Source organism: Macaca mulatta, chromosome 5, assembly GCF_049350105.2.
Source record: "Macaca mulatta isolate MMU2019108-1 chromosome 5, T2T-MMU8v2.0, whole genome shotgun sequence".
NCBI lineage: Eukaryota > Metazoa > Chordata > Mammalia > Primates > Cercopithecidae > Macaca > Macaca mulatta.
In genome coordinates, this window is record NC_133410.1 from 8,894,064 (window position 1) to 9,159,893 (window position 265,830).

The 265,830-nt window shown below is 45.5% G+C and overlaps 2 protein-coding genes across 3 annotated transcripts in view; one reads left to right on the forward strand and one right to left on the reverse strand.

Annotated features, from left to right (window-relative positions):
- The window catches only part of DRD5 (dopamine receptor D5), a 4,099-nt gene extending 935 nt beyond the window's left edge, over positions 1 to 3,164 (forward strand). For both annotated transcript variants that reach the window (XM_001097117.5, XM_078002595.1), the window contains one exon: positions 1 to 3,164. This exon is cut by the window's left edge. In XM_001097117.5, the coding sequence (XP_001097117.3) occupies positions 1 to 816 (816 nt within the window). In that variant the 3' untranslated portion in view covers positions 817 to 3,164.
- A 41,450-nt stretch (positions 3,165 to 44,614) lies between these two features.
- Positions 44,615 to 243,517, reverse strand: SLC2A9 (solute carrier family 2 member 9). Its single transcript, XM_078002570.1, is given in 20 exon segments — positions 44,615 to 46,078; positions 55,923 to 56,027; positions 56,030 to 56,052; positions 96,264 to 96,339; positions 99,309 to 99,410; positions 117,202 to 117,312; positions 125,471 to 125,582; positions 125,584 to 125,651; positions 157,155 to 157,286; positions 192,341 to 192,372; positions 192,375 to 192,485; positions 200,353 to 200,477; positions 200,958 to 201,049; positions 203,911 to 203,936; positions 204,471 to 204,705; positions 229,048 to 229,146; positions 235,890 to 235,992; positions 239,141 to 241,080; positions 241,771 to 241,888; positions 243,435 to 243,517. Coding segments are annotated over 17 exon segments (1,797 nt in total). The 5' UTR covers positions 235,953 to 235,992; positions 239,141 to 241,080; positions 241,771 to 241,888; positions 243,435 to 243,517; the 3' UTR covers positions 44,615 to 45,793.
- Between the last annotated feature and the right edge of the window lie 22,313 nt (positions 243,518 to 265,830).

Sequence of the window (265,830 nt, forward strand, 5' to 3'; positions counted from 1 at the left end):
TGGGAACCCGACGTGAGGGCAGCGAACTGTGACTCCAGCCTGAATCGAACCTACGCCATCTCTTCCTCGCTCGTCAGCTTCTACATCCCTGTGGCCATCATGATCGTGACCTACACGCGCATCTACCGCATCGCCCAGGTGCAGATCCGCAGGATTTCCTCCCTGGAAAGGGCCGCAGAGCACGCGCAGAGCTGCCGGAGCAGCGCAGCCTGCGCGCCCGACACCAGCCTGCGCGCTTCCATCAAGAAGGAGACCAAGGTTTTCAAGACCCTGTCCGTGATCATGGGGGTCTTCGTGTGTTGCTGGCTGCCCTTCTTCATCCTTAACTGCATGGTCCCTTTCTGCAGTGGACACCCCGAAGGCCCTCCGGCCGGCTTCCCCTGCGTCAGTGAGACCACCTTCGACGTCTTCGTCTGGTTCGGTTGGGCCAACTCCTCACTCAACCCCATCATCTATGCCTTCAACGCCGACTTCCGGAAGGTGTTTGCCCAGCTGCTGGGGTGCAGCCACGTCTGCTCCCGCACGCCGGTGAAGACGGTGAACATCAGCAATGAGCTCATCTCCTACAACCAAGACACCGTCTTCCACAAGGAAATCGCAGCTGCCTACATCCACATGATGCCCAACGCTGTTACCCCCGGCGACCCGGAGGTGGACAACGATGAGGAGGAGGAGGGTCCTTTCGATCGCATGTCCCAGATCTATCAGACATCCCCAGATGGTGACCCTGTTGCAGAGTCTGTCTGGGAGCTGGACTGCGAGGGGGAGATTTCTTTAGGCAAAATAACACCTTTCACCCCAAATGGATTCCATTAAACTGCATTAAGAAACGCCCTCATGGATCTGCATAACTGCACAGACACTGACAAGCATGCACACACACGCAAATACATGCCTTTCCAGTGCTTCTCCCTTTATCATGTGTTTCTGTGCAGTAGTTCATGTGCTTAGAAGCCTCACCCCATGGATTGGTAGTTCAAATTATTGGCCGAAGCAGTTGCAATAAACTCAGTCAAATATACCCAGCCTACCAGAGATGGACCAATGATCATATTAGAGAAGAGAGTATGGTGCTGCGTCCTTAAAAAAAAAAAAAAAGTGATACTTGGTCCTTAAAAAATATGCTCTCCCCTCCCTTTTTAAACTAATGGCTTGTTCAGTCACTTGTTTGTATTTGAATTGATTTTTAAACAGCAGTTTGTGTGTGTGTGCAGTGATGCGGTGGGAGCACAGCTTTCCTGTGTCTGGATTCCCGTGACTCTGTGCTCATGTCATTTCTTCTCTCTGTGCTGGTGGGTGTCTCTTCACCATAGCTGAAGAAGTCTCCCTGATTTATTCTGGTGTCTAATAAACACAAATTATTTGTATTATGCGGTGACTGTCTTTGCTTTGCTGCACTGGGTTTCAGGATTGCTTCTGAGAAAACCATGAGTGCATCCTTAAAATGCAAAGAAGATATTTGCTGGGTCTGGAAGTACATGCTTATTCTCTTTACAGTTTGGCCTTAAAGATACACCAGGGCAAAGGACCTTGAGGAGCTTCTGTTTTCTCAGGTTTCTTTTTATTGCTTATACACATGTTGGCTCTGTGCTGAAACTTGGATTCAATGGCATGGCATTAGATCTTCTCAAGCCCAGATTTTTTTTTTTCTTTTCTCATTTGGAATCCTTTTTGAAGTAACATAAGACAACTCTCCTGATTCCTAGACAGTTGCGATCAGTTCATTGAAAAGATCATGTAGAATAATACCTTGAATCTTTCTCTATCTGAAATCTGTAGCATGTTTTAGAATGACATGGCTTTTGAGAAATCGTGTTTTCTGAAGAGCTTTGAAATGTGTGAATCAAGATGCTTTAAAAAAGAAACGCTATTTTTAAATAGGCATTTTCCTTAGTGGACAAGAGCAAAATAGGGAAATGCTTTTTAACTAAGATGTAGAAGCCAGAGATGAAATGTGAATGAACTTGAAACTGGAATATCTGTAGGTCAAAGTGCTCAACAGAAAAGCCCAGCTGACTCCAATCATTTTGTTTTTGCTCTCTGCAGTGTGCACAGTCAAGGGGAGTGTTTTATTCCAGACCCACACCAGTTGAGAGCATATTATTACCATCAGATCTAAATGTGAGCACTATTAATGGAAGCAAATGAAATGAGAATATGCAATTTCTTGCAAGTCCCTGCTTTGAAGCAGTTTTATCAAGGACAGTTCAATCAATTTTGATCTCTTTAAGGATAATTTTATTGTCAGTCTTCTGTGCAGCCATATCTTGATCACTGCAAAATGTGCAGTTCCTGGCACATAATGCTTAATGAATACTTGTTGAATGAATGACTATTTCTGGAACAGTGAGATTGAAAGCAAGTCCTATTCAGTATGTCAATTTTTATATATAATTTAGTCAAAATGATACTGGAATCTGAGGTCCGTGTTCAGTTCCTGACCTCCTGTGAATGGATAGCTAAGCAAACCATTAGGCAACATTAGGAGCAGTGAAAAGTACACAGCTATAGGATTCAGGAGATGGTTGCGTGACCTTGAATGACTCAATTAACCTTTCTGGGCCTCATTTTCCGTCTGTGTCTGCAAATGGAAACACTTATACTAGATCACTGTTTACTCAATCGTGCTTTGCGATGCAAATGTTAATGGATGGGGTCTCTGGTGAAATAAGTTCAGCAAACCCAGGTTCAATACCTGCTTTCTCGATAGGACTTCTTAGAGCTTCTCCTGTGCACGATGCATCCTCCAGTTGGGGAAGTTTCTGTATCAGTTCCCAATGCCGTTCACCTTGTGAACCTTGTTTGGTGGAATTCCTGTTACTGTTTCTCTGGAGTCCACAGTCACGGTTTGAGAAACTCAAATCTAACTGATCTGGAAGTCTTTACAATATTCTGTTCTAAAGCACGGGTTGCTATAAGCAAAATCTTTTGTGAAAAACACTGGTCTAGGCTCCAGTTTAGACAAGTTCTGTGTTATGGAAAATAGATTATGTAAGGACTTTGGAATTTCCTGTAAAATATCACTCACCATTATTATGTAGTATGCACTAGGCATTGCTCTAGATGCTGGGAATATAGTTGTCAATCAAATTCTCTGCTGTCTTGGGACATTTATGTGAGTCGGGGGAGAGATAAGCCAATAAAGAGTTCTGTACTATACTGCACTGCATTGCACTGTGCTGTACTGATCAGGATAGGTAACGCCAGGCAGGGGTAGTTGCTATGTTGCAAAAAACCCAGGGTGAACAGGGTGGTGAAGCTGCTGTTTTATTTATGGTGGTCAGGGGAGGACTTTCCAAAGACGCACATGAAGAGAGACCTTGATGAAGTAAGGGTTGGAGGGCTGCTAATGTCTGAAAAGGAGAGCAATCCAGGCAGAGGGAGTGGCAAGTGCAAAGGCTTGGAAATGGGGTTGTTCTTGGCGCCCTCGGAGGAGTGTGGCTGGAAGGCTATAAAAGAGGAGCATGATAGGATTAATGTTAATTGCCATAGCAGCAATCGCAGCAGGCATGACGGAGACTCAGCCTGTGGTGGGTACAACATATGTATTAATTAATTTGACTCACACTGCCCTGTGAGGTAAGCACCCTTATTACCCCATTTTACAGATGAGGAGATGAAGGCATTGGCGGGCTGTATAACCAGCCTGTGGTCACAGAGCTGTTGAGTGGCAGAGCTCAACTTGAACCCAGGTAGCCTGACCGTGGAGTCTTTAATCCTAACTGCACTTTGATGGTGAGAGAGGATGCCAGGACACCTTCAGTCAGCAAATGCACTAGTTCACAGATCGGAACATTCAGTTTTTTGTTCATTTATTACGGAAATGGTTAACTGATTCATCCCCACAGCTATACGACAGCAGATCTTCATTGCGTGCCTGCTCTGTGCACGGCTTTGTGTTTGGAGGGAAGGCACCCTAGGGTTATGGGCAAAGTAGCTCTTACATGATGGGCCAAGTGCTTTCCTGTATTCTTATTTATTCCTCACATTAACCTTACACGTTATTATTTTTCCATTTTACAGATGAGGACATGGGGGCACAGAGGACCTTGAGGACAAGGTTGTTTGTCCAAGGTCATGTGAGTAGTGGTGGAACCAGGGTTCAGTGTAGGTCAGTGGTTCTTAATTGAGGGAACTTTGCACCCTGCACCCCCACAGATATTTGGCAATGTCTGGAGACATTTTTGGTTGTCACAGCTCAGTGTCAGGTGCTCCTGCCATCTTGTGGGTAGAGGCCAAAGATGCTGCTAAACAACTTGTGGTGGACAGAGAATCATCCAGCCCCAAATACCCATGTTGCAGCACCCAAGAGGCCTTGGCCAGGCGGACAGACTCCAGGTCCCAGCTCCCTGTCCACAAGTCCACCTGCCTGGGATTGGAGGCTCCACTGCCCTGAGTTTGAAGTTTGGTTCCACCATTTATTAGTCATCTGAATTTGGGCACCTTTCTGAGCTCTGGCTTCTTTATCTGAGCAATGGGCACACGAACCACACAGAGTGTATATAACACAAAGCACATGCCCCAGAACTTTCTTGCTCTGATACATGCTGAATCTTCTTTTATAATCAGGCCTCCATACACCATATTCATTGGTTAGAAGTGAGTCATTAAGTCCAAATCATATTCAAGGGGAGGCAATTAGACTTCACCTCTTCATGGGAAAAGTGCCAAAGAATTTGCAGAAAAGATGTTTTACATTTTATGCTTTATTTTTAAAAACTTGTTCTCACAGTTTCAGACTTACAGAAACCTTGCAACATGGTACAAAGAATTCCTAAATATTGTTTACCCAGATCCCCCAAACATCAATATTTCACTGTATCACTTATCTCTGTTCTTCCCTTTCTCTTCTGAGTCACCTAAGATGTGATGCCCATTTATTCTTGAGTATTTTGTTGCCTATTTCCTAAAAACAGGGAATTTTCTCATCTCATCTACAGACTTTATTCAGACTTCACGATAATGTCCTTTATAACAAAACAATCCAAGACCATGTGTTGCATTTAGCTGTCCCCTGTAATTTGAAAGTTCCGCTGCTTTGTCTTTCTTGACGCTGACCTTTGTGAAGATTACCTGGCCAGTTACTTTGTAGAATCGTCCTTCAACTCAGGTTTTTTGGTGCTTTTCCGTGATTAGATTCTGTCATGCACACTGGGCGGGAATATCACAGAAGCCATGCTGCACTTCTCTAGCTCATGGCAAGAGGGGCAGGTGCTGTTAATTAGTCCCATTACCAGCAGCGTTAACTTTGCTCGTGGGGTTACGGTGCTGTCCACCGTTTTACCCTTTATAATTAATAAGTATTTCCTTTGGAGAAATACTTTGAGACTATGAAGATATCCTATTATTTCTCAAACTTGCATCCATTGGTTTTAGCATTTATTAGTGACCGTTCCCTGAATCAGTTATTACTGTGGTTGTGAAAAGGTTGTTTTTAAAAAAATTCCATCATCTTTCTAAATTTATTGTTGGTTTTCTACTTTAAGGAAAAACATTTGTTTATATATTTATTTACATTGGCATAGAATCTTGGTTTTCTAGTTTTTTGTTTGTTTGTTTTTGAGACAGGGTATCACTCTGTTGTCTAGGCTGGAGTGCAGTGGCATGATCACAGATCACTGCAATCTTGACTCCAGGGCCCAAGTGATCCTCCCACCTCAGCCTCCCAAGTAGCTGGGACCACAGGCATATGTCACCATGCCCAGGTAATTTTTTTATTTTTGTAGAGACGGGGTCTCCCTATGTTGCCCAGGCTGGTCTCCAGCTCCTGGGCTCAAACAAACCTCCCGCCTCAGTCTCCCAAAGTGCTGGGATTTACAGACATGAGTCACCGTGCCTGGTCCAGGTTTCTAGTTTTTATAAAAGGTTGTAATCCTTTACTTGACACTGTTAATGAGATACTATTTTGACATTGCAGGTATGGGACCTGGGGACACATGTGTCCCATTTGTGGGATATTAACACAATGCTCAGTCTAGGAGCAACACTCAGAACACTGTTTTCTATTGTCTTCTAAGACTGTCCCTGCCCTCAAATCTCTCAGTGAACTGAGGGTATCCATACTTGGATTTAGGTTGCCCTAGATTTGGTTAGTGGGAGACCTTTAAGTTGGTTTTTGTGTCCTTTTGACATGCTGGCATTATTCTTTGAGTAGTTTGTTACTTTTCAACACAAAATATGTCAGACTCATCTTTCATATTCCCTGTCCAAGCCTTGGAATCAGTCATTTTTCCAAGGTGACCTGGGTTCCTTCTAGTAGAAAATAGTATGGAGAAATCAAGACCTGGGCACTAGGTTGTTTATTGTTACTGCGGTGACATTGTTTCTAGATCCTCTCAAAAGACAGAGGGAAGTTGATACATGTATATACATGCACACATATTCATATGTGCATATACACATACCCATGAGCATCTGTTTCTATTTCTATGCCTACCTATGTACATATATCAAATCCCATGCATTCATTTTGATATCTAGCAGACATATTTTAAACACCATCACCTCTGATTCAAATCTTGATTCTCTAATGTTCTAGTTCAGGAGACCTGGAAGTCAAAGAGATTAAGTTACTTTCCTAGGTTTTAAAAAATATTAAAATGGGAATAATTAGTTGCCTACCTTGTAGTTTATTTTCAGGGTTATGTGCTATGATGCATGTGGAATGTGTAAGGGCATTACACAATGAGAATTTTAAAATGGTCTTCTTGTGACTGCGTCCTTAGGAGCGGAGAGTACAGGGCAGAACATTCCTGTTTCTATGTAGTGGTTCTGCACTCCATTTTACAGGCAGTGTGGGAAGCTACTAGGGATCAAGAATTCAAGAGTCAATATCCAGGAGAGGGATAGAGTGGCTAAACAGCAAACTAGACTTGGCCACACCTAGAATAGGAAGAAATAGGACAAGATGTCAAGCTTGATAGGAGGAAGCTGTTGATATGAGGGGAGAGTTAAGCGGAGAATGTTGAGCCCATGTGGAACCCCCTGGGCCTCTAGGCCAATTCGGGGGAAGAGCTTAAAGGGAATATGAGTATTCCTACTCACAAGAGCAGGCAGAGCCATCAGACTTTTGCTTTGACACTGTTAATGAAGTACCATTTTGATATTCCAGGTATGAGACCAGGGGACACATGTCTCCCATTTGTAGGATATTAATAATACAATGCCAGTTCCAGGGAAAACACTCAGAACATTGTTCTGATTCTCTTCTAAGACCGTTCCTGTTCTGAAAACTCTTAGTGAACTGAGAGTACCAGCACTCCACCAACACTGACAGAATAAAGGTGACAAGCAGCATTTGTTGACTACATGTTTTGTGAAGTGCTTTGTACATCTTCTCATGCAAACATTGCAATATTCTTGTGAAATAGGCACCATTGTCCTCATTTGAAAAAGGAGGAAAAGGAGGCCGAGAGACTTTCAATAGCAAGCCAGGTTACGCTTCTAGTAAGTGACAGAAGTGGGAATTGAAGAGCATCTACTCCCCACTTTTGGGCTTTACACAACTCTTTGGAGGGACTCAGGAAGAGGAGAGCTTCTTTGTGTATATTGCCCATGTGTCCTCTCCAGGCGAAGTATTTGAGGTTCTGAAACCATTATCAGACTTGGTTGTAAATTCCCTCTCCATCTTGGACCTTTTCCTATGCTCTTCCAATGGCCCTTTGCAATGGGTAATTAGACCTCAGTTGTCTACATGGGTGAGATCTGCTCAACATGGAGGGGGCTCTATTTTTCTACACCTTTGATAATTTGTGGATTTGGGAGAGCATGCCCAGTATGGCTTGCCAGGGCTAACACATATGTCTCCGTTCATATGTCAACTTGGCTTCATGGGTAGGGGCTGCCTGGAGTCCTGGGATGAGAAGGACTCCAAGGTTGCATTCCAACCAATGACATTGAGGGGCCTGGTTAATAAATGATTTCTATTAGGAGCTTAGGAGGTGGGGGATGTGTGAATGTTCTAAGTACTTGCCATTCTGGGTCTCTCAATAGCCCCTAAACCTGTCTATCCTAGAACCACTTGAAAGTTAAAATATTGATGCCTGGGGCCCACTCCAAATTAGTTAAATCCAAATTTCTGGGAATAGGGCCTAAGCCTCACTTAAAAAAAAAAATTGAACGTGTTAGAATGTATATAGCCACAATTGAAAAACACCATTTGTCTACACTATCATTAGGCATGATTGAAATTTATCTGCCTTGATCCTGCCCTGATCTTGCCTTTGCTACAATATTAAATGAGCTCTTATTATCAACAAATACATCTAAGTATTCTCTAGATCTTTTATTAGCTTGAATTATTCTTATTCTGCAACATAAAAGATTTTGAATGTATGGTCTTTGTGGTTGATGGTCTAAATAGCTAAGTACAAACCTCACTGCAGCTGTGACTAGAAAGTCCTCATTGATGGAGAACCCTAGAGATCCTTTTACAGAAGAAAAAATAATTCAGTGAGCTAAGCTGTAATATTTTGCCTCTGATTCTCAGATTCCTTGTTGGTAAAATGGGAATGCAAAATAAATAAGGACTCTATAGTAAGTACCTAATGAGTATTTGTTGAATAAATAAATTAGTGGAATACAAAATTAAAATACTTGTCTCATTAAACATCTAGAGAAAAAGGAGACAGATACAGAGCTAACCCATGCCTGTTACACCATTTAATGCTAGGCGTATGGAAGCAGATACTGTGTCTCTCTAGTTTCACAGGCTCTCAGATTGGGAGGAACTGTACTCTAGGAGCTGCATGTGACTAGTCATTCCCAAGCAGTCCCCACCCCAATACCTGATTTGATGAGATTCTGAACTTTTGTTGATGCTGAAGGGGGAGGAGACTTTTAGGGATGTTGGGAGGACGTAAGTGTATTTTGCATGGGGTGGGGGACGTGAATCAATGGGGGCTGGAGGACAGGATTCCCAGCAACTCCTAAGATGGCCTCCAGTGATCCATGCCTCCTGGTATTCATGCCATTGTATAATCCTCTCCACTCCCTTGCATGTTGGCTGAACCTAATGTCTTGCTCCTAACAAACACAATATGGTGAAAGTGATGAACAGCACCTCTGAGAGGTTACAAGAAGACAGTGACTTCCATCCTGCTCGCCCTCTCTTGCTCTCTAGCTTTCTTGTTCTGATGGAAGCCAGCAGCCATGTTGTGGGTGTTCTATGAAGAGGCCCAGTGGCAAGAAACCGGAGGTTGGGGGAGTGTCTGACCAAGAGCCAGCCAAAACCTGAACCTGCTAATAACCACATGAGTGAGCTTGGAAAGGAAGCCTCCCTCAGTTGAGCCTTCAGATGAGGCCATAGCCTTGTACTACTCCTTGATTGCAGCCTTTGGAAGACTGAGAGCCAGAAGACCCAGCAAAGCTTTGCCTGGGCTCCTGACTCATAGATACTATCAGAAAAACACTTGCTGTTTTAAGCTGCTAAGTTTTGGGTTAATTTGTTACTTTGCAATAGATAACTAATATAGAAGAAAAGGGAGAGAACATTTATTGAATCCTTCACTATACCCCAGGTACTTTGTAAACCTTTTTCCATTTCATCCTTAAGTCAACCTGGATGAAAATATTCAGGTTCAGAGATGCTGGCTGAGTGCCAAGGGCAGGATATGAAATCACTACTGTTCGATTTGAAAGCCTGTGCTCATTTCTCTATTCCAGGACGCAAACCAGGAGATGTTTTCTAGTCTATGTTTCTCTTTTCTTTTCCTTTCTTTTCTTTTCTTTTCTTTTTATTCTTTTCTTTATTTTTCTTTTCTTGTGGCAGGGGGACAGGGTCTTGCTCTGTCATCCAGGCTAGAGTGAAGTGGAGCAATCATGGTTCACTGCAGCCTTAAACTCTTGGATTCTGGTGATCCTCCTGCTACAGCCTCCCAAGTAGCTGGGCTTATAGGCATGTATCACCACATCTGGCTAGTTTTTTTGTTTTTATTTTTATTTTTATTAGAGACAAGGTTGCCCAGGTTGGTCTCAAACTCCTGAGCTCAAAGGATTCTTCTGCCTCAGCCCCTACAAAGTGCTAGGATTACAGGAAGGAGCCATTGTGTCCGGCCACATTTTCTGTGTTCGTAAAGTCAGCAGTAGAATAGTTAACGTTGTTGCTAACAGTTTGTATAAAATGAGTAATTATTAGTGTCCCTGCATGCAGCCACCTACTGTTGCTGACCTTCTGAGCCTCTGCAGCCAAACACACACCAGGTACTTATGTGCACACACTCCACAGGCACAAAGATGCCTCCACAATACACATGTGCCCAAGATGCAATTGCGAGCACACAAGTGCACAAATAAGCACACACATGTGTCTTCACAAAGAACTACCTCCACCTTCATTTTCTCCCATCCAAGTACTAACCAGGTCTGACCCTTTTTAGCTTCTGAGATCAGATGAGATTGGGCATGTTCAGGGTACATGGCTGTAGCCTACAACCTCATTTTTTAATGAAAGACCCTTTGAGACAGTTCATACCTAAATATGTAAATAGTACACAAGATTTTGCAGCCTGAACAGAAACAGCCACTATCGTTTTTTCTCCTTAGCAATTTTCTATGTGCTTTAAGCAAATTTGAAATCTGGCTAGAGACTTCACAAATCATGTTGACCACTCCCCGTATTGTGCAGATGCGGAAATTGAGGCCTTGAGAGACTTGCCCAAGTACCCCAGCAAAGTAGTGTGAACTGGAGTCCAGGTCTCCCAACTCCCAATTGACTGTCCTTGCTGTGGCACTGTGCACTGTTGGTGGGGAGAGCACTCCTGGTCCTTGGGAATCCATTTCCGAAGGACATCAGGAGCACAAACAAGTTCAGGCCCTGTTGTTCTTTCCACGTAAAAGAAGTTGATGACATTTATGCTTTTCTCACAATATCCCATTAAGATAGAACATTGTTGAATTATTTGTGGACTAAATACAGATGTGCAGGGATTTTAGGGCCCTGATTGATTTTCTACTGAAAGAAGTGAAAGGAATGTTAATTTACAACTGGCAAATGTTAGCTCTTAGGAGGGGGCAAAACAGCATTTCAAAGGCCTGTTTTTCGTTTGGTTTTGGTATTTCATGAAAGAGATTTTTCTGTGCAAGGTGGCAGGAAGCCATTTTCAACAAGAGCTAAAGGGAATGAAGATTTAAAAAATGGACTGAAAACAAACTCAAAGGTGCCGGGCCTTTGTTACTGCAAGCCCCTCCTGCAGGATGAGAGGCTGCTAAAACAAAATCAATAATTTAAGCAACTTTCTGTCCCTCTCTCCCCTGCTATTCTGGTAAAATGATTTGGCATTTCAGACAACAAGGAATGAACATCAGACCAGGAAGAAAAGGGCTTGGGTATGAGTCCCAGGTGTGTGATTTTAAGTAAATGATTAAATGTTTCTGAATTTGGTTCTCTCATCTCTAATAATGAAACCATCATGCTTACATCTTGAGTGTAAAAAATGCTCAATTACTAGAACTCACCCCCTATCAGATGCCACATTAGGATTTGTGCAGAGTGATCTCATTAATTCTTTTTTTTTTTTTTTTGAGATGAAGTTTCACTCTTGTCACCCAGGCTGGAGTGCAAGTGTGATCTTGGCTCACTGCAACCTTTGCCTCCTGGTTTTTGTTTCAAGCGATTCTCCTGCCTCAGCCTCCCGAGTAGATGGGATTACAGGCACCCACCACCATGCCTGGCTAAGTTTTTGTATTTTTAGTAGAGATAGGGTTTCACCACGTTCGTCAGGCTGATCTCGAACTCCTGACTTCAGGTGATCCACCCACCTCAGCCTCAAGTGCTGGGATTACAGGCGGGAGCCAAGACGCCCGGCCTCATTAATTCTTTATAGCAGCCCTGTGAGGAGGTCTGTTCATTCTCATTGTACATCTAAAGGTGCTGAGGCTCAGAGAACTCAAGCTCCTCGCTCAGGGTCACACAGCTAAGAAGTGACAAGGTGGAGATTTAAACCTATGCTTGTCTGGCTAGGCACTGTCTTATATAGTAAGAGTGTGGGGATGACAGATTGCAAAACAAAGCAAAATAAAACTCACAAGCTCTGAAGATGTAATGACTGCCTACTCTGCCCCTGTGCTAGCGACCCAGAGTTAAAGATGGGTTCTCATCATGGTCTCTGCTTCTGTGGACCCCTCAGCGGCTTGAGAAGAAAGCAAACCTGGTGGTGGCGACGAGGGGATCTGATACTTTGGATTCCATTTTGGACTCATTTTAAAGTGCATATGGGCTATCCAAGTGGGTGTATGAGCTGAGGACCAGAGCAGAGGTCTAGGTTTGGGACCAACATCACCAAAGATGATAGCCAACCCTGAGTGACTGCTTAATTTGTGCTGGGCACTGTGCCAGACAGTTTTCATGCATTAACCCATTCTCTTTTTTTTTTTTTTTTTTTTGAGACAAAATCACACTCTGTCATCCAGGCTGGAGTGCAGTGGCGCGATCTTGGCTCACTGCAACCTCTGCCTCCTGGGTTCAAGCAATTCTCCTGCCTCAGTCTCCAAGTAGCTGGGATTACAGGTGTGCGCCATCACCCTCAGCTAATATTTTTGTATTTTTAGTATAGACGGGGTTTCATCATGTTGGCCAGGGTGTCTCGATCTCTTGACCTTATGATCCGCTTGCTTTGGCCTCCCAAATTGCTGGGATTACAGGCATGAGCCACTTTGACCGGCTGCATTAACCCATCCTATCCTCAGACTGATGCCGTTGAGGCTGCTGTCCTCACCCTGCTGTACTGAGCAGTGAGAAAACTTGCTTGTAGGTGAAAGTTAAAACCTCAAGGAGGATTCCTCTTGAAAGCCATCCCGGGGTTTTTCTATTTGGTGATTCATGATCAGTGTTATGCCCCAAGTCCCCACATTCCGTCTATTTTGAGTCACTCAGTCTCATAAGAGCCCCTGGTGTCTTTATTTTGCTTCATTTGAACTCTGGATTCAGCGTGCATCAGAAATGTTCTCCCTGTGAGCTGGAAAGCATTTTGGTGATGGCTGGGCTGGAGGACCATTAAGAAAATATCTTTGCACACCAACAAAAAAGACTAAAGCCTTAATTGCTGATCAAAAAGGCAACAGGAAAGGATGCACCACTGCGTATATGGTGAGGGACACATTGCCTTGGTCAGGGCACAGGTCCTCTGTCCCTGAGTCCTGTTTCCTTGTGGGGGTAGAGGGCGTTTTCATACTCTCTGTCCCCAAAAGACCTCAGGGGGAACCAAAGGGTAGCATGAGCAGAGGCCCATGGTCCTGGGCATTGACTGGGTGCTTGCTACATGCAAAGCCTCTGTGTTAAGCACTTTGGAAACACTCACTCATTCAGTGTCCCAACAAAGCCAGGACGTAGGTACAAGTAATAGTCCCACTTTACAGGTGACGACATTGAGGAATAGAGAGGTTCGGTGATTTGCTCAAGGTCACACAGTACATGTGGCACAGCTGAGATTCAGACCCACAAGTGAGACTCTAGAGCTTGTTCTTCTCACCGAACCCCCTGCCTCTCATGGTTCTGTGGCTCATGCTTCCATAGACTTAAGTCCTGAGGCTGAGGAAGGGTCCTCAGATAAAAGACGTCAATTTCTGTGTCTTTTCTGAGCAGCCCTCATGAACATCAACACTCATTTGAGGTTATTGAGAGCATTTTCCTGACCTTAACATTGTCATCCCAAAGCTCTTTGCCAATTCATTCCCATCTCCACAGCCCTGTCTTTCTCCAGCAGGCTTGGTCTGTGGTTCTAATGAACACAGGAGGCTTGGTCTGTGGTTCTAATGAACACAGGAGGCTTGGTTCATTTGGATGCAGGACATGAGGAGGAATAATATGAATGGGATTGATCAGATGCCTCAATTCTAATCTGCTGAATGGAGATACTTATCATACCACCTTATGCAGTGCTGTAAAGATTAGAAGGGATTCTTTATATAAAGGACTTAGAACAATACCTGGCATGTTGTTAGTACTCAATTGACTTTATACAATGTATTAGTCAGGCTTTGTTGTGATGATGCTGCATAACAAGTAATCGCAAAATCTCAATGCTAACAACAAACATTTACGTCTCATTTCCGTAGGTCAGCTGTGGTTCTATAGGGCTCTTCTGGACTTGGCTAGATTCAGATGGGCCTGGATCTGGGTGGTGAATTGGGTTCCTATTTGCTTCACTTGGCTCTCATGAGAGGATCCAGGGAAGTAGCAGCAGCTATCTGAAGCATGCTCTCTCATGCTGGAGGACAAGATCACCAGAGGCCATGCAGGAATATTTAATGCCTCTGCTTGGATGTGGCAATCACTGAGTCACTCACATTCCATTAGATGAAGCAAGTCACATGGCTAAGCCCAGTGTCAGTGGGATGGGGAAGTACACCACTTCCATGGAAAGGAGGGAAAACAGATGTTTGCTGAATAATAATACAATACTATGATCTACCACAATACTATGATCTATCATTATACTATGCTCTACCATTAACATTTCTCGAGTGCCTAATAGCTCTCAGGAAGTGTTCCAAGAATCAGGGATTTTAGAGATGAATCACATAGCAGCTCTGCTCTCTGCTCTCAAGGGTGCCCTCACTACAGAGTGTGGTCACTGTGATGACAGGTGGCCCCAGGACAACTTAACCTCTCCTGAACTGTTTTAATTCTCACAATTTCCCCGTAACCCCAGTATCACTATCCCCATTTTATAGACAAGTAAACTGGGACTCAGAGAGGTTCAGTAATTTTCTTTTGTTCCCATGGCTAGAAAATGGCTAAGCCTAGAACCAAACCCTGGTGTGATTGTTCCAGGGTGCCATTCTTTTCATGACCACTCTGGACTCAAGTATGTAGGCAGAGACAATAGAACTGAGACGGAGACTGACCAAAACTCTCATATCTTAACAGGAGCCCAAGTCTGCATATGTATGAGCCTCATCCATACATACGCAAGCTCTGGCTGAGACATCTGTAACCTGGACTTTCATAGCTGGGCTACTAACTTCATCATCTGAAGGAAGATTCAAGTTATCAGCTGCCACCAATTCAGTGAATTATCCATAAACTTGTTTCTACATTGCCCTATGATGCTCAGTCCAAGCCCAAGTCAAATGTTCCCTCCTGAAAACTTCTTTGATTCCTTAGCCACCAGTTTCTGCCTGTCCACAGCACCAGACACTTAAGACACTTTCTCCATGATCCTACGATTTTTTTTAATTTTTTTGAAACAGGGTTTCACTCTGTCGCCCAGGCTACAGTGCAGTGGTGCACATGATCCTACAATCTTGATGTATATATTTTAGGCAACCACTGCTCACAGAAAGCCCATATTCTCCTATTCCACCTCCACAGTCCCCAGAGTTCCGGCCCAGTACTTGGCATTCAGCAGGGGCTAGATGAAAGTGTGTGGAATGAGTGAATGAATGATGGATGGATAGAGGCTTCTGGGTCCTTAGGAAAGACAGCAGATGAGATTTATTTTTTTATTTTTGTCCCTATCCCCTCTTTGGTCCTTTGGAGGGATTTTAGTCAGGATGGGTCTGGTGCAACCAGGTGATCCAAGGGTTATAGGCATAGAGGGAAGTAACTGGAGCTCCCTTTGGTTACCACAGTAAACACCGGTGGTGGAATGCCATTGTCTTATCTTCTGAGAAGTAACAGGAGGCTTCCATATTCTTGTGTTTCATCAACTGTCTCCAATCATTAAGCCAAATACTCAGCTTATGCAATGCACTTAACCCAGATGATTTAGAAGTGGCACCTTCCCAGTCAGTCTAGAGCATTTGCGTGGTCACTGTATTCCAACATTCACTACAATTCGGGACTGCCAGAGAAGCCTGATTGTCTTCATGGGTTATTTATAACCAAATCATAGTAGCAATCATTATGTAAAGAGAGTTGTTTCTCCACACCCCCAACTTCCTCGCCTTGCCCGCCCCCAATGTCAATCCATCTATTTTGTTTAATGCTTCTGGCTGCAGTGATTAGATGTAATGAGCATGATAGGGCTTTGAGTTGGAAAGTGCTAGAGGCAAAGGAGTTTTGTTATTCTCATCCTTAGAGACACAGAATCCCAGAGGTAAAGGGGACTTAGAGATTTCTAGTCCAGCAATCCCATGTTATAGATGGGAAAACTTGAGGATCAAAGTCAGGTAGCTTCATGAAAAGGGCATAAATGTGGAAATCCAAGACTCCAGTTCTAACTGAGGCTTAATCACAGATAATGTGTGTGATCCTGAGCTACTTGCTTAGTGTCTCTGGGTCTGAGTTTTCCTTTCCGAAGATGGGGAAACTAATACGTATTCTAGAGTGATTAGAGATAAAGTGTAGAAGTAGCCAGGTGTATGGCAGTTGGTACAATGGATGCCATAGTAAAGGAGTTGGTGCCAGCATCACTGCGTCACTGCTGTCTTCCCATCACTCCACATTGCCTTCAACTAGCTGAGTGCTCCTGCTGAAGAACCGCTCCCGTGTTCCCTGGCTGTCAACCTGACTCAGTTTGACTTTTCATAAGTGCAGGTAAGCAAGATAAAATGGAAGTTCTTGTTCCTCTCTACAGACAGAAAATACCAGCAGGAGACCAGCCAAGTAGAGCTGTGGGAAGTCTTCAGACTCACCCCATGGTCTCTATGACCTTTGTCTTAGTTCCTTTGAGCTGCTAAAACAAAATACCTTAGATTGGGTAATTTATAAACAACAGAAGTTTATTATTATTATTATTATTATTATTATTTTGCAGTTTCAGAGGCTGGAAAGTCCAAGATCAAGGCATCTGCAGATTCAGTGTCTTAGTGAGGGCTTGCTCTCTGCTTTAAGATGGTGCCTTCTTACTATGTCCTCACGTGGTGGAAGGGGTCAAAAGTTCATCTTCATCTCTTTTATAAGGTCATTAATCCCATTCAGAAGGGCTCTATCCAAATACCTTGATCAGCTCCTAAAGTTCCCACCTCTTAAAACTATCACCTTGATTAAGTTTCCACATATGAAATTTGGAGAGACACAGACATTCAGACCATACTAGTCCCCATCCTCTGATGTGGACCAGCAGCACACTCTCAGTCTTGCGTAAATGACGTTGCAAGTGCAGCTTTCTGAGCTCCAATCCAATTGTCCCTCCTCCCACCTCCATAGCAGTTTTGGTGAAGCCCTGTGTAACTTCATGACCTACAGGCAGATTTGATAGATGGTGTTATGTTACTAGGAGTGGGGAGCTGCCAAAACACAAACCTTAAAATGTGTGGCTCTAGGGTCAGATGGCAGTGAGCAAGAGAACTGTTACTGAGGGTTGGAAAGATGGTAATCTATGTTATTCAGTGGTGAAATATTTGGTAAGGCTGTTGTAGGAATAACTTGAAAGGCGGATGATGTGCTGAAGGAAATTAAAGCTTAAGGTGAAAAAATGGGGAAACTGAACGTTAGTAACATCCCTTGGTCACTACTGTAATAAAGAGATGAGCTCAGAAAAGAATTGGCTAAATTCTAAGCAGGTATAAAAAGAAATAGAGAGAGTCCAGGACTTCTGGAGTCCGATTTATCCTAGGAAGGGGCCTGCCTCAGTATTCCTGCCAACCTCAGTTACTGGCTGGGAGCGGCTCATGGGAAGCTTGAACTCAGCACAGAGCTGAATTTCAGAGCGCTGCAGCTGGGCTCTAGGTATGGACGTGGGTTGAATTCCTCCCCCTCAAATTCATATATTGAAGTCCTAACTCCTAGTACTTCAGAGTGTTACCTTATTTAGAAATGTCCTTGCTGATATTATTAATTAAAACAAAGCCCTATGGAGTATGGTGGATCCCTCATCTAATATGATGGGTGTCCTTATCAAAAGAGGAAATTTGGACACAGGCATGTATAGAAGATGATGTGAAGCCACAGAAAGAAAGTGGCCATTTATAAGCCAAGCAGGGAGCTCTCAGAATGAAATCAACCCTGATGACACCTTGCTCTTGGACATCTATCCTCCAGAATTGTGAGAAAACACATTTGTGTTGTTTAAGCCATCCACTTTGTGGTACAGCCAGCCTTCCAAATCTGTGAGTTTTGCATCCTTGGATTTAAGGAACCACGGATCAAAAATATTCAGGAAAAAGAACATTAAAAATAACAATCCATCAACAAAAATAATGCAGTATAACAACTATTTACACATAGCATTTATATCGCATCAGGTATTATAGGTAATCTGGAGATGATTTAAAGTAGATGGGAGGATGTGTGGGGTGATATGCAAATACTATGCCATTTTATATCAGGAACTTGAGGATTTGTGGATTTTGGTATCCTTGGGGTCCTGAAATCAATCGCCATGGATACCAAGGGAAAACTATATTTGGTTCCAGCAGTCCTAGTACACTCATGCAGTCAGGCACAGTCCCTGGAGTTGGAGGTCTGCCAGGTTCTTCTCACGGCTGCCACACCAGCTACTATGACACAAGCAGAAGAGTAGAAGGCACTTGCAGACTGGTGTTTGCTGCTTCTGGAAACCCTGCTTCTACCACATGTGTAAGACACATGGCTCATTTGAATGTGGCTTTTGTTGTCAGGAGGAAAAATAAAAGACACATGGCTCAGTCCCCTCTTTCACTCCAGCTGACAGGCAGTCAACCACCTGGCAGGTCAGCAAAGCTATCCTAGACTTTCTCCGCAGTCTCTCAGCCTCGCTGCCATCTGATCACAGACACGTGAGCAAACCCAGCCAAGATCAGTCTAGCTCAGCCCAGAGGGGCCCCTCCTGGGACACTGCCTGGTAAACTTACAAGCTAAATACAATTTGGGGGAGTGGTTTCTTCCAGCAGTAGCTACTGCTAACTGAGGATAATTATAACCTCACAGAAGAAAAGCCAGTTGAGGGTGTGTTTTTGAGCTGGTTTACACTATAAATTCAACCCAGTTGGAGACCCTAGTGAGCTGTGGAGAATGCAGTCAACACTGTAGCTCTGAAGCATAAGCGGCTGAGGGACTAACTCAGTGAGTCTCATCTGCCATCATTGAGGGTGGTTCTCGCAGACATTAACTCTCCTAAACTGCTGGGCTAGGGGTTGAGCCAGTTGCTGTAGCTTCACAGGAAGTTGAGGTAGAAAAGTTGAGCCTCAGAGGGCCTTGAGATGAGAAACCATCAGGGTGCCCAGAAACTGTCCCCCCAAGCAGCAGGTGCAGTCAGCTACGGTGGCATCTCCTGCACGTGGTGAATCTAAGTTATAACATGGACAATGCAAAGAAACAAGGGGGTTACAGGATAGGGGGACCGGCCAAGGAGAATGGGTGTGGGAGTGCTGTGAAACTGCTGAATGTGATGCATTTTAATGGCTTTTCTTAATCTAACTCAGGGGATCACTTAAGGGTGAACATTTCAGGCAAGTGTGAGCAAAAGACAGACTCCCAGTTGATTGATTGGGCAGCTGTGTTTGGGCTGCAGCGCTGGGAGCTCTACTCCATCCCACTCGAGCTGCTTCCTGGAGGAGGCCACCTGCTTTGCCAAATGTGGTCTTGTTCTGCTTCTCCAATGATGGGCTTATCAGCATAAGACAAGTGCTTACTAGCCAGGCTTGTTTACTCAGGACCGAACCTTTTAGATGGCCCTTCCAGCAGAGAAATAAGGATGTATGTGTCATGTTTGATTAGAGACAGGGCATTTACAGATTAAAGGGTTTGGGAGAAATGTTTCTTAAAAATGCTTTTTGTTTTTTTTAATTTTAACTAGAGCTCATAATGAGAAGTAATGAATTTCAAAGAAGTGGTGACCTGTGGATCCTGGCAATGCAGAAAATACAATGTTGGGTCTGCAGGCTGGCCCCCACTGCGCCTCCCCAGGACATTCAGGGGCAGCCAGTGCCATGTTTGGGAAGGAAGGGCTCTGTGGCTGATGTGGGGGACAGGACTGGGTGAATCTCCATGCTCATTAGCATAATTAGCATATTCATCTCTCTCAAAAGATGAGCAGTAAAGAGCTTTCTTTTTTTTTCTTTCTTTCTTTTTTTTTTTTTTTTTGAGATGGAGTTTCACTCTTGTCGCCCAGGCTGGAGTGCAGTGGTGTGATCTCAGCTCACTGCAACCTCTGCCTCCAGGGTTCAAGGGATTCTCCTTCCTCGGCCTCCCAAGTAGCTGAGACTACAGGTGCCCACCACTACGCCTGGTGAATTTTCTTTTGTATTTTTAGTAGAAATGGAGTTTCACCATGTTGGCCAGGCTGGTCTCAAACTCCTTACCTCAGGTGATCCACCTGCCTTGGCCTCCCAAAGTGCTGGGATTACAGGCGTGAGCCACAGCGCCCGACTGGGTAAAGAGCTTTCTAATCCTGCCCAACCCAAGAACATTTCCCAATTGTACTCTATCACAGAACCCTTTCTAAAGACCCCAATTAACGTCCTCAGCGAATACTTTGTAGACACTGGACTGCAGGAATTCACTTCACACCCATTTTCTTGATAGATATATGGTGTCAGAGGAGATGAAACTTGCTTGGCAAATGTATTGGCCTGGGAATTGGAAGGTTTGGACCTGGGCCTGACTTTGGCACTATCTTGCTATTTGTCCTTGGCAAACCACTTAGCCTTTGTAGGTGTCAGTCTGTCTAATTCTCTCTGTTTTCTCATCTGTTAAATAAGGCTAATAATAGTTGGGTTGTTTGAAGATTAAATGTGAGTTCATGGGAAATTCTTAAACAGCCGGAACACAATATGAACTTGGGGTGTTACTGTGACAATGATGATTTTGATGGTGATGATACATGGGACTTTGTGCCTGTGATTTGACTATATCCTCTAGCCATACGCATTGCCATTTATTGGTTGTATATCAAGAACTGTGCTAAATGAATTATCTATTTAAATCCTCACACCAACGCTTAACATAGGCAATATTCTCCCCATTTTACAGATGAGAAACTGAGGCTTAGAGAATTTATGTTACTTTCTTAGGGTCCCAAAGCCAGTACACAGCAAAGCCAGGATCCAATCCCAGCCTGAAATCTCTTTCCCAGTAAAAGAATAGTCCCGTGTCCACCATGAGGGATTGAGGAAACCTTTGTTGACAGCTATGGAGACACGTTCTCTCACACTCTGATGTCTTACTGTATTTTCAGTAGCACTTGTTATCACTTGATGTTATGTGTCTGTGGTCTGCCTACCCCATAGAATGTCAGCACTAAGTGAGGAACGGAGTTCTTGGTTGTCCTTGAACTATGGTGTCCCCAGTGCCTAGAACCCAGCTGATGCAGTAGGCTCTCAACAAAGAATTGTTGGATAAATGAATGAAGGATATACTTATTAAATTCCTCCTACGTGCTAAGGGATATGTTAGATCCTCTGATACAATAATCACCAAGATAGCTTGTGTTTTTGTTTTTTGATAAAGCTTAGATGAAGTTGTCTAAAGGTTATATCTATTCATTTCTTACCCTCCCTCTCCCAACAAAATACGTATCAAGCACTTTTTAACCATTGGTGCTCTGCAGAGTGATTTGAAGGTGTTTTACCCATGCACGTTCTTCTCAAGAAGTTCATGGTTATAAGGAGAGCAAGATACATGAACGGATGATAAAAATACAATTTTAAATCACTAGAAACTCTGTGTATGACGAGAAGAAAATAGCTCTACCTGGTGTCATGAAAGCTTTTGGAAGAAAGGTGATTGAATGTTTGTGGGTGAATAGGGATTTGCTGAGTGGACTCAGGAGTCATGAACTTTTATGGCTCCAGGGTAATGTCAGCAGGTCTAGGTTGAGAGAGGTCAACACACATGTAGAGTTCATTTGGTTTACTGTTCACAACTTCTTTAAATGGCCCTCAACTCATCTGCCATTCTCTTTGACTTTCATTCCTCACTTCCTTCACCCATGGGCTGTTCAGCTGAGCAGAGTAGCTGTGACCTGTGGAAAGCAGCTTCTGTTCTGGGAGGATGGCAAGGGGTGGGACCCTCTTTTTATAGGCCACTGCTTTATTCCCATTTACTGACTCCCCGCCACATACCAGCCAAGTTACCTGCCTGCCTACTGTGATGTTTCTCCCCTCCTTTCCTCCCACCAGGATTTTGAGGCTATATCCTGTCTTTGGCTAAATGCTGCATTTTTTCCTATTATTGTGTTGGAATCACTCTTCTTTAATCCTGCCATCTGCCACATCAGTACTACAGTCTTCAAGAGTTGCAGCAGGATGGAGAGGAGAGAATTGCTTGGGCTTTGAGATAGTTTGATGAGGTTTCTAATTCCAGCTTCGCCACTTCGTTAGGGTAGAGTCCACTCATGACAGTGGAACCCAGGCCTGGAAGTTCAAAAGACAGACTTTAACATGGGGAAGTAATTGGAAGAGCTGAGAGGGCTAACAGGAGTGGGAACAGCCCCGTTGTTAGTGACAGCACGAGGCTTCTATCTTCCCTAGAGCTACAGGGACAAAACAAGGAGATGATGGGGCCACAGGGGAAATGCGGCCCCTGAAAGAGACTCTGCCTGAAGTGGAGAGTTGCCCTGGCCTCGCCCTCTGCCTGCCTGCGGATCTCCTGCCTGTGTCTGCCACTGACTGAGTCAGCTGGGCTAGGCTGGGTTAGGCCACATGACACACAACCCCCGAATCTCAGTGGTTTACAGCAGCAAAGCTTTAATTTCTTGCTCGTGCTGTAGTGTAGTCAGTGGTGCTTCACTCCAGAACCCAGGCTGATGGGTCGGCCTCTCTGTGGGATGCTGCTGATTTTGTGGCAGAAGGACCATAGAGAGGTGGTGAGCCACGAGCTGGCTCAAAAACCCTCTGCTCAGATGCAATACTCATCAAGCCCATCCATGTTCCATTGGCTAAGCAAAGCCTCATGGTCACTTCTGAATTCAATTCATTAGCAAGTATAACCCTGAGGTGGCTCACACCTGTAATTCCAGCACTTTGGGAGGCTGAGGCAGGTGGATCACCTGAGCTCAGGAGTTTGAGACCACTGTGGGCAACATGGTGAAACCCCATCTCTACTAGAAATACAAAAAATTAGCCAGACACGTGGCAGGCACTTGTAGTCCTACCTACTCAGGAGGCTGAGGCACGAGACTCACTTGAACCCGGAAGATGGAGGATGTAGTGAGCTCGTGCCACTGCACTTCAGCCTGGACGGCAGAGTGATTTGTGATTTGACTACAAATCAAAATCAAAAGTCAAATCAAAGCCCCCATTGATCCTGATAAAGGAGCGTCCACTCTATCTTCCAGAACTACTCTGTGGATGAATAGTAATAGCAATAGCCAACAGTTATTGTGAGATTATTAAGTGCTGGGCACTGTTCTAGGGGTTTTCCATGCAGTAACTAATGATGTTCTCACAATAATTTTAGAAGTAGTTCTTACTATTATCCCCATTTCACAGTTGAAGAATGCTGAGGCAGGGCAGGTTAAGCAATCTGACCAGAGTCTCACAGTAAGTATGTAGTAGAGCCTGGACTTGAACCCAGGCTGTCTGGCTCCAGGGATTGCTCTTCTGTGCGATGCTTCAAAGGGGAGAATGCAGAGAAAGTGTTAGCCTTAGGCTGGGAGCATCAACACTCAGTAAATTCTTTCCACCTGCATGTTTGGTTGTTGGGAACAAGCCCCAAAATCTGGCCATAAACTGGCTCCAAAACTGGCCATAAACAAAATCTCTGCAGCACTGTGACATGCTCGTGATGGCCTTGATGCCCATGCTGAAGGTTGTCGGTTTACCGGAATGAGGGCAAGGAACACCTGGCCCACCCAGGGTGGGAAACCGCCTTAAGGCATTATTAAACCACAAACAATAGCATGAGCGATCTGTGCCTTAAGGACATGTTCCTGCTGCAGATAACTAGCCAGAGCCCATCCCTTTATTTTGGCCCATCCCTTTGTTTCCCATAAGGAATGCTTTTAGTTAATCTACAATCTGTAGAAATAATGCTTATTACTGGCTTGCTGTCAATAAATACATGGGTAAATCTTTGTTCGGGGCTCTCAGCTCTGAAGTCTGTGAGACCCCTGATTTCCCACTCCACATGCAGTATTTCTGTGTGTGTGTGTCTTTAATTCCTCTAGCACTGCTGGGTTAGGGTCTCCACAACCAAACTGGTGTCAGCATTTGGCTCCACTGGAGAGGGCGCTGGAGAAAGCACCCTCCCCTTGGAATAAAGGCTGTGTGCATGAGGGGTGGGAGGGGAGACGTGGGGGTAGTTGGGGAGCACAATGTAGAGTGCCTAGCTTCACAGCAATCTGGGAGACATTGGCTTTCGAATCCCTGCATGTTTCTTGAGGCTGGAAAAATGGCTTTCTGCTGCCTGGCTCTCAGTGCCTGTGAGAGTCGCTTGAGGGGATGTGCTTGAACTCAAAGTAGCTTCTCTGGAGGATGCTTGAACTGACGAGAGGAGCATCTGTTTGGCTTTTAAGACTCATGAAGACTGAAAGGGACCAAACTCATCGATTTCCTCGTGAGGCCCCTTCTCAGCCCACTCTTCCAGCTGACTGACACCTGCCTTCTGGTTGTTCACGTGTTCATGTGGTTTGTCTGGGTACAGAAGATGGACCCTGTTTCTTAAAAGTAATCCCAGACCTAGTGGCCATCCAGCTGGCTGGCATGTGGATGGAGGAGATGCTGTGACTACAGAAAAGAGGGGCCGGCACTTCCACAAGGGATCAACTTCAGGTGAGTGCCTGAAGACACTGGCGACTTTCTCTCATTTGTTCTTCCCAACAAATGGCTGATGTAGGGACTGTCATTTCCCTGCCAGGAAACAGAGGCTCAGTGGGGCTACAGAGACTGGGAACAAGAGCACCCAAGCATCCCTGGGGGACATCCAAGGCCAGGTGACCCTTGAAATGAGACTTAAAGTATAACTCAGAGTCTTCCAGGGTAAAAGAGATGGAAAGACATTCAAGGCAAAGCAAACAGCATATGCAAAACTTAGAGTGGTAAAGGAAGGAGGCATAGCCAGGAATGGCAAGTACAGCTGTAGCAAGGACTCAAGAAAGGCAGTGTTGGGGAGTGAGTGCAGGCCACAGTGTGGACCACCATCACAGCAGCTTGAGCAAGACCAGCTGCAGAGCTATAGCAGTGATGGAGTGAAGCAGACAGGCAACATCAATGCCCAGACAGGGGAAGCAGTACTGGAGGATGAGAGGAAAGGGAAGCATGCTCTCAGGGAGTGGCATCAGGACTTGGATGCTGACTGCACCTGGTGGGGAAGAGGACAGCTGAGTCCATGCAGTCCTCTGGTTTTTAGCCTGGACAGGTGGATGGCAGCGGCTATTCTCTGAGACAGGGTGCACAGAAGTAAAAACAGATGTCAGCACAGGTGAGTTCTGGTTTGGACGTGCTGACGAGCAGTGCCTGCAGGTGTCCAGACGGAGATATCTAGTGGGTATTTGAACACAGGTCTGCTGCTCGAAAGGGAGATCTGGCCTGGAGATACACATCTCATAGCCTTCAGCATGTTGGGTTGTTGAAATCATGGAGATAGGAGATATTTTCCAGGGATGGCATTTGGATGTGAGAGGGATGAAGGCTGATGATGGAGCCTCTGTAAGTGTAGGAAGAACAGCAAAGGAAGCCAAGCAGGAATGCTTAGAGAGGAAGGAGTGTCCGAGGCCCATGGCGTCACCATTCACTGGGCTACAAGTCCCCCTGGGCACTGAGTGTGGGCCATCCTGCCTCTCTGGTGGGTCAGGGAGGGCTTCTGGAAGAGGTAATATCTGAACTGAGCCTTGAAAAATGGCTCTGAAGCTGGTGAGGAAGGAGGGATGTCAGGAGGATGGAGAAGCTGGGCACACGAAGGAATAATCTGTTACAATAACTGTAATTGGTGACATTTCTGGAGAAATGTGGAAGCAGACTAATAAAGGGGCAGTTGCTTCCCTCTGAACAGCTCTCCAGTACACCAAGCTGACCAGGTTATTCTTTGGCTTAAAAAAAGCATCTGAAGTCTCCCCAGAGGCTCTGGCAGATTTCCCAGAGTGTTCTGTGGGATGGTAATAGCTTTTCTATTCTTCCTGGTTCAGTAGGCTTAGGAAGGGAGGGGTGACATGGTGTGGCTGTGTCCCCACCCAAATCTCATCTTGAATTGTATCTCCCATAATCCCCACGTATCACGGGAGGGACCCGGTGGAAGGTAATTGAATCATGGGGGAGGGTTTTTCCTGTGCTGTTGTCCTGATAGTGAGTAAGTCTCATGAGATCTGATGCTTTTATAAAGAGGAGTTCCCCTGCACATGCCCTCTTGCCTGCTGGCATGTAAGATGTGACTTTGCTTCTCCTTTGCATTCCACCATGATTGTGAGGCCTCCCCAGCCATGTGGAACTGTGAGTCCATTAAACCTCTTTTTCTTTATAAATTACCCAGTCTCGGGTATTTCTTCATAGCAGTATGAAAATGGACAATGGGGTTAGACAAAGTTAAACAGGTTTTTGCTGCAGGGCCTCTCAGGACTTTTATTATGTGAACGCACTCTGTGACTCTCCAAGGGAGTTGGATAGTGTGAGGGTTTTCCCAAACTCATTTGACCACAGAACCTGTCTTTCCCAGGGGTCCCGGGGCTCTACAATTTCAGGAAGAACACTTTGGGAACAGCTTGCCTTCAGCACAAAGGCCTTATTCCTTAAAATAGAATGCAAGATCCTGTCTGCTTCTTGAGTCTAGAACTTTATTACACCTTTACACTTCCTAAAACACCCTGAGGGCCAGTTTCATCAGCCCCAAGCATGGTCCCCATGTGCCACGTTTCATGTGTCCAGGGCCTCTGAGCAGTGGCTCTTTCCTTTTTGCTGGGCAGGCCCTTTCATCTGTGACTCCCTTCAGTGAGAGCCCACCTCCTCCAGGAAGCCTTCTCTGACTTTCTCAGTCAGGTTGGGTGCCCTGCTTTAATCCCATAGTGCCCCATGCTTCCCTCCATGCCAGCCCTCCTCTCATCACCCTGAGACTGTGCACCTGACTGTCCTTTCCCATCAGGGGATATGATGGATTCACCTCCATATTGCCAGTGCTGGGCACACAGTGGGTGCTCCTCATCATAGTTTTTGAGTTAACGGGAAGATGGAAAGAAGCAGAGACTGAGCTTGCCAGTAACATTTCTTCCAGAACAATATTCTTTGATGTAGCTGCTATCAACCCACTGGCAATTCCTTACATCCCAGAGCCCTGTCTAGCTTACAAACCATGTTCTATACACTTTCTCAGTCCCTGGAATTATCAGTAATAATAATTGCTTTATTTGTAGTAATAATTATTACTGCAACCTGCCTTCTCCCAGCCTCTTGGGATAAATTATTTAACCTGTTATTAGTATGGTTCCACATTTAAAGGAGAGACTTCGAAATTCTTCCACCAGCATCTCGCACCCACAAATAAAGATCACCCACAGGCAGGATGAAGCCTCGTAGATCCAATCTTTGAGAAAGGTTGTTCTCTCCCTTTTGCAACATGCTTCCAAAGTAAGCAGCAGTGTGAACCAGAGAGAACACTGTCTTTTGGCTTATAAATCTCTCTTCTCTGTCCTGTGTGGACTTGGGGGCAGAGCTGCCCTGCACAACTCCATGGGCGCCATTTACACAAAAGAAGGTACAACACAATGGCTCTGGCTTGGACTGTACCTGGGATGCATCGGTTCTTTCTTGAATCAGACATCAGGATTTTTGCTGCAGCCCTGGAAATGGGCAACATTTGTGTTTGAGTCAACTGGCCTTTCTTGGGAGCCCTCTGATACAATGGAAAAGAATGATTCTGATTTGCCTTAGTTGGGAAAATCTGTTCATTTTCTCAACATGATGTGGCTTGGTAGAATGTACATTAAACTAAGGTTTAGAGTAGTTAAGCTCTAGGAAATCTTGAGCAGGTCACAGATGTCAGACTCAATTTTTAAATATTCAAATGGACAAAAGTGGACAGATAACACCAGCCTGGAAGTTTCCTGGAGGGAGCAGAGTGTGTGGATCAGATGTCCTTGGGTATCATATCCCGCTGTCCCCAGCCCAGCTGTCTTGGTTGCTGGGGGTCATGGGAATGTTAGTGTTGCTCTGAAGCCAGGAAAGCACCTAGTTAGTAAGGACTGGAGGAAAAAGCGTTGGGCATGGGTAGCCCACTGTCTTTTCCATTCAAACAGAAATACTCTGTGGACCACAGGGCACCTGGTTCTAGTCTCTTGTGTGTACTGGGGTGGAGAGAAGGGAGCAGAATGGCCCAGGCAGAAGAGGAAGAATCATGGAAAGGCTGGAGAAAGGAAGCAAACAGCTGAGCACATTCCAGATGACCCTTCAGCCTGGCCTGCAGCGCCCAACACGACATACCTTCTCCCAGCCTCTCTCGGGATAAGTTATTTAACCTCAGCAAATCCGTTTCCTCACTGGTTAAATAGTGAGACCAATACCTGCACTGGCAGGGATGTCGTGAGAATTAGAGATAATTCATTTTAGGCACTTAGCAGAGTCCTGAATAAATTATGGATATTGCTATTACTATCAATGGTTTTAGCTTATCCCAACCTATACAACCCTAATCTAGCCACCATCAACAAGTTTTCTTTTTTTTTAAATTCATGTGATATATTGTTAAGTCAGGTCTCCGGTCTAGACATATGCATGCAAAGATCATTTTGTCCAGGCAACCTATTTTATAGGTGGGCACCTGAAGCCCATGGGTAACATTTTGATGCTATTCTTATGTTATTCTTCTCTGGCCATCCAATCTAAAGTCACAATCGAGACACTTTCTAGCACACCACCATGTTCTAATTGTTGGCATTGCACTCATCACCATTTGACCTTTTTGGTGGTCTATTTATTTATCTGATTATTTCCCATGTTTCTCCACTTGAATGTCAGCCTCATAGAAGGCTGGGCATTTTCCGTCTTCTTTACCACCATATCTACAACACCGAGAACATTACTGAGTGCACAGTAGAGACAAAATTAAGTGTTATGTGACGAATGGATTGTATTGAATGAGTGGTGAAGAGCCTCTTTCTGCATTATGGTTGCCAGCTGTGACTGTGGGCCATTTTTCTCATCCTTAGTTTCTTCTGAGATTAAGTGGGGACAATACCTAGAGGCAGGTGCAGCATGAGCTCAGACATCTCCAGCCAGACCTCAGGGAGACCCTTTAAGGGATGAGGTTTTGGTAAATTCACCATGGTGTGTCTTTTAGCCTTCAAGATCAAATCTTCCTTAGTATCTGAGAATTGGTTGGACTGGGAAATGAATCACACCTACTAGTCTCACGAGAGACTGATCCATGAGCCAGGCATGAGCATTTACTAATTTTTGCTGCAAAAATAGTATTATTAAGAAAAGTCGGCCATGCGCAGTGGCTCATGCCTGTAATTCCAGCACTTTGGGAGGCCTAGGCAGGCAGATCACAAGGTCAGGAATTCGAGACCAGCCTGGCCAATATGGTGAAACCCCGTCTCTACTAAAAATACAAAAATTAGCTGAGCGTGGTGGCGGGCGCCTGTAGTCCCAGCTACTTGGGAGGCTGAGGCAGGAGAATTGCCTGAACCCGAGAGGCAGAGGTTGCAGTGAGCCAAGATTGTGCCACTGCACTCCAGCCTGGGCAACAGAGTGAGATTGTGTCTCAAAAAAAAAAAAAAAAAGAAAAGAAAAGAAAAGTCCGTGTTCAAATTGGCCTAGCCAGTTTGCTGGAAGCCAAGTTATAATCAGAAAGCTGCTGAAGGATTACGGAATGAGAAAAAGGGACATGGGTTTACTGACGTAAGTATTTGCCATTTCCGGCGGTTGGCTTGGAGAGTTATGCATTCATTTCCAAAGGAAGGAGAGATCGGACAGGTTGAGTCTATAAGTTGGGGCATTTTCGTCCTGGAAGGGCCAGTGAGCAATGCCCTTTGACGCTCTGAACTTTATCTTCAGACTGTCACTGCTGATCATCATTCCCTTAGGATGAACAGAGCCTGCTTTGAACTGCGCTAGCATTAGTTTTGTCTTCCAAACACACTTTTCCAACTTTTTCTGGTTTGTGGGAGATTCCCTCCCTGATTCTAGGTGGCTCTGAAACAGTTGTCCATGAGATTATTCTACTTCTTGCCCTCTCTCCTGTTAGCCACTTCTGGGTTGAGCACATGACTACGCTGGCCAATCAGAGTGACTAACCCTCCTGGGCCACTGGGATGGACTCAGGGATACACAAATGACCTGAATAGGGCCAATACAAATCTTTGCAAGATTGAAGTCTGGATATTGGGGGTTGTAGATAGTTTGCAAAGTTGGCCGTAGTAACTCCTCATCCTGCATGCCCCTTTGGGGGCCTCTTATCTGGAGCTGAAGACTACTTCCCCTCACCTTGAATTCGGGCTGGTCCTATGACTTGGTTTGATCAATTGAAGAGATATTGTATGAGTTCTGAGTTCTCAGCCTTGAAAGGTCTTGCAGTTCTCTTCCTGCTCTCCTTTCTAACACTGCTACTTTGTCGGAAAGTCAGGCTGGGGCCTTTCTGAGATGGTAACGGTTGGTCTAGGGGCCACATTGAGAGAAGAGAAAGAGGGAGAGACATCCCAGCCATTCTAGCCATCCCAGTTGAGTCCCCTGACATGTGAATAAAACCTTTTCAGACCAATCACCTCCAGCTGATGCCACCTGGCCACAAATGCCTGATTAAATTCAGGAGACACCACAGGGATCCACAGGACTGCCTGGCTGAGCCTTGCCTGAATTGCTGATGCACAGAATTGTGAGAAAAGAAAAGGTTGTTTTTTTCAAGCCACTAAGTTTTGGGGATATTTTTTTCCTCAGCAATAGATAGCTGATACATTGGGAGGCAGAAGTTTCTTCCTCACTGAGGTGGCCAAGCTGAGAAGACACAAGGCTAAGGCTATGGAGGCTGCCATCTTGAGAAATTGAAGAATAAAACCAAGCAGAGAAAAGTAGAAGCAAAAAATAAAGGAGGCAGAGTTGGAACTTTGAAAGATGTTATTTGAGTCCCTGAATCCAGACAAGACATGAGCTTACTGTGCATCAGCCTTACAAGACTTCCTAGTTAAGCAAATAAGAAACTTCCTTCTTTTATGTTAAAGCCACTGTGAGTCCAGATTCTGTCACTGGAACCGAAAGAGTCCTAAGTAATAAACATTCATTTGTTGAGTGTGTTATTACATGCAACTCGGTTTCCACCAAATTTTATTGGCCTGGTGACTTTCAGCACTTTTAAAGTTAGTTCCCATATCTCTCAACAATCCCTGATTTTTAAAAATTACCTTACTCGTGAATTAATTTATTCTTTCAGCTGCACTTTATTTAGCACTTAGTATGTGTAGAAACTGTGGCAACTCGTAGAGATTTAGCAGGAAATGACATATCCAGCGTTCCCAACTTCCACTCAAAGTTATTTAATTAGAATTGTGTTAAATTCCAAGAAGAAAAAGAAATGGGCATTACGAGAGTGTGAATATCCTGTCCTGCAGTCTTGTTATGAAAACCAAAAAGGATCATATGTGTGAAAATACTTAACATAGTTCCAGCATACACATTTTATATATATATTTTTTTACTCATGGTTTGAAACTATAAGCCCCTTTCTAACATACCTGCTCTCAGCACTAAAAATATCTGTCTTTAGATGTCCTTTCTGCATCTAGGTCTGGCATCTAGATGCAACATTCTCAATTTGCCAAATGCGTAGGTAGCTGAGAAGTGCCACATTTTAAAGACTGCTCTAAATTCGAGAGACACATAGTCATGGAACTGCTGGAGGTTTGGGTTTCCGACACACTCTGAAATACTGCCTCTCTCCTCACCACCCACACTTCCTGCTGAGAACCCAAGTTCTTTTTCTTTGCCTTTATTACTTCCAAGCTCTAGTTCTTGGCTGAGACAAACTGCAGTCCCCAAATGCTGTGATTTAATGAGAGGAAATTTACTTGACTTAATGTACAAATTTGCCAGGGGAAGTGATTTTGATAAGGATAATTACATTCACATCTTAGTGTAAATTATAGCAAATATCTTACACTGTGAACAGCTGCCGAGTCCCTGTCACTCAATGTGACCTCTGTTCTTTGGGGTTCATAACCAGCTAATGAATGTTTAGCGAAAGCAAAATGAGAAGGCTGATTATAATGTTCTGAACTCTCAGAGCCTCAGCACTTATTCAAGTAAGAGGCAGTATCAGAATTGAGTGTTTTCTGCATAGACCTATGTTCAGCTATATATGGAAAATGTGGGGCAGGCAGGTTGCAGGAATATTTAGGAAGTGGTGTTGGTGTGATACTCATGGTTTTTCAGAGTCTGGGCCAAAACCATCAACCAGGTTCATCACTCATTCTTACTCTCATAGCCACCACACTTGTCCATACCAACAGTTTGCTGTTCTCTGAATATTCCATTTACTTTTTCACTCCCATGTCTTCTGCCCTTGGTCTTGAATTTCTTTTTTCCTTCTTCTCAGTTTGACAAAATCCTAACCCTCACTGGAGATGCAGCTCATATCTGCATCTGCACCTGCCCTGGTCACCTGGAGCCACACTCATTCCCTTCACAAGGCACCCATTACATTCTCTTTATATATTTATGATGGTATTCATTTGTTCAGTAAATATGTAAGGAGCACTTACTAGGTGCCAGAAACGTGGAGCCCTAAGAAAAATCCAATGTAGTTAAGGATCCCAGAGTCTATCATGGGAGACGTGCAAGTGAAAAATAATCACAACGATCCTAAAGCAGTGATAAATCCATCAATAAAAGTGAACACAGGCTTCTATGGAAGTCAAAAGGAAAGAATCTAGCCCAGACTGGGGAGTCAGAGAAAGAGTTCTAGAGGCAGGGGGCCTCAGCATAGTCATTAAGAATGAATGGGCCAGGTGATGTGGCTCACACCTGTAACCCCAGCACTTTGGAAGGCTGAGGCAGGCAGATCACTTAAAGCCAGGAATTCAAGACCAGCCTGGCCAACAAGGTGAAACCCCATCTCTACTAAAAATATAAAAAAATAAAAAAGTAAAAAATAAAAATAAAAAAAGAGCCAGGTGTGGTGGCACGTGCCTGTAATCTCAACTACTTGGGAGGCTGAGGCAGGAGAATGGCGTAAACCCAGGAGGCGGAGCTTGCAGTGAGCTGAGATCCGGCCACTGCACTCCAGCCTGGGCAACAGAGTGAGACTCCGTCTCCAAAAAAAAAAAAAAAAATGAATAGAAGTTATCCAAGTAAAGAGGAGGAGAAGGACGTTCTACACAGAGGAAATACTAGACTCATTCTGGCAATCAGTGGTTTGTCTTCCCTACCATTTGCTCAACTTGTTGAAGGTAAATATTTGTTTCAGTTCTTTTTATATTCCAATTACCTAGCACAAGCATAAAGTAAATGCTCCAAAATTGTCTGGTAGATGAATGAATGAACCATTAATCCAGAGAATATTAATTCTGGTCTTGTTTGGGGATCCGAGAAGTGCTAAGAAATTCACTGAATGGTGAGAAAACTGTGGCCAGAAACAGTGGGTCTGTAGTAGCCATCTATTGCTGTTTAACAAACCATGCCAAAAGTTGATGGCTTAAAGCAACAATAATTTATTATTTCTCATGATTCTGTGAATCGATTGTGCTCTTCTGTTACTTCCTTCTGGGCTCACTTGTGTTTAACTGGAGTGTCACTTGGATCTGGGCTTAGCTGGGACAGTGGAGACAGCTGGGCTCTGCCTTTATGTGGTCATTCATCCTCAAGAAGGCTAGATTGGGCTTCTTCATGTGATGACATCAGCATTCTGAGAGAAAGTGCTAGAGCAAAGGTGTTTATCAACTTCTGCTTCTATCACATTTTCTGATGTCTCAGTGGTAAAAGAAAGTTGCATGGCTAAGTCAAGAGACAATGTGGTAGAGGATTACACGTGGGCATGTAGTGGGGGGCACGGTCCAACAAGACCACAAGGTTACTAGATGTCAAAGTGCCATGGTGAAAGGGATTAACAAATGGATGTGGTACACGCAGATAGGGAAACAGATCATCACTCTGGAGACAGAGTGGATGTGGTACACGCAGATAGGGAAACAGTCATCACTCTGGAGACAGAGAGGTCCTGCAGTGTAGTGATAGGAACGCTAAACTTGACTGGATTGGAACCTGGGAGAAGAGGGTTTGAATCATAGAAAATAACCCAATGATATTTACTTCACAGGTTGTCTCCAGCATCATACACAATAGTATGAAAGTATTTATGCAAACTTGAAGATAAATTAGCACTGCTAGGTGGAAAGTCCACGCCAGCACCACGGACAGCACCAGAACTCCAGCAAAGCTGCTGTGACTAGAGAATCCAGGACAAGGAATCCATGCTCCTTTAACCCGGAGGCATCTGTGCCCCACAGAAACAACTTGTCACGTGTCTAAAGAATTGGGCTGGCTTCACATATTCTCATTTGCGTTGTGCCCTTTCCTGTCATAACCTGTATGGATTGAGTTTAGGTTTATTCATGAGTAAGAGAAACCCAAATAAGAGTAGCTTAAACTAGACAGAAGTTTTGACTGTTGTAAGCACAGGGCAGAGGTAGGCAGATCACAGCTGTTACAGAAGTTCTGCTCTGTGAAGTCCAGACTCAAGAGCCTTAAAGCTCCCTGGCCTGTGCCCTTAGGGTGGGGCCTTCAGTTGCATGATCTAAGGAGGGTGGCCAGTGAGCCTGTCACTACATCTGCATGCCTCATTTCTTCCTCCCTCCAATAAAGGCAACGTTTCTGGTTCCTACTATGTACTAGAAAGAGAGTAAAAGGTGTTACATGTGTGGGATTAAAAGTCAGCCCTCTTGGGATTCTAAAGGAAGGTGGAAAAGAGAAGTCCTTCAAAATGTCTGTAAAAAGCAGCAGCCAAGGTGTCTAAGCAAGGTAACGGCTAGTTTGGATTAGGACAGTGCTTGAATCATGTAAAATAAAGTCCAATAATATTCACTCTAAAATTTAAAAAATGAGGCTGGGCACGGTGGTTCACGTCTATAATCCCAGCATTTTGGGAAGCTGAGGCAGGTGGATCACTCGAGGTCAGGAGTTTGAGACCAGCCTGGCCAATACAGTGAAACCCAATCTCTACTAAAAATACAAAAATTAGCTGGGCGTTTTGGCACACGCCTGTAGTCCCAGCTACTTGGGAGGCTGAGGCAGGAGGACCAGTTGAGTCTGGAAGGCAGAGGCTGCAGTGAGCTGAAATTGCACCACTGCACTCCAGCCTGGGTGACAGAGCGAGACTCTGTCTCAATAATTAATTAATTAATTAATAAAAAGACCTTCTAACATTTTCTTCTCACATCACAATAAAGCACCTTGCGCTCTACTCACTCATTACCTGCTCTGGAGACAACTGCTCTTGGCTCTCTGTAATAGTTTTCTGCAGCTGCTGTAACTAATTTCTAAAAACTTACAGCTGGACAGAGAGGAGAATGGTGGTTTCCAGGGGATGAGGGAAGGGGAGAAGTGGAAAGATGATAGTCAAAGGGTACAAAGTTTCAGTTATGCAGGATGAATAGGTTCTAGAGATCTCATGAACAGCATGGTGACTAGTTTCAGGTATTGTATGCCTGAAATTTGCCAAGAGAGTAGATTTTAAGTGTTCTCACCACATGTAAAAAGAAAAGAAAATGGTAAATATATGAGATGATGATACGTTAAGTAGCTTGATTGTGGCGATGGTTTCATAACGTATACTTTTATCAAAACATTGAGTTCTACATCTTAAATGTGTGTAATTTCAGATGTATGAGTTCTATATCTTAAATGTCTAGCCCTTGTGAGTCAGTTGATTATACTTCAATGTAGCTGAAAATATGGAAACCTGGGTGATTTTCTCTTTTCGTAAGTTTTCTGTAAGTGTGAAAGTATTTCAACACAAAAAGCTAAAAATTAAAATTTAAAAAAAAGATGACACGCACATACACCCTCTTAGTGGCTCAAAACAACACAAGTTTATTATCTTACAGTTCTGGAGATCAGAAGTCCTAAAATCAAAGTGTTCATAGAGATGCAACACCTTGGAATCTTTAGGGGAGAATACATTTCTTTTCCTTTTCCAGCTTCTACAAGCTGCCTGCGATCCTTGGCTCATGACCCCTTCCTCCATCTTCAAGGCCAGCAGTGCAGCATATTCAAATCTTTTTTTCTCTCTCTCATCTCTTCTTCTAGTATCACTTCCTTTCTGACTCCGACTCTGCCACCTCCCTTTTATAAGGACCTTTGTGTCCTTATGAGGACATCAGGTTTAACCAGTCATCCATGTTAATGACCCAAACTCAAGATCCTTACTTTAATCACATCAGCCAACATTTGCCCTGTGAGTTAACATACTCGAAGGTTCTTAGGATTAGGCCCTGGACATCTTTGAAGGGGCTACGATGCTGCCTGATATACTACTCATTCATTCATTCATTCATTCATTCATTCAATCAATGTTTGTCAGGCACCTTCTACATGTGTGCCAGGTACTATGTTGGCTGAATACAGTGGAGAATAAAACAGACAAGACTCCTGCCCTCCTGAAGCAGTTCTTCATTTTTCTAGATAAGCACCACTGATCCAGCCCAGAGTGGGTCAACATATGCAATAATAGAAGAGGAATGTTTCATGTGCTTAACATACATGCACAAACACATCCACTCACATAGTCACATTTGTATGAGTGTCCTGGTCACTGGAAATGTTTAAAATGTGTTTTAGAAACTTTTTTTTGTTTGTGTAATGTCCACTCTGAGTCCTTTTGCTAAATGAATGGGACTTCATTTATAAGGGAACACCCCTCTCAGTGCAACTCTCCTAATTCTCAGTCTTATTAAACAATAAAAAGCAGGGAGATTTTTGTCCTACCAAACTTCAGTCTTCATAATCTCAGCTCCCTCATCTCTCTGGAAGCCATGGGTGACTCCATCCTGTTCTGCAAGAGCAGCAGACAATCCCTGCTGCCAGAGGCCAAGCTCCACCAATCACTGGCTTTGTCTCTCCCTCTTGTTTGCTGGTGTTCGGCAGGGCAATTGTGCCGCATTCTTGGATTGACCAGTGAATACATGGCTAAGCACTATTTTGAGTGACTGCCTTCCAGTGCTACACTACTTATAGTTTCCCAAACTGTAAGACAAATTGGGGTTGAGGATTATAGGTTCACTAGTCACCTCCTTGTCAGAGGCCCAGCATCTTCAGTTCCCTTCATTGTCTGCACTCCAGAGATGGATGCTGGATCATGGATGACCCTAGCCATGCTAAGCAGGTGTCCTATGCAAGACTCTCATCTCCATCTGACACTGTGCATGGGCCAACCATTATGTATGTATCTTATTTCTTCCTGGATCTGTTAAACAGGAACTTCTGCTCTTTTTACTCACTCCTCCCCCAAGCAAGGAGGACTAATCTTCTGGCTCAAGTTTTTGTTTGGATAAAGTATAGAGCTATGAGTATCGTCGAAGAAAAATTCCACTGGACAGACTGAAACAGGTAAGGGGAACTTTATTCAAAACTGTTGTGTAGGGGTCAAGACTATTGCAGTAGAGGAGACGGCTTGAACTTAACTCTGATTACAACATGGCCAGCTGGGTATTTATAGTAAGGAGTCGGGTGAGGGAGTCAGTGGATGGAAAATTACTGAGAGAGCCTTGGTTAGGATTCAGGGTTAGGGAGTTTTCACTAAACTGGCTTAGCAGGATTCTTGCTAACACTGGGGCTGCAGGTCAAGGCCAAGGCCTAGTGGAGAAGAGTGCTCAGAGGAGCTGGACTAGAGTTTGGTCAAGGAGGAAGTCCCTGTCACGATTATTATTTTCTCTGTCCTGGGAATTGTTTGCCACAGGATTGACATAGTCTCTGTTCCTCCATCCAGAGATGGTCTAGCCCTTGTGAGTATGTGTGGGGTGGGGGCAGGTGAAACGCATATAGGTCTTGGTGGGTACAGTCAGCTCAGGGGTTCAATATTAGGAAATATGCCTAAGATGTTTTCTCCAGTACAGCTTCAGTCAGTAACAGAGACACTATTTTGATCACCACTCCACTGGCTGTTTCTGTTTTTCATTCCCACCAGCCATCTATGAGAGTTCCCACTGCTCCACATTCTTGCTAACACTTAGTACTATGAAGATTTTTGTTTTAGCCATTTCAATAGGTTTGGGGTATCTCGTGATTTTAATTTTGGTTTCCCAAATAACTAACCGTGAATCACCTTTCTTCATGTGTATTCGCCATTTGTATACCTTGCGCTTGTTCATAACTTTTGCCCAGTTTTTGAGTTGTTTTCTCATTATTGAGTTTTGAATGCTCTTCATGTATTTTTGATACAAGTTCTTTGGTGGATATGTGTGTGAGAAAAATATGTGAACATATTTTTATCCCAGCCTGTAGCTTGTCTTTCATTCTGTTAACAGTATGTTTTGGCCCGGCACGGTGGCTCACGCCTATAATCCCAGCACTTTGGGAGGATGAGGTGCGCGGACCACCTGAGGTCAGGCATTCAAGATCAGCCTGGCCAACATGGTGAAACTCCATTTCCACTAAAAATAGAAAAATTAGCTGGATGCAGTGACGCGCGCCTGTAATCCTAGCTACTCTGGAGGCTGTGGCAGGAGAATCACTTGAACCTAGGAGGTGGAGGTTGTAGTGAGCCGAGATCACGCCACTGCACTCCAGCCTGGGTGACAGAGCAAGACTCCATCTCAAAACAAACAACAACAACAACAAAACAACAACAAACAAACAACAACAAAACCCCCCAGTATCTTTCAAAGAACAAGGTTTTAAATTTCAATGAAATGTAATTTATCAAATTTTCTTTCATGCATTGTGTTTTGGTGTTACATCCTAAAGTCTTTGCTTAAATTTAACAAGAATTTCTCCTAAGTTTTTTCCTAAACTTTTTCTAATTTTATGTATTATATTTAGGTTTATGATTCATTTTGAATTCATTTTTAAAGAGTGAGATATAAGTTGGAGTTTATTTTCTTGCACTATTTCAGAACCATTGTAGAAAAAATAATGCCTTTGCACTTTTGTCAAAATTCAATTGATCATTTTTGTGTGGTTTCATTTCTGGAAGCTCCATTTTATTCCACTGATCTTTGTATCTATACTTTCACCAATATTGTAGTGTCTTGATTGCTGTAGAATTATAATAAAGCTTAAAAATCAGGTAGTATGAGTCCTCTAACTTCATTCTTTGTTTAAAAAACTGTTTTTGCCATTTGTATACATTTTAGAATAGGCTTGTTAATTTCTACAAAATTTCTTTTGGGATTTTGATTGAGATTGTGTTAAATCTTAGATAAATTTAAGAAGATTGACCTTTTAACTTTAGTAAAGTCATTCATTCAGGGAACACGGTATACCTTCCCATGTATTGGTTCTTTGACTTATTTCATCAGTGTTTTGTAGTTTTCAGCAGAAAACTAAAGAACATAAATATGTTTTGTTAGATATTTAACCAAGTATTTCTTGTTTTTGGAACTATTATGAATAGCAACATTTTTTATGTTTTAGTTTTTAGTTGTTCATTGGTAGTACAGAGAAATACAATGAATATTTATGTGTTGAACTTCTATTCTGTAACCTTGTTAACTTTTTAGTTCAGGTAGATTATTGGAGATTTAATATGTAGACAATAATGTGTGTGAATAGAAGTAGTTTTATTTTTAATGTTTTGCTTTTCAATCTGCATACCTTTTATTTATTTTTCTTACCTTATTACATTGACTTGAAATTCCAGTATGATGGTGAATAGAGGCAGTGATAGAAATATCTTTACTTTGTTCCTGATCTTAGGGGAAAAGCATTTAGTTTTGCCTCACTAAATATGATGTTAGCTGTATATTTTTTGTAGATACTCTTTTTTCAGGTTAAGACAGCTTTTTTCAATTCCTGGTTTGGTAAGTGTTTTGAACATAGAGGGATGTTGGATTTTGTCAAATGTTTCTCCTGTATCTATTCATATAATCATATGTTCTTTTCACCTCAGTCAGTTAATATGGGGGATTAAATTGACTGATTTTGGAATATTGAAACAGTTTTGCATTTCTCCACCTTATTGTGGTGTATTCTCCTTTATATATTGTTGACTTAACTTGCTAATATTTGATAAGAAATTGTGTGCCTTTGGATGGATGAAGCTGGAAACCATCAATCACAGCAAACTAACACAGGAACAGAAAACCAAACACTGCATGTTCTTGCTCATAAGTAGGAGCTGACCAGTGAGAACACGTGGACACAGGGAGGGGAATATCACACACCAGGGCCTGTCGGAGGTTGGGGGGTGAGAGGAGGGAGAGCATTAGGAGAAATATCTAACGTAGATGACAGGTTGATGAGTGCAGCAAACCACCATGGCACGTGTATACCTATGTAACAAACCTGCACGCTCTGCACATGTACCACAGAACTTAAAGTATATATATAAAAAAGAAATTGTGTGCCTTTGTTTATGACAAACATTGGTCCGCAGTTTTATTTTCTTGTACTGTTTTATTGTACTATTTTGGTATCAGGTTTGTGTTAGTTTCATAAAATGAGTTAGGAAGCATTTCTCCCTTTTGAATTTTCTGGGATAAATTGTGTAGACATTTTCCATCAGCATTTGGTAGAATTTTCCAATGAAACCATCTGGACCTGGAATTTCCTTTGTTGGAAAGTTTTAGCTAAAAATTCTGTTTATTTAAGTGAATATGGGACTATTTTGGCTATCCATTTTTTCTTGAGTGACTTTTGATAGTATCTTTTGAAAATTTATCTATTTCATTTAAAGTTGTTGAATTTACAAGCAGGGTTATTAATAGTATTTCCTTATTACCCTTCTAATATCTGTAGGGTCTGTAGGGATATCGCCTCTTTCATTACTGCTCTTGGCAAGTTGTGTCCTATCTCTCTCATCCTTTCTTCTTCTCCCTCCATCTCCCCAACATCACTTCTTCCATACTCCCTCTTTTGGCTAGCTTGGATAGAGGTTTATCAATTGTATTGATCTTTCCAAAGAACCAATTTTGGGTTTCACTGATTTTATTATCTTGTCCTGTTTTTGATATATTTCAATTTTTGATTTCACATATTTTTATTCTTATCTTTATTATTTTCTTCCCTGTGTTTGCTTTTTGTATAGTTTGCTTTTATTTTTCTAATTTCTTGAAGTGAAATTTTAGATTATTTACTTGAGAGCTTTCTAGCATTTAGAGAATGTAACACTATAAAATTTCCTCTAAGCATTGCTTTACCTGAATCCACAAAATTCAATCTATTTTATTTTCACTTTCATTTAGTTCAAAAAAAATTTTTTTTGAGACTGAGTCTCGCTCTGTTGCCCAGGCTGGAGTGCAGTGGCGTGATCCCAGCTCACTGCAACCTCCACCTCCCAGCTTCAAGCGATCCTCTTGCCTCAGCCTTCTAAGTAGCTGGGACTACAGGCACGCGCCACCACACCCAGCTAATTTTTTGTATTTTTAGCAGAGATGGGGTTTCACCGTGTTAGCCAGGATTGTCTTGATCTCCTGATCTCGTGATTCACCTGCCTGGACCTCCCAAAGTTCTGGGATTACAGGCATGAGCCGCCACGCTCGGCCAGCTCACAATATTTTATTACTTCCTTTGAGATGTCCTTTTTGACTCATGGGTTATTTAGAAACATGTTTTAAGTTTCCAAAATTTGGGAATTTTCCAGATATCTGTTACTGATTTCCATGTGGTCAGAGAACATACTTTTTATGATTTGAATCCTTTTAAAGTTGTTGAAATTTGTTTCATGGCCCAGTATATACTCTATCCTGGTGAATGATCCAAATGAACTTAAAATGAATATATATATATATTTTACTATTGTCATTAGGAGTGTTTTACTGATGTCCATTAGTCAAATTGTTTAATAGCATTGCTTGGGTCTTCTATAGCCTTGCCATTTTCTACTTGTTCTATTGATTATTGAAAGAGGAGCATTAAAAGTCTCCAAGTGTAACTGAAGATTTGTCTAGCTTTCCTTTCTGTTTGATCTGGTTTGCTTCATGTATTTTGAAGCTTGATTTGAGATACATGCACATTTAGAATTTTTATATATTTTTGGTGAATTGGCTCATTTATAACTATATAACTTCCTCTTTATCATGAGTAATTCTTCTTGTTTCATAGTCTACTTTTTCCACTATTAATATGCCAACTTTCTTTTGGTTCACATTTGCATATTATATCTTTTCTCACTCTTTTACTTTTAACCTATCTATATCATTATGTTTAATGTGGGATTCTTGTAAATAGCATATAGACAGGCCTTTAAAAAATTCAAACTGGATTGACAGTTCTTTCAGCATTTCAAAAAATGCTGAGATATTGTTCCAGTCTCTTCTGGCTTACATGGTTTGTGGTAAGAAATCTAAAGTCATGCAAATCATTTTCCACTCTATGTAACGTTTTGATTTTCTAAGGCGCCTTTCAAGATGTTTTCCTTTATATTTGATTTTCATCAGTTGGATCACATTTTTTTCTCCAAGGGCCACGCCTTTCCTGTCACTCTGGGCAGCGATAGAGGCAGGAGATTTATCCTTCAGCTTTTTCAGACCATGTCCATTGCGCAGTTTCCAAAACTGCCCTGTACTGGATTATAAGCCAGGAGATACTCACTGCCATATTAACTATCCTTTGGGTTTTGATTTCTCTCTTCAATTTTCCTGACATAATTTATTCTTCAGAGTCCTTATATGTTTGCATTATGATTCTGTCCAGGGTTGCTAGTTATGATCAGTGGGGGAAATAGGGTAGAGTGTGCTTACTTAGCCAGAACTAGCAGCTGGAAGAGTTACTCTTAGTGAACCTGAAATGAAGAAATGTAAACCTCCATGGCTTGGAGATGAGAGAATATGTAAAATAGAAAGACAAGGGTCTAATCCCCAACTCCTGGTCAGGAATTAGGAAAAGAGACCTGTTAATTTGACTAGAGATTCTTTTAGGGTGTGTGAATGGATACAGGGTGCTGTAGGCGGCTAGTACCTTTCAGCCAAGAACCAGAGCCTGTGAAGCAAAGCTCATGAAAATGTCTGTCTGTCTGACTCCTCACTCCCCATTATATTTGGGTATCTGGAAAACAACTTTTTTTTATGTCACATGATTTTATTTCATTGAATATTATATGAACATCGGGAAAAGTGTGAGACAACAAATCCTAGTTTATCAATGTAGGTAACAGAGAGGAGGAAGGCCCAAGCAAACATAAGAAAAAAGTTCTGCACTGAAACACAGCTATTCCATTCTACTCATCTGTAAAGTTAAAGTGTGAATATTAGAAAATAATACAATATTAAGACACTAAAAGAAAGAATAGCCCCTAGATTTGTGGTACAAGCGTGTGGCTGTGAAAAACAACTTTATACATGAAGAATTCACTGGAGTGAATATCAGAGTACAAACAAAAGGGTTTGGAATTGAGATGATGCATTTGATTTAATATAAAGTGGAAAAAATAGAAGGTAAAACACAAGATGATTGTAATTGTGTTTCATGTATTCTGTGATTCCAACTGGATGAATAATAAGCAAGAAATGGACAGAGCTGTCTAAAAATTAAACTGCTCATGTTGGGGGAGTGAAGGATATGAGATTATGGGTGTCTCATTGTTTTATTTTTCAAAAATTTCCTTAATGTGGCTGCTATGGTTTGAATGTTCCCTCTAAAAGTCATGTTGAAACTTAATCCCCATGTGGCAGTATTGAGAGGTGGAGTCTTTAAAAGGTAGTCGGGAAACGAGAGCCCTCATGAATTAATGGATTAATGAGTGAATGAATGAATAGGTCATCATGGGAGTGGGACTGGTGGTTTTATAAAAAGAAGAGAGACCCCAGTGAACACACTGAGCTGCCTCGCCATGTGATTCCCTGTGCCGCCTCAGGACTGCAGAGTCCTGGCCAGCAAGAAGGCACTCGTCAGATGTCTGCCTGACCTTGAACTCTACAGCTTCCAGAACTGTAAAAAAATAAGTTTATATTCTCTATAAATTACCCAGTTTTGGGTATTCTGTTATACACAACAGAAAGTGGAGTAAGAAATGGCTCTATGAGCTTTTCAAATATAATAACATATAAGAATAATTCCTGGCCTATTGCCTGATAATGATATTGTTCCCCATTCTATTTCTGTAACTTATTTGAGAAGGTTTTCCTGATTTTCACCTCTCAGCCCAGTCATCCCTGTTGCATGTTTCTATATCACTGTATTGATGACAATTTACTATGCTGTAAAGTACAGTACTGATGACAACTTTACACTTAATGCTTTGATTTTCTATCTTCTCTGGCAGACATGGACTTTTGCAGGTGAGGGCAGCATATTTTCTTGCTCACTGATACATCTTTAGTACATAGCTAGTGCCTTGTCTATGGGAGGTACCTAATAAATATTTATTGCCTAAATTATCAAGTCTCCAAATAAAAGAGAACACCAAAAAGCTAAGATTTTTATTTTGCACTGTTTTTGGCTCTTTTGGTCTCAGCACTTTTGGAACCCATACCTCACTTTCTCTTCGTCTTGACAAACACTGTCCACATTTTTCAGCCAACCCAAAGCTGGATGGCATGGTGCCTTGAGTTGGCAATTAACCAAAGGCCCAGTGATGAAAGAATAATCCACAGAAAAGGAAAACCAAACTCAAGTTTTGGCTAAGGCTGCCATCGTCAAGAATGATCTGAGGAAACCCAAGGGATTATGGCCAAAAGGATTCTAGTGGTATTGCTAAGTCAAGTCCTCTCTGGCCCCACTCCTATGAAATACCAACCAAACACACTGGTGCTAATTCAAGTGCACTTTACTTTAGGACACTTTGTTTCATTTTAGAAGCAAGTATAGGAAATCACCCAAAACACAAGCCACACATTACGATGGCAGGCTGCAAGTGGCTCTTACCAAACAACCCTAGCATGTAAGAGTTAGAAGAGCCCTTCAACATGTCTGTTCCAAACACCTTTCTCCAAAGTTGACACAGATTTTCTTAGCAACAGTCACGATGAGTAATCACCCGGTCTTCCCTTGAGCACTTTGAGTGATGGTGAACTCCCCATCTCTCAAGACAGTTCATTTCCTTTTCAGAGAAATCTCTTCTAGACTTGGTAAACATGAAGTACATGTGCTGACACTCTGAGCCCCACACTTGTGGCAGAGATCACCAATTAATCACAATGTTTTTTGGTTTTTTTTTTTCCCACCAAGCCTAGGTTTAGCTTTAGAATCATCCTCAACATTGTTTTTCATTTGGATAGAGGTCAATTTGCAGTCCCTGTTGCAGTTTCTAGAAAGTTAAGTCTTCTGCACATAGCTCTTCTTCATGTTCTCTGTGAGCACACAGGACTCTAATAGTCTGGGGCGAGGACAGCATCAGCCCTTAAGTCTTGAGCCCATTCCTGGAACACAGTTTGGGAAAGACAAAATCTGCAGGCTGGTGGGTTGGTATTAGGCTCTCCAAAGCCTGAGATCCACAAGGTCAAATATTGGAAACAGGCATTTCTTAGGCACGATGAATAATCTTTCCACTGACTTCTGAAAGCCTATACGGGGGATGGAAGCCTAGGGTCATTGATGCGCTGGGACCCAGGTTGAGGGCAGATCAAGGCTGCTTGTGGTAAAGCTGGGACTAGAACCTCAGTCTGTGATTTCTAATCTGTTGAGTCCCCTATCAGACCAAATTGTCTTTCTTTGATAAAGCATTAACATACTATTTCCCCAATTTCATTTTGAAATCGTGGATTGAGTCATGAAGAAGGCAGGTCATCAACCTGTATGGAAGAACATTGGGTCCAGTGAAACATAGAGGGATTCCTTGCAACTTCCAGAAGAGTTTGGGAGATTTAGTTGTGAATAATGCTAACATAGTTGCAATGTTAGATTAGTACAGGTTTACTTTTAAATACTTAATAATATAAAAGACTTGCACAGCTTCAATTCATTTAAGCCTCCCAATAATGGGTAAATTTTAAGTTTCCTGAAAAGTGAGATTATCCATTTAGACAATCCTGTTTTTGACATAATTGTCCAACGTGGAAGAGGAAACTTGTTCAGAACTTCCGTTTGTCTTATCATCAGTGACAGCTGAGTCGATTTTCTCTTCTGGTGGGTATGCTTTGTTCCTTTTGGAAAATGCCTGACTGATTTCTGCCTGGGTTCTGTTTTTGGTCTCAGGCAGCACAAAATATAGGTAGATAGCACCTGTGATACAAATTGTAGCAAAGACTAGGAAACAGTAGGTGTTCAGACTTTTCTGTGGAAAGGCAGAGACAAAAACCATCAAACAGATAATCAGTAAAGTTGCTGTCAAACCATCTCTACACAGATTTTTAAAATAGCTCCACATTCATATACCAATACTCCTAGACAAAACACCATGTGTGATGCTGGCTCTATAAGGCAAGTGTGCCCTACATGAAGTGTTATCACATGAGGCTTGAATAAATCAGCTTCAAACTCTGGTAAAGATGAGCAAATGATACTTTTTGTTGTTGTTGTTGTTGCAAATTTGGCATTTAAAAATTAATCATCATGAAAGCAAAATGGTATGCTTGCTGAATATTAGCTTAAGCTTATATTTACAATTAACCACATTGTCTCCTTGCTTCTACTATACACATAAGACAAGAATGACATCAAAAGGGAAGAGAAATGCCTCAGTTCATAGGAAGAATGTGGAGCATAGAACAGGCCAAGGTAATGCCAGTTTTTCTAATACGCAAGTGATCTAACTCACTAATTGACACTCTGAGATGGCCTTGCACAAATAAGAGAGATGAGAAAAAATAGAAATGTTCAAAGCAATCACTCCATTTTATGTATCCTGATTAGTGCTTGGACTAGAATAACCCTGCCAACTGCACTAGACCTTGAGCTTCTCAGTGACGCAGTCACCTCTGTAGCTCCTGTGCCTCATAGGAGGTACTCAGGACATGTCTGTGGAATAAAAGACTTGAAATCCTAGCCTGAAGCAATCCACCTGCTTTGGTCTCCCAGGTACTGGAATTATAGGCATGAGCCACCTCTCCAGAAATAAAAGACTTTCTGGGTCCCAGCTGTCAGGATTGTGACTATCATATGCAACAAACATCTATTGATCCAAAGATAAGGTTACACTGTCTTTGAATAATACTTCCCAAGAAGCAATATTCAGATATTAGTCCATTCCATTCCATTCTTTGATTTGACAAACATTTATTTTTGGAGAATGGCAGAGTGCTTAAGGTTGATCTCTGGATCACATCCTAGATCTACCATTTACTAAATCTGAGACTCTTTGTGCCTCTGTTTCCATGCTTGAAAAAGAGGATAATCATGGTACATGCAGGGTTGTTGTAGGAATTAAGTGAGACATTCCCTTTAAAGTGCCACATGCAGTAAATGTTCCACACCTGTGGATGCTTAGCTCTTGAGACTGTGCCTTCTGCTCATACAAAGACTTCAAGAGCAGTATGGAGAAGAGGGAGAGTATGGGCTCTGAAGCCAGTCGAGTGGGATTCAAATCCTGATCCCATTACTCACATGTTGTTTTAACACTTATGATGTGCCATTTAAGATAGAATTTCAATCCACTGAGCATCTGTTTCCTCATTTGCAACATGGTGATATATACCCACATATTATTTTGAAGATGAAATGAGATATATCAATTTTGCATTCAACATCCTCCACACCCCCATCTGCATGCTGAATGGACATCTGACTTATCAAGTCCAAAGTGGAGCCTCTAAAACTGCCTACTCTAGCCTTCCTCATCTCTGCTGATGGCACCTCCATCCTTCTGATTGATTATGCCAACAAAAACACTTGGAGGCAGGCCGAGCTTCTCTCTCTCCCTCTGTCTCTCCCACCTACATCTGCTCCATTAGGAAATCATGTTGCTCTACCTTGAAATGTATTCCAAATCTGAGCGTTTGTCACCACTTCTATTGCAACCCAATTTTGGTGCAAGCCACCATCATGTCTTGCTTGGATTTTTGCAATAGCTTGTCAACTGATTTCCCTGCTTTTCACTTTAAGCATAATCTTGAGATTATTCTTAACAGACAAGCCAGAGTGATCCTGTTAAACAAAGGACAAAACTTGTCACTCCTCTGCTCAAAACCCACCATGACTTCCTAAGTCACCTACAGGAAAGCCAAAGTCCTCACCACGGCCTCCAAGGCCACCGACCATGTGTCCCTCTTACTTCTCTGATCTCACTCTCCTCACTTTCTTTGACCGAACTCCACTGCCTTTATGATTTCCCTCCAGTATTGGGCCTCAGAACCTTTGCAAATGCTGTTCTCTCTTGCTGGAATAATCTTCGTTTAGGCCTCTGTATATCCTGCTTTCTTACTCCTCTTCATCTGACTTATAGGTCATTTTCTCAGAGAGGTTCGCTTTGACTCTCATTTCTAAATAGCCCCTCCCAGCCCTGCTTCATTGCTCTTCAAAAACACTCACCACTATGCAGCATTGTAGTGTGCAACTGCCTGTTTATCAACCTTCTCCCTACCAAGAGGTAACTATCTGAAGGCAGAAGTCATCATTTTTCTTGTATTCCCAGAACCTGGAGAGTGTCTGATATACAGTAGATGCTCTGAGTATCTTACTGAGTGGATGGATGGACTGAGGCTCAGAGAGGTTTCCTGCCCTATCCCAGGCCACATGCAGGGCTTTCTAGGACCTCTCTGACACCCACACAGCTGCCTCTTGCTTGGCTTTCTTTTCCCAAGGGACCTGATGGGTGTGGCGAGGATTATTGTCACAGTTTCACAAAATTCAGTCAAGAACACGTGGTTCAGCCGAGCACAGTAGCTCACGCCCGTAATCCCAGCACTTTGGGAGGCTGAGGTGGGTGGATCACTTCATGTCAGGAGTTCAGGACCAGCCTGGCCAACACTGTGAAACCCCATCTCTACTAAATTTACAAAAATTAGCTCAGCATGGTGCAGCCACCTGTTATCCTAGCTACTTGGGAGGCTGAAGCAAAGATTAAAAGTGGACCCCCTCCTTACACCTTATACAAAAAGTAACTCAAGATGGATTAAAGACTTAAATGTAAAACTCAAAACTATAAAAACCCTAGAAGAAAATCTAGGCAATACCATTCAGGACATAGGCACAGGCAATTTCATGACAAAAATGCCAAAAACAATAGCAACAAAAGCAAACATTGACAAATGGGATCTAATTAAACTAAAGAACTTCTCCACTGCAAAAGAAACTATCATCATAGTGAACATACAACCTACACAATGAGAGAAAGTTTTTACAATCTATCCATCTGACAGAGGTCTAATATCCAGAGTCCACAGGGAACTTAAACAAATTTACAAGAAAAAACAACCTCATTAAAAAGTGGGCAAAAGACACAAACAGATACTTCTCAAAAGAAGACATTCACGCAGCCAAAAAACATATGAAAAAAAGCTGAACATCACTGATCATTAGAGACATGCAAATCAAAACCACAATGAGATACCATCTCATGCCAGTCAAAATAGGGATTATTAAAAAGTCAAGAAACAACAGATGCTGGTGAGCTTGCAGAGAGAAAGGAATGCTTTTACACTGTTGGTGGGAGTTTAAATTAGTTCAATCATTGTGAAAGACAGCATGGTGATTCCTCAAAGACCTAGAGGCAGAAATGCCATTTGACCCAGCAATCCCATTACTGGGTATCTACCCAAAGGAATGTAAATCATTGTATTATAAAGATACATGCACGTGTATATTCATTGCAGCACTATTCACAATAGCAAAGACTTGGAACCAACCCAAATGCCCATCAATGATAGACTGGATAAAGCAAATGTGGCACATATACACCATGGAATACTATGTAGCCATAAAAAGGAATGAGATCATGTCTTTTGCGTGATGTGGTGACATGGATCCAGTGACATGGATGGAGCTGGAAGCTGTTACCCTCAGCAAACTAACACAGGAACAGAAAACCAAACACACTGCATGTTCTCACTTATAAGTGGGAGCTGAACAATGAGAACACATGGACACATTGAGGGGAACAGTACACACTGGGGACTATCGGGGGGTTGCAGTGGAGGTAGAGTGTCAAGAAGAATAGCTAATGGACTCTGGGCTTAAGAGTAATACCTAGGTGATTGGTTGATCTGTGTAGCAAACCACAATGGCATATGTTTACCCGTGTAACAAACCTGCACATCCTGCACATGTACCCCGGACTTAGAATAAAAGTTGAAGAAAAACAAAAAGCTCAGAAAAAGTTTGACTAGCCCTGCCCATCTCACTCTGCTGAGACATTCAGGATATGACCCAATATTCTTCAGGTTGAAAAGAATAATTTGCTCCCTTCCAGAATTTATTGAACTCAAACTGGATTTTACAACTCGAGTAGAATCAAAGAGGCATACATTTGCATGCAATTTTCTCTGAATCAGAAAATATTGGCAGTCCACACTGGAGACTGTTTTTCGCAGGCTTTATAACAAATGGCCCAAGCAACACTGATGCTGACCACAGAAAATGCTGCCAGCACGATCCCAGAGCCGGCGTGTGGAGGTGAGCATGAAGGGATGTGGGCTCCTCCCCACAACCACAGTGGCCTCCTTTCTCTGTTGGTGACGAGAGGTCTAAGGATTTTCCATTTTACAGGTGAGGGAACTCATGCTTGGAGAGAAAACCTATGCTTGAGGAGTATGCCCAGGGCCCTGTGCTAATACATGGGCTACAATACGGTGTGATTCGTGCTATTGTCTGTGGCTCTACTGGCTCAGATATTTTATTCTGAGGAAGAAGTCCAGGCTTCTTAGGGGTCTGTTTGAGGGCTGGAATACATTTGCCACTGACACCTATTGGAATAAGTGAAACAATCAAGATGTGTGAGTAGTTTCTCTTGGTGGCTCCTGTGGGCTGAACTGCGTCCCTCCTGAAATTCATACATTGAGTCCTAAGCCCTAGCACCTCAGGATGTGATTAAGTTAAAATGAGGTCATTAGGGTGGGCCCTAATCCAATATCCTGCTGTCCTCATAAGAGAGGAGATGAGGACACAGATCCACACAGAAAGGAGACCACGTGAGGACACAGGGAGAAGACAGCTGTAAGGAACATGGCTGTGCTTTGGTCAAGGGTAGGCTGAGGTAAACATCCAGAGCGACTCAGTGAGTTTAGAGGGCAGGTGTCTGACGCCACTTGCCATAACATGGGAAGGGCATCCCTTGGCCCTACACCACTGTTGTCTGTGAATGTATAACTGCCCTGCTGACACTGTACAGGCACTCTCGCACTGGTGCCCAGAGAAAGAGAGAGAACCAGAGATGTCCATCTGCAAGATGGAAAGAGGAGAGCCAGGACACAGTCGGAGTTCTGGTGCCCAGAGGAAGTTAAGCTGCTGACCCTGAAGGGCGAGCTGGCAGTGCAGCCGTGTGTGGGAGCTGCTGGACTAGGCAGCCAAGACAGGGTGGACAGCGTGAGAGAACTAGTGTGAGTGAGCTGCTGATGAGAGAACTACATTGCACCTGTCTACGGCCCCTTGAGTGTTCTTCCAGCTGTCTGCTCATTCACCCACTCCCTTCAGACCTCAGTATGAGCTGGAACCTGACCCTGGGGATAAAAATTGGCGTAGCCGTGAACTTGACCACAACCATTTACAAGCCAAGGAGAGGGGTCTCAGAAGAAATCAACCCTGCTAACCCCTTGAGCTCAGACTTCTAGCTTCTAGAATTGTGAGAAAACGAATTTCTGTTGTTGAAGCCTCTAGTCTGTGCTATTTGGTCATGGCAGCCTGAGGCCCGAGTAGATGAACACAGTAGCTCTTGATTGCAGCCGAGCTGGCTTTCAGAAGGGAGGTAGGTCAGAAATGGTTCCTGTATGGCATCTACAACACATACATGTTGCTCCCGTGGGTGGGTGTGGGTGGGGCTGGGGTGGGCTGGGGTTGGGGGATGTGACTCAGAACTTGTTAGCCCTGTATTTCTCTAATGCATTGCTCACTGCTCACAGCAGCCCCCTGAGCCCAGCTCTCTGACTTGCTAAGCCCCTCTCCAGAAAGGAAATTAACCGTGGCTGCCTTCCCAGGCTTGGGTCAGGAGGCTGACATTTCACAAAATACTAAACGTAACTACCTGCCCAGTGTCTCCATCCGTGTGTCCGGCCTGGCTGTTCCCGCTCCAATGAAGGTTCATCAACAGTCACACCTGCAATGTTTCCTTAATTACCCCCTGAAAACCCAGACACCCTGGACATGCCCAGCTGCTTAGAAACTGTTTCCAGAAGGGATTTGTTTCGAAATTGCCCATAGGCATAAGAAAAGGCTCATAAATGACAGGCAAGAGAAGCAAGAACAAAACAAAGAATTGATTCCAGGTTTTAGAAATACAAAAAATTATCTAGGTTTGGAAGTGCGGTAACCTTGCAAGTTACTACATCTCTCTGAGCTCATCCCCTTGCCTGTCAAAGGGAGTGATACGGGCACTACCTCCCAGCATAGATGGCGGTGGAGTACTCTGGGCACACGGCAAGCGTTCAATGAACACTATGCTAAAGTGGCATGTTGGTGCTGTTAACGCTCAAACTGTGGCAGGCCAGCAAGGTCTTTCACACCCCACACCTGCGAGTGGCTCAGAAGATAGTGGCCTGCTTCTCGGACATACAGATCTCAGGACTGGGCCATGTGAAGGTGCTGGAACTTCTCTACTTAATTTATAAATGTGATGGGGGAACCGTGTTGACAGAAACAGCTTGAAGTTAACTTTTGCCATAATAATGACGATTTTACTGACACCTGGCTCTGCCGGCTTTGAGCCAAACTGTAAAAAGCCACTTAAGGTTTAAAAGTCCATCGAAAAGATAACTTGTTATGTTCTGACTGCAGCCACGTGAAGATGCCCCCGGATGGGAGTAAATGAGTGTGGGACCTTGACAAACTCCATGGCTCATGGAGCCCCCAACAGCACTTATGTTTCAGAAATAGAGCGGTTGTTGCTAAAACACAAAGATGCCTTAAAAGTTACAGGGTGTGGCAGCCTTTTAACTCTGAGACGAGGAGGCTGTAGTAAGTGATGGATGGAGAGGGAAGATGAGGACCAGGTGGTGAAGTGGAGAAACTGGGTCTGATGCTGACTGTGGGACCTGGATTGACCACGTCTACTTCCTGGACCTCCTTGCCTGTACAGTGGCAAGGATCAGAAACTCCAGCTCAGGACTGTGTGAAGGTGATGTGGGCACAGAAAGCCATGCATGGGGGAGGGGGTGGCACAGAGCAACTGCTCCGTAACTGTGAATGCAGAAACAGCCACCATGCAGGCTTGGAACTGGGGTGGCTGGGGCTTGGAGTGCCGCAAATACTGACCTTCAGCTCACCCACGCTGGCAGCAGAATCTCTGGGATGTGTTGCGCTTGGCACTAGTAAATTAGCAGGCAGACTCCGAACTGAGTGCACAGAATAGTTGGTGAGGGGAGGAGGACAGGATTGAAATAGCTCCTAAGAATGGATGGTGATGTATCTGACAGATTCTCACCTTCTCCAGGTGGTACCACCCAGCACAGAGGGCAGCAGAGAGCCCTGGTAGGCATTTGAGCAGGGATGCTTCATCTTCCTTCTGCAAATGCTTCTGGGCCCCTTGCTCTGTGCAGAAGGCTTGCAAAGACTTTTGTGTTCCTGCTCCCAGATAACCCTCTGATCTGATCCTCTATCTCACCCATCTTTCTTGCTCACTCTGTTTCAGTCATATAGGCCTCTGGGTGGTTTCTTACACAGGCCAAATCTAGCCCTGCCTAAGGGCCCTGCACTTGCTGTTTTTCTAGCCAGGACTTCACCATTCCCGGACAGCTCTGCTCCCTCACTTCACTCAGGCCTCTGCTCAACTGCCACCACCTTCCAGAGCCCTTCACGACTGCCCCGTCTCAAATAGCACTTCTGCCTCCTTTGTTTCCCCATTCAGCTCCAGGACCAGGAAACACAGGCTTTGTTACCACTCTATCCTCATTGCCTAGAATAGTGCCTGGCACACAGCTGGGACTCAACATATATATGTGTTGAATTAATGAATTCAGTTTCCAATGAATAGATTCTTTCCCTACCCAAAAAGAACTTATATCTGATTCTTGAGTATGTGAGCATTTTCCTACCGATCACTGTCACCCTTGGGATGATGATCCCATTAGCTGTGGTTATGATGATGACAGTGAGGATGTTAAATGGGTGGTGGTTTGCAGTGTGCACTGGAACTATTAGATGGAATCTGTCTTACACAGTGATGAGCACATTGCAAAATTGATAAGTAGGTTGTAGGTTTGAGTTGCTAACCTAGGAGTCCTTGCATAGTCTCAGCAATGGGTAGCCCATGCCCTCAGAAGCAGCCCATAGCAGTTAGGGCAGCTCTAGGAAGGCACAGGAAAGAGAGAGGGATGAAAGGTTTTGCCCGAAGCATAGTTTCTTTCTTTCTTTTTTCTTTTGGAGAAAATATTTGGCTTATATAGCCCCTTTATTCTAGTCCTAATCCTCGATGCATTAGACATAAAGTTGGAAGTGTTTTTGTATATATATACGTTAAATTCTAGGGTACTTGTGCACAACGTGCAGGTTTGTTACATATGTATACATGTGCCATGTTGGTGTGTTGCACCCATTAACTCATCATTTACATTAGGTATATCTCCTAATGCTATCCCTCCCCTCCCCCCACACCATGACAGGCCCCAGTGTGTGATGTTCCCCACCCTGTGTCCAGGTGTTCTCATTGTTAAATTCTCACCTATGAGTGAGAACATGTGGTGTTTGGTTTTCTGTCCTTGCGATAGTTTGCTCAGAATGATGGTTTTCAGCTTCATCCATGTCCCTACAAAGGACATGAACACATCCTTTTTTACGGCTGCATAGTATTCCATGGTGTATATGTGCCAAATTTTCTTAATCCAGTCTATCACTGATGGACATTTGGGTTGGTTCCAAGTCTTTGCTATTGTGAATAGTGCCGCGATAAACATACGTGTGCATGTGTCTTTATAGCAGCATGATTTATAATCCTTTGGGTATATACCCGGTAATGGGATGGCTGGGTCAAATGGTATTTCTAGTTCTAGTTCCTTGAGGAATTGCCACACTGTCTTCCATAATGGTTGAACTAGTTTACAGTCCCACCAACAGTGTAAAAGTGTTCCTATTTCTCCACATCCTCTCCAGCACCTGTTGTTTACTGACTTTTTAGTGATTGCCATTCTAACTGGTGTGAGATGGTATCTCATTGTGGTTTTGATTTGCATTTCTCTGATGGCCAGTGATGATGAGCATTTTTTCATGTGTCTGTTGGCTGTATAAATGTCTTCTTTTGAGAAGTGTCTGTTCATTTCCTTTGCCCACTTTTTGATGGGTTTGTTTGATTTTTTCTTGTAACTTTGTTTAAGTTCTTTGTAGATTCTGGATATTAGCCCTTTGTCAGATGGGTAGATTGCAAAAATTTTCTCCCATTCTGTAGGTTGCCTGTTCACGCTGATGGTAGTTTCTTTTGCTGTGCAGAAGCTCTTTAGTTTAATTAGATCCCATTTGTCAATTTGGGCTTTTGTTGCCATTGCTTTTGGTGTTTTAGACATGAAGTTCTTGCCCATGTCTATGTCCTGAATGGTATTGCCTAGGTTTTCTTCTGGGGTTTTTATGGTTTTAGGTCTGATATTTAACTCTTTAATCCATCTTGAACTAATTTTTGTGTAAGGTATAAGGAAGGGATCCAGTTTCAGCTTTCTACATATGGCTAGCCAGTTTTCCCAGCACCATTTATTAAATAGGGAATCCTTTCCCCATTTCTTGTTTTTGTCAGGTTTGTCAAAGATCAGATGGTTGTAGATGTGTGGTATTATTTCTGAGGGCTCTGTTCTATTCCATTGATCTATATCTCTGTTTTGATACCAGTACCATGCTGTTTTGGTTACTGTAGCCTTGTAGTATAGTCCTAAGCCAAAAGAACAAAGCTGTAGGCATCACGGTGCCTGAAGCATAGTTTCTTCCTTCCTTAGGAAAATAGCATGAGTTTCCAGTTGAAAGGAGAGAGATCAACCTCTGCTCTATGAATCACCCCTTAAAAGCTGCAGAATCAAAGGGAACCCCATGGGCAAAAGACTCCTTTTCAGTCATACCTGAATGAATGGGAAGAGGAGCCCAACAGCAAAGTTGGAGAGCCAGTTGACGGTGCCTGCGATGATGAAGGTAGCTGGCTGCTGAGATTGCTGGAAGTACTCACCTTAGTCAAGATGAACGGGATGCCACCTGCAATGTGTGAGCCAGGACATGGAATTAATCAATCTGAGGAGGTCATGCCTCCAGCATCCATCTCCATCTGCCACACTTTAGAGCCCCGCCCCTGCCACTTGACTGGATGTGTAGTGGGCCCCAGTTTCTGAGTCGCCCTGGTGACTTAGTGTTACTCAGTGGAGACATCATTGACATTGGGGCGGGACAAGTCTTTATTTTGAGAGATTGTCCTGTGCAATTGCAGGGCATTTATTACCCTTTACTTTCTGATGCCAGGAGAGCCTCCAGTCACCACCACAACCCAAGCTGCCCCTGCCACATTTCCAAACTCACATGTGGTCTGAGGTCTATACCCTTCTATTCCTCCATATCCTGTTCAGTAAGACCGGTGATTGCACCCTTTGCCCAGACCAGGACCTGGGGCTCAGCACAACTGCTGGGATCCCACTTGAACCTCCCCATCTCCAACTGGAGTCACCACTCTGCCAATGAGATCTACACCTGGGTGTTTCTCAGACAAGACAGAGTGGACAATGGACAGGAAATCCCTCAGGGACTTTTACCAAACTCTAGAGAGACACTGAACACAATTTGGAAATTACTAGGACGGAGCCATTCATTGTGTCAACATCCAACAATTATTTATGTGCTGGGACTGTTCCAACATTGAGGTCAAAAGCAGCATGTCCTTGCTTTCATGGGGAACCCTTGTCTGCTGGGATGATTTGTTCATTAAAATGGTAGTGAGCCCAGGAATGGAAAACCAAACCTCATATGTTCTCACTCATAAGTGAGAGCTAAGCTACGAGGATGCAAAGGCATAAGAATGATACAACTGGGGCCAGGCGCGGTGGCTCACGCCTGTAATCCCAGCACTTTGGGAGGCAGAGGCCGGTGGATTACATGAGGTCAGGAGTTTGAGACCAGCCTGACTAACATGGTGAAACCCCATCTCTACTAAAAATACAAAAATTAGCTGGGCGTGGTTGTGCATGCTTGTAATCCCAGCTACTCGGGAGGCTGAGGCAGGAGAATCGTTTGAACCTGGAAGGTGGAGGTTGTAGTGAGCCGAGATCATGCATATTGCACACCAGCCTGAGGTATAAAACACTACAAATTGGGTGAATGTATTTTGCTTGGGTGATGGGTGCATCGAAATCTCAGAAATCGCCACTAAAGAACTTATTCATGTAACCAAACACCACCTGTTCCCCCCACCAAAAAAAAAACCTACGGAAATAAAAAAATAAAAATAAAAAAGGGGAGTGAGCAAATGAATAAATAAATATAAATCAAAATGTGATAAGCATTCTGGAGGAGATACACTGTCTATTTTGGTACTGGGTGGAGAAGGATGCCCTGCGGAGGAGATGGTGGAGATGTGGATTGAAGAAGGAGAGGTGGCTCCTGAAGATCTGGGGAAGATCATGCTGGGTGGAGAAAGGGGCCGGCAGAGGTCCTACAGGCGAAAGGATTGGGCCAAGGTCTACAATAGGGGCCAATCTGTCTAGACACCTGAAGGAGGCAGAGAGGAATGGGGTGAGGTAGCAAATGTGAGCAGGGGCAATGAAGCAGCCTCTTGTAGATCATGGAGGGGATTTGCGGTTGAAGAAAACTACTTTGGGCTGCTGGGCAGCAGTTGAGGTGATCAATTTGCATTTCACAGAGGTCACTGCTGTTTGGAGAAAAGCCGGGAGTGTGTAGGAGTGGATGCAGGGAGCTGTCAGGGCAGTCCAGGGAGGAGGCAATGGTTGTTTAGGAGGGCTCAGATCATGGCAGGTGAGATGAAAGGAAGGGACTGAATTCAGAGACAATTGCCCCATCAAGGTAAAGCTTTCAAGGTAAGCATTGCACACACACAATCACTGAGCAAGCTGACCCAACCAAGCAACCCAGGGTGACAAAGACACAAAGCCAGGACCAACTCAAGTCTGAATCTCTCCAGACCTTTCACCGTTATCACTCTGCTATGTTGCCAGCAAGGCTTGCACTCCAACAAATCAAAAACGACTCAGAGTGGACGGTTGCCCAACAGTCCAATATAGCTTAAACTTTGAAAATTAGCCCCAATTAATTATGCATGTGGGTCCACTCATCTTGTTACCTTATTAGAGTCTTCTTTGTTATCTTGTTTGAGTATCCTATTCTGGATTGCCCCAGAAGCAGACACTGAGGAGCAGTTTATGTGCCAGTTGATCCCAGAAAAGGCAGGGAAGAGTGCAGGGAAGTGAAGGAGGTGGATAAGGGGTGTGTTATTAGCAACACCACCATGGTCAGCCACATCTTAATCCAACTGGGACCCTTGGGAAACTGTGGAAAACACATCTCAGAGTTACCCCATCTGAGGGGTAAGAGGGCTGGATTATCTATCCACCACGTCCCATCAGTCACTGACTGTTACACTTTGAGCAGTGCTTTTGGCCGGCCACAATGTGGGCTGAGAGGGCCGGGGAAGTCCTCAGGCAAAAAGCCACATATGGGAGCAGTCGTAGGTCTGTCTGGGAATCACAAAAGGGCGTGGACAACGGGATTTGGGGAAGGTAACAAGAATCTTTGCTACTGCCATCTATTCCTTAAGTGTTTAACTTCTCAGTGACTATTGCAATAATCAGGTAGCCATTACTAATAACAACAGTGATGAAAATCTTTATATCATATACACCTAAGTACTCGTTTCAGGAGCTGGGGTATAACACTAGGGTTAAGAACATGGGGTGGAGGTCCCACACTCTAATTAGGAGTGTGCAGTGGGGGTCTTACCCTAAAGTTAGGGGCCTGAGGTGAGGGTGTAACACTGTAGTTAGGGGCCTGGGTGGGGGTCTGATACTATAGTTTGGAGCATGCTGCTTCAATCAGACCATCTGGGTTAGAGTCTTGGTTCTGAGACTTGCAGGCTCTGTGTGACCTTGGGCACATTAGTTCACCTTTCCGGCTCAAATTTCCTCCTCTGTAAGCAAGGACAATGGAATTGATTTCATGGGGTCATTGCAAAGCTTAAAGGACCTAATACAGATAATACACATTGAATTGTGTCTGAGGTGTGATGAACACTCAATAGCTTTTAATGACGATGATGATGATTATTCAGAAGAAGCATGTTCCAGGAGACTATGAATCATGTGATCGGAGTAAGCTTCCCGGCTCCTGGATCCCATGGACACTGAGCCACACTGGTTGACTAACTGTTTTTCCTGAGCGGGTGGTCTGCCCGCCAATTTGCTTTGGCAGAAAAGGGCTTTCCCAATAACATATAGTTGCTCTTGCCTTAGTAGCACATACATTGTGGAAAAGGAAACCAGATTTGAATCCATGCATTTGAGGCATAGAAGCCTAGGACTCTAGGTAAAATAAAAACTCTTATTTTACAGATTAGGAAAATGAGGCTCAGAGAGGGAAATGTATTTGCTCAAGGTCATAAAACTTGGTGGAAGAGCCAGATTTAGTTTAAAAAAAAAAAAAAAAAAGTCCCTCTGACTCCTTTCTTTACAGAATATCAAGAGGTGATATGGATTGAGGTATCTGTCCCTCACCTTGAAATTATTTTATTCCCCTCTTTTTCTCTCCCCATCTCTTTCCCTCCCCCACTCATTTTTCTCCCTTCTTGCCAGGAAAATAGAAAATATGTACTGATTAATTGAGTATTCTATGTAAAAATTTGCCAAGTAATTTAAAAAATTCTGTAGATACCCTAAAAATATTCCTAATAATTTTGAGACATTGTTCACCTCATTAATAATGTATCGATCTACTTCGTTAATAATGCCATTATTTTCCTTCAGAAATGTTCATAAGCAAAGAAACATTCTTCCACCTCATTGGTAAATTCCTAATAGTTACATTTAGTTATGTTCAAGTGAAAAGGAATTGAATTATGCACGTTCTTCATACAAGAATTACTTTTTGAAAACTGCCTTTTCCTCCAAATCTCTGTTCTCTGTGAATCTGTGCTCCAGCTCAGCTGGCCTAACAACCAAGCTGCCTTGTGGCAACAGCGCCCCTGGTGTCTATAGTGAGGAACTATCTGCTACCTTTCTTTCTCCAGAGGTAAACCTGATATAAATTCCCATCACTTTACCTACTAGCTATGTGACCACATGTACCTATGGTTCTCAGTTTTCTCATCTATACAATGAAGATAATAATAGTTCCTACCTAGTTTTGTTTTGTGCATTAAATGAGAGTATGCTTAGCAACGTGCACCTGTGGTATTTCTCTAGAGCCAGCTTTGTTATTTCTGCTTCCAGCAATGTTTCCTACATATTATCTTTAGGCCCTTTCTCCCTCCTCTCTATTTTCTAACTCTTGCCCATGTACCCTAGAAAAAGTTCAATTTTAATTTTATTTTTGAATAAAAGAAATAAAGGGCAACTGCCCAAACTTTTCCTTAATTCATATGTATTAAAATGCTTCCAATGGAGCCACTATCATCAATTTCTAAAGCCCTTCAAAATGCCTAGAAACCCCCTTAGAAATTTCCTTTAGTGTGTCCATATGTCACTTAATCCTTTAAATAAATGTTCTGTTAAGCACCAGGTTTAAAAATAGCTCTTTTCTTTTATCAAAATATAATCATTTTGAAAACTCTTCATGGCCATTCTGCTTTGTTTACGTCAATAGACTTTATCTTGTTCATCCACTCATTTATCCATTTCCATCCGACATTTACATGTCAAGTGCTAGGCATTTGCAGACACTACTAGTTGATGTAAGAACTATCTTGGGAGGCAGTTACTCTAACTCCATTTAACTGGTGAGGAATTTGTGACCCAGAGTAGAGAGTGACTTGCTCAAGGTAGCACAAGCAGTAAATGATAGACTTGGCTCCGAAACCAAGAGATCTGGACTCAGGTAAGAGACTTTCTCCTCTGCCCTTTCTCTAGGAGAGACATTTGAGAATTTGAAAATGCACAGGCTCCCAAACAGATTTGTTCTATGACAACAGCCAAGATATATGAGCAATTAGAACTCATGCCCTGCAGCCTGTTGGGAGGGGTGGGACCAGAGTGCACACAGGAAGCTCCTCCCCTCAGAGGATGTATAGGAGGTCTGTCCTCATTTCTGAGAGGAGCTTAGACACCCACCTCCTCAGGCATGTGCTTCCTAGGTAGTGAGGCAGAGGAGGCTGCTGAGCAACCAGGGATGAGGAGGTGTGGCAGATGCTTCCTGGGGGCTCCTTGCAGAGCCTTGACTCACCCTGACTCTCAATGGGCTCCTCTGGCTCTGCCGACCACGAGGTGGGAGGCTTTGGTCCTTCCCTAGACCTCAGTTTCCTTGCCTATAATCTCACTTAATGAGCCATTTAAAATCTCAGTAAAGTCAAAACCTTGATAGTGCTTACTTGGCACGTGGCAAATTATTACCATGTGGAGGTGGCCAGGCTAGTAGCTAAGAGCACTGGCACTAACTCTTGCCCAAGTAACCAAGAGAAAGCTCAATTGTAATTTCATGTTTACATAAAAGAAATAAGGGGTACTGCCCAAACTTTTCCTTAATTCATATTTATTAAAATTCTTCCAATGGAACCACTATCATCAATTTCTAAAGCCTGCCCCCCAAATGCCTAGAAATCTCTTTAAAAATCTCCACAAGTGTGTCCATATGTCACTTAATCCTTTAGATATATTTTCTCTTAGTCACCAGGTTTAACCCAGTTTAAATTTCCCCTTTCCACTTCCAAGCTATGTGACCACAGGTAAGTCATATCTCTGGCTCTCCATTTTCTTGTACATAAAATGAGGACAGAACAGGAGTTCCTGCCTCTTTGGTCTGAACTGGGGATTAAATGAGATAGTGTTTAGCAACATGTTTAATGTGTGGCTGTATTAGTCCGTTTTCACACTGCTGTAAAGATCTACCTGAGACCAGGTAATTTATGAAGAAACGAGACTTAATTGACTTACAGTTCTGCATGGCTGGAGAAGTCTGAGGAAACTTATGATCACGGTGGAAAGGGAAGGGGAAGCGAGTATATCTTCCTGTGGCGGAACAGGGGAGAGAAAGTGAAGGCGGAGACGTCACACGCTTTTAAACCATCAGATCTCATGAGAACTCACTCACTGTCATGAGAATAGCATAAAGGAAACCACCTCCGTGATCCAATCACCTCCAACCAGGTCCCTCCCCTGACACATGGGGATTACAATTTGACATGAGATTTGGGTGGGCACACGGAGCCAAACCATATCAGTGGCAAAGGCCCAATCAATATCAATGATTATGGCGATTCCTCTTCTGCTCGTCATTAATCCCCTCAGTGTTTGCTGGGAACTGACTATGTACCAGGAGCCACGCTGGGGCATCGATGGTGGCAGAAAGCTGATTCAACTTCTGCCTTCAAGGAGCTGTCAGCATCTGAGGTCCACTGTGTCAAGAAAGCCAGGCCCAAGCACAAGATTAATGTTCTCCTTTATTGGGCAGCAATAAAATAGTAAAAATGTATTGAACACTTTCTATGTGTTCTTGAAAGGTTTTCCCTTTGTAGGGTTTCTAATTATTTTAGAAAAGGAGTGATAAAATGGCATCAGATATGGCATCAGACATTGTTGATCTTGGGCAAGGAAGATCAGATTGTCAGGAGTCATTGGTCTGAACTGAAAGAGCAAAGGAAGTTTCCTCCTGTTGTATTTGGTCATTGGTCTGAACTGAAAGAGCAAAGGAAGTTTCCTCCTGTTGTATTTGGTCATTGGTCTGAACTGAAAGAGCAAAGGAAGTTTCCTCCAGAAACACTGCAAAAGTTAGAGGCAGAAAATACCTTAGGGACCCCCTAGGCCAGCCCCAACCCAATATTTCAGGTGGGGAAACTGAGGCCAGAGAGGTGGAGTGAGACTCCCAATGTTTCAGAGGAGTAGGATCTAGAACTTCCAAACTAGCCTGATTGACTGCTCTATTGTGTCCTCCTTGCGAATTCTTGGTGCTCACCCACACTTTGACTGTTCCCACTGCTGGAAATGCCCCCCAGCTTTGGAAAGATTTCAGGGCGCACAAGGATATGGGCAATTTACTTCACATGAACTTGGCTCCCAGTATGGGATAAAGAAGCAATGGTGCCTTTCTCCCCTTCTACACAGCCCAGCCAGGTAGCCAGCAAAAGTATCTATGCAAGCCTGTGGTCTAACCACATGGGACATGTTTTCTAAAAAAAAAAAAATGGAAAGGAGACTTCTCCAGGAATGGGCATGAGACATGAGCATCTATTTAATTAGGCAAAAGGGGGAGGTCCCTCCACCACTATCTTATTCTCGATCACAGCCTCATGTTTATTTATTTCCATGGATTGCATCCTCATCTTTGCATTTATCTTTTGCTTGTTCATTGTGCTCCTTGAGGGCAGGCATTTTGTCTCTTTTTCTCACTGTTGCTTCTCCCATAGCAAATCATGTTTGTCTCTTGGGTGCTTGACAGATGTTTGCTGAATGTGCAGATGAAGGGAAAACGATGATAGTTAAACAGATCTTTTAAGGATGAGTGGAAATTCTTTTTCTTTTATTTTTTTGAGACAGAGTCTCACTCTGTAGCCCAGGCTGGAGTGCAGTGGCGCAATCTCGGCTCACTGCAAGCTCTACCTCCCGGGTTCATGCCATTCTCCTGCCTCAGCCTCCTGAGTAGCTGGGACTACAGGTGCCCCCCCACCATGCCCGGCTAATTTTGTATTTTTAGTAGAGACGGGGTTTCTCCATGCTGGTCAGGCTGGTCTCAATCTCCTGACCTCGTGATCCACCCACCTCGGCCTCCCAAAGTGCTGGGATTACAGGCTTGAGCCACCGCGCCCTGCCGGAAATTCTTTATGCAGTTGAGGAGACGGAGGGCTAAACCGGGTGCAGGTTTGGTGAGAGCCCGGCTGTGATGGGGAGGTGGGACAGCAGAGGCATCCTGTGAGGGGCCAGCAAGGGTAGATTCTAGGGTGTCTAGGAGGCCATGCTTGGGGCAGGAGTTTGCATGCAGAAGCTGTAGGCCCGTTGAAGGGTTTTAGGAGGTGAGAAACAGGATCAGATTTGCGATTCGAAAGGTGTCCCTGATGCAGGGTGGGATATGGGTCAGCAGAGGGAGGAAGTGGAGGCAGACGGGGACACTGGTTAGGAAACAGTGGTTCAGAACTCCAGAAACACAAGGGAAGATGTTTGTGAAAAAGAAGTTCATGCCTCTCAGCATCGTTAACAACCATACATGGTGATTCTAACTTGAATTTGTGTAGGATCAGTCATAAGACTAAGATTGTTTCCTGATCTCTGCTCTAGGGAAATGTAAAGAGATTCTTCCTCTTGACTATTCATTAGTATATTTTGACATACACTATTTTCCAGTGGGATTTAAAATCTGTGTTCTTTAGTTGAATCAATAGGCTTAAACATTACCATCCTGGACTGTCTGGGGGAGAGGATGTTTTTGAACAGCCTCAGGAGCAAACGGGCCATGTAAGGCCAAACTGACTGTTAATTCTAATTAAAAAGAGGAAGCTGCTACAGCATAATGAGTGGGACAGTTAATTAGCAGGTTAGAAAACACAATTAAAGTCTATCAGAACAAACCCACAGTGATGTGTTCTGTTTGGTGGTGAGTTAAGCACACTCAGATGACCTGTTTCTAAGCTTGGTGACGAGTTTCTGTTTCAATAAAGACGGAGGCCAGCAGTCTTGCTGGCAGGTTCTCGTGGGCGCATTTTAACATTCTTCCTTTTTGGATGAGCACGGGGCTGGGAGGGGGTGTTGAAATAGAAAAGTAAGGGTGACTAGATAAAAGAGGGTCAAGCTAGGAGGAACATCTCCCACCAACGGACTGGGACATCAGGAAGACTGGCACACTCAAGCCATATCCTCAGAGAGAAGGCATTGAGAGTGGATAGAGGGAGGATGCAGATGCTGGGCTGAAGCCGGGAAGTCTGGGAACCCTGCATGGGGCTGTTAAGCAAAGGGATTTGTTTCCTGGCCCCCAGTGACTCCTGGGGAAGGGGTGAGTTGAACAGGTGAGTAATAGCCTGCTCTCACCATGGACTTCCAGAATCCTAGCAGCAGGAGACCCCACAACCCCACAGAGACTTGAGATGGCAGGGAGAACTGCTTAGATGGTGGCAGGGGCAGGACTCCGGCCTGTGTAGTGCCCAGAGGGTTTGATGTGGGAACATCTGCAGTGAAGCATGGCCAGTAATGCCCATTCCCCAAGGCTTGCCATGCTCCTCTACAAGGCGTTAGCCTTTGCGTGACTGTCAGACCTGGACAGAGCAGGGTGGCCTTGCCTGTGGGATGAAGCCAGTACATTCTGAATGCCCCCTATCTGCTGGACTCTCTTGGGGCCCCAGCCTGGCTGTGCCCATGTGTAGTGCAGTGTCAGATGCCCAACCAGGGTGCTTTCCTGGGGCCCTCATCATGGCTCCTTTGCCAGTAGACCATGTCTGACCATTGGAGAACTCTAGCAGACTGGCCCCCACTGGTGTGCACCAGCCCACCCACAGCCTCCCCTCACCACAGCCTCCTTTCACTGGCACACACTTGTTCATGCCCCACTCCCCACCACCCCATCATCACTTTGCTGGTGCACTGTGAGTGGACCTTGCCTCCCCCTCTTCCAGTACATGTGTGTGCATGTACCCCATAGTGCCTCCACTGCTGGCATGTGTGCACCCTGCTGTGCCCCCTACTGATACATGGGTACCCTGCCATGCTGCCACTGCCAGCATGAATGCACAAATGGACACTGGCAACCCTGCTCCTGCCATTGCCCCACCCCCACTGGTGCAAGGACTAGCACAGGTGCTGGCAACCCCACTCCCACCAGTGTCCCACCCCTGCTCTGCTGCCTTCCATCACTGGCCCAGCTATGTGCAGGAACACCGTCACCCAACTCCTGCTGTGCCCCACCCCAGCCAATGCACATGCACCCCACTGCACCGTTGCAGCTGCTGGCACATGTGAGCGAGTATGGATCCCACTGCTGAAGTGCTTTGGCTGGCACACCCATTGGAGTGTTTTGGTCAATGGGCTGGGAACACCTTGGCCCATTCAGCGTAACAGGTTCCTAACCTTGAGGGGCCAGAGAACAAATCTAGGGGCCCAATGTCAGTCCCCCAGAGCCAGAGCATGCAACCCAGGAGTGCTGAGCTGAGCATTGGCTCCCTAAAATCTTCCCGAAATGAAGACAGTCAACTGAACCCACCTCATGCCGCAATCAAACCCCCAAGGGTATCAAAGAAGATAAAAGCAAAAAAAAACCCTATCTAAAGGTCAGCAGCCTCAAAGATTGAAGGGCCATTAGTCAACACAGATGAGAAAGAACCAGTGCAAGAACTCTGGCAACTCAAAAAGCCAGAGCATCTTTTTATCTCCAAATGACCACACTAATTCCCCAGCAACGGTTCTTAACCATAGTGAAATGGCTGAAATGACAGACCTAGAATTCATAATATGGATAGGAATGAAGATCACTGAGATTTGGGAGGTCAAAACCCCCAAGGAATCTAAGGAATTCAATAAAACAATACAGGAGGTGAAAGATGAAATGGTCATTTTAAGAAAAAAACCAAACCTATCTAATAGAGCTGAAAAACTCACTTCAAGAATGCATAATATAATCACAAGTACTAGAAGCAGAATAGCCTAGGATGAAGAAAGAATCTCAGAGCTTGAAGACTGGTTTTCAGAAATAATTCAGTCAATAAAAATAAAGAAAAAAGAATAAAAAGAAAGGACAAACTCTCTGAGCAATATGGGATTATGTAAAGAGACCAAATCTATGACTCACTGGTGTCTCTGAAAGAGAGGGAGAGAAAGCAAGCAACTTGGAAAACATGTTTGAGGATATTGTCCATGAAAATTTCCTTCAGGAAAAGCAGGGAACCCCTGCAAGATACTGTATAAGATGAACATCCCCAAGACACACAGTCCATCAGATTCTCCAAGGTCAAAATGAAAGAAAAAATGTTAAAGGCAGCTGTAGAGAAGAGGCAGGTCACCAACAAAGTGAACCCCATCAGGCTAACTGTGGATGTTTCAGCAGAAACCCTACAAGCCAGAAGAGACTGGGGGCCTATATTCAGTACTCTTAAAGAAAAGAAATTCCAGTCAAGAATTTTGTAGCCAGTCAAACTAAGCTTCATAAACAAAGGAGAAATAAGATGCTTTTCAGATAAACAAGTGCTAAGGGAATTCATTACCACCAGATCTGCCATATAAGAGTTCCTGAAGGGAGTGCTAAATATGGAAAGGAAAGACCATTACTGGCCACTACCAAAACACACTTAAATACACAGACTAGTGATACTATAAAACAACTACACAATCAAGTCTGTAAAATAATCAGCTAACAATATGATGACAGAATCAAATCTGCACATACCAGTATTAACCTTGAATGTAAATGGACAAAATGCCCCAATTAAAAGGCACAGAGGCCAGGTGTGGTGGCTCATGCTTGCAATCCCAGCCCTTTGGGAGGCCGAGATGTGCGGATCACTTAAGGTCAGCCTGGTCAACATGGTGAAACCCTATCTCTACTAAAATACAAAATTAGTTGGACGTGGTGGTATGCACTGTAATCCCAGCTACTCAGGAGGCTGAGGTACGAGAATCACTTGAACCTGGGAGGCAGAGGTTGCAGTGAGCCGAGATTGTGCCACTGCACTCCAACCTGGGTGACAGAGTGAAACTCCCTCTCAAAAAAAAAAAAAAAAGGCACAAGTGACAAGCTTGATAAAGAAGCCAGACCCAACTATATGCTGTCTTCTTCAAGACACACATCTCACATTCAATGACACCCATAGACTCAAAGTAAAAGGATGGAGAAAAATTTACCAAACAAATGGAAAACAGAAAAAATCAGGGGTTGCTATTCTAATTTCAGACAAAACAGATTTTAAACCAACAAAAATAAATAACACAAAGAAGTACATTATGTAATGATAAATGGCTCCATTCAACAAGAATGCCTAACTATGCTAGATATATATGCACCCAACATGGAGTACCCAGATTCATAAAACAAGTTCTTAGAGATCTACAAGGAGACACAGCACACAATAATAGCAGGAGAAGTCAACACCCCAATGACAGCATCAGACAGATGATCAGGGCAGAAAACCAGCAAAGATATTTGGGACCTGAACTTAACACTTGACCAAATGAACCTGACAGACACTTACAGAATTCTCCACCCAAAAACAACAGAATAGACATTCTTCTCCTTTGCACATACTCCAAAATTGACCAGACAATTGGCCATAAAACAATATTCAGCAAATTGAAAAAAAATTAGACCAGCCACACCCTTGGAACACAGTGCAATAAAAATAGAAATCTTTACTAAGAAGATCACTGAAAACCATACAATTATATGAAAATTAAACAACATGCTCCTGAATGACTTTTGGGTGAACGATGAAATTAAGGCAAAAATAAAGAAATTGTTTGAAACTAATGAGAACAAAGATATAACATACCGGAATCTCTGGGACACAGCTAAAACAGTGTTAAGAAAAAAGTTCATAGTGCTAAATGCCCATATCAAAAAGTTAGAAAGATCTCAAATAAACAACCTAACATCACACCTAGAGGAATTAGCAAACCAATCCCAAAGCTAGCAGAAGATAAGAAATAACCAAAATCAGAGCTGAACTGAAAGAAATTGAGACACAAAAAAATACAAAAGATCAATGAATTCAAGAGCTGATTTTTTTAAAGAATAAATAAGACTGATAGGCCACTATCTAAACTAATTTAAAAAGAGAGAAAATTCAAATACACAATCAGAAATGACAAAGAGACATTACCACTGACCCCACAGAAATACAAAAAGCCCTCAGAGACTATTATGAACACCAAGAAGAAACTGATAAATTCCTGGAAATATACAACCTCCCAAGATTGAACAAGGAAGAGACTGAAATCCTGAAGAGACCAATAACAACTTCTGAAATTGAAGTGGTAGTTAAAAGCCTACCAACCAGAAAAAGCTCAAGAACAGATGGATTCACAACTGAATTCTACCAGATGCATAAAGAAGAGCTGGTACTATTCCTAACAAAACTATTCCAAAAAATTGAGGAGGATGGAATCCTCTTCAACTCATCCTATGAGGCCAGCATGATCCTGATACCAAAACCTGGCAGAGACACATACATACACAAAATAAAACTTCAGGCCAATATCCTTGATGAACATAGATGCAAAAATCCTCAACAAAATACTAGCAAACCAAATCCAGCAGCACATCAAAAAGCTATCCACTATAGTGAAGTAGGCTTTATCCCTGGAATGTAAGATTCCTTCGACATATTCAAATCAATAAATGTGATTCATCACATAAACAAAAGTAAAAACAGAAACTACATGATCATCTCAATAGATGCAGAAATGACTTCTGATAAAACTAATATCCCTTCATGTTAAAAAGCCTCCACAACTTGGCATTGAAGGAACATACCCCAAAATAATAACAGCCATCTATGGCAAACCCAGAGCCAACATCATACTGAGTGGGCAAAAGCTGGAAACATCCCCCTTGACAACTAGAACCAGACAAGGCTGCCCACTCTCACCACTCCTATTCAACATAGTACTGCAAGTCCCAACCAGAGCAATCAGGCAAGAGAAAGAAATAAAAGACATCCAAATAGGAAGAGAAAAAGTCAAACTATCTCTGTTTGCAGACAATATAATTTTATACTTAGAAAACTCCATAGTCTCTGCCAGAAAGCTTCTTGATCTGATAAACAACTTTAGCAAAGTTTCAAGATATAAGATTAATGCACTAAAACCAGTAGCATTTCTGTACACCAACAACATCCAAGCTGAGCACAAGATGAAGAATTCAGTCCCATTCACAATAGCCACACAAACACACAAAATAAAATTCCTAGGAATAGAGCTAACCAGGGAGGTGAAATATCCCTACAATGAAAATTACAAAACACTGCTGAAAGAAATCAGAGATGACACAAACAAATAGAAAAACATTCCAAGCTCATGATAGGAAAAAATCAGTATTGTTAAAATGGTCATAGTGTCCAAAGCAATTTACAGATTCAATGCAATTCATGTCAAACTATTAATGGTATCCTTCACAGAATTAGAAAAAACTACTATAAAATTCATATGAAACCAAAAAAAGAGCCCAAATAGCCAAGATCCTAAGCAAAAAGAACAAAGCGGGAGGCAACATGACTTCAGACTATACTACAAGGCTACAGTAACCAAAACAACATGGTACTGGTATGAAAACAAACACATAGACCAATGGAACAGAAAAGAGAGTCCAGAAATAAGGCCACCTACCTACAACCATCTGATCTTCAACAAAGCTGACAAAAACAAGCAATGGGGAAAGGACTTCCTGTGCAATAAATGGTGCTGGGATAATTGGTGAAGTATATGCAGAAGACTGAAATTGGACCCCTTCCTTACACCATATACAAAAATCAACTCAATATGGATCGAAGACTTAAATGTAAAAACCCAAATCTATAAAAACTCTGGAAGAAAACTTAGGAAATACCCATTCTGGACATAGTCCCTGACACAGATTTTATGACATAGATGCCAAAATCCATTGCAACAAAAACAAAAATTGACAAATGGAACTTAATTAAACTAAAGAGCTTCTGCATAGCAAAAGAAACTATAAATAGAGTAAACATACAACCCAGAGTATGGGAGAAAATACTTGCAAACTATACATCTGACAAAGGTCTAATATCCAGAACCTGTAAGGAACTTAAGCAAATCAACAAGCAGAAAGCAACCCCATTTAAAAATAGGCAAAGGACATGAACAGACACTTTTAAAAAGAAGATATACATGCAGCCAACAAGAACAAGAAAAAATGCTCAATATCAGTAATCATTAGAGAAATGCAATCAAAACCACAATGAGATACCATCTCACATCAGTCAGAATGGCTAGTCTTAAAAAGTAAAAAAATAACAGATGCTGGCAAAGTTGCAGAGAAAACAGAAAGCTTATGTACTGTTGGTGGGAATGTGTTAGTTCAGCCACTGTGGAAGCAGTCTGGCAATTTCTCGAAGAACTTAAAACAGAACTACCATTTGATCCCGCAGTCCCATTATTGGGTACATACTCAAAGGAATATAAATTGTTCTACCATAAAGACAGATGCATGTGTATGTTCACTGCAGCACTATTCACAATAGCAAAGACATGGAATCAACTTAAATGCCCATTAACAACAGACTGGGTAAAGAAAATGTGGTACATATATGCCATGGAATACTATGCAGCCATTAAAAAGAAAAAGATCATGTCTTTTGCAGCAACATGGATGGAGCTGAAGGCCATTATCCTAAGTGAACTAACATAGGAACAGAAAACCAAATACATGTTCTCACTTACAAGTGGGAGCTAAACATTGAGCACACATGGACACAAGGGAACAACAGATATTGTGGCCTACTTGAGGGTGCAGGATGGGAGGAGGGTGAGGACTGAAAAAACAGGTACTATACTATGCTTATTACCTGGGTGATGAAATAATCTGTATATCAAATTCCTGTAACGTGCAATTTATCTATATATCAAACCTGCACATGAACCCCTGAAATGAAAATAAAAGTTAAAAAAAACAAAAAAGCGTTCTTTGTATGGGTGCTGGAGTTATAAGGCTGCCTGAAATAGGGTCAAGGATCCAGGGGACATAGCTCAGAACCTGGGTTCCCACTCATTCCTGTGATGTGAGGCTATCACACCCTCAGCCTAGGTCTTGGTTTTCCCGGCTGCAGAACTTTGTTTGTTCATTCAGTGAACAAAAGGTACCGAGTTCCTGCTTGGAGGGAGTGCAGGGTTGGAAACTGAAGACAGAGCACGGAAGAAGCCACAGTCCCTGGGCTAGACAGCGTCTTAAATCCTGTGCAGTTCTGTCGTTCTCCAGCTCAGACCCTGGAATGCTGAGGCAGATGTGGATGGCTGGTCTTTACTCTATCCTCCCTCACCATCTCAGGCTGTCACCTCCACCTGCCTGCTGGCATCCCTGGCAGAGGTTTTTGTTGGCTTTTCACAAGCCAGAAGGGCTGGGGAGCTGACAGAGCCTCTCCCCAGGATGGACTGAAGAGAGCTGGTGCCTTCATGCTTCCTGTGAGAGGATGCAGTTGTCTTCCCCCACAGTCTTCCAGAGCTCCCCAGAGGATCATGCTGCAGGTGCCCACAGCAGGAACTTGCCCTGAAATGCACTCCATGGCTGCCTGCCTGGCCCTGCCCTGCCTCAGTGCCCACTCCCTCCTGATGTCTCCTGGGATCACCCCCAAACAGACTGCCTTCACTGGCATCTGTGTCCTAGGGTCTCTTTTGGAGAAACATTTTCAAGCTTTTCAGAGTCCTGCTGTCCCCTCCACTGAAGCCTGCCCCGAAATGTCCTTTTCTGAACTCCTATTGCTTTCTAATCCACACTGCCACGGTACTTAGGGGAACCAACTTACTGTCCCAGCTTTAAAAACAGAATATCCCATGTCTCAGAAACCCCTTCAGAGTCAGCAAATCAGACAGTCACTCTGGTAGTACCACAATTAATTATTTCCTGATTACCTACAAGGGTTTATTATATTGTATTATGATATGGCGAGAAAGAACATTTGAATTGTAAATGGTTCTGAGACACTAAATTGATCTGCATAGGGAAGCACTGAGTAGAAAGAGGGGAGGTGAGAGATGGGAAGGTACAGGGTTCAAATGTGAAGTAGACCTGGGGACATGGAGTGGGCAGGAGAAGGACTTTAGGGGTAGCTTGATACTTTAGCAATGCTGAGGTTAATTGATGGTGTGAACGCATTTCCACGTTGGTGTCTTTGTGACTGGCTGGGGTGGAATATAAATTTCTGCTTCTCCTTGTTAATGAACTGATGTTTCCATGCATGTACTTTATCAAGACTGCTATGGTGGAAAGCGGGTGGCATTTCCATGTTTATCAGGGTTTTTCCTTTGCATTCCCTTCATTCTCCCTCATAAAAGTCCTTGGGCATGGCACTATCCATTTTATTGATGAGTAGAGACACCATGCTGTTTACTTTCCAAACTCAGACATTTTGAGAGTGTAAGGGGGTGGTATTAGTAATCACATTAGGATGTCAGGCATAATCTGAGAGTGTTCCGGGCAAACTACTGATGAGGACACAAGGTAAAAACTCTTAGCTAAGGTCCCACAGCGAGTAAGGCAGAGGCAGAGGTGGAATGATGGTTAATATTGAGTATCAACTTGATTGGATTGAAGGATGCAAAGTATTTCTCCTGGGTGTGTCTGTGAGGGTGCTGCCAAAGGAGATAAACATTTGAGTCAGTGGGCTGGGAGAGGCAGACCCACCCTCAATCTGGGTGGCCATCACCTAATCAGCTGCCAGTGCTGCCAGAATAAGGCAGCCAGGAGAAGGTGGAAGAGCAGACTTGCTGAGTCTTCCAGCCTTCATCTTTCTCCCATGCTGGATGCTTCCTGCCCTTGAACACCAGACTTCAAGCCCTTCAGCTTTCGGACTCTTGAACTCACATCAGTGGCTTGCCAGGGACTCTCGGGTCTTTGGCCACAGACTGAAGGCTGCACTGTCGGCTTCCCTACTTTTGCGGTTTGGGGATTTGAACTGATCCACCACTAGCTTCCTTGTGCCTCAGTTTGCAGATGGTCTATTGTGGGACTTTACCTTGTGATCATGTGAGTCACTTCTCCTTAATAAACTTGCTCTCATATATACATCTATCCTGTTAGCTCTGTCCCTCTAAAGAACCCTGACTATTACAGGTGGGATTTGAAACCAGGTCTATTGGACTGTCCACGGGGTCCTCTCCGTCAAGGCAAACACCTTCAACAAACATATCTACCATGTGCTGACCATTTACAGTGTGGCCTTCCATGCAGAGCTATACTGATTGATTTTTACATGCTAAGACTCTTTCTAGATAGGTGGTATTATTTCCAATTTACAGATGAGGAAACTAAGGCACAGAAAGATGGATTGCTCAAAGTCATTCACCTAATTTGTGGTAGAGATAGAAATTGATGAATGGTTTTTCTCCTATACCAGCCATGAGGCCAAGTGAGGGAGCACAGAGACCGAAGCCCTTGTTCAGATTAAAACGGAGATCCTCAGGGTGATGGAATAGGTGAAGTAAGGCCCGCTGTAAGCACCCTGCGCACATGTGACCTCATCAGCCTTTGCCACTGTTTCTGACTTCTCTTGAAAGTTTCTCCCAGCAGAAAAGTGAGCTTATTTTTCTTTTCCAGGTGTCTTCCTCCGACTTGCACAGCCTGCAGCTCCTGTTGCTGCCACAGATATTAAGACTGATATCAAAGCCCCTGCTGGAAGTCAGGCAGCGCCTGCTCTCTTTGCAGAAGTGGCAGCCCCAGGTGTGCTATCTTTCCCCAGTTGGCTGTGACAAGTGACCTCTGCAAGGCCGAACCATTTCCAGATCCAAAAGCTGAATCCCCCTTGGCTGCACTCACCCCCCAGCTACCGAGGGTGTGGAGAGCCAAAATCTTCCTGCTGAGCCCTGACAGTTGCTCATTCTGGGCCCCTTCCCACAGTCTGGCTTCTTCCTGCCAGGAGAAATTCGTCTTTTCACAGCAGAGGGAGTGAGGACAACCTGCAGCTCCTGCTGGATGACACCTGCTATCTCCCTGCCCCCTGGGGAGTACCAGGTGTTCTCCTCTGTGGGAAATGCCCTTCCTCCTCCTTCTCCTCCCTCCTCGTCTGCCTGAAAAACGACTCAGCTTTTACAATTCACTGCACATCACCACCTCTTCCCTGCCTTTGAGGCTGTTGGGGTCTCCCTCTGTGTTCCCACAGCCCCTGCCCAGCCATCTGGCACAGCCTTCTGCACACAGAAGGACACTACCCGTCATCCTTATGGATTCATGAGTGGTGAAGCGACAGACCTGGCACAGATGAGGTACTTGATGAGGGTGTTGAATGAAGGTGGGGAGATCAATGGATGGGTGTGTGAACAGATGAACAGTAGTATTTAGAAATGAATTAAAGACTGACCCAGTAAACAAACAGGTGAAGGAATAAGAACTGAGGAGCTGAAATCCTGCCTTCCCCAGGACAGGACTGAATTTGAACTTGGTTTCAATACTCATTCATTTCATCCCTTTAGGAGTGACATTGTCCCTTTCAGGTCCCACCTTTCCCAGATAGGGCTGGACTCCAGGCCAGCCTGGCTCCCTTGTACACCTCAATTGATGGGCAACTCATTCCTTTTTGAAAGAAAGAGTCCAGCTTTCTGATGGAGCCCCAATCTGAGTCTCAATTGTCTCCCAGGTCCCTGATCAGATATCACAGCCCCGGGAAGTCCTCCCTGAAGCCTGAGGCTGGTGCATGCACCTTGGGAACTGCGATCATGAATCCTGAATGACACATGGGGCCTTTGCACCAGCTGCTCCTCCGTCTGGATTGCTCATGCGCAGATGTGCGCGTGGCTGTCTCCTTCTTGTCTCCCCATCTCTGCTCCATGATCAACTCTGTGGAGAGGCCTTCCCTGGCTACCCTAAGATAGCATCTTCTCCATCATTCTCCTCCTCATTTTGCATGACTTCCCTTCAGTGCACTTATTGCTACATGTATTAGTCTGTTCTCCCATTGCTATAAAGAAATACCTGAGACTGGGTAATTTATATAGAAAAAGAGGTTTAATTGGCTCATGGTTCCAACAGGCTGTACAGGAAGCATGATGCTGGCATCTACTCAGCTTCTGGGAGGCCTCAGGAATCTTCCAATCATGGTGGAAGGCAAAGGAGAAGTGAGGTGTCTCACAGGGTGGGAGCAGGAACAAAAGAGAGGGTGGGGAGGTGCCACACACTTTTAAATGATGGGATCTCATGAGAACTCACTATCACAAGGACAGTACGCAGGGGATGGTGCTAAACTATTCACAAGAAATCCATCCCCATAATCCAATCACCTCCCACCATGCCCCACCTCCAATACTGGGGATTACAATTCAACATGAGATTTGGTGGGGACACAAATCCAAACCATATAATTACATTATATTTTCATGTGTTTACAATAAGCCTCCCTCAACAGAATGTCCATTCCTTGAGGGCAGGGATTTTTGTTTGTTTGCTTTGTTCCATGCACTGCTCCAGTTTCTACAACATTATCTGCCGTATAGGGGCTCCTCTTGGCATATGGGGCCTCTGGGCTCAATAAATATGGGTAAGTGAACGAGTGAATGAATGAATGAATCTGGCTGTGTCCTCATCAGGAGAGTCTTACTCATCTTTGCATCCTCTGGGTCTAGTATGGAACCAGGCATGTCGTAGGTGCTTAAAAACTACTTGTTGACTTAATGATTAAAGCACAGACACATCTTTCACATTTTGATCAAATCCTTCCTCTGCTTCAAATCTCCAATGGCTTCCCATGGTGTTGAAAGTAAAATTCCTAATTCCTTACCATGGAGTTATAAGATCTTCTATCCTCCGGCCCCTACTATCCTTCCAACTTCATCTCTAATTTCATCTCTTTCCTTTACTAACATGGAACATCAGAATATTCCACCTCAAAACACAAAGGACTGTTGAGCTAAAGGCATTTAAAAAGAAGTAGATGCAGGAAAGCTCTCTGCCCTTCCCTCTATTTGCCTAAAAGCAGGACACAGATTTACAAAGACAAGAGATATTCTGCCCCCACCCTCTTCTGCCAGGGAGAACAAAGGGTACCACCACTGATGACAACTTTGGACCTCATAGGTCTGGAGCTTACACCAGAGGAAACTACATGAACCAGTTTCCCTAACCCACCTCGATCTGCTACTTACCTGTTTTCCCCCAAGTTGCCATCACTAGAGACTCAATGTCCTTTTGTTTTATCTTGTTGCTTCTTTCAACATTTATTATTTTTTCTCGAAGCAGGAATTTAAAGCCACTTCTTTGAGCACTACTCATTCCCTGGGTGTCTCCCATGTATATGTGAAATATACATGTTAATAAGCTTCTGTATTTTTTTCTTGTGTTAATCTGTCTTTTGTTACAGGGGTCTGTTTCAACTAAGGACCTACGATGGTTGAAGAAAAAATATTTTTTATCCCCTATGCTACCAACACTGCAGCCTTTCCTGAACCTTCCAAGCGAGTGCCTGCCTCGGGACCTTTGCACATTCTTCCCCTGCATCCTCACAGGGCGGCTTCCTTCTCAGACCCAAGTCCTGCCTGTGGCGCTGGCTTCTCATGGGGGCCCTTCCTGTACACATCACAAAAGCAGTCCTCTCCTCCCATTGCCCTAGCCCCTTACCCTGTTTACTCCTTCTTAGCACTGGTCACTAATCCTCAATATTTATTAGCTTACCAGTAATGGTTCTATAAATATACACTTGTAGTGGCCTGTGTCATTCGCTGGGTATCTCCTGTGCCTGGATCAACACAAGAAGTGCTTGATTAATACTTTTAACAAATGCTCTTGCTTATCAACCTTGTTTTTCCAGCTCCTTCCTCTCTATTGCACTGGACAATAAAGCACAATGAATGTGCCCCGCCCAGGGAGGCCTACTGTTATCAGTGTATATGTCTTCTTAATTGGATTATGGGCCTGACGGGGACCGAGAAATGTCTCTGACTCTATTTCTGTGTCATCAGTACAGAGTACAGTACCTGGTACATAGTATGTGTTCAAAATTTTTTTTTGTTTTGAGACAGGGCCTTACTCTGTCACCCAGGCTGGAGTGCAGTGGCATGAACATGGCTCACTGTAGCCTCAACCTCCTGGGCTCAAATCATCCTCCCATCTCAGCCTCCCAAGTAGATGGGACTACAGGCATGCACCACCATGCCTGGCTAATTTTTAAATTTTTTGTAGAGATGAGGTCTTGCTATGTTGCCTAGGCTGGTCTTGAACTCATGAGCTCAAGAAATCCTTCTGCTTCAGCCAACCAATGTATCGGAGCCACAGTGCCTAGCAAAAATCTTTTGCTGAATGAATCAATTTGGGGTAGAACTGAGAATATATAAAAGGGGAAAAATGACTGTGAATGATCAGCATGTAGTTCAGAAAATCCTGCATTAAAGCACATGCATTAGTTTCCTCTTTAAGACAACCTCCCCATAGGTCCTCTTAAGGCATAATTCTGACAAGCTTGGTTTTATATTTTAATCCATATTTTGTTTCAATAAAGAAGTTGGGCATGTAAGCCGGGCGTGGTGGCTCGCGCCTGTAATCCCAGCACTTTGGGAGGCCGAGGCGGGCGGATCACAAGGTCAGGAGATCGAGACCATCCTGGCTAACACTGTGAAACCCCGTCTCTACTAAAAATGCAAAAAATTAGCCGGGCGAGGCGGCGGGCGCCTGTAGTCCCAGCTACTCGGGAGGCTGAGGCAGGAGAATGGCGTGAACCCGGGAGGCGGAGCTTGCAGTGAGCCGAGATCGCGCCACTGCACTCCAGCCTGGGCGACTAAGCGAGACTCTGTCTCAAAAAAAAAAAAAAAAAGAAGTTGGGCATGTAAAGGGAAGCACCTAAGGGGTGAGAGAATGAATGTCCACTGACCAGTCTTCTGCTCGCTGGACCTGACGAATGAGACTTCACAGCGGGGTGAGAATTTCCATCAGAGGCTATGTGGGAACAAGAGTGACTTTATTTTAAATGCAAATCCACCATGTAACTTCTGACTAACCCCACATCCAGGAATGCCTCCAAGAAGTCGAGTTGATGTATTGCTCTTTATGTAGACAGACCCTGTCATAGAATTTTCTCTAGTAAGTCACATAACGGTATCATTAAATTATAACGTGCTCATCATTTTGGTGGGTTTGTGAAGAAAACAAATTTGTATGAGACCATTTATCATTTCTTTCCAGAACTCTGAATTTATAATTTATATTGTTACAGAATACTTTAAATCTGCCTTAATAAAAGCAAGGAGGTGAGGAAGGAAATTCAAACTCACTAAGTGCCTTCTGTGTACCAGGCACCATACACATCGCTTAGCAGTCTTTAAATAGTTCTTATTGCACAATAGCTCTCAAGGTGGAGGCTTAGGGAGGCTAGGTGACTTCCAAAGACATCACACATGGCTGGAGGTGTAGCCTGTGTCTGACTCAAGCTCATGCCTTTCCCTCGAGGCCACATGGCAGGGCTGAGTTTCCTACTCTTTCCAGGACATAAAGGAAGGGAATGGGCAGGAGCTGGTTTTGTTTGACAGTCTTTGAAGATTTGCCACAATTGGATTGATGAGACAGCCCAAGGTCCCTGCAGTAACACTGGTTTGCAGGAATCTGGCCCTGGGGCCCATGATTTGCCATTTTGGCAAACAGAGCATTTCAAAGCATATGGCCCCCAGATGCAAGGACGTGAAACAGAGAAGTGAAGCATAGCCGAGCACTTCACCCAGGACCCCTCTGCCTCCAGGTAGTGGTTTCATCCCTCAAGCCATTCAGGATGGCAAGGAAGGACTTGTGGCATGGGGGAAAGGGCCCCAGTCCTTGCTTTGATACTAACTGCAATATGCAGGGCCCGTTACTTATTCCCCAGCTTTCTCATCTGTAAAATTGGTGCACTGATCCAACAGAACGATGGATATGAACATGGATGCTAATTACTATTGTATTATCATTATTTTACCATTATTATTATTATTATTATTGAAATATCTGCCTCAGGGCAGCTCCCCTCTGTTGAGAACACCTTGGGCACACGTCCTCCAATATGTTAATCCACACAACAGCCCATGTGATCATTTGAAATAGAACTGAGATGACGTCTGTCCTCTGATGCACACCCGCCAAGAGTTTCCCATTGCACTTGGGATCCAGCTGCTGAACTGACCAGGCTCTGTGGCCATGGAGTTTGCTTCCTTCCTGCTCTCTGACTTGGTTTTCCTTCACTCTGACCCTGCTGATGCCATTCCAGTCACACATGCCTCCTTGTTGTTTCTAGAACGACTCAGTCTTCATGTTCAGGTCAGCGACAACCTGAGAACTGGGGAAGGAAGATGGGGCTGAGACCTGGGATCCCAGGCAAAATGGCACATCCATGGATACAGGGACAATGCTGCCTTGAGTGCTCCTAAGGCAGGAGCCATGAGGAAGGCAGTGGCAGCCAGCACCTTGGACGTACTCCACATCCACACGTGTGGGCTGCATCTGACTCGCTTCATGTATGTTGTCTCCTCTCAGCACCTAGCGCCCATTTTACATGTGGGTAAACTGATGCACGAGGGTGGGAACAGGCCAGCACCACTCTACTGGTTGCATGGAGGATTCGACGCACGGTGGGTGGACTCACAGCTCACAGTCCTCCCCAATTCATGTTGGCTCTCCGGGAGAATCATCTTTTGTTCTTTACGCATCCACTTTTGGAGCCTAGAATCTCCTGAATGCTGGTCACACTGTTCCCAATATGGGGAGACGAAGAGTAGTCCTTCAAGAACTTTTTGCCAGCGTGAATCTTGCTTTCCTCCGTTTAACAGAAAAACAATGGGCCGTGCGTGAATGCAATGGGCCCTTTTCCATCCTAGCGCTTTATTTTTGACACCTCACAGAAGTGAATCATTGTCATGTAACTACATCTCATTTGCAAAAGTACAAATTAAAACAGAGTTAATGCCAATTCCCTCAGCTTCCACAAGAGCTTGGTAATTAAAGCTGCTAAAGAACAAAGAAAGTGGAAGCAGTGTTTCCTTCAAGGCCTGGTTCCATCTCCCAACCCAGCCCGCACTCTCTGCAGCCACATGGCTTTCTCACGTCAGCTGAGGCGACCGGAGTGGAATGCCTCCCTTTCTTTCTCAACTAACTCTTGAGCTTCTTGTTAAAGGAGATAATGCGTAAAGTACTTAATTCCATGCTTGGCCCATAATAAGTACTCAATAAATAGTATTGGTGATAATGATGATGATGATGAAGAAGATAATGATGATTATCATTATGACATTCCTAATTAGGAATGGAAGAGAAAGTGGGGAAGCAGGGAAGATTTCTACAGAGATAGAGGGGCACCTATTGCTGAGCATAAGTCCCTTTCCCTCGCCCCATCATGGGGAGTGCAGGGGAGCCTCACTCAACCCAAGCCTGGTGAGAAGGACTCACGCTACCCGCTCAGAGCTGGGGACACCGTGGACAGAGGTCTGACTGCCTGGGAGAGAAATGGGCTAATGATCAACTGCTTAAAAGGATGCAGGGGTTGAAATAATATTCCTGAGATTTAATGGACTGTCCCCCTATGCAGGGGACTAAACATGAAGCCTCTGCATGCTGATCCCGTTCTGTGAACTGGTGGAGAGAATTCATGCATGCCACTCACATGCGTGCCCCCCCACCCGAGGCCCTGGAATGCACTGCCCAGACACACTCAATTACGGGCCTCTGAGAACGTGCCTTGTGCAGTCACACCTCAGCGATTCTGCTCATGCTGACTTCTCCACAGGCATGTCTTTCCCCTCTGTCAGTCTTGGAGCTGAAAGAACCCCAAGTGGTGGATTTTCGCCTGACCTGGGATCGTTCCATGCGCTCCTCTGTTGTCCTCCAGGCCCTCTGCTATGTTCCTGCTGGAGAAAGTGGTCTCTTCTGGTGGGCATTAGTCAAGTTCTGTCTGTTTCCCTAACCAGAGTACCACTCATCTCTGATGGGGCCATGCCCGGAGCAGCGGCTCAAGAGTGTTCTGACCTCAGAGCTGCCTGGCAGTGCAGCCTGGTGCCTTTGCTAGTCCACTGTGGCAGGGCAGGCAGTTGTTCCCTTAAACTCCCTTGGGCACGTGGCCCATCATGTAATTAGAAGCCAGGTGACCTGATAATCATCAACTCCTGCCTGGCTGGAAAGCTCTTGACTTCAAAGCATCCAGCTACCCAGGGCTTCTTCCCCAGAATTGTTTACTACCCTGATGGGGAAATGCTATCCACCCATTTATTTCGATTGGGCACCTGCACCTTCATAAAATGGCATGAACTAAACAAGGAAGTCCCTAGAGTCCTCTGTACCCCAGTCGTCACCTGTTGAGGAGCTCATATGTAGGGGATATGAGAAGTCAATTGTCTGTGGAGCTGACAGCCAGCTCAAAGCTCTCCCCCCTGTCACCCCAGGAACCCCCATATCTGTGGGATTAACTGAGCGCTTCATAAGCCCAGAGCAGAACTTCTCCCCTCAGTAATTTTGTGACTAACGCTGAAGATTTTGGAACAGAATGTTTATTTTTTTTTCAAGTTTGAACATTGAGATAACTAAGTCAGCTCATGTTTGCATCACATTTTGAGCAGTGGTGAGGTTCCCAGGGGGAGAACAGCTCTGTGTCTGCAGGAACACCCCCCAAAGGCATGAGTTCTGATTCCCTCTGGGGTCAAAGTTGCTGACATATAAAGGGGAATGTTTTCCTTCATCAAAGAGGTTATTCCTGCTCAGCCAGGCTTCCTGATGGTTTTTATTTTAGTGTTTATTTAACCCAAAAGCGAAGTCAATGAAAATGGTCAACTAAATTCTGTGTATTCACAGAGCTTATTGGCAATAATGATCTCATTTGACTCTCACACTAATCCGTAAGAGAGAAACAGTGTAAGCTGGGATCTGGACTTTTCCACAGAGAAAACTGAGGCTGAGAGATGGATGGAACTGGGGAGTGGCCCCAGCCTCAGACCTCAGCATCAACCTCTGTCTCCGCCCAGCTTCTAGAATCAACTCTCACATGCAAACCTGGTCAGTCCATGCCTCCTGCTTAAAACCCAACAGTAGCTTCCCACTGGCTTCAAAGCAGGTCTACACATTAAGGCCTTCTGTGTTCTAACTTCTGCCTACCTTTGCACTTTCACCGACTGCTGGTTCCCATTTCCAGGCACATGGTCAGCCTCCTGCCTCTGGCCCTGGGCTCCTAGGCTCCTCCTTCCTCTGACAATGCCCCCTCCTCACATTTGCCCAGGGAACTCCTCCCTGCTCACCTTGCTAGACCACAGCCAACCATTTCTTGCTCTGGGACTCTTATCTGACACACCAGGCAGATGGGATGGCTTGCAATACATCAGTTATCACTCTTATTTGATTTGACACCAGTCTTTCTCCCAAGGGTCTGGTGGCTGTCCCCTGCTCATCTCTGTACCTTAGACCTAGCACAGTGACTGGCAGACAGTAAGAAGGTGTCCAGTAAACTAGGATCTAACTTGAATGAACTGTTTTTGGTAGAGGAGGCCAAAGTGTTTACCAAAGCATATGAGAAAACAGATGCTTATCTCTAGTCCAGTGCAGTGGGCTGAGTGGCGGCCCCACAAATGTACATCCATGTCCTCATCCTGGAGTGTGCAAATATCACTCAAACAGCAAAAATATGATTAGGTTACGGATGTTGAGAGGAGGAGCGTGGGTCCTAAATGCAATCAACATATGTCCTTGTAAGAGCATGGAAGAGGGAGTTTTGGGATGCACACATAGGGGAAGGCCTGTGATGGTGGAGGCAGAGACTGGAGTGATGCAGCCACAAGCCAAGGAGCACTGGCAGCTGCCAGAGGCCAGGAGAGGTGCATGGAAGGGACTCCCCTCAGAGCCTCTGGAGGGGCACTGCATCCCTACTGAAGCCCCTATCTCTGCCCTCTGGCCTCAGAACTGTGGAGAGCACATTGCTGTCATTTGTGGAACTTTGTCACAGCAGCCACAGGAAATGGACACAGCCCAACAGAGGACTGTTCTCACCATCTTAGCAGCTGCAAGGAATAATTAAGTGACAAATTCCTCTGCTGGATTCCCAGGGATTGCCCAAGTGACAGTGAAGAGGAAGACAGCTGCTGACAGAAACTACGAGAAAGACCTACGAGCCTGGCAGGTGTCACTGATTTCAGGGCCCCCAGAGCCAATTTTTGAGGTTTTCTACATTTCTGTTGAAAACCCCAGCGTATGCACCAAAACTCTGAAGGACTCAAAATCTTTCTCAGAACAGCATTTGCTTGGACTGCTTCTGAGGGGAGAGATTTTCTGGAGGGTTTTGGCAAAAAGTCGTAAGGAACACTGCCACGTTTTCGCATTCAAGTTTCAGGTGATAAGCTCACTAATTAACTCTGCCATAGGCTGCGGGAAAGTGATAAGTAGTAAAACGGAACATGTGAAAATGCAAGGGAGACCGACTGGAAAAAGGAGACTTCGGAGTTGGGCAGACATGCGTTCAAATCCTGGCTGGGCCACCTACACTATGTGCCATGAGATGTGGCCCAGGCAGGGCTCCCTGGAGCTGTGGTGTCCTCATGGGGAGAGGAGGGTCTCCTTGCGGAGACTTTGTAAGGATTAGGGTGAGTGTGGCCAAGTATCTAGCACTGACCAAATGCTTAACTTAGGAAGATTTTTTGGAGGTGTGTGGGGTCTTGCTGTGTCACCCAGGTTGCAGTACATTGGTGTAATCTTAGCTCATTGCAACCTTCAAGTCCTGGACTCAGGAGATCTTCCTGTCTTGGCCTCCCAAAGTATTAGGATTACAGGTGCAAGCCACTGTGCCTGGCTAGAAAGATAATATTATTATTATTTTTTTTTTTTTTGTGAGACAGAGTCTTGCTCTGTAGCCCAGGCTGGAGTGCAGTGGCCGGATCTCAGCTCACTGCAAGCTCCGCCTCCCAGATTTACACCATTCTCCTGCCTCAGCCTCCCGAGTAGCTGGGACTACAGGTGTTCATCACCACGCCCGGCTAGTTTTTTGTATTTTCTTAGTAGAGACGGGGTTTCACCGTGTTAGCCAGGATGGTCTCGATCTCCTGACCTCGTGATCCACCTGCCTCGGCCTCCCAAAGTGCTGGGATTACAGGCTTGAGCCACCACGCCCAGCAGATAATATTATTAATTTTAAAAGTTCCCTGGTGTTCTTGAAAAAGCAGAAAGTGCACCATAACCTTGGCAGGCAGCTTGCCCACCCACCATTGTTTGACATGAAGCGTCGAATGGTGGAGATCGCTAACTTCCAAAGCCCTGGTACATCCACAGCTGCGTGGGGGGTTAGGAAATACTTTCCTGCCAACTTAGTGGCTATATTCATTTTCTAGGGCTGCTGTCACAAATCACCACAAACTTGGGGACTTAAGAGAACAGAAATTTATTCTGTCATTGTTCTGGAGGCAGAAGTCTAGAATCCAGGTGTAGGCAGAGTAGGTTCCCTCTGCAGACTCTGAGGAAGAAACCATCCACGCCTCTCTCCTGGCTGCTGCTGCCGGCAATCCTTGGTGTTCCTTCGATTCTAGATGCACCACTCACTCCAATCTCTGCCTCCACCTTCACATGCCCTTCTCCTCCCTGTGTCCTCTCCTTGTCTTATACAGACACCAGTCACTGAATTTAGGGCCCACCCTAAATCCTGATGGTTTCACTTTGCGATCCTTAACTGAGTACATCTGCAAAGACCTTATTTCCAACCAAGGTCACATTCTGAAGTTCTGAGAGAACATGAATCTTTGGGGGACACTACTCAGTCCACTACAGTAGCTAAGAGCACAAACACTGCCTCCCCTCTGACTTCGGGGGCACCTGCCCTGTAAAACCTATGAGTTATGATCTCTCAGAGACTCAGCCCTTCATGTGCGAAGTGGGAATGAGATGGTCTGTCTCCTGGGCTGCCATGAGGATTGAATGAGGTGGATTGCACAGCCACAGGGTTGGTAGATCTGGCCACCAATTCTGGAGCCTTTGGTTGCTGGGGAATCATTCAGGAAATATGTGGAAATGCTGTCCCTGGGCCTCCTCAGCAGAACCTGGATGAGGTCCCTCCTCATCCAGGCCCCCGGGTGGGGGATGTTCACCTAGGGAAGGGGGTTCTGAAGTGCAGCCATGTAGTTAGCCCTTAATCTGGTTCAACCCCTCATTTCACTGATGGGGAAACTGAGGCCAGAGAGGGACAGGGACTTGCCCAAGTTACTGTAGATTTTGGAAAAGGTCACAGCAAGATTCCAAGAGCATCTCAGACCATCTCTGCCCTCTACTCAGACATTCCTCCTTTTCCCTTTAGCTGGCCACCTCCAAGGCCACTTCTAGCCCAAATGGCACTTTTGCTATTAAAAAAAAAATGCCCCTTTCTCAAATAAAATATTGTACAAGTTAGTGCATTACTGAATAAACAGAATGATCACACCCTGTGACCTGGTCCAGCCTTGCCAGGGAAGTTCTCCAGATGCCCTCCCTGATGGCAGCAGCTCTACAACCTCTCTGTGAGTTGGGGCAGGCTGCAGTGGGGTGTGGTACCTCTGTGTCCTGTCCAGGAATGAGGACTCAGAAATGCCACAAATGAAAGTCACACTGTCAGCTCAAGGTTAATTCATCAAAGAGCAAAGACTGGTAAATGCATTTTTGAATAAAAATATGTTAACAAAAGAAACCCGATCAGTGAATGTGCAGGTATCCCTCTCACTATCTGAACCTTTGCTATCCAGACTCTTGTTTTCCAAACAGAGGAATGAATAAATTAGATAAATGTGTTGATATATTGCTTGCTATCCAAATCCTATTTTCTGTTGTATGTATAAATTTCTGGAACAAAATGAATTTGGAAAGGGAAAGATATATATATATATATATATATATATATATATATATATATTCTTATTGTGGATAAAAGTATATTCTATGCCACTTGACTGAGGCTTCTCTCTGTTTACTAACCTCCAGCTACAACAACAGGGAACTGAAGCAGAGGGAACAACAACAACAAAAAGCATTCTACAGAATTCACTATGCAGACATGATGAAGAACTTAGAAACGGATCAAAGTTGTTAGAATCATTCTATTCTATGCACAAAAATATACATTCTTCATAAATAGTTAAAAGAGATAAGGTAAACCCAGCAAATTGTGTTTCTCTATGATTTGACTTTCAGCAATGTGACCACTCAGTGCATTGACTTTTGATGAATTAACTTTCGTTAAGTTGCTTTGTTTTCTTCACAGCTAATGGCTGGAGGGGTGGAACTCTGGAAATGACCATAATACGTTGAGACTGCCAGAACGGTCAAGGTCTTCGGCATTCCCCTATAGCCCTCCTGCACCGCAGCAATTTGTGTCCTTTTTGAACATTCCTCAGAATATCCCAGTTTGACTGTACCATATATTCCCAGTGGGGCCCCTGACCCACCACTGTTATTGAAGGTCAGATCCCCAAGGGCAGAGACTCTGTGCGTGCGTGTGTGTACGTGTTTGTCTGTTTGCTCTACCATTGCATCTCCAGGCCTAGAAGGAGGCCCACTTTCTAGTAGGCACTCAGTGATTATTTGTGGAGTGGGGTAAGTGAAGGAAAGCCCTAATTGTCATCTCTTGCCTATTCTACAGTGACTGCCTCTGGGCAATTGTAGAATAGCTGGTTTTTTGCAGCCGCTCCCCTGGGAGGTAAAGTCTTTCTCCATCCCTTGATTCTGGGCTGGCTTTGTGACTCGCTTTGGCTGAGAGAATGTAGCAGAAATAGTGTGGAGTTCCAAGCCTAGGCCTCCGGCAGTTTTGCACACTTCCCCTTCTTCTCTTGCAACCTTGCTACCATCATATAAACAAACCTGGTCTCGTCTGTGGGATAGTGATGGACATGTGGTCAAGTCACCCTTTTCAGTGCCAGACCGATTAATGAGGCCACCTTGGACTAGCTGGTGCCCAGATGACCTGCCAGCTGGATGTAGATAGGAGGAAATAATCCAGCAGAAATCAACAAAGCCTGGGCCAGAAGAGCAAAACTGCCACATTGACTCAGTCTTGGGAGCAATAACTGGTGTTTAACCCATGAGGCTTGGGGGCTATTGTTTACACAGTGAAAACTAACTGACAGAAATTCCTTAATGATCTTCCTGAATTCACTCTTCCCAAGCCCCTCCCATATTCCACATTTTACCTCTGGTTTATTCCCTCCTCTGCAGACTTTTAAAACACCCGTCTGATAATGCCATGTCCCAGCTCAAAACTCTTTGGTGGCAGCCCACTCCCACAAGGACAAAGTCTAATGATTTCAGCCTGTGAGGCCCACGACAATCTGGCCACCGCTTCCCCTGCATCCTGATGTCCCCTGAGGTCCCTTTACTCCAGAGTATCTCTCCAGTTATACATGTGTCCTAGGCTTCCATTAGCACATCCCCTCTCTGATGTCTGCCCTCTACTCAGATGTTCCTCCTTTTCCCTTTAACTGGCCACCTCCAGGGCCACTTCTAGCCCAAATGGCACTTTTGCTGTTTAAAAAAAAGTGCCGCTTTCTCAAAGAAAATATTTTACAAGTTAGTGCATTACTGAATAAACAGAATGATTAGTGTTGTAATCAGAATGATTACTTCTTAGTGTTTATATCCTGTGGCCTGGTCCAGCCTTGCCAGGGAAGTTCTTCAGATGCCCTCTCTGATGGCAGCAGCCCTGCGGATGCACATGTGTGCCCCCACAGCTGTCTGCTTTCCCCACCCATGAGCCAGTGTATACCTAGGCTCTGTGCCCTTCCAACAAAGTGGAGCACCCATGCCAGTTTTGGAACCGTGCAGAGGATGAGAATCAGGTCTCTGAGAGTGGGCTAGAGAGGAAGCTCAGAGGCTATCTGGAGAACGGAGTGCACGTGTGTGTGTGCATGTGTGTGAATCAGTATGTGCGGATGTTGTGTATTCCCAGCTGTGTGCATGACTGTTTTGCTTGTGGGTTGATGTAGGAGATGGTGCAGCCCTGTTGTGTCAGAACCTGGCTGGGAGACCTCACATCCCCACATTGGCACCCATGTTCTCATAGGTTAGTGTCTGCCTAAGATGGGATGCTGTGTCTTTAGAAATGGCCATAGTTTAGTGTCTGCCTAAGATGGGATGCTGTGTCTTTAGAAATGCCTTTTTGTGTAGTGTACACCCTGAGAACCCATACCTGGTGGCTGTGCTTGCTCTGACTCAATATTTAGAAATCAGTCTAAGTTGTACCTCCTCTAGGTAACGTGATGTCCATTCACCCAGACACACATGTCCTCTGTGCTCCCTTAGTGCCCGGGACCCGCCTTTAGCTTAGTTGCCTATTGTAGACCTTAAGGACTCAGGCTCTGCAGTCAAACTGATAGGAAGTGGAATTCTGGTTCACTGCTGTGTGATCCAGGTAAAGCTCTTAACCTCTCTGAGTCTCTTCTTCCTCTATCCACCTCCCCTTTTACCCCAGTGACAGAGCCAATGACTACCTCTTCCTCTTCTTTACTTGGAAACTGAACTCCAAGCCCCTGGCTGGGACCCTTCTTATTCCTCTTTGTGCTCCCAGGGCTGAAGGACTAATTACAATGTTACTGACTTAACCTCCATTGGCACTGGGCATTGCCCTGTAAAAGGACATCAGAGTGTGGGGTCTGACATGGGGCGCCCAACAAAGCCACAGGCAGGAGCACATCACATTGTTGAATTTGCCTGTTTGGTTCTCAGAATCTCAAAACAGTTTTAGATAAAAGCGGAAATGAATCTCTGCCATGCATTGTCGACAGGGGTGAGAACTGGTTCTTGGGAGGTGGCAAGAAATCTTAAATATCACAACGGTTTGCAGAGCTGCAAAAGCTTAGCCCTACCTGATGAAATCTTACTTCTTAGTGTTTCTATCCTTTTGTTATGGAGAAATTTAACGAAAATTAGTTTACCCCTGAAGTGGTGGCAGCTTCCCACTGTTGTTCATCCCGGAAGGCCTCCGTCTCTCTCTGGTTCCCTATCCCTGCCCACAGGACTATAAATAGTCCATTCACGCACTGCTTTTAAAATCCTGGCAGTCCATGCCTGTAATCTCAGCACTTTGGGAGGCCAAGGTGGGAGGATAACTTGAGCCCAGGAGTTCCAGACCAGCTTGAGAAACATAGCAAGACTCTATCTCCACAAAAAAATTAAAAAGTTAGCCAGGTATGCTGGCATGCACTTGTCCCAGTTGCTCAGGAGGCTGAGGTGGGAGGATAGCCTGAGTCCAGGGGGTGGAGGCTGCAGTAAGTCATGATCACACCATTGTACTTCAGCCTGGGTGACAGAGTGAGACCCTGTCTCTAAAACAAACAAACAAACAAACAAACCTGCAAACAAACAAACCAAACCCTCCTGACCGTAGCTCCTGATTCCCTGATGCCTGCTGGAGCTGGATGGAATTCCACATTTCTATAATGGTTTGGAGTTCACAGGGTAGTTTCAGATAGTTCATCTTTTAAGTCCTTTCCCTGAAAGCCTGTGCGGTACTGGCGTGGCGTCTGGGTCTTTGTTTCTGGACAGGGACTAGCACCAAGGCTGGGGTTAGTTCTCACCTTCTGAATACATTCATTTTAGAGACATTGATGTGTCCTGAGCAACGGCTACTATTTAGTTTTAAGTCTAGATTTGTGAGACTTTCCATCTGATTTTCACTAAACAATTTTTCAAAAATTATGACTATATACCAGTTTAGTGTCGTTATGTCTCTTAACTTATAGCTGTAGTTATTTTAATGTGTATATGTTTATTTCTTCTATCCAACACTTTCTGCTTGGTCAGGAGGGTTAGAACGTCATTTGTCATTCTGCTTTGCACACAATTCCCTAACCTCTGAGGGGGAAAGGAGTCATCTGATTTGACTCCCCCTAAAGGTCTGGGATACTTAAGGTAATTGGGGCGAGGCCAAGGCCATGGATAGGGTTTTTTCTTTCATTTAGTATTTCTTCATTCACTTGTTTATTCATTCAACAAGTAAGAATGTGCCTGTAGCTGCCTAAGCACCCCATGCCAGGCAGGGAGACCTTGCTGTCTGCTGGCTGAGCTCCCTCTCGGGGCAGTGCAGGCTGGTGCACAGAGCCCTCCCCACTTGGGGTAGTGCCGGCCCCCCTGGCATGAGATTCAGAGGCAGACCTAGCTAGGCTTGAGTCTGGACTCCACCTTGCCACTTTTGGGATCATGGATTCAACCTTGCAGGCATGAGAGAATTGAAAGGGATCACGTATGAACAATGGAATTTGACACACAAATTGTGTCCTACTTTTTTCCCTCTCCTGCCTCCTGTAAATCCAGTAAGCAATCATTATTCATTCCCAGGTCTGTCTCTTTTGTGGGCTCCTCCAGCACCGGAGGAGTTAAAGGACTGAGCCCTTCCACTTGTAGGACAGGACCAGGATGCTTCATGGTTCCTTCTTTTCAGACGTCGCAGGTGCAGGCCTGGCATTGAGACAATGTCGCGCAAGTGCGTGGCTTTCACTCTTTATGTTATCTGATGCTCCTCCCATCTTCCTGCCCCAGACTCTTCTCCTGGGTCTGCTGGACACAGCCTTTACCCGCTCTGGATCTCACCAGGCTCCCATTGGGGCACACCTGCTGTGTGCAATCCTAAGAGCCTGGCTGGGATGATCAACGTTGTCTGCAGGAGGGTTTTGCCCTGGGGTCAGTCGGGGCCAGCAGCCAATGCAGTTGAGAACGCCAGCCCCCTTCCTCCTATAGAATGTCTAAGTGGTCATTCTCACCCGGTTTCTGTCCCTCTCCTCTTCCTCTGTGGGGATAGGGGATAGAGACACTGTCTTGTTCATACTTTTATCTCCAGCTCCCAGCCCAGGGCTGGCACTGTGGCATAACACACAAACACACACACATACACACACACACACACACAAAATTGCAATATATATATTTGATTTTTGTCCCTAGTTTTTGGCCCAGATTTCTTAAAAGCCTTGGGATTTCTGGAATAACAAGAGTGGCTTTTGTAATTTATAATGAAGCCCTGATGTGGTGACTCAGGTGGGCCATTAGATGGTTTCAAGGCAGCAGTGGCCATGTTTGGAGGGCTGGAACCTTCAACTCCATCTTCCAGCCTCCAAGGAAGGCAGAGGGGCTGCAGGCTGAGTTCAATCACCAATGGCCAATAATGGAATCAATCATGGCTACATAATGGAGCCTCCATAAAAACCTCTAAATGACAGGGTTGGGGAGTTTCCCAGTTGGTAAACACACTGAAGTGCTAGGAGGCTGGTGTATCCAGAGAGGGCATGAAAGCTCTATGCCCCCTGACACACCCCCATACCTTCTCTATGCCTCTCTTCCACTTGGCTGTTTCTGAGTTGTAGCCTCTGTAATAAAGCAGTAATTTTAAGTAGGGCACTTTTCTGAGTTCTGGGAGTCATGCTAGCAAATCATCAAACCTGAGGGTAGCCTTGGGAATCCCTGAATTTATAGTCATCAGGGCAGAAGTGCCGGCTCCCTGGGACTCTATTTTTGGCTGGTGTCTGAAGTGAGGAAAGTCCCGTGGGACTGAACTCTTTAACTTGTAGGCTCTGTGCTCGCTCTGGGCAGGCAGTGTCAGAATTGAGTTCAATTGTTGGACACCCAGTTGTTGGTGGAGACAAATTGGAGAGGTGGTGTGGAAAAATGACATGTATTTGGTGTCAGAACACACACACACATTTGGTGTGAGCTGTGGTGGTAGAAAACACCACACACCACAGTAGGAGGAACTCAATGAGTATGTTTTGAAAGAATTCATGAAAAATACAAGCATTTATTGACTGCTGACCCATAGTCAGGCTGTGTGTTTGGATACAGGGGATAGAAACAAGGTTCTTGTCTTTGAAGCAGTCCCTGATGTTAGGGGGACTGACCAACAATGGCCATTGTAATAGGGGTGGGGGGATCCACTAGGAGTTAATCCAGGGGGCTGTGGGAGCCCAGAGGGTCTGTCTGTTTCTAAGAAAGCCTCAAGATGCAGTATGAGCTGACTTTTTGAAGATGAGAAGCCACACCTCAAATAGATGAATAAGAGTGGTTGTTGCAAGTGGGCAAATAGCACATGTAAAGGCTGGGACCATGAAGTGTGTGTGGGGGGCGGGGGGCAGCTGCCTGTGGCTCCAGATGGCTGCAGCGCAGGGAGAATGTGGGATAGAGAGGGAGGGCAGGCAGGGCAGGCAGAGCCGACCACGTAGGTCCCCTCAAATGCTAGTACGCTCCTGCAGTCTTTCCAGTTGAAATCAATGTGATAAACAGAGGGGTCCTTTTTCCAAGCAAGGTATGCACTGACAAAGGCATTTCCACCAGGACCGCTCCGTCCTCTGAGGTGCTCGGACCTTAATTCGCACCTTGATAATGGCAATGGCCTTACCGCTCCATCTTGTTTGCATCTGTCCACCCCACTGAAACACAAACTCCCCACAGAGGACTTAACTTGGTGCCAGGCACAGAGTCAGGGCATCATATTATTTTTAAAACTGGAATTGACACATTTTGGCAATGATCTTTTCTCAAAAGGTGAAGCTCTTTTCTTTTGCCTCATTTGTTAGACTTCCCTGCCACTGCCTTGGAGTTATGCACACAAATAAAATATGCAGCAGGAAACTGCCTCTCTTGTTTTCTTTCTTTTCTTTCACTTAATTTCAACTCCTTGCCAAGTCTTCTTACATCGACCTGTTCCTCACAGAAGCTGCCTCAGGCGGCCTCCTGGCCCCCTTCTGGGAGATCCATCCCTCTTCTTTAATCATGGAGAGCAGGCCAGTGAGTCTCTCCGCCATTCAGCTCTGAGCGTCTTCCTGCCACATTTTCCCGGGGTGGCTCCTCTGGGGACTCGCTCTTCCCTGTCCACTTAGGAAGATGCAAGATGATCTCACAGTCTAAGTGGCAGCTTTCCTTAGACAGGTAAGTTCCCTGAGGCTTTAAACTGTACACTATCAATGTGAGTTTAAATGAAGCTTCTAAACCCCGGTCAATCTTGTGGCTAAAGTCATTGCTAGTCAGCAAGGCGCAGATGCTGGGTCAACACAGGGGGTTGAAGGTGGACTGGGGAAGTGGAGGGCAGGGGCTGACAGGTGATCTGCGATTGGGAGGCACAGGCCGCCTTCCCTCCAGGAAGTCTCATAGACACTGATGGGGAGCCCAGCATTTAAAGCCCTGGAAATGCAGCATGTTCTACAGTCAAAAGAAAGCCACAGTTGCAAACAATTGGAACAGAATCAGGATCATTGCGAAAAGGCTTGGGGGAAACAAAAAAAGAAAAAAAAAAAAAAAACAGAGAAGGCTAAGCTTTGTGGTTTTGGTTAGCAAGGAACTTCAGGCAGATTTGTGGATGAGTCCAATCTGGCTTATTTGTGTGAATGGGTGGGGAAGAAGGTCAACTTTTCACTCAGATACAATGCTGACATTTACTGTTTCTTTTGGGAAAACAGCTGTTATGGAAAAAAGAAAACTCGAGAAGCACTAAATCACACCGAGAAACGCACAGCTTTCTTGCCCTCATGACCTGCGCTTATCATAGTGGCAACGCCCATGGGACCCTTCGCAGGGGTGGCATTGTCCCGGATAACTGTCCTGGGCTGACGGCTCCAGGCCCCTGGCGGGTGTCTCTGCCTCCAGTTTCTTCTCGCTGCAGGTCTGCCCTGTGGCATTCATGCACACAGATTCCCCAACAGACCTCTAGGGAGTTCCACAAAACTGCAAATCCCTAGTGCAACATCTAAGACGCTCTGAGATCTGCCTCTAGCTTATCTCCGGACTCTTCCTCTGTGTCTCACCCTGCACTCTGGGCAGCGGTTCTTGATGGGCACACAGCTATCATCGGATGAGGCCTGAATATCCGTGTTTGCTCTGTTTTTTTTTTTTTTTCCCTAAGTCACCAGGTGATGGTAATATATTCAGCCGGGGTTTAAAAACTGCTCTAGCCCAGTGGTTCTTGAACGTGGCTGCACCTTGGAATCATGCAGCGCTAGAAAATGCCAAGCTTGAGCCCTATCCCTCCAAGATTATGGGCTGGTTGCCCTTCAGTGCAGCCTGAAAACCAGGGCTTTAAAAGCCCTGGTGACTGAGCAATGTTTGAGCACCACTGCTCTGGCCCTGGTGGTTTATTTAAGGTTCCTTTGACATGAACTTCTTTCTATGCTCTGGCAGTGGCTGCTCTCACTGCCTGGAAATTCCTCCTTCCCTACCTCACAAGCTAGCCCACTCTCCCAGTTCCAAATTTCAGAGCTAAGGAACTATAGCAGGGGTTGACAAATGTTTAAAATAGTTAGAAAGAAAATATATGAAGCTTGTCAGGCCACATGTGGTCTCTGGCATGCATTCTTTCTTTCCCCCTTTTAAAATGCAAAAGCCATTCTTGGCTGGTGGGTCATACAAAATGGGCCAGGACCAAATCTGACCTGTGGACGTAGAATTGCCTGTTTTGTGAGGTGGTGAGTTCCCTGTCAATAGATGTAATCAAGCCATGGCTGAAGGAATTCCTGGCAGGGAAACCATGACTAGGACTTAAGCTTCTGATAAATGACTGAACTAGAAAATCTTTACGGTCTTTCCAAACTTGGGATGACTTAATTCTAATTCGTCTTAGGCCCTGGAAGGTTTCCTCGTCTGCCAGCTGACCTCCCTCCAGCTCTGAAGTCATTCCCATGTCGTGTTCTGCCTCAGTTAATTGTGAACATCTGCATATGCCAGCACAGACTTCATTTCAACACCAAGTGCTAAGATTTAGGGGTCTTCGAATTTAGGAGACAAAGACCGAAGATTGTTCTTGACCTCTGCATTGAGTTCATACCTGAAGCAGGAATGGCTGCAACCACAAAAATCAACATGCTTTTAATTCATCCTCAGCCAAGCTGCTTTGCCAACTAGAAAGAAACGAAAAGACCAAGAAGCCCCCCTTCTCAGTCTGACCTTGGCCTCTGCTGGAGGTCCCTGCTGGACATGGACACAGAGCCAGGGAATGGTAGGATCCTCAGTCGCATTGCATCCTTGTCATTGTACAGATGGGGAAACTGAGGCTCACAAAGAGAAGTCTCTCCTACTGACCCATGGCTAGGAAACAGCAGGGCTAGAAATGAGTCCTGGGTAAACGGAGACTGGGATACTCCAGTTGCACACTCACGCAGGTACCATGTAAGCTGTTGGTGGGGGCCTGGGCCTGGCAGTCAGGCCACTCCACCTACTCACTCATGCAAGTCACCTTCCATCTCTGTCTTCTTTGGAACTGTCCTCAGCCTTAAGTGAGCTTACACAGGTCAAGTTCTTAGCCAAGTATAACACAAAATCAATGATTAATATGTCTTAGACATGGCCATGATTATTGCCACATCTTTCACCCTAGACCGTAACTGCTTAGGCACAGACTGTGTGACTTGGTTGTCTTTGATTCATCACAAACCAGTGTCGCCTCTGGCTCCAAGCCCTCCCGCGTGTGAACTGCTCTTGCTGTGCGGTGGGATATTATCTCCCACTCATCTTCAGGTGAGCCCGTTTTCACTTTCTGTGGGGTAGACTGCAGACAGTCGGCTACATTTCAATCGGGCCAAAAGGAAGGCAGCAGACACACATCCCCAGTCAGGCTTTGCTTCCTCTGGGCTCTAGGTGCCCCATCTGTATGAGGAGAGCTCCCCAGCTTGGTGACGCCATGAGCCCCTGGGCGGGGCAGTGAGGAGGGAGGGGCGCCTTACCTGGCCCACTGCAGAAAGAGGCGATGATGGCCAGAATGTCCACGATACTCAGGTAGGGGACCCAGGGGGCACGGTCCTGGGAGAGAACAGGGAGTGGTCAGGTGAGGAGGTGATGGTGTGTCCAGAGGACCTGAGTTCCCACACCAGCTCCTCCTCCACCCATCTGTGCGACCTTGGACAGGTCACTGGATGTCCCCAAGCCCCAGCTTCAGCATCTATAACATGGGAACAATGACAACCCTTCAGTCATTCCATCTGCTTATTTTATAGCCATGATGAAATCAGATGAAGCCTGTGATGAGTTTGACATAGTCCTGGCATACAGGAAGTGGTAAATAAATCAATAACTCACATTGATTGAGTGTTTAGTTGGCAGCAGGCAATATGAGCAATTTTCACAGCTTTATCACATTTATAAAAGTTCATCATTTTCAGCAAACTGACACAAGAACAGAAAACCAAACACTGCATGTCTCGCTCATAAGTAGGAGTTGAACAATGAGGATACACGGACACAGGGAGGGGAACATCACACACCGGGGCCTGTTGGGGGGTCAGGGACTGGGACAGGGATAGCATTAGGAGAAATACCTAATGTAGATGATGGGTTGATGGGTGTAGCAAACCACCATGGCACATGTATACCTGTGTAACAAACCTGCATGTTCTGCACATGTACCCCAGAACTTAAAGTGTGTGTGTATGTATGTATATATATACACATATATATATTTCCTCATATACATTTTAAAGACGTCTATATTTTGTTTTTAAAAAGTTACCTTAGTTCTGGTATTATTATATAAAGAACCGTATTTGTACCCCTGCCGTCTTGCAAGGTGTGAGATGAGTTAATTCATTTCACGGAATGTGTCTGGAGAAGCTGTCACTCATCTGGGGGTTGGGCGGCTTGGTGCTGGTTGCAAAAGGATGTTTTGGGATTGCTCCTGCTCTAGCAGACTGGACGGCTGAGCATAGAACACAGTGTCACTGGTTCTGAGTGTGTGGGGGTGCCAGGGCTGCCCCAGGAGAGGCCACCTGACTTGAAGGGAAGGTAAGAGCCTGCACTCACCTCTGTAGGTTGAGCCAGAGTCAGCCCAGTGGGAAAGGAAAGGAAAGAGGTTCCAGGAGGGGGTTCAGCATACACAAGGGCACAGAAGCCTGAGAGGGCACGGTGCAGGGGTGAACTGCAAATAGTCTGGAGTAGAGGACGACGGGTACAGAGGGCAGAGGAATGGGGAACTCCTTACTTCCCCTTGTTCTGTGTCCAAATCCATTAGCTCTAAGGGTTGAGAGGAGCTTCGTGGACTTTCGTAAGCTGTGTGAGAATCTGTACGAAGTCACTCACTCACTCACTCATTCAACTGATTGATCTCAGCTGCCCCTGAGTGCCATGCACTGGGATGGGAGGTGGCAATGCAGATATGGTTCAGGCATGGCCCTACACAACTCACTCACTGTCTATTGGGAGAGAGATGCATCAACAGTGAAAGTCAATGGTCCGTGATAAGTGATCTCACAGGGTTCCCCCTTGGGGCTTATGGGAACTCAGGAGAGGGCACCTCACCCAGACTTGGAAGCAAGGGGAGGCTTCCTGCAGGAAGAGGTGTCCAGGAGTGTCCAAGGCTTCCTGAGTCCAGAAAGCAAGGAGAAGCTAGCCAAGCACAGAAGAGCCCTAGGAGAGGAAACTGCCAGGCCCCTTGAGGAGCTGCCGGGGGCAGGGTGTGGGGCACTGGGGGAGACAAAGGTGGCCAAGCCAGGAACAGCTCTGAGACCTTGTGAAGTGAGGCTTAGATGGGGTTCGTGGGCTTCAGGCCTTCCTTTTAAACTTCTGACACAAGTTTCAGAAAGACAATGGCCCAGAACATCACCCAACTAGCTTCTTGAGAACTTCAGAGGACTGTAAAGATGCCCGGGCTCGGGACAGCTTGGGCCTGGCTGTCAGGAAGGAACTGCACCTGCTAGTAAATTGTCCTTGAAGGCAATGCTTCCACCTCCTGCCAGTCAGCGTGCTCGCCAGCCCCACCTCTTCGAAGGGCACCCATCAGACACCACCATGCTAACAGTGCCTTTTTCTAGAAACATTTGGGCCACTAAGACATTTGACAGGTGATCAAAATGTGCACCTATCAATTTCCAGATGCATTTTTGAAAAATGCAAAGATTGATCAATTGCTGCAACCTTGCTTCACGCTTCCCATGGCACCAAGATGAGTTGGAGACACTGAGGCAGTGTTCAATTAATCCAGGCTGCCCTGAGCCATGCAGGGGACAGAAGCCCAACATCTGGGGATCTAATCCCAGCTTGCCACCTTCTGGTGGTGCAACCTTGGGAAGCTTTTTTATTTATATTTATCCCTCAGTTTCCTTATCTCCATAAAAGAAAAAAATACCGATGTTGTAAGGATGAAGTCCTTCGTCACCCCTCCACCTACATGGACGTCCACTGAGTGCTGGTTCCAAGTGCTTTCCGTGCATTTTCTCATTTCATCCCACAACACCCCTGGACGAAGGGACAACTGACTGTTCCATTTTAGAGATGAGGCCTGGAGAGGAGCTGACTTGCTGAAGTTTCATTACCAGTAAGGAAAAGCCGAGATCCACACAGGCTGTCTGGCTCCAGAGCCACTGTCTATAAAATTGTGACCACTGGGGAAGTGGCTGATATGCAGCACCTGGCATTCATGCTGGGCGGTGACAGCTGGAAGCGGCATCTTAGGGTTGTCTAGTGCAAGCTCTTCTATTCCGCAGATGGGTGAACTGAGGCTCAGAGAGGGAAAGTGTCTTGCCCAAGATCACACAACTCGTCAGCGGAAGTGACAGGACCAGAAGTCAGGTCTCTCATGTCCCAGTCCAAGGAACCCTCACCAAACCCTCTTCACTGAGACCCTGAGCAGCTCCAGAGATGAGCTGCCTCCAGGGAGAGCTTTATCACAAGCACTGCTGGTAGAAGTATGAACCCACAAATCAAAGGCCCCAAAATGATGAAGCCAGAAGCCAGCTCCATGCTTATCTTCCTCAAATGTGACAAGCACATCATCTCACCTGCAGGGTCAGCATGATGGTGAGGGTCCCAAAGAAGAGTGCCATTAGCCCAAAGTCACCAATGAGGAGGGGTCTCCGTCCCAGGTGCTCAATGACCAAGCCCTAGTCCAGGGTAAAAGAGAGAGAGAGCTATTATTCCATTTGTAACCACAATGTGGCACTGGGAACTGGCAATGGCATCACGATTAAAAACCGGCTTTGATCCTGAGACAGCTGGGTCACCTTCTTCACAGCCACAGCCCTGAAGCAATGCCCTTTATGAGAAAGGAAAAAGTGAGGGAGAGAAAGTCACAATTCTTGAGCACCCACAGTGTTAATACGAGCACGTTCCTCCTAATCTTCCTTGCTGGGGTGGACTCCTCCAATCAGGAGTTTGGGAGGAGGAACTGGATGGATGTGGTCAGCACAGGCCTTCTCTCCCTTCAGAGCCAGCCTGCATGGAAGGCGATTCCTCTGTGTTTCCATGTGGTGGGTTTCGTAGGGGTAGGCACCCACAGCGGGCGCAGGGGTGGGAGTAGACAGAGAAGCCCATGTCGTTTTCCAGTCTGCCTGTGTCTGGGGGAGTCAATTTCATTGTGGGATGTGAGGTGGGGAGTCCCTGAGGAAGTCCCTAAAGCTATGTCCTCCAAGTCCGCTTCCCTCAGCCTAGGACTGTCACTGACCTCCATCTGGCTGGCTCCTGTGCCCCCCGCGCCCCCTGTCCACTTGGTCAGAAACAGCTCCTCAACTGCCAATGACTGGAAGAGTAATCGTAGCTGAATGCCAGAGACAGAAAAACCTGGGTTTATATTCTGGCTTTACTACTTTCCAGATGTATGAACTCTGGCATGTGACTTCACTTCCCAAGGCCCCAGGGCCTTTATCTGTGACAAAAGAATCGAAATATCCTTCGACAGGAGTGTCTGCAGTGGAAGTGAGGGTTAAAAAAGAGACTGCATGCAATACACACATTAGGTACTCATATTATGTGAGGTATCCTCCTCTCATGCCCCATTTCACAAAAAGAGAACACTGAGGGTCAGAGAGGTGAGACAACAGCAGACACCACAGAGCGAGCAGGTGAGAGAGGGCCAGAAATTGAGCCCAGGGTATTTGAATAAAAATTCATGGATTTTCTCAATGAGGCAATCAGGTGAGGCTTCCTGGAGGAGGCAGTAGCAGGCAGAGATGTGGAGAGCTTGTCAGGCAGAGGGATTAGTGGGAGCAAAGGTTTTGAGGCTGGCAGGTCCTCATCACGACAGTCATTTATCTTGGGCAAGGGGAAGCAGTGACACTGCTGAGGGCCATGAAGCCAGAGCACACATGCCTCCTGCCTGCCAGCTTCAGGTGACGGCGCGAAGGTCACAGCACTGAGATGAATAGTTGCAATCCTGCCCCAAAGCCTCAGGGTTTCTCCACAATGGAGTCCAGCTGCAGGGACCCCAGCGCCCTCTACCTCTTCCTCTTTCCTCATACCCTGCTCCTTAGAGGGAAGCAGGTGAAAAGCCATCTAGACAATGGACGGTTGTTCTGCTTGGCAGAGCCGGCCAGCACTGAGCGGTGAGTGACAGCTGCCTGTGTGAAGGGCATAGCCCTGTGGGTCAGCTGAGCACCTTGGCCATGTGTTGCTGCCTGGGGCCACGGACCTTTTGGTCCCCTAGGCACGAACGTTGAAGGGACCGGAGGGTGCTGACCCAGAAAGGCAGAGGCCTGGGAGGAAAACGTGCCTGGCTGATGACTACATGTCTCAAAAAGGCATTTCTAGTCAGGACAGGTTACACCAGCTTTGCACCCAGGACAGGTTACACAGCTCGTCCAAGTCTCAGTTTCCCCACCTGGAAAATGAGAATGCTAATACCGTCTTTGCAGGGTAACTGTGAGATAAAGGGAAAGAACTCACAGTGCCTGAAATAGACTCATGAACAAAAGAGGTTGCCAATAAATGGCAGAAAATATATCATTCATTTTAACTAAGGAGTGCCCTGGGGGACCTGTAGCCGGCTGTGTGGCCTTGAACAAGTTAATTAACCCTTTCATGCCTTAATTTCTCATCTTTTCTGATGATAATGGATAGATATTAACAGCTAGTCTGGATGTTAACAGCTAATGATCATTTACTGAGCACCTACTATGTGCCAAGCACTGTATTAAGCACTTTGCATCCAGCAGCTTATTTAATCCTGACACCCTTGAGTATGTTCTATTATTTGCTCCATGTTACAGGTAGAAAACCAGAGGCACAGAGGCTTTGAAAACTTGTCCAGGGTCACGTGGCTGGTAAGTGGCAAAGCTGGGATGATCTACTAAATCTTTTCTGGTTGTTGATACACTAAATTTTCTTGACATTAAACTAGAAATAGACAATGCCACCACTTGGTGACAGCCCAGTGTCCCATCTGGATGTCCAGCTCCTGGACCCAAACAAGAGCACTGATGGCTTTTCTGGTCCTCGGCATTCCTGGCTCTCTGATTCTCTTTCTTCACTTGAAGGCCAGGCGCCTTCATCTTTGCTTCCCCAGAGCCTAGAAGGATATCTGACAGGTGTGGACTAGGTATTTCCAAGGGAGTGAAGGTCTGTCTTTGTAAGGCAGGCAGAATGATTCTCATTTGCAGAGGAGGACAGTGAGGTTCGAGAACGCTGAGGGACAGTAACTTCACTTGGTGGGAAGTGGGGAGGGAAGTCAGGCCCAGCGAGAGTCATGGGGAGAAGCAAAGACCAGCAGCTTCTGAGAAAGAGAGAGCGGGGGAGGGATTGAGGGAAGAGGGAGAGAGGCCTGCATTTAAAGCATCCCTTCCTCCTAGGACCTCATGAGCCGGGTCTCATCAAAGGGGAGACACTGATGGGGCTGTCGTGCCAGGGCCAATGCAACATGAGCAAGGGAGCTGGGTCCCACTGCCAGGTAGGACTCCTGCAACGGTGATGGGAGAAAGAGCCTAGAAATATCAGGCGCTTAGAGAGATTATGAAATTGTGGGCCCAGAGAGATTACGCTGATCTCTGTGTAACTCATACCAATTTCAGTGTAACAATGCAACACACATTAATCTCAGTGCAACACATGTCAATCTCGGCATGGCATGCTCAGTGATCTGGGCCCAGGATCAGAGGCCAAGAGTGACTATGGTATTTATCAAAAGTCACCTGGGGCTAATTATTCAGAGAGAAGGAAGAGGGATAGATGCTGTTTTAAACCAAGGGGCAGCTGCAAATGTCCACACCCTTGGACTCAGTCACTCACCTTCTAGGCATTGATCCTAAGGAAATAGATGTTTGGTCAAAGACTCATGGACAAGGACCTTCGTTGGTGTGTTATTTATACTACTGAGGAAATAGAAATAATCTAGAAATCCACCAACAATTAGTTAAATAAATACTGGAATATTTAGATGATAAATATGTAGAAATTAACATAATTTAAAGAATTGTAAAATGGTATAGGAAAATTCTCAGGGTACAATCTTAGGCGAAAAGAGTAGGACATAAATCTGTATATACTAAAACACACATGTAGTTATATAATATAAATTACATATGCAGAAATAGTTTATAATGGCTAACTCTGGTTGGGGGAATATGTGATTATTATTTTATTTGTCTGTCAGTTTTCCTGATTTTCTATGGAGATTTTTGACTTAAAAACACCAAAAAATAGATTTAGTTGAAGTGTGTGGATGCAAATCTCTGTCCATCCCCTGTATTATGTCTTTATTCTTTCCTAATCACCAAAGATTTCCAATACTCATACTGGCAATTTTTCATAACTGTGTAAAATATGATTTTGGTACAATCTTTAGATGTCACAGCTTTTCTTGTGGCTAACAGGACAGAGCCCAAAGTTAAGCTGTTGCTGAAAATGAAGGCTGTTCATAACTGGTATATGCAGGAACTTTGTCTCCTAAGCTTCTTAGGGGAGTTGGATTAGAGTATCCAGTGACCTGGTGCTGAAATGACAACAGAATGTGCCATGAAAGAGCATCACAGTTGCTGGGAGATATTATTACACTGGGACCAGCATGTGTTACATTGTCATACTGAGATCAGCACATGTTACATTGTTATAATGAGATTAATATGTGTTATATTGTTACACTAAGATCAGCATGTGTGCCACTGTTACACTGAAATTAACATACATGGTTACTGACTTCAGTATTTTAAAGTTTTTAAAAAAGAGTTTCAAGTGCATCACCCACAATTTCAGAGTCAGAAAGTGTGCTTACAAAAGTCAGTTGAGAACCATTTTCTTACACCATGATGCTGACGTTCAGATGCTTTGGAAGGGGTGGGCTGAGGGACATGTGGCTCTTTGTTTTGTTTCCCTAAAGTCTCTTGCTGAACCAGTAACTTGAACCGATGAAAAGCTGAACACATTCTCCCTGATTTGGAAATGATCTTTAAAGATGGTCCAGGAACATACCAGGGAAACAGCTTTCAAAGAGAAAGAAGGGATAAAAACAACCCTCCTATCCGAGAATCAGTCTCCCGGCTCTGTTCTTCCTCCCTCCCTCCTTTAAGTCCAGTTAAAGTGCACCCTGTCAGAAGGGATTAGAGCGAACATGATATTTCCACTTGACATTAAAATCATGAGTGAAGACATTAACTCAGACGAACAGCATACTGAAGGTTACTGATGTCAGCTGGGGATGAGTGTCAGAATCCTAATGCTCCCAGGAAACCCCTCTGGGGGCTTCAGAACCATGGGGTCACCCATCAACTCAGCCCCCATTCACCCAGCACCCAGTGCCCTTCCCCACAGGTCTGGGACCTATGGTGAAATAATAATGGGAAACTTTTGTTCTGGTTAGGATTTTAAGAAGCAACTTTATAAAGGTGTAGTTTTCATTCAGTATAATGTACCCATTTGAATTGCACAGTCTGGTATGTTTTAACAAATTTATATACCTTGTAACCACAACTACAATTAAGATATTGAACGTTTCCATCACTTCCCAAAATTATCTTGTGTCCCTTCCCCCAACCCCAGGCAACCTCCGATCTGCTTTCCAGCACAAGGATTCGATTTATCATTTCTAGCATTTCATATTGTTTATTGCAGTGTTTTCGAGATTCATTCTTCTTGTTGTACATATTTTTTTTTTTTTTTTTTTTTTTTTTTTTTTTTTGAGACAGAGTCTCGCTCTATCACCCAGGCTGGAGTGTAGTGGCACAATCTCGGCTCACTGCAAGCTCCGCCTCCCGGGTTCACGCCATTCTCCTGCCTCAGCCTCCCGAGTAGCTTGGACTACAGGTGTCCGCCACCACGCCTGGCTAATTTTTTGTATTTTTTTTTAGTAGAGACGGGGTTTCACCATGTTAGCCAGGATGGTCTTGATCTCCTGACCTCGTGATCCGCCTGCCTCGGCCTCCCAAAGTGCTGGGATTACAGGTGTGAGCCACTGCACCCGGCCTCTTGTTGTACATATCAACAGTTTTTTGTATTGCTGATCAGTATTCCATTGCATGGGTATACCAAAATTTGTTTCTCCATTCACCTGTTGACCCAATAGCTGTTTCTAATTTTTAGCTCTGAGAAATAAAGCCATTATGAGTATTGATTGGTATATGAGTCTCCACGTAGACATGTGTGTTGATTTCTCTTGGGTAAATACCTATGAGTGGAATGACTGGGTTGGATGGGTAAAACCTTCATAAGGAACTGCTGAAATGTTCTCTGAAGGGGTTGTGCCATTTTACGTTCCCACCAGTGGTGGGAACATCCTTGGCAACACATGGTATTATATCAACCATTTAAATTTTTGTCACCCTTTTGGTGAACAATGGTATCTCACTGTGGGTTTTAGTTTTAATTTGCCTGATGACTAACAATGTTGAGCGTCTTTTCCTGTCCTTTTTGATGTTTTCGATATCTTCTTGGGTAAAGCATGTGTTCAGATATTTTGCTCATTTTCAAGTGGGTAGTTGGTCTTATTATTTTTAAGAGTTCTTTATGTATTCTGAATTCACGTCCCCTCTCAAATGTGTTTTATAGGTATGTTCTCCACGTCTGTGACTTACCTTTTTATCTCCTTAACAATACCTTTTAAATAGTCAGTTTTTAATTTTGATGAAATCCAGCGTACCATTTGAAAAATGGTTTGTGATTCTGTATCTTTCCTATCCCAATGTTGCAAAACTTTATTCTTTGCTTCTAGAAGTTTTAGAGTTTAGCTTTTATGTTTAGATACACGATCCATTTTGAGTTAATTTTTTGTATGGTGTAGTAAGAGTTGCCATTCACATTTTTCCACGTGGATATCTACTTTTTATGGCACTATTTGTTGAAAAGACTATCCTTTCCTCATTGAATTACTTTAGCAACTTCTTGTTTTCCGGACTCCATTCTGTTCCATTGATCTGTGGGGCTGCCCTTATGCCAATCTCATGCTGTCTTTATCCCCATGTTTGAACATTGTTACACCCCTTACTATGTACCAGGAATGGTTCCGGGTGCTTCACATATATTAATAGCTTAATTCTGATAACATTTTCTTGGGGTAGGTGCTATTGTTATCTACTATTATATCCAGAACTTGAGGCTCAGAGGGGTTTAGTAACCTGACTAAGGTTGCACAGCGAGTCAAAATTCAAGTCTAGGTACTCTGGCTTCAGAGTCTTGCTCTTAACCCTTGTGCTCTACTTCCTCTCCTCAGTGTTTCTGAGGCAAATACACAGTCACATTTGTCAAAAGAATAGGCACATGCTCCCAAAGTTTTTCTCCCTTCATTTGTGTGAGCTGCCTGAGGTCACTGAGAGCCTCCAACAGCATTGGCACTGGGGCACAGAGAAGACAGAACCAGGAGTCTCTTTCCTTGGGGAGCTTTATGGGCTGAATTGCATCCTCTCCAAAAAGGAAATATTGGAATCCTAATTTCCTATTCCTAAGAACGTGACCTTATTTGGGAATAGGGTCTTTATTTTTAGGTGATTAACTTAAAATGATATCATTTGGATGGGCCTCAATCCACAATGACTGGTGTCCTTGTTAAAAGGGAAAGTGTGGACATGGAGACAGACACGCACACATGCCTGTAATCCCAGCACTTTGGGAGGCCAAGATGGGTGTATTGCTTGAGGTCAGGAGTTCAAGACCAGCCTGGCCAACATGATGAAACACCATCTCTACTAAAAAGAATACAAAAATTAGCCAGGTGTGGTGGTGCATGCCTGTAATCCCAGCTACACGGGAGGCTGAGGCAGGAGGGAGGTTGAATCGCTGGAACTGGGACGCAAAGGTTGCAGAGAGCCAAGATTGTGCCACTGCATTCCAGCCTGGGTAACAGAGTGAGACATTCCATCTCAAACAAACAAACTAACAAACAAAAAAGACATAGACAGAATGCCATGTGAAGATGAGGCAGGGGTCGGGATGATGCTTCTGCCAACCAAGAAGCACCCAAGATCACCCTGCAAGTTCCCAGAAGCTGGGAGAGAGGCACTGGACGTTCTCCCTCACAGCCCTCTGGAGAAAGGAGCCCTGCACATGCTTTGCTCTCGGCTTCTGGCCTTGAGAACTGTGATACAATAAATTCCTGTTGTTTAAGCCTCGTAGTTTGTGGTACATTGTTTTGGCAGCCTGGGCAAACCCATACAAGGAGCTAACACCTGATGGAGGGCAGGGCTTGTAATGTTGCCTGCTAAATGATTGAATGTATGTAACAAAAGAAGGAAGGTACTCCCCAAATATGTGCAACTATTATATGTCAATAAACAACATTTAAAAAAGGAAGAGCTGGAGGGAAGGAAAACATTGCCTAAAATTTCATTTATTTCAAATTTATTTCAACTAAAGCTTCCAAATCTGATTTAATGTGCTTTCATATTATTTTACATACATTACTTGATACACACTTTATTTATTGCTCATTGTCTATATTGTATTCAACGTGTATATCTCTCTATATAAACTGCATGCGGTACTCCGTGCACGGCAGGAGTTCTTGACTTTCTCAGGGACCACAGCGTCCTGCATGAGTTCCTTCCTGTGCAAGCTTGAGCCTTTTGGTCACAGAAGATGCCCCATTCTGTGTCCAACTCCAGGCCGGGGCCTTTTAAAATTCTGCTGATTACCTAATCCCCGACCTTGCTTGGTTTGATGCTTCCGGGTCTGTGGGCCATGTGGACTGACTGTCGCAGGGCCCGAGAAGCCTACCAGGAGGAAGCTCTGTGGGTGGGGGCTCTGCGTCCCTCAGGACGTCCTGTCTGACTGCTTCCTGCAGGGATCCCAACCAAAGGCAAGCTGCCTCTTTAGTCAGTTGGTGTGATTTCCTCAATAGGCTTTACTTGAGTCCTACACCATTGAGCAAACCATTAATGGTATTGAATGCATGACAACTACCACAGCCATGTCTTTAAACATGACACACGACACACACACACACACACACTCTCTCTCTCTCCCTCCCTCCCACCCCCCACCCCGCACTTTCTCTCTTTCAAATTTACATTTTAAAGCAACTCTATGAGGTTTCCCCTGATAACTCAGCCAAAGCCGTGGAGACAACTGAGACTCTTTCAGAGAGAAATGCAAATGCTGGGGCAAGATGTGGCCCAGATGAGGGCCACCCCCCAGGCATCCCTAATAGCTGTTTCCTATTCATGACGCTGGGATGGAGGAGCTCCTGAGGAACCCTTGACACACCAGCAATTGGTGACTCTCTACTCAGAAGTTGGATTATTGTCTAAGTTTTAGCTACAAAAGGATGGGAGAAAGGAGCAGAGAATGGTGTGGTTAGCACTGACGCAGCTCCCTCAGCAGAGAAAAGAAGGCCAAGATATATTACACGAAAAGAAATTTCACATTCCAGTATTACTTTTAGCTGCTAGTAATCCTGTTTTAAACAAGCAAAGGCTAATCTTTACTTTCACACATTTTCTCTCTGAAAAGAAGCCAAGACCTTGGAAAGCCGTGGTTATTGCAAGCTAGTGAAATTTTCAAATTTATGTTCAGAGGACAGAGTTCCAGAAATAATTTTCTGCTTGGGACAGGCTCTCTCTAAATGAAACACAGAATATAATTCAATGAAACAAACTTTTTGGAGAATTTCTGCTTAAAAGATGAATATGCATAAAAGATATCTGTATCTCTGTCTGGGCCAAAGGTGTGAGAAATGAGAGTTGCATTTTAAATAATTATCATTCCAGGGTGGCCCATGATCTCTAAGTATAACAAATTAAAGTATCTTGAGATGTTTCAACCAAAGTGCAAAACAGACTTGGGTTGGGGCCAAGTGGGATGGAAGGAAAGGCCGGCAGCAGAGAGGCTTTCTGCGTTCTGCAGTCCTGTGGACGTCTCTTCCTCTCGGGTCACTTTACAACCTTGGCTTGAGGCCGTAGCTTCTGCGGTTTCTAAGTGAAGCACTCCCCCTCATCCTCTTACCCTCCTCAAAAAAGGTAAAATGTAGTTCTAAACAGGTTTGTGAGGATACGTTCAAATTGTTCTTGGAAATTTGGGCAAGTGGAAAAAAATTAGTTCTTCAAGGAGCAGAGAAAGAGACACTGGATGTCCAGATGACTTAGGAATCAGGGCTTCCACGCCAGGAGCATAGTCAGCAGAGGGCAGTGGGCAGTGGGAACAGCCACCACTTAGCACTGACACAAGGGGATGGTGAGTGCTGTCTCCACCCCATACCCCGTGAGCCATATCCTCACTTTCCTTTGGTGAGTGAAGCTGGTGGGGCCAGTCCAGATACAGGGGAGCCAAAGGATGTTATCAGAGGGATGGGGAAGAAATCAGGAAAATTTTGGTGGGAAGTAAAGACTCAGGAATATATCCCAAGAGTCAGAGGGTGAGCTGCAGGAACGGACTCGTATGTATGTCCTTGGCCAAACTCAAAAATAGAGCTACTTACTTAAAAGGTATTATTCAGAGCTTGGGGTGGGTGGGAGTGGGGACTGCAGGGGAATGGGCTTCCAGGGCAAAACCCCACCTTTTCTGCTTGGAGATGATGAGCCACTGACTCTGTTTCTTCCCTTCCTCATCCCCACCCAGTCCGCACCCCACGAGGATGACCTGTCATAACCAGAAGTGTATTCGTTCATTCTCATGCTGCTATAAAGAACTGCCAAAGACTGGGTAGTTTACAGAGGAAAGAGGTTTAATTAACAACGTTCCACAGGGCTGGGGAGGCCTCAGGAAACTTACAATCATGGTGGAAGGGAAGCAAACTCCTCCTTCTTCACATGGTGGCAGGAAGGAGAAGAACGAGTGCCCAGTGAAGGGGGAAGTCCCTTATAAAACCATCAGATCTTGTGAGAACTCACTCACTATCATGAGAACAGCATGAGGGTCACTGCTCCCATGATTCAATTACCTCCCACTGGGTCCCTCCCATGACACATGGGGATTGTGGGAACTAAAATTAAAGGTGAGATTTGGGTGGGGACACAGAGCCAGACCATATCAAGGAGAGTCCACACTCCTCTGCCTGCTTCCTGCTCAGGCAATGGTAACACTAAGGCTTTTGATCTAAGCTCTGAACATGAAAAGTCATTTAGCCTGAGTTTTTACTTCTCAGATCCGGCGGTGCCACCCAGCCCAGACTGAGCTCAGGTCCCCAGGGGGTTTGGGTTGGGAGCCAAGAGGAAAATCTAGCTCTGCTTCCGCTTGCCACAGCCCTCATTTCTCCTAAGGTCCTGGAACATTTGTTAAATAAACTAGGGACTTGATCTCATATTTTAGTGGATGAAGGGTGTAGCTTCTTCTAGTCTGTGACCTATAGAAATGCCATAGAATCATTATTTATCAATGAAAAAGGAATGACTGTCAAGGGAAATTAACTAAACTCAGTCCTTTCGAGGCTAGTTCGAGAGCACATGTCAGTCTGATGATTCACAGGGAAAATCAGCCTCTCTCCAAGCCTCGTGACAACGCTCCCTGTTTCTACCCTCATCACCCTCTGCCATTATCTATTTTGTCTACAGCTGCCGGGGGGATTTAAAGCATGACCTGCCACTCTCCTTTTAACACCCCTGTCCACTAAAAGCCTTATAGACAGCAAAGAAAACAATGAACAGTGTGAAGAGAAAACCTACAGAATGGGAGAAAAGATTTGCAAACCATATTTGAATCCCCTCAAGCCCCATGCCCCCCCACCAGCCCCTTGGTCCCTCAAGCGGCAGACACATCCTTGCCCCTGCCTTGGGCTGCTGCAGACATCCCTGTCACCTCTCAGATTCTTGCTCTCCGTCCTAGAGGGAGACCCATGAGTTCAAATCAACAAGCTCCCTGCCCTCTGACCTCTGGGTGGCTTCAGCCGAAATCAGAAAGCAGCGGTCAGAAATCGGAAGGCAGAAGAAAGAGAATGAGGCCAGGGGTTGGTTGCCTGGTTCACTTTCTACAGGGACATTTTGCCTGGCTCTGTCCCTCTATCAAAGGTTGCAGCTCCTGATAGGTGGGGTACCCACCCTACATGCCCTCCACTGCCCTGAATTAATCTGCCCTCCAGCTGCTCAGGTTCACTGCGTCCCTCTTTCCCAAAGGTTTTTCTTTCAGCCACTTCTTTTGCTTGACATGCTCTTCCCAGACAACTGGGCTCACCTGGAGCCTGACCACAGTATTTAAGATGGCAAGTGTCCCCGCCTCTCCATTCCCCTTTCTCTGCTCTACTGTTTTCTCATAACACCCTTCACCTTTTAAAACACTGTGTGGGGTACTCCCTTGTTACACTGTCTGTGCCCCCATGAGGAGCTCTCTTTCTCCACAGCAGGGACCTTTGTCTGTTTTGTCCACTGGCACAGAGCAGGGGCCCGAGGGAGCACTTGCTGAGTGCTGGAGGAAGAAGCGCCTGGCCTTGGGCTCGTCTTCTAGTCTTTGAGAGGCAGCAGGGCAGCTTCGGCATTTTCCATGTCTGCTTCTCTTCAGGGATATTAACAACAAGAGTAACTGTGTGTTTCCCAGGGCTGCCGTGATAAGGTCCCACAGACAGAGTGGCTTCGGCAATAGAAATGTGTTGTCTCACAGTTCTGGATGCTGGAAGTCCGAGTCAAGGTGTCTGCAGGGCCCTGCCTCTGGAGGCGCCAGGGAAGGGTCTGTTGCAGGAATTCTCCTGGCTTCTAGTGTGCTTTGGCTTTGGGCAGCACAATTCTAATTTTTAGAGGGTGTTCTGCCTGTGTGTATGCCTGCATCTAAATTTCCCCTTTTCTTAGGGACAGTCGTATTGGATTAGGGGCCCACCCTATTCCAATATAACCTTATCTTAGCTTAACTAACTACAACTGCAATGATCCTATTTCAAATTCAAGTCACATTCTAAGGTACTAGGGACTTCAACATATGCATTTTGAGGAGGCGCAATTCAACCTATAACAATAGTTAAGTTTATTGAGTATCTTCTCTATGCCAAGCACTGTGAATTACAGTACGATTCTCATGACAATACCTGTTGAGGTTTAGGTCTGTTATTATTGCCACTTTCACTAAGAGAAAAATGCGTATCAGAGAGGTTAAGTGACCAGCTCAAGGTCACCCAGCTAGCAGGTGCGGGACCAGTATGACACACAGCCCAGAGGCTCTAACACCCTGCTTTCTCTCTTTCACCACGTTCACCTCTCACACGTGCTGGATCCAGTGTCATGAGTTCCAGCAGTAAACTCTGAGGCCTTTGATTCTGAAATTGTGGAATTTATTGGGAAGCTACGGGGAATACAGGCAACAGAAACCATAAGGATTTTTATTTTATTTTATTTTTTTACTACTACTCAAGAGCATATTCCATTCTTGCCAATTATGAAAACTTACTGCACTGAATCAGAATGACTTCCTGTGAATTCTGACCCCCTGATTTGTAAAAGCACAGAGTCTGTGCTTCTCAAGAGTGAGCCCTCCCCCCACAAAGCCCCTGCCCCACGCGGCCTGAATGATGCTCACTGGAAGTTCACTCTTCAGAGAGTTAACACTGTGCCAGGCAAATCAATTTGGAAAACCAGCTGTTTCTGAAAGATGGCAATTATTTCCACTTGCCCAAGCTGATGACTGAGGCCCTGAGCCAAAATTAATTGCAGATGAAATGAGCAAAGATGTCTTTCCCTTCTCAACTTTATTAGCCTCCTGAGCCATTTTAATAGACTGTCAGAATCTTATAAGAGGAATGAAAAGAACTGGAAAGCCTTTTTGGCCAGGCAATCACTTCAGAGGGCTGGATGAAATATGTGTGTGTATATGTGTGTGTTTATTACATATGTAACCGTATATATACATATATATTTATTGCCTTGTTTTCAAATATATTTCAAGTATGTGTATTTGAAAAGAAGGTAATATATTTAATATATACAATTATATATGTAATAAACAAATTTATGTATATTTGAAAACAAAGTAATAAATACATATATACAATTATATATGTAATAAACACGTATTTATGTATCATATATGTATGTTATTTATATATGCTGTTTATATAGTATATATATTTTTATTCTATTATATTGTATTATATACTAAAAATATATATGTTGTATATAAATATATATTTACATATTTTATATGTATATATGTAAGTATATAATATATAAATATATTTACATATATTTACATGTATATATGTGAATATATACATAGAGCTATATACATATTTTATATATGATACATATTTATATATCATTTATATTTCATATATAATGTATACACATATACTTTTATATATCATATATTTATTTCATTGTTCTCAAATATATAATATATAAACATTATATTATGTATATTATACGATATAATATACAACCTATATAAATATGACATTTTGATATATATAAAAACTTTGGAAAGGGCATGGAATTTACCTTATATTGACTCTCTGTGAGGAACAGGGGAGTGGCTTTCACACTCCTTGGATTTTGTTTCCATAATTCTGCTGGATGCTGTATTAGTTTCCCATTGCTGCTGTAGTGAGTTACCACAGACTCAGTGGCTGAAAACAAGCCAGGTGGATTATCTTATAGTTTTGGAAGTCAGAAGTCTAGAATAGATTTTGCAGTGCAAACACGATGGTGTCTGCAGGGCTGGTTCCTTCTGGAGGCTCCAGGGCAGAATCTGGCCTGCTGCCGCTTCTAGAGAACATCTGCATTCCTGGGATTGTGACTTCTTCCTCACCTTCAAAGCTGGCAATGGTGTCACTCCTGCCTCTGCTTCCACCATCACATCTCCTTTTCTGACTCTGACCCTCCTGCCTCCCCCTTTCACTTACAAGGACCCTGTGATAATATTGGGCTCACCTGGGTAATCCAGGGTTCACTCTCTGTCTCAAGATTGTCCCACCTGCAACATTCCTTTGTGCCATGTAAGGTAATATATTCCCAGCTTCTGGGAATCATGGTGTGGACATCTTGGGGAGCCATCATTTTGCCCACCACAGGTGGGAATGGTTATGTCCATTTTACAGATGAGCAAATAAATTCAGAGGTGTTGGGCAATGTTCCCAAGACCACTCAGCTGGTAAGTGGATGATCAGGATCTGAATTCAGAGTAGCCTCATCCTAAAGCCAAAGCTCTTTCTCCCCAGAACGTTTTTCTATTCCACATTCTCAGCCTCATGCTGAATTTAGTCTCATGCCTTTCCAGGAATTGGGGTCAATGCTACCATTTTAAGGACTGTTTCCAATGGACTATTCTGCATCTGTCCTTGCATCTCCAGCTCTTTGAGAAGATGAAAGAGGGACAGACTATCCAACGCACTTCACTTCACCTAACTTCTGCTGGCCCTTCAGCTCTCAGGTTCCTGGTCCCTGTCTCCAGGAATCCCTCCCAGAACACCTTATTTCAGAGGGAAGCTTGTCTACGTGTTGCATGTAGTAATTGTTTCCAGGTTTGCTTTTCTCTCTAGATCATGGCAACTTCACCTGTGACAGCTGGAACAGTATGAGTGCACCTTAGGTGTCCGTGGAACGGATGAATGCATGCCTGCATGAAAGAATCCACCAAGCATCACTTCCTGCTCAGAGGAACCTCCCACACAGAGGTTCCTGCACCTCTACAACAGCAAAACATCATTTATCCTTGGGTCATAGTCAACCTCCTCCATTGGATGTGAGCTCCTACAGGCAGGCACCATGGCAAAGGCCCTCTGTAAGCCCAGCACAGGGTCAACAGTCTGACCATGGGAGGAGCTGGCAAGAGCTTGCTAAATGGCAGGGTACCAACTGGCCATGGTCCAGATGACTGAGATCCACCAGGTCCACACTTAAAGGCAGCGGCAGGAGCACTCTCCAGAGGCTGCGGCTCTGAGTCCTGATTTTAGAAAGGACTCCTCCTTCCCTTTCAGGACTGTGAAGTCATTTACTCTCCTTTCTGGGGTTCGTCTTTCCAAGGAATACTTTGCCCAGTATTGTCAGCTTTTAAGGAAGATGATCTGCCTGCCAGAGCATGGGGACAAGAAGGAGTGGCTTCTGGAGTCTGGAATGAAGAAGAATGGCTTCCTGTGAAGTCTTCTTGGACCAAGGGAAGAAGCGTAGCCACTTCCTCGTGTGCTCCTCTTTCAAACAAGGGCAATCACTGGACTTTCAGGCATGACGTGAGCACTCATGAGGTCCCGTGTAGAACACTTTGGGGTCTCACTGGGGGGCAGCAGGAGCCCCATGATGATCTCTTTTCCCACTCCCTCGGGTTCTGAGCCAGCTGACTGTGTGACCCACAGTAAGTCACTCCTTTGGGTCTTGGTTTCCTCAACTGTCAAAAGATAGCAAGAGTCCCTGTAAAATCCTGCTGTCTACAAGGATGTCCATCGTAGCCTTATTCAAAATCACAAATTATGGAAATCTACCTAAATAGGACAAGAATAGTTACCACTTACTGAATGCATACCATTTGCCAGCCACTGCTGGAATCACTTAATGTACATTCATTGGTACAATCCTCAGCCCATCCCTATGAGGCAGGGATGATGGCCTTTAGAAGTGGGGAAACTGAGTCACAGAGCTGCTGAATAACTTACATGGGGGTCATGCAGCTAATAAAAAGACACAGAGTCGGGACTGGAACCCAGAAAGCATGGCACTGCCATCAGGTTCTGAGCAGAGACATTCAACAACCCCACCCTCAGACAATGGTTAAGGAATGATCATATAGAAAATTACTGGAGAAGGATAAATCTTTCAACACTAGTGTTAATTCAGGGAAGGTGATGATCTGCATAATTTTCTGCATCTATGATACACTTCAACAAAAAATACTTAATAAATAAGAAAATAGAGAATCATTCTGACATAAGATTACGTGAACAAAAGCAGATTAGAGCACAGGATTGCTGTGCTACTATGTAAGAAATATACATCTATGCACAGAAAGACAAGGGAAGAATTTGCCAAACTTCCTTGGGCAGTATGATTGTAGGTAATTTCTTCTTTGTTCCTCTCTATTTTTCTGAATTTTACAAGTTTGCCCTAATGAACTGGTATTGATTTCTTTACAATACCAATAAAATACTTTACAAAAAACAAAATGAAAAATTTCCTGTACTTTCCCCATAATTTTCATCTCAGACTGACTGTGTTTTTTCCACAGCTCAAAGTAAAAATTAATAAAGAAAACTAGATGCAGTCTATAACTTAAGAATAATGAGAATGAATCTTGTGAAACTTCCAGAACGTGAAACGTTGAAATGTTTTCCTCCAACAAAGAGGCTGTGAAGTGGAAAAAGAGACAAAACATCATTCCTCTACATTTTTTATGATATCTATTTTTAAAAAGCATCTCGTTAGAAGGACCCATTAAACGCGAGGTGCAGAATGAAGTGTCCTGTCATCAAGAAGTCAGAAAGACAATTGCAAGCCTCTGCCTGTTTGCATGGGCATCAATCTTGTCAGTGTAAATCAGTGAGCAAGAGTGAAAATAAACAAACTACTCCATCAAGGTCAGAGAACACAACTCTCTAATTTTAGCCCTCTCTTTCCATTTGGAAGGGAGCCTAACTGTGTCCTGTGTGCCTAAAATGTGAGGCACAGACATACCTACAAGAAAGAAGAGACACAAACATCTCATAAAGAGGGCAACTGAAGCTCAGAGATGTTGAGTGCACTGCTCAATGCTACACAGCCAAGAAGTGCCAGAGCCAGGATTCAACTCCAGTTTGATCTGATTCTAAGATGTGGAAATTTATTCTAGGTTCTGAAGCCACCCAACTTTCCCCTCCACCAAATGTTTCTTTTGCATATCGGAGAAACAGTGACGAGCTCTATGCCTTCTTTTGAACATATTGGCTTATTATTAAGGTCTTCCTCTCTATTACACTGGTCCACTGGAATGTACTTTCTCCTTTGCCTTGCAAACTCCCACATGTCTGGGGTAATGAGATGACTGCTAATGGTTTTGAAATATTTTAAATGTCATGGCAAGAGATTGAAGACTCACATCAATTCTCTGATCTGAACTCCTGGGGACAATATGGCCCTCTTTCACATATTTTATTCATTCATATTTCATCATTTGTGACTAGGTGAGAACTCAAAAGATGGAGTTATTTATTAAAAGGAAGATGACAGGGAAGCAAAATATAGAAAGGAAATATCCTCTAGATGGGTAAAATGTCAGTGAAGAACTGCATGATGAACTCCTAAAATCCAGCCCCCTTGGGCATGACAAAGGACGTGCTCCTTTAAAGGGATGCCTGTTTGTTGCCTGGGGTTCCCACAGTGCAGTGTTGCCTGTCCCATGAGGTGTCAGGGACTGGGTGAGAATTGTCACTCTTCAATATTCACTTTGAGGTTTCGGATCAATAGCCTGGACACAAATGATGTCTGGATTCTCCCCATCCCAGCTATTTCTTTAAAACCAAGAGTTTGCTGAGTGATAGAAAACCACATTGTCCTAATTGATGAATTCTGATGGGGAAATCCCCTGCCTTAAAGGACCTTACGAACATTCCTACTGTGCTGTGTAACCCTCTGTGGCATTCTCAGGAGTAACATTCAGTTGACTTACAGAGAAGACGGCAGCCAAAGTCTCGATGCCCCCTGTACTCAAGGTGACATACGGGATCTTTGCTGGAGGGATCCCAGCTTTTCCAAAGACGCTGTTGGTATAGAACCAAATCTGTAATGCAGGAAAGAATGAGAAGAGAGAATGGTCAGTGGAAGGACTTAATCTATTTTCTAAATCAAATTTGGGTATAAGGTGGTCTCTGGATTAAACTCAAGAGTCCCAAGGTGGAGTGGCGTGGATGCTCATTTTTCGCCTTCATCCCACCTTTTCCCTTTCTTCATTACTAAAAGAACTCCTGGATACTGGGAGTTCCCAGCTAAAAGACTACACCTCCCAGTTTTCTTGCAGCCAAGTGTGGCGGTGAGATAGACACAGTAATGGTGGTGGAGCTTCCAGGAAGTTTCCCTTTTTTTAAAAGGAACTTTTCATCCAGGAGGTGTGCTTCCATTTTTGTTTTTTATTTTTGTTTGCCCTTCCTTCTTTCTGTGTCAGGATGGTGGAGGTGATAGCTGGAGCCTCAGCAGCCTTTTTTGGATTACTAGGTGACTTCAGAACAGCACGGCCATTAACCTCCATAGTAACTTTATGAGAACCAGAAAAGGCCTCCACTACACAAAATGGTTTACTGTCATCCACTGAAAAATTGCCATAGTAAATCCACAATGCGTACAAGGTGAAAGATGTTCCCCAGAGTTGGGTAATGCACAACCTGTTTAACTATACCTAGAGCCCCTGCCTTGGGATGAAAGCTGCTTATTCGGATGCTGGACCAGGAAGTTAGAGTTAGCCTGTGCCCTCACTGACTACAGTGGTTCTGTAATTTGTTATCCAAACATGAACACTTTTGAGAGTGCTGATAATTATGCTGGGACAACACACATATATTGAGTGCATCCTGGGAAAACCAGTATGTGTGGTCTTAGAGTTGCTATACCAGCCCTGGCAACTTACTTCATGTGAGACAGAAAACCTTCCATCTTGTTGAGGTCTCTTTTGGGGTTTCTGCCACATGAGGTTAGGCCTAAATCCTCATTGACTCTCATGGCATCAGACAAGCACTGATTAGGAGTTTGGAGACCTGACTCCATCTTGAACTAGCTGCATGACCTCAGGCAACTCGCTCTGCCCTGCAGAGATTCCTGCTCCTCCCCAGTCAAACGAACATGACCATGCTTATCTTGCCTGTCCCATGAGGTGTCAGGAACTGGGTGAGAATTGTCACTCTTCAGTATTCACTTTGAGGTTTTTAACCTGGACGCAAATGATGTCTGGGTTCTCCCCATCCCAGCCATTTCTTTAAAATTGAGTTTGCTGAACCATAGAAAACCCATTGTCCTAACTGACGAATTCCGATGGGGAAACCCCCTGCCTTAAAGGACCGTATGAACATTTAAGAATAGTTTGATCCCTATTCAGCAGAAATGTTAGAGCACATTGTTCATATCCTGTCAGGTCCAACATTAGCTGGCCACACTCTTGCGTTTTGCTCTTTGTTTCTGGATGCTCTTGTTTCTATAGATCTGTCTTATTACCAGATGTTTTTAGCAAAAATTATTCATGCATTGGGGGGAAGATTTAGGACCTACTTATATCTACAGATGGTTAAATTTTGTGAAGAAAGTAAACCTCCATAAAGTTATGGGCAAACCGAGAGATGCCAGTGAAAACTACGACACCCATTTCTTCAAGCTTGCAGGCAGGCATACATCTATTGGCAAAAACAGGTTTTAATATTCGTGTAAACAAGAACCTTCCTGTTCTGCACCTGTCTCTCATTCGAGTGAGCGTTAGACTCCAGAAAGCACAGGTGAAACCCATACTCTTCGTCAGTATCACCTTGTTCTAGGCAAAAGTAAATGGGGTGCTTAAAGCCTGAACCTTTGCTGTCACATCCATGGTGTACAGAGGTAGCGTCTAATAAATCCACCAATTCCTACAGTTCTCAGAGCTATAACAGAAGCTAACATTATCCTGAAAACCCTGTGTCCATTGAATATGTTTATACAATCGACTCCCCTTTAGGGGGTAACTGTGATCCCCAGTGCACCTTCAGGGTTGGATTCCAGAAGTGTAAGAGCCTTTCTCAGTCATCAGCCAAATTCACTGATTTTCAATGGCCAGCGTTCTCTAGGGGCCCTCTTAATGCCTTCAGGCTGCCACGCTGTCACCCATGTGAAGGTGTCTGACGTTTGTGTTATTCATAGCCGTGATTCTGATCCCCGTGGCCCGACCAGCTCACGTTCCTGAGGTTCCCAGCCCTAGATCCCACTTCATGTGAGTCCTCTTATGTTGCGGCCAGCACCTCCTTCTGGCTCCTCTCACCCCCTGGTTTCAGTTCTCCCCATAGAGACACTGCTATAGATGTCCCTTTGCAGGTTAGTGGAGAGAGTCATTCGCATAAAATTCTGAGTTCAGTAAGGGACAGTTATAAAAACAGCAATAAAAGCCATATTTATTTTTACAACCGTTCATGCATCAAAAGGCAGAAATCAGCCCACAAATCCTCTCCCCAAGCCCAGGGGGCTGCAGGGGTCCTGCCGGGCTGGCCTTGTCCCCCCCAGGGCAGGCCTGAACGTCACACACACTACCAGTCTTATTCTGTTTGTGCCACGAAGCCACTGCCCGCCCCTTGCATCAGCTGATAGAGTGGGAATGTGACTGCCTCCAGCTTTACCTCTGCTCACACTGACGCTTATTTGATTGGACAGTTTGAGGTCGCTGTAAAATAAGAAAACACCCAAGAAACTTAAGAGTGCATCCTGCCCCGGAGCCCCCTTTGTATCCAGAAGAATACAAAGTAAGGACTCAAATTTTAAGAGTGGCCAGAAAATGCTTGCTTTTAAAAGCTTTTCAAAGAGTGTTGGATCACCCAGTCTTGCTTCTCATCTTACAGATAAAAGTCTAACCTCACACTGACCCAGCCCTTAGCCCAGTGATACCACCTTTCTGGCCTGCTCTCCTTTGAACTCTGACATGAGTGATTGAGGCTCAGAGGGGTGAAGTGTCTCACCCAGGGCTACACAGCTAGGAAGTCAGAGGATGTGTGCTGCAACCATCGCCTCCCTGGCGGTCTCAGGCTGGGGCTCCTTCAACAACATAATAGCTAAGATTACGGAGCGCCACCTATGCGGCTGACCCCACGCTGAACCGATTTATTTATTTATTTGTTTGTTTGTTTGTTTGTTTGAGATGGAGTTTCGCTGTTGTTGCCCAGGCTGGAATGCAATGGCGCGATCTCGGCTCACCGTAACCTCCGCCTCCTGGGTTCAAGCAATTCTCCTGCCTCAGCCTCCCGAGTATCTGGGATTACAGGCATGCGCCACCACGCCCAACTAATTTTCTATTTTTAGTAGAGATGGGGTTTCTCCATGTTGGTCAGGCTGGTCTCGAACTCCTGACCTCAGGTGATCTGCCTGCCCCAGCCTCCCAAAGTGCTGGGATTACAGGTGTGAGCCACCACGCCCAGCCACTGAACTTTAAATGCATCCTTTCATCTATCTTCACCACCACTTTACAGCTGGGGAAACTGAGGCACGGGGCAATCATGACAACTTGTCCAAGGTCCCATACTTCAACAGTTCAGTGTTTCAAGTTGCATGCAGGCAGATGACTCCAAGCCTGGCCCTCTTGAGCACAGTTTAGGGTGGCCACATGGAGGGTCTCTTCTCAGCCTTCTCCCTATCCATCAGGACACAGCCAATTGCTGCAGTGAGATGGTCTCCGCTATTATGATTACAGAACGTTTTAGATTCTTCCAATTTGATCTAGGAAGTGATTTCAGGAGAATCTTTTCAAAACAAAAGTTATTAATAACTGCTTCTGAAATTGTAATTTGAGATTTTGTACAAAACCTGATTTAGGCTCCAGAACTCCTAATGATGGTTCAACAAATCAGATGGACCTTCATGCGGTTCCAGGCCAAAAGAGGGGGAAAGTACCACAGTTTTCTATAAACACATCTAAGGTTTCATGTCTCCTTCCCCTCGTCCCTCCCAGTGACCTCCCTTCCCTCCCTTCTACTCAACTGTTTAGAGAAAGGGTAAGAAATCTGGGACTCTCTTAGGCACTAAGGTGACAGCAGACAACACAGGTCCTCATCTGCCCTAGAAGACCTCTTAGTCTGGCAAGGAAGGGAGGAGTACACAACAGTTTCCCAAGTAAGTGGTTAGAGGAACACACCAGGAACCCTGTAATGCGTGGGCATCCCACCAAGTGCAAAATCCCAGGCAGCCGTCCACCGCCGGTGAGCACCCAGAACCAATGTCACCAGGCCCATATGGGTTCATTCACGGCTGGCACTCTGATCCTCTTTGCTCTTATTTTACATCGATTTCTAACACACTTGGGTGTCTTGTTTCCCAACCAAGACTGCATATCAGGAAGCAGCAGACTTTGAAACTGCACGACATTGAGAAAGGAGAAAACAATGCTAGAAACAGTCGTGCTGATGACAGCAAGGTTGGGAGGAGATTCATGCACGCTGAGCAGTTGCCACCTGTGAGATATTTCACATAATTCCACAGATTCCTCATATCAGTTGTGCAAACTGAGTATTATCATCCCCATTTTTCATGATGGGAGACTGAGGCCCAGGGAAGTGACTATGATTGGCTTCTGTGTTTAAGAAAGAAGGAACCCCAAGGAAGGAAGGGTCATCCCAAGTAGATAAGAGAACCACGCCATGACCCTGGGCATTCTGGAAGATTCAGGAAGGTTCAAGAAAATGAAGGCTTCCCCACACTGGGCTTGACAATTGATATTGATCCAATTTTTAGCCCAGAACTCCCTATCTCCTGCCCTCGCCTCCTTTTCTCCCCTAGACACTCAGGTGCCCACCACGTGGCATGGGTTGCTCTGGTGCTGGAGACACAGGGTTGATAAGATGCAGCCTCCATCTTCAGGGATGGAGACCCACTAATAGCTCTCTCCAGGTGAAGGGAGCACAGTGGAGGGGTAGGAGCTGCTGTGGCCACCCCAGCAATGGGGAAGGGGGTGGGCCTAAAGCCAGGAGCCTCCTTCACACTGGCAACAGACTGACACTCACACTGAAGCCTGGTTTTCATGCTGAGGACAAACTGCTCGAAAGGAAGGCAGCTGCCTAAAATAAGTCACTTTAAGTGACAGGTCTAATTTTAAAGAAGGGAATTTGAAAGCTTATTGTGTGAGGCAGGGGGAAAAAACAACAATCCAACACCAAAAAGGAATTTAGAAATAAATAAATAAATGTTGTTTATTCCAACTTTTGAATAATTTCTTTTTTCCTTTTTTTTTTTTTTTTTTTTTTTTGTGATAGAGTCTTGCTTTGTTGCCCAGGATGGGGTGTAGTGGTGTGATCTTGGCTCACTGCAGCCTCTGCCTCCCAGGTTCTAGTGATTCTCCTGCCTCAGCCTCCAGAGTAGCTGGGTCTACAGGTGCCTGCCACCATGCTTGGCTAATTTTTGTATTTAGTAGGTTTCACCATATTGACCAGGGTGGTCTCGAACTCCTGACCTCAAGTGATCCGCCTGCCTCAGCCTCCCAAAGTGCTGGGATTACAGGCGTGAGCCACTGCACCCGGTCAACTTTTGAGTGACTTCCAAAGTACGTGAAAACCATTCATCGGTTCCTTAGCATAAATACACTGAGCATCTGTGATGTTGGCTTGATACAGAGGTTCTCAGCCGGGGGCAATCTGCTCCCACTGCGATGTCTGGCAGTGTCCGGAGCCATTTTTGGTTGTCACAGCTGGTGGGGCAGACGGTGCTACTGGTACCTAATGGGAAGAGACCAGCGAGGCTGCCGAATAGCCTAGGCACACAGCATAGCCCCCCTGACAATGAATTTTCCAGCTCAAAATGTACATAGTTATGAGGCTGAGAAATGCAAGTTTGGTACAAAGTGCCTGGGTGGGCTGTACCGGGAGTGCACCCAGCACCAGCAGGTGTGACTTTGTCTGTGCAGGCACCACCCCTGGGACCTTGGGCAAGGCCTGACCCTCTGTGAGCCACAAGTTCTTCGTCTAGAAAATGGGGGCGATACCACCTACCCTGTGGGACTGTTTGGGGCTGGAATAAGATGACAAACACAGAGATGCCTGGCAGTATTTATGGATGTCTCAAGTGACAGGTCATGTCCCCCAAATAATGTCTGGGAAAGTGAAGAAGACAAAACAAGTCTTCCAAGGCAGCTAAAATTTTGGATCCATGTTAGATCTCTTGGACCCGTGAATCTGGATGACAAGGCAGCAGGTGCAGGGGAGAGCTGGACCACAGTACAGCGGTGATGCTGGCATTTGCCACAAAAGACCAGGGTTCTCTCTGTATGTAACACGGAAGAAGACTTGTCCCTGTGGCTGCCTAGGGATGGCCTGGGGACACAGCCTGAGTGACATGCATGGGGGTGCTCCGAGGGGGACCTTGGGGCCAGATAGCTGGGGCTCAAGTCCTTTTTCTACTATTCCTTGCTGTTTGACCTTAGAAAAGTGTCTCAATGTCTCTGTGCCTAACAGTGGGGCCTAACTCAAAGGGCGGCCATGGGGACAGCTCCTGGCCCACGCTGAGTGCTACATGTATGTGCACTTGATTACGCTTGCAACCCAGTGGGTGGAGGCCAAGCGAAGGGGAGCAGCTGGCCTGGGTTTCTCACTGCAGGTTTGTGTCCCACTGAGATGGGGAGCCAGGCCTCTGACTCTTGGTCCAGAGCTCTGCTCTGGGTCAGGTAAAGCACGTTCAGCTGCAAGTATCATTGCCAACTTAAACATTGAAGATCTTCAACACGGGAGGGCAGGACGCTCTGAGGCTGGGGCCTGGCTTTGGGAGTAGCTGAGATTTTTTTTTCATCACGTGCTTAGGCAGCACGCCTTGCAGGTACACCACAGCGGAATTTATGAAGTTATACGGCGGATGCAAATAGGAAAATGATGTCCCTGTGGAGAAGTGAATTCTGTTTAGAACTGTCATGGTTCTCAATGTAAATGCCTCATTCACTACGGGTTCCATATTCAGTCTTCAAGACTTCAGGCGTTAGCTTTAAGAAATGATTCATTTCCCCTCTCTACTCTCCGAGAACAAGGAGCGCCTCCTGGAGACTGTCTGGCACAACCTCGGTCTCGTCAACAGGAAGAGACAGCAGGACTCTCCCAGGATCACTCGGTTAATGTAGGTAGAGCCACTGACCCAGGCACCCGCTCAGTCTGCTGACTTTAACCAGACCAAGGAGAAAGGTAAAAGCAAAAAGCAAGGTGATCTCATTTCATCCTAGTGTTTCCGAAAATAGAACCAACAGTTGTGGAAAGGAGGTGGAACACTGTGGTTGCAGCTTTCTATGCTGCTGTTTTTTCTTCTCTGGACAGGAATGACTCCCCTTCACTTCATCTTCCCTAGACACCCCCAAACGCCCTCCCTGCCCACCTTTGGGGGTGCTGGGCTCATGCTTATTTAGTATAAATGCAAGCTGTCTTACTTGGGGCTCTTCAGAAGGGTGCTGGCGGCTGCCTCTTCTCCCTCCCTCTGGGCTCAGCCAGTCTCCTCTCAAGTGACATGAGTGACCTCAGAGGCAGTTTGGATGCTTTATGCAAGAATCTCCTCTACGCTCCCCCGCCAAGTGGTCGGCCAGCCTGTCTGCACACCTCCATAGATGGGGAGCTCACCACCCCTAGAGGCAACCCACTCCATTTGTCCGAAGCAACAATAACAATAAAGATCCAGACTCTGCCTCCCTAAGTCTCCAACCAGGAATTCCACCTTCGAGTGCCCTCAAGGCAGAGGAGACTGCTGCGAACATCCAAGCGTCTGGGGAACCTCATGGAGAGACCTCCTCAGACTTCCCGGCCCATGGCAGCTCAAGCCCCAGAGCATTTCTTACTTAAAGCCTTGAGGTTTTTTTCAAGCCAAAGTTGTGAGTTGAAGACAACCCAGCCAAGAGTACTTTTATTAAAATCATCTCAGTGTCTCTCACTTCCGACTTCCTAATATCCGTTTTTTAAAGAACTATGACTTTTAGACATGTCTAGGGATAATTAGTGCTAGCATTTATTATGGGATATCGCTGTGGCCAGCGGCTGACCTGAACACTTTGCATGGATTGTGTCTTTCCATATTATGCGATCCCATTTTACAGATGAGGAAACTGAGGAGGATCAGTCAAATTACATGGTTGCCTAACAGCATAGAGTTTGTGGTGATGACAGAGCTGAGACTTGAACCTGGGCATCCAGGGCCCAAGCCCTGAACCTCCCCGCCCTCTGATCCCTCCAGTCATGCGAGGATGCCCACCGGGCCCCAGGACTCACCGTGTTGAGGCCACAGAGCTGGTAGCAGGCCATGGTGACAATCACGGTGACCACCTGCCAGTGGATGTAGCCAGCTCTCAGCAGCTCCAGCACAGACACCAGACAGATGTTCGCGGCTCTCAGCCAGGACCTCCTCTACTTCTCGGGAAACATCTGCCTTACCCAAAAACGTCTGGAAGCTGCAAACAGAGGCACACGTGGACTTTCAGCAGGGATTAGAGTGTCCATCGTCTCTAATGCTGGGCCCTACAGGGACGGGTCCCACCACCCAGCCACATACCTTAGCTGGGGGTGGAACTTGGCAAGGGCCTTTGAAACTATGGAGTCCAAAGCCCGTGTTTAAAAATGGGAAAACAGAGGTGCAGCGAGATGCCATGATTTGCCCAACCACCCAGCTGGCTGGGAGAAAAGCTGAGAACGGGGGTGTCTTGACTGTCTCCAACGCAAGGTAGAGCACACCCAGAGTTCAAATCCATCTATAGCATTGGGCAGCTGTGCCCCTGTTCATCTTTTGTTATCATTCCTGCCTCCAATGGCTGTTGTAATAATTGCATGATATCATATACATTCAACCATGGCTTGGAGCTTCCCTCACTGAAGCTCGTTTGCTGAATATTCACTAAGCGCCTCCTGTTTCCCTGGCTCATGCGTTCACCCTCATCACAGGTGTCCTGAGAGCGGTAGGATGTCACTTGGCCAGGATGCCCTGCAGTCCACACTATTGTGGAAAGAAGGATTGAGCTTAATGACTGCAAGGCCCTTTCCATGAGACCCTCTGAAATACAAGAAAACTTGAGTGGAAATAGTCCCAAAGAGTGAATCTTCCCAAGACTCAAACCCACCCTCGTGATTTATGCCTTTTCCATGTTGAACACTGCAAACTTCTAGCCTCAGAGAATCTGTCTTTTTTTTTTTTTTAAATGAAGACCTTAATTGTTCAAACCTCTATGAATGTATGCTTGAAGGCGGGCTGACTGATTAGACCCCTGAACGCACAATAATCAGATCATGGGGCGCTTTCGGACACAGATGCCTATACTCAGTGCTCTGATCTTTCTTCCTCCTGCAGGGAAAGGTGGCTATTGTGATGGCTCCTGAGGACAGTCCATTCCAGACACAGCAGGCAGCATCCCTAAAACAGGCTCTGCCCCTCAGGGTATGTGAAAATGCTCTTCTTAAGCAAATGCCATTAAACTTGCTCCAGATTCTCCAAGAAGCAAGTACCCTTCCAAAGGCTTTGGAGTGTTATTTCCAGCAGAGTACTAAAAACTGCTTCAGAATGTCTTTTTTCATGAACTATAAATTAATGCTTTCCCCAGCATTTATTAAGGGTAAATGAGAAAAGCAGCTGAATGAGCAACATTTCTGTTTCATGCACTAAGTATAATATTTCTACTATTTCCTCAAAGTTCAAAATGCAACATCCATGTGATAAAATAACTCTAGACTTTTGGGGTAGAAAACCATTTCTTTCCTTCATGACCTGCATATTTTCTATTATAAAATAAGGATAACTTCATAACCTATGTTTTTTTTCTCTTTTCACCATGGCTGCCAGGAAGCTCTCAGACAAATTCAGTGTTTAGCCCTTAACAGAATTTCCTGAACCAAAAAAAATCTCTCTTCTTTCTCTTAAAATTTCCTATCTTCCAGCTCCATCCAAGTCCCTGCAAAGGACATGATGTCATTCCTTTTTATGGATTCATAGTATTCCATGGTGTGTATGTACCACATTTTCTTTATCCAGTCTATCATTGATGGGTATTTGGGTTGATTCCATGTCTTTGCTACTGTGAACAGTGTTCAGCAAACTAATGCATGAACACGTGTTCTCACTTATAAGTGGCAGCTGATCAATGAGATCACCTGGTCACAGAGAGGGGAACAACACACACCGGAGCCTGTTGGGGGGCTGAGTAGGGGGAGGGAGAGCATTAGAAAAAATAGGCGATGGGTTGATGGGTGCAGCAAACCACGACAGCACACGTTTACTTATGTAAAAAACCTGCCCATCCTGCACGTGTATCCTGGAACTTAAAAATTAAAATTAAAAAAAATTCTGATCTTGTCTTAAAGCTTCAATTCAACCCTCCTATTGTATATATGTTCATAAAGTGGGTGACACTGTTTCAGAGTGACCCCCAGCCTATGAAGGAGCAAGGAGGCTGTCCAAGGGCCCAGCCATTTCTGCCCAGTGGGGGACCTCCTGCAATGCACAAGTTTCTCCAGAGCTCTCCCTTGGTCTTGCTGAGACTTTGCCAGGGGCACTGTGGCCTGATAGCTCCTCCTGCCCAATTCTTCTCCCATCCTTGTCACTTCCCAGGTGTTACTGTCCATTGAAACTTTGGCACTCCTAACTTGTTCTCAGACCTGCTTCCGGGAGAACCCAAACCTGCACCAAGGACTTACCTGCCGGGGCCTCCCACACCCTTCAGCCCCTGCCTCTTGAGTGCCCTGCAGGACCCTGGCCCAAGCGGGCCAGACTTCTATTTCCCTAACTGCCAAGTAAGCCCGCCCCCCACCCCTCCATGACTCTCTCACTATTTTCAATCACTCCTAACAACGGCCTGTCGGGATTTGGGCTTGGGGTCCTCACTATTCCACATGTACCCTTTCTGGCTGAGGGCTCACAGATATTCTTTTGAAAATAGCAAACACAGAAGACTGAGCTGGAGTCCTGAGGGGGCACCAAGGAGGGGGCGTTTCAGGCTGCCAGAGAAGGCAGGGGCACTCCGGGCAGGAAGCAGAAGGATGGAAAGTCGTCTCCTATTCCTGACACTAGGGTAAAGCAAGATACATTCTGTAAGGTACATGGGTGTGCTTTGGTCAAGGAATAGGCCGAGGTAAACATCCGGGCCAGAATGACTGAGTGAGTTTAGGTGCGCAGGTGCATACTCCACTTGTTATATAACCTGTTTCTGTAAGTTCATACTTGGTTTGGAGCCACTGTCATTTGGGAAGGTATAACTGCCCTGCTGACACTGTACAGGGCTCTTGGGCATGGCTCCACATGACTCTTGTGCAGCTGCTGGTGCCCAGAGAAAGAGCGAGATAACCAGAGCCGTCCATCTTGCAGATGGACAGAGGGGAGCCAGGGCAGGGTTCAGCACAGCACGGCATGGCACAGTTCGCGCTCGTGCCCAGAGAGAGAAAGAGTTAAGCTGCTGACCCTGAAGGCGAGAGAGAGCTGGCTGTGCAGCTGAGGTGGGAGTGGCCGGCTCGAGCAGCCGAGACAGAATGGACAGTGTCTGAGAGCTGCTGATGAGAGAGCTGCTGAGTCAAACCATATTCACCTGCTTACAGCCCCCCAGGTGTTTTTTCAGCTACCTGTCCATCCACCCAACCTCCTCGGGCCTCAGCTGGGGCGGAAACCTGACACATTCATCTGCACCTCTGGCTCTTTCCTCAATCTGGAATGTTCTTTTGACCTTTCTGCACCTGGCTACTCGCTTCGTTCTTTGAACCTTATCTCAGACACCTCCAGGAAGCCTTCTCTGATGCTTTCCTGGCTGGATGACAAGGGAGGAGCAAGCCAAAGAGGGCCTTGAGTGTTTGCACGGGGATGAAGTTCCTGCCTACAGGTCACAAGGGATGGCAAGACCAATAGTTCTGAGCGCCCCAAAGGTGCCAGGCATGGGCCTTGGGAGCTGGGCATATGGTGATTTAAAAAAAAACCAACCCAGATTGTCCCATCCTCTGGTCCAGCCTCATTATCTTATGACCAACAAGGAACAAAGAGAGAACCTGGTGCTTTAATTTGCGACACGTGTTCCTTGTGTCCCTGTAGCAGGTGCTGCATGCCACCTAAGTCTCTCCTGCACATGGACAGCTTCCTATGCCTGGCACCTGTGCCTCTCTGTCTGCGGCTTTCCCTGGGCACAGGTGTGTGCTCAGCCCTCAGCAGTTAACACCCCCAGGAGCAGGCCTCACTTAATGACAAAGCTGATGTTAACAGAGGTATACCTAGCTTCCTCGCAGACACCTGAGTGAGTTCTACGCTGTGCCCCAGAGGTGACTGGGGGGGTGGGGTCCCAGTTGCCCACAGCTGACACCTGCTCATTGATGAACCTCAATGCCTCCTCCGCTTCCCTGTCCCACTTCCCACCTGGGGAAGTGATGCTTCCTCAATTGCACCCTCCGCTTCCCTGTCCCACTTCCCACTTGGGGAAGTGATGCTTCCTCAATTGCACCCTCCACTTCCCTGTCTCATTTCCCAGCTGGGCAAGTGGTGCTTCCTCGAGTCACCTCTCAAATAAACTTCCCATCCTCAAAACCTTGACTCAGGCTTTGGGGGCACCTGACAACAATCACAAAGTCACCTAAACTAGATGCCTGTGGTCACATAACCCAGACACTGCCTTCCGTGTCTGATTTGTCTGATCTAGTGACTAAGCCCCTTCAGCGTCTAGAGTCCATGTGCTCCTCTCTGCCTGAGCCCAGGCCTGCCTTACTTTAGGTCTCAGGCTCTCCCTGCTGGGCTCATTATCCCCAGGCTAATCCCCAGGAGGACGACTGGGCCGCTCTTCTGCACACAAACCTGTGCTGTCTTGCCCCGGCCAGCAGGATCCAGTCCAAATTCTCATCTTCCATGCAGAGCCTCCTCCCACAGTCCCTGTGGCATCTGGAGGCTCCCCCCATCTCTCTTGGCTGCTGCCCTGGAAAAGGCACTCGTCCTCCATCCCACATACCCCCACGGCCTGGCCTCTGGGCCCTGCTCGTGCTGTTCCTTGTGCCCAGAACACCCTGCCACTTTGTTGCCTGCCTAGGACATCCTTTTCCGAGGATCCCCTCAGCAGTCACATCTTCTGGAGACCTTCCCTGTCCCCATGATGGCTAATCACTGTCACCCTCTCATCTGGGTCGCCCTTGCACCTGTGTCTGTCTCTCTTGGGCACTTTCACTGTTGTGTGGAGTGTTCTGTCTGCACACCTGCTGTGCCCACCCCTGGGAGCGCCCCCTGAACAAGGGCCATTTAAGGGATGCTGTGGTACCATGGAAAGGGGTGGGCCTTGGAGTCGGAGCAACCTGGGCTTCACACCCAGCCCTGTCTCTGCTAGGAGACCCTGGACCAGTCACCTATTCTCTCTGCCCCATGCTTGTTCTTCCACAAAACAGAAATCAAAAACACCTACCTATGAGGTTGTTTTGGGGAATAAAATCAATATGTATTAAGTGTTGGCACGTAATTGGTGTTCACTAAACAATTATTATTATTTTTATTTTCTCTCTGTGGAGTCTGACATAGAATGTACATCCAACCCATGTGTTTTGAATGAAATAGTAAAAATCAAGACTCAGGTGACAGGGAAGGAGAAGCAGCATGTTATAAACACGGAAGCGGGGGCAGGCTGAGCAAACAGGAACAGAGGAAAATTAGGCTAGATGTCAACCAAATTGAATCAGCAGGGGGCCAGTATCTGTTCCGCGTTCTCCCTACTCTTCCGGGCATGGTGTGGTTTTCCAATGGCAGGTTCCCCGTGGTCCTCAGACACCTTCAGAGCACAGCAGAGTGACAGACACTGATGCATGTGGGGGTGGCCCACACACGACTGCAAGGAGATGAGACTGAGCCTGCCAGCCTCCCTCAGGGTCCTCAGAGAGCCACGCTGTTAGCACAGGTGTCATCCTGGCCTGGAGACCCCTCCAGGTGTCTGTACACCTGCTGAGCCCGCCCTGGGAGTGCCTCCTGAGCAAGAGCCACTTAAGGGACATTGTGGTACGGTGGGAGAGGGCAGGCCTTGGAGCTGGAGAAACCTAGGCTTCACATTGTCTCAGGGCCAATGGGTGCTCACCAATGCAAACACACATTGTCTCGAGGCCAATGCATGCTCACCAATGCAAACACACATTGTCTCGGGCCAATGGGTGCTCACCAATGCAAACACACATTGTCTCAGGGCCAATGGGTGCTCACTAATGCAAACACACATTGTCTCGGGGCCAATGGGTGCTCACTAATGCAAACACACATTGTCTCGGGGCCAATGGGTGCTCACCAATGCAAACAAATCCTGGCTGCATCATTTTCCATCTAGTATGATACCAGGTGAATTACTTAATGTTTCCATGCCTCAGTTTCCCTGTCTGTAAAATAAACATAATAGCATTGGTGTTGTAACCAGTGTTCAATGTTGGCACACATGAAGTCCTCAGAACAGTACCTGGCTTTTGATGAGCAAGGAGCATTATGAATATATATGCTATCACTATCTCCCTCTCCCTTTCACCTTTAGCCTGGCAGTGGGTACAAGATGCTATAATCTTCTGTTGTGGGTTGAATTGTGTCTTCATAAACATATGCTGAAGTCCTAACCCCTGGTACCTGTGAATGTGAACTTACTTGGAAATAAGACCTTTGCCAATATAATTAAGATGTAAGTTAAGAGGAAGTCATACTGTAGTAGGATGGACTCTGGATCCAATATGACTTTTGTCCTTACAAGAGGAGGAGACACAGATAGATACACACAGGGAAGGCAAGCTTGTGATCACAGAGGAGAGGTTGGAGTGATGCAGCTGCAAGCCAGGGAGCACCAAGGACTGCTGGTCACCATCGGAAGCCAGAGCATGGCCCTGCTGGCACCTGGACCTTGGACTTCTGGCCTCCAGAACTGTGAGGGAATCCATTTCTGTTGCTGTTGTTCTTGTTTTGTTTGTTTGTTTTTGTTTTTTGTTGTTGTTGTTGTTGAGACAGAGCTCCGCTCTTGTTGTCCAGACTGCAGTGCAATGATGCAATCTCAGCTCACTGCAACCTCTGCCTCCCAGATTCAAGTGATTCTTCTGCCTCAACCTCCCAAGTAGCTGAGATTACAGGCATCTGCCACCATGCCTGGCTAATTTTTTGTATTTAGTAAAGATGGGGTTTCACCATGTTGGTCAGACTGGTCTCGAACTCCTGACCTCAGGTGATCCACCCGACGTGGCCTCCCAAAGTGCTAGGATTACAAGGCATGAGCCACCACGCCCGGCCCCATTTCTGTTGTTCTAAGCCACCAACGCATGGCACTTTGTTAGGGCAGCAGTCACACTTTATCGCCTCCTGCTAGAGCAAAGTGCAGAACAACCTGGAGGCCTCTTCCCTCTTGTGATCAGGGGCCTGGGATTAGAAAGGCAAAGGGACTTCACGTGACGCACAGGGCAATAGCCTCGTATAAGTTGCATGCCCAGAGTGGCACTGAGCTTGTTCTCTCTTACACAGTGCAGGCCTCATGCTTCTAAAAATAGGAGATTTCATCAAAGCATTTATTTTTCCAACTACTAATGGATTTTAAGAGGAGGAAGTCATTGAGTTTTTAACTTAGGTTCAGTGTCTTTTTATTACCCACAGCAGTCAGATCCAAAGTAGGGTATGTACGAAGGGGTGTAGCAGGAGATATTGGAGTTCCTATTTACAGTTTTATAACATTTTGTTATGGACTGAACCTGGAGCCTTCACATGGCCTGTGTGAGTGGGGAGCAGAGCTCCACTGTGTGCAGAAGCTGACAGGGTGCAGAAGCCTTTAATCTGTCTTTGGATATATTGCTGTTTACTTGTGCAGTTTACCAGTTAGCAGATTTGGGAATGGTAGTATATGGTTTTAATTGAATTAACCCCAATGAATGTACAGCTGGCTTGTAAAGAATCCCCCAAAGCTGAGCATAGTAGTACATGCCTGTAGTTCCAGCTAATCTTTTTGGGAGGCTGAGGTAGGAGGATCTCTTGAGCCCAGGAGTTCGAGGCCAGCCTCAGCAACATAGCGAGACCTCATCTCAAGGAAAAAAACAAATCCCCCAAAGAAACCACAAATTAAAGGTAAACCTAACAACGCTCACACACAGACAGACAGGACAATCAATAGTGGAACCCGCCATCTCAACTCCAGGTGCAAGGCTACAGCTAGCCTCAGTGACCACTGACAGTACACTGCTTCACAGAGATGTTAAAATTCAACATGGAGTCAATCTGTTGCTTCAGGATACAGATGACATTTTAACAGGAGTGAGAAAGTAGCAACCTTTTATAAGAAACTGTTCCATAAAAAGAGATGTGTCTGTCACGTGCTTTGGTAGACAAAGTTATGTACACAGGCTACCAATAAAAACTCTTGTATCTCAGCTGGGAGCGCTGACTTTCGCCTGTAATCCCAGCACTTTTGGAGGCCGAGGCAGGCAGATCACCTGAAGTCAGGAGTTCGAGACCAGCCTGGCCAATATGGTGAAACCCCATCTCTACTAAAAATACAAAAAATTAGCTGGGCGTGGTGGCAGGTGCCTGTAATCCCAGCTACTCGGGAGGCTGAGGCAGGAGAATCGCTTGAACCCGGGAGGTGGAGGTTGCAGTGAGCCGAAATTGTATCACTGTACTCTAGCCTGGGTGACAGAGAAAGACTCCGTCTCAAAAACAAACAAACAAACAAACAAAAAAGTCTCGGATCTGCACATTCAAAAAAAAAAATTTGCAGGCAGTTAAAAAAAAAATTTTCTGTTTAAAAATATTCCAAAACAAAAGTTTCAGTAGGTTTTGTTAAATGATTATTGTTAAAATATAAAAAGGCAACATCTTCTTACTACTCAGCAAGGACAGTGGTTGATACTAAGGAAGATGGAAGTTCACTAGCCTGCATTTTCACCTCCAAAAACACTTCATTCCTGATGGATGGGATTACAGGTTGAAGCCGCTTCATCAAGTTCAACCAGGCTTGATGTAGCTTCCATTTGGAGCTACATCTGTTTCATGAGGTTCATTTTTGGGCTATCCACATTGCAATAACATTGGCCACCACTTGCTAAGGGTTCCCTTGTGTTTTATGCACCCTTATTCATTTAATTCTCATATAACTGTCCCCTGAAGTAGACACAGTCAGTATTCCTACTTTGCAGGTGAGAACATGGGAGAAGCTTGCCCATGGGCAGGGACACTATGCCCTCGCAGCAGAGCCTGAGACACACGCTGGGGGTGGGAAGTTTACAGGCTGGAGAGCGAGGCAGCCCAAGGTGCGTCTCGTGGAGACTTCTATGGGCAAAGGGCATCAGTTCTGCGGGGCTTCTGAGCAGTTCTGGAATATCTCCAGAACTGTCTCACAGGGGAGGCTGGGGCATTCATCTGCCAGCTCCTGCCCCCAGGGGTATTAACTCCCTGAAAGTCTACAGTGCGCTGCAGATGTCTGAGCAGCTTCCTGGCCATGGAGAGGGCCTGAGCATTTGGAGAGGCACTTACTGTGCTTAAGGTGGGCAAACATTGGCCCATACCTGAGCCCACATGGACTGTCTGCCACAGCGGGGCTGAAATTACAGTGGGCAGAGGGAGGGTGTGAGGGGGACACTAGAAGGGGCTAGTCCTGTCGTTCAGCAGGGGAGTGGAGGAACCAGGCTTAGAACCCGCACCGGAGGCCGGGCGCGGTGGCTCAAGCCTGTAATCCCAGCACTTTGGGAGGCCGAGACGGGCGGATCACGAGGTCGGGAGATCGAGACCATCCTGGCTAACACAGTGAAACCCCGTCGCTACTAAAAAAATACAAAAAACTAGCCGGGCGAGGTGGCGGGCGCCTGTAGTCCCAGCTATTCGGGAGGCTGAGGCAGGAGAATGGCGTAAACCCAGGAGGCGGAGCTTGCAGTGAGCTGAGATCCGGCCACTGCACTCCAGCCCGGGCGACAGAGCGAGACTCCGTCTCAAAAAAAAAAAAAAAAAAAAAAAAAAGAACCCGCACCGGGGCTCCAGAAGCCATCATTTCCCCAATGTCCAGCAACGCTTCCCAGAAGCTCGGCCAGCTGGGGCTGCTACAACATCATACTACAGATGAATGGCTTAGACAACAGGCTTCACAGTCCTGGAGGCTAGAAGTTCAAGACCAGGGTGTCCGCAGAGTCAGTTCCCTGGTGAGAGCGTCTTCCTGGCTGCAGACGCAGCCTTCTCACTTCTCAGGAGGCACCACTCGCATGATTTCATCCAGCCCTCCTCACTTCCAAAGACTCCCCTCCAAAGACCATCACTCTGGGGAGCTGAGTCTTCCAGACAGAAATTAGGGGGGAAGGAGCACAAACATTCAGACCATGACGGGAACTTGGAATCAGACCCTTCAGAGCTTTGGAATGCTGTCCTCCCCTCCAATCCTGCCTGTCTCTCTCCTCTCCCCTCTCCTGCCTCCCTTCCACCTTTCCTCCCCTCTCCTTCCTCCCTTCCACCTTTCCTCCCCTCTCCTGCCTCCCTTCCACCTTTCCTCCCCTCTCCTTCCTCCCTTCCACCTTTCCTCCCCTCTCCTGCCTCCCTTCCACCTTTCCTCCCCTCTCCTGCCTCCCTTCCACCTTTCCTCCCCTCTCCTGCCTCCCTTCCACCTTTCCTCCCCTCTCCTGCCTCCCTTCCACCTTTCCTCCCCTCTCCTGCCTCCCTTCCACCTTTCCTCCCCTCTCCTGCCTCCCTTCCACCTTTCCTCCCCTCTCCTGCCTCCCTTCCACCTTTCCTCCCCTCTCCTGCCTCCCTTCCACCTTTCCTCCCCTCTCCTGCCTCCCTTCCACCTTTCCTCCCCTCTCCTGCCTCCCTTCCACCTTTCCTCCCCTCTCCTGCCTCCCTTCCACCTTTCCTCCCCTCTCCTGCCTCCCTTCCACCTTTCCTCCCCTCTCCTGCCTCCCTTCCACCTTTCCTCCCCTCTCCTGCCTCCCTTCCACCTTTCCTCCCCTCTCCTGCCTCCCTTCCACCTTTCCTCCCCTCTCCTGCCTCCCTTCCACCTTTCCTCCCCTCTCCTGCCTCCCTTCCACCTTTCCTCCCCTCTCCTTCCTCCCTTCTACCTTTCCTCCCCTCTCTCTCAATCTCATCTGAAATTGAAAGACACTCATCCACTCTCTGGCCTTCACCCAACCTTCCCTTCACCATCACTTTCATCAGAGCAAGACGGAGATCTGTGTTGCAAGTTCAGCAGATGCCAGGTCTTCCCCTAAAGATGGGTGGAAGGAAAGGTAGCTCCTCACAGGCCCAGGGTGGAAAAGAGGGCGGGACGGAGAGCCAGAAAGTCCTCTCTGTGCTTCCAACATGTCACAGAATTGGTGCTAAACTTGCAATTGCCTGTAGTGCAGTGTTGGGCGTGTGCTGTGTCTGGTAAGTGGCCACACCTGTGCTGGGTCCTGTCCTCACAGTCCTGTCAGCTCGGGGCAGCGCTTGCCTTAGGTAAGGCTCGCGGCAGGTGCTTCATGGAAGAGGCTGGTTTTCCTCTGCGTCTAGAATGCAGAGTTGCTCACACCATGCTGGATGAAGGTCATGAGCCCTACTCATATTTGCAGATGTCTAGTCTGGAGAAGGGAATCTCCCAAGAGGAGATGCCTGGATTGGATTTGCTTTCCTTGGCTGTGAGGTCAGAACAAGGCCCCAGGCAAGAGCTCTGATGTGTGGGACCACAAGGAAGAACTGCCTGATGGATGTGTCCAAGGACGAACATGTTTTTTTGAGCAGAGAGTTCCCCATCCCTGAAGGTGTGCAAGAGGAGCCTGGTGACCACCTGTCAAGCATATTGTGGAAGGGACCCAGGCATTGGAGAGGAAGATGAACAACAGGGTCTCTAAAGCAAGCCCAGAACCTCAGATGTATACAGGCTGTGTAGATGATTGGGAGGAGATGGGGCAATGTCACCCGTAGGGTGGGAGGGGACAGAGTTGACACCTCCAGTTTAAACTGGCTGCCCTTGGAGAGAGAGCAAATGGCCTGGGAAATTGCTATCTATCAGCCCCTTTAAAAAATACATGAGCTTATGGAAGGTAACTGTCTCAGAGGAGTTCATTCTCTTGACTCTCCAAGTCATTTAACAATAGTTCATCCAAGCCCTACCCTCTGAGTGCATGTTCCCCACATTCTCTCTTCAACTTGAAAGTAAGAGGCCTTTCTATGGCTCACACCTCATGCATATTCCTAGCCATGTTCTAATCACTAACTCCAAAGAACTTGAAAGAGGAATGAGAAATTGCATTTCCCAATTGGGGGGAAAAAAAAAACAAACCCTCTGGGTAGCATGGCACACTCCTGGGTTGGGAGAGGGAGCTGTTACATAATCAGATCTTGCCCCAATTACAGATTCAACTTTATTCAAGAAGAGTCAAGAGACACTGAGCAGGGAAGAAGAGGCTAAGGGTTATTGTGTACCTACTGTGTGCCAGGCTTTGTGCAAGGTGTCTTACAGAAACAGCCCTTCAAGGTGAGTGCGTTTCAGTCCACTGAGCTTCAGGGAGGTGAGGAAATGTGCCAAAGGTTGCCCAGGTGAAGAGTGAGGAGTTCACGCTCCGATCTGGATCTGTCTGATCTTTCTTTCCACACACCTCAAAAGAAACCTCAGGGCTGAGAGGCTAAAGAGCCAAGTTCAGCTCATTTCCATTATCTAGCAGCTTGCGAGAGCTTGCTGTGCACCTGGGATGGGGTGAAAAGATCCACTGTGTTAAGGGAAGAACAAGGAACAGTCTCTGCTCCCAGGAGGTCTCTAGTGAGAGAAAGACATGACTCACTACCACTTGAGTCGGTGGGGCTTGATGCAGGGACTGTGGGAGCCTCATAAAACCCCTGACGCTCAGTGCTCTCATTGCATTTAACAGACAAGGAAACTGAGGCTCAGAGGGATGAAGTCCCTTAGCTGACGTTTCACCCCTGTGCCCACAGGGTCCTTGTGTGACTTGGGAAGTTACTTGACAGCTAAAATCTCAGTTCCCTTTTGTAAGGAATTAGAGTCAATATCAACATGAACAAGACTACCAACATTTATGGAGGGATGCTCTGGGTTTGGAGGAGGTTACTTGTAAGAATCAGGTGACATGGTGGATATGTGGTGATAAGTCCAGGGATTATCCCCTACGAACAACAGCTGTGGGAGGTGGAAGCAACAGTGGAAGCACTTGTCAGAAATAAATAAACAGAGCCAGGTGTGGTGGCTTGTGCCTGTAATCCCAGGTACTTGGGAGGCTAAGGCAGGAGGATTGCTTGAGCCTAGAAGTTCAAGACCAGCCTGGGAAACACAGCGAGACTCCGTCTCAAAAAACACCCCAAACCAACCAACCTTACAAACCCCAAATAAACAATGACCAAAACCAGGCATCCTCCCTGGTCAGCATCTGCCCAGCCAGCCACATGTATTCATGGGCTTATGGTCAACCCTCCATTTATGAATGGGTTTCCCCTCTGTCTCCCTTCACTGAGTTCATGCCAACTCATCTAACAGCTCAGCTGCCGCCTTCTCCAGGAAGCTCTCCCTGAACTCCCGTTAATCCACTTAGCGTTCTCAGCTCCTCGCTTTGCAGCTCCTGGTCCAGGGCAACTCCACACTCATCTATGGGGCACCTGGTTTCTGTCCTGTCAAGGTCCCTGGCTGACCCCGTGCTTGGGCACTCAGTGGCCCTGTCTGGTTTTGCCCCATATTTTATCCCCAGGGCTTAACATGGTGCCCAGTATTCAACAGAAACTCAATGAGTATGTGGATGTTGAGTGAGTGGTGGCTCTGGAAGGTTCCTGACAACTCAGACTGTATTACAATGGCCTTCCGCAGGCTGCAGTTCAGTCTCCTTCTGCTCTCCTGAGGATCCTCTAAGGAAATAAACCATAGAGAGAGATCTTTTGCAGTTGTTTTAACTTTAGTTCAAAACCTGTCTGTTATGCATCCCAGTACCACCCGTGGAGGGCCCCTTGTAATACATGACTTTGAGAGTTGACTACATGTTTCTTCTGGTAAGTTGACCTGCTACTTATAAAGGGAGAATGTGTGGAGAAACCAGTTCCTTCTCTTGCCCTGGCTACCAGGAAGCTTAGAGAGTAATTTAGTGCCTCTTTCTGGAAAATATGGAAATACTTCTTGCAATCTAGTCAATTTCTATGTAAAGTGGTAAGCTCTTTGTGTGAATTAAGTCATTTAAATGTTCAAAACAATCTAATGAGATTAGTACCACAGACAGGGAAACCATGCTAAAGCCATGCATAGCTAGAAAATGGAAATGCAGGGATAAGAACGTAAGCAACTTGGCTCCAAAAATCTAGGCTCCTGTGTTATCGCTTGGTAGCTCTGTTAAATTCCATAGGGATCTTCTTTCTTCTAGGACCCTGGGTTTAGTCTATAAACACACATACACACACGCATACACATATACACACAGTTTTACATATATAACCACGTATGCATATACACACATATATGTACACACATAAACACATACACATATGCACTTATACACAGAGATACACACATACACACAGATACACCCATGCATTAGTTCATTCTCACACTGCTATAAAGAAATACCCGAGACTGGGTAATTTATAAAGAAAGGAGGATTAATTAGCTCAGAGTTCCACATGGCTGTAGAGGCCTCAGGAAACTTACAATCATGGCAGAAGGCACCTCTTCACAAGGCAGCAGGAGAGAGAATGAGGGCCAGCAGGGAAAATGTCAGACACTTATAAAACCATCAGATTGCATGAGAACTCACTCACTATCATGAGAACAGCATGGGGGAAACCGCCCCCCCTCATGATTCAATCATCTCTCACCGAGACCCTCCCACAACATGTGGGGATTATGGGGGCTACAATTCAAGATGAGATTTGGGTGGGGACACAGCCAAACCATATCAGCACATATATACACACATAAACATACACATACACTGCACACACACACACAACTGCACTGCCAGCTGCCTTGATTTTGTACTGAATTTTCTATAAAGTGGAAGAAGTCAATAATCCTTGTGAAAATGAGGAGAAAGAGGCCCCTAATGTGTGGCCTGGGCAAGGCCACGTGATCTTTAACTTCCAGGTTCTTCATCTCCAAGGTGAAGACCACCCATGGCCACGCATCTGAACAGCTTTGCCTCCCATATGCTAAATAGAAGGAATTGGAAGAGCTATTTGCACCCTTGCGCCAATAAGCCATTGACCTGGGAGCAGAAGGCTAAGGGCGGGGACTGACTAGCAGGCTAGAAACAAATCGAGTCACCATCAGATGCATCACTGCACTGAAGGGGTCTGAGCAGGCAGGCCTTCCCCTGAACTTGGCCCAAAACTCCTGCTCCGTTGGGGGCATGGGGAGGGGTGATGACAAGAAGAGTGGACCTTGGGCCAGGAGAAAGAGCTCAGTCCCGGCTCAGCCACTGGCCTGCCCAGTGGCCTCAAAGTGCTCACCTCTGCAAAATGAAAGGGTTGCATTGGCATTGGCTCATTTCTAATTTCTGAAGCCTAAAAGAAGCTCCTCGCCCTGGTTTAGCTCAGCTAGTCTCCTCCAGTCACATTCCATTTGTGTTAAACTTTGTCCCTTTTGGGTCATACCATGCATATCCCAGATTCTGTGGTCTTATAGAGCCAGCTTTGTTGCCAGGTGAGTTTCAGTTCAGGAACTGGTCTCACCACTTGCTAACTGGGTGACCTTTGCCGGGTTATGCCAACCTGCCAAGCCTCTATTTTCTCATCTGTAAAGTGGGGGTAAGAACACAAATCTCTTAAGACTCAGAGAATGCCACAGTGGGTGAGCCAACAGAATGCAGCTGTATGCCCCAGGGCCTTGGCACAGGACAAGCCCCACTCCTGCCTCCTCTCACACCACTGCATAGATTGAGGACACCCTCTACCTGGGTTTTAAGAAGGCTTCATCGGTTTGTTCCTTCATTCAACACGTATTTATTGAGCATGCATTATATACCAAAAGACAGTTCTCTGTGAACCCTAACCTCAGTTCCTAGTACTTGGGATTTGACTTTGTAGAAAGGTTTGTAGAGTGCATTGTTGGTCTCCGTGTTTAGCTAAAACTGCTTTGGACTGGGGCCTCTGTAAACATGAAGAGGCTGCATCTTCACTGAACACTTTGTAAACATTTGACAGTCTGGTTCTTTCCCTCCCAGAACACTTTCAAATATCCCTGCCTGGATAGCCTTCCCTGCCACACGGAGAGTGACTGCAGGGAGACCTGAAATGAGAAATGAGAAATGAGAATGACATATGTATATATATGCCTTGCCTGACTTGGAAAATCTCTATCATGAGGAAACCTCTCCAGAACAGAGGTAGAAACTATCAAGACAGAACCATCACAGAAAGCCCAAAGCAATGATCTGAAATATTTCCCTTGTAAAAATGGTGCGCTCTCTCTTTCTCCATGCCTGCTTCTCCTCTGGGTGAAATTGCTTCATGTTCCCACAGCAAGTAAGTCTCCATCTGATTGCTATAAACACCTCCAAGAATGTACCACAGAACTTTAAGCAGCAGCATGCTACAGTCTGTACTTAGCCTTTGGTATACTTTGGTTTTCTTTATTCATGCAACAATTATTTAGTAAGTAAACGCCTACTGTAGGCCAGGCACTGCTCTAGGTGCTGGGGTTTCAGCAGTAAGTAAAACAGGAAAAGTGTCCCTCCTCATATGGAGCTTTTCATTCTCACGGAGCAGAGTGATACTAAACAAATTAATTTATAAACATATCATTTCAGGTCATAATGAGGGCTAAAAAGAAAAATAAATCAGGGTAAGTGGCAGTGAGAACAGGGGACACTGAGCTACGGCAGCTGGGGGAGATGTTTTTGAGAAGATGCAATTTCAGTAGAGACCTAAAGGAAGTGAGGGAGGTGTGGGTCATGCAGACATCTGGGGAAAGAGTCTTCCAGGCGAAGGAGCCAGTGCACAGGTGCTGACATGAAATGTGCTGGCAGCATCTCACAATTTATGAGTTTATTGCATTTGCCTTATTGGGACTCTGCCCCACAACCACCCTTTTAGAACTCTTTTGTGTCATGGGGGCTAGAAGCCTACAAACTGCATGTCCTTACTCCCTATAAATGACCTCTCCTTACTCCCATGCTAGCAGAGTTCTGTTTGAGTCCAGCAGTGAGACGCACTGATGTATGGCTGAGTGTTGGAGGAAGAAAGGACCTCTTCTACTGGTCAAAGCTCCAGCACCATCAGCTGTGGCTCCTGGTTAGCCTCAGAGGCTGTGGTTCCCACGTCACCTGTGCCAAGAACATCAGCCATGTCAGCGAGAGCAGCTCCAGCATCTGCCTTGCTGCCACGGTCATGCTTCCAGTAGTGTCAGTAAGAGATGGGACCAGTTCTTGAACCCAAACTCACCTGGCATCAAAACTGACTCTGTAAGACCACAGAATCTGGGATATGCATGGTGTGGCCCAAAAAGGAGGACAAAGTTTGACACAAATGGAATGTGACTGGAGGAGAGTCGCTGAACTCAGCCTCGGCAAAGAGGAGCTTCTTTCAGGCTTCAGAAATTAGAAGTGAGCCAATGCCAATTCAACCCTTTCATTTTGCAGAGAGGTGAGCACTTTGAGGCCACTGGGCAGGCCAGTCGCTGAGCTGGGACTGAGCCCTTTCTCCTGGAAAGGGGAGGGAGGATGAACATGCGGGCTCCAGGGTAACTCTGCCCAACTCCTTTTGCTCCCCGAGCCCTACTGGCACCTCTGTAACCATTTCCTGGCATCCAGTGCCTCTCTGAAATATTATTTCCACTTCCCTGGGTGGAACATTGACCAATGCACTAGCTCTGTGACCTTGTCATTTCCTTGCTGAGTCTTAGTCTCCTCATCTATAAAGCAAAAGGTAGAAATTTTGTAGGCTTTTTAGGGGGTTGAGGACTAAGGTAATGGTTGCCACGTACCTAGTTCTATACACTTCCTCTTGCTGCTACAGTAAATTACAGGGGAGATTTATCATCTTCTAGTTCTGGAGGTCAGAATCTGAAGCAGGTGTCACTGAATTAAAATTGGGTGTTGCAGGGCTGTTTTCCTTCTGCAGGCTCTAGGGAGAATCTGCCTGCTTGTCTTTTCCAGCTCCTGTGGTCCGCCTGCATTCATTGGCTCCTGGTCCCTTTCCTCCATCTTCAGTGCCAGCAACCTTGGGCCAACTCCTTCTCAGACTGCCACTGGTCTGGTTCTCTCTCTCTTTGCCTCCTTTTTCCACTTATAAGAACCCTTGTGATTACATTGGGCTTACCCTGGTAGTCCAGGACTACTCATTCCAAAGTCAGCTGATGAGCAGCCTTAATTCCATCTGTGACCTTAACTCCATCTGTGGCCCTAATTCCTTCATCATGTAACCTAACATACTGACAGGTTCTGGGAAGAAGGAAGTGGACATCTTTCAAGGTGGGGTGGAGGTCATTATTCTGCCTCCCACACTAGCATATAAGAGGAACTCAAAGAAAGGAAGCCATGAGATCTCCCAATTGAATCCCCTCTTTGTACAAAGCAAAATTCACAGCTTTGTCTGCCCGCCGCACCCCACCTGGGTAAGCACAGAAATGATAGCAAGTAGATGAAGACACTATGTGTCTATTGGGGCCACTGGAGCACATGCTTTCCTGGGTAGCTGGACACTTTCTTGACCACAGGTGATTTTTTATTTTTTCTCAAACTACTTTGCCCTGACTCTTGTGCCCCAAAACAGCTGTATCCCTAAGACATTGTCTGATGGCAGAACAAGAATCCTCACTGTTCCTGGAGGAAGTTTCCATCCTGACAGAGGCCTGGGATTGATGCTGGAAGAGTCCTTTGATACTATCCAGCCCTACAATGGCCATGAGCAGATGAGGAAACAGTCATCTGGAGAGATGCATGATGGCCAGTTAGTAGCAGAGCTGGATTTACCACGGGGAAATTTTAATTTTTATTTTACTTTAAGTTCCAGGATACATGTGCAGAATGTGCAGGTTTGTTACATAGGTAAACATGTGCCATGGCCGTTTGCTGCACCTATCAACCCATCATCTAGGTTTTAAGTCCTGCATGCATTAGCTATTTGTCCTAATACTCTTCCTCCCCTTGCCCCCTACCCACAGGCCCTGGTGTGTGTTGTTCCCCTCCCCGTGTCCATGTGTTCTCATCGTTCGGCTCCCACTTATGAGTGAGAACATGCAATGTTTGGGTTTCTGTTCCTTTGTTAGTTTGCTGAGGACAATGGCTTTCAGCTTCATCCATGTCCCTGCAAAGGGTATGATCTAATTCCTTTTTATGGCTGCATAGTATTCCATGGTATATACGTACTACATTTTCTTCATCCCGTCTATCATTGATGGGCATTTGGGTTGGTTCCATGTCTTTGCTATTGTGAACAGTGCTGCAATAAACATATGTGTGCATGTGTCTTTATAGTAGAATGATTTATATTCCTTTGGATATATGCCCAGTAATGGGATTGCTGAGCCAAATGGTATTTCTGTTTCTAGATCCTTGAGGAATCACCACACTGTCTTCCACAATGGTTGAACTAATTTACATTCCCACCAACAACGTAAAAAAAAGTGTTCCTACTTCTTACTGGGGCAGGTTTGAACCCACTTAGTGCTCATTCTGTGCCATCTCACTGTCCCTCGGAGGGGGAACAATGACACTTATAACCACGTGCTGTGGGAGCCTGTGGGTGGTGGTAGAGCCTGAACACCTGCTTCCAGGAGCCTTGGGCCTGACACTAGTCCCTGCCCCTACGTGCCCTGGTTCTGACCTCAGAACCTAGAGCTGGGCTGTTCCTAGAGAGCATCTTGTTCCACTTCTGATGGTACAGGTGGGGAAACACAGCCCAGAGCAGTGCTGTGACCAAGCCAGAACTCCTGACCCCTGCCCAGTGTGCAACACCCAGACCCCGCAGTCTCTCTGCACCTGCCACGTGGAAGGACTCAACAAGACTGATGTCCAAGAAGTCATTGGTGAGGAAGCCCAGAAAATGCCGCATGTTGTTTTAGGGCGTGTGTCCCTGAACATTTGCTCCCAGCACCGTCTCACCTGCAGACGCACCCAGCCAAACCTGATGGGTCCCAGGGCCTCACGTTGGGGGCTTAACAGTTTCCATCCCACTCTTTCCTGCAGGAAGCTCTGTGGCTCATAAAACATTAAAATGAGCATTGCTGCCATTTCATGAAATGCCCAGCCTGTGAAGAATGGGTTAAGGGATTTTGGGGAGCTGTTGTGTCTAAACCCACCAGGCGCATCTGGGAGGCACATCCATGGATCTCCTTCCTCATTAGCACGGCAGCTCTTCACCCTACGCCCCAGGATGGGGCAGCTGTCTTACGCTGCCTCCTGATAGAAATTGGAGCCCTTCTGCCAGAATCCCATTGCTATGGGTGGAATGTTTGTGTCCCCCCAGAAGTAAAAAGTTGAAAATGAATCCCCAAACTGATGGTATCAGGAGGTGGGGCCTTTGGGGAGGTGATCAGGTCAGTGGGACAGAGTCCTCAAGAACAGGATTCGTGCCTTTATAAAAGAGAATTACAAAGCACTCTCACATCCATGGTCTGATATGATCATTTCTGTGGGCCCCGGAGATAAGCATTTGTGTTATTCACAGGCAAGAAAACTGAGCCTTTGTCTGAGGTAATGGGCAGCTTGCCTGAGTCACACAGCTGCGGTGTGGGGAAGATGGGGCCGGACCCCAGCTCTGCTAACTCTCAGCTAACCCTGGGCCACATGCTGTGACACACGGTAGGCCTTCCAGAGAGGCAGGGAGCATCAGGATACCAGCAGCGACATTACCAGGTACAAAGCGGGGAAGAAAAGTGTGTCAACTTCATGGCTGACACCCGAATGTTTCTCAAGCACTGTCATGGCTAAGAAGAATATTTAGATGAATGCCTGGAGCAGCAGGTGTCTGCTGGATGTCTGCATGTGTGCCGGTTCCAGCTTCAGAAGGGGCGGGAAGGTGCTCGGCATGCTAGAGGGAGGAGAAATCGGGGCACCAGGGGCATCTAAGAAGGCAGGGGGGATGATGAGCAGAGATGACAGGGAGAGGAAAGAGGAGGCTGTGAGTGGCAGGATGGAGTGACTCCCCCACCACCCTGAAATCTTTGATATGGTCTCTAAACACTCGAGTGATCTGCTGTACATGGGTGCTGTTGTTTTTAAGAAAACCAAAGAAGGTACTGAATTTCAAGTTGGGACCATCATGGTCATCCCAAGAGCAACAGAACTGGTCCCCAAGAAGCAGAGGAGACTCAAAGCACAGGGATGCTCTGAATGGTAAAGAAATGTTGAGCTTCCTTCCCTGTGCTGTGGAATTGAAGGTACAGTTGAGAGCTTCCTCCCAGCTCTCAGGGGCACAGAGACCCCCAGCAATCTCAGAGGTTGCACAGGTATGGCACCCACCACAGGCACAACATAGAAAACATCCTCTGCTTTGGTGAAACCCTCAGCAATTCTCTAAATCTAAAGTGCGGCTGTCCTTACAGCAAGAGTTGCTTGCTCTTTAGAATGAAGAAGTGTGTGAGCAATTTCCACACGCTGAGGGCTGGAGGATTTGGTAGGGTGGTCTCCGAGCTGTGTTTTCCCAACCCTTTTTGGCCCTTGGGTTTTCGGTAGGAGACACTTATCTCTGTGGCCCGCTGTTTCTTCGCTCAGCACCCCCTCCCAACAAATTGTCTCTCTAGCCAGGGAAAAGGGAGTCCTGGGGCGTAGCTAGTCTGTGGGCCAAAATGAGGAGAGCCTCAGAGGCCACCTCTCTTGGCTCACATCTTAGAAAAGAAGCAGAGCAACAGTGGGGGAGGAGGGCGCTGGTCTTCCGGGAGCAGGTGACCATGCCAGCAGAGACCAAGGGAAGACCTCCGAGGGAGTGCGTCCCCTCCTCCCTCTGCCCAGCTCCCTCTGCCCGGTTTAGGAAATGGGGACATCTTTATCATTGACAAGGGTGAGCATGGAACATTACACAGCCCCTCTTCTTTCCTCAGTCATCTCCAGGTGGGTATAGGTGAGCTGAGGGCCTCCAGGCAAGGCCACCACAGACGGCAGGGCCTGCGGAGCTAGCTGATCACCCCATGGCCTCCTTCCTGGGTTCTGCGTTGGTTGCTGGTGGGTGCATTTGGTGCACAGGGGAGGGAGTAAGGGGGGAGTTTACCTCTGTTGCCCCTCCCTCACCAAGAGCCTACAAAGCACAGAACCCAGCTCCCTCATGCATCAATGGCCTCAGTTTGTGTTTGCCTTTACCTGGGCCTGCCCGTATCTATGATGTCTACACTTCTGTGATCACACAGATTCTTTTTATGTTCTCTTTGTTCCCCTCCAAACATTATGTCCTAAGCATGCCTTCATAATGCTACAATCATCTGTAATAGTTTGTTAAATAAGTGAATAAAATTGGCATTGGGATATCATTTTCAGTTTTTTGTTTTTTTTTTTTTTTGAGACAGTCTTACTGTGTCGTGCAGGCTGGAGTGCAGTGGTGTGATCTCGGCTCACTGCAACCTCTGCCTCCTGGGTTCAAGCAATTCTCCTGCCTCAGCCTCGTAAGTAGCTGGGATGACAGGTGCGCACCACCACACCCGGCTAGTTTTTATATTTTTAGTAGAGACGGGGTTTCACCACATGTTGCTCAGGCTGGTCTCAAACTCCTGACCTTAGGTGATCTGCCCGCCTCGGCCTCCCAAAGTGCTGGGATTATAGGCGTGAGCCACCACGCCGGGCCTCATTTTCAGTTTTAAGTAAATACACGATTACTTACCTAACTGTTCTTAGATAAAATTGATGCAAATCTGAAATTTAACCCTGCCTTAATATATAGTCATAATATTTCAGGAGAAATTTTCTGTGTCCCCAACCCATGGATCAATAGCCCCCAAATCCCTTAACCCATTCTTTTTTTTGCTTTTTTTTTTTTTTTTTTTTTTAGACGGAGTCTCGTTCTGTTGCCCAGGCTGGAGTGCAGTGGCGCGATCTCAGCTCACTGCAAGCTCTGCCTCCCAGGTTCACGGCCATTCTCTTGCCTCAGCCTCCCGAGTAGCTGGGACTACAGGTGCCTGCCACCACGCCCGGCTAATTTTTTGTATTTTTAGGAGAGACAGGGTTTTACCGTGTTAGCCAGGATGGTCTTGATCTCCTGACCTCGTGATCCACCATCCTCGGCCTCCCAAAGTGCTGGGATTACAGGCGTGAGCCACTGCGCCCGGCCGATCTTTTGCTATTATTGGTTGTCTTTATGTGCACATTATGTCTTATAAATAAGAGACACACACGCTGAAGGCAGCACCCTGCACTTCAGTGAATTCAGATTTGAATGAGACAAACTGAGTTAGAATCTCGTTTCTGTCACGAACTATCCGTGGTATCTTAGGCAAGCTACTCAGCCTCTGAGTGGTCATTTCCTTGTCTCCAAAGTTTTGGAGACATATTGGAGATCCAGAAGCAAAGCACCGTGTGTATCACAGGCACTTGATAAATTGTAGTAATAACAAACGTTATATTTACAAGAAAAAGCTTTAAAGGCCTCATGCATAAAGACCTTTAGCCCAGTTATTTTGTATAAAGAAAAAATATTAGAAATAATATTTGTCAGCAATTGTGAGAATTGAGATAAGGAATGTTTTAACTATATTTAAAACCAAGGAGGCCGGGTGCGGGGGCTCACGCCTGTAATCCCAGCACTTTGGGAGGCCATGCTGGGTGAATCACCTTAGGTTGGGAGTTCGAGATCAGCCTGACCAACATGGAGAAACTCTGTCTCTACTAAAAATAACAAAATTAGCCAGGCGTGGTGGTGCATACCTGTAATCCCAGCTACTTGGGAGGCTGAGGCAGGGGAATCACTTGAACCTAGGAGGTGGAGGTTGCAGTGAGCTGAGATCATGCCATTGCACTCTAGCCTGGGCGACAAGAGCAAAACTCTGTCTCAAAAAAAAAACAAAAACAAAAACAAGGAAACATTATAGTCCCACCTTAGCTTACTTTCCTCCCTTAATGTGATGTGTGAGCTTTCCATTGTTGCTATAGAAACAGACAACCATGAACTTACTAGCTTAAAACAACACTTAGTTATTACCCTACAGTTCTGGAAGTTTGAAGTCTGACATGGGTCTCACTGAGCTAAAAGCAAGGGGTCAACAGGGCTGCATTTCTTCTGGAGGCTTGAAATAGAGAATCTGTTCCCTTGCCCTTTCCAGCTTTCCTGGGCCCTGGCCTCTTTCCTCCAACTTCAAAGCCAAAAGTATAGCATCCTTTCTCTTCTCTTTCTCTCTCTCTCTGACCTCTGCTTCCATCATCACATCTCCTTCTCTGCCTTTTCTGCCTCCTTCTTTCACTTAAACACGTTGTGATTCCATTGGATTCACATAGATAATCCAGTATCATTTCTCCAGCTCAAGGTTCTTAAGGTAATCACACCTGCAAAGCCCTTTTGACATGGAAGGTAACACACTCACGGGTTCTGAGGCTTGAGACATGGGTGTGAGTAATGGACTTGGGGACCATTATTCCACCAACCATACACGACAACATAGAAACAGTAATAAGAAAACATGCTTAGGGTACAGAGATGGTCAGGAAAGGGAGTGGTGGGTAACATTGGCCTAGCAGATGAATCCCTGTGATTGCCGCCATGTCAACATGAACAACAGGCAATGAATGCTCCAGTATCACTGACAACAGCGGATTTTTAAGAGCTGAAGTTGTGAGTGATTCCCAGCTTCCCCAAAAAACATTTACAAATTTCTCTATTCCCAGAGCAAAAAAAAAAGTCAAACTCATTTTAGCCATAGAATACCTTCCTTCCAATGCAAGGTGAGGCAGAAGTGCAAAGCACAGAAGCAGACAATCCTCTCACACATACCAGCTTAATTTGAACTTTCTCTAGTTATGAGTACTCTCTTATTTTTTTCTATTAGGAAACTGAAGCCCAGAGAAGATTGGTAGGCAGGAGAGCAGGAGTGTGACTGAGTGTGACCTTCTGGCTCTGTTTCCAGTGGCTCTTCCCATCCCTGTCCAGTCCTCAAACACCCCCGGAACGAAAACTCTCACCTCCATAAACAACCCATTACAGTCTTACATCTCTTTTCTTAAGGTGAGTCAAAATCTGCATCCCTGTGGCTTCTCCCATTTGGTTCTGAATCTGTCACCCCAAATAAGGCTTCTCCCTCATCCCCTCAATGGCTTCTCAATGAATTGGTTATTTGTCCCCTGAGTCTTCTCTTGTTCAGATAAGACTTGCACAGGCTGGAGGCTGGCGCGATGGCAGCCATCCTGGGCCATAAGTGGGAGGACAGTGAGGGGAGCTGGGACAGCAGGAAGGTCGGGGCATCCTTACATCATGGTGGGTCCTCAAAGGCAGAGACCTGAGACCACCGGTTGTGCTTCTTCTGGGCCTTCATCTGGCTCTGCCACCATATGCAGGCCTGACTACCTGGACCTCAGACCTGGTCACCCCAAGGACCTGGACCTCAGACCTCGTCACCCCAAGGAATCTATGCTTTTCTTGAGGGTAAAGTATTGCAGTGGTCTGGGAAAAAGCTTGTATTTTCAGCTCACATCTGGCATGAGTTAACTGGAGTTAACTTCCTTCTTACCTTAATAAAAACCAGATCCGGCCGGGCGCGGTGGCTCAAGCCTGTAATCCCAGCACTTTGGGAGGCCGAGGCAGGCGGATCACGAGGTCAGGAGATCGAGACCATCCTGGCTAACTCGGTGAAACCTCGTCTTTACTAAAAAAATACAAAAAACCAGCCGGGCGAGATGGCGGACGCCTGTAGTCCCAGCTACTCAGGAGGCTGAGGCAGGAGAATGGCGTAAACCCGGGAGGCGGAGCTTGCAGTGAGCTGAGATCCGGCCACTGCACTCCAGCCTGGGCCACAGAGCGAGACTCTGTCTCAAAAAAAAAAAAAAAAAACCAGATCCTATGGAACCAAGTCAACACACTTTAGCTTCTAGCACAAAGGAGAAAAGGAAGTCAGCTGACTCCAATAGGGCCACTGTTGGGACCCACTTGTGACTTGCTGATGTATGTCCTTGTGTCTGAATGTCTCAGGCCAGCTTTGGTCACTAAGGCTGTGGCCCAGGGCCTCCACAGAGAAGCTGCACAGTGCCATTCCCTAAGGCACTATGGTGTATGGCTCACACCTGTCATTCCAGCACTTTGGGAGGCCAAGGCGTTCTGATCACTTGAGGTCAGGAGTTCGAGACCAGCCTGGTCAACATGGTGAAACCCCATCTCTACTAAAAAAATACAAAAATTAGCCAGGTATGGTGGCAGGTGCCTGTACTCCCAGCTACTCGGGAGGCTGAGGCAGGAGAATCGCTTGAACCCAGAAGGCGAAGGTTGCAGGTTCGAGTTGCTGCACTCTAGCCTGAGGGAGGAAGCGAAACCGTGTCTCAGAAAACAAAACAAAATGAAAAAACAAATGGCATGAGATGCAAAAGGTACTTTACCAGGAGGTGGCTGACAGTCTTCATGGGGTGGGAGTAAAACTGCCATGGGGTGCTCAGGATTGACAAAGGCAGGCAGGTCCCATGAACTTTGGGGCTTTTGCTTAGCTCCATGGGTGCGGGTAGCATCAGAAGTGAAGGGGAGCAGTCCTCGTGTGCCCACTCAGCCCCATTTCTAAATAAGTTTCAAATGGCTGTTTAAACAGTGCCACACGTTGTCAGCTTCCAGGGCACTCAAAATGCCTCAGTTTCACTGGTCCCAGCCATAGGCACTTCCTTTGCATGCTTGCTTTCTTGTGGCAGAGGCCATAGGTAGCAAGTTTCATTATTCATGCTCCCCTCCTCCTCAGGAGCAGACCCTGACTCTTGTGGCAGCCGTGCATTGAATGATGACGTTTCCCAGGCTCCTGGCTGTCAGGAGCGTCTATGGGATTCCCTTCGGTCGAAGCAGACAGGAGCAAAAGTGTGTGAACTTCCAAGAAGAATTCTTGGAGCAGAAGGGGCGGGCAGTCCCTTCCTCTCACCCTCCTCCTTCTGGCTGGAATGCAGTTACGATGGCCGCTACTGTGGGCCATGAAAGGACCTTCTGAGAATGGCAGTCAAAGATGAATAGAGCCAGGTCTCTGATACCAGGAAGAACCATAACAGCCCTAGACAATCTACTTTGAGCATTTTTTAAAAATGTGTGACAGAGATAAACTTCTACTTTGTTTAGGACACTATTACTTTGAGTTTTCTATCATAAGGAGCAGGACTTAATCATGATACACATGCCTTTCTCTACCAAAAACAAAACAAAACAAAAGAAAGAAACTTCCTCCAATCAAAATGCCAATGAAAATTCCACTGGTGACCAATAATGGATAATCTTCCTTTTCTATTTAGGCCAGGGTTCCAGCCAATAACTGGCTCCCAAATGCTATATCCCATAAAAACACACTCCTTCCCATACACAAAGCAACAAAAACGGAGACACATCAAGACTGCTCTGAATTGCCTATCTGTGGGCTGTGGTCTGAGATCCCCGCCAAGTCTATCCCCAGTTGGAGTTCAGACAGCAAAGACCAATACAGACCATGGAGGACAGGGGACATAGCACTACCAGGGAGAGTGCATCCAGATGGGATAAAAGGGTCATTTCTGCATGGTGGTGGCCATCCTGTACTTTTTTCTCTTGCTGCATCTTTTCCTTGAAGCTGTCCTCCTGTGCTCCCAATAATCTCAGTAGAGATGTCAATGAAACCTCATAGCCCTCCATCTCCCAATCATCAGAATGGATGGCAACTGGCCAGTCAGGGAATTCTAATTCCCATTGCAGTGATTGCTTCAAGGATGGCCATAACCCAAGAAAGACCAATTATAATTATTTTCTTCAGAGAGTGAAATGTATGATGTGTGACAGAGAATGTCTCTCCTTCTGAGATAGTCTTACCAAGTTGGAGCTGCTCAGGGCTGTCTTTATATCAAGTAGAGAAAGCCTGTCTGAGAATGAAGCCAATGAAATACTAAGAATGTCAAGATTTGTTGAGAGAGAGGCAGTACCTTAATGACTTGGATTTAGCTCCTGGATCCCACCATACCTGAAGGAAACCCAGCCGTTTCACTGCTTATGATTAGGAAGAACATGTATTGCTCACTCCTGATACTGCTTTGTTCATGAAGGGCATTAGTGTGTCATTCTTCACCTCACTTGCTCCTGTCCAGGAGATGAGAGGGAACCTATCTAACTGGTTAAGTTGATTTAGTTCCCGGATCCCACCATACCTGAAGGAAAACCAGCCGTTTCACTGCTTATGATTAGGAAGAACACTTATTACCCTCTCCTGATACTGCTTTCTTCATGAAGGGCATTAGTGTGTCATTCTTTACCTCGCTCACTCCTGTCCAGGAGATGAGAGGGAACTTACCTATTTGGTTAAGCTAGGGGAAAGAAATGGCCCGCACAGCTTAGTTCCTCCCTTTCTTTTTGGGATCTATCTGGCTGGAAGAGCACACTCTCTGTTCCATGTTCTAAGTCTTTCAAGGATGGGCCCTGTCAGAGAGGCCATGAGTAGGTGGCAAGTTCAGTTCAGGAGCACAATCTTAAGAGGTTCTCTTGGCCATCAGACCTAAAGCCAAAATCTCCTAGTAGTCTTTATTCACACTATAAGTGATCATTTTAACCCACCTCCTCCACTTGTGTATCCATCTCTTGATTGATTTCAACTTTGGCTGGAAAGAGGAAGAGGGCCCATTATTGGTGCCCTCAGATCATGAGGGACAGGAGCCAAAAGTTCCCCTTTTGCTTACACTGCTTTGGATGCAGTTTCTACCTCTTACATCCCAGAGAGTCCTGATCAATGCAATTTCCCTGACCCTAATTCCTGAACGTTGTCCTTTTACATTCCCTATGGTAATATTTCATTTTTATTCAATTAAATACATTTCCCTTTCTCAGAGTAGAAGTTAGGGTGTTCCCTCATTTTTAGGTACTGGAGGCTGGGATTCTCCTAAACTGACAAGAGTGGCGTAAATAAATAAGACCCAGGGCATGGGACTCATTCCCTGCCACTATGAACTGGGGGTGGGGATGGAGTGTGATAGGGACATCCCGAAAGGGGCCTCTTGTCTAAAGTGATTGTGTTGATGGCCCAAGTTCGTGGCCTCCCTACATTTATGTCTCTATCCTAAAACTTTGAAGCCCCCTTCCACTATGACTTTGGGCTTAGCTATGTGACTTACTTTGGCCAATAGGATTTTAGGAGATTTCCAACTTAGAGAAACTGCTTGTGTTTTCCATTTCCTCTCTGATTACCATGAGAATGTGCCCTGCTGGCCAGCTGGGGATGAGGTACATTGAACAGAGCTAAGGCCAACCTAAGTCAGCCAGCTGACCACCAGACACGTGAGTGAACTTCAGCTGGCCCCAAGAAGGATTACTAAGATTAACAGAATAACACAGTTCACCTATAGGTTTGTGAACTAAGGAATACTATTATCTTAAGCCAATGTGTTTTGGGTGTTTTTTTATGCAGCATTATTATGGTAATAGTTGACTAACACAGGGCCCCTTTTCCCCAAATTGTCAACAGACTGGAGAAGGGGTATCACCCACAGTGCCCAGCATGGTGCTGGGTAATAAAGCGCATTTTGTTTACATTCATAAGTTCCAGAGCCAGATTGTCAGAATTCAAACTTCAGTGCTGTGATTGGCTAGCTTTATGTCTTTGGCCAAGTTATTCCATCCTCAGTTTTTTTTTTCTTTTGTTTTTGTTTTTTTTTTAGGTCTTAAAATGGGAATAAAAATGTGACCTACTTTCTATGGTTGTTGTGATGATTTAATGAGCTAATGTATGTCAAGTGCTTAGAATGAAATAGTTTTCAATACAGATGAGCCATTACTGGGTGTTTCTGTCCATCTCCTTTAACTAGACCTTTACCCTCCCTCACTCCTAGGGGGCAGGAATGTCATTTCATACCACTGTCTGACCCTGTCACCTGGCTGAATGCCCAACATGGTAAATATCCATTGCTTGCTGAATGTCTGGAGTAAAATTAGCACTTTTATAGGTACAGATGAAAATTTCAATAATCTATTTCAACTTAAGGTCAGTATCTTTGTTCATTTTATAGAGTGCACATGTAATACTTATCATGTTTTGTAACTAGACTTCTCCCTTACTCCCTACTGTGCTATGAAATAAAACTTTAAAACCTTCTTCACTGTCTGGCATTGGCATGCACTGTTCATTCCAACTGTACTTAATTGAAGCATTTCTTAAGAGTTTTTCCCGAGCAGAGCCAGAGGGTGCGGGTTACCCTCCCAGGCCAGTAGAGACAGAGCTGGAGGGCTCACCCTCTTCCAACAATGCACAGCCCAGGTGCTTTCTAGAATCAGATCTCCTTGGTTCTCTCTCTTAGTCACCTTCTTTTTACTCCAGAGACTCTGCCATCTGACAACCACCTGAACCAAAATTTAGTTAGTTTTTCTCCTCACTGGCCACATGGGAAGTCACCTGGTACAACAGACACTACTTCCCTTTCCTGGTATCTCTCTGTGCACAAGGGGTGTGGGAGGAAAATCTTCCTTGGGTTCCAATCCTTTGGTTACTAATGGGTTTAAGATTGGGGGTGGCAGTTATTAACCAGGGTCCTCTGGAGAAAAGAGGGCTCAAGTCCCAGGTCCATCACCAAAGCCATAGGCAGAATTTTGTGTGTATGATCACTGCATTGAAGAAAACACTATCATTTCCATCATATTTTCAAAAGCCTGTATAAATCTCTATAAACGAAAACCCACAGCTTTGGGAAACGGACTTCATCTCTGTAAGCCTCAGTTTCTTCATCTGCAAAATGAAGGTAATAACAATTACCTTCTCTGACTTCACTTTAGAGAAATGTTATAAATGAGAAAATGAATCTGATCCATAAACTGCTAGACAAATATAGGCAATTGTTAACATTTCATTATGCCATTTGTTAACTCAGAAAATAGGTAGTGTGAATTTCAAAAAATGTTGCACAAATTGTATATATAATTCTCAAGGTTTCTCCTGGATTTGGACATAAGTGAAATTTAGAGCTAAAATGCACAGAGTTCTCAGTAATGAGGACAGCAGATAATACTACGAACCTTATCCGCACCATTAATTCAATCTTCACAATGGCCCCACGAGGGAAGTTTATGTCATTTCCTTTCTATAGCCGAGGGTTCTGAGGCTCAGAAGGTTTAAAAAAATTGCTCAAGGTCAGACAGCAGAGCTGGATGTGAAGGTAGTGCTGGTTACCTTCACATGCCTAACTAACCATGGCGCTGTCAACTGCGTCTCATTTGATAAAACTAGAAGAATGAGAATGTGATTGTTCGTTCTGCATTGTCTATCTCTAGGCAACATAATTTTGCCTTTTCAGGGCTCTGTAGAGAGATGTCTCTGATTCCGAAAGCCAGGCTTTGAATCTGACTCAGCATCCTCCCCATTTAGGGCATTTAAAGAAAGCTACCTGAGACAACTCCCAAGCGCCTTTGAGAGCCTTATTTTCCTCTCCTGTAAAATGAGTGTATGCTCCTTCCTCCCTCCAAGGACTGCTGGCAAGGTCCCATGGGTCATTGTGCAGAAGCACTCAGACCAGTGCCTGGTGGGATCTGGTGTTCACTTTGTGCTTACATCTTTTCCTTTCCTGGCATGTAAATGTTAAGACAGAGGAAGTCAGTGAAAGGAGAAGGAGCAGAAGGAGGGCCGCTATGCACCTAAGCCACTCAGAGATTTGAGATGGCTTCATCTCTATGTCTGGAAACAACCAAAGAAGCAGTAGTGGGAGATGCTGCCCAGAGAGGACCTGCATCTTATCTTGCCTGTTCTGGCTTTTCCAGACTCCCTGGGAGACTCCCTGGGTGACTCTGTGTCCCCCGTCTGTCCTCCTAGCAAGGCTGTTGGGAAGATGAAATGAGAAGGTGCCCTATGACCCCCAACCCAGAGTGCCTGCAAAAGGAACAATGACAGCACCCCTTCCTGTGCCCACTGGCCCAGGTCCCAGCATGCCTTGCAGTGCTGATCTATGCAGGGGCTGGAGCTGTGCAGGAAAGAGAAGGGCCCTCACCTTTCACAGCTCTCGCCTCGTTGTGCTTCTCCAAGAGCAGGTAGCGTGGGCTCTCCGGGAAAAAGGGCAGGCTCAGCAGCTGGACAACGGCAGGGACCACAATCACTCCAAACAGGTACGGCCAGGTACTCTCCTGCGGGAGAAGGAGATGCTGCTGAGGGCAGTGGCCTCTGGTCATTGTTGAGGGGACTGAGCCACTGGACCAGGTGGTTTCGACCCTGCAGAACATCTTCCTGCCCAGCATGATCCCCACGAACAAAGGCTGAGGGAAGGAACTGAGCCAGGTTGGGTGCCAGTCCTGTGTATACAGCATTTTCCATGCATGAGTCCAGAGACTCCTCAGAGTCCCCTGTGAGATAGTGACCTGGGTGGTAGCTCTGAAAAGCAGGTGGCTCAGGCTAGCCAAGGCCACTCAGGAGCTGCTTGTCTCCACCTCCCTGAGGAACCATGGTGAGCCTGGGGGATTTTAGGGTCTCCTTCTCTTCACCACCAGGGCTGCCTCCCAGGCTGCCCCGAGAATGGAACCTGCACATGGAGGTGACATGGGCACCACCACTAGACATCTAGAGGCCCACGACATTCGACCATCTCTGTCTTGTCAGTGGGGACACAAGGAGGGCAGCTGGAGCTCTTGCAGACCCCATGGGAGTGAGGAAGAGGGGGCCTGTGGGGCACAGCTTACCCCTTAGGGAGAGGAGAATTTTCACGTTCCAGCCAGCTATGAAAGGCAAACAGATCCCTGTGACACGCACTATTCAAGAGGCACTTGACTCACTCCAAGCAGTGACATCCCCTGCAGTGTAGCTTAAATGCAGCCCAGAGCACACAATGCGATGCCCGTCAAGGTAGTGTTCTTCGTGATCTGCTTTCTTCCTACCTAAGTTTACAAATAAGCTCCCACTGTGCCACTGGAAGAAGAGAATCCCGCCCACAATGCAGTTCCGATTATGAGGAGGAAAAACCAAGTCCTCAACGCCACATCCTTGACATGTTTATTTCCCAAGAAGGTACAAGGAGATGGCCAAGGGCAAAATAAGACACACTCAGGCCTGAAAAGATTTCATATGATGGGCAGAGGCTCTGTTGGCTTCAGGTGGGGCCCATGGGAAGGTGCCCTCAGGATCCTGGGGCAAAAGCACGGGCAGGGCCTGGGGACAGCCTCCCCACCTCTCCCCCAGCTGCCTGCTGGGAGTCAGGGCTTCCCTCTTCTGCTCTCCCAAGCCTTGCTCCCTACTGAGGTCCATGGTGATGGAGACTTTTGCAAGTTCTAAGATCCCATGAGGGGAGAGCAGCAGAGCCCCAGGCCCCAGAGTGTGTGGGGACGTGGCCTGCTGGGGGCACACGGCCAGCAGCTGGTCCAGTCCTCATCTCCACCTAAGGGGTGCCTTAGATTTGATTCCCTTTTCTGTACCTAATAACAATTTTTATTCACAAAACTCCTCTGGTTTCATCAGCCGGCAAAGCCCTTCCAACGCCCTTTGAGGAACTGGCAAGGCCAATGTTGGCTTTCCAGTTTCAGGAGGAGCTCTCCTTAGAAGGCTGGGAGGGGTAGGCTAGGGCTGCTGGGGGGCCGAGAGGGCTGGGGACAGAGGAGTGGGGATGACTTCTCATAGGTGTGGGGTTTCATCTAGGGTGATGCAAACACCCTGGAATTAGGGAAGGCTGATGGTGGCCCGACTCCATGAAGATACCAAAACCCACTGAGTTGTATACTTTAAAAGGATGAATTTGATGGTATGTGTGTCATAGCTTGATTGAAAAGAAAGACCAGGAAGCAAAAACCCCAACATACATAGAAGTGGAATTTCCACTAGGCCCGCGTGTGGTGTTGCTGATTTTATTTTCTCTAGGGGTTTCGCTCCTGTCTCAGTAAGGGTAAAAACAGGATCTGAGAAAACACAAGGGAACCAACCCCATGAAGCTCTTACCATGTGCCAGGTGGTGTGAGCCCTTCCCACAGCTGTCTCCTTCCACTGCACAGCCACTCACCCCCCACACGGCTGGCACGTTAAAGGTGCGGTGGGCGATTCCTGTGCTGAGGCCTCCCAGCCAGGAACCACACAGGTGGAAATCGAGCCCAATCTTCTCCCACAGCATCATCACAGAGGGGGCACTTCCCAGGGGTGGTGTTTGTGGAGCTGCCACTGGGTGGAAGGGCACCCCCAGAGTAGGAACAGCATGTACAACCACACAGAGGCATGATCCGCCCAGGCTCACTGGGGAACAACTGTAGTGGAAACACAAGGTCAGGAGATGCCGGAGATGTGGGAGCTGAGGCTGAAGCCTTGAGCAGAAGTCAGGTCATGGGTGGCTTTGCTGCCTTTCCATGGCTCTTGGACGTGGCTTGAGGACAACAGGAACCTTTGAGGGGTGTATGCGCTAGTTGAGATGGACACTCTCTATTTCCTTGAATCTACAATTCAGTGTTTTTGGAATCTTACAGTCAGTGGGTACATTTAACATTGCATGACGTATTCCTGAAAGGCTGTTATCAAGTTTATGGCATAGCCTTTGATCTCTGGTGTCTTAAATACAATGACATGTGGACTCTTTCTTAAGGGGGGTCACATGGGTGACTACAGTCTTATTTCTACCTCTGGAGAAAAGGCGGATTCTTTAAACCTCAGGGTGGGCAGCCCCCAGATTGGGATGCCAACATTTCTGAACTGGGGAAGGACAGTGGCAGTGGCCACTCTGTACGCATCCCTGGGGTGAACAGTGGAAAAGGTGAGGGTCGGGAGTGTCCAGAGTGGAGCTCAGATAAGAGTTTACTCCAGAGGGACTGAGCTGAGCCAACAGCGGCGTCTGTGAACCTGGCTTTTTCCACCAAGTGTTCAGAGATTTCCTGGAGATAGTAGCTGGCTGCAGGGAGGGGTGATGTAGTTAGGAGGGATTATTCCCCTCATCTTCTACCAAGAAAAGTGTGATTTGGTGTGTGGGTAGGTGTGTGTTGAATGAAGGGTTTCCACCCATATTATACATGTGGCCCACCCAGATAATAAAAGTAGCTTGGATGGCCTGCACACACGTCATCTCAATGAGTAAGCCTGCCTCCCCTGCTCATTCACTCCTGCCCTGGGGCCACAATAAAGGCTCTGCTACGCCCTGTGCTTTATGGAAGAATTTCTGACAATGAACATGCACGTCTTCTCTCCCAATGACAGTGGTAAAGATGTAATCGCCATCAGCAACCCTTACTGAGCAGGGGCTTGCAGCCTGGGTTGGGGCAACCTAGTGAGTGGTTATGGGCACAGCTCTCTTGCAGGCGGTCTGGATTTGAATTCTGCCTCTACCCCCACTCACTGTGCCATGGGCAAGTTATTGAAATGCCTATGCCTCAGAGTTCTCATCTGTGAAATGGGGACAATGTCAGCACGTGTTCCTAGGAAGGATTGCTGTTGGGAGGATTTAGTCCATGAATGGATGTCCGGAGTACTGAGCACAGGCCTGCACACACTGTAGGTGTTCAACAGGAAAGAGCGGCTTTTATTACCAAGCACGTTGGATAGTTCATCAACCCTCATCCTCACAACAGCTCGCAGACAAACAGCCTGTGACATCTCCACTCTACAGAAATATTAACTGCGGCACAGAGGGGTTCAATGGCTCATTGAGGCCACAACTCGGTCATAGAGGCACGACTGGCCACCAAGTCTGGGATCCCAGAGTCTGAATTCAGATCCAGGAGGCCTGATAAGACATACCTAGTGACCAGAGAGGAGCCACAAGGCCACCAGACTCAGGGGAAGGGCCAGGAGAGCTTGGTCTGACCTTCTTCCACCTGACCCAGGCCTAAGACCCTCAGTGGCCCTCGGTGGAGCTCCTGAGCACTAGGTCCCAACACAGAGCTGAGGCCTCAGCGTTTTACATTAGATGTGCATGGCCTGAAGGCAGAGACCTGCCAGCACACAGTAGCGGTTCAATACATGTGTATTGAAGGAAGAACTCAGCGCGAGAAAGGGCTTTCCTACACACTGGTCCCTTTCACAAACAGCCCTTGCTATTTTCAGACAGTGGCCTCTGAGTGTCTTTTTCAGGGGCTGTTAAAAAAAGAAGGCATGTTTTTAAAAACCGCATATTACTCGCCTGACACAAGACCATGAGGTGCCACCAAATGACAACCTCAAAGACGAGTGTGGTGTTGGTTCAGCCTGCTGGGTTTGGTAAAGCCCTAGAGCATCCATCTAGAACACGGGCAGAGTCTTTGCACCTGCTATTTCACTCAGGAGGAAAGAAAAGAACCGTCTTGTTGGCCAAGGTGATTTTTAACTCCCAATCAGGTCAGGTGAATGGGCTTTGCAATAACTCTATTATCTTGTTCTTTAATCTGCAAGGTTTCCATGTTTTAAATAGACTTCTAGGTCACATTTCCCCCAAGCTACAAACTACATTAGTCTATAAATAATATCGTCCTGGACTATGATGAATCAGCAAAAGATGTCTAAGTAGAGTTGAAATCATTACTCTTACCCCAAGTCGAGTTCTTCTAAGGGTGTTCCAACAAGCTGATGGCCTCCAGACAAGGGAGCATGGCGAGGGGAATTGATGCTGGCTGGGCCACTTATGCCACTGACAGCAAAAGGGCTCCAGAGGTGGCCATTGCTCCATGTTGCTGGATTGGAAAGAGGAAGAGCAAGCCCTACCTTACACAGCTATTTGGGGCATTAAATGAAATGCTCTTCTTTATATTTCTTCATATGTAGGCTCTTATTCTAATAATGGCTGACACTGATCAAGTGGGCTCCACGTGCCCAGCTCCCTGCTAAGTGTGTTACAAATGTAACTTTGTGTTACCTAAGAACAGTCCAGAATGTTATCTAAATACAACCTTGATCTTTGTCTCCTTGTTTCTGTAAAATTTAATTCCTGGGGCTTTATTTCCCTGCCCCATTCTAGGGGCTTATGTCTTTTCTGCTCAAACTGAGCAGGGTCCTATCCTAGAATCACAATTTCAATTTAGACATCAGAATGGCCAGTACAAAATAATCATCAAAATCAACCAAATTGAATGGATTGACTGACACATCTTCCATCTCCCATACCCCTTCCTCCAAGCCTGCTTTAGGCTGGAAGCCTGCAGTGGAAAGAGGTAGGGTGGGAGGTAGATATGGTCAACTTCTCTATTTCTCTTCTCCTTCCTACTGTTCTTCCCCCCGGCTTGCTAGCCAGTGTCTGACCCCTCTAGGGACCAAGTGTGTGAGGCTGTACATTGGGACTCTGGGGCCAACGGACGTGTAACACTGATAATGTTCCCTCATGAACAATTTCTGAGGGTTCTGGAGTGTCCCAACCTTGGGACCACCCACTCGCCCCTGCAGTTCTCCTAGCCTGCAGGTTGGCAGGTGCTCTTTCTCTGTCTCTGCTGCAAGATGTACATCTCTTTCTGTCTCTCCGCTGCAACTCAAGGGATCCAGGGTCAAGGCTACTCTGTGTATTTGTGAAAGATGCACCCAGCACTCAGCTCCCTGATAAGGGGGTGAACTGAGGCTAAATCCAGCCCACTCTGACCCCCAACCTAGGTGGCCATGAGGTTAGTGTATTAATATTAATCATGTTTTACGTGTTCTGTATTTTATTACGTTTTCATATTGTATGACCTTTCTGATTTCAGAGAGACCGACCTTTCCCGAGCAGTTATTATCAGCAGCTCCCTAGCTATTAATAATTCCTAGAGCTAGTAAACACCCTGCCTGAGAGCACGCCTTTCCTATGCAAACCCACCAATCCAAAGTCTATACTCCATTCACTTCCTTCATCAAACTCTCACACTCTGAGCCAACATTTCCCCTCCCACAGGTCACTCCAGAGGCAGCTATCAGACAACGAGGGAACAGCCCTGTAGCCCAGAGCCTGGCAACATGACCCTAAGCCTGCCTCCCCTGCTCACTCATTCCTGCCATCAGGCCACAATAAAGGCTCTGGGGCAGGCTGTCCCCTCCCTCCTTCTGCCTCCTGACTGACCCCAGTGCTTCCCCGCGTGGCCCTGCATGGTGTGGTATGCCCCTTCTCCAGGGAACTGTGAGTAATAAATTCTTCTTTCAAACACAGTTGCCCCCATGTCCATCACCTCACCATACAGGATTAATACAAATTCTGGGTACATTTTAGAACAGCTGGCTGCTCCTCCCACTCAGGCATGTAGGTTCTTGCTGGAGGTGGCCACTTACTTCTTTCTAAATACCCCCACCCTCGACCCCTTGCCTTCCATGACACACTCTCCCTGGTTCTCCTCCAGCTTCTCGGGATACTTATCCAGGGTTGTGAGGCAAGCCCTCCTCTCATTCGTCTCGCACACATCCCCCGGGCAGTGATTCTTGAACTTGGCTGCCCACTGGAACCACTTGGGGAGTTTTTACAAACTACTGATACTCATTCCCCAATCTCAGAGATTTGGGGTTAACTGGTCTGGGGATGCGGCTTAGGTGCTGGGGTTGTTCAAGCTCTCCAGGTGACTCTAATGTAGAGCTATTTGATGGCCACTGACCTAGGGCTTCCCCAACACCTGTGTCACCTGCAGCGGATGGTGGTGCATAATCCAGAACTGACAGGCTTGTCTTATAGCTGCTGGGAGCATTGCTGGCTATGGACCATGGCTGGGCCTGTCCCCTGGAAGTGCCCTTGAAGGATGTTTCCTCCACCAAGGCTACCTAGCCCTCCCCAAGAACAAACTGCATCCAATGGCTGACTGATGTGGGGGCATGAAGATCTGTTCCCCCACCTCCAAATTATCCCACTCTGATGGGCCATCCCAGCTCCAGAGCTCCCTGTGTGCTCAACTGAGACCGCTGTTGTGCTGAGAGCGGCTCACCTTTCCCTCCGCTGAATCCTGTCCCCTTCTCTCCCCTGCAGGCATTGATCTGAGCTCATTCTCCAATCAGCTTCCTGCCTACATCTCCATCTCAGGGTCTCTTTTCTGGGGAACTCAACCTAAGACACATCTACGGGCCCATGATTCCAAATCTTCATGTCCATCCACATATCTGACAAAAATTATTTACTTGGCCAAACATTAGTCAGTCAATTGAAACTTCTCCTAGGCCCATCTGTGTACTTTCCTGTAAAATCTAGCTTTAGCAAAGGACGCTGCTGGGCCATTTTAGGAAGAATCCCTTTCTGCAGCACATCTATCTACTCATCCTTTACATTACAGCATTCCCTCCCATGGATGACTTCTCTATCTGTACCAATTTCCATTAAGGCACTTGTTACTCTGCATAGCAATGTGCTTTTTATGGGTGTGATTCCCTGTAGACTGAGCTCCTGAAGGGTCACCTTCAGGTCACCTGTTGCCTTGTTCCTTTATGTATCTGCCCAGTGTCAGGCACAAGGCAGGTGTTTAATAAATGCCTGTTTACAGAATGTGTGTTGGGGAGGATGAATGACAGCACAGATAAGAGATGCTCCAGCTAGAGACAGAAATCCCTGAAACAACAGACACTCCTGCTCTTAAAATACTTTTTATAAAAATGCTAAAACTTTCCTATATGTTGTCCTGTTAGAGGGCTGATGTTTTATAGTATTATAAATAATATTTTCCCACAAAGTATTATTATAATTTCCAGTCCGTAGAAGAGAAAATGGAGACCTGTAAAGGTCAGGTAACCCACGTAAAGGCACATGAGAAATTAGGGGGTCCGGCAGAACAAGAGCCTGGCTCTTCTGATCCCCGCTTGGGGCTCTTTCCTTGACATTATTCCTCAGATCTGCAGTTCTTGGGGCAAAGCAATGCCGCCTTGCCACCTTCCCTTCCCTCTGGTGGCAGTTGCTAGCTGAATAGGGAATTTATATGCAGATTCTATCAGGCTGAACCTGTCACTCTGCTCTATGGCAGGTCCTATACAGAACTCATCAGTGATCACTCAAGCTTGACTCCAATAGCTCATGCTATTACAAAAACACCAAGATCGTGAATCCTGCACTCACGTTCAGTAAGGTTGCTTTGTTACATCTTTGAATGCTTCCTGCTTGTTTAGGAGTGGGGCCTCACAGGGAACTAGCGACAGTCAGCAGATGTTCATGGAGTTTCTTTGACCTTACTGTCCCTCCCAACAACTGCCCCCGGGAAGGACCCTGCAGGCCACAGCTTTACTGAATCCTGGGGTGAGGAGCATGTGGCTGGTAGTGTTTGCCTTACCAACCTTACCTATTGGGCATGAGGGTCAATGTCACCCTCTCCACACCTGACCCCACAGAGTACAAGCCAGCTAGTAAGATGGCTCAATTCATTGCAGCAAACGTGTTGTTCTAGAATTGCTATTTTTGGTGCGCATTCATGCTCTGATTCTATTGCAACACTAACAATAACAGGTATCTCAAGAACACAGGCTCTTTTGATTACCCTCTCATTTCTCTCTGTTGGAAATAATAATGAGATGAACTTCCAAGGCTACAACACTTACCACACAAAAAGTGGCTTTGAGAATTGGATGTGAGAGAAGCACCCACACGGAGCCCCACCATGGGTCATCTTTCAAGAAATGTTCCTTCCCCTATTCCTGAAACATTTTCTATTTTTCAAAGGGTTTGGATGTCCTCTGCCTTGCTTGGTTCTCAAGCAATCTTACAGGAAAAAATGCTCAATATCACTAATCATCAGAGAAATGGAAATCAAAACCACAGTGAGATATCATCTCACCCCAGTCAAAATGGCTACTATTAAAATGACAAAAAATAACAGATGCTGACAAGGATGCAGAGAAAAAGGAAAATTTATACACTGTTGGTGGGAATGTAAACTAGTACAGCTGTGACGGAAAACAGTATGGAGATTTCTAAAAACTAAAAATACAATTACCATTCAATTCAGCAATCTCACCTCCGGGTACTACTCAAAGGAAAAGAAATCCATACGTCAAAGGGATCCCTGTACTCACATGTTTATTGGAGTACTATTCACAATAGTAAAGATGTGGAATCAACCTAAGTGTCCACCAATGGATGAATAAAGAAAATTTGGTATATATACATAATGGAATACTATTCAGCCATTAAAAAGAATGAAATCATGTCATTTACAGCAACGTGGATGGAATTGGGGGGCATTAACTAAAGTGAGATTAGCCAGGCACAAAAAGACAAATATGGCATGTTCTCTCTCACTTACGTGTGGAAGCTAAAAAATTTGATCAGATAGATGTGGAGAGTGTAAAGAGATAACAGACAGAATAGTGATGGGGTGAGACAAAGAGAAGCGGGCTAAAGGGTATAAACACAGAAGGAATAAATCCAATGTTTGATAGTAGGGTAGGGTGACTAAAGTTAACAAAAATGTATTATATTCAGGTGATGGACACCTAAAATATTCTGACTTAATCACCACACATATACATGTAACAAAATTTCACACATACGCATGGAGGACCCACCAAAGGCAGGGTGAGGGTGGGAATGAAAACAGAGATTGGGTGGCAGGCCTTTAGACCCCATGCCCTTTATCCACTTCTTGATGGGAACCAGAAGGTGGGGTTCATTCTCACAATCAATGGAACCACAGTCATTCCAGGCTTGGACATATCAGATAGAGCAGCAAAACAGGAGGCCAAAAGCAGGAAAATAAATCTCAGAGCCCTCAGTCACTGGCAGTGAATCTGCTCCCAGAATAGGCATCTCCCATTCTTTGGAGGAGAATCCAAACCTCCAAAGAGAAAAGGCATTCACACACTGACTTGTGAGGCCACCCACAGCTTTTGCTCACCTTCTTTTTAAACATGAATGGGAGAACCACACTTTTGAAAAAGTGTCTAACACAAAGGAGAAAGGCAAAAAGAAACCAACAGAAAGATAAAGCAATCTGGAGCAAAGAGACAAAAATGTAGCCACAGAACAAATGTAGGGGACAATATACCCTAACAGTAATACCCTCTAAAATATAGTTGTAAATATTATATCTAAAAAACAATTACAGGATTCCATGAAAAATGAACAGGGGGGGAAGCTCTTCAAAATTAAAAATATGATAAAATAATAAAAATACAGTCGATAAGTTGGAAGATGGATTTGAGAAAATCTTCCATAAAGAACAAAATGATAAAGAAATGAAGGAAAGGACAGAAAATACTAAAATAAAACTTAGAAGAGCAGCCTATTATCTGACTGCAAGGAGTTTCAGAGAAAGAGAGCAAGAATAGAAAAATGGGAGATGAGGAGAAAATTATCAAAGTAGTAACATAATGATTTAGAATGAAAGGAAATGAGTATTGAGAATTCTGCACAATTAAAGAGAAAGATTCTCACCTGTGGAAGTAATTACACAATTTCAAAAGACGGGATAAATAAGATTCCAAAAGTTAACATAGAAACAACAGTTCACATATAACTGATCAAAAATAAGAAAGGCATCAGATTTCTCATCAGCAGTGTCAGATGCTATAGGACACTGATGCAATGCCTTCAAAATTCTGAGGAAAATTATCACCATACAAGAGTTCTATAGCTAGCCTAACTATCTATTGGGTATAAGTATAGAATAAAGACATTTTTAAACATGGAAGATCTCACAAATTTTGTCTTCATTGCATATTTTCTTCTTAGGAAAGTACTGCAGGAAATGATTTAGCACAACAAGAAAATCAACCAAGAAAAAAAGGATGAGTTCATGTTCTTTGAGGGGACATGGATGAAGCTGGAAACCATCATTCTCAGCAAACTAACACAGGAACAGAAAACCAAACACTGCATGTTCTCACTCATAAGTGGGAGTCGAACAATGAGAACACATGGACACAGGGAGGGGAACATCACACACTGGGGCCTGTCGGAGGTGAGGCCTAGGGGAGGAATACCATTAGGAGAAATACCTAATGTAGAGCACAGGTTGATGGGTGCAACAAACCACCATGGCACACGTATACCTATGTAACAAACCTGCATGTTTTGCACACGTATCCCATAACTTAAAGTATAATAATAAAAACAAGAAACCTTAAAAAAAAAAAAAAAAAAAAACAGAACAACAACAACAACAACAACAAGAGGAGGACACAGGGTCCAGGAACCAGTGGTTTCCACCCAGGAAAGAGGCAAAAATCCCAGAAGGACTGTTCTGCATCAGGACCTGTCCAGAAACGACCCATTTAGATGAAAGCAACAGGCTAGAGGGCTGAGGTATAAAAATAAAGTTGATAGAACATCTGTGATATATTTAAGAATTTTGTAAATTTATTATCAGGTGTCTAATGTTGGAGAATTTGAAAAAATTAATTGTAGGTACTTAGAAAACTAAGCAAATAAGAAAATAAAAACAATGATGGAATTAATAACTCCAGGAAAAACAAAAGGTTGTACAAGAAAGGAAAGTAATTGGTACATAGTCATACCAATATAAATGTTGACCAGTGAACTAATAAAAATTGTATTATATGTGTATTCGTAGGTTAGAGGAGGGGAAGGGAGGGATGGTACTGGAAGAATGCTAAGGCAGGTGGATCACTTGAGGTTAGGAGTTGGAGATCAGCCTGGCCAATGTGGTTCAAGATCGGCCTTGCCAATCTCTTTAGTAGAGATTTAGGCCAATCTCTCCTAAATATATATATATATATATATATATATATATATATATATTTTTTTTTTTTTTTTTAATTAGCCAGGTGTGGTGGCGGGGGCATGTAATCCCAGCTACTCTGATGGCTAAGGCAGGAGAATCGCCTGAACCTGGGAGGCAGAGGTTGCAGTGAGCTGAGATTGTGCCACTGCACTGCACTCTAGCCTCGGAGATATGCAAAACTCTGTCTCAGAGAGAAAAAAAAAAAAAAAAGAATACTAAGGCCTCAATCATCCGGTTGATGTCTCAACCTTAGACACCAATGGATAATGTCTAAAGAAAATGAATTTAGAAGTAGTTCTATCATCAATTATTTTAAAATATGGTGGAATTATCAAATAACAGGTAAAAGAGTTGTAAGAGATTGCCTCTGGAGAGCAGACGGGGAGCTTGAGGGGGTGGGACAATGGACCTCTGTTTGCCACTATAAGCCTTTTAGTAGCATTGAATTTTTTCAAATCATTTGCATGCATTGTATTGACTAAAATAATTTAAAATTTAAGACAAATATGAAGTTGAACTATGAATACTTTTCCTTTGGGGTTCCCTTTGTGGAGTTTCAAGTGCCCCCTTGAGATTTGTTTTTGGTAGTGAATCCCTGGTCTACACTCTCAGGCTCCATTTGCCATGACTGAGCCGCACAACCGGACTGTAGCCTGGGCCTAAGAAACATGTTCTGGGTTTTGAGGGGCTGAGTCACATTCAGGGTCTGACTTGACAGCTAGATGAGTTTGGTGGCAGGCAGGGAGATAATTTATTTCCAAGTATTGTCCCACTTCAACACCACGCCCTTCTAGGCAGGAACCAGGGCTAACTGGGTTATATTCTACCCCAGTGTTTAAAGCATGGAAAGGAATCATTATCAGTGGACATTGCTTGGAAAAGCCCCAAGTTAAGGAAGTTATACATGAGAGGAGCCTTATTGTTCCAAATATTAGAACTCGAAATCTGCCAGAAGCAACATCTGTCTCATCCAGTTATTGAAGTGCAGCATTTGAATTTACATCTCCCCTGGGCCTTGCGCCTGCCCAAGTCACTCAGGCTCTGCTAAAACTGCACAGACTGGCACTAAAGACGTAAAATAGGCCTTTCTGCCTGGAAAATAGGCTCCCCCTTCACTAGCCCCAGATATCATCCTCTATCCAAATAAGTTAACATAAAATGCTGCCTAACTGTCCCTATCAAATGCCTAAGTTGGTGGACAATATTAATGATGCCTACTCTATGCTGGGCATTGCCAGGGGAGAAAGGGGAATCTGAAAAGGAGTGGCTCAGCCCCTTAAGGGTTTACAGTCAAGGTGAAGTCAGAGGGAAGCAAGAAGACACGGCCCCTCCACATGCACCCCTATCTGATCGAAGGCACTCAGAGCATGTGAAAATTCAACAGAGGAAGAAAAACCTTTTGTCAGAAGCCAAAGCTCACGTGGCATTCAGCTTCTCTTCTCACTTCCATTTTCAGAAGGGCTGTGAAAATGCTATTTCCTTTTTGTTGTTGTTTGAATTAGGCTTTTCTTGAAGGCTGAGGGACATGGATTGAGAGGGGTGATGAGAGAGGTGATTCCAGGCCCAGGGAGTGGCATGAGGATTATGGGATGATAGTCAGCAGAAGGGAGATGTGGGCAGTTGAATGGCACTAGAGGATAGAATGGGTTAAAATTGGAGACTGAACCCAAATTCAGGAGGCTTTAAGGCCAGACTGAGGGATTAGGGCTTCATTTGGTGGACACAGGATCCATTGTTTGACTGGATGGCTCCCATTTGTAGAAAATGGTACAAAGTCCTTTACATATAGTGTCTCTTTTAATCATTGCATTAACTCCATGGAGTATGTATTAATATTATTGTCCTCATTTACAGAATCAAAAACTAAGCCTCAGAGAAGTGAAGTAACTTGTTCAAGTCATACAGATAGAAAGCAGCAGAGGTAGAATTCAAACCTTCAACTTCCTGTCTTCCAAATCAGAGCAATTTCCACCATGGTAGGCCCCTTCCCACCAAGAGGCTTGGAGTAACCCAGCCAAAGCACAGCACTAAAAAGATGTTTGGGCGGTATATAGCCAAGACAATCCTAAGCAAAAATAGCAAAGCTGGAGGCTGGCTTCAAACTATACTACAAGGCTACAGTAACCAAAACAGAATGGTACTGGTACAAAAACAGACACATACAGCTGTGCCACCCACCTCCAGGGTCACCTCTATGGGGCTTGGGAAATTCTCTCTCCCAGCTCCCACTCCAGGGCATCTACTCAAAGGGCAGCTGAATTAATGGTTTCCCCTGTGGCTATTTTGAAGATTGGACAACAAAGTTGAGACAAGCTTCAAAGACTTTCTTTACAATTCCAGATGACATGACTTCATTAAATTTATCTTTGTGTCCTTTCAGCCTTCCTTGTTTGCAGAATAGAGAACTCAGAAATAAGAATGAACACCTACAAACATCTAATCTTCAACAAACCTGACAAAAGCAATGGGGAAAACATTCTCTATTTAATAAATGGAGCTGGGAGAACTGGTTACCCATAGGCAGAAAATGGAAATTGGACCCCTTCCTTACACCTTATACAAAAATTAACTCAAGATGGATTAAATGTAAAACCCAAAACTATAAACACCCTAGAAGAAAATCTAGGGAATACCATTCAGGACATAGGCATGGGCAAAGATTTCGTGACAAAAACATCAAAAGCAATTGCAACAAAAGCAAAAATTGACAAATGGGGTCTAATTAAACTAATGAGCTTCTGCACACAAATAAAAAAACCAAAAAAACCAAAAAAACTATCATCAGAGAAAACAGCCTACAGAATGGAAGAAAATTTTTACAATCTATCCATCTGACAGAGGTCTAATATCCAGAGTCTACAAGGAACTTAAACAAATTATAAAAATCAAACAAACAAACAACATCATTAAAAAGTGGACAAAGGATATGAACAGACACTTCTTGAAAGAAGCCATTCATGTGGCCAACAAACATATGAAAAAAAGCTCAACATCACTGATCATTAGAGAAATGCAAATCAAAACCACAGTGAGATACCATCTCAGGCCAGTCAGAATGGCGATTATTAAAAAGTCAAGAAACAACAGATGCTGGTGGGGCTGTGGAGAGATAGGAATGCTTTTACACTGTTAGTGGGAGTGTAAATTAGTTGAACCATTGTGGAAGACAGTGTGGCAATTCCTCAAAGACCTAGAACTAGAAATACCATTTGACCCAGCAATCCCACTACTGGGTATATACCCAAATGAATATAAATCATTCCATTATAAAGATAGATGCACATGTATGTTCATTACAACACTATTCACAATAGCAAAGACATTTAATTAACCCAAATGTGGTTAATTCCACATAAGAAATGTGGTACACATACACTATGGAACACTATGCAGCCATAAAAAAGAACAAAATCATATCCTTTGCAGGGACATGGATGGAGTTGGAAGCCATTATCCTCAGCAAACTAACACAGGAACAGAAAACCAAACATTGCATGTTCTCACTCATAAGTGGGAGCAGAACAACGAGAACACATGGACACAGGGAGGAGAACAACACACACTAGGGCCTGTCGGGGGGCTGGGCAGGGGGAGGGAGAGCATCATGAAAACAAGCTAATGCATGCTGGGCTTAATACTTAAGTAATGGGTCTGTAGGTGCAGCAAACCACCATAACGCATGTTTACCCATGTAACAAACCTGCACACCCTGCACATATATCCCAGAATTTAAAATAAAACTTAAAAAAGGAAGATGTTTGGGCAGATGTGACTCAAACTGTAGATGTGTGCAGGTGGGTGTGGCCCCAGCTGACCATCCACCTCATCACTTGTTGTCACCTCTGGCACTCTTATTAAATGACTCTCAGTTTCTCAATGTGCTGAGCTCCCTCTTGTTCTTTTTTTGTTTTTGGACTGGCTATTCCCTGTGCCTGGAATGGTGTTTTTCTTCCCTTCCATTTGGCTAATTGTCCTCCAGACCCCAAGGTGGATGCCACCTTCTCCAGAAAGCTTTCCATGGCCCTCTCTCACTGCATTAGGGCAGCCCCCTGGGGCCCTTCTGCCTTTGGGCTCCCTATTGGCCTCCAGGCCACATTTATCTCACAGCCACCACAATCTTCCCTCAAACATCCCACTAGCAGTGAGCTCTTTGTAGGCATGGACTCTGTCTGACTCATTTCTAGTGTCTGGTGCATTGTGGATGCTCCATAAACACTGGCTGAATGAATTGATTGATATTTTATGGATATAAGAGCCAGACGTTATAGATGCTATGGTCTAGAGGGGAGGAGAGTAGGACCTGAATTTAGGGGCATCCAGTGGGGAGGGAGAGGGGGGATGTGTGGGATACAGATTTGAAAGGAGAAAGACAGGGCCAGAATGGAGAAGAAAGAAGCCAGGCTAGGCAAATCTTGCCCACAGAGGCATTACTGGGGAAGAGTGGGGATGTCTTTCCCCAGGGATCTGCCCCAGTCACTCCCATGCTTCATGCTGGGCTCAGCCCTTCTCTCACTGGTCACCCTCCCCGTTCCTGCCTTGTTCTATTTCACCAGTCATCACTACTAAGCTTTCTATATTTATTTGTCTCTGATCTGTGTCCTCCATTAAAATGCAGGGCTAATCCTTGTAGGTCTGTTTTGTTCACTGCTGGATAGAGCCTAAGCACTCAATAGATGCTTGTTGAATAAATACATCAGGAATAGACAAACTGGTTCAAGTCGCAGGCTTGGGCTCATGAAGACACTAGAGGGCGTCCAATCCCAGGCCCAGTTTGGACGCAGTGCTCCTGACTGCCCCAGCCTTGGCCCTGCAGTCCAGGGCAGCAGCTTGCCTGCCCTACCTAGCAGCTCTTGGTAAGAGGTGAGCCCTGGGTCAGGCTGCTTTGGTTATAGACAGACAGTAATTATGTGCAAGGGTCTGGGCTCCACTGGCTGACCCCTGGCTCGGGGACCCCTGGCTCGGGGACTCCATGTGGCTTTGGGCAAGTTCTCCAATCTCCTGTGGGACGTGGTTTGCTCATCTGCAAAATGGATATAATAATAGTTATCACGCCCCATGGGATTGTTGTGATGTGGGGACTACATGAGACAATGCTGGTGAAGATTGTAGCACAGGTCCTGACACGTGGCAACCCCTCCAGAAACAGGGGAAGGCCTTTTATGCATTCACTGAAGAGCATCTAGTCCTGTCGTCTGGGTGGTAGGCATACACCATGAGAAGTCATGAGAGGTGAACTGAATATTCAGTCCTCACAGTGAGGAAAGGAAAGAGGAAGCTAACAGACATCTGGACCATTATGTGCTAGGCCCTGTGCCGGGTCTCCCATACCATAGCACATTTCTAATGCCTACCCAGGTTCAAATCATGCTCCAGGATCACTGGCCATAGAGCCCTGAGCAAGGCTTCCCACTGTGAGTCTCCATCTTCTAACCTATAAAATGGGGATGATAACATAACCTACTCTCTAGGTTGAGGTGGGGATTAAGCGAGACGACATGGGTAAAGCCCACTGCTTGGCACAAGGTAAATACTTTGCAAATTTTGGTCCTCTTCCTCTTCCCACTTAATCTTTCCCTCAACTGTCTGAACAAAGGATCATTATCCCATTCTCCAAAGAAGGAAAATGGAGTTCAGAGAGGCTGAGAGACTTGTGCAAGACAGTCAGGCAAATCCAAGATCGGGGGATTGTGCTGGTCGTCTTGCCAGGATGCTCAACCTCCCAGAGCCTCAGTCTTCTCATATGTAATGTAGCCATGCCCCACCCCAGATGGTGGCAAAGACGCATGACATAGCACATTCACAGCACCCAGCTCTGCAGCTGAGAAACAGCGGAGCTCAGGATCTCTTTGCAAGAGAGAATGGCCACTGCATGGGGAAGTCAACAGGGCTGGGATCGGCAGCCAGAAGGCTACGGACCCAGTCCTCCTCTGTAGCTGTGCCACCCACCTCCAGGGTCACCTCTGTGGGGCTTGGGAAATTCTCTCTCCCAGCTCCCACTCCAGGGCACCTACTCAAAGGGCAGCTGAACTAATGGTTTCCCCTGAGGCTATTTTGAAGACTGGACAACAAAGTTGAGACAAGCTTCAAAGACTTTCTTTACAATTCCAGATGACATGACTTCAAGAACTATTAAATTTATCTTTGTCTCCTTTCAGCCTTGCTTGTTTGCAGATGGAGACACCAGCTGAGCTGACCCAGGGGCTCAAGTGCATGCATCACCATCACCACTGGCCATCACATCAGACGCTCCAGCAAATGGGAACTTTGGAGCTACTTTTCTCTTACATTTACAAACCCCTTCATATTACTGATAATGAACTTGAGGTCAGAAAAGGTGACCCCAAAGTCTTAGAACGCTGAATACTCAGTGGCCTGAGTCTTGACCATATACGCATCATAACAGGTAGGCATAGCAGGAGGTCTGTTGTGTTCTCAGAAGTAAGAAAGTTGTATTAGTTTGTTCTCACACTGCTAATAAAGACATACCTGAGATTGGGTAATTTATAAAGGAAAGAGGTTTAACGGACTCCCACAGTTTAACATGGCTGGGGAGATCTCACAATCATGGCCAAAGGCAAAGAAGGAGCAAAGTCACATCTTGCAATGGTGGCAGGCAAGAGAGAGCATGTGCAGGAGAACTCCCATTTCTAAAACCATCAGATCTCATGAAGCTTATTCACTACCACGAGAACAGTACAGGGGAAACCGCCCCCATGATTCAATTATCTCCACCTGGTCCTGCCCTTGACACGTGGGGATTATTACAATGCAAGGTGAGATTTGGGTAGGGATACAGCCAAGCCATATCAGAACCATTAAAAAAATTCACTAATCAGGGTCTTCTTCATAATTCCAAGTCAAGGGAAATGTGTAGCTTCCCTCCACATTGAGGGGGCAGCTCAATGCCCCAGACCCCATGGTAGGCTCTATGTTGATACAAAGATGAGAACTTGGACTTTGGTCCTGGGTAAAGGTGGACACGCAGATGACCACCTGACCACTACGTAGAACAAAGCAAGTCTATGAGAGAGGAGTACTGTTTGTGGGAGGCTGAGATGGGGATAGCTGATTCTAGTGGCTGGCAGGAGAGAGGGCCTCTCAAGAGGCCCCTGCTTGCTGGGTTTTGCAGGATGACAACAGTCAGGGAACGTAGAAAAAGGAGGTCGGGAGGAAGAAACGGCCAAGGCAGAGGCTAGGAGGTGGGACCCCCATTGTGGGGTCCCGGAATGGGATGTGGGGCCATAGCGGGATCCTCTACCTTTTCTGTATGCAAGAATCACACCCAGGGAGTCTGATAAACAATGAAGATTCTGGGGGAACCATCTGGTTCAAGATTCAGATCTTGAGGTCTGGAATGGGGCTGAGAAGTCTCATTTAACAAACACCCAATGTGCTTGTTAATTCCAATGTGCTGTCCATTGGGCTTAGCTGCTCTGTGAGGTGGAGGGGTGGATGGGTGGAGAGAAAGAGCCTGGAGCCAGGTCATGCGGACCTGGCATGTCACCATCCTGGGAGGTCTAAACCCTGCAGAGGGAAATCAGGGCGTCAACAATGAATATCGAGGGGGAGCCATTTGAGAATTCTTACAAAAGAGTTGCTGAATGTTTATTAAAGCCAATTTTGGATGCACCTGGGTATACAAAAGAGTTTGAAATTATACATGTAGGTTTCAGAATCTTGGTTCAATAGGGATTGGCCAGGGCAGGGATGAGAATTTGTATTTCTAACAAGTGCCTTCCCAGCTGGTGCCAATTCCGCTGGTCCTGGGAACACGTTTTGAGAGCTCTGGGTGTCATTTAAAGGAGTTCGGGCATTAACCTCTGCGAGGGACTCTGAGGTAACAGGAAGAATGCAAAGGTGACAACCTCTAATCTTCTTTTCTCCTGTTTCCCTTCAAAGGAAATGCATCGTACAACTGCTCCCAACCCAACCCATTTTCTCCAGCTACAGAAAATGCCTGGGTCACGCCCCGAAATGAATCTTCTTTTCAAAGAGAAAAGGTAGGATTTACAGGTCAGTGGAGGATAAGGACGATGTTGCTGCGTGGCTGGGGCTTAAAATCACTTTGAAATAGATGAGTACATTTCTTGTAATATTCTTGATAAAAATCAAAAGTTCTTCTCTTCCTGGGCCTGAATGAAGTCCGGAGAGTTCTAAGTCAAAAAGTTCACAGAAAACAGGTGCTTTCACACACTTAGGGTCTGGATGAGAAAAATATGAGGCTGAAAAGGACTGTTTTGCTCAAATTCCTATACCAGAATCTAAGCTTTGGGGACAGCCCTCTTGCCTCCCCCATCAACAAGTCAGGACGTTGGTCCTACCGCAGAGAGATTATGGGCTGCAAAACCAGGAAGCTCAAGTCCCACTGCCTGCTGCAGACATTCGGAGTAATTATCACCCCCCTCAGAGACTGAGCTTTTCGTCTGCAAAACAGAAATTTCATAACATCTTTTCTAAGTACTGCCACATGAAATAAATGCTGTGATGACTGACATCAATTTGGCACCAGTTCCAGGCACTGTTGCAAGTACTGAACATATATTCTCTTTCTTAAGCCTTACAAAATCCCCACGAAACAGGTACCATTGTTAATGCTATTGTATAGGTAAGAAATTAGACTCAGAAAGGTTAGCAACTTGCCCAAAGTCCCACAGCAAGTATGTGTGTGAGAGGTGTGGGGAGTTGGGATGCAGACCCAGGCAGTCGGGCACGAGGGCCCAGGTGCCCACTACGCAGCCCTGCAGAGACTGTTTTGGGCCTTTCCCTTTGAAGCTCATTTCTCTCTGATAGAATCACACATTATCACCCTTTTTTAATTTCATGGGAAATTTTTCTGTATTTTATGGATTAACCATAATTATTGTGATATAATAAAAATCGTTTTGTAATTTTGGATCTGTTTTTTACCATTGTAAAATGGTAACTGCTAACAAAGAGCGGCCATCCTTAAGTAAACATGGAATATTAACAAAAGGTGATCACAAACCGACCACAGAATAAACTATCATATGTTCCCCAAAGAAGAAACTTATGGATTACCTTTCTTTATGCAATCAAACAAAACTGGCAATGAATGACGATAACAAAATCCCATCTACAAAATCCCAAAACCCCAATTGAAATCATTGTTCTAAATAATTAATCTGCATTCATTTCTGTGTTGTTTATGGTACCTGTTTTTACACTTGATTCTTAAAATCATTTCAGTTTTTAAATGGTATAAATTTACATAGTTGTATGCTAACAAAGTTGAAAGTTTCCATGAAATAAGTGTCTTTATTGAAAAGACAGATATTAATAACATCGACTCAAAAGAAAATAAAAATAGATTTTTCAGAAAGTAAATAAAAGATATTCAAAGCATTTTTTCCCCAAAAGACTCCAGGGTGGGATGGTTTTACTAGTGAGATCTTTTAATACTTTGATTATCAACTAATGAAATGTGAGAAATTACATTTCTGTCTCTGCTGTGGTTATTTGTTACAGCATCAACAGGAAACCAATATACCTATAAGAAATTCTCATCCATTATTTTTGCCTATCAAATACCAAAGACTTGTTTAAATGCTTGTGGATGACAGGGGCAGAGTGAGACCAATGCCCTTGTGCACTGCCAGCAGGAATGGAAACTGAAGCAGATTATCTGAAAAAAAATTGCTCATATGTACAAAAGCCTTAAATAAATTTATACTCTTTAACCTGTTATTTCTATTTCTTGAAACACTAAACTACATGAATAATTACAGATTTGAATAATGATTAACATAGAAGATTATTCATCTCAAGTTTACAAATCACATTTTTCAGTAATAAACACACTGGAGGCTGGGTGCAGTGGCTCACACCTGTAATCCCAGCACTTTGATTATCAACTCAGCTGAGGTGGGTGGATCACCTGAGGTCAGGAGTTCGAGACCAGCCTGGCCAATATGGTGAAACTCTGTCTCTACTAAAAATACAAAAATTAGCCAGGTGTGGTGGCGCACGCTTGTAGTCCCAGCTACTCAAGAGGCTGAGGCAGGAGAGAATTGCTAGAACCTGGGAGGCGGAGGTAGCAGTGAGCCAAGGTCGCGCCACTACACTCCAGCCTTCGCAATGGAGTGAGACTGTGTCGCTAAATAAACAAACAAACGCTGGAAACAATCCAAATGTCCAGCAAATAAAAGAAAAATGAAACAAATTATAACTCATAAATAGAAACTAGTACAATTGTTAAACTATGGTGTAATGTAAGCATTGCTTTGGTCTTTTTTCCTACCCTTTTCCCATTTTTTCCTAAGCCATTCATTAAACCAAACAACCTTTCTCCTCTGTTGATTTTTGAGGTTTCCTTTTGCACACATTAAAATCACACATAGAAATTAATTTCTGCTTCTGGCCATCCCTTAGGGCCTTTGATCTTTCCATTCTTGTGCCCATGCTGCATTGTTTTAATTGTTGTCACTTTATTACATGTTTAATGTACTCACCAGTGTCCATTTTCAAAATGATGTCAGAAACATTCACTCGTTTATTCTCTTGTGGAACTTTAGAACTCTTTCCTCATTTTCCATCACAAACAAAAATGTCATTGAACTTTTGATTGAAATTGTATTAAATGAATACATTAGTTTGAATACAATTGACATTGTTTTTTAAAATTCATTATTATCATTATAAATTAGTAAAATTATCACAGCACATAATTTTAATGACTTGTTCACAATATCAGGTTGCAAAATAATCAGAATACAAAAAGTTATAAATGAATGAACCAAATTATGTGCTTCTTAAATTTTATAAAAGACTAAATATCATTGGGCCTATTAATATACATTAAAATTATGTTATGATAAAACATGTTTATAAAACTAAAAAATGGTTTCATCTATAAAATATTTGTATGTGATAGTTTAAAATTTATTTCTAGATTTTCACTAAAAATTAATATTAATAAGAGTTAAACATCCTGATATCTACATATAATTCTGTACAAAAAATGTACCAAAAAAGTAAGAACTGTTTTTAATTAAAAAAATTATAAGACAAAATATTTACTTCATTTAAAAATAATTTTGTTTAAATTAAAAGGTTATTAAAAGTTGTGTCAAAATACGGATTTAGAAAGAAAATATAAACAAAAAGAATCCAGTAAATAGGAGAAAGAGATATAAAGAAAGCTATGGGTATAAAGATATATTTTTGGTAAGAAAGATTTAAGAAAAGAAAATAACTTTATATTTAAAAACCTTGCCTGATAAATGTTTTTTCGTAAAATAAAGTGACTGGTTATTTAAAACTAAGAAAGTATAGAACAAAATAAAAGTTGTAAGCATGTCATGAAAGTCATGAAAGTCTGTGTAAGTTGTAAAAGGTCGGAAAAGGATAAATTTATAAAAGATATTTTGTATGTGATCAAGTTGACTATATTTTAAAGGGAATTATTTATAAGCCTTTCTAAGGTTTGAGTTTTGATATTAAAAATACACCAATACAAAACTAAAAATTTGGTCCCTTATGTTAAAGCAACAAAGTTTTCTTGAAGCAATGATCTGCTTTTAATAAAATTTACAAGAAGTTTTGATTTTTAATTCTAAAAATTTCTAGCCACTTTCTAAACTGTAACTTTTTTGTTTGTTTTATAGTCTCCATTTAATTTAACTAGTTTTTAGTTTAAAATGCTATCTTCTTCTTAAAAATGGTATCTTCATCTCTCAAGGTAGTTTTCCTCTAGAAGCTTCTCAGAGTCCTATCTCAGAAGTTCAACTTTTAAAGCGTGTCACAGCATAGGATGTGCAGTTCATACTACATTGCCTTCCGCTCTTTCACTTTCTTCCCTTGAGAAGGTACATCTTTTTGCTTGGCTGGAATGTTAACTTTCTCCTTCAACTTCTTCGTTAGCTCCTATAACTTTTTCCTCTGGTTCTAACAGCTATTGAGGCCTGACACTAAAAACGTTTGTCTCAAAGACCTAGAAAAGCAATGGTTTTTTTTTTTTCCAGTATAACCTGATTCTGTACTTAGCTTTTCTTAATGTGTCTAAACTGTTCCATGTAACCAGGGAATTTCCCATGCTTTTATTAAGAGCCATATATCCCCCTGCTCAAGGCAACACTTTTCTTGTTTATGTTCCACAGTGTAAAGTCACAGCCTTTGATACACATTCTGAATACATACAAACACTTTTTCATCAGGTTATCTGAACAGGCTTCCCATGAGGCAAACCAATCACACAGAAGGAGGTTTTTCTTTGCCTTTTTAGTAGCTGGCCTAAGAAACAAATGTTTTCTATTTTATCAAGATAATTTCCTGTGTTGCCTTTACTAAATTTTTTTATTACTTTAAAAAATGGAGACTTTAAGGGTTGAAGTTTTTTTAATATCTATATAACTTTCTGTATTGCTTTTACAATCTATAATTATCACTCTAATTAAATAAATGACTATCACATAGTGCCCTGTGATCCTGTTTTGATCAGGTATTTTAAACCTTTTGGCATCTTTAATAGACTTCCCCAGCATCAAAACGCTAAATTAAATCTTTTTGATATAAAGTTAACTTAGAGATTTTCCAATCAGGCCCTTAGAAAGACTCAAAGGACTTCTCTCTCATCTTGTAGAGATATTAAATAATTGGGCTTATTTGGTAAATTATATGGGAAATAGCAAATGCTAAGTGATACTAGATCTTCTTTCAGTTACATTTTTGGATATGTTATTGGTATAAATATTCTAAAATGGTAATAAAACTCTTAAAATCTTCTATGTGTTATCAGTCATAATTTTGGTTATTATATTGTATGCCACAAAATAACTAAATTTCCTTGTAAATTTCTGGTAATGGGGAACTTCCATCCTATTTTCAACTATGGTTGTTTTAAATTTTTGTCATTTACAGTTATTTTGAATTTTTCTCTAAAGGTATCTGCAATTAGATTCATTACAAAAAGACTTTGACAAGTACTCTTAAATACAAGTTTCAAATAACTTTAAGATCAATGTGGTTTTTTTTATCCCCCAAGATGGCAGATTAGAGGCATTGTTAGTATGCCTCTTATATTAGTCCATTTTCATGCTGCTGATAAAGACATACCTGAGACTGGGTAATTTACAAAGAAAAAGAGGTTTAATAGACTCACAGTTCCCCATGGCTGGGGAGGCTTCACAATCATGGCAGAAGATGAAGCCACGTCTTACATGGCGGCAGGCAAGAGAGAGCATGTGCAGGGGAACTCTCCTTTGTAAAACCATCAGATCTCATGAGACTTATTCACTATCATGAGAACAGTATGGGAAAATCCTGCCCCCATGATTCAATTATTTGCCACTGGGTCCCTCCCACAACACATGGGAATTATGGGAGCTACAATTCAAGATGAGATCTGGGCGGAGACGAAGCCAAACCATATCACCTCTCATACTTGGAAAGACAAAATAGTGTGTAGAGACTCGTGTTATAATTTTTTTCCCAAGAAACACCACAGGCATTTAACCAGAAAACTGAAAGAAACCACAGACTCTTTGAAAGAACTGGGGGCAGCAGCCTACACCACAAGCCAGGTGGAAAACTGTGAGTCCCCAGAGTGTGACAGCAGGAGAGACTGCCTCTGTGATACACACTCCCACTAGGGAACCTGATAATATAGGCCAGGGGGGAAGGCCTTGGCCCCACCCAGCACTGGAGCTGAGTGGTGGGGAGTGTTGAGAAGGAGCAGCATTGAACATGCTTTGTGTGCACTCCTAGACTTCAGTGGGGATGGCGGGAAGCCATTCCTAATTCTACTTCACAGGGAGCCTGGCAGAAGTCAGCCAGCTAACTCAGGCCACAGTCACAGGTTGAGAGAAGGTCTCAACTGTGATTCATGACACAATCTTAAGTGGGGATGAACTCCCTTGGCCAGAACTAGGGAGCAAGCTGGACACTGCTGCTTTAGGGTGGGCCAGGAGGGGCATGGCCTGAAAGCCACAGCTTCTGTCTGGATGGGGAAAGTTTATAGCCTGCAGCAGTTTTGAGTTCTCAGTGCAGGGTTCCTGGAACCCAGCTAGCTGCGTTAAACAAACAAAAAGGGTCTATGTTGTTGCTAATACTGCATGCTATACTTGGATAAATTCCCCTAGAAGAGTTAAGACTCAAATACACAAAATTAAAAAAAAAAAAAAAAAAAGCAAAACAAAAAACTGCAGGTTACAACAAGTTTCACCTAATTCCTCATGGTCATTTAATTAATTAAATTTATTTAACTGGCTGCCTTTAAACCTAAGTTCATGGATCACAACTACTATATAAGCTCAGATTATCATGTTACTATTAATTTTACTTTGTATTTTTCTTTTAAACCCTGTACCTGTTACTTGTTAAGTTTCTACAGAACAATTCTTCACAGAATAATGCTGGCCCAACACTTTGAGATAATAGTAAATGCCTACAGAATAGACAAAAACTTAAACTTAACACTTGATTTTAGGTAGATGTAGCCTGAGAACCACTCCCTCCAAACGCTGTTGTTAGTCAAATGTAGCTAAAAGAGTTTAGACCCTAACTCCAATGACGCCCTGCAATGTGAGACCAACAAACAACGTGAGACAGGTCTATCCCAGCTGTCTCGCCTAGGGATCATCAAAACCTCACTACAGCCAGGCGTGGTGGCTCACACCTATAATCCCAGCACTTTGGGAGGCCGAGGCGGGCGAATCACCTGAGGTTGGGAGTTCGAGACCACCCTGACCAACATGGAGAAACCTCATCTCTACTAAAACTACAAAATTAGCCATGTGTGGTGGCACATGCCTGTAATCCCAGCTGCTCAAGAGGCTGAGGCAGAAGAATTGCTTGGACCCAGGAGGCGGAGGTTGTGGTGAGTTGGAGATCACGCCATTGCACTCCAGCCTGGGCAACAAGAGCGAAACTCTGTCTCAGGAAAAAAAAAAAAAAAAAAAAAAAAAAATCTAACTACAAAATGGTTAACCAGTGATATTTTTTAAAATCTTGATCAAAAAAAGGAAACGTGAAAGTTGGCAGAATAAAAATAAAGTCACCTGTGTTAAAAAGCAAAAATAAAAGCAAACCCCTGAAAAATGAAGCTAGGGAAGGTCATGAAAGGAAGATTCTCATATACAAATGCCTGCTGACAAAAACTATCACAAAAGACTCTGCAAAAACCTTGCACAAAGGCCACTACAACCTTACATAAGAAAATACTGCTGCGAGAACACCTGCCTAGCAACTGACTGTCCAGCCTTGGACTGATGCCACCCTTGTTATTGATACATCTATTCAAAGATAACTCAAAAACAATTATGTAATTTTTCTCATTTTTTTCTTTAAAAACCTTTGTCTTCTTTTACCTCCCTGAATATGCACATGGTTTACTATGGCACACCTACGCCAATTGCAATGCCTAGTCCTGAATAAACATCGTTTTCTTTCAGAAAGTATCCCTCTTTGCTTGTTATTTAGATTGAAAAAATTTACAACCATTAGAACATTTCTTTCCTTGAGGGGAAAGAAAAGTGGGAGCTCAAAGTTAATCATTTTATCTGAAATAAATGTTCTTCTGAGCGTATAAAATCATTCCTTTATGGCCTCACATCATTCTTAATCTCTCTTCTCATACTTTTGCCTATGGTTTTCATCTAAGTCTATTTCTTCTTTACCTTTGCAAGAGAAATAGCTAATTGATTTGTTTTAAAAAAATATATCATTTGGAGTCACATAAATGTTCAATCACGACAGTTGTTTTATTATGTATCTTTGATTAAATTCATGGAACCAGCATTAATTCCTACATTTATTTCCCTTTCTTGCCTTCTGGCAGCCTATTCTAAAAGCCACCTTCATCTACCACAGGCTCAGCCATAAAGCAAGCCTCAGTAGATTCAAAAGAATTAAACTCATACCAACCATACTCTCAGACCACAGTGGACTAAAATTAGAAATCAATGCCAAGAAGATCTCTCAAAACCACACAATTACATGGAAAATAAATGACCTGCTCCTGAATGACTTTTGGGTAAACAATGAAATTAAAGCAGAGATCAAAAAATTATTTGAAATAAGTGAAAGCATACCAAAATCTCTGAGATGCAGCAAAAGCAATGGTAAGGAGAATGTTTAGAGTGTTAAATGCCTACCTCAAAATGTTAGAAAGATCTCATATTAATAATCTAACACCACTCCTAGAGGAAGTAGAAAAACTAACTCCAAAGTTAGCAAAAGAAAAGAAACAGCTATAAAATCAGAGCAGAAATGAACAAAATTGAGACCCAAAATCCATACAAAGAATCAACAAAACCAAAAGTTTGCTATTTGAAAGGATAAACAAGATTAATGGAGCAGTAGCTAGATTAAAAAAGAAAAAAAGAGAGAAGACCCAAATAGGCACAATCAGAAAAGACAAAGCTGACATTACAACTGATTCCACAGAAATAGAAAAGATCTTCAGAGACTATTATGAACACTTATAGACACACAAACTAGGAAATCTAGAGGAAATGAGTAAGTTCCTGGAAACACACAATTTCCAAAGATTCAATTAGGAAGAAATTGAAACCCTGAACAGACCAGTATCAAGATCTGAAATTGAAAGAGTAATAAAAAACCTACCAGCCAATAAAAGCCCTGACAGCCAAGTTCTATTAGATGTATGAGGAAGAGCTGGTACCAATCCTGCTGAAACTATTCCAAAAAATTGAGGAGAGACTCCTCTCTAACTTGTTCTATGAAATCAGCATAACACAAATACCAAAACCTGGCAAAGATACAATAAAAACAGAAAACCACAGACCAATGTCCCTGATGAACATATATGAAAAAATCCTTAACAAAATTACCGGCAAACTGAATCCGGTAGTACATCAAAAACTTAATTCACCATGATCAAGTAGCCTTCCTTCCTGGGATGCAAGGTCAGTTCAACATATGCAAATCAATATAGGTGATTCACCACAATAGATGCAGAAAAAGGTTTTGATAACAACAAGCCTTAATGATAAAACCTCTCAAGAAACTAAGCATTAAACAAACATACCTCAAAATAATGAGAGCCAACTACGACAAACCTGCAGCCAACATCACACTGAACAGGCAAAAGCTGGAAGCATTCCTCTTGAGAACTGAAACAAGACAAGGTGCCCACTCTCACCACTCCTATTCAGCATAGCAATAAAGTTCTAGCCAGAGCAATCAGGCAAGACAAAGAAATAAAAGGCATTCAAATAGGAAAAGAAGTCAAACTATCTCTCTTCTTCGCTGATGATCTAGAAAAGGCTCCACCAAAAGTCTCCTGGAACTGACAGGGGATTTCAGGAAAGTTTCAGGATACAAAATCAATGTACAAAAATCAGTAGTATTTCCATACACCAATAATGTTCAAGCTGAGAGCCAAATCAAGCATGCAATCCCATTTATAATAGCTGCAAAAATAAATAAATAAAGGAAATAATCTAATCAAGGAGGTGAAAGATTTGTATAAAGAGAACTACAAAACATTGCTGAAAGAAATCACAGATGACACAAATGGAAAAACATTCCATGTTCATGGATTAGAAGAATCAATATTATTAAAATAGCGATACTGCCCAAAGCAATCTACAGATTCAACACTATTTCTATGAAGCTACCAATATCGTTTTCCACCAAACTAGAACAAAATTCTAAAATTCATATAAAACCAAAAAGAGCCCAAATAGCCAAAGCCATCCTAAGCAAAAAGAAAAAAGCCAGAGGCATCATATTATCTGACCTCAAACCATACTATGAATCTACAGTAGCCAAAACAGCATGGTACTGGTACAAAAACAGACACATAGACAAATGAAACAGAACGGAGAAGACAGAAGTAAAGTCGTACACCTACAGCCATCTGATCTTCGGCAAAGTTAACAGAAATAAGCAATGGGGAAAGGAATTCCTATTCAATAAATGGTGCTGGGATAGTTGGTTCGCTGTATGCAGAAGAATGTAACTGGACTCCTACCTTTTACCATATACAAAAATTAACTCAAGATGGATTAAAGATTTAAATGAAAGACCTCAAACTTAAAGAATCCTACTAGAAAACCTAGGAAATATCATTCTGGACATTGACCTTGGGAAAGAAAATTGCAGAAGAAATTGCAACAAAAACAAAAATTGACAAGTGGAATCTAATTAAACTGAAGAGCTTCTGTAGAGCTCTTCAATTCAAGAAACTATCAACGGAGTAAACAGACAACCTATGGAATGGGACAAAATAATTGTAAACTATCATCTGACTAAGGGCTAAAATCCATAATCTATAAGGAATTTAAACAATCGAAGAAGCAAAAAACAAATAACCCCATTAAAAAATGGGTAAAGGACATGAACAGACACTTCTCAAAAGAAGGCATACAAGTGGCCCACAAACATATTAAAACATGCTCAACATCACTAATCATCAGAGAGATGCCAATCCAAACCACAATGAGATACCATCTCATACCAGTCAGAAGGGCTATGATTAAAAAGTCAGAAAACAACAGATGCTAATGAGGCTGCAAAGAAAAGGAAACACTTATGCCCTGTTGGTGGGAATGTAAATTAGTTCAGTCACTATGGAAAACAATATGGAAATTTCTCAAAGAACTTACAACAGAACTACCATTTGACCCAGCAATCCCATTATTGGGTATATATCCAAAAGAAAATAAATTATTCTACTAAAAAGAGTGATGCACTCGTATGTTCGTGGCACCACTATTCGCAATAGCAAAGACACGAAATCAACTTAAGTGCCCATCGATGGTGGACTTGATAAAGAAAATGTGATACACATACATCATAGAATACTATGCAGCTATGAGAAGAAGCAAAATCATGTTGTTTGCAGCAACATGGATGGAGCTGGAGGCCATTATCCTAAGTGAAATAACACAGGAACAGAAAACCAAACACTACATGTTCTCACTTATAAGTGGGAATTAAACAATGGGTACTCATGTACATAAAGATGGCAACACTAGACACTGGAGACAGTGGGACAGATGGAGGGGAGGAATAGAGGGGACAAAAGTTGGAAAACTATTGGATAGTATGTTCAGTACTTGTGTGATGGGATAAATTATACCCCAAACTTCAGTATCTCTCAATATACCCAGGAAACAAGTGTGCACATGTACTCTCTTAATTTAAAATAAAAGTTGAAGTCATAAAATAAATAAAATAGCTACCTTCTTGCTAACCTCCTTCACCCTCTGTGTTTCAAAGCAATTGCCTGCATTGAAGCCCAGTTTTTCTCTCTCTTTTTTCAAAGCTTGGTTGTCTCAGTCTTTGAAGATAAATGAGAAATATGATTAAAATACTGAAAATGAAATTCTGATGCTTAGTGAAATAACTGTGAATTTCACTTGGCTGGAACACTGCAAATCCCCAGAGACATGAATAAAAAAATCCCATTTGATGTTCTTTCCTAGACCAGAAGCCCTAGATCCACATTCCCAGAGCACAAATTTGAAAACAAAAGGATATTTACAGGGTTCCTCACCCATCTTCCTGGCCAGGGCCAAGACTGTCTGGAAACGCCCATCTGATGGGAAGAGACAGCCTATAGGGACCAATGGTACAACTTCTGGTTGGCTCGAGGCCAGAAGGTGGGCGTGGGCAGCTGTGCCCCTTGGCTGCCATCATGTTCATGAGCCCTGTTGTCCCTGGGAGAGAGTGTCCCAGCCTCAGAATCTAGGTACCCAGGTTCTCGAATCAGCTCTTCCTTCCAGTTGCTATGTGACATGCACAGTTCACGTCAGTGAACTTGTCACCCTGTCCCCTGCAGAGCTGCTCCTCCTCCTTCACAGCTCCCTGTCTTAGCATCTGGTACCACTATTCTGTCTGGCTGATGTGCCAGACGCCTGGGAGTTATTCTCGACTCTTCTCTGGCACACCACATCCCATCACCACTAGCCTCACTCAACCTCATCCGCCTCTCTCCATCCACACTGCCATTACTCTGACCCAACTCATAACTGGACCAGTCAACCCCTTCAGTCCTGGCTGGGATCCAATTCTTTCTCCATGCTGCAGCCCAAAAGCCTTCTTGAAGCACTTGTCATGTCCTCAATCATGTCCCATTGCTTTGGGGTACAAACAAGCCTTCACAGGTACACACTGCCCATCAAGGTGTGTGAAAGGTGGTCCTAAGGCTGGACCCAGGCCACAGGAGGTAGGTTTTTTGTTTTTTAAAGGTCAGTTTCCAATATTTACAAATTATGAAATATGACAAATCCGGATTTGTAATATCTCTTGAAACTCAGAAAATCTGTCATCTCTAGGCCAGTGTCTGTGATGGAAACAGTAGGGGCTGCCCTTGTCCCCCAGGCAGCCACAGGTCCAGGGAACCCCTCACCTTGCCCATCCTTCCCTGTGCTCATTTACAGCATAGGTGTGGCCCTCCTGCCCACAGATCTGCCTGACCAGTGCCCTCTCCCTCTCCCTTTCCCTCTCCCCCTTCTCCTCCCTCTCCCTCTCACTCTCCCCCTCCCTCTCCCTCTCCCTTTCTCTCTCCCCGTCCCCCTCCTTCTCTCTCTCCCTCTCCCTCTCCCTTTCCCTCTCCCTCTCCCTCTCCCTCTCTCTCTCCCCCTCCCCCTCCTTCTCTCTCTCCCTCTCCCTCTCCCTGCTCCTGTCATCTGAGTTTTTCTGCCTCTGAACAAATGCCAGGGCCTTCCCCCATACTCTTACCTCTGCTGGAACGCCCCACCCCCATTTTCTCTCTCTTCGTACAGTCCCACCCAGATAAATCCTACTTGTCCTCAAGCCATGAGTTTAGATGTCACTGCTGCAGGGAAACCACCCCCGATGCCCTACCAGAGGTCAGTGCCTATTTTCCTATCACCTGTGGCCACTGGTCAATCACTCTCCTGTGAGCTCCCAAGGGCAGGGCTAGCCTGATGACCTGACCACTCTACCACCAGCAGCCAACCCAATACCTGGCACACAAGAGGAGCTTTCTAAACATTTGTTGAATGACTGGATAAACTTGATGCCTCTGGGTTATTGTGCATACAAGTAAGATGCCATCAACTGGCAGGACAAGACGCGGAAGCAAACGGAAATCAGTGTGGGAGAGGTACAGGTGCACGGTGTCCTGGAATATGCTGAACAGTCACTATTTGACAGCGATGTTTTCCCAGAGGAAGTCAAGCTTCAGTGGGGCTTGGGAATTTGGGACTTGCAACCATGCCTCCTACTGAAGACGACACTGGTTAGAGAGGTGAGTTGACCTGCCCAAGGTCACACAGTCCTTGCAGTCTGAGCAACATTAAGATGTGGGCTGTGCCTGACATGCTCAAAGCTGCAGCTCCAGCATCAACTCAATGTTTAACAAATGTGGTGAATGAATAAATAAAGGATGAAGACAGAGGTTGAAGAAAGACCTCAAGGACTCAAGCAGCAGAAAGAACTTGGTATTGATTTATAAACAAAGAGGAATTTGGAAATGATCCCCAAAGAGAAAAGCTTAGCTCTACTGAGGCAAATATTTATTTGCTTTTTTACTCCTAAAGGACAATAGCACTCTTCATTAACTTTTAAATGTATTTTTGTTTAGGGAGCTGAGGCTGTTATCTTGTTTTTAATTGTCAACACGAGGTGGTTATTTTGAGAATTTTAATATATCTTTAAAAACAAAAAGCAAAAGAGTCTCTTTAGTTTGGAACCTCACTTAGGTAGAGAGACTGTTTCTAACACATGCAATTAATTATAGAAATCGTCATGCATACGACAACTGCAGATGTAAAATGTGAGTTGTTTCTGTTTTTGCAAAAGAAGAAACTAAAGTTATAGCCATAATAACCCAGAATGGTAATAATAAAAGATCAGAAGCAGATGCCTCTGAGGTGACCTCGACTGGCTGAAATATAAAAAGTCACTTTTAATACCACAGAAAAGTACACTTAAGAATGGTCAAAATGGTAAATTTTATGTGGATTTTACTACAATAAAAAATGTTCAAAACATTGAAAATTTGTTTGAAAAATGTAATGCAATGATTCCTCCACTTATAAAACCTTCCACTGAATGTGAAAGGAGCTGGCCGTAGAGTCAGTGAGGCTCAGCAGCTGGGACAGAAAGGACCCCGTGGGCAGAACTAGCCCCTTCTCTCCAGAGCTCGCACATTCCCAGAAACACCAGTGTGATCCGTCCTTGGCTGTATGAGACACTCCCCATACGTGGCTTTGAAAGTACACAGACCCAGGTTCTGGTTTCAGCACCAATATGTCCTTGTTCATGAGAGCTCTGTCCCTTACCTCTCTCTGCTTGCGTCCAAGGCTGCAAATCTGAGCTACTCACAAAGTAGCTGTCAGGATTTGAGCAGCATAACAAACGAGCCTTTTATATAACTGCTCTAGGACTTGCGAATTCGTTATGTTTGCCCCCTGCTGCTAGAATTCAGCTCCACAGGGAGCTGTTTGTCTGTTTGTGCACTGTTCATACCTAGAACAGTCTGGCATGCAGTGGGCATTCGACCATCATTAGTGGTTTAATCTCTGCCCACCCTCCTGCCCTGCCTGTGTGAGTGGGAAGGGAGCGCCCCTGCATACCTGTAAGGCATCCCTTGGGAGGAATCCTAGCAAGTCCAGTGGCCTCTGCTTCCACCATGGTCTTGAACACACCCATTCCTCTTTATCCCCATGTCCACCACCTCAGTCGCAGCTGCATCCTTCCCTTACCATGTGTACCAATAGCAGCAGCCCTCTGCCTCTCTCCTCCCCACCCTTCCCACTCTAGTCTACACTCACCGCCTCCACCCCAGAGCCACCTTCTAACACTGATCTGGCCATGTCACCCTCCAGCTCCAGTGCCGCCCAGGGCTTCCTATTCCCCCAGGGCGAAGTCTGTGGTGGCTCAGTGAACAGACCTTCATCTCTCACCCTCCCCATGCTTGTTCTCTCCTCAGCCCCAAAGCTGTCTGAGTTCTCTCCCAGGGCTGTGCCCCATCTTGAGCCTTTTCTTTACTGATTTCCTTTCTCTGGTATATCCTCTCTCCCAATCCCCATTATCACCTGCCTAACTCCTGCTTACCCTTCAGGAGTCCATTTAGAGGCCACCTCTTCTGAAAAGCCTTCCTTGATTTTACCCCACCCCATTCAACCTGAGTGAAGTGTTTCTTTTCTCCCTGCCAAGGCCACACAGCAAGTAGATCATTGAACTGGGATTCAAATTCAGGCCCACCTTCTCCCAAAACAGCAAGCCAAAACCAGAAGACTCTACTTACTTATTTATTCAGGAAAGAAGAGACTCAAGAATGAGGTAGAGCTAAGTTAACATCTTGAAAACATGCCCAAAATATATTAAATGAAAACACGAGGTTGTAGATCAATGTATATGGCATAATTCCATCAAAACCACAATAAACTATATATGTTTATATAGGTTTTAAAGAACAGAAGATGCCTAAACACAAATTGAGCTATTAATGATAATTATTGGGTGGGTGAACTTAAACATTCTATAAGGTTTCAATTTGTTATGTATTCTTTATGTCCTTAAAAAAAATTAAACTCAAAGGAACTCCACAACTTTTCTCCAATAATAAGGAAGAGGCTTGAACACCAGGAATTGCAATATACAGGGACCAGCTTTTGGAGAAAAGGCTCCTTCCTGCAGTGGTAACATGAGATGAGGGCAGATGCGGTTGACCAGGGAGCCACACTCACCTTTCCCAGCAGCTCGGGCAGGCCCAGCAGCTCCCAGTGAACACGCCAATGCAGATAAAGATGGCAGTTACCTGCCCCAGAGAGCCACGGATCTTCTTGGGTGAGATCTCACTGAGGTACATGGGGAGCACACTGAGGGTGATGCCTGTAGAAGAAGCATAGCAGCAGTTAGAGAGGTGTCTTCCTGAGGGAGCCGCACTCTGGTTACAGTACCTCTCTTGGCTCTGCTTTGCCCTGGACATTAAATAGCACTGTAGCCACAGCATCTTTCCCAGCACTTTGCACAAATTGCCAAAGCTTTCCCATGTACTTTATAATTTAATCCCTAAAGTATGACTGGAGGTGCATTTCAGAGGACAGAACACAGCCGATGGTGTTGGTGGAGGTGATGGTATTGACAGTGATAATGATGGTGATGGTGATAACGGTGGTGGTGGTGGTAGTGATGGTCATGATGGTGATGATAATGATGGTAGTGGTGATGGTAGTAATGGTGATGATGGTGGTGGTAGTGATGGTCATGATGGTGATGATAATGATGGTAGTAGTGGTGATAGTAGTAATGGTGATGGTGGTGGTGGTAGTGATGGTCATGATGGTGATGATGGTAATGTGGTGGTGATGATTGTGATGATGGCTGTGGCACTGATGATGATGGTGATAATGGTGGTAGTAATGATGGTCATGATGGTGATGGTGGTGGTGATGATGATGATGGTAATGCTGACAGTGGTAGCAATAGTGATGATGATGGCGATGGTGATGATGATGGTAGTGATGGTGGTGGTGGTAGTGATGGTGATGGTGACGGTGATGGTGGTGGTGGTAGTGATAGTCATGATGGTGATGATGGTGGTGATGATTCTGATGATGGTTGTGGCAATGATGATGATGGTGATAATGGTGGTAGTAATGACTATCATGATGATGATGGTGATGGTGGTGATGACGATGATGGTAATGTTGATGGTGGTAGCAATAGTGATGATGATGGCGATGGTGATGATGATGGTAGTGATGGTAGTGGTGGTGATGGTGATGGTAATGATGGTGATGGTGGTGGTGCTGATGGTGATGATGGTTGTAGCAATGATGATGGTGATTGTGGTGGTAGTAGTAATGGTGATGATAGTGATGGTGGTGATATTGATGGTGTGGTGGTGGTGGTGATAGTGATGCAATGATGGTGATGGTGGTGATAGTGGTCACAATGATAATAGCCAATACACACAGTGGCTACCAAGTAACAGGAATCCTTCTCATCTATTTATATGTATTAACATATTTACTTTTAACAATAGTCTTCTGAATTAAATATACTGTTACTATTTCTCTTCTAAAGATGAGTAAACTGAGGCACAGAGAAGTTGAGAAACTTGCCTAAATCACCAAGTCATGTCTAGAGATGTTTAAAAAAATTATTTTGCCCAACAGAGCCCCAGTGGGCCTCTGATCTTAGAACTTGAACTTTTCCCACCAGCTAACATTGCCTCTTGTCATAAATTAAGGGACTCAGTTATGGCAGATGCTATTACACTCATTTTATAAAAATAGGTCACCCACATATAATCTAATGATGTTTGAGATAAATTTACATGTTCAGAGGCTTATGATAGGTATTTTGAATAAAAACTAACAGTTGTAAAGATGTTTTACAAAGTGCTTACTACACACACAGTGGGCCTGTAAGTAAAAATTATATAAGGACTCGTCAACTTAAAAAAAACAAACCTTGCTTTCCCCCATACCTGAGCAGGGCTATTCTTAAGCCACGTTATAGGCCTATAAATGACTACATTGCACTTATCCCAGGCAGATTCATTGCTTGTTTAGAGCACAGACTGCATAATCTGGAGTCACAAGGCCTCTTGGGCCAAATCCCTGCAACTTACAAGCTGTGGGAACTTGGGTGGGGTTGTGAGTTTCTCTCAGCTTCCACAAGATGGGGATAAGTATTGAGCCTAGCTTCAGAGGATCTCTGTGAGAGTTGAGATATGCTCAGTTACCTATTCATTGTAAAATACTGTACAAATTAGCATTATTAGCACCTATTACTACCATCTAATTTTTCACCAGGTTGTGAGGGCATCAAAAATATCTTTCCTATCTCAGTTTTCCAATGTCTCTAGTATAGTTCCCGACACAGTTTAGGCACCAATCAATGTGCTTCAAGTTGAACTGAGTTCACTCCAGTTGCTAGCATTCAGGAAGGACTTTCCCGAAAATTAGTGAAGGGAATGCACACCCCAATTTACAAACTGGGAATCTCATTCATTGCCTCTTAGCCCAGGATACTGTTTCTGGTTTACCACTCAAAACAAACATGCTTAAGAAGCAAAGAGATGGAAATTATTTGTCACAACATAGACCAGATGATGCTTGAACTTTTATCCAAAACACATATATTGGGAGCATATGGCCTCATGGAGTAATTGGCTGGCCACCAAACAATTTAGTCTATTATTCTTCGCAAGCAGGGCAATAGAGGGAAAACTGTGCTACACTGGACTCAAGTCCCACAGCCCTGGTTTCCTCACAGGGGGATCTCAATCAAGTCACTTCATCTCTTTTACTCTCAGCTCACTTATTTGCAAAATACAGTGATGACTATTTCTGCTGTAATGAGAATAAAATGACTGCATGTAAGGCACTGGGCTCACGTGTGGTCACTTGATAACACTTCAAAACCTGTTCTTTATCCTGATGCTCCTTCCCCCCCCAAGGGGATAATAATCATTATCTCACAAAACATAGTAAGGAAATGAGGGAGCTGTAGCACAGGGGCAGTGTCGTCAGTGGCAGAGGCATGGAGCTAACTTCTCTGCCTTTTCTGTAAAGCTAGGGTGGCAGTAGCATCTCCTTCACATGGTGCTACGCACCTACGGAACACATGTCAAATGCCTTGCAGAGTGCACAGCTTAGATTCAGCTGTCAATAAATGGTGACGAATTGTTCTTATTTGTTCATTGTGAGATGACACGGAAGGGGAGATACTAGTGGCTAAAGCAGCAGTGAACGAGGAGGTGGGCTGCGTGAAAAGTCCGCCATCGGGTGACCAGCTCACCCCGGTTTGCCCAGTACCACCCAGAAACCCCCTCAGTCCTGGACAAACCAGGATGGTTGGTCATCCTAGGCCCATGATGCTGTACCAAGCATCCCTACCCGTGAGCAGCCTCTTCTGACCTCTGAGCCCATCTTCTGCCACTCTCCTCCCCAGGAGTCCTGGATGTGGAGTTCACTGAACACTCCAGGCTCATTCTGATCATAGGATGTTGGCTTCTGCTCTTCTGTTTTTCTGGAACTCTCTGTTTTCAGAGCTCCACAGCTTCTTAACCTTCCAGTCTCCATTCAGTGTCACCTCTTATAGTGAGTTGCATGGTATCCTTCCAAAAGATATGCTGAGGCTCTAAATCCTGTTACTTGTGAATGTAGCCTTATTTGGAAATAGGGTTTTTGCGGATGTAATCAAGTTAAGATGAGGTCATACTGGAGTAGGATGGCCCCTAAATTCAATACTTTTCATTCTTATAAGAAGGCCATGTGAAGACACAGACACAGACATGAGAGAAGGCCATGTGATGAGGAGACAGAGACTGGACTGATGCAACAATTAGCCAGGAAATGCCAGGATTTCTGGCCACCACCTGAAGGTAGAAGAGAGGCCTGGAACAGATTGTCCACAGAAGCCCTCAAAAGCAATTGATCCTGCTGATCTTGGACTTCTCCTAAAGTAGCAGACGTGGGCTTGTCCACTAGCGAGCTCCTAATTCAGAAGACGTGACCTTGCGCCCCTGGGCATGTCGACAGCACTGGGAAGGCCATGGCAGGGACAGGTCCAGTGCAATCTTCCACAAACACAAAGTAGTAGTACAGTCTCCTATTTTAACTTTATTATGTACATGAATTTTGCTTCCAACACCATTTGGTATCATGTTTGTACTGATGTAAAAAATAATATGTTTTTTTTTCTCTAAACCTTCTAGATGAAGAACACTCCAGGAAGATGTCCTGTTGTCCTACTATGGTTCCAAATACTCCGGGAGACCCTGGCTGGATCAGCAAGTCTTAGAGCCTTCTATCATCTCAAAATCCTTCAGGTTTATCATTTGGCTTTAAATTCTTTTTTTTGTTTGTTTGTTTTTGTTTTTTGTTTTTTGAGATGGGGTTTCACTCTTGTTGCCCAGGCTGGAGTGCAATGGCGCGATCTCGGCTTACCACCACAATTTCCACCTCCCGGGTTCAAGTGATTCTCCTGCCTAAGCCTCCCGAGTAGCTGGGATTACAGGCATGCACCACCACACCCAGCTAATTTTTGTATTTTTAGTAGAGATGGGGTTTCTCCATGTTGGTCAGCTGGTCTCGAACTCCCGACCTCAGGTGATCCGCCCGCCTTGGCCTCCCAAAGTGCTGGGATTACAGGCGTGAGCCACCACGCCCGGCCTGGCTTTAAATTCTTTATTACAAACAGATCAGCCAGTTCAGGTAATGGCAGCAATATTCCTTTCTTTCTGACCAATTGTCTCACCTTAAGTGCCCTCGAGTTCCTCTCTCTGCTCTGAGAGGGTTGATGAGAATACATGACATGAAGTCTCCAAGTCCTGTCGTGACTCCAGGCCACGTGCCGCAAGTCAGAAAGATCCCAGTTTTTTCTTTCCTCTTTGTTCTTCTTTCTTTCCTGCTTCTTTTTGAAAAGCTCATAGGAAAAAGGGTCTAAAAGACATTTGTTCTATGTCTGTGGTTTTGTAAAAGGGCCATCTTGGAATGCAGCTTATTTTTAGTTAAGGAAATTCAGAGATCAATTAGTTATATGTTCGAAGGGTCAACTCCCCAGATTAGTCAAAGCAACAAGAAAAGGGATAATGGATAAAATATAAAACTGCCAAATTGAAAGAATCTCACTTGCCTCCACTAGGAAAGGACTTCCCAGGTGATCCACTGCAACCTCATTCAGCCTTTCTCCAAAGTAGTCTGGGCCTTTGAAACCCAAATCCTAGATCTGTACTTTATTAATTAAGAAAACAAATAACAACAATGACAACAATACCATTAGCATTCCTGAAGTGGGGCACTAAGTGCCTGGAACTACACTAAATACTGCACATACATAGTAGATCATTTTATTTATTTATTTATTTATTTTTGAGACAGAGTTTTGCTCTTGTTGCCCAGACTGGAGTGCAATGGGCGATCTCAGCTCACTGCAACCTCCATCTCCTGGGTTCAAGTGGTTCTCCCACCTCAGCCTCCCGAGTAGCTGGGATTACAGGTATGTGCCACCATGCCCAGCTAGTTCTGCATTTTCAGTAGAGACAGGGTTTCTCCATGTTGGTCAGGCTGCTCTCAAACTTCTGACCTCAGGTGATCCACCCGCCTCGGCCTCCCAAAGTGCTGGGATTACAGGTGTAAGCCACTGCGCCTGGCCCATTTAATTTTCACATCACCCAACCAGGGAGGCCTTACTATTAAGTTGCCATGCCAGGTGGGAAAGAGGCCAAGACTGTGAGGTTAATGGTTGCTGCGGTGGTCCCTGATTTGTATCCCCTCCCTGGATCCACATCCTTGGGGAGTCAGTCCTCTCTGACATTCATTCTGCACCTGTCCATGGGACTTGCTTGGGCCAAAGGGACATCAAGGGACATCAGGAAATGTGCATGCAAAGTGCTTACACATTGGGACTTTCTCCTTTGGCTGCTACTGGCAGCCCACGAACTTTATGCGAGGCAACCCAGGCCCCCCTGGCCCAGGGTGGGAAGCCAAGAAATGAGCTGGCTCACTGACAGCCCCTGAGACCAGGCCACCTGCTAACACCCCAACACAGGTGTGAGACTATCCCAGGTTATCCAGTCACTGACCAACCTGAAGCCATCACAGACACATGAGAAGGCCCAACAAAGATTGGCAGAGCTGGCCCAGAGCAGAACAGCCCAGCCCACCCACAGAAGTGAAAGCACAGTAAAATGGTTATTATTTCAAGCCACTACATTTTGTTTTTTGTTTTGTTTCATTTTGTTTTGTTTTTAAGAGACAGGGTTTCGCTCTGTTGCCAAGGGTAAAATGCAGCGGTGCCATCATGGCTTAAGTTTTCGGGTTTTTCAATGCAGCAAACCTAACCTATACAGATAAATTAATGAAATTAATGGAAGCAAGTGAGAGCATTCAGGCAGTCTGACTCCACAGTCTTCACCTTTAACTACTTTCCCGCTCCAGCTTTCTGAGCATTAGTGCCCGCATTTTAAAATGAACATGAAAAAAACAGTCTTTCATTATAGGAGGAGATCAAAAAAGATGAAAAACATGAACACGGTTGGTCAATTACAAAACATTACATAGATACCAGCCATTATTCTTACGGATAAACTCTCAATAGCCATCTCCCTTCTACTTGAATAGAAGGCATCTATTAAAGTAGAATAGACTAATGAATAGACAGATGATCGAGGAGTCATTTCATCATGAGTTTGGACTATCAGAGAGTCCTAGATTATTCCCCTCCAGCAGGGCAACAAAGGTAAGTGAAACCTCCTCTTCCCAACCTTACTTCCAGGCCCCCACTCTCCTGCCCACCTCTCCCTGAGACATTTTTGTTGTTCATCTCACTCAGCTGAACAACCCGGTACCCTCAGCTGTTAAGACATCGACAAGGAAGGGAATTAGCCTTTAAGAAGCTCATGCTAGGTTCCAGGCAGTATATACATGTGTGTGTGTGTTGGTGTGTGTGTGTGTGTGTGTGTGTGTGTGTGTGTGTGTGTGTGAGAGAGAGAGAGAGAGTTTCCATTCAGCCTTATTATAGCCTTTCAAAGAAGGTATTATTACCTCCATTTTCCAAATGGGAAAACCAAGGCTCAGAGCCATTAAGTAACTTGTACAAATCAGAAATTGGCAGGCAGCAGAACTGAGATCCAAACTCAGAGATTTCTAATCCTAAGGCTTGCAATCTTTCCACAAATGCCTAAAAGTGACACTTTATGGATTTGCCTATTTAGAAAGAGAGCAGAGTTTGTCTGACAATATATCTTGTCTCCTACTCTCACTCCCATAGCCAGGATCTGTCCCCTTCTCCCTAGCTCCCCGCCCAGCCCAGTCCCTTCCCCTGAACAGGTGGCTCCTCTGATTCCACTCCTGGCTTCCCCTCACACTTCCTTATTGGAACAAACCAGTCCATGTCACATTCCTCTCAACCCTCCCTGCACACTTGGCACAGGCCCACAGTCCTCGCCGTGGCCTACAAGGTCTTGTGTGATCTGGCTCCAGCTCCTCTTTGGCCTCATCAGCACCCACGCATCTCCTTGCTCTTTCTCAGACGTGCCATGCCTCCTTCCGCCTCTGGGACATCATACACTTCTCTCTGCTGGGAACAGTTCTCACACTTGGCTCCTCTGGTCTCCGCTCATATTTCCTCCTCTGAGCAGTCTTCCCTGATTGGCCTTTCTAAAACAGCCCTCACCACCCTCCTGCCCTGCTTTGTTTTCTTCCTAGGACCTGCTACTATCTACCTTATGTATCTGTCTGCCCACTAGAATGTAAGCTCCATTCTGTCCCTGTCCAGGGACAGGGTCTTGTTAATCATTGTGTCTCCATCCTACAGTGTGCCAGACCTTGCAGGTGCTCCACAAATGCTTGGTGAGTAAATGAAACAACGAATGAGTCAGAGGCCCAGAGAAGAAACACCATCCTCACAAAAGCCCCCTGAAAACCACAGATAACCTTGGAATATGAACGTTATGATGAAGGTGACCAAGCGGAAGGCATGACATGCTGAAGACCATCCAGGTCTTTGGGGGTAGACTGGGGACCCTGCCCAGCATTCCTCAATTAGGGGCTAGAGCATCATGAATGGGATGGTTCATCCCATAGGACTGTCCCACTTTATGCAGAGTTCCAGCATCCTTGGTCCCTGCCAACTCAATACCAGCAGAGAGCCCCAGTCATGTGACAGCCCCAAACACCTCTCACATTTGGGACACCCCCAAGGAGTATGTTACTGTTCCCTCCCCATCATGGTGAACTCTCACCTCCATCTATGCCCATGATGAAGCGTCCCAGGATGAGCATTTCAAAGGCTCCTGCCTGGAGTGAGCAGGCCATCAGCAATGCAGCAGAAATTGCAAACCCATTATTAGCCAGCAAAGTGTGCTTCCTGGAAAGAAAGGAGAGATCTGATGAAGACGTCTCACCATGAGGCGTGTCACTGAACTGTCCATCCCAGGAGCAGGAGCCAGGCCCTTCCGAAGGGTGAGCAGAGTAACACTCAAGCACAGTGTGGGGAGCACTGGCCTTGCCACCTCTGGCTGTGTGACCTTGAGCAAGGAACGTCATCCCCCTGGGTTCAGCTCTAGGGTCTACTAGGTCACTTCCAAAGGCACCATCAGCCTTGACATCTACGAATTCCCTGTGGTAGTATTTTATGGCATTAATTCTAGGACTATCATTTAACATTTCTGAAGTCAATGGTCATCTTATAATTCATGAGTCAGGGTCCAGGCAGGAAAATGGAAACCACTCGAGGTACTTTAGTGGAGATAATTTAACATACGGAATTGGTTAAGCAGATATTGGAGAACGGAGATGTCAAAAAGGAAGACCTCTAAAGAAGGGATGTTTCCCATGTGGTGCTGACACCTCAGGGGCCTGGAGGAGGGCCCCGAAGACCTCTGAGAGTAGGCACTGTCCACTGGACTCTTTCCTCTGAGGAGCAATATGATTCTGGTTCTGGAAATGGACAAAAGTTGGAAGCTGGAATCAATTGCCAATGTCATCACTGGGACTGGCAGGAAATTCAGAAAAACCTGAAAAAGCAAGTCTCTTCTCTCTCCTCTAGTGCCCCTACTGGCAAAGGACAAATGGGGGTGCAGGTCCCAGCCCCAGCATCAGAGAGAGAGCGAACCCAGAAGGGTAAGTGTGGAGCTGGGAGACAACAGCTTGACAAGCAGCATAGCGTTCTACAACTTTAGTTGGCTCCCTCCCTCCCTCCCTCCCTCCCTCTCTTCCTTATTTCCTTTCCTTTCCAGTGACTCATAAAATAACAATACTCTTTAGACCCAATGGCATCTTAGATTTGATGAACTACAGTACTAAGTGCATGACTGGACTAATCCTCTCAAAGAAGATCAGGGAAATTTCCATGGCAATAATTATTATTAACAGCTCTGTGTCAGGACTGCCATCACTGTTTTACAAACACATGCCTAAGACCTCATGGCTCAAATACCTGACTTGTTTGGAAGTCTGGGGACCTGGATTCCTGCACCAGCTCTATCCTTCAGGAGCTAGGAGACTTTGAACTTCATTGCTCTGTGTTTTCTTTTCCTCACTTTTGCAAAATGATCCTAAAAGCCCACATTTATTGAATTCTTGCTATAGGATAGACCCTGTTTTAAGTACTTTCCATGAGTAGTTCATTTAATCCTTAAAATGACCCAAAGAGATAGGTACTCTTATAATCTTTATTTTATAAACAAGTTAACTAGGTTGCTGGCAAGCTAGAAACTTGCTTTATTTTTAATTTTTATTTTTGAGACAGAGTCTCGCTCTACCGCCCAGGCTGGAGTGCATTGGCACAATCTCTGCTCACTGCAGCTTCCACTTCCCGGGTTCAAGCGATTCTCCTGCCTCAGCTTCCCGAGTAGCTGGGATTATAGGTATGCACCACCATACCCAGCTAATTTTTGTATTTTTAGTAGAGACAGGGTTTCACCATGTTGGCCAGGATGGTCTCAAACTTCTGATCTCAGGTGATCTGCCCGCCTCAGCCTCCCAAAGTGCTGGGATTACAGGTGTGAGCCACCACGCCCAGCCTAGAAACTTGTTTTAGGTCATGTAGTCAGTGAGTCAAGGAGTTGGGGAAATAATAAGCCCTTTACAGCTTATTTTTTTCCTATAGACTCAATGAGTTAGCAGATATTAAATTGTTTTGTAAATTGTGGGAAGCTAGGAACTTGATAGGGGTCCTTTTAAAAATTACTTTTAGGAGTTAAATCTCTTGACTTGTAGTCCACAGCCCTATCCACTCTTTCTGATTTGTTTCAAACTTTCCACTAATTTTTATTCTCTTTCTAGATCTTCCTGGAGAATTCCATGGTCAATGACTTTTGTAGCTCAATGACGATAGTACAAAGCTTGTTCACTGTAGTAGCCCGTGGTTGAGAAAACCCAAGTGTCCATGAATAAAGGACTATTTAAATAAATTATAATACATCATATGGTGGGACATGATGCAGACATTAAAACAGAGGCAGCTTTCCATATTCTGATATGGAAAGATCTCTAAGATATACCAAGTACAAAGAGTAAGGTACAGAACTTTTTGTAAAATATGCAACAATTTATGTAAAAAAGTATCTGTGTGTGTGCATCTCTGTGTGTCTCTGTGTGTGTAAATTAGACACAAACCTTGGAAAAGACATACAAAAAACGGGTAACACCAGTTGCCTCCAAGGAGGGGAGCAGAATGGCTGGAGGACAGAAATGGAAAGGAAACCCTTCACTTTATATTCAGTTGATCCCTTTGAAAGTTCAGCCACAGGAATGTATTAATTATTCAAAAAGAAATATAATTTTGCTTTTAAAGAATCCATTTAAATGGACCTCATGGTAGAAAATAGAAAGTCATTGACTTGGCAGACACTTAAAACCTCCATTCAAGATGCAGGTCCCTGATTCTGTGAGCAAGGTCAGAAGCTCTGGGTGCAATCAAGATGAGCCTGAAGGTATTCGTTTCTGTTGGTGGAACTTCCACACACAGCAGCCACACACGACACTGCTCAGAGTTCCTGGCTCTCCCTGCGGGCCTCTAAGGAACCTCCAGTTTCCTTATGGAGAAAGTGGGGCAGTGGGTGAGAGGAGGGGTGGGAGATAAGGCTTTGGAGTGGGGAACCCGGGCTGAAAGCGTGTTCTCCAGCTCAGTCAGCAAACAGTGAGGGTCAGACACTGGTATTCTGCTGGGAAAGGGAGTCATTCCTGTTCTCACCTCATGGACTTTACAGTCTAATTAGGAACACAGGCATCAAATACATTGTCCCACAAAAGCTTATTAAAAAGCAATCCTGACTTGTAGAAGTAAAGGCATCGAGGCTACGGGCGTGTACACCTGGGACCTGTGCGTCTCCTGCCTGCTTGTTCTCTAGTATCTGCTCTGTTTCCAAGGGAATTGCTCTCCCTGAATCCCCTGCCTTCTGGCTTCATAGGAGGAATTCCTGGTAGGATTGGCCACTCTTGGTAGGGTTCTGGCTTCCTGGGGGCTGGGGTGTTGACCAAGGAGAGGCCTTCATGGAGGACTGGGACGGGGAAAAGCAAGCTGCCCCACTCCCACCCTCTGTGACCATCGCAGGTGCAGCTCCTCTGTGGCTCCAGCCTTCTCTCTGTGGTCCCTGCCCCCTGCCCCTCCACCACGTGACCCTAGCTTTGGGCCCCAGAAATGCTGCCTCTCTCTTTGACCTTCCATCCAAGGGCAGAAGCATCCTGACTGCAAAACCTTTTTTTCTTTTTTAATTTCTCAGGACAAGCCAAAATATTCTCTCTGTAGCTCCCATCTATGGGCCTGTGGGTCTCGGTTCTACCAGTTGAGGCCTCACAGGGCAAATCTTCACTGGTGTAGGTTCTGGGGTAAGAAAAGTTTGTGATAAGACCGTCCAGATAGGTCAGGCAGGAGAGGAATGCAGTGGCCGGATTCTGAGGGTTCTTGGAGGTTGGGCAAAATGATGTGTTCATTAATCTGTAGACAGCGAGAATAAAGGGCTGGCGAGAAATCAGAACTCGACCCCCTAATCCCGTACACCTTCTCCACTGCCCTGCGACAGGCAGATTGGACATTGGATACTCAGATAATATTACTGATGATCTTAAGAGTACTGTGAGCCCCTCTGGGGCACCCTCAAGCCTGACTGCTTACTAGATTCACTAAACTAAACACAAATATCTAGATTCTCGGACCCACCCCTTAAGACTTGTGCTCCCTAGGACAGACTCAGTGTGAGACCTCTGGAATAGTGCAAGAAAGCTGACAGCTGTTACAGAGGCTGTATCCTTTAATCTTAGACACCTGTATCTGTCAATGTTAATGATCAATTCACAGAGCGGGTGGCAAAGGCTATTGTCAGCTGAGGACGATCTCCTCCAGCCACCCCAAACTCACCTGCCCACCTGCGCCTGGGTGAGCTCTCCCTGCTCTGATCCAGGGCGTGCCAGTCTCCTCCCACATCAGATTTCACCTCCTCCTTCCCAGGCAGCCTCCACCCCAGTAAAGAATTCCTTCCAGCCAGGTGAAGTGGCTCACACCTGCAATCCCAGCGCTTTGAGAGAGCAAGGTGAGAGGGTCGCTTGACCCAGGAGTTTGAGACCAGCCTGGGCAACATAGTGAGACCTTGTCTCTACAAAAAGAAAAAAAAAAAGAAAAGAAAAGAAAAAGAAAAATTATCTGGATGTGGTGAAGCACCCCTGTAATCCCAGATACTTGGGAGGCTGAGGTGGGAGGATTGCTTGAGCCTGGGAGGTCAAGACTGCAGTGAGCCATGATTGCATCACTGCACTCCAGCCTAGGTGACAGAATGAGACCCTGTCTCAAAAGAAAAAAAAATTCTTCCCTCTCAACTCATTCACCCCTGCACAAACACATCTCAGTACACATCTCAGCACTGTCTCTCCTGGCCCTCATCCTCACAGCTACTGGCCCTTGCCTCTGTTCCTCTCCAAGTGAGACTCCTCGACAAACGTGGCCCCAGCTGTGTCCTGTCCTCACCCCCACGTGAATTAGTTGTTCCTACCACTCCATTGAGACTGCCTTTCTGAAGGCCATCAACATCTGCCTTGACAAATCCAGCGGCCAATTCTGCCTTTCCCTTGTACGGCCTCTCAGCAGCATGTGATACGTGGGCCACTCCCTCTCTGTTGAAACCTGGTCTTCTCTGGACATCTGCAGCCCCACTCTCCCCTGTTTTCCCCCTCCCAGCCTCTCCTTCTGTGTTTAGGCTGATTTGTCCTCACCCCTCAACCTTGGGGTGTCCCAGAGCTCCAGCTCATCTCTCCAGTCACTTTTCCATCTATATGCCCTCCCTGGGTAGTTTCATCCAGTCGCTTTGTCTCAGATGATGACAATTCCCACCTATGTCCCTGACCTGGATGGACTCTCCTCTCAACTCCAGACTCACATATTTAACTGCCTCCTGGAATTCCCACTTGGAGGCCTAGGAGGTTTCTCAAAACAAGCACGTCCAAAACAGAACTCTTGGATCCCCACTACTAACCAGCCCCTGCAACGTGCACCAAACTCTTCTTTCCACAGCCCTCCCATCTGAGTAAATGAAGCCTCTGTCTTCTAAGTGGCCTAGGCCAAAAGTCTGGGAATAATATTTAAATCTTTTATTTTCCCAACAACCCATATCCAATCCATCACTGAGTGCTAGCTGCACTACTTCGAAAACAGATCCCAAATCAAACCACTTCTCCCATCTCCAGTCCCCCAGTGTGGCTGTGATCCAGCCACCATCAGCTCATTCATTACCAGTCACACCACTCTTGCCAACTCCAAACTCATCAGCCTTTTCACTGCCCTCTGGGTGCACAAGGCTGGCTCCTGACTCATGGCCCTTGTCCCTGCCATCCATCCCCTCTTCTCGTGACATCACGGTCTTATCTCACCAGGGTTTTAGCTCACATGTCACCTCCTGACACTGTCTGATGGCTGCTACCAACTGCAGAGCCCCTTTCCCTCAATCCTGTCACTCCATCTTCTCTGTTGCTCCTGGACTGCAGGGGGCAAGTGTGAAAGCAGGGGGACCAGCTGGGGAGCTACCACAACAGCTTAGTCAACCACTGGTAACGATTTGGACCAGGCTGGGAGCAATGCGCGTAGTGATAAGTGGTCAGATCCTAGCATATTTTGAAGACTGAGTTGGTGGGATTTGCTGATGGACTGGATAGAGGTGGATAGGCATAGAGGAGCCAAGGATGCCTCCAAAGGCTTTGGTCTGAACCCTTGCTTTGGACATGATGGTGTATTTTGTGCTAATGTTAAAATTGCATGAAAGGTTGTGAGAATGTTAAAATTACATGAAAGTCTGACTTGAAACATGTGCAAATGGGACTGCACACTCTCTGGGCTAGTTTATCATATTAATATATTCCTTCCCAAAATAACCCTCAGTCTGACAGCATTGCAGTGAGGATGGAAATGTGTGCAAATTCTTTGCAAAGCTGACTCACTGGGCTTCAGAGCAGGACTTTAATCATTGTTTCCATTTGTTTCCTGTGGATGGACAGCAACAGAAACAAGGGAGATCAATTCTGAAAGCAGAACTCCAGTGCCCCCAGAACTCCACCTGGGATGCCTGATTCATTGTTTTTAGCTTCTCCAATGGTGTAGAATCTTCCCAATGAAACCCAGAAAGTCATCAGCTCTCAAGGGGAAAAAGAGACCAAATACAAGGAAGAACGGTAGGGTGATGAGGAGATTGGAGGGCATGTCCCTTGAGAAGTGTCAAAGGGGCTGGAGACATTTCGCCTGGACAAGAGAAGGCCAGAGAAAGCATGAGAGCCACCTTCCTCCATGCCATGCTTTAACTTGGTGCAGAGCACCAGGACGGATTAGGGGAAGACACAGGGAATTCTACTTCAGTTTGAATTTGGAAAGTGCTTTTCATTAAGCCCTAGTAGACCAGAGAACCTATGGAAATAATGGCTTTCTCCACAGACCCTTCCAATAAATCTTCAGCCTGACTGGGCCTATAAGCCAAGATCATGCCTTGTTTCCACATCCCTCACCCTCCTCGTGTCCATCCATTCCTGCGTACCCAGCTTGAATTCCTTGGCTCATCCCTTTAAACATTTATATGCCCATCCACCCCCTTTCATTACATATGCCTGGCAAAAACCCAGCTGGTTAAATCTCTGTCTACCGGGCATCTACAAAGCTCAGGTTGGCTGTAGAAAAACCTACGACTGTGTTGTCCTGTCTCACCTGAAATTCATGACCACCAACCTCAAGAAGCTTTAAGGCTCCCCTGAGTCTACATATTCCCAGTCCATCCAGCACCCTTCTCTCCTAGAGGACTATTTTATATGTCTTCTCTTTCTCTTCAAATCCCCTATTTATCATTCTCAGCTGATGACCATGCTTTCTTTTTCACTGAGAACACAGAGGCAATCCCAAGAGACCGTTCCCACATGCCCTCTGCTTGTATTTCTGCACCTGCATCTGTGCCCAGACACCTGCCTTCCCTTGTTTTCCAGCCCTGGTGCAAACCATGTCCTCTCTCACCTGGGCTATTGCAAAGTTCTCCCAACCAGGCTCTGAGATCCCCTGATAACAGCACACCCTTCCAAATGCAAGTCAGATCAGTTCTTTAAAAGTTCCAGTGACTTCCCATTTTGCTCAGAGGAAGAGTCTCAACCCTGGCCCGCAAAGTCCTCAGGATCTGACTCCAAATATCCCATGTAGCTTCCTATGATTATCTCTACACTGACCTCCACTCTCATCTTCAAAGAAGTGGAGCCTCTTTCTGCCCCTGGGCCTTTGCACCTGCTGCCTTCTCTGCTTGGAGAGCTATTTCCCAGGGTTGGGCATGGCTCACTCCCTTGCTTCCTTCAGTGCTCCCTGCACAAGTCAGCATTTTAGAGACCCTTTTGAACAAAGTGGTGAGCTCTTCGCCCTCCCCAGCATCTTCTGACCTCTTTGGGCTGCTCTATTTTCTGCATTGGTACTTGTCACAGGCCGAATGGCACAGTCCACATGCTTGTCACTTGGCTGTGCTCCCTGCTTGGCTGCATGCTTCAGGAGGACAGGGACTTTGGCAGCTTTGCTCATGCCTGAGTGCTTGGCGTATAGAAAGCACTCAACAGATACGTGGTGAGTAAATAAATGGATGAGGGAACGGAAAGCGTGCAAGCATACAAGGATGCTCAGATGCAAGCAAGGATGGCCACACTGGGGAGTTGTGGGAGAAAAATTCAAGCATCGAGCATTCTCCACCCATCCTTCCATTTATCCAACCAACGTCTACTGCTTGCCTGCTGCACACAAGCTGCTGTGTTGGGAGCTAGGGGCCATAAATACACATGGTTCTTACGTCGAAGAGCTCCCTTATCAGGCAAGAGACAGGAACATAATGAGTACAACCCAAAATGCCAAGTGACATAACACAGGGAACCGAAAGTCCTGTGTGAGCTCAGAGAAGGCCAGTATTTGGTTCTGGTAGATGTGTGCTAGGCAGTGGGGGACAGGGATGAAGATTTCTTATGATTTCTATCCCTGCTTTCCCGGCTCATGCATCTGTAATACCAAAGGGGTTGTGTCCATAATAAAACAAATCGGTGATGCAGGGACAGCTTGTACCATTGAAGCCTCATGTTTTGGATGTGTTGACGCTTTGTTTTACACTCTGGAACCCTGCCTTCCCGAAGTCTTCTGGTCTTATCTATCATGCCCAGGCTTTCTCCTTATGTCCCATCATGAACCCGTTTCCTTCTTCCAGAGTTCTTGCCATTCTCACTATGCTAGTCAAGTCTTCTAAGGCTGGGAGAAGCAGGGTTGAGGATCAGGTTTCCCAGCTGGCTGGTATCTACCTATCCCCTCAGGGATTTCCCCAGCTCAATGAATGCTGGCTTCTAAAGGCTCAGGGTTGACTCTTCTCCAGAAGATTGACATTGGCTCCGAAGGTGGATCCCCCTCTCCCGGGGCTTCCTGCAGCGAGTGACAGATGAGTGGTAGGGGCGGATGCAGCCCCCTTACTTCAAGTTGGGTGACTCTGTGTTGTGATTACATCCCAGAACTCCCCCAGATGAGGCTAAACTTGACTGGGGAGTGCAGCCTTGCCTGGCTCCTTCCCCTGTTGCTTTCTGCTTTCCTCACCTTAAAGATTACTCCTGAAGAGCCCTTCCTCCACAAGCCATGTGCACATCCCAACCCCTGTCTCAGGCTCTGCTTCTGGGCAATTGACTTTCTGAGACAATTACAGCCTGAAAGTCATGGACTGAACTGTGTTCCTGCCCCCTGGTTGAGAACCCTTGAACGCATGTAACCTCGCTCAGGCCAAGGAGATTCATGCCTGGGACTTTAATTACAATGATCGGAAGGAGAATTTCCACCAAACTGGGGCCACCTTGCACCTCCACAGGAGAGAATGCCTGACAATGAAGCCAACACAAAGCAAGCTAAATTTAGAGGTGGAGAAAGAGACAGATTTGGATGTTTTTAAGGCTCGCCTGTTAAAGCCCTAACCCCTAATGTGACTGCATTTGGGGACAGGGCCTTTAAAGAGGCAATTAAGCTAAAATGAGGTCATAAGGAAGCCACCCTAATGTGGGATGACTGGTGTCCTTATAAGAAGAGGAAGGGACACCAGGGATGCACACACACAGGGAGCACACAGCGAGAAAGCAGCCATCTGCAAGCCAAGGAGAGAGGCCTCGGGAGGAAAAGACTTGCCGACACTTTGATCTTGGCCTTCCAGCCTCCAGAACTGTGAGAAAATGAATGTTGTTGAAGCCACTCCATCTGTGTATTCTGACACGGCAGCCTGGGCTAACCAATGCAGGCTTGCCACATGCACTGCAGGCTCCTCCAGCAGGCACCTAGAGAGACACAGTTATTTTCTACTACTATAAAATAAAGATGCCTTTTAGAGGGTTGAAGTAGAAAAAGATGAGGGGAAAAATAGTTCTTGAGAATCTGCTGTTTCCCTGGAGTGATGTATGGGATGCCTGTTATTGGTGCTTGCCCAACCTCCATCTTTCCTCTGGGAGGAGTTCCTCGAATTTCCACCAAGAAACCTTCCTGCCTGTCTCCACCTAACCATGGCTTCAGGAAACAGAAGGAAGTGGATGGATGTAAGATATATTTTGAGAGTAGAATAGGCAGGACTTCCTGGGTGATTGGCTCCAGGTTTGAGAACAGAGGGTGCTGCAGAAAGTGAAAGAAGAACACAGAAGATTCCCAGGTTTCAGACGTAAGCAAATGGTCTGATGGAAGGAAATGAGGTGAGGAGGGGAGACACCCTCTGCTTGCGGGGTATTTATCTTCTTTCTGTTTTCTCTTTCTTTCTGGCTTCACAACTATCTTACTGATAGCATGGAGTGAGGATAGAATATATTATCAACAGCTACAGCTATTTATATTGATGATGAAGTTTCCAGACCTCAGTGCGCAAGATACTGATCTACATCATGCACTGACTCATTCAACAAACATGTGCTGAGTACTGGGCCCTGAGCTAGACACAGAGATGAACATACGGAACATAACCCTGGATCTCAAAGATCTTCCATCCACTGGAGCTGATAATGCATTGTGTCATTTAAGGATGCTCCTGGCTGCAAGTAACAGGAAACCTCAACTCAAAATAGCTGAACAATGAGGACACTTACAGAAATGCAAATTTACAGGAGTGGTGAGCTTCAAGGAAGGCCGATCTAGTGGCTCAGAATGGCCAAGAATCCAGGTGCCACCTGGTTGCTTCACTCTGCTTTCCATAGTTTTGACCTCATCCTAAGGCAGCATGCGCTCACAATTGTAGGATGGCTCCTGGTAGCAGTTTCGGCCACATGCTTTTCTATTCATGCATGGCTGGAGAAAGTAACGTCGACCTCTCATAGATCTCTTGGTGCTAAGAGGAACTTTCCCGGAAGCTTCTAACAAACTTCTCTTTATGTCCTACTGGGCATAGTTGGGGCACAGATCCCTTACTATACCAGTGTGGAATGGGACTCATCAGCCTGTACCTCTGCCCCTGAATTCCTTTCCTTTATCTCCTCCTCCCTACCTGAGTGAATGGGACCACCATTCTCCAGTTGCTCAGCCAGAAACCACGAAGTCATTCTTAACTCCTGCCCTTGATCCAATTTCCTCAACTAATCCACCCTCACTCATCCCTGACTGTTAGGGTTGAATTGTATCTAACCCTATACCTCCAGATTTATATACTAATGTCCTAACTCCCCATATCTCAGAATGGGTCCTTATTTGAAATAGGGTCACTGCAGGTATAATTAATGAAGATGAGGTCATATTGGAATAAGGCCCACCCTACTCCACTATGACTGGTGTCCTTTATAGAAAGAGGACACAAAGACAGACACTGGTACACAGTGAATTTTGTTCCCCTCCAAACTTCATATGTTGAAGTCCTAATCCCTAGTACCTCAGAATGTGACCTTATTTGGAGAGTCTTTACAAAGCAAATAACATTAAAATGAGGTCATTAGAGTGGGCCCTAATCCAACGTGACTGGTACCCTGATAAAAAGGGGAAATGTGGAGATAGGCACAGGAGGAAGATGATGTAAAGAGGCATGGGGAGAAGATGGCCATCTGTGAGCCAGAGAGAGGGGGCTGGCACTGAGCCTTTCTTCAAAGCCCTCAGAAGGAACCCACTCTGCCAACACCTTGATCTTGGACTTCTGGCCTCTAGAACTATGGAATAACACATTTCTGTTCTTTCAGTCGCTCAGTCCATGGTACTTTGTTACAGCAGCTCTAGAAAACTAATATATTGCCTGGCTTCAAAAAGGCTTCTCACCACTTCCACCATTCCACCACTCAACTGGTCCAAACTGCCATCCCCTCACTGGGGCTACCAGGACACTGATTCCTGAGCCCTCATTAGGGTGCTACCAGCAGCCTTCAGAATGACCACTGTGTTCTCTCTCAGTGGCTGGACATTTACCTGACATTGACCACTTAGTCAATGTCAAGGCTTTATGTCCTCTATTGGACATTTATCTGCCTTTTAGGCTCACCAGCATCAGAAGCCCTCTTCCCACCTGGAAGACTTTGCTGCCTTAGAATCCTGAGTGGGAAACAGAGGACACATCACTACAGAAGCTAAACATGCCAGACATTCGCTCTCCCAGCATCCCTTGCAGCTGGAAGTGGACATGTGACTAAGGCTCAGCCAATCAGACGCCAGAACTTTGACCAAGGTGCTAGTGGGGCTAAGACGTGGGGCTGAGAAGGATTCTCCAGCAGCAGAGGGAGCTCTGGTGAGATTGGGTTTGGGGGCAGCAATGTCCTGTGCCAGCGGTGCAGTCAACAGCAGTGGTGGCTGCAGAGGAGCCCATAGGACCAGCTCTGGGAATGATTTAGGGTAGGATCTCCAGCTACAGAGCTTCCAAGCCAGGCTCTCCAGCCCTCCCACTGATCCTGTGGGCAACCTACTCTTCTCAACAACTTTTTCGGCTTTAATCAGATTAAGTTGATGTTGTTCCTTACAACTACAGAAATACAGAAACTCTAGCAAAGCACATAAATAATCTCACTTCACCCTCACGACAGCCCTAGTGGTAAAAGCCCTCATTTACAAACAAGGCGCCTGAGAGTTATATAACCTGCCCACAGTCACAGCTTATATGCGCTGGAGAGGCTTTTGTGCTGGAGCTGCCAAACTTCAGGGCACAAATGCAACTGCTCCACAAACTGAACTCTTGAACTCATGATTAAGATGTAAAAGTTAAGCAGATAAACCTAATGGTGCATTTATTGATTTAAGAGTAAATATTGGCTGGGTGCAGTGGCTCATACCTGTAATTCCAGCACTTTGGGAGGCCAAGGCGGGCAGATCACCTGAGGTTAGGAGTTTGAGACCAGCCTGGCCAACATGGTGAAACCCCATCTCTACTAAAAATACAAAAATTAGCTGGGTGTAGTGACGCATGCCTGTAGTCCCAGCTACTCAGGAGGCTGAGGCTGGGGAATTACTTGAACCCTGGAGGCAGAGGTTGCAGGGAGCTGAGATTGCGCCACTGAACTCCAGCCTGGGTGACCGAGCGAGATTCCATCTAAAAAAAAAAAAAAAGTAATTATCAACTATATCAACTAAGCCTTTGCTATGGACTGGATACTCTGTCAGACCTCAGTGAATACAGCAGCAACTACCCCCAAGGACTACAGAGTCTAACAGGAGGAACAGTGATGATTGCTAAGTGCAAGGATTAGAGGGCCCACAGCAAGACAGGGGGTAGAGGCTGCCCCAAGAACTACTGCAAGTACCTACAGAGTAAAGACCCTTCAGAGAAGCTGGCATACGTAATGAGTATCCAGGACTTCACAGACACCCCTCCTGCCACCTGATGAGCAGGAGACCTCCGCATGTGCAAGGTCATTCTTGCACGTGAACTTGGTCCCTATGGCACTCTTAGACTAATTCAAGCAATTGCAGCTGTCTTGCAAGGAGTCTGGCTAATACCCACCCTGGAAGGCCTCAGTAATGACTGGTTTCCTGGAATTAATGTAAGGAAACGAAAAGGATGCTGATCGGGAGGAAATTTTCTCTTTTCCTTTGTGTTGGCACTGCACTCAGGAGCCTGGTGGCAAAAGAGGGTTTTCAGCTCACCCACTGCCAAGCATTGCTTTGGGAGTCTGCGCAAGTTTCTTACTGTGACGTCGGGAAATGGCCGACAGAAGCCTCTACAGACTCTGGAGGGGCTGGAAGCCTTGACACATAGCCTGGGTCCCCTGCAGGAACACTTTTCTCAAAAGTTCCCTGCAAGCTGTTTGTAAGCCAATGCTTGTCTTCCAGGTCTGAATTCAGCAATAGCCCAGGTGAAAGGCCTTGTTACCCCAAGGCTGAAGCCCATGATGAAGTTTGCTCAGAGAATTCACTGCACAAACATTCCCCAAGCTTGAGATTTGTGAACCTCACATATGTGAACACATGACTGGTGATGCATGATACAGAATGGGTGCTTAAATAAGAATTTGTTTTGAGTTTTTGCTGTGTGGCAGTAACCATATAATAATAAAACAGGTAACCCACACATCATAGTTACAATATGCAGTGTACTATTCTAAGAACTGGAGGCATACTGACTCACTTCCTGCCCTCCACAAGGGTACTATTTGTTACCTCTGTTTTGGGCAGATGAGGTGTCTGAGCCACAGAGCCACAAGCAGCCCTCCCAACCTCACACCACTGGCATGCCCCAGGGAGCCAGGATCCAGAGTCCATCTCTTAACCATTACTTTTTCCAGTTCTAAGTGTAGAAAATACAAAGATGATGATATCAATACCTCTGTTTTAGGGGAGAAGAGGAGACATGGAATGAAGATTGGCTGACTGCTAAGTATGTATCAGACATTTGGATATCTCATCTCATTCAAACCTTGTAGCCATCCTGAGAAGTTTCATTCACAACAGAGAACTCTGGAGTGGAGAAACACATCCCAAAGCCATGCCAAAGATGGTAGAACTGCAGGGCCTGCTAGACCGCACAGTGCTCTTCTCTTCCTGGACACACTGCCAGGCCACCTTACCGAGTCCCTTGCATCTAGGTGGGGCCATATGACTACTTCTCAAGCAAGGAGTGTGAGTATAAGGGACATGTGTCACCTCCACCAAGACATTTTGAGTCTGATTGCCTGCTCCACGCTTGCTCCTGTCAGCTGGCCAGCCGCAGAGGAACCAGCAGAGGACTCCAAAGTCCTAGAGAATGGTGGAACCACTTCACTTAAGGAATCGGGGTCCCTGAATGGCTTCATGGAACAGAGTGTTCCCGCTCATCTCCTTCAAATGAGGTGATATAAATGAAAACTTTCATTGTGTTAAGCCACTGAGATACAGGGGCTTGTTTATTATAGCAGCAAGTTTACCCTGCTGACGTAATCAACCCAACTACAGAGCCCATGCCATCACAATTGCACTGTGACCTGAGGCTTCAAGAAGAAGGAGAGATTTAGGCCAAGTCATAAAGGCTTGGAGATATAAGCCTTTACCTAGAGCTTTCCTTTTATGTGTTGGGAGAACTTGCTCCTGTTTGAAGAAAACATTCTGCAATAAAAATTTGCTTTAAGACCACTGTGGTAGGTAATCTCTAGGCCTGCTTTGGGACATCTCACTCATTCGTATCTCACTTGGGATTCCTTGTATTACTTTTTCATTCAGCAAACAACCACGAGGCACACTCTTGTATCTTTCTGTCTGACTTCACAGGTCTGCTTCCTCACTACCAGGGGCCCAGCTTCCCATCCTGTCTTCTAGATACAAATTATGCTGTTTCTTGCCTTCAAGGAGTTCAAGATCTAGTGGAGACAGTAGCCAAGTAAACATACAATTATAACATGGAGTAAAAATGCCATGATAGTAGGAAGCCAAGAAAGGCTGTGGAATCCAAGTCAAGCAAGCAAGAAGGGCAGATGGAGTGGGCTCAGGTGGAGGATGACAGACAGAGTGAACAGAATTATTGAAGGTGCAGAAACTGGAGACCACAGGTTGCCACAGAGGAGCTGTAAAAGACACAGTGGGTTGGAAGGTGGCCCAGTAGAAGTTTGGAGGTTGCCTGTACCTGGCTTTGCCTGCCAGTCTCAGGAGTGTACACAAAATTCTGTGGGCACTGGGGAGCCACTGGAGGGTTTTAGCATGGAATTGACAGCTCTAATTTGTGGTTAAAAAGGTTCTTCATAGGTGCAGTGTGAAGGCCATTTCAGGAATTAGACTACAGGCTGCTAGGCCTGTTAGGAAGCTCCTGCAATTGATATAAGATGATGAGTCTGATCAAAATTGTTATGAGTTGATGCAGAAGTATTGATGTTACGGCTAGTACTAACTACAGCCTAAACCGCAAACAATTGAGTAAGAGGCTACATGGTTAAAACAAAGGAGGCTTAACTCAGAGCCAAGAGTTCTGGCTTTAACACTTGCTTGCACCACTGAGTCTTTCTGTGATCTTGGGTGATCTTCAGCAATCTGTGTGCCTCTCTGGCAGTGCTGTCAATGTTAAGGGTCCTTGGAATTGGCTTTATTCCACTCTCAGCTCTGCCGCTTCTTTGCTGGGTGACCTTAAGTAAGTTACTTAACCTCTCTGTGCCTCAGGTTCCTCATCTGTTAAATTGTTGCCCTCCTTAAAGAGTTATTGTGAAGATTTAATGAGAGAATGAAGATACAGCACAGTGCTGGGCTGATATGAAGTACATAATAAAAACTGGAAGTTGGGGTGGTTAGTGATAGTGTTGTTGATATTATTATTTCTATATTTGTAAAATAAGGGGACTAGACTCATTTATTTGTCAGATTCAAGAATCCACGAATCATTTACCATTATCTCCCAGGCCAGGAACATGGAGGCCAAGCTTCTGGACATAAAATTGAACTCTGCAATTCCCAGCCAAGAAGACTGGCTTAGAACATCTCCAAATAATAAAAGAAATTGCCAGACAATGGGAGGCAAATTATCTTGTAGCCTGTTTAACAATACTAATGTGTCTTACTGATTCACACAGAGCCTCTCATGAACTCCCTTGGAATTATTCTCAGGAGTGCTATAAAAATACACGGAAGTAGAACACTTGGTGGCCGGGCCAGAGTACACACACCATTGCATAAGAGAGGAAGTCATGCCACAATGCCTTAGGGTTTTATAAAGACAGTCTGCACCACTGAACACACTGCCACAGGGAAGAACGAAGTCCAGAAGTCCTTTAAAAAGTGCCTGTTGCTGAACCAGGCCCTCTGAAGTTAGGGCCACACAAGAACAAAATTCCACAATCCCAGCAGTGCTACCTAATGTAGCCTGGCTCCCCGAGGTAAGGCCTCCTGTGTAGAAAAGAGCTTGCACAGCAGGCCTGAGACTTCTCTTCCTAGAAAAACCTGCTGCAGGGTAAGCCCTGGGCTTGCATCTGGGAATCTAGATGTTGGAAGGGTTGCCACCGTTCCCAGATCTGGTAAGAGTGACTCAATGTACCTAAACTGTGCAAACAGTGTGGCTTATGCTGTCTCAGTATGGCTTATATCTGCTTTCTTTCTGGAAATCTGGAATTTTCTGCTTGCCAAGCAGAGAGTTTCTAGATGACCACCCCCCAATAAAAACCCTGGACTCCGAGTCTCTAATGAGTTTCCTTGTTAGACAAATTTTACATGAGTTGTCATAACTTGTTGCTGTGGGGACGAAGTGCATCCCGCGAGGCTCTGCTGGAGGAGTTCTTTGGAGCTTGCCCCTGGTTTCCTCTGGACTTCACCCCTGCACCTCTTCCTCTGCTGACTTAGCACTGTGTGCCACCATTGTGGGCAGTCATAGCTGTGAGCACTTCCGCATTCCTGTGCCAATTCCTGTGCCAATGCCTGTGACTCACGCCAGGGAATTATCCTACCTGAAGGTGGTGTTCGGAGCCCTCAGTACACCTCCCTTGTGCTAAGAAAAACACTCAGCTCCCATTTTGGCTTGACTTGATCATTGGGTATGCAGGTTTGTGGTATTTTTTCCTCCTCCCCAAGTGATTCTCCCGGAGGAGCCTGGCTGACTCACTGGGAAAGAGGCTCCTGTGCCTCTAGACACCTGAGACGATTTTGTTTCCACAGCTAGCTTTCAGAATGAAATGAAACATGATGAAAGAGGAGACATCAGTTACAAGCAACAGCCAGGGAAGTAAGGCTTTCAGAGCCTCCTGGGTTTCCCCTCATCCACCTTTGCAGTGAGGGGGCAGCCAAAAGCTTGGGTTTAATGAGGGGAAACATAAAGAAGGTAAATTTCATTGTCTGTTTGGCCCCAGGCAGAAGCAGAGAAGTGAATGCACTCCCAATATCGTTTTTATTCAATCACAATCCTGAGCCTACCTCCTGCTGGAACATTCTTCTGAGAGGTTGCATAGCTGTGTTTACAGGGGACAGTGCATTGACGCAGACTTGAGATGATATTTTGCTCTCCTTTTTGCATATCCTCCGGTTGGCCAGAATGAAAAGGGCAAACTGTTTTCATTACCAGTCAAATCACTTCTGGTTGCTTGAGGTAGCAGGGGCTCCATCTGCAACATCAATTCTGGAATAACTCATTTATAGAACGGGAATAAGAACCCCTAGCTTGTAGATGAGGCCACCAGAAGGATGAAGTGAGGTGTGTGAAGTCCCGAGCATGATGTCAGCATATAGCAGGTCCTCAGTAAATGTCAGGGTCTTCCTGTGGGTCAGAAATAGGGTGTTTCTAGTTTCACTTGTCTGGTTTGTTCACACCAGCTGTGCCACTCCCACATGCCCCTCCGAGTGCCCCCACCTCCCATCTTGCTGGATCAGCTATCCCCAGCTTTCTGGCTACAGAAACCACTGCCTCCACCGCACTAAGCTGAGCTTCCTTGAGACTTGATGGGACCAAGGTCCTTTCCCCATTTGGCTCAATAAAGGCATTTTTCTTGGAGAAACTTTATGAAATGAGAAAATTCTGTATCAAAGAGGCAGGCTGTCCAGCTCTAATCGCTGGGACCTCCAGGGCATGGCGCAGGGGGAGTTGGCACCCACAGCCTGGGACACCTGGATACCAACGCCCCAGGCTGGAAAAGGTCCCTGGGCCCTCATCAGTCAGCAGCTGTGCTGGCTCTGATCAAACCAAACCAAACAATGACTCACAGCTCCCCATTTAAACAATGCAGCAGCGTCTCATATTAGAGAAAAACTGATAACAACCTCAGAGGCCCACATTAGGAGGACAGGACATCACAGAAGGCAGCTCCACACTGCTGTTCAACATCCTAGTGATGGAGGACTTTCAATAGCATAGAAAGGTGCTTACAAATAAATAGTAAGCCAAAAAAGAGAGTATTGAACAGTGTATATGGATGACCTTCGGATAAAGAACGGATTCAGATGAAACATTAAAAGCGGCCTCTGGATGGAGTCTGGGTTGTGACTGTGTTCAGGCCCAAGTGTACCGCCTATGGGCAGCCGTGGGCCAGTCACTCAATCTCTCCCTTATTTGTAAAACGGGGTTATTGGCATAATATCTGCCATATGGGACTGGTATACAAATGAGAGAGATCATCTGTCACACACAGAAGAATGTTTGTATGTGTAGCATCATTATCACATTTCTGTGCTGTTTTTTTTTTTTCTTTCTAATGGAAGTCTGTTGCTTTTACAGTTACTGAGATAAAGTGAGACAAAGCAAGAGGTAAAAATGAAAAGAGCGGGGGGTGAGGGGACGAAACTCTGGGATTCGGAGATACCCATTTTGTAGACATAATTGCCCGTTGTTTCTGCAGTGACAAAATGCACAGGGTCCTCCTGTAATCTCAGCCCTCTTCCACAAAGTCTTGAGCCTACTATGCCTCTCCCTCACCCCAACCAGAACTTATGTCATTTGACACAGTCTCTGCTCATCGTTCCCTCCTGCTTTCCTTGAGAACGGGTCTCAGGTCACATCAGAGGCACCTGCCATGGGACATGCTTCTTTCTCTAAGATCGCCTGGGTTCCCGGAGCAGCCTGCTAAGATGGCATTGTGGGGTGGGATCAATTGAAAGCACCAGAACTTGCTTCTGGGTTCTCTCTCTCTTGGTTCACCTGAATCTTCTTTGATCAGGTTCTAACATCTGCCGCTAATTGGGCGGCTCTACCCTTATAGAGAGAAATGTTGATTTTGCTTTTTATTATCATTTGTTTATCTGCCTTTAGGGAAGGAGCAGAGAGAGGAAAATAATAGAATATACCATTTATGCTGGGAAATGTATGAGGAGTCAAGTTAATTGCTCTACAGAAACCCTGGGCTTGAACATTAACACCATGGGGGATGAGCGTCTGTGTCTCCCCTCCCAAGAAGACAAAACATTGCCAACTCAAAAACCACTGGAAAAGTGAGTAATTTCTTATCAAAGCCAAGCCATTCAGTATTATTTGTGTGGCTGCCAGTGCTGTTTCAAATAAATCCTAATTTATATTGGATGGTATGGGGCCAGTGAGTTAGACTCCTAAAGTTAAGTTCTCATTCATTCTTTCTCACCCTTTCCTTCCCTCACTCACTAATTCATTTAATAAACATTTTTTGAGTATTTTCTGTTTATAACATGCATTTGTGTAATGTACATCTTATATATCCAGTAGACAATTGTATAATAAACTTTGGCTGGCTTTTGTCTCTGGTTCTTAGGAGGTAGCCTGTGAATTCTTGGGACTTCTTGAGTTATTCATGGCAGACCTCTCAGAACCCCCTTGATAGTGTATGTTAACAAGATACACTATCAGGTATCAGATACACTATACAGGATGGGGGTTGGCCATGCCAGAAAGACCAGCCATGTGATACAGGGTTGGGGCTTTGAACCGAGTGACATCAGCCCTACCTCCAGGGAAGAGAGGAGGACCAAAGATTGAGTCCAACCTTATGGCCAATGATTTGGTCAGTCACATCTACATGATGAAACCCCAATAAAAACTTGGAACACTGAAGCCTGGGTGAGCTTTCCTGGTAGACAGCAGTCTGTGGGTGGAGAGAGAACACCAGAGCTGGAATCCTTCCAGATCTTGCCCTGTGATCTCTTCTTGTGGCTTATTCTGATTTGTATCCTTTTTGCTATAATAAAGCTGTAATTCTAAGCATAGCACTTCCTGAGTTCTGTGAGTCATTTGAGCAAATTACCAAACCGGAAGGGGTAGTGAGAACCCCCAAATGTGTTACCATATGCTCAGGGAACCCCTGAGCCTGTCGCTGGTGTCTGAAGTGAGGCCAGTCTTGTGAACCACTGTGCTCTTAACCTGTGAAGTTTGGCCTAAATGGCTAGTTAGCATCAGGAGTCATGGCGAAGCTGTGTGCAAGGTACTTTAATAGACGCCAGGGAAACAAATGAACAGTATTGTTTTGGGTGACACTTTGATCTGTACAATCCTAACTTTTGCTAAGCCTCCAAGCATTTTCCCCAAGCTACAGGCTAGGAACTGCACAAACAGGCACCAAGTTCACTCTCTATCCTTGTGATTAGCCCTGAACTGTCCCTCCCACCTCACCTTCTGTTCCCCCAACCGCTGCATTCCCTGTTTGCTTTCTCATTTTTATTTTCACTCATGCCTCCTATTCAACACACTCATTACCTCAACTTTGGTGCTTTTCTCTTGGTGACTTTTCTTAATGTCCATCCCCAAGTGGTCATTCTGCCTAGGCTGGCTGTTCTCTTGGGCTCACTGCAATGTGGGTTCCTCCTACAGTCATGGGAAGTGCATGAGTCCTGGGTCAGGAATCCATCCAGGTCTATCACCTCAATAGTTGCTTCTCATGGATCAGCTACTCTTGAACACCACACCCCTTGGCTTGTTTTTTGTCTTGGTTGGGCCCTTTTGGACTGAAGTCTGGGCTTCATATTGTCCGCCCTGCCACAGACCTTGCATTTCTTTAGAACACTGCTTCCATAATCTTCCTATGGGCTCTGTGGACAACACCCATGAGCAAGAGGAGCTTTGATGCTTTGCCCAGGCACTGGGTTTGCCCAGGCACCATCATCATGCTTTGCCCAGGCACCGTCATCCCACCCAGGCCTTTATCAGCACTGTCTGCCCATTTCAGTCCCTAGAGAATGGCCCTTGGGGCTCAGAACCCCCCACTCCAGTCTGTGGGTCTCCATCCAGCCCTCAACAATCTCTCAGGTGGATTCTAGACACTGGGTGCTCACAGGTACCAAGAGGACTTCTTTCAGCACAACTCTGGCAATCATCCCAGATGACTCTAGCAGTATAATGAAGCAGGTTCCAGGCACGGCAACATTTTCCTACCAAAGGTCAAGGATTACAATGGCATAAATCTGAAGCCATTTGCAAGGATTCAGGTGAGCATATTTGCATGCATGACTGTCTGAAAATTCAGGCTGCATTTGATTGGTATGCAAATTAGCCCTGAATTTGGCAGTCTTTTACAATAACTTCAGGATGTTTTAGACAGACAGGTAGGTAGATGGATAGACAGAAAGATACAACTATGCCAATTAGAGCTAGTCACCGGAAACAGAAAGGACAAAGCCTAGACAATCAGCAAAACATGAACAAAAGAAAGGAGATTAGAAAGCAAATATCTTCAGGAAGATTTAGGTGCTCGCATTTAGATGCTATGCAGCACAGGCTGTGGATTAATTATTCAGCCAGCCAGCCCTCTGCCCAGAGGGACTAATGACACAAGGAATCTACAAGAGCCTCCTCCCTTTCCTAAAACTTCTAGCACAGGGGTTAGCCAACAATTGGCCAGCAAGTGAAATCCTAGACCACCATCTATTTCGTAAACAAAATTTTATTGGCACAGACCCTGGCCCATTCATTTACATATCATCTATAAATGCTTTATCTCTACATAGCAGAGCTTAGTAGTTGCAACACAGGCCATATGGCCAACAAAGCAAAAACCATGCACTATCTGGACCTCCACAGAACATTTGCTGGACCTTCACAGAACGTTTGCCGACTCACAGAATGCAGCAGATCAGCCTAGTGGAACAGAAAGAAGGGATACTCAGGAATTACACAGACCAGGGTCCAAGTCCCCATCTGTGAACATGGTGGAGGCGGTCCTAGAATTTTTCCATAGGACAGACTCACAGCTGGCAATTTGTTTGAGAGTGAAGAGACCTAAGGACTTGCCTTGGACTCACTTTAAATTTAAATTTATCCATTTGCTCATTTAGCAAATATTCTTTATGAATGCTTACAATGTGTCAGCCATTGTTCTACGTGCTGACACTGCAGAAGCAAGCACCTTTCTAAAGTGAAAGGAAGGATGGACAAGAAGTAAAGGAATATATCGTATCTCAGCTAGTGTTAAATACCATGAGAAGAAATAAATTCACTGAGGGCTAAAGTGTGACAGAGGGGCGCCATTTTGGATAGGCTGGTCAGGGAAGACATTTCTGAAGAGGGAACATCTGAGCAGAGGCCAGAAGTAACCAAAGGAAAGTGCACAGGAAAATCAGAGGAAGAGCACTGCAGCCAGCAGGAGCAGCATGCAAAAAGGCCCTAAGGTTCCAGTGTGCAGTGTGTTTGAGGGGAAGCAAGTGGGGAGAAGGTTGTGTAAATGGAGAAGAGGGAGTGAGCGGGGAAATGATGATAGAGTGGTCACAAGGCCCCAGGTACCGTGTAGGTCACCACAGTCTGGCTTGTTTTCTAGATATAGCAGGTTTTGAGCGGAGGGACAATACATTCTTCCTTCATTTGTCAAGGATCCCTTTGGCCTCTGGGTAGAGAATAAACTGTAGGAACCAGAGTGGAAACAGAGAAACCAGTTAGGGTTTAGTCTAGAGAGTGAACAGAGCCTAGCTACTGTGGTGTTCATCATGGTGATCAATGCACCAGCACAGCACAGATAACCCTGAGTTTCAACAGCTAAGGACAATAAGAACCTCTTGCCAGTTCATGCAAAGTCCAGTGTGCATTTAACGGTTCTCTGCCATCCAGGGAAAGAAAGAACTGAATATCCTGAGGGATGCTGCCAAAAACCAGGCCTCATGCGGCCTATCAGCACCTCTGTTCACATCCCACCCACCAAGCTGGCCAAGGACCCTTGTGGATGCATGAGGCGCAGGTGTTCTCTTCCAAATGGGGCACAAAAAGTAGTCAGATCCTGGGGATTCTTGGAAAGTTGGGTGGCCAGGAGGCACATCCAGGTGATCGTGTTGAGGAGAGGTCAGTGGGAATTTTTAGGAAGTGTCCCATCCCTGAAACTTGGATGCATTGGCTTCCCTCAGCCTCAGTTTCCTCGCCTTTAAAAGGGGGTTAGTGATGGCTCCCTTGCAATATTGTAACAAGGATCCAATGTGTGCACAATTCAGAACTCGGCCAAGTGCAGAGCTAGTGCCCAGAGGTGAGTTATTTTTGTTTTCAGCATTACAGAAAGTTTCCAAATATCTGAGGAGAGAGGAGCACCGAGAGTTTTTAAGGTTGAGGCTGCCACGGCAGCTACTGCATGGATTGTTCTAATGGTGCAAGCTGCCTCCCCCGAAGGTAAATGCCCACGGCCTGCAGTCTGTGCCCCGATCACCTGGGCCCCCAGTTATCCAACAGCTGGAGAGGCGAAGCTGGCTGGGCCAGGGACTTGCGAGACTGGGCCGGTGCTAAAGACAGCATCCCTTCCCATGGGGCGGCATCCACACACCACCCCCTGGTGGCAGCCTTTGTTCATCATGTCTGCGAGCAGACACCCACCCAGCACCCAAAGCAGCACTAATGTCTGCACCTCTTCCATTCCAAGGGTTTCTTTCTTCTTCTCAAGAGCCCAGCACCCCAGGTGAAGCCTCGCTCTTGCACCGCAAACCCCCACCAGGCTTGGGTCCTTCCAGCCTGCGTTAGATCCCATTCCTTAGAGTCTCTGCTCTGTTCCTGGTCTCCCTGGTCCTGGGGCTGCCTCACTCACCCATTCCTATGCCCACTGCAAGGGGAAGAGAGAATTCGAGGTGATCACTGGACGCTGGGCTGAGCTCCTCCAGCATCACGTCTCCTTTAATTTCACAGCGACCTCACAAGGGGCTCGACGCCAGCCCTCTACAGAGGCACCTACGTGGGGAGCTGGGATTCTGTGCAGGCCTGCTCAGCTCACGCTCGGGGTGGTCTCCACCTCGGGAGGGCCTCCCAGGGTGAGCCTCGGCCCTCAGCCTGCTCACAGCCTGGGTGGTGCCGGATCATGCTCCTGTTCTGGCCTCCGCAACCTTTCTGGTCTGGCCTCAGCTCCCCTTTCCAGCCTCTACCTCTCCAGCCCCTTGGGCCCCACATCCAGTTACCTTTAGGTCTTCACCATTCCCAGAAAGCCTCGAGCTTTCTCTTTCAAGCCCCAGAGAGGCCCGACTGACCTCCCCAGGTAGAATAAAGTCCTTCAGCTGTCCTGTGGCTGCATGCAGCCTGCCTCATTGTCTGGTATTTATTAAGCCTCTGTGACTGCTGCTGGTCTGGGGGCACCTCGAGGACATGGACGTATGTGGTATTCATCTTTCTACCCCAGACACAACAAGGTCAACACCCAGGGAAGGGCGCTGAAGGATTCCTGAAGAGTGATCCCTCTCTTCTCACAAAGCAGCACGAGTAAACAGAAAACATCAGGGCCTTTAGGCCGAGCAGAGCAGAGGTTACAGGACCGCAAACCCCACAGGGAGGGAAGAGTTTGGGGAGTGATTCTAGCCACTAATAAAGCCGTCTCTGGTTTCTCAGTTGGATCAGGTCCTTTATGAGGATTGCTCTACGAGATCCCTGAGGGAGGGAGGGGTCGGGACAGGATTCAGACGATCACAGGTTTCTACCTATAACACGACGGCAGCATCATCCACCTTGTCCTTGAGCCCCTAGGTTGTTGCAGTGAGACCTTGCCCTGTCTTTTGGTTGGTAGATGGACAGGTAAGCAGCCCTGGGCTTGCTGTGGCTCCTCCCATCTCCCCTTGTTCCTCTTTGCTTTCATCGATCATGTTAAACTCCCCCACAGCTGGACTGCTGGTGCCTGCCATTAATGGTCAGGGGCAGGAAGGAGCAGCGGAGCGCAGGGCATGGGTCTTGGATTCAGACAGACCTGGGTTTGAATTCCAGCACTGCCACCTCCTGGCTGTGTGATCCTGGGCAAGCTGCTTAAACTCTGAGCCTCTGTTTCTTTGTTCATGAAATGAAGGTAACATCAATAATTAACTACCTTGAGCCGAATTGTGTCCCCTCCAAAAATGTTGCATGACATTTTTGTTGCAAGGATGGCGCATGTTGAAGCCCTAACCCCGATGTGATGGTATTTGGAGGTGAGGCCTTTGTGAGGTTACTGGGGTTAGCGGAGGTCATGGGGGTGGCCTCATGGTGGGATGAGTGTCTTTTACTCCCTTGCACTTTTCCTCCCTCTGCTGTGTACAGACAGTGAGAAAGAGGCCGTCTGCAAGCCGGAAGGACGGTCCTCACCACACAACGAATCCACTGGCACTTTGATTTTGGATTTCCAGGCTGGAGAAGTATGGGAAAATAAATGTCTATTTCTGAAGACCCCAGCCTGTGCTATTTTGTTACAGCCAAAGACACTGACGTCTCAGTATTTCTGAGAATGGAATGCGCCTGGCACGCAGTACATTTTGGCAGAGTTGATGAGCTGGTGATCACAGTCTCTGCTCCTCTTCAAAGACAGACGGCACATGCAGGGAAGTAGCTGCCCAACTGGGGATGACACTTCCCAGCCCCTGGATCTGGGCAGATGGCTCAGTCCTGGACTCAAGGCCTTCTCGGGGTGCTTGCTCTGGGCTCCTGTAAAGTATGCATGACGAGCCATGGTCTCGAGGCTCAAAGGACATCAGGCTAAAAAGTGCCTCGTGATGTCTCAAGACTGAACACCTTGCTGTTCATGCTGGCCACAGAGGTAGAGCTCTGATAGCCCGAACAAGAAGTCCCGTGGCCTAACACTGGCTGGCACAGAAAGGATCTGTTTTAAAAATGACTGAAAATGTGTCTGATGCCTGGGAAACCAGAAGCCCACCCAGGGCCAAACTCTGGCTCCACTTGCTATGTGACTGTGGGCAAGTCAGTGAACAGTGTGCCTCAGTTTCGTCATCTGTAAAATGGGAATAATAATGATCTATACCTCACAGGGCTGTCATGAGGGTGCACTGAGCTGATTAATGCGTCAAAACTGCATGGAGGAGGGCCTGCACCTCATGCGGGCTTTTTCCATCTGTGCTGTTACTGATGCTGTCATAATATATGTTATTCATCTTAAGAAACATAAAGGCCACCCTGGCTGTGTAGGTCTTCAGAAATCCCCTCCTCTCCCGAAATGGAGGGAGGGCATGTTAAACCCTCTTTGTCTGGCTTACCACGGTCTTTCCCATTAAATACCTCTAAGCTCTGGCCCCTCCTGTCCTTCTCACTGACATCAAAGTTGCTTTTCTAAAAAACAGTGAGCATATTAAATAAGTAAACAAATAAGGGGGCACGTGTTCTCAGGACCTCCTGAGGCTGTGTCATAGTTAAAGAAAAACAAATTTTAATTTAAAAAACTGTGAGTTGTAAACCCCCACCCCCATGAAACTGCCATGGTTCCCCAGTGCCCAAGACTAAAATCCTGATCCTCAGCCTAAGATCTTAGGCCCTCTTCTTTTGACTTCATCCTGCTTTTCCACCTGTTCTTTCATCCCAGCTCCCCATTCCCCCTAGGTACTGGCATATCACACGCTATTAACTTCCTACTATGCCACCATGTGGGCACAGTCGGGCCTTTGTGTGTGTGCTTCAGCTCCCTACCTCCCTGTGACACCTGTGGAAATCCTACACATCCCTCATGGCTCAGCTCAAATACCACCTCCTCCAGGTTGTCTTCCCTGATCCCCAGAGTTGGACACATCATAAACTTTCAACAATGCTTGCTAAATGAATAAGTGAGTAATGGGATTGCTCCTTCCTCATGTTCCCACAGTCAGTGCTTGAACCCATAACATTCTATCCCAGGTGCAAGTTTCACATATCTCTGCTCCACAAGCCATGAGCGCAAAGGATCTGCCCCCTCTCACCTGGATGTTTTGATGAACTTTCAAGATGAAGCAAGAGTCCAAATTCCTAGCCCTCTTTCAAAGACAAATATGGACAAGTCAGATCCCCATCTTGAGATGACGCCACAATGACAAAATCAAAGATCACCGACTGTTGCCAGTGCTTGCTGAAGCCATCTAGGCCCCCTGGTTTTCAAACTGTTTTTAGCAACAGAACTGAACAATGTCAAATAATTAACAAACTTTTTCAACATAGAACTGATCTGCGCAAATAGTGCTTAGATCCCTGAGGCACCTCTGCAAAATTCCAGGGCTCCTGGGAACCTTTGAGGCTCACGGGCCCAGGCTTCCCCTGTGTTTTATACACAAGGATGCCCGACTCCCAAGCAAGGAAAAGCCTGGAAGGCACTCGGGGCTGTCCTCAGCCTGCTTCCTGTCTGCCCCCAAAACAGCCTGTGTGCTCCAAGAAACTGGAGCTCCCTACATTTCCCCAGATGTGTCCTACAACCGGGCCCCCATCCATCACTCCACCTTCCAAACTTGCTCAGGCATCACTTCCTGCAGGAAAGCTTCCCTTAACCCTCCATCCTGCCCTTACCCGTGGGTGGTGGTGGGTCAAAACCAAAGCCAGCACCCACAGGATAGCACCTAAACCTTACAGCCTAGGTAGGCGGGACCCAACCTTTAACTGCAAACCAGAGGCACAATGTGAAGAGGGCCTGGGAGAATTGCACCTGGATCTGATTTCAGAGTAAACCACAAGCCAAAGACGGGTCTTATCCAGCAGATACCTGAGTGGCCTCTGGTTGTAATTTAAAGTCAACAACAACAGGCCGGGTGCGGTGACTCAAGCCTATAATCCCAGCACTTTGGGAGGCCAAGGTGGGCAGATCGCTTGAGGCCAGGAGTTCCAGACCACACTGGCCAACATGGCGAAACACCATCTCCACAAATACAAAAATTAGCCGGGTATAGTGGCGCACGCCTGTAGCCCCAGTTACTCGGGAGGCTGAGGCCGGAGAATCACTTGAACCCGAGAGGCAGAGGTTGCAGTGAGCCGAGATCCCAACACTGGACTCCAGCCTGGTGATAGGGTGAGACTCCATCTCAAAGATTAGATAGATAGATAGATAGATAGATAGATAGATAGATAGATAGGATAGATAGATAGATACGAACAACAACAAAACAAATCAAGAAAATGTCCAAGTTTCCATGCATAAGGCCCCTCCTGCTCCTTTCCCCGGCATTAGGGGCCAGAGGACAGCTCCCCACCCCACCCCGGGACTTCCGAAGCCCCCTCTCATCGAGTCTCCCAACGTTCTCTCAGGACACCCACCCTCCAGCCGCAAGAACTGTCATTCCCCGCCCCCTGTCCCCGTGTCATCATTGTCTGTTTTTGTGCCTACCCGCCGCCCCCCCCCCGCCCCCCCTCCGAGCGGGGCCTGGTGTCTGTCCCTGCGGCGTCCCGCACGAGACCGGGCGCTGGAGCCCAGGGCCCTTGCGCACCCGAAGGTTTCCGCGGGGCCGCAGTGCCCTCTGCCGGGCCTTGGCGCGCACTCACCGGGGCGGGGGCGTTCACCACCGACAGGCTGTAGCCGTAGAGGAAGGAGGAGCCGAAGGCGCCCGCGAGGGAGGCCACGAGGGGCGAGCAGGACCAGTCCTAGGCGGAGAAGAAATCACGTCAGAGCCGGCACCGGGCGCGCAGCCAGGTCCGAGGGAAGACCTGGAACGTTCCCTCAGCTGGGGGAGGCCTTCCGGGGGAGAAGTCGTTGTCCTTGGCTGGGATGGAGGCAGAGAGAAGAGACGCAAATTGAGGGCCTGCAGACAGGGTTCGGGTCCACGTCCGCGTGCGCAGGCCGGGCGCCCTCAGGTTTAGCGGCCACGCCCCTGCCTTCCTTCCGGGTTGCGTGAGGATCCCTGAAACGCAGTTTTCAGCAGGTGCTCTGAGCAGCTCCACATGATCCTTTTCGCGAATTTGGCGAGTGTCCGACCCGGACAGAAAAATGCAAAGCCAGACTCCAAGCGCTATCAGCCAGGCGTGATTCTAAGCACTTTCTGAGCATTGTCTCTGAGTCCTTAGATCAGTGCTGTTATATCCTGTATTACAGGTGAGGAAAGAGGGGCACGGAGCGTGGCTGGTGCTATCTGTGATGGGGACTGAAGTCTAGGTGGCCTGGCTTCAGTGCCCCTGTAGTCACCACTGCACAGTCCCCTGCTGACTCGTCACCTGAGTGCAGTGTCCAGGGGCCTGAGGTTGCTGACCACCACACAAATGTGCACACACACACACATGCACATACTGTTCTAGGCTGAGGTGTCAAACTACAGGGGCTGGTCCAAGCCTTGGGACAAGGGCATGCAGACATAGAGATGCAAGGTTTGGCACAGAGAACAGGGTGTCTGCCTTGGTGTTGTCCTGTCCTGCAGCCCCATCTAAAGACAGCCACCACCAGGACAGGGCCACAGGGCAGAAACACCTGGATCCCTGGCAAAGGCTGACAAACTGGCACAAGCCAGGGCAGGAGGGACGGCCATCCTCAGCTGGTGGGGGAATATGGGCCAAGTGGACAGGGACCAGGTGCTCCAGAATGCACTTTCTTTGCCATCATTTGACATATTTGTGAGTGTGTGTTTTGTAGGCGCCAGGCCCTGACAGCGCTGTGGGGATGCAGCAGTGAAGAAGACAGATGGGTCCATGGTTCAGGGACCCGAATCAGTCAAATCCCATCTGGAATGGAATGTGGGTCTCTAATGGCCACTTCCCTGCTCTGCCCATCTCGTTTGTCTCCTCTAGTGCTACCAGCCACAAGATAGAGCTTTGGGGCTTTGAGCCAAGTGATATCAGCTTTACCTCCAGGGACGGCCCCATCAGCTGTAGGAGCCTGATCAAGTGACTTGACTTTTCTGGGGCTCAGCTTACCCACCCGTGAAATGGGATCTCAATAGCAGCCCTGGCCACATATGTTGTTGAGGAGCTGCTGCAGAGGAGGTGCTCCGTAGAGGCTGCTGATCACATGCGGGGGCAAGAGGGAGCATTTATAAGCCTTGGGGATGGGTGCTGCCAAGTGAAATGTAGGACCAGAATATTTTTCTACAGTGAGAGGAGCTTGAGCTGAATGGGGATCCCCAATGGAACAGAATCACATTTCAGATGAAATGCCTGTTGTCTATCATTCTTTCTCTTTAAACCTATCCTCTGAGTCTTAGCACAGATACCACTTCTTCTGAGCCCCTGGACTGTGCCATCGTTTCTGTGCCCTGTGCCTTCTTTGCTCCCAGCCCCGATGTCCTTAGAGGACACAGACCCCTCCCTTATCTGCACCCCATCAGATTGGGAGCACCTGGTGTGAAGTGCCCCTGCCAGAGGCTGGTGAAGGGCCCGTGGGGGCCGTCTCCTCCTGCCTCAGCTGTGCTCCCCGGAGCCCTCTGCCTGTGTGGCCCGCCTGTGCCCTCCACCCGCTCCCCACTCACTGCAGGGGCAGAGGGCGCCCGCTGACCGACGGCGCTGCTGCCCGTGCCATGCCCCAGGGAGGGTAAGAAGAGGGACACCACCATACAAGCACGGGGCAGGGCAGTCTGCCACTATAGCCTCGTTCCATGTACACACCCAGCCTACCAGAGACACTGTTGCCCCAGTCAGCTGGGGCTTGGAGAGAGTATGCCAAAGTCACACAGATGGAGAAGTGCAACTCAAACTGGGGCCTCCCTGCCTCAAAGCCCTAGATCCCCCAGCCACATGCTGCCAGGCTGGGGCTGAGCACTGTCACATGGCTGCCACCCAGGCCTGCCCTACCCGCAGCCCTCCAGCCATGCAGAAAAGGTGTCTGTATTTACCTTTCTTCTCCCCCCACCTGGCACCCCGCTCCTCAGGTGGTCACACTCCAGCAGTGCCCTCCCTGGCCCTGGAGGCCCGGCATGGCTGGTGTCATCTGTGAGGGAAACTAGGCCCAGTTCCTTGGAATTCATATTTTGTTTCCTTGCCACAGGTCTCGGTGACCCAGCTGATGGCTCAGTCCAGGGACCCCGGACTCTGCCAAGGCATCTCCGTGAATGAGGAGGCAGAGTCCACTTGAAGGAGGGCAGGAATTCCCGACAGGAAGTGTGGCAATTTGATCATGCCTGAACAGGAAACGGGGCAACATTTTTTCCCTGCTCCTAGGTTATTACAACAACGAAACAGTCCAAAAAGGGAAACCTGTCCTCTCCAGGATTACCACCCAGGGGGTGGAATTTTTTTTTTCTTAGCATCTTTTTATTTTTCTCTCTTAACAAAGCCTGGAGCAGGGTGACTGCCATTAATCTAGGATACCTCCCTAATGCTTGAAAGAATGGAGAGGTGGCTGAATTTGACACAGAAGCCTGGATACAGCTCTGCCCCTGACTCCTCCTTTTTATTATTTTTTTTTTTTTGACCGAGTCTCTGTCTGTTACCAAGGCTGGAGTGCATTGATGCAATCTCTGCTCACTGCAACCTCCGCCACCTGGGTTCAAGCAATTCTGCTGCCTCAGCCTCCCGAGTAGCTTGGACTACAGGCCGTGCGCCACCACGCCTGGCTGATTTTTGTGTTTTTAGTGGAGACTGTGTTTCACCATGTTGGCCAGGTTGGTCTTGAACTCTTTACCTCAGGTGATCTGCTTGCCTCAGCCTCCCAAAGTGCTGGAATTACAGGCGTGAGCCACCACGTCTGGCTGACTCCTCCACTTTTTAACTGTGTGTCCTCAGGCAAGTCACTTTATTCTCTGAGCTGCCACTTCTACCACTGCAAAATGGAATATTGACCCCACTCTGACTGTCCTACAGACTTATTCTGAAGCTCAAATAGAAAACAGCCAGCCCTGAGTGGCGTGCTGGAAATGAGCGTGGGCTATCCTGGAGCCTAGGACAAAGGCGAGGGCTGTGGGTTTGGAAGAAAAAGAATTCGCCTCTTAGTCATTACTCCGTCCTGCTCATTCAGCACTGGCTGACGGGACATGTCCTGTGTGCCAGCCCCAGGCTGGCTCGAGGACAGTGTTGAGAAGGCGAGGACCTCATGCACGCCAGGAGGTTGTGGGAATCAATTCATCACATGGCCATGTTGCCTCAGATGCCAGAGAAGCACCTTCAATTTTGGCTAGGACAGTTCGTTACCAGAGACAGAGAGCAGTGCAGAGGCTGGGCCAGAGCCAGGGACAGGCTTGGTGAATGCACAATGTCCAGGAGGCAAGGTGGGGCTCAGTCCACAAAAGAGAGACCAAAAAGTTAGCAAAGTACGTTTAGTAAGAAGCACACACTAACATAAAAGGTGTGGAGTACAGCAGACATGCCAGGAACCTGGAATGCGAAACGCACACGGAAACCTCCAGCCCCGACGTGCACGGTGGTGGGAATGTGGCTGCTCACAGCAAGTGGGGAACCAAGACTTGCAAAAAGGAAGACGACCCCTCGGGAGTTAGGCTGGGGATGTATTGAGCACACCAGTCATTCAGTGCAATCGTCCTTCTGCATATTAATCTGTCAGGCACGCCCCTGGGAGAAGCGGCTATTTCTTGAACTGGATTTCAGCCGTGCAGCCTGGTTTCCTCATTGAGTGGTGGGCCTAGAGCAGCATTCTGATGTGCACATCCTTAATTACAACATGGCCTAAAAAGGCAGGATTCCCCAGGACAGCATGGAGGAGGCACCACACCAATCTCAGCTGGATCTCGGAGACCCCCTGGAGGAGGCGGCTTCTGAGCAGATGGAGAAGGATATGGGGTGAGAGGGCAAGGAGCCAAGGCCTGCAGGCACAGATGCCTGCAGTGTGTGGGAGGAAGTGAAATTGTCAGTGGAGCATGGTTGGGGCCTGAAGTGCAGGAGATGGGCAGAGGAGGGGCAGGGACAGCCGCATCCCTGTGCATGGAGGGTCCCTCTGCCCCTATGCTGTCCTGATGGGGACTGCATTTTCATCACCTCGTTTACCCTCCTCATCCCGTTGCTGTGACTCCCCTCTGTATACCCTCCCTGTTTCCTCATCTGTAACAGTGGGGACCTCACCAGATTTTGCTAAAGTGCAAATTGGATCAGGTGACCCCTCATCCCATTAAAAATTGCTTCGTAGTTCTCTGTTGGGATTGCAAATTCAAAAGGCACCAGGAATTAGGCAGTTGACATGAATGTGTAACTACGGCTGGACAGAAAGTAAGAGAGGGGGGATGGGTCCCTCCCGGACCCAGATGGCAGCTAACCAGGGCTCCTGGTAGCCAGAGCACTTGCCTCACCTTCAGCTCATATTACACATGCACAGGACTTTCCCAAGTGTGTTCACATTCATGATACCATCCAGTCCTCAGAGGAACTATTAGACCTACATTTTGGTGCAACAACTGAAGTTCAGGGGGAGCATGCAGGAGCCCGCCTCCAAAGCCAGGACCGGTTCCCCATTCCACAGGGCCAGCAGCCCCGCACTCCAGGCAACTGCTAAGGAAGCAACTCCTATCACAGATGAAGTCATAAGACAAACATCCCCAGATGTTCTGGGCTGGGGCACGTTCCGCCTGCTCTGACACTCATCGGTTCCTTCATTCGCTCATAACTTGCCTGTCTTTATGAAGTTCCTACTCATTCAGGTTCTCCTGACCTTGCTCAGGCCCTCCCTTCTGACTGCCCTGAACTGTGCTCACCCTTCAGCACTGAACTCCCTCGCCACCTCCTCCCAGCAGCCTCCCCAAATCTTGCTGCCTCTGTGCTCCATGTGCGCTGCTCACACGTGCCTTCCCCTCTGCACAGGAGCTCACCGCGGGCAGGGATAGTGTGCGTCTCAATGGGCTGATTGTGTCCCCCCAGATTCACATGTTGAAGTCCTCACCTCCAGCACCTTACAATGTGACTGTATTTGGAGATAGGGTTTTTGAAGAGGTAATTAAGGTTAAATGAGGTCATATGTATGGGGCTGTATTCCAGTATGCCTGGTGTCCTTATAGGTAGAGGAAATGAGGACACAGACACACACAGAGGGATGACCACGTGAGGATGCAGGCAGAAGGCAGCCACTCATGCCAAGAAGGGAGGCTTCAGAAGGAAGTAACCTGCTGACACTTTGAGCTTGGACTTCTGGCTTCCAAGACTGTGAGACAATACATTTCTGTTATTTAAGCTGCCCAGCCTGTGGGACTTTGTCATGGCAGCCTCAGCAAACCCACAGTGTCCTAAGCCTCTTTGTATTCCTAGCCTTCCTCCAGCCTGGCTCAGGGACAGGGTCCAGTAGATAGGCATCACTTCTGGAATTGACCTTAAACTGTCCTCTGGATGATTTCCTAAGGCTAAAAAGTTATCTTAGACAAGGTGGAAATTTCCTAGCAGGGAAGAGTTGGAAAAGAAGGGGGGGTTTCTATTGAGTATCATTTAAGCAGAATGTTTGAAATGACTACATCCCTTCCTTCGTTACACTAAATACTTAGACAGTAGATTCTTGACTCACCTAATGTAAGCACCAAGAAAAGATAGAGAGAATTGCTGTCTATTTGGCATTATTCTTGTGTGGGGTCTTGGGTAACCTCAAACAGGTGACTGCACCCTTATCCTCCATTTTACACCTCTATGGGGACAATGATGTTCAGTTTGTCAGTTTCACACTTCGTTGACAACTTGGTAAATGGACTTGTGTTGATCTCTGTCCTACCGAATACAGGTTTATTATAAATACAAATACATTTTCCCTGGAGTCACAGTAGCTTCCACACTCATCACAGGAGACAAGGCACAGATAGTCCAAGGTTTAAGAAGGATTCAAACCTGTACTAGCCACATAGCCTTGGACAGTGACTTCATCCCTTTCTGAGCCTCAGTTCATTGCCTGTAAAATAGGGCTAGTGATGCCCTCACCATGGTTTGATCCAGACAGAACCATGTAAAGAGTCTGTCTTTAAATGGGAGCCCTATGTAAAGGTCCAGCACAGAGTAGGCGCTCTCTGGCTATTGGTTCTTGAATCAGGTTTAAAGAGAGGGTCTGATGAGTCCCAAGAAGAAAGAAAGTCATTCTATTAATAGCTGCTGAGGACTTCCTGGAGGAAGGGGCAGGTGGACTAAGCCTTGTGATGGATTAGGGGGTGGATTTTAGTGTATCTTTAAGGATGATGACATAATCATTGTCAACATCAATGTCCCCTTGTTGAGAAATGACCTTTGTAATGGAGACTTTTGCCCCAAGCCCAGAAAGTCACCAGCAGATCAGGACTGTCAATTTCACTCTTCTGAGCCTCACCCCATACGCTCTACAATCCTGATGCCTCCTTCCCATAGAACTTGGCTTTCAGCCGCTGCTCACTCTTTTCTCTGCCCAGCTTCACCTTAACAGCCTCCCCTTGACCCAGGGGGAAGGGGGAACTACCCCCTGGGTGACCAGAATAGTCATATAAGGGAGACAGAAAAAAAAAAAAAGCACTGACCAATTTCTTTTTCGCTGAATCACTTTCTTCGTCTTCTCCTTGGTCCTTTTTACTGAGTTTCATGGTTCACTTTTCAGGTATTGAACTTTTGTTGTTGTTATTTCTGAGAAAGAGAAAAAGAAAGAAGCCATTAGACAGCTGCTTTCTCAGATGTGCAAGTCAGAGGAGGTGGCCCAGAGCAGCCTTCGAAAGGTTTGCTGTGAGGAGCTCTGGCTGGGATGCCAGGATGGGACTTAGCAGCATCCTCACTTGGGCACCTCCCTGCTCTCCTCTGTCCTCAGTTTCTCTATTTTTGAGTGCAGGGCTTCCCACACTTGCCTTGTTGCTTATTAAATACAGGCTGTTCTCTGGAATATTTTCATTCAGATGGTAATTCGTATGATGAGGCACATTTTGAAAACACTAGGCTAGCTGTCTCCAAGATGTAAAAATAAAATCAGTGCAAATTAAAACAAAGTGCCAGTCTCACCTGTCAAATTGGAAACAGTTACCAAAATCATACCCTGAATCCCTGGCATGACAGAAGTAGAAAATTCTATAGCTTTTCTGGAGTTTGGAAATATGTTTCTAGAACCATAAAAATATTTCTGCCCTTTTGCCCAACTACTACACTTATAAAAATGCATTCTAAAACAGACATAAAAATGTGCACAAGGAGCTAAGGTCAAGATGTTCATTGCAGCATTTTCCATGTTGGAAAAATGGTATTTATAATAGGATAAAAAAATATCTAGCAGAAAAATATGGATAAATTGCAATACATCTATATGATGAAGTCTTACGGAGTCCTTAAAAATTATGTTAAGGAGTCCTTTAAAAAAATAGGACTGGCACGGTGGCTCACGCCTGTAATCCCAGCACTTTGGGAGGCTGAGGCGGGCAGATCACGAGGTCAGGAGTTCAAGGCCAGCCTGGCCAAGATGGTGAAACCCTGTTTCTACTAAAGATACAAAAAATTAGCTGGACGTGGTGGTGTGTGCCTGTATTCCCAGCTACTCAGGAGGCTGAGGCAGGAGAACCACTTGAACCCAGGAGGTAGAGGTTTCAGTGAGCCGAGATTGCACAATTGCATTCTAGCCTGGGTGACAGCGTGAGACTCTGTCTCAAAAATAAATATATGTATATATATGAGAATATTTGATGCCGGGGGAAATGCTCATAATAAATTCTTACTTGACAAGAAAAAGGAAGATATATAAACAAACATTATTCAACATTAGTTGTGGGGTGGGGGGAGGGGGGAGGGATAGCATTAGGAGATATACCTAATGTAAATGACAAGTTAATGGGTTCTGCACACCAACATGACACATGTATACATATGTAACAAACCTACACGCTGTGCACATGTACCCTAGAACTTAAAGTATAATAAAAAAGAAAAAAAAAAGATGCCCTTTTAATAGATTCACAAAATATATGTACTTAAACTATGTTCACGTGTCTTTTCGCTTAAACCTAAAACATCATATTTATACGTTAAATTATTTATTCAACAAATATTAAGTGCCTCGTATTCTAGGCTATGGGGATACAATTCTGAGGAAGGCAGACCTTGCCCTGCCCTCGTTAGGAGAAGAGGTAGTTTCAGAAGAGCAAACAGACTATGCATGGACGAGTGGAAAGGGAGAGGCCTGGCCCAGCACAGGATGGGAGAGCAGCAGACACCGGCCGCAGAGATGAACAGAGGACAGATGCATATTTATGGACATGGAAAATAGATGGGCAGAAAACCGACCAAACCATTAATAGTAGTTACCACTTGGCCAGGATATTCTAGTCAATTTTTATCTTATTATTTGTTTTCCTATAGTTTTCTAATATTTTGCAGTGAAAAAAATACTTCTATAACTAAAGAAGTTTTTCAAATTGCTTTAAATTAAGAAGAAAAATTGATGTAAGATTTAAGCCCTTAAAGTCTCAGGTAGCCAGGTAGAGTTAAAATAATGCTTGAATGTCCTGCTTCCTAGGACAGAAAATACAATTCTGGAAGAATATCCATTTCTTACAGTATGATGGGCTCTAAGCTACTGATTTAGGCTCAGCTGGTCTGACAAAAATGATAGTTGCTGAACCACTGGGTCCAAACTTTACTGTGATATTCGAGGCCGTGCACTGAGGGGCCAGCCCCTCCCCTCACATCCCAGCATGCATGTGAGGGGAGCACCAGCCTCTGGATCTCCACGTTCCTGTAGCCTTGTGCTTCTCAGGCCTGTCTTCCATTGCATAGGCTGCACCATTGGCCTGGGACGTCTTAGCTCCTCTCTCTGTCTCACCTTCAAGGCTCACCTCCTCTGTCCATTTGTCCCTTCTGGAAATCTGAATCACTCCTCCTGTGCATCCCACAGCGTATCCATTAGCCTGGCAGGAAGCAGAAGGTATGGACTGACTGTTCTCTCATCTGTGTCCTTGCCACTGATAGGAAGTGACCTTCCTATCCATTAGCCCGGCAGGAACCAGAAGGTATATGTATGGGCTGACTGTTCTCTCATCTGTGTTCTTGCCACTGACTGTGACCTACATGTAATGGCTCATTTTATGTGTTGAGTTGGTTAGGCTGTGGTGCCCAATTGTTTGATCAAACATCTGGAGAATTGTCCAGATATTGCTGTGAAGGTATTTTTTTTCAATATGATTAATGTTTGCAATCAGCTGACGTTAAGTAAAGCGGATGACTCTCCATAATGTGGGTGAGCCTCACCCAATCATTTAAAGACCTTAAGAGAAAAAGCTCAGGTCCCCTGCAGAGGAAGGATTTGGCCTCAAGACTGCAACACAGAAATTCTGCCTGTGTTTCCCACCTTCAGAACAAGACTGCAGGGAACGTCAGCCTTGCCGGAAGTTCTAGCCTGCTGGCCTGCCTTATGGATTTTGGGCTTACCAGCCCCCACAACTGCATGAGCCAATTTCTTGAAATAAATTTAACCAGATAGACAGACAGATAGGAAGTGTGTGTGTGATGTGTGTGCATGCATGTGTATTTATTTATTCATGTTATTGGTTCTGTTTCTCTGGAGAACCCTGACTGATACACTTCTATACTCCTCACGCTCAGGGGCCATAACCGATTCATCTCTGTGTCACAGTCTGACAGAGTTCCTGGCCAGAGGTAGGCAGGGCAAGCAGAATAGATAGAGTGGAAGAGAGGGGAAGAGGTGAGACAGAATGGAGTCAGGTGGGATGGGAGGGGACAAAGAAAGCCAAAATGACGGTAGTCACGGCCACCACCCTGCCCGCCTTGAGGGACTCACTCTCATTCTATTTCATGTGAATGACCGTCTCTGCAAAACTCCAGGAACCGCCATCCTCACAGATGACATGGTAAATGTCCCCTTAGAATTATGCAACATGGTGGCCCTACAGGGGCCTAAGGATGAAAATTGTCTCCAGATTATTAAGCAAGAGTCACGATTTGAAAAGATGTGAGTGGAATAGAAAGAGCAAGGCCATTAGAATCAAGACCTGAGTCCCTATCCTGGCTTTGCCACTGTGATCCAGGGCAAGTGACTTAACCTATAAGTTTATTTCCTTATCAGTCAATTGAAGATAGATATCATTCTCTCATATTATAATTGTTAAATGAGGGATACAGTAGCTAACAGGTCCTGGGAGATGCCTGGCAAATCCTTGTTATATCCTTTATGGCAACTATCATTCACTGAGCTAGAGAAGACTCGGAAAGTAACAGATTTGTGGGTGGGGGAAAATGAACAGTTCTGGTTAGGAAATGTTGACCTAGAAATGTTTGTGGGACATCAAATCATACACATCGCTGGGGCAGCTGGAAATAAGAGTGGTGCTCAGGAAGTGGTCTGGTCTGGAGATAAATCAACTGGTATTTAATGCCATGGGGTTAGGTGAGGTCACCCAGGGAAAGAGGGCAGAAGGGGAAACTTTCTAAGGAACTCTAACCTGGAGAGAAGCTAGAGATAGTCAATTTCAAAGGAGACTGAGTCAGAGAAACAGGGAGAGCAAGGTGTTAGGAGTGGCAAGACAAGAACTGTAAGGAGATGTGAGTGAATATTAATCAGGGGTCACGTAAGAGGCATGATCAGCATCCATGGCACGTGGCCACATGGAGGTCCTTGGTGACTGTTACAAGGGTGCTTTGAGTAGAGTGGTTGGGGTGAGGCTGGAGAGCCTGCAAGAGGAGTCTGTGTACAGAAAGTTGTCAGAGAAAGTTAATGTGAATAGGAACAGAAGAGGTGATGAGGATGTGAGTCAATGTATGGGTAAAAGTACGGCAAAGATTGCAGATGTGGAAGTGTGGTACATGGGGGACTTCTGTCCAGCGGCATCTGTATTGAGTCCAGTGGTACCCACATGAAGGATGGGAAAAGCCATCAACTGCGGGGGAAAGAAGGAGGGTGATGGTGACAGGAGTGAGAAGCCGGAAAACAGCCACTAGGGAGTGTGGAGAGCTGTCTTAACAAGCCTGGTCAGGTTGTGGGAAGGTGTTGAGGGCCTATTCATGGCTCAGTAGTGGAGAAGACAGTGTGGGGGAAGATGGTGGGCGTCCAGAGCTAACACTTTAGATCAAGCTTGTCCAACCCTTGGCCTGAGGGCCACATGCGGCCCAGGATGACTTTGAATGCAGCCCAACACAAATTCGTAAACTTTCTTAAAACATTATGAGATTTTTTGGGGGGGTGGTTTTTGTCTTTTAGCTCATCGGCTATCATTAGTATATTTTATGTGTGGCCCAAGAAAATTCTTCTGCTTCCAATGTGGCCCAGGGAAGCCGAAAGATTGGACACCCCTGCTTTAGATTTGAGAACAACTGAGGGAAGCTGTGATGCCAGCTGTGGTCCGAGCATGGCTTTTGTTGGGGTATGCCTTGTCCATTCAAACTGAAGTCAGAGCAGATGAGCAACCACAAATGTGGAGGAAGAAGCCAGTACAGAAACGGGGGGAAGGAGAAGAGAAGGCAATGAGGGGCCATTTGCAAAGGATATTCCTGTAGGATGGGACTAGGGCAAGGGAACATGGCCACAGGGTGGGTGAAGAGTGCTCGGCAGACCCCAGATGATGAAGCCTCTGTGTTGAGAGAGAGGAGGCTGAGGACAAAGAGACAATCGTGCATTCTTCCCAGAAATCATGTTGCAGGTAGAGAACATTGTCAGCTCCAGGAGGATGTGCGTGGTGGGTTGTCCTTTCTGGGTCACTATCAACTCCCATCTTCTCCTACTCCCTGTCAGCAAGGAAAAGGCAGAAGGTTGTTAAATCAATAAGAACCCACTGCCACTGGAGCTGTATCCAGCAGAGGCTCAACACTGTGTGCCTCACTCTTCAGAGATCACTACAGAGCTGAAGATGCTTTCGTCGTCCCTGGGACGTCACAGTGGGAAACTGCCTGCCTGTGCAGTGCAAGGCCATGTACAGACAGTTTGTACCCCAGGCATGGACTCTGGAGCCATGGGTTCAAATCCCAGCTCTACAGCTTACTAGCTGTGTGATGGGGAAAATTACTTCACCTCTCTGTACCTCCATTTTTTAAGGTTTCAAATGGAGGAAATAACAGGACCTACCTCTGCTGGCTGTTGTGAGGATTAAATGAGTCCATGTATGTGAAACACATAGCAAATGCTAAATGCACTCAGGCGAGCCTCATCATCCCCAGAGGCAACACAAGTAATAGCCTCTGTGGAACACAGAGAAGGTGCTCCTTGTTCATAAGCGCCTCATGGAAGGGATGATGTCTTAAAACCGGTTTTAAGAAAAAAGGGACCGGGCACCATGGCTCACACCTGTAATCCCAGCACTTTGGGAGGCCAAGGCAGGTGGATCACCTGAGTCAGGAGTTCATGACCAGCCTGGCCAATATTGCAAAACCCCATCTCTACCAAAAATACAAAAATTAGCCAGACGTGGTGGCACACACCTGTAATCCCAGCTACTTGGGAGGCTGAGACAGGAGACTCGCTTGAACCCGGGAGGTGGGGGTTGCAGTGAGCTGAGATCGCATCGTTGTACTCCAGTCTGGGCAACAAAGCAAGACTCTGTCTCAAAAAAAGAGAGAGAAAAAAAGGAGAGGGGCCCATTTGGTCTTTGACTAGAGAACCCTAAAATTCCTCAAAATAATTTTCTAAAGCTTAAATAAAATAATAAATACAATCCATAAGATAAAGCACAACCTCTGTGTATGGTGAGAGCTCCGAACATACTAGGTCCCTGTCTTTCCCATCTTCAGTAACAATACTAAAATGACTGCTATTCAAAACTAATGCTCTGCTGGGGCCCACAGGCGCAGTCATACTGGTTCTTAAAAGATCAAAATGCTGCTGTGCCCATTGGTGAATAGCCACCTCCCCAGGTCTCCTGAATGCCCATCTGCAACCTAGGCAGCCCACACCCCTTTCTGCAGGGCTTACCCACAACCTAGCAGCTGCAAAGTTAATATCCAGCGCAGCAGAGGATGAGGACTCTGCTCCAGGCGATCTGACTGGCCCCTACCTAGGCTGCATCTGGAATTAAAGATTTAGAAAATGACTTTTGCTGCTGCTAATAAGACCTTGTGTCTGATGCTATGCCAGGCCTATGTTAGAAAGAAAGCAACCAAAGCTCGAAAAAGTAACTTCATTCACCCAACCTGTCACAGAGGTTGGATCTGAGCCCAGAGAGCGTGAAGGCAGACCCTCATTCAGAAGCTGGAGTTGGGTAGAAGGAACAAGGTGAAGAGAAGACACTGATGAGCGTCAGTGTACCCAAATGTCGGCAAACTGCGAACGTGGACTTGTTCTCACAATTCCAGTTCGTGCAAGCTGGAGATCATGCTTCCTTGAAATGCCTGTGGTCGCTGCCTCAGACACTGTCCACTCTAAGATGTGGCCCTGCAGGGCAAAACCATGTGCATCCTACAAGTCGCTGGCCAACAGCTCTGGACAGAGAACCCCACAACACATGCAGGGCCCCTAGTTCTCTGATTCACACTTGGCTGTGACATTTTTCTTAATTTTCAGGGTTGTCTGCTGATTTTGGCATGAAACTAAAGTGGATCCCAAAACAGGAAATTGAAAATGAATATAAAAAATAGAGCAGCTTTAAGGTGGGGAGAGAGAGAGAGGAAGTAAGGTGCAGGAGAGGAGAAAGAGGAGGAGGAACGGAGGGAGAAAAGAAGGAAAGAAGGGAAGGAAGAGAAGAAAAAAGAGAAGGAAGAAGAGAGAGAGGAAGAAAGAGGAGGGGAGGACAGGGAGGAGGAGGAAGAAGGGAGAGAAGAAAGACAGGGAGAGGTAAAGGGAGAAAGGAAGGAATAACGGGAGTGGAGTGAGAAAGGAGAAAGAGACAGTCATTACCAGATTATCAGACACTGGAATAATTACCATAGCCATAATCACTCATAATCAACTGCGTTTTCTGGATTAGCACTTGTCAGATGCCACACTAAGTACCTTATGTGTGTATTCCCCCTTGATCTTCACCAGAATCCTGTAAAGTTGATTTCAAATCCCTCAGTTTTCAAATCTCTCATTCCTGCTGTTCTGTAATAATCTCGGTAATTCTTGAAATCCTCTTTGAAGCAGACCCAGGTCTGTGAGCGTGACTTACCTGTCTCCTGGGGTTTCCCTTGCCTGTTCTAGTCTAAAGAGCAAATGGAATACGTTTCATATATAGATGGGCTCTCAAGGTAATCAGATGTAAATCTGGGACATTGTCAAGGAAAACAGCATTAATGATTAAACTCCATCCAGCTGTTACTGTAAAGATTTTCTAATGCCCATATTGATAAGTGATTAATGGTTAACTATTGATGGCTAGTTCAGCTTATTACAAATATACTCAGATGTGTGTCAGCATATTCTGGACTGGGAGTCTGAAGGCAGAAGAGTGTCAGCAAAACCACTGCTGACTAATGGATTCACCTCAGCTTCACCTCCCTGGGGGTCAGATCTGTTCTTTTTTAACATGAGGATGTGCCCAGCTCAGGGCCCACCTGCCTGGTCTGAGGGGAGGATCAAATAAGTGACATGGAAGAGCAGTAAAGCAGGAACCAAGCAGTAGGTGGATGGAGTCCTGCATCCAAAGGAGCAAGGCAAGAGGCTGGCTCTTGCTGCTCGGTCCATGCGGCAGGAAAGTCAGCTATAGGGAAAGAGCTGAGCACCATCAGTCGCAAAATGCTATGCTCATGGTCACTGTCATTGTTAAATTCTATCAGTGCCTCGTTGCCCTCTTTCCCTAGCTCAAAGGGCTGCACACATACGAGCTCTTCACAGTCTGCAGCAGCCTGAGAGAAAGGGAAGGCTGAGTGTCAGGGAGATGGGACAGAAACAGGTGAAGGATCTGGGAGTGTTGCTGGGCAACCCAGGGAAAGATCCAAATCCAGCCACGTACTGAAAAACCTCCTTTGGACCTGTGCAGTGAAAGAGGTGAGGGCATGGGAAGTGAAGGGCAGGTGGTTCTCTGGGAAGAGCACAGAAAGATGGGCACCATGGGAAAGGGAGGTTGTGCCAGCTCAGGCACAAGCTCAGGCCCTGGGTGACAGCACTCTCTCAGGAACCTGGAAAAGCTCACTCCAATTCCTTGGCACTGATTCAGAGCAGTCGCGAAAACTAGTCATGGCTAGTTCTGTTTCCCTGGTGCCCTGATCTTGACAAAGTGGTGGCCTGGAGCAGAAAGATCACCCAATCCCTGGGAGACATCTATGTGAAATGTCTCTATCAACCAGCCTTCAACATCTGACACCACCAGAGCCTGGAAAGATGACACTTCTGTGCCCAGGGTGATCTCAACTGTGCTTAAGGAGATGCAAACAGGGAGGTAGAGGCTGCCTGTGGGTGAAGGAATTGCTTTCCCAGGAAGTTCAATTCTTCCCTAAGTATCCAGCTAGTGCCCACACCCTTTCTTCACATGGTCAACCAGCCTCTTTCTTGACACCTTTTTTAGGTGCAGTAAGTTATTTTTAAAACAATTGTGTAATCCTCTTATTTTATTCCCTTTAAGAAACCTTTGTCTTCCTTTACCTTCCCCAATATGCACATAGTGTACTATGGCATGTGGATTCTCATTGCAAGGAAATAACCCCAAATAAACATATACTTTTAACAGAGCCTCTGTTATTTAGGTTGACGATAGTATACTATAATGACTAACTGGAATTGATGTGAGACATCTGGGCCCAAATCCCAGCCCGCCCCTCCCCAGCTGTGCCACAGCAGGCAAGTCACTCCCCTGCAAAGTGAGGACAAGGGGTATTCACCTCGAGGTCATGTTGTTCCGATCAAAGGAGGCGCTGTCCTTTGATTGCCTGCCACAGAGCAAGTGCTCAGTAATATTTGCTGCTGCTGCGATTGCTGGGAAATCTCTTTATTTATCATTATTTTTATTTTTGTTTATTGATTTATTTTCAAATGTTTATGGAGCACTATGTGCCCAACATTGTCCAGATATTAACAAGGCCACAAAGAAGGGCAAAGCTATCATTTCTATCTGGTAATTCACAAGCTAGCCTAAAGGACGAGTTGATGGAAGGGACCTATATTTAGGAAGCACCCACTAAATGCCAGACACATGCTATGCACAGCCTCATTGAATCCTAGAGCAGCCCGCCGAGGCTTTGTTATCTCTATTCAAAGGCCAAGGATACTGAGGTTCAAGAGGTTATACCACTTGCCCAAAAGCACCACGTCTGTGGGTGAGAGTTGAGGTTTGAAGAGAGTCTTCCGCTCTTGCCCTTCTCCTCCCCATCCCCAATTTATGCTGCTCTGTGGGAGTCCCCCTCACTAGGAGGGGGCGAGCTCACTGGAGTGAGCCCCAGGGCCTTGGTGTCAGAGATCTTTCTCTTTTTCCTTTGGGCAGTCCAGCGTCCAAGCAGATGCCCCATTCTGGAGCATCCCCCGTTTTGAGGGTCTTGTGTCCCCGTCACCTTCCAAAACATTGCCCCCAGCAATGATCCCATTACTCCTTCTGCATGATCAATCTCTTTCTCTGTATTGGATCTCCCCAGGCTATGTACGAAAAAGTCCTAGTGTCACCCATGTTAAAAAAAAAAAAAAACAAAAAACAAAAAAACTAAGAGTTGTTGCAAGGATGTGGAGACATTGGAACCCTTGTATAGGATTCTCTTTGCTAGAGGAAATGTGAAATGGTTTAGCCACTGTGGAAAATAGTTTCTTCATTCCTCTAAACATAAAATCACCACATGACCCAGCAATTCCACCACTGTGTCAATGCCCAAGAGAACTGAAAGCAGCTGCTCAAAGAAAAACTTGTGCACGAATGTCCACAGCAATGATATTCACAACAGCGGAGAGTTGGAAACAGCCCATGTGTCCACCAATGAATGAATGAATAAGCAAAATGTGGTCTATCCATATAGAGGAAAATTACTCAGCAATAAACAGAAGTGAAGTGCTGATACAGGCTACATGAATGCACCTTGAAAACATTCTGCCAGGTGAAAGAACCCAGACACAGGCTGGGCACGATGGCTCGCGCCTGTAATCCCAGCACTTTGGGAGGCTGAGGTGGGTGGATCGCCTGAGGTTGGGAGTTCGAGACCAGCCTGGCCAACATGGTGAAACCCTGTCTTTACTAAAAATACAAAAATTAGCTGGGCATGCTAGCAGGCACTTGTAATCCCAGATACTTGGGAGGCTGATGCAGGAGAATTGCTTGAACCTGGGAGGCAGAGGTTGCAGTGGGCTGAGATCTCGCCACTGCACTCCAGCCTCATCAACAGAGTGAAACTCCGTCTCAAAAAAAAAAAAAAAAAAAAAGAACCCAGATGCAAAAAGCCACATCTTTTATGATTTCATTTATATGAAATGTCCAGAATTGGCAAATCCGTGGAGACAGAAGGCAGATCAGGGGTGGTCCGGGACTAGGGGAAGGGGCAGTGGCTGCAGCAGCCTCACAGATAAGCAGGAGTTGCCCTTGGGAGTGATGAAAATGTTCTGAAACTGGATGAAAATGGTGGTTGTGAATGTAGTAAATGCTGCTGAATTGTTTACTTTAAAATGGTTAATTTTATGCTATGTAATTTTACCTTATTTTAGAAAAAAATGTGTCTTTGATCCCGTCACCTCCTGTTAACCACCCCATTTCCCTGCTCCCTGTTACAGCAAAACGATCCCAAAGAGAACTCACTTTGCAGCTTCCATTCTCCCCTCAGCACCGCACCATTAAAATTGCTCTGAATGAGCTCATCAACAATCCACATCTTGCCAGAGCCAACAGTCAATTTCCTACAACCTCCTGGCATCTTCAGTGAGGTTGACTTCTCCTCTTGGTGGTGCGGTGGTGCCATGGAGCTTCTATCGCAGTGGTGGCAGCTTCTGTTGCAGTGTTGGCAGCCTACTGAGTCTGCGGCATTGGGGCTGAGTGTCCTTTGGTAGTAGGGGTAGAACTGCCTACCCAGGCATTTTTTTAATTGATACATATTAGATGTACACATTTGGGAGGTACATGTGACAAGTTGATACATTTGTATAATCAAAATCAGGGTAATTAGGACGGCCATCACCTTAAATCTTTATCTTTACACTAGAAGCATTCAAATTCTCCTCTTGTAGGTATTTTGAAGTGTACGGTTGATTAATAACTGTAGTTACCCTGCTGATCTACGGAACACCAGGCTTTATTTCTTCCATCTGTTGTGTCCATGAACCCACCTCTCTTCCAGGCTGTTTTCTGCACACTTCCAGAGCCTGGATCTGCAGCCTCCCCGTTGATTTGCTCACGAGCCTCCCATTAAATTCCCTTTCTGCCTGGGCCCCTCCGAGAGGGTTTCTGCTGCTTTGACCAGAAACCCAGCTGCCCAAGCAGCCCCTTCAAGCTGCCACACTAGGACGCTCTGGCCTCAGCTCCCTCATCTGGTTGATTGGGGGCCCCACAGGACCAAGCAGTTTCGCGGTGGGTTGGTCCTGACATGGATTTGACAACTCAGGTAAAGAAGTGACTGTGAGTAACGTGACTCCCTTTTCATGAGAAAAGCCCATAAATGCAAATGCAGCAGCAGAATTTCAGTGGTTGAAAAGTGGAGTTGGATGTCCTAAGACTCAGACTCTCCTCCTGGCTCCTCATTTGGTTTAAGAAGGAAGAACAAGGTCTTGGCACCCACAGTGGCCCAGGTTCCAACCCTCGGTCTGCCCCCAGCCAGCTGTGTGAGCTCAGGTGACTGGGTTAACCTCTCTGAGCTCGGCTTCCCTACCTGCATCACGGGAAGGACAACATTATCCCTGCATAGGGACCAATGATAATGCATGGACATCATACCCAGCACCCAGCAAAGACTTGTAAACTGTACAGACTTTTCATATCCATAAGTCATGGTGCCTTCTAGGAAGGGGGGCAGTTACTCACCATTCTGTAATCTGTCTTAACTGAAACTTCCTGCAAGAGGCAGCCCAGGGAACACTTCTGCCAAAGGCACCCTGGCATTAGGTCAGGGGCTGCCTCTGCCTCCTTCCCGTCCTAGGGAACCTGCTGGATGAGCTCAGAGAAGCGTTGCCTCCCAAGCACTAATCACAGAGCTTCCCCCACAGCACACCCAGCACTGCAGTCTCTGTGCCCCTCACCACCCTGGGGTGAAGCTTCAGCTTAATCCCTTCCAGCCTTCAAAGTCCGAAGCACTAATCACAGAGCTTCTCCCACAGCACACCCAGTACTCCCAGCACTGCAGCCTCTGTGCTTCTCACTGCCCTGGGGTGAAGCTTCAGCCCAATCCCTTCCAGTCATCCAAGTCCGATTGACGGATAACATCCTCAGCTGGCTGACATCTGCCCAGTCTCCTCTACTGGGCAGCGGAGAACATAGATTTTCTAGGCTCAACTCTTGGAATTCTGATTTAATGGATCTGAGATGGGGCAGGGCATCTGAATTTCACCAAGCACCAATCCACCTCAACCCCGCTGCACAGTCTCCAACCAAACCATTGGCTTCTCAGTGTCTCTCAGACTCCAGCCTCGGCTTGCCACCTTGATGACGGGATGCTTTAGGTAGTCTTAGCTATCCTTTTACTTGGTTATGCCCTAAGCCAGGGGTCCTTACTCTGGCTGTTTATTAATGTATAAATGTACAATGTATACAATCCCACAGCCAGGTTCCTCTTTGGATGAGAGGATTTTTTTTTTTTTTTGAGATGGAGTTTTGCTCTTGTCGCCCAGGCTGGAGTGCAATGGCACAATCTCATCTCACTGCAACCTCCACCTCCCGAGTTCAAGCGATTCTCCTGCCCTCAGCCTCCCAAGGCACTGGGGTTACAGACACCCGCCACCATGTCTGGCAAATTTTTGTATTTTTTTTTTCTTTTTTTAGTTGAGATGGGGTTTCACCAAGTTGGCCAGAATGGTCTCGAACTCCTGACCTCAGGTGATCTACCTGCGTCAGCCTCCCAAAGTGTTGGGATTACAGGTGAAAGCCACCGCGCCTGGCAGAGAGAATTTTTTTTAAAAGCCCTTTGGGCAGTTGCAAGGTGTGGCGCTGTTTAAAGTAATCACTATCTTAAGTAATGATATGCATGAAATCTAACAGTAAAATATATACATAAAAACACATGCATATATATGAATACCCAAAACATGTTCATGTCTATCAAAGGGAACAAAGTTTCTATTAGACAGGGGGAGAAGTTTTCCTGATCTATTGTAAGTTATGGTAAGCACAGTTAATGTATATTTCAAAATTGCTACAAGACTAGATTTTAAATGTTCATACTATAGAAAACTGGTAAGTAGGTGAGGGGATGGTTTAGCTTGATGGACTCATTCTATGTTGTATCTATATACCAAAAGATCACATTGTACCGCATACATATATACAATTATTTGCATCAAAAATAAATAAATCGACGAAATACTCTGTATGATACTATTAATGGTAAATACAAGTAATTATGCCTTTGTCCAAACCCACAGAATGTACAATACCAGGAGTGAACCCTAATGTATAAAATGACCTTTGGGTAATTTGGATGTGTCAATATAGGTTCCTTTTACATTGTAATAAATGTACCATCCTGGGGGGATGTTGCTCTTGGGGTGGGGGTAGGCTGTTCATGTGTGTGGGTGTGGGGGGCATATGGGAAATCTCTGTACCTTCTTCATAATTTTTCTGTGAACCTATCGTAAAGCTCCTCTAAATACAAAAACAAAAATGTGCTCATTCACAATCAACCAAAAGTCATCCTGGCTTTTGTGTTTTGAGAAACTCTAAACTAGATGCTAAGGCCTTTCCCATCTTTCTGGTCCAAATCTAGGAAATGACGGGATTCTTCCTATCAAGACCCTCTTACGTACTAGACCCCACCAGGGCATGTGATGTGTGATGGCATGTGTGATGGCATGGCGCCTGAGAGCAGCCCTCAGCAGAGGTCATGATCAGCCCCAAAACTAAGAAGTTAGCTGCAGAGAACTCAACCCCAGATGCATGCCTCTGCTTTCTATCATGTCAGGAGCAGAAAAGTGAGTGGCCCTGCCTTTTAGGGGGCTTAGATTGAGGAGCTGGGATTCCATTTGTGTTACTGGTTTGTAACATCAGCTAAGCAGAGGCCTTCCAAAGGACTGGCACCAGGGACCAAGAGTGCTCGGATGAGCACGTCACTCTGCAGACAGTCCAGATTTAGCCCTCTCACCCATGCCATTCCCTCCCTCTGATTTCTTCCAACATTAGACACATAAGGATAAAGTTTCACTCATATAAGAGAAGCCCAGCTTTAGTAATCAGCACTGTAATGATCAGAGTTTTCATTATTCAATTGTTTGCATGGCCAACAGGCTGGCCCATGACCTTTCATTCCTGGCAAAGCCTAATTGCATGAAAGCGCCACACAGTTTGAAAACAGGCTGCATTATTTACTGACCCAATCTAATTGGCTTGCAATTCCCAGACCAGCTTTAGATCAATGAGATGCATTGTGTGTTCTCCCGCGTGAGTAAGGAGGCCTCTCTGCTCCTGGGCAGCCCAAGACAGCTCTGTAGTCAGAAGATGAGTCTTTGATGGGCTTCCAAAGCATCATCTTAATGGGCACAGTAGGATGCTAGAGGGGATCCCCCAAATCTCTTTTATTCTTAAACAGAAAAGAGTGAATGTTTCTGATTATGAAGTTCTGGAAAGTTAGTCCTAGCCAGGAAGGGGCAGGAGGATTCCTGTTGCAGAACTCCCACCTTGTGGAAATCGGGAAACGAGACTCAGAGTGAAGCGGCCGGTTAGCAGAGCTGGAGAAGAATGTGCCATGTCCTTAGACTGACTCCATTCTCAATCCTGAGCACTGTAAATACTGTGGCGATTAAGATTTAGCCACTGTCCCCTGGGAATGCACTGGGAATGAGGGTCACCAAGAGGTCACAGGCATAAAAAGAACATTCCCGCATATTGTTATTTGTGCCTATTGTTATTTGTGCTCTGACAGAGGCAAAACAGGGCGGCGCTGGAAAGGAGGCAGCGTGTTTGTTTTAGCTTCACTCATTCATGCATTCACTTATTCATTTGATGGTGTATATTGAGCACCTACCTTGTGTCAGGCCCATCCTATTCTAGGCATTATGGACCCAGAGCCAACAAGGTGGGAAAAGTCCCACCTCCAGCTCCTCACACCAAGTGGGGTATCAGACTAATGAAACACAGACTTAAACTGATGTTCAGGTACCATTATGGCAAACTCTAGAAAGTGGTGTAAGGTGATGGGAGAGGCAATATTCGGAAATTCTGATGTGATGGGAAGAGTGGGGACTAATTGAGCACGTGTAGATGTGGGATTGTGGGTTGGGTGGGGGTCCAGGCAGAAGGAGCAGCAAGGGCCAGGGCTGGAAAGAGCTTGTGTGTGAGGGTTTGAGAGACTGGTGTGGTGGGCTTGTCAAGGCCTGCCTTGTGACGAGGTTAGGGATGTGGGACTGCAGCTTAAGAGCCATGGGAAATCTAGATGGGCTCTATATTCAGGCAAAGAGTTTGGAGGATGATCAGAGGAGCTCTTTCCAAAGATCTCTGTGGTAGCTGTGGGCTGCTGGCTGTCAGGGTTGGGGAGAATGGGGGGATGGTGACAAAGTGGAAGCAGGGAGACCCAATTTGGCCCACATAAAAGATGATGCTTATACCAGGTCAAGGCTACTAATAGTAAACTAATCCAAGGATCACAGGAGACAAGCCATGCCAAGTCCTTTGTGCACACGGTCCCTGGCCATGGTCGACAGGAGACCTGTGTAGCTACTGTCATTACCCAGCCCATGCAGCTCTCACACCCTGCTGGACAGGTGATGCTTATCCTCTTTCAAAACTCTCCAGGAAGTATCTTGTGGGAAGATAGTGAACTTTGGCATCAATGGCATGGTGAGGCTGCAGTTCTGATGACCTAGCCATGACCTTGGGCAAGTTATGTAATGAAGCTGAGTCACCAATTCTTTTTTTATAAAGAAAAATTTGAGTCTCTCTTTGCAGGTCGAGTGCTGCAATTAAAAAGATGCATGTAAAGTCGGGCACTGCTGAGCTGTTCACTAAACCTTAGTCCTCCCCAAAACCCCACCTATGCGCAGACTCCTCCCTCATCCCTTTCACATGCTGAGGAGTCTCTGAGAGTCTAACTCAATTTCCTCCTTTTGTCCAGGGCTCCATGAAAATCAGATTTCTGCTCTTAATGACATTATCACTTGCTCGAGTGTGTTATGTGGGATTGTGTTACAGGAAAGAGCTAAGGTTGTTTGTCTTGCAACAGATGGCATAAGTAAGTTAGAGCTTCGGTATGTCACCCCCACTGTCTATCAGCCCGGCTGCTTCCCACCTTCCTGTCTCCGCTGGAGGCTCGTCTATCTACTCCCAGACGGCTTCCTTCTGACTCAGATGGCTTCCTGGCAGCCGAAGCAGGAATCTAGAACACCCTCTTCCACCAGCTCTGCTTCTGTGAACACGCTCACCCCTCAAAACTTAGCCTCAGTCTTGCCTTTTCCAAGGAATCTTCAATATCTACCCAGAAATCTTCTGGATGAGGAACCGTGTTTTATAAACACTGGACTAAGATATCCCCGCCTGGCTTCCTCTGAGCATCCGGCCCGCTTAAAATATGTATGTTGGACAAGCAGCTGTGTTGCTGAAGCCTTGCTCCATGTCTAAGGGGCAGACTTCCGTGTTAGTTACCCCTATACAGCCACTCTCTGTTTCAGTGAGCAAGCTCTGTGCACTCGCCCGCTTACCCAGTCACTCAGCAACACCTGCAGCTGCCTGGCCAACCTGGGTAGGGCTGGCGACGCTGAGATGGGAAACGGGTCTGGCTGTGCTTGTGGGCTGTCATCCCGGTGGTGGTGTCTGAAATTCAGCGCGAGGGCCGCCAAAACTGTTCCCTTAAAGAACCGCATGGACCCTGTGTCCTTAAGCCCCAGGACCCATGTCATCCCAAGCCCTTCCTCCCCGCAGAGATTTCCGCCCTTTTCAAGGGCTTCCCCCGCCCGCCCCTTTTCCCCTACTCTGTCCCTGGAGATGTTTTTCTCTTACGGACTCTCTCCCCTTGGCAGCACCCCAACACCCACCAATCTACCCTGATCTGAGCCAGTCCTGACATACACACCACAGAACGTCCCCTACTGGATCGGCTTCCTACATCCCCTTGGGGGAATCCAAAGAAGAAAAATAACAAATCTGGAGAACTATTACTATTTCATGACTCAAAAGAAATAAGAAAAGTATGGAGTCAAACTGAAGCATACATGCAAGACATATTTTTCCAGGTTTTCATCATTTCATTAATTAAACCCCGTACATGAGCACACACACACACACACACACACACACACACACACACACACACACACACGGAGCCGATGGACACAGAGACATGCTCTCCAGCCCTCCTGTGACCCCATACTTGTCCGCCAGGAATGTCCTGGCACACCTGCAGCTTCAGGGTCCCTTGGGGGAGCAGCATGGAATCAGCTTCCGGCAAAGCCACAGCGGCGGGGTTTGCCTTCGGAGATGGTGAGAGGGACCGTGGCCAGAGCTCTCACTTGGCATTTTGTGTGCCTTCATCCTTACAGCCCTTGTCTTCATACCAGGGCAGTTGGAGCCTGTTGTGAGCAGTGCAGGACCCAGGCCCAGGCTCCCTGAGTTCTGATCCTGCCTCCTCCCCTTGTTCACTGTGACATGAGGCAAATCCCTTTCCCTCATGGGGCTTCTGTGGCCTCTTCTGTAAACAGGTCTACAGACAATGATGCCAGCCTCATAGGAGTGTTATGAGGATTGAAGCAGTAGGTACACAGTTCCTAGAACAGCGTCTGGCACTAGAAATGTTTGATCATCTGTGGGGGAATCAAGGCTCAGAGAGGTGAAGCTACTAGCCCAAAGTCACACAGCAAGAAAGAAGCAGGATGACACGTGAGCCAAGCCCCTCTGCCACGCTAGCTCTGGAGGCCATTGGCTCTCAGGTGATGGGTTTTCTTTGTACCTGGACATGGGGGTCAGGAAAGCTCCAGTGTAGCTGCTGACTTTTGACCTGAAGGAATCCAGGATATCTCGGGCAGGGAGTCCACCATCAGTCTCAGCAAAAACACTGCTAATCAACCAATCCATCGCTGATGTCTGAAATGATCTGGTGCAGGATGTTTCACCCTCTCTGCTTTTGTCGAGTTGGCCCCCTCCTGGTAGAACACTGCCAGTCCGCAGGTTTCCAAGGGGGAAGTCCTGGCAGTACTGAGAGCTGACCTGCTAAGCTGCATCCTAGGCACCCAGGCTGGGCTCGGGCTGCTGTGTCACCAAAATCCCTGGTCTTTGTACCGTTGGGTACAAAGAACACTTCTCAACAGAAGCAGAGCGAAGTCCTCTTTCCCTTGATGATGCCCTTGGCCTGGTGCCAGGCCTTCTGTTCACTCTCAGATCAGGGATGCTCCGTCCTCTTGCGGGATGTAAGATGTTCAGGAGCTCATCCCGGGCCACCCACAGGCGTCCCAGCTCCCCTCAGTGCTGGTTGCTTGGCGCTGAGCCATAATGGAACCATTCCACACTTCACCTTCTGCATCTCTAGGGTGGAATAAGGGCAATGAACCCCACCTCATGGGCTGGCTGGAGGGATGCCTGCTGGATCCTGGGTGTGATGGTTAATTTCAGGTGCCTGAATTAAAGAATCCCTAGAGAGTTAGTCAAGCCTCACTTTGGGGTGTGTCTGTGAGGGTTTTTCTGGAGGAGACTGGTGTGGGAGTCTGTGGACTGAAGGGGGCAGATCTGCCCTCCAGGGGGGCAGGCACCATCCTATTGACTGTGGTCTGGATCAAACAAAATGGGCAGAAAAAAAAGGCAAGTTTTTTTGTTTGTTTGTTTGTTTGTTTGTTTGTTTTCTCTCTCCTGGAGCCAGGATACTCTTCTTCTCCTGTTCTTGAACATCAGAACTCCAAGCTCCCTGACCTTTGGACTTCAGGACTCACACCAGTGCCCCACCCACTGCTCTGGTTCTCAGGCCTTTGGCATCAGACTGAGAATTACCATTGGCTGTCCTGGTGCTGAGGCTTCTGGATTTGGACTGAGCCATGCTGCCAGCATCCCAGGGTCTCCAGCTTGCAGATGGCCTGTCATGGGACTTCTCAGCCTCCATAATCATGTGAGCCAATTCCCATAATAAATCCCATCAATCCATCCATCTAGCTAGTTAGCTGTCCATGTCCTGTGTATATAGATAGATTATAACACGTATTCTGTCTCCCTGGAGAACCCTGACTAAACTACACTTGAGAAGGCCCAGTTCCACCTCTTTGGGCTTGGGTTCCATCACTTGCAAATTGTGTGACCCCGTACACATTTCCTTAAACCTGAGCCTCAGTTTCCTCATTTGTGAAATTGACCAAGAAAAGGATAACTAAGTCACAGACTTTGAAAAGTGATAGTGTACCAAATGTCTGATCACAGTGCTGAAAGCACTTATCACAGAGTAAAATCCAACCAATCCATAAGCCCATCGCTCTTCCATAACACTGTGGCTGTGCTACTATTGGGTGTTTATGCTACACACACAATTCCTTGTGGTGGTTTCAATATTTTCTTTATCCTTTGTTGTCCTGCTTTTTCCAGATTCCATTCCAGTGTACTTTTCCTCAACATTAGCATCATTTTAGGTGGCTGTTTAACATTCTATCTGTTACTCGGCCATATTTCATTTAACCAGTTGGTCATTTGGGTTGTCTCCCTTTTTCCAATACTACACACAGCTCTGTAGTGAGCACATATGGGTAAATCATTCTTCCATCATCCGGATTCTATCCTTAGCATAGCTTTCGAGAAATGGAATTATGGTATCAAAAGGCAATGCACAGAAACAACAGACAGTGCACACTTTTAAGTCTCTTGATGTGTATTGATCTTTCATGTTCCAAAAAGGAGTCTAGTCTGGGATTTCTACCTTGGTAAGTATCAGGAGGCTGCGTGGCCCACCGCTCCCCCTTGGGCTTGCTAAGGAACAACGGGATCCTCTAGACTTAATTCTTCCCACTCTCGAATCCTGCGGCACTCTCTTGTTTAGAAATACTGCCTGTCTTTGAGTCACTCACTCATTTATTTACTCATTCAATGCTTAATTCCCAATCCTCGCCTTACTCAGCCTTCTTTCTTTTTAACTTGAAGTGTGACTTATGTACCATAAAATGCACTCACTTTAAGAGTACAATTCAATGGTTTTTAGTACCCTCATAGCAGTATGCAACCATGATGGCAATCTAATTTTGGAGTGTTGCCATCATCTCAAAATGAGACCTCAGCCCCTGGCAACCACTGATCTATGTTCTGCCTCTCTAGATTATGGACTTGCCTTTTCTGAACATTTCATAAAAATGGGATCATATGGTATATGACTTTTTGTATCTGGCTGCTCTCACTTAGTGTCACGTTTTTGATGTTCATCCTGTCACATTAGCCTTCTTTTGGGCAAATCTTTTTCCCCTGGCCTCCTTGACACAGTGCTCTTTCCATTTTCTCTACTTCCTCAGTTGCTCCTCCCAGAGCTGAGACTGGGATGAAGTGACTGAGGCAGTTGCCTGGGAATCAAAAGTAAAGGGAATACTGAAAACTCAGTTATCAAGATAAATAATAATTAATGCAATCGTTTAAAAAAATAAAATGAATGAAAAAAAAACTTTATCACAAACAAAATGTCAACATTTTAAATAAAGGCAGGGGCTGGGCAAAGTGACTCACACCTGTAATCCCAGCACTGTGGGAGGCCAAGGTGGGCAGATCACTTGAGGTCAGGAGTTCAAGACCAGCCTGAGCAACATGGTGAAACCCTGTCTCTACTAAAAACACAAAAAAATTAGCCAGGCAGGTAGCGCATGCCTGTAATCTCAGCTACTCGGGAGGCTGAGGCACGAGAATCGCTTGAACCCGGGAAGCAAAGGTTGCAGTGAGCCGAGATGGTACTACTGCACTCCAGCCTGGGTGACAGAATGAGACTCTGTCTCAAAAATAAATAAATAAATAAACAAAAAAACAAATAAAACATAAAGGCAGGACCCGCAGTAGCTGTGATAAGGGGGAGGTGAGTGAGGTGACTCTGGCAAGAGGAGCGCTGACCCTGAGACAAGGTGTCCCCATCACACTATCTGGACAATGGTCTTCAGCACTCTGGGCCTCTTAATCTTGCTTTAATTTTTCTCCCTAAGACTTTCCGCATTTGTGAGTCCCTTACACAGTTTGTGTGTATTTGTGGAGTGTGTGTGAGGAGTGATGCCTTTAAAAAACTTAGTCCAGGCCAGGCGCAGTGGCTCACGCCTGTAATCCCAGCTCTTTAAGAGGCCAAGGCAGGCGGATCACTTGAGGTAAGGAGTTCAAGACCAGCCTGGCCAACATGGTGAAACCCGGTCTCCACTAAAAATACAAAAATTAGCTGGGCATGGTGGCAGGCACCTGTAATCCAAGCTACTCAGGAGACTGAGACAGGAGAATCGCTTAAACCCAGGAGGCAGAAGTTGCAGTGAGCCGAGATTGCACCACTGCACTCCAGCCTGGGTGACAGAGTATGACTCTGTCTCAAAAAAAAAAAAAAAAATTAGTTCAGACAAGTGGGTATAGCCAGGCCAGGGAACAAAGTGTTCCTCTGTTGCTTGGATTCTTCCCTTAGAATAGATTTCAATCAATGGAACTACTGCATCAAATTCAAGGCACAAGAACTAAATGCAATGGATGTTTTAAAGTCATTTGATGGATCTTGATGTTTTACACCAAGGTTTTATGCAATGACATGGAGCATGTCTGCTTCACATCGCAGGAGAGCCTCGGACAGCAAGCTAAGGATCCTGAACTTGATTCTTAGGCATGGAGGGCTTTTCGGCAAAGAGCGCCAAGGTCCCTCAATCACCATCAAACACCCGTTCACACCAGAGATGGCAGCACACTAGAGCAGGTCAACATTTTTCTTAAAGGGCTAGGCGGCTAAATAGTCTCAGCTAAGCTAGCCATGAAATTTCTGTTGCTCTCACAGCTCTGCCGTTCTAGTGTAGAAGCAGCCATAGACAATGTGTAAACAGATATGCATGATTGTGTTCCAGTAAAGCTTTATTTAAAAAAGCAAGGAGCAGGCCCAGTAGGCATGTGAGTCAAAGTTGGCTACTCCTGCTCTAGAGTGTTCTTGTCAGCTCAATGAATCTCCAACTTTATGCTTGCTGCAGAAATGGGCCTGGAATGTCCCTTAACAGTTTTCAGTAAAACTGCCTTTCTCGGAGCTTTTCTCTGACAGTGTAAGTGCCACACACACTTAGCAGTGCCCAGCGGAGCACCCTCATGCACATGCAATGTGAGCCCTTTGGAAGCTGGTGGAGGGCCAGTGTGTGGAGGAGGGAATGAATGAATGTCCATCTGTGCTTAACCGTGGATGGTGCAAGGTGGGATGTGAAGGGCCAGAGGAAACTGGAAGGTATGCAAAAGCCACTTCCTACAAAACCTGCAGTTTCCCATGAAGCTACACTTCTTTTACCCCTCCTCCTCCTCCTCCTCTATTCTCTATCTTCATGAACAATAACATCAAACACCTCCCTTCTGCTTATGCTAGGTGATGCCTAAACAACTTGCTTCATCCTCCTCACTGCCTTCCTTCTCCTGGATCCCCACATTCAGGGAGTTCTATCTCTGAAGATGGCTCTAACTTGGTCCCCTCCATCCCCACTGTCATCCTCCTGGTCCAAGCCCTTGTCCTCTCCCACCTGGACATCAGCCTGCTGACTGGTCTCCCCATGGCCAATCTCCACCCTCCAGTTCAATTATCTACAGCATCCCTGGAGTCATGTTTCACAAAAGCAGGCAGTATCATTGCTTCTCTGCTCCAAACCCTTAGATGGCTTTCAGTTGTTCAGTTCTTGATTAAGCCTTGACTTAAAGAAAGGAAGGGAGGAGGGAATTGCAAGCATCTGCAATGAGCGCCAGTTCCAGGGCACACTGTGCCAATGACATCTCCTCTGCAGTCATCTGCCCCTGGCACATGACCTGCAGACACCACTGGCTCCCAGCAGAGAGAGCTCCACTTTGCTCACACACCTTGCCCTGCTCCCGTCGCTGCCCTGGCATTCAACATTCCCCCAAACAGGAGCACCCTTTGCCTGTTTTCTTGGCCTGATCAATTCCTACTCACATTTTAGGGTTTTCCTCCAGTTCGAATCTTCCTCTGCATCCTTCAGGAAGAGTTTACATGGCCCTCTGGAGTCCAGAAAGTTTAATTCCAGTGCCTAGTGCCAGTCCTAGAGCCAACACTCAGCCAACAGGAACTGAGTGAGTAAATGACAGTCAGCTTCTATTTGTGAGAACTTTTTTGACCAAGTTGAGCTGTAATTGTTCCAGTAACTCTTCAAAATTAATCATCGGTTAATGCCAAGCAAAGAAACAGAAAGGAAGAGCACACGGCACTATGTCATTAAGTAACTCTCTTTCAAGGTGGCTGCTCACATCCCCAGGGAGAAAACTGACTTTCGATGACCTGTCGATGTAAGTGCTTTCTACATATTGTCTTGTCTACTCCTGTGATACAGAAGCTCTGCCATTCCCATTTTATACATTCAGAGAGGTCAAATAACTTGCCTGAGGTCACACAGCCAGGAACTGGAACTGAAGTTCAGCAGCCCCCATGCCCTTGATCTTTCCCCATGCTCAGCTATCCACCAGACACAAGAGAAACTGCTGTGCAGTTGCTCTGTGTTCTCTGCATCAACCCAGTAGCAACCACAGAGCCACACTCCTTTTCTGAAGCTTAGAGGGTTTTATCTGTGGGAGCTGGGAAGTAGCTCTGGGGAACATTGGAGGGTCAGCTTCCTGATCATTTAGAGATTCGAATGTCCAAAGAACCTGGGGAAGAAGAACATAATCTCTAGTATCAGAAGCCTGGAGATTAGTTCCACTGTGTTGGTGAGGAGCCTTCTAGAGGCTTTTTAAGCAATAGGCTTCTTGCCTGACATACAGTATGTGATGGCTGCTGGCCTTGCCACAGACAAATCTCAGTTCAACATCTCCCTTCCTACAGTGAAGTAGATTTCAGTCATTACCCCTTTGTGGCTTGAGTGGGAGGGAGCTGAAGTTCCCACTGCAAATAGCACTCAGGGAGTGTCACCTTAACTTTTTGGCAGCTGGAACCCAGGTTTCAAGCCAGGCTCTTTTCTCTGTGAGCTGAAGAATGAAGCACTGTCAATCACTTCTCTCTTTGGGGGTGTCGGCCCCTGGAGCTGCTCCTTACTATAGTTGTTGGTGGTTAGCTTTCCTATGCCAAGGCAAAAATCAACAAACCCCGTGTTTCTGGCCCTGGTTTTTGTGAAACACCTGCTGGGTCTTCTCATTACAACCAAAAACCAGACTAATTGTTACAAACACAGGAATTGGCCTTTCCTTCACTTGGTTCCCAAGGAGGCCAAAATGGAAAAAGAGGAAAATGCAATGAGATTCTGCAGGCAGAATGGGGAATGGGGCAAGGCAGGCCAGAAGGCCATAGAATTTGCAGACAACTGAACAATTTGAGTAAAAGCGATGAGTGATATGCCATTTTCTTCTTGCCAAGAACAGTCTTCCCTTCATAAATATCTGCAGGGGCATGACTTAAGTAAACAGGTGGTTTGTAATAATTGTATCCCTTTTACTCCTTGGTGCAGCCTAAGTGCTTGATAAATAAATGAGTGATTATAAGCCACACACTTAAGAAGTTAGAAAGAAAATAAGAAAAATGTTCACAGTATTTTCTGGGAATGTGTTTGGTTTCGATTTCATATAAATTTTCATTGTTTTTTCTAATTGTTTTTCTAATCATGGAAACATTATTTTGAAGTGAAAATTAAACTTTATTTTAAAATAAGGTGCTTACAATGATTTGCCGCATTCAAATTGCCTTTAATTCTATTCAAAACTGCTTACACTCCATTTCATTCAACAATCCTTTTGAAACCATTATGATAATTATATTTGGCATAAAATGTTCATATATACCTTGTTAATACGTGACTTTAAAGACTTAAAAATACCAAAAAAAATGGATAACCTAGAAGAAATTAATAAATTAATGGAAACACATAGCCAACTAAGATTAAGTCATAATGAAATAGGAAATCTGAGCAGATCTATAACTAGTGAGGAGATTGAAGCTGTAATCAAACAGCTCCCAACAAAGAAAAGCCCAGGACCAGAAGGATTCACTAGAGAATTCTATCAAACATTTAAAGAACTAACACCAGTTCTTCTCAAACTCTTCCAAAGAATCGAAGAGAACACTCTCAAACTTATTCTATGAGCCAGAATTACCTTGATACCAAAACCAGACAAAGACACAGCAAGAAAAAAACACTACAGAATACCCCTGATTAAAATTGATTCAAAAATCCTAAACAAAATACTACCAAACCAAATTCAACAGCATGTTAAAGGGATCATATATCATGATGAGTTGGGATTTATACCTAGAATGCAAGGATGGTTCAACATATGAAAATCAATCAATGTAACAAAATGGAGGAATAAAACCACCTGATCATCTCAATGGATGAGGAAAAAGTATTTGACAACATTCAATCCCCTTTCATGATAAAAAACACCAAACAAACTAAGAATAGAAAGAAACTACCACAACATAGTAAAAGTCATACATGGAAAACCCACAACAGACATCATACCCAGTGTAGAAACACTGAAAGCTTTTCCTCTAAGATCAGGAACCAGGCAAGGATGCCCATTCTCACCATTATTATTTGACATAATACTGGAAGTTCTAGCCAGAACAATCAGAAAAGAAAAAGAAATTAAAGACATACAAACTAGAAAAGAAGACTTAAAATTATTTCTATTTGCAAATGATACAATCTTATGTGTGGAAAACCCTAAAGATCCTACTAAAAAACTGCTAGAATGAATAAACAAAATTAGCAAAATTTCAGGATACAAAATCAACACTCAAAAATCAATTGTGTTCCTATACACTATCAATGACCAATTGAAAAAGGAAATTTTTAAGAAAACAAGTTCATTTACTATAGTATCAAAAAGTATAAAATACTCAGGAATAAGCTTAACCACAAAGATGAAAGACTTGTACATGGAAAAGTACCAAACATTGGTGAAAGAAATCAAAGAGGATACAAATAAATGGAAAAACATCCAATGCCCTTTGTTTGGAAGGCTTAATATTGTTAAAATGTCTGTATTACCCAAAGCAATCTACACATTGAATGCAATCCCTGTCAAAGTCCCAACTGCACTTGTTGCAGAAATTGGAAAAAAAATACTGAAATATATATGGAATTACAAGGGACCCCAAATAGCCCAAATGATCTTTAAAAAGAACAAAGCTGGAGGCCTCACACTCCCTGATTTCAAAACATACTACAAAGCAACAGTAGTGGTACTGGCATAAAGATCGATATATAGATCAATGGCAGGAACAGAGAGCCAAGAGATGAACCCCTGTATTTATGGCCAAATAATCTACAACAAGAGTGCCAAGACTACAGAGTGAAGAAAGGATAGTCTCTTCAAAAAATGGTGTTGGAAAACCTGGATATCCACCTGCAAAAGAATGAAGTTGGACTTTTCCCTTGTAGCAGATATGAAAATCAACTCAAAAGGAATAAAAGACCCAAATGTAAGACCTAAAACTATTACACTCCTAGAAGAAAACACAAGAGAAAAGCTTCAGGACATTGGATTTGGCAATGATTTCTTATATATGACACCCAAAGCACAGGAAACAGAAACAAAAACTGGCAAATAAGACTACACCAAACTCAAAAACTTCTGTGCATCGAAAGAGAATCAACAGAGTGGAAAGGCAACCTATGGAATAGGAGGAAATAATTGCAAATTGTTTATCTGATAAGGGATTGATATGCAGAATACATAAGAAATTTCTACTACTCAACAACAACAACAACAAACAAATAAGACAATTTAAAATGGGCAAAGGACTTAAATAGACATTTCTCCAAAGAAGATATGAGTGGCCAATAAGCACATGAAAAGATGCTCAATAGCACTAATCATTAGGGAAATGTAAATCAAAACCATTATGTGTTATCACCTCATCCATCAGGATGGCCACTGTCAAAAGAATGGAAAATAATAAGTGTCAGCAAGGATGTGAAGAAGTTGCACTGTTAGTGGAAATACAAGACAGAAAAAAAAATAAGGAAGTTTCTCATAAAATTGAAAATTGAGTTACCGTATGATCCAGCAATCCCACTTCCAGGTTTATATCTAGATGAATTCAAAACAGAATATCAGAAAGATATTTGTATATCCATGTTCAGTACAGCATTATTCACAATAGCCAACAGGTGGAAGCAACCTAGATTCCCATCAAAAGATGGATGGATAAAGAAAATATAGTATATACATACAACAGACTATTATGCAGTCTTAAAAAGAAAAAAATCCTGTCACATGCTACAACATGGAAGAATTTCAAAGACATTATGCTAAACACAAGAAGCCAGCTGCAGAAGAACAGATACTGTAGGAATTTATTTTAACTCTGAAGTATCTAACATAGTCAAAATTATAGAAATAGAAAGTAGAAGGGTGGTTAACAATGGCCAAAGGGAAGGGAGAAGGGGAAGTAGCATCTAGTGGATATATAGTTTCACAGTTGCAAGATGAAAACATTATAAAGATCTGTTGCACAATAATGTAAACATACTCAACACTACTGAACTGTACACATAAAAGTGGTTAATAAAGTTTATTTTATTTTATTTTATTTTATTTTATTTTATTTTTGAGATGGAGTCTCGTTCTGTTGCCCAGGCTGGAGTGCAGTGGCCTGATCATGGCTCATTGCAGCCTCCGCCTCCCAGGTTCTAGCGATTCTCTCCCCTCAGCCTCCCGAGTAGCTGGGATGACAGGTACGCGCGGCCATGCCTGGCTAATTTTTTGCATTTTTGGTAGAAATGGGGTTTCGCCATGTTGACTAGGCTTGTCTCGAACTCCTGACCTCAGGTGATCTGCCCACCATGGCCTCCTAAAGTGCTGGGATTACAGGCGTGAGCCACTGCACCCGGCCAGAAGGTTAATTTTAATTCTGTGTATTTTTACCATAAAAAAAGAGCGAAAAAAGGAAACACACCTTTTAATGAGACAATTCTATAGAAAGACTAAATCTCTGGGTTGGAATATCACAAAGTCCAAGTGAGGAGGTCTGAATGAATAAAGCTCAGTCAATGCCATGACATGTTTCCACATCTCAGTAGTAATTAACACATTCCATGTTGCTGATTCCAAGAATGACATTTCATTTATGGCTCAGAAGACCCTTGAGTTTGTGGTTTCTGTAATCATTTGTCTTCGGAACTATCTCAAATGGAGAAATGCCAATAGGTCAGAATCTTCCAACTCAAAGTGTCTCTACCTTGAGCCTGACTAATCGTCTCCATCTGAATGACTATCCATTCCAAGACAAGCAAGAGACTGTTACTAGTGACATAACTAGTGTAGGAAACAATAATTTGCTGTGCTTTTCTCCTTTCAAAAATACCTTATCATTTGTCATTTCATTTAATTTTCACAGCAACATGGTATATGAGTCCGTTTTCACACTGCTGTAAAGAACTGCCTGAGATTGGGTAATTTATAAAGAAAAGAAATTTAACTGACTCACAGTTCAGCATGGCTGAGGAGGTCTCAGGAAATTTACTTTTTTTTTTTTTTTTTGGAGGCAGAGTCTCACTCTGTCACCCAGGCTGGGGTGCAGTGGTGCAATCTCGGCTCACTGCAATCTCCGCCTCCTGGGTTCAAGTGATTCTCCTCCCTCAGTCTCCTGAGTAGCTGGGACTACAGGCGCCCACCACCATGCCCAGCTAATTTTGTTTTGTATTTTTAGTAGAGATGGGGTTTCACCATGTTAGCCAGGCTGGTTTTGAACTCTTGACCTCAGGTGATCCACCCGCCTCGGCCTCCCAAAGTGCTGGGATTACAGGTGTGCGCCACTGCGCCCGGCTGAAATTTACTTTTATAGAGGAAGGCAAAGGGGAAGCAAGGCACACCTTACGTGGTGGCAGGAGAGAGGGCAGAAGTGTCAGACACTTTCAAACCATCAGATCTCATGAGAACTCACTCACTATCACAAGAACAGCATAGGAGAACTGCCCTCCTGATCCAATCACCTCTCACCAGGCCCCTCCCCCAGTGTGTGGGGATTACAATTCAAGATGAGATTTAGGTGGGGACACACAGCCAAATCATATCACATGGTAAGTCATGACATTTAGAGTTTATGCCTGTTATGGGTTGAACTGTGTCTCCTTGAAAAGATACGTTGAAGTCCTAACCTCCGGGACCTGTGTATGTGCCCTTATTTGGAAATAGACTATTTACAGAGGTAATCAAGTTAAGATGAAGTCACTGGGGTGGGCCCTAATCCAGTATGACTGGTATCCTTATAAAAAGGAGACTGTGACACACAGGGAGCTCTGCTTGTGTCATCCACATGATGACAGAGAAAGAGATTGGAGTGATGCAGCTGCCAGCCACAGGATGCCGAGGGCCCATGGACACCACCAGAAGCTGCTAGAGGGAAGGAAGGATTCCACCCAGAGGA